The sequence below is a fragment of the Chanodichthys erythropterus genome, chromosome 16 (assembly GCF_024489055.1).
Source record: "Chanodichthys erythropterus isolate Z2021 chromosome 16, ASM2448905v1, whole genome shotgun sequence".
In the NCBI taxonomy this organism is placed as follows: domain Eukaryota; kingdom Metazoa; phylum Chordata; class Actinopteri; order Cypriniformes; family Xenocyprididae; genus Chanodichthys; species Chanodichthys erythropterus.
Genome location: NC_090236.1, coordinates 16748651 through 17037008, shown reverse-complemented (window position 1 = coordinate 17037008; position 288358 = coordinate 16748651). Strand labels below are relative to the sequence as shown.

Here is a 288358-nt window from a genome sequence, read left to right as displayed (position 1 = left end):
TAGATGGGGTGGGCGCCCTGGAGACCACAAGCTGGTGCAGGGGGAGGAGCAGACTGGAGTGGAGGTCTCCAGGGCAGGTTCAAAAGCCATGGCGGGTCAGGGGCCGTGGGCAGCCATGGCGGGTCAGGGGCCGTGGGCAGCCATGGCGGGTCAGGGGCCGTGGGCAGCCATGGCGGGTCAGGGGCCGAGGGCAGCCATGGAGGGTCAGGGGCCGAAGCCTCCACACCGTCAAGCCCAGTCGGCGCTGAAGGACCGGCGGGAGATGGCGGAAACCAAGGCTCCGCCGACCGAAGCGCAGCCGGTGCTCCAGAAGGCCGCAGTGGAAGACAGACGACATACAACAAAGTGAACACTGGGGAGAGTGAGGAGGCCAACTGGAGCTGAGGGACGGAGTGACGGAGCAAAGACAGAGGAGTGCAGTCCAGAAGTGAGGGCAGGCTGACGAAGGAACAAGGTGTGAACGGGGGCAGGATGGAGACTGGTGACACTAGTGGACTGCTGGACCACGGTGGAGCAGAGGGAGGTTGGAGCCGGGGTGAAGGTAATCGCCCAGAGGTCCGAGGTGGAGATCTGGGCGAGGGGGCTTGAGGTGGAGGTTCAGTGCTGAGACATATGGACGGAGGCGGGAGAGGGAGGCAGGGAGGGGAAACAGTCTTTGGGCTGGAGGGTTCAAGAACATAGTTCATAGGAGCAGTTGGCTCGGCGGCGGCTGGAGCTGAGGGCTCGGCGGCGGCTGGAGCGGCGGGCTCGGCGGCGGCGGCTGGAGCGGCGGGCTCGGCGGCGGCGGCTGGAGCGGCGGGCTCGGCGGCGGCGGCTGGAGCGGCGGGCTCGGCGGCGGCGGCTGGAGCGGAGGGCTCGTAGGCGGCGACTGGAGCTGAGGGCTCGTAGGCGGCGACTGGAGCTGAGGGCTCGTAGGCGGCGGCTGGAGCTGAGGGCTCGTAGGCGGCGGCTGGAGCTGAGGGCTCGTAGGCGGCGGCTGGAGCTGAGGGCTCGTAGGCAGCGGCTGGAGCGGATTGCTCAGCGGCGGAGACTGGAGAAGAGCTTGGCTCCGTGAAAAAGTCAATTAGCCAGGCCGCATCATCTGGCGGCTCGCACAGGGATGGAGCGGCAGGCCTGGAGAGGGTTGGAGCGGGCTCTGGAGATACTGGAGCGGGCTCTGGAGACACTGGAGCGGGCTCTGGAGACAGGAGCGGCTTGCTTCCTCCTCCGCTTACGGGACCCAGTGGAGAAGTGTGGGTTCCGTGTGGGGCAGGCAGAGCGTTTGCTGGAGGGGTATGCGGAGGAAGACGGAGGTTGACTGACTGGCCCGGCCAACCATGTTTCTGGATGGACTAGAGACAGACACCCATCCTGAACCCAATCAACTACGAATTTGGAATCATTTAACCATAAAATGGAATTTATAGTTTCGCTTAAGGAGAATCGGTAATCGGGTTCACCAAAACGGATGGTGTCATCATCTAGTCCATCCAAAAACAAGGAGATCAAACAAGCTTCAGGCCAGTCAGACAAAAAAGCGAGCTCAACGAACTCCTCCACATACCTCTCCAGCGAACGACCCACCTGTAGAAGCCCGATGAGTTTCTCGGCCGCTGTCATCATTTTGGGAGGCATGGGAGAAGCTGGAGCCCGGGGGATGAAGGAAGCTTCCATTATATCTTTTTTTTTTGTGGAAAATCCGGTCGTTTTTAGGTCCGTTCTTCTGTTACGTGTAGCTGGTAGAAGGATGAGGCAGATACGGATTTCCACAATTAGAAACGTACTTTAATAAACACAAGCAAGGAACACCAAACATACACTAAGCAAAACAGAGAACGGACAAGGAGTGCAGGGAGTGAGTGCATTATATAGGGAGTGCAGATGATAGAGTCCAGGTGCAGGTGATCCGTGATGATGAGGAGATGACGAGGGAAGTGAGTGCAGGTGTGGAGAACAGGAGGATCTTGGGAAATGGAGTCCAGGGGAACAAGGGATCCGTGACACATGCAAATTGGTATCTGTTATAAAAATCAATATCTGTCTATCTCTACTTGTTACCTTCTGTGTATATATACAGCATACCCCAGTGTTTGCTATGTCCATTGTTGGTTGTTCTCCTTACCTGGATGTTGTGTGCTGTTGAGTTCAGTTTCTTTTTTACCATGTTCCTCAGTTTCCTTAGTTTTCTTGTTTACCTTTCTTTTTTTATTCTTACATTTTGTTAGTGAACATACACTTGTGCATAGATCCTGCTCTCCCTGGTTTACGTTGAACTCAGATGGAAGATAATGAAATGTCTTTTCCTTACAGATGATGGAGAACATGGATGGCTGAAGCAGACGGATGGAAGAAGCACACACCTCGCTAGCAGGTAAGTATGGAGCATGCATAAGAAACTGTAGACAAGAAGAGAGACAAACGCTGGAGAAATATTGCAGGAGAATAACGTTGGAGATTGTTGTTCACACAGGAGTCTGGTAAGTCCACAATGTCTATAAATGAGACTGGACAATGAACGGGTGCAAGTTTCGTGCTTTTGTATTTTGTAATATATAATGTATTTTGTAATGTACAATTACAATGAAACAAGGATACCTTAAAACAAAGTGTAACCAGAGTCTTTATGTATTTACATAAAACAAATAATAATAGTTACATAGATTATATTATGTAGGGGGTGAATTCAGGTTGATTGAGACTCTTTTTCCAAGTCATCTCAATGGCAAAACTGCCCCAGTCACCCCGAATTCACCCCTAATTATAACTGTTAATTAAATATTGGTATTCATTTAATTTACAATTACAAGAAATAACACACAAAGGTATGTTTACAAGTACCTGTTTGTTTTCACACACCACGCTTATTTTCATATTACAAGATCTCCACTGACTGTTGCCTTCTTGGTAAATACAGTAAGTACAATTTTGAATTAATCAGAAAACCTTAGCAACCACTTAGAATACTATAATCAAAAACATAAACTGCACAATGAAAATTCTATATGTTCATTTGACTTTATTTATCAGGACACTGGTTAATGGTTAATCTTTAGGTTTGATAAATCTTGACTAACAAGCATGGGTGTGAATTAACATTCCCACTATAATGAACACAAGAGGAAGAGGCAGATACTGTATAAAAGTAAGCAAGATGCATTAACCTAAACATGTTTCTCTCACCATGCAGGAATGCAACTGACTACTGTTTGTCTTTCCCAGGGCTTTTCATGCAGCAAACCTCTGACTGCAGCTCATCTGCATTTGCGCTCTCATTTCCACTGCTGATGTGATAACTCACTCCGCTGTGTTGTGGAGGGAACACTGACAGCAGAGAAGTATGAAAAAGAACCGAAATCACCTCATCCGCCATCGTGATCTCCCAGCAAGACCTCTGCCTAATTTATGGAGAGCCCTGCTCTCTCAGTGTGGGCTCATGGCTTTGAAAGAGGGGGATGAGAAATTATGCTTTGCATCTCATTTTCAAATCTCAGTAGAATAAAACACCCACTGTGTCAATGACAGATGTTAACATCTTGAGTCTTCAGAGATAAATGTCAATGACTTGTTTTATTCTTTTGATCAAATATAAAGTCAAAACAGAAAACACACAGCTTCTAGGCAAAAGCTGCCCCATGTTAAATTTCCTGTGAGGCTGTTTTAGCTTCTTCAATAGTACTTTTGTTGATTTTTTTCATTGTTTGTCCTGAAAGGCATTTAGTGAACAAGCACAATCCAGTCCATGCTGATATCTACAAAAATAGTACAAGTAAATGTTTTGAAAAGAACTTAAAGGGATACCCTTTTTAAAAAGACGTGTCCTTAATTGAATTGAATGTACAGTTTTAAAAATGTCAAATTAAAGTGTTGCTTTAAATTGCAGATTAAATATTTGCAGCCTTTAGCCACTGCCTACAATGTGCTTGATCCTACACTGGAAACCGAATGTAACTCCTGCTAAACTTTGCTCTTTGAATTCTTGCACCCAGGAACAATACAAGTCGACACCATTATGACTAAAAGTTTGCTAAGAAGTATTTCCTACTTCAGCAAGGCAGTATTTGACTCTGGTAAGCATATCCATAGCAGACTGGTGGGACTGATGGGAGTGGCCTTGGGCGGCAACATGCCCAGTGCATTATGGGTGTTGAAGTTTTCCTACCTATTTGGCAAACAGGAAGACAGCAGCCTTTAATTACAGAAGAAAGAATGGCATTCAGTTTTAAAACAACATGAGGTTGAGTAAATGATGACATTATTTTTTATTTTTGGTTGAACTAACCCGTTAATGTGGTAATATTTGAACTAACTTGTAAAATTCAAGCCAAAAATCTTATTTAATATGACCAAATCAACCTGACTACATTATTACACCAACAAAATATATTTTTTTAAGCAATAACCCAAAGCATAAAATAAATGTCAGTCTGTTCCGCACACAAAGCTATTGTATGACTTCAGAAGACTTTCTGAAGACTGTCATGACTTAAAGGGATAGTTCACACAACAATGAAAATTATCCCAATCGGAGATATATTTAAAAATATCCTTAATCCTCCAGGGTTTATAATGGTGCGTTTTGAAGTAAAAACTGAAGACTAATGATGCTAAAAATTCAATGTTGATATCACAGGAATAAATTGCATTTAATTTACATAAAATTTATTCCAATAGAAAACAGTTATTTTAAATCATAAAATGTTACATTATTAAACATTATTATTAATATTTCATATTATTACAATGTCCCAGTATTACTGTTTGTGCTGTATTTTCGAAATAAATAAAGTTGATGAGCATAAGAGACTTTCAGAAACATTAAAAAAATCAGTTGCATTTATATAAAAATGTACAGCAAGCTAAATTATACATTAATTATATTGTAATTACAGTAACATATATATATATATATATATATATATATATATATATATATATATATAATTACTGTAATTTCTACAGGATTTGTTTGCCTCTCAAGCAGACACTTACAAAATAATCTTTATTTATGTTGAGATTACATAAATATTATTATACATAAATACATATACATAAAATATAAATATATTAAATATAAAATGTATTATTATGATTCCCCCATCCAAAAAATTAAAAAATAAATAAATAAATAAAATAATTTAATTTTACCTTTTTAAATTTGTTGGAAGATGCAGCAAAAGCTTTCATCTATCCCTATACGTTTGTGAAGTGCATGTAAAATTGTTATCTCACACACCGTTTCTCTCATCTCATGGAGGATTGTAACTCTCAGATTTGAAAAAGTTTCTGGGCAAATCCAGAGTTGTTCCACATTTTCCTGTTCAAGCATCTTGAACAAAAAGGCTGGAAGAAATATAGATAAAAAAAATAATAATAATATATATATATATAAATATGTCAAAGCGGGGTTATTTTTTATTTTATTTTTAATCCAATAAAATGTCAGAATTGTCCATAGTAATATTATGCAGTTGCCTAATTTATACATGCACCATTAATCCCAAACATGCCACTGATCATCAACACGGAGAATGAGACAGAAAATTGTAGAATGGCGCCATCTACTGGTAATGTATTTAAGAACAACTACATAGTTACTAATGTTTTATAGTAGTGGTCTCAAACTCAGTTTCTGGAGGCCCCATATACCTATATTCAGAACTGATTTCTTTTTCCACGTTTAAAGAAATATTTTGTATTTTGAGCTAATTGTCTTAACTTGAATGCATTATTTTACCTGCCTGAACAATAGGTCAAATGTCTGAACAGCACATATCAATGTGGATTCTGTTTTCAGATTACTTTAACACTCATATAATAAAACTAACATCAAACATTTACCATGTTTAGTCTGCTAGTAGATGATTTTCACTGATCTCCATTTTAAAAAGAATAACTACCACTTTCATGGGTTTTTATGGTCTGATCAGGTCACGCAAGACAATCAAAGAAAATAACAATCTGATAATAAAATGCGTTTGTGATTATCATTTAGTACATTTGAAATATGATGTGCGTGGTGAGCTGGGACATGGCCTTTATGACTGTGTCACAATGGGAATTTGGAAGTCTGATTGCCAAAAGGTAGAGTAGAAAACATTTTATTCCTCTTCTTTCCTTTATTTTCTTTAATGAATACAGTGACTACAGATCACAGTATATCTGTGTCCACTGTATTGATGTAGTTAAGTGTGGTTGTCATATGTGTTCTTCCTCTTTTTCGCTACAGATCACCATCAAAATTGTTCCTAAATATCCAAGAAATGACGATTACTAAGTTTCTTATATTATATCTCTATACAAATGGTTTTGAAGTAGCCTACTTTGAAGCAAGATTATACAAATATTCAGCTAACCTACTTTTGAACACTTTTCTCTAGCCTGGCTATTTGGTCCTTATGAATTTCAAAGTGACTCTCAAGATCCACATGAAAAAACCTCCTGCCCCCACATAATAGAATTATATGAATGGTGCAAGGAACCAGATCATTCTGATTTTGAAGTATCCAGAGCTATTGATTGCTTTCATTAGGCACATCAATGGTCATCTTGACCAATGGCTAGCAAGGAGGCTAAGGCCTGCACTGATCATGGTATTCATGATAGTGACATATATGATAGAAATATTCTGGTTAACATCAAGTTGATCGACTTTGGCTGTGGAAAATGACTCGGTTTTAAGTTTCCCCTTTTGAATATTTTCTCAATCTTGCATATTTTATCGAAAACACTCAGGAAAAAAGGGTAGAGAGGAAACAGGAGGGGAACATGGGTAACAGAATGAACTGGATTCCAGTGAGCATGTGCTTAATACACTATGTTCCAAATTATTATGCATGTGACATCAGTAGGATTTCAGTTCAATAAACATTCAGATATTCAAATAACTTATTGGTTTGTTTTATTTATCCATATCTTTTTAGATAACTGGTATCAAGACAGGTTTGCTAAATAGTTTGCCAGGTTTACTTGGAAACCTTACTTAAAGATGTTGTTCCACATTATGAGGCAAGTCACAGTTCTCCTTCAATAGTGCCTTCTGAATTAAAAGGATTTTCATTTAGGACAATGCACAATCCTAAAAACACCACAGCAATAAAACTGTTTGAAAATGTATTTCTAAACCCACTGTAAATGTTTCTTTTTGTGAGCTTTGGTTAAAGGTCACTGAAATGCAACTTTCACACAACTTCCAGCCTGCATGGAGAAATTTCTTGAGACTCCAGAGACACCAGCAGCTTCCTGTTTGCTGTACAACAGTGTCAGTGTTTTTCTTTTTTCTTTTTTTTTTTTACAGAAACTTTCCTTAATAAGCCTTTATCTGACCGAGTTCTCTTGTGCTGTAAATTACTTACAAATCTTATGATAGTCTGATATTCCTCATTCAGTTTTCACACAATATTAGTTGTTTTCATGCCTTTTGAATAACATTGCACCATTTCATGCTTTTTATCTTCAGAAAGATCTTTCCTCCTCCCCATATTGAGAACTGTGACTTGATTAATAATGTGGAACAACCTCTTTAAAGGTACTAAAGAGGATGTTTTGTTTTATACATTTTTGCAATATTACTTGAAACTGTCTTTACTAACTGATAAAAGACTATGTATTAGTTGCACTGAAAGATCATCGCGTAAACGATTGGCCCTCTGACTTGTCAATCACTGCTGTGACGTTCCTTGTGAGAGACGAGCACGGCTGTGCGCTCCAGTAACTTTCCACACTCCACAGGTGCCGCATGCAATGTTTTTGTCAGGAGACAGGAATAACAACTGCAGATTATGAGTTACCTGTGGTGAGTCCGACATAATGAATCCAAAAACACGACACAGTGAATGCCGGTGGTAAACACTCGTGTTCCAATACTCGTGCACGAGTTTTGGGAGGCATTCCTTTGAAATGAGCTGTGAAGGAGGGGGGTTGTTCTTACGCATGCGCTCATTTAAAAAACTCAGTAACAGTCTTTGGATTCTCAGTCGACGAAAAAATCCTCTCTATCACCTTTAAGTAGGGTTTCCATTTACCTAAATAGATCTGGAAAACTATTTAACAAACCTTTCTGAGATTGATACCAGTTATCTAAAAAAATATGGATACATAAAACAAACAAGTCTTTACAGTTGAGTGCTTGGGGAGACACCCTTTAGTGTCACATTTCCAATGTGGTACTGTATGGCTGGTACTCAATAGTCTGGATGTGGAGTTTACCCAGGCTCTCAAGTGCTTGTGACTTCAGCTTTTGTGCTCGTTATGATTCACAAAGTTTGGGTAGACATTTGTTCAGTATGGCGTAGTGGGTATGAATGTTCCCATAGCATCAACATTCTGATACAGAGCAGAGATCCCTCGAGAGGGAACATCTTGGTTACACTGGCAGTAAGGGGCCTAACCCAACCCCTGAAAAAGAGCTCGATTACACTTTTTTTTAACATAGAGACGTAGTTACATTGTACTTAAGCATTGAGTAAACATAATAATCTACATGTGCTTACTATAGAGTTACAGTTAGGGTTTTGTTTGGGGTTAGCTTTAATTATGCATACTTTACTGTTATTACTCTGTTTTACTGTTATTACTCGTTCATGGAAACCCATTCCATAAAACTCCTGCTGATATGAATCCTGCAAATATAAATGCCAGTGGAAGTTTGGAACTCTTCAGCTGTAGAATTAGCAGAGTATTGGTGACTTTTATGCACTTTATGCACCTCAGCACTCTGGTGACCTCACTCTGTGACTATACATGGTCTTCGGCTGTTGCTGCTGTTCTTAATGCTTAGATTCCAATGATACCACTTACAGTTGACCCAATACCTAGCAGGGATGAAATTTCAAATACGGACTTATTGCAAAAGTGGCATCCAATCACTGTACCACGCTTAAATTCACTGAGCTCTTCAGAACGACCCTTTTTTTAAATTTTTTTAAATGCATTTCAGGGTTACAGACCTAGATGAATGTAAGTGTGGAAGTCATGGAACTAAATGGAAGTAATGTGTGTGACCCTTTTAATATTGTGCTGATACAACACTGCCTTTTTTAAACAGGCAGTGTAGTATCTGCACAATATTGCAGTGCAACATAGTGAATAAAAATATCCTGCTCGAACGTTATATACAAATTTGTAAATAGTTAAAGTTTATAGTATATTAAAGTATACAAATATATAAAGTAATATATATATATATATATATATATATATATATATATATATATATATATATATATATATATATATATATATTACTGTTCAAAAGTCAGCACTTTTCTTTTTTTGAAAGAAATATTTTTATTCAGCAAGGATGCATTAAATAGATCAAAAGTGACAGTAATGACGTGTAATGCTACAAAAGATTTCTATTTAGAACAAATGCTGTTCTTTTAAAAAAAGTATCACAGTTTCCACAAGAATATTAAGCAGCACAACAACATTGATAATGATAAGAAATGTTTCTTCAGCAGCAAATCATCATATTATAATGATTTCTGAAGGATCATGTGACAATGAAGACTGGAGTAATGATGCTGAAAATGATTACATCAGAAATGAATTACATTTTAAAATATATGAGAATAGAAAACTTATTTTAAAATGTAATATTTCACAATATTACTGTTTTTACTGTATTTTTGATCAAATACATGCAGCCTTGGTGAACAGAAGAGGCTTCTTTCAAAAACTTACCAGCCCCAAGATCTTACTGAAGTTCCCTCTTACAATATAAAGTTGTGATATTAGAGAGACAATATTTCCATGAGTCAACAATATTATTTAATATATAATTGTTTAATTATATCATCCAAACAACCTTTCATGAATCTCAGTGATAAATTACATGTTAATGTCTTATGGTTGCCTGGTACATTTTGTTAACTTCTTCATTTGAGTTCACAAGAATGATTCACACGCCACATCTTAGATAATATCTTATTATTGATGTACTGCATAATTTGCCTTTCATATCCATAATAAAGACACTACATGAGATATATATACAGAATGTTCAGATACACATCCAATACTCAGTGACCTCAAGGGTAGAACGGGGCATATTCTTGAGATATTCTTCTGTTAATAATGAAAACAACAGTTCACACATGAAAATTCATGTGCACATCTTAGTATTGTGCAACTGGGAGGCTGAGGCTGATGGCATGGTGAGAAACACCATAGTCCATTATAGATCAGTTCATAAAATGAAAGATAAAACAAGACATATGACATTATACACCACTTCCAAGAAACACTCAAAAGAAATATCAAACGGCAACATTTGAAGTGTTCAGTCACAGATACACTCTGAGAATGATCATGCTAACAAATATTTTCACATGGTCAGCATGGTCAGCATTTTTTAAACAGAAATAAGCAGTAAAGCTTTTTCTCTGATTGCAGTAACTCAGTTCCCTTTAGCTGTGCAACAAATGCTATTTTACCTAAACCCATGCCTGAAAGGAGCATTTTATGACACTCAAGCGTGGACTTTATTAGGTAAACATTAGGGCCTGGTTTCACAGACATGGCTTAGATTAAGCCAGGATTAAGCCGTAGTTCAATTAGGACGTTTAAGTAGATTTTTTTTTTTTGTCATTTCCTTAGAAAAAAAAAAAAAAAAACATTACTGGTGTGCATTGAGACAAAACAATGGCACTGACATATTTTAAGATGTGTTAGTGCAAGGTGCTTTCAGTTAAAACAGCTCAAACGTGCATTTTAGTCTGGGACTAGGCTTAAGCCTTGTCTGTGAAACTGGGGATAGGTGTTTGCAAGGCAGCACTGTAATAAACTTTTCTTTTTATTCTTCTTTTCTGATTGGTAAATCACAGCAAAGTCAGCATTCACCGTTGTCTATGGCAACACTATCTATATCAGAGCGCTCATTCGCTCGACCAAAAACGACGCTACAATTTTATCACACTGTGGACGTGCTTTCTCACTTCATACAAACACAGCTGGTCGTCTTCCATCAGTTATCGAAAGTTGTTTGATTGTAGTGAGGATTTTAGTTTTATAGCTGCAATATTGTTGCAGTTTTTGTCTTGTTACTAAGTTCTGAATTGTAATGGACTACTGTAAAAAGTAATACACTCTTTTTACACTTTTGTTAATTAAATTCAACATATAAAAATTGAGTTAGAATGAATCAAATTAATTCCTTAAAAGTCAACCATTTAAAATGTGCAAAATTAGCAAACACCATTACAAAAACCACAAACTGACATAAAAAGCAAAGAGTCAAACTGCCCAACTAAACAGAACACTGATCACCATAGCGGCGATCAAACATTTTCAATAAAAACAATACCAACATCTAAACCTCTGTTAATTCTTGTGTTTCTCTTTCCTTCACAGATTCTGCTTGTTATCATCAGGTGTCATCAATGTTGGCAATAAAAAAATAAAGAGTTCTTCATTCATCTTTGACGTCTGTCTGTCTATTCAGATATTTTTGTTTAAATTTTACTCGTTTTAAATGGTTGACATTTAAGGAATTAATTTGATTAATTCTAACTTAATTCTAATTGTTGAATTTAATGAATAATATTGCTTGTAATCTGTTGCCAAAATTTTATTGAGTAGATATAGCGTATTACTTTTTACAGTGTAGAAGTTAAAAGTAACTAATATAAAGGTAAATTTATAAAATAATTTAAACTCAAATCAATATTGTTCTGTCTTTGTATTTATATATTTCATGTTACTTTTGTGAAAAAGTAACTGAAAAAAAATCAGAAGAGACAAAACAACAAAGCAACAAACTAGTAGAATCCACAAAAAACAACACTGCTGTTGACAACATGTGTGAGTGAATTAAAAGATACCCGCATCTATTGTTTAAAAGATACAAAGATATTTTTATCAGTCATAACATGCATGTGTTGAACCGCCTTGCTATCAAATGGAATATGGCTTTACGATGAGCTTTATAGGCACGTCTAAACTGAAGTGGACTTTACACTGCAAAGAAAACATTATGGGTTGTTTTTCAAACACGGCCAACAGAAGATACATAAGTGGCTCTGATGCAGCATTTCATTTACTGAACCAACGCCCAAAGCTAAACTTACCCAAAACCTTAGCACTACTCTCTTACTGCCTTGCAAGCACAAGTATTTCCTTCAGGAAATGCGAATATAGTCTACATACTTCATTGCAAACTTAAGTAATATTTTGTTGATAATCTATTGTTCCTTAAGAACATCAGGACGGTTCATTAGGAATTTCTGCTAAACTGTATCCTTCTGTTTAAAAATTCTCTACAATTTGATTGGAAGCACTTAACTAAAAGTCTCATTTTCTATGCTGCTGCTTGAAGTCTGGAAAATGCAGCAGTACAGAACATGGACAGCAGTCATTCACTCATTATCTTTTCAACAGTCAGTGGCACTTTAAATTGTACTGCAAGTTTCCATCAATCAGCAGTGCTTCAAAAGAACGGTGAGGAACATAGGAAGTAATGGAAAGGAGTCACATTCACATAGGCACATGTACACTAACATACAGAAAAATAAAATCAATATGTGATTAAGGCATTCGACGAAATATTGCATGTAGCCCCGATGTTATATGTCAAGGTCCATCTGATTTCCAAGCAAACAGATCCCATATATTCTGCAGATGAATGCAGCCAAATGGAACTCAAATAATAATCGATAAGCGAGTCATCTCAGGATATCTCATGTGAATGAAGCAATCCTCTTTGGAGACTAAGGGCATATTTGGTTTGGGTATCAGTTTTTCAACACAAGCAAGTATTTCGGAGTGACAGGTGAGTTCGCATGTTAGAGTATCGAGATCAGCAGTCTGAAGATAAATAATTCTTGAGTTAATTGAAAAGTTGATAATTATGGTTTGTAGAGTAACAGTTTACTCAAGTATAGGACTCTGGGAAGCAAAATGGCCACCCAAAGCCAGAGAGAGTTCCAAAACCATACAAAAACAATACACTGCCACCTTCAAAGGCTGACAATTGGAGAAGGAAGTTGGCATGCTGTTCATTTATGTCGTCCTTCACTTCTGCCAATTACTTTGACCTTTGAGGGGATTTTTAAGACAGAAATAGTACTAGCAGTGGAAGTGGGACCTTAATTTCTCAGACCCACTCCTGCATGGATCGCTTGCAGTACAGTATGTGGCGCTGCGTATCCTTCCTCTTGAAGCGGAACACGGTGTAAAGCAGCACCATCATGCACAGGGCCAAGACGCAGGGGATGGCAATGGCCACCGCTTTCTCTGCTCCACCGCTGCTCTCCAGCTTGAGCACGATATCAACGTCATCATGCTCATATTGTGGTGGTTCCTCTTCTTGTGGGGAGCTCCAGTCCCAGTCGGGGTCGGCGGGCAAACCATCACAGCCCATAAAATCCCGCAGGATAGACCTAGGGTAGCCTGGCTCCACTCTCAGTCGCTGGTTGTTGAACTTCCAATACTCCTTCCCCTTGTAGAAGTATGTAAATCCTTAGGGAAGAAAGAAGATAGCTCATATGTTATTTCACCCAACCCAATCATTGCTTGTCCAGTGATTTTGGGTAATAAAACAGTGTAATTAAAAGTCAATTATTTGTCATTATATTATATTAAATTGAAAATTTGATGATTTTTAGAATGTACCATGGTACTCCAAGAGTACCATTTTGTTATCAGAGTTGAAATGATTTTGACACTATTGGTTCAATTATGAGGAACTAGAAGTAGAAGTAGAAGTAGAAGCAGAAGTTATAAATCACCCAAATGATGCCTAGAACTGGTTGTTCCTCAAATACTCATAGAGATTGTTGAGAGAAGCCACAGTGAGGCCAATTATCACACTGAAGAAGCTCAGGGATCAGGTAAGGACTCACTATACTTGCACAGAGTGCAGACATCATACACTAGTTTAGAGAAACTTCTCTTCTGCCAGTTGACACCAACACAAACTCTGAAGCTCAGCACCTTAGAGTGAGCCAATTACATAAACCCTGAACCTCTGAAGGGATTCTAGTTTGGAAAGAGTTTTGGAGCATTTCTGAAATACAAGTCTAATTCACGTGGCTCAACAAAATACAAACCCAATTCCAAAAAAGTTGGGACACTGTACAAATTGTGAATAAAAAAAGAATGCAATAATTTACAAATCTCATAAACCTATATTTTATTCACAATAGAATATAGATAACATATCAAATGTTGAAAGTGAGACATTTTGAAATGTCATGCCAAATATTGGCTCATTTTGGATTTCATGAGAGCTACACATTCCAAAAAAGTTGGGACAGGTAGCAATAAGAGGCCGGAAAAGTTAAATGTACATATAAGGAACAGCTGGAGGACCAATTTGCAACTTATTAGGTCAATTGGCAACATGATTGGGTATAAAAAGAGCCTCTCAGAGTGGCAGTGTCTCTCAGAAGTCAAGATGGGCAGAGGATCACCAATTTCCCCAATGCTGCGATGAAAAATAGTGGAGCAATATCAGAAGAATTTGAAGTTATCATCATCTACAGTGCATAATATCATCCAAAGATTCAGAGAATCTGGAACAATCTCTGTGCATAAGGGTCAAGGCCGGAAAACCATACTGGATGCCCTTGATCTTCGGGCCCTTAAACGGCACTGCATCACATACAGGAATGCTACTGTAATGGAAATCACAACATGGGCTCAGGAATACTTCCAGAAAACATTGTCGGTGAACACAATCCACCATGCCATTCGCCGTTGCTGGCTAAAACTCTATAGGTCAAAAAAGAAGCCATATCTAAACATGATCCAGAAGCGCAGGTGTTTTCTCTAGGCCTAGGCTCATTTAAAATTGACTGTGGCAAAGTGGAAAACTGTTCTGAGGTCAGACGAATCAAAATTTGAAGTTCTTTTTGGAAAACTAGGACGCCATGTCATCCGGACTAAAGAGGACAAGGACAACCCAAGTTGTTATCAGCGCTCAGTTCAGAAGCCTGCATCTCTGATGGTATGGGGTTGCATGAGTGCATGTGGCATGGGCAGCTACAAATCTGGAAAGGCACCATCAATGCTGAAAGGTATATCCAAGTTCTAGAACAACATATGCTCCCATCCAGATGTCGTCTCTTTCAGGGAAGACCTTGCATTTTCCAACATGACAATGCCAGACCACATACTGCATCAATTATAACATCATGGCTGCGTAGAAGAAGGATCTGGGTACTGAAATGGCCAGCCTGCAGTCCAGATCTTTCACCCATAGAAAACATTTGGCGCATCATAAAGAGGAAGATCTGACAAAGATGACCTAAGACAGTTGAGGAACTAGAAGCCTGTATTAGACAAGAATGGGACAACATTCCTATTCCTAAATTTGAGCAACTTGTCTCCTCAGTCCCCAGATGTTTGCAGACTGTTATAAAAAGAGGGGATGCCACACAGTGGTAAACATGGCCTTGTCCCAACTTTTTTGAGATGTGTTGATGCTATGAAATTTAAAATCAACTTATTTTTCCCTTAAAAATGATAAATTTTCTCAGTTTAAACATTTGATATGTCATCTATGTTGTATTCTGAATAAAATATTGAAATTTGAAACTTCCACATCAATGCATTCTGTTTTTATTCACAATTTGTACAGTGTCCCAACTTTTTTTGGAATTGGGTTTGTATTTATATTTGGGGTAAGGTGACCAGACGTCCTTTTTCTGTCCCAGTTTTTGATTTCCTGTCTCTGACTGGAGCTGTCCCCAGAAATGTCCCCATTTTTCAGCATGTTTAAAAACCCTGCAAATACACTGCAAAAACACTTACCATCAAAGCCTGCCAAGTACTAGAACAATCATGTAGTGATTATTTTCACCAACAGAGGGGGCTGCAAGCTAAACTGATATCGTGGTCGCACGCTACTACTTTAGCCATGAAGAACTGAGCCCAGGCTGAGCAGAGAGCTATTATGTTGGCTGCGTACGAAATCTTAAAAATGCTGGCTTCGGAGTTTGACCCACAAACAACACAATAATCATTATAATATAAATTATTGAACTAGGAAATTCCCAGTTTCAGAAACCTTAATGTGTGGATTTATTTACACAATACAGAATATATCACTTTGTAATTAAAAATATATATTATATAAAAATAAAATAATATTTTTTGGCCTTTTTCCATTTTTACTTACAAGAGTAGGCTATAAAATGCAGGCATATACAAACTTTTATCACCCACATAAAAATTCACAGCTCAATGTGTCTGGGCATATGTACACCAATGAAAACACAATTATGGCACTTAAAAATAATTACTTTTGATTTCCAGTAACTCAATAACTATATTTTAAAGCTAGATTTGTAATATGAACAAATTGGCTTGGAGTCTTTTCGAAGGTACTGCACAGTTCATTTCAATGTCCTACCATTGGCTTTGTCCACAAAGGCTCCCTGTGGAGAGTCTGGGATGCCTTTCCACACAGTAATTGGTTTTGGATATCCAGGGTCCATGGTCCTCATGTCCTCATTGTACCTCCAATACCTGTAACAGTAGACATAGAAATAAAAATCAGTGAAGGCAGTATTTACTGGGTCCCATTGTGACTGGAAGCTATAAAACTGACCTATCCCCTTTGAAGAAGTAGGTTTTGGCCACATCTTCCCACCAAACAGCTGTTTCAATGCTCTGCGTGGGCATTCCATTGCCAAAAAGAGAAATGTCCTGAGGATATGTGGGCTGCAGAGTTGTATCCTTAAACACCCAGAACCGGTTGCCTTCAGAAATCCAGAGAAATGGAAAAGAAGTGTTTAAAAAGATGCATCTTCTGATGATGATAATAATATTAATAATTGGAATAACAATACAACTGATGACAACTATGGCTGCTTTATAAGAAAGTAAAAAAGGTAATTGTGAGCTTATATCTCACAATTCTGATGGGTTTTTTTTCTCAGAATTGTTTATTCCTCACAATTCAGACTTTATAAGTGTCAGTTTATATCTCACAATACTGAGAAAAACATTTGATATAAATTCGCAATTCTGACTTTTTTTTCTCAGAATTGGTATAAACTTGCAATTAGAAAGTCAGAATTGCAATATATAAACTCTGAATTCTGAGGGAAAAGTCAGAATTATGAGATAAAATGTCGAAATTACCTTGGTAGAAGCAAGCTTCCATAGTTTTAATAGACCCTAAAAGCTGAGGCCTTTTGTTTGAACATTCACATCTAAATTTAGGCTGTAAGATTTGAAAGTCAGAAGGTAAATCATCTTACCTTTGAAGAAGACAAACTTCCCCTCACTGTTTTCGTAGACAGCATCGATCTTGGGAGGCAGACCTCTCCAGAAGTAGCTAATTTGCATCGGGTATCCAGGCACCACAGAGTTATCTCGCACCCTCCAGAACCACTGATCCTAATAAGAGTGTACTGGTGTTAGGAAACGCACTATTTATACAGCACTAATTCTCACTGAAGCTGTTCATTATTCATACCTTGAAGACAAACAGCTCCTGTCGTAGGATTGCCAGAGTGTTGAAACCTCCATCACAGATGTTGGGTTTGGAATTGGGGTGGGCGGGTTTGGACTTCTGTGGAGGGCGATGAGGGCGACCCTGGCGGTCATGCTTTCTAGGGTCAGTAGGTGGGTGCAGGCGAGGAGGCGTAGCGGTCGTGAGCAATCGTGTTGGCTGAGGGTTTTTGTCTGGAGGACCTGCAGAAATAATGAATTCAGATCATAAATAAGAGTGTCAAGAAAAGGAAAAATCTCTTCAAGATCTAGTTGGAAACAAATGTGGCATATGTACACTTTGTTTTTAATGTGGTTGTTAAAAACTTTTATATCATTTTCAAGAATTTTTTTAGTGTGTTGGTATATGGTTGTTTGGGTATTATGGGTGTTTGCTGTGGTGTTGCTAGGTTGCTCTCAGTTGGAAGGTAGTTGCTATAATAACCTGGTAATAGCCTATAATAACCATTAATAACCTGGGCATCATGATATGGCTCTGCTTTATTGTTGGCCTTTTTATCATCTGCAAAGTCAAAATTCTAACATTGCTTGCTTAGAAAACTAACAGCAGACCCCTCCTCAATAAACCTCATGATTGAGGTCATTTTCATTTTGGGGTAGAGTTTTATTCAAATCCTTAACCCTAAGTATGATCAATAGTATAATTTTTGTTGTTGTTTACAATTGCTAGGACCCATTTCTTAATACTTAGGTCACTTTTGCAAAACTCTTCTCAAGGAAAACTGCCTTTAAAGAGTTTTGAAAAAGTGACTTAAGTATGGAGAAATGTGTCCTAGCGATTGAAAAAAAACAAAAAACAAAAACTTTAACAGTAATACTGTAAATAATTTTGTAGAAAACAGTGGATTATGGTAAAGGAGGTTTAAACGCACCATATATTTTCTGGATGCCCTGGAGATCATCATGAGGCAGTTTGAAGCTCTCAGTGTCCATATACTGATAGAATGGAGCCATTATAGCCGTAGGGTCATTAGAATGTTCCAGTCCCAAAGCATGACCAAGCTCATGGACTGCCACAAGGAACAGGTCATTACCTAAGGAGTATAAAACAACAGTGAAAATACAAACCCAGGATTTGCTTTGTTTTTTTTTTTTGTTGACACGCTTCTGTTCTTATTTATGAAAAGCATCTGTCGTCATGACTCACTACTCAAGTGCTCGACCTGAGATCCATCTTAATGTTGTAATGTACAAGTGTACGGTGTGTGGGCATGAAAGAAACAGTCGCATTGGAAACAGAATGCAAAACAGATCCCACATTTCTTTATATCATACAACAAAACTGGAAATATCTTTCATCCTGATGTAATGATGAATGAAGATGTTATGCAAGAAATCCTTCTCAGCAAAAGGATTGTTTTGAATGTTCACTTGTACTTTAACTGCTTAACAAATTGATACAATTTACCTACAGTATTATGTGCATACGTGTTGGTGCATTCTAATTACATTTACATTTAATTACCAATCTGTATTTACACTGTTAATTTGAAGTCTAACCATAACCCAAACCCTTACCCAAAACTCAACCCTTTATCCTAACCCTAACTCCAAAACGTAACATTCCTCAAACTCATAAGTAAATGTGAGAATTTTTCAGAACAACTAGTCTTGGTATTTATGTTAGTAGTTAAGGCCACCTAATGTAAAGTGTGACCAAAAGAGTAGTCTTATTTTTTGTTCCACTCACGAAACAAACTTATACTGGTGTAGAGCAACATGACGTGAGTAAATAAATAGAATTTTTGGGTAAACTATCTCTTTTTTGCACTTAATGTGAAGAGTCATCTTGTTATTTTCTCTGATCCCTCACAAAACATATCTAGTAAGAGTGAGTGAATGTTGTGGAGGCTTTCACCTCTAAATGACTCATCAAAAATAATCCCCTAATTGCTGTTTATTCTATATGCTGATGGCAATCAGCCTTGCCATAAAGAAATCCACACAGTGTTGTCCATATAAACTGTGGTGACTCTAATGAAGCCTTAAACCACGGCAAGCTATTATGCCAGGCACGTGCAACATCAGAGACAACAGCAAAACAAACAGCCGAAGAATGCAGGCGACGGTAAAAGTGCCTGTAGCGAATATAGTCGCAGCCATTCATTACTGTCTTGGCCGAGACATTTTGTGAAAGGAGATGAGCATCTTAAAAGCTCTCTGCATCCAGCCAGCCCAGGTAATTAAAGCTGAGTGCCTCTAAGTGCGGCTCGCAGTGAAGAGACAGATCTGATTACCTCTCATTTAATGGGCGCGACCATAACACAAATACTACATATCAAACAAAGCTGACACCTGAACATGAACACAAGCACACACACACTCAGTGTTGAATACCTTAAGAATCAACTGACCAATGATAGCATTGTTTATTTGCCTTGTTTTAGCCCCTGATTCCCTAAAGGAAATATGAAAATCATACAATGACTCAAAAATGTGCTGAGCACTATTTGCATGGCACAATTCCCCATCTTGCAAGCCAGTTTTAGGCAGCCGTTTATGGAGAATGCAGCAGATTACTGCGATCTGACAGACTTTATCAGGACTCTGCAACTTCAGTCCACCACTGTGATCTATTTTAAAAGTCAAAAGTGTGCTTGACTACATCACATGGATATATGTCTGGATATTTGACCACCATTTACTGCCGTGATCATAAAGTTTGAGAAATCTGTCTTTTCAGTCTATTCTAGTTTACTACATGATTTTAATTCTTCAACAGGGCAAAGTAATGGCAGTAAATGCAAAAATACATGAACAGAGATACCAATAAAAACAATGATCATTAGATTTGATTCATACCTGCTTGCAGAAAACATTTGTACAGATCTCAAATTAGCACAGAGCATACAAAATATAACGTTTATTTACACTGCCATTCAAAAAAGTTCTAATGTTAAAAAAATATTTCTGACTCCAAATAAAATGCTGTTTTTTTTTTTTTACTTTCTATTCATCAAAGAATCCTGAAAAAATGCATCATGGTTTAAACATAAATATTAACTGTTTTCAATCTTGAGCAGCAAATCAGCATTATAGAATGATTTCTGAAGGATTATGTGACTCTGAAGACTGAAGTAATGATAATGAAAATTCAACTTTGCAATCACAGGAATAAATTACATTTTTAAATATGTTAAAATAGAACACAGTTATTTTAAAGGGGACCTATTATGCCCTTGTGTAGTCTTGATTTTGTTTGTGGGGTCTACTAGGATAGGTTTTCATACTTGAATCTTAAAAAAAAAAAAAATTTACATTATTGCAGTACCTCTCTTCCCAGTCTGTCTGTAACACTCTGTTTAGTTCAGGTCTCTATTAAGTCCCTCCTCCCAGAAAGCATAATGTGCTCTGATTGGTTCGCTGGACCAGTGTGTTGTGATTGGTCAACCGTGTTTCGGAAATGCCCCGGCCCTTACCATAACCGCGAGTTTCAAGAAACTACTAACACAACTCAATCAGGCCTCACCCCCTTTTTTTGCATATGCCTTGACCGGGAATTATTTAAATGAGGAATTTTGTGATGTGTTCGCTCCTGGAAGAAAACTCAAGGCTACAATGGAGGAGTTTCAGGGAGTTCAGAAAGTGCTTATGTGAATGTTAAATTTGACTCTACATCTATGTTAACTTGAGGTCTGTAAAACAAAATTTGTACAGAATTCACTGCCATTACTCCGCCCTGCCAATGATAATCATAAATATGGCTGTAAAAGTATTGTTCATGATAACTATGCATCAACTAATGTTAACACTTAGAACTTTATTAGTGTTAACATATGACGTACTGTACTGATGGGTTCAGCACACTTAGTGGCTACATAAGCTGGTTGAGATTGCACTTAAATACCATGCACAGGTGGTGCAGCGGTTTAGTTAATTCTCCCCTTAGTATTTATGAAGCTACAAACAGCACAGTTTGTTCATTTCAGCATGTAAATTATAGCACTAATTACTTTAAGTGCGTCTTGTTTTGCAGAATTGCTGTTGGTTTTAGCTATTACACATCCTAAAGTCATTTATTTTGTAGTGGTGCTTGTGAAAGTCTCCAGATTTCATTAACGATTTAGCTGCTCTGTCACATTCGCATTCCTGCTGAAACTGCAACTTCATTTGTTTGTTAATTGTTGGAATTAAAAATGTGGCCTAACCTGCCGTTCTCTCACCATCATGGTTTGGGTTGCCCAGCGTCCAGGGTTCATCTGAGTCAAAGTGCGTGTCGCCCCCTATGCCCGGCCCTGGGAAATAAGCATGTGCCAGGAAGCCTCCTTCGCCATCAAAAGGAGAGCTGTCACCATGGAAACCAGAGGCAAATATGATGGTGATGTCGACGTCGCGTTTGCCGCTCTCCAGAGCGCTGTAGGGCACGGCCTCAAAGCGTAGTGGCGTGACGCCTTGCCATACATCAAACGCCCGCCGGATGGCCTCATGTGTTTCTCGTGCTCCGACTTTAGGTGTCACATTTTTAATGCTGAAAAACAAACAAACAGAAAAAAGCATTATTTAGCAATGGAGTTGATCTCTCTAGCACAAATTGAGACTAAGTCTGGAACAGCATGAAGGTGATAAAATTATTACAGAATTTTAATATTTGGCTGAACAATCCCCTTTAATTTCTTAAAAGATCTAAAAGATATGTTTGCAGTTTCTTTGAAATTACTTAAATTAACAATTAAATGATATATGAGTTAGACAAATTTAAGTTGTTTAGTGTAAAGTCTGCCAAAAAAAAAAAAACTAAATGCATCAGTATAATGTGCAATATTATGAAACCTAACTGCAACTTTTTATGTTATAATTATGATTGCTTGCAATTGCGAGTTTATATTTCACAATTTAGACTTTTTTTTTCTTGTGAGCTATTAAACCTATAATTGCAATAAATAAAGACAGCATTGCGAAATATATACTATCAACTTTTTTTTATACTCAACTTTCAATTCTGAGAAAAAAGCCCTAACTGTGAGATTACCTTTGTAGCTTATGTTATTTGATAATGAAAGCACAGACCAAATTTAAGCTGATGCAACTAGTTTTTCAATAAGTTGAGTAAATTTTAAGAAATCGTCTCAGGTTACGTATGTAACCATGGTTCCCTGAGAACAGGGAACGAGACTCTGCGCTGATTGCGCTTTGGGGAACGTCACGTGACCCAGGTGTCTGAAAGCAACTATCCAACAACTCCAATCCCTATTGGCCGGCGACAGCCTATGACGTCATACGGCGCGACCCGGAAGTATAAAGGGAGCGCCTGGAGAGACAGAAGACATCTATCGTCTTGAGGGACTGTTCTGCAGGCAGGCAACCCAAAACATTGCTGGAAAGCGCAGAGTCTCGTTCCCTGTTCTCAGGGAACCATGGTTACATACGTAACCTGAGACGTTCCCTTTCGAAAGGGAACTTCAACTCTGCGCTGATTGCGCTTTGGGGAATGATATACCCACGCCGCCATGCTTGAGGAGAGTGCATGCCAAATAATATGGCTGACAAACATCAAGCAGTTTCGAAGGAAACGCTTAGCAACTCACCCTCGGGTCACACCAGGCTGTCAGTGACAGCATTCCCTATGGCCAACAGCCCAAGCTGAGCCAACAGAGGCCTTCCAGAGATAGAAGGCCTACTAAGGCTGCTAGAGGCATCTGAAACCAACTTTTCCACAGACAAAGTGGTTTCTTTAAGGGAATGAGGCCAGGGAACCGAAGGGAACCCCGTCCAGTCACTAGAGGGGAACGAAGTACCCCTAATGCCACCAGGGAGGCCGACCTGGTCTGTCATAGGATAAACTTAGTTTTGGCCAACCCTGTCTGAGTACAGAATCTCCATAATGCATTCTTCATAGAAGAGAGCAGGTAAGAGTGACTGCAGAAAGGTAGAAGCAACTCAGACCCACGCGTAGAGATGGGCATCCTGGAGAGCAGAACTCAGCTGAGTGCTATGAACCCTCTTATTGAGGGGAGATAATCAACTCATCCTAGGATCTACTCAGTGCTTAATTAACGCACTGAGGAGGCTGTGCGCTAGAGAACCCTGATACAGGGGAGCACAAACCAGCCTGGGGCTGAATCTTAGGAGGAGGCCTGATGAGGCCTACCACCATGATCAGCTTAGGGAGCTAAGCACTATTACAACATAACCCCAAAGGGGAAGTGCAAAACTCACCTAACAGGTAGACCATGCAATGGGCACGTAGTCATGGAGGCCAAAGAGGAGCCTACAGCATGATAGTAACTATATGTGAAACAGAAGTATATTCAAAAAGTGGCCTGAAGGGGCCACCCTGAACACCTGTCTGGCTGCAGCAGACAGGCAACTTCAACGGCAGCAAGGGAGACTGCAAAGCGCCCGTATTATAATCTACCCAACACAATCCAACGAGCAGTGTACTCAGTAAAAGCACCTTTTTACTCTTTCAAGCAAGAGTAGTACAACATACGCCGACACATAGTCGAGGAAGGCCCGTGCGGGCCTATCACCTCAACAGACACGTGGGCATCAGCTCGTGGCAGTGTTCTTAGGCGCCGAAGAACGATAAATAACCGACACCAAGGAGGTTAAATATCATCTGGGCACCTGGCCAACCAGAAGTGTATATAAAGGTTCTCAGAGAGAAATACACATCAACATATACCACTATGTTGAAAAAGGGCGGCCCATAGGGCCTAGCAACCTTTAGACATATGGCATAAGTCCAGTGGCCATCTCTAGGAGCATGAATAGATCCACCTTAGACCTCTAGGTGGCTATTAGCTCAACTAGCGTAAGATCAGGCTCAGGGAGACGGATGCAGTTCAAACCAAACCTCAGTAAGGTTTAACCACAGCATACATCCTGAGGGGCTAGCCACTCAAGTACTCAGAAAAGCACCATAAATTCTCACAGCGAGAAGAGTACGCAGCTGAACTCCAAATGCTACACCAGAGGCCGAAAAGAGGCCTACCTTAGTAAACATATGGCATCAGCAAGCGGCTACCATAACCAGTCCACCCAAAAGCCATGTATTTAGCATTGAAACTTCCTCAGAAGAAATACATAGAACGCTGCCACCCAACGTGAACAGGCCTGATTAGGGCCTATCCGTCGAGGTGGGGCGTGGCCTTTTAAGGTGGTCAGGTTTTTCCAAAGCAGGTTTTTCCAAAACTAAAAAGGAGGCCTAATGGGGCCTACAATCTCAGCGACAAGTGGCGTTCAGCAACTGTTGAAATGAAACACAGACTGTGCCAGCCTGTGAACTAGAAAAGAGGCCTGTTGGGGCCTACCATTCTAATGACACATGGCTTCAGCCCGTGAAATGCTGTACACTATGTGAGCAAACTATGATCAGCTAACAGCACTTGTTATAAAAACAATTGCTAACTAGAAGGAGGCTAAATAACCATAAGAGCCTACGACCAAAGTTATGTGCAATATAGCTGTTAACAAGATCACAAAAAGGGAGCTAATACAAACCAGCTTTTCTCAAAAAGTGGTTCTATAATACCCTGAGTATGCAATCCAACAGGTGATGCACTCACTAACACCAATAAACCTACTAATGGGGAATATAGGTCACCAGTGTCTCCCATAGCGGCTACATAAAAAAGCCTGCTATTATGGGAACAGGTGCTAACCTGTAGCAGCATAAGTAAGCTCACATATGATGTAGGGCAAAAGTCTAGAACTTCAAAGCAAATGCAGCGCTTTGATGTATATGCTGTTTTCAAAGAGGAAAATAATTCTCTCCATACAGATTCTCAAATCTGTACTGAGCCATAGAGGACGAATGCTAAACCCTAGCAACGTCAACTCAAACTTGATTAGAGAAACAAGTGGCTCAGAGGAAAAAAAACATTTTCCCTAGCATAAAAGTTCTAGACAGTGGGGCCTTGCACACACAGCATGACTTATCTACGCAAAGATAAGGGCCTACCACCTGAGATAACAGCATCAGGGAGTCTAAAAAACAGTCTACAACCTAGCTGTTAAAACTCAACAATTGCACCTACATAGTAAGGGGATAATGGGCATACGGCCTGACAACTCCCTCGGGAGGAGACCAGATCTAGGAACTATACAACCTGACAAGGGATAGTATACATAGGGTTATACGCAAATAACACACCTAACCTAGCTCTAGCCTGGCCGCTAAGCTACAGGCCTTCTTACAGGGCCACAAGCCTAGTGAAGCCTGGGCTTCACCTTCAAATCTCATGGAAAGAGAAAGAAAACGAAGCTCACAAGCAAACGATGTCAGGCGGACAATTAAGGCAGACCTAAACATGCATAATAACTGAAGTGACGAGTGCTAACTCAAACTATCCTAGAACACAGCAGATGAGAAGCTACTTCTAAACAACAGGCGGCTAAGAGGCAGCCATTTTGCCGCATTCACACTAGCCAGCCTATCAACTTCAGATTGCCCAAAAAAACCCTACTTTTTCCTGACTGCATGCCCAGAAAACTATACAGGAAAGTAAGGTCTTATTTTAAACAAATAAAATATAGAACCCCCCTGCGGCTCAAAGACCAAAGACTCCTAATGCTCCTTTTTTACATAAAAAGGATGGAATCCAAGGCTCTTTTAAGCCTAAAAGATCCTCTTACTATCAAACAGAAACAGCGGGCTGACATGAATAATCACTATGGGCCCAGCCATCAGTCTGACCATAAGAAGCATCTGAGCATGAATATGTCTATATACATATACGCATGCATATGCAATAAAGAAGAAGAGGAGAGGGTAGATATAAATCGCCCTATGTAGCTGGGGGATCGATACAAACGCAACAGTGTTTACAATCGATCACCCACCTCACTCTTGCTTCTTCCTCCTTCCGTCTGTCTGGGTTCAGATACAAATCTGGACGGCTAGGGGTTTTTCCATGCCCTCCCGATCTCAAATGAGGAGATCAGAAGGGAATGGAAAGTCATGGAAGCCGCTGCATTAATGGACAGAAAGGAACCGCTCGTCGAGCCATCCGCGCGCCTTATTGCCTCAGCAAACGGGGCCAGAACCATAAGGCACAGATGCAGACACTTCTTCCCTCGGGAAGAGTGTCAAATGAGAACGGAGCGTCCCGAAAAGGGAGACACTCACAGTAAACAACAGACAAACACAGACAGCGCCCTCAAGCACTGTGTATGCTCGCTCCTCTCCAGACAGAAAAACACCCAGAAAATGTGAATATAAGTGTCAAACCCGGGGACACGAATAAACACATCCTCTTGAACGTTAGTAAGGCATATAATAAACCCTACCGGAGTTGGAATAGTCGTAATCATACAGAACAGGACCGAAAGACGAAAAGATGTCTTCTGTCTCTCCAGGCGCTCCCTTTATACTTCCGGGTCGCACCGTATGATGTCATAGGCTGTCGCCGGCCAATAGGGATTGGAATTGTTGGATAGTTGCTTTCAGACACCTGGGTCACGTGACGTTCCCCAAAGCGCAAACAGCGCAGAGTTGAAGTTCCCTTTCGAAAGGGAACTGAAAAAAGCTGGTAAAAGCTGTGCGAGTAAAACTCACTTCCCTGGCCTCAAGAGGCGCACTAGCGTCAGACTTTAGAGGTTGCAATCTTTAGCGTCCTTGTTAGCATGCCCCCCTCCCATGCCAGAGACACTGGTTCGAATCCCGCTCAGAGGGGTGCGAGTAGAAAGATAATCACATTGGTACTGTGACCTGGATGGGAGTGAGGTTTAGGGGGGGTGAGTGTAACGGAGGCCAGCTAGTAAGAGCTGTGCTTGTAAACCTCACTCCCCTGGCCTCAAGAGGCACACTAGCGACAGAAGCTAGAGGCTGCAGTCTGTAGCATCCTTGTTAGTGCAACCCACTTCCCATGCCAGAGATGCCGGTTTGCCAGTTTTTTTCACTTTACTTATTTAGTCATATTTTATCCATATAAAAATCTAGTCTTAATTTAAATTTTATTAAAGGGTAAAGGGTTATGTTTGCAGCTTCTTCTGGTACCAGGGAGTTGGTCTCTACTAGAGTGTCTCTATTATCTTTAGCATATCTTCGTTTCATGTGTGCTATTAATGGGCTGTTTTGGGATTGTGTCTGTGTGAGATTTTTTTTTTTTTTTTTTTTTTTTCAGTTTAATCAGATATTAACATCAAAACATTCCCCCTGATCGAAATCCACCACTATAAACTGTCATGGTAAAAGACCCTCACCATTATGATTTGTTAATATCACAGAAAAGACAGAGCATTTTCATTTCCAAAGTGAATTTCACTGACTGCCCTTAGACTGGCATCTTTGCTGAATTCCCCACATTGAAGTCTTTATCTTCCTCTAACAGACTGAAAGGCCCTGAAAATTCAGCTGACTTTTCTCTATAGAGGCCAGTCACTCACTGCCAAGCCTGTCTTCATTTACATTCCATTTGCATAGGTGGCCCATCAATTAAAAAAAGCAGGATTTGAATAAATCATTTCCGTTATCGCCTGCTGTAACAGGGAAAGTCTAAATTGAGGTGAGAGAACACTCTATTTCCTCTGAGCCCTTTAGAAGGTAATCTTCAGGGAATTCAAATATGTTTCTTGAAGGTTAAAGAGTGAATGCTGGAGGTTATTATATGCTTGGCTATGTCTTCATTGCAGTGCAGGATATTTAGGATTGCAGAGACGGGACAATTTAAGGGACATCAGCTGTTCCAACCTATTAGGTGTTGGTTGATCAAGCTAAGGTTTGGTACACTGTTCATCATCTATATTAAATATCAAATCTTAGTGGACATCTAGGCCAGTATTTACACAAAGCATCAGCCAACATCTAAACAGGAAGTGACATCAACCAAAGTGAAGAGCACTTGAGGAAAGTAGACTCAAACAATAGTAACCTAACCTTTTAGCCTTAACTTGACCTAAAGTTACAGTCCGCCTATTTTAAGTGATTCCTGAGGAAACTATTCTGGAAATATTGTTGCTTTCGGGCAGCAACCTTCTTTCTCCATATTTTGTAGTTTTTTTTTTCTTCATAAATCATTACTATTGGTCACACTTTACATCTGTTTGTGGGTTTTTCAAATATTTAAACAATGAAATGTATTAAAAAGAGCTTGTGACTAAAATTGTGACTATATCCAATTCCATTGGTTCCTCAAACTGTCAGTAAAACCTCATAACTTTGGTACGGCTTGGTATGGCTCACTTTTTGGCGCTTTTCCACTGCATGATACAGCTCGGTACAGCATGGTACGGCTTGCTTAAATAGGAACACCTCGGTGGAGGTTCCAAGCATGCCTTATCGATACTAAATGTGACGTGTAAACAATGCAGATCACTGATTGGTCAGAGACAATCGTCACTACCAGCATCATTGGATTTAAAACACGAGACACCAAACCCACTAAATAGTCAGTAACAGCAAGGGATGCACTGATACCAAGCTCATGTACATGTACTTGTACTTGTACTTGTACTCGTAAAAACACCCCAGATACCGAAGACCTCACGTGACGTAACTGACAGAATTTCCTGTGCACAGACACTGACGGCAGCAGCAGAAACAATGTCAGCCTCAGAGGTGTGGAAATACTTAAAAATGAATGATGACAACACACACATTGCGAACTGCATGCATTCAATCACAATTCGTTATCGATCAGTGAAGGCGGGAAAGGCAGAATCGCCTGAATGGTACAAACCAGGAGCGCTCCCTCACACGCGCGCACGCTCTCTCTTTCTTGCGCACGATCAGTTCTCCTTGTGCCTGAATGGTCAAATGCACACATAGTTGTCAAAATGACCATCGTGTGGAGTATCTCACGTAAATACAGTCGGTTATGGCTTAAGTGGACGTAAACATTTGGGTGAAAACAGGTTATGTATTAGCATCCATGGATTCAGTTCTGTCTTCAGGAAACCATTTGTTATGAAGCATGTAAGTATAGACAGGAGGAAGGATACACATGACCTATGCGTTTTTTGTCTTGGTGAGGAACATGCACATTCTGTTCTTGAAGGGGCAGAATACACACACTGTGAGAGCTTTTCCATGAAAAAGCTCAGATCATGCTTGTCCCTTTTCTCAAGGGTATTAGGAAAGGCATCTGTGCCCTGTGGATTGGGACCTGCTGCAGCTGAGGCCCAGTGGAGACTGAGATCCTGGGGCTCGCAGGTCGAGCTGTCAGAGGATTTCAAGCAAGATATGTGTGACAAACAGGGGGAGCCAAGAGCCATGGGAATGGTGTGCCACACCAGTCTCGAGTCTCATGGAGGAGCTCCGGAAGGATATAAGGAGGAGTGATGACAGTGAAGGACAAGAGAGGACCGGGCCTGGACTATTTATGTTGTTGTTTTATTATGTTTTTATTATGTTTATTATGCGCCAATCGTCCATGAGGGGCTGCCGCTTTACTTTCAATACATTTTGCCGGTTCCCATCTCCTTCTTCCCTAAGCCTTTAAAATCGTTACATCGGTGCCGAAACTTGGGCGGGGCAGAGTCTGTCGCCATGGACGCCCAAGGCGGTGGGCTGGAGTGACTTGACGGAGGGACGGATAAACTTGGGGAAACAGGGGAATCACTGCCAGCTGCCCAAAGCCATCCATCAGGCATCAAAGAGCTAATCCATCAGGCGTCAAAGAGCACATCTGTTGAGATGGTGGTTGATAAGTTCAAAGAGGTGACTGCACAGTTTGCAGCTTATAAGAGATTAATACCGTGCCGATCCAGGTCTGCGCCTCAAATCATGGGGGACCCTGGGCCGTCTGGTTCTGCAGACCACAGACAAGCCCAGAGGCAGAGTGTTGCCACTCGGGTTCATCCTCCCATGAGAAGCAGGACACAAAAGAGGCAGGACTTGAAGAAAGCCAAGAAGGTTTTGAGGGAGGTTATTGAAGCTAAGAGTGCGGGCAATAAAAATCCTCCCTGTGCTAAAGGGAAATAACATGTCCCTTCCTTCCCGCATCCTTCTGGGTCCTTCCCAGCTTCTGCTCCTCCTGTAAATGGTGACTTCCATGCTTTCACAATGGGCCCTGAACTGAACCTATGATGTTATAGTGGAATTTGTGTCTCTGACTCATCTTGCTATTCTGATGGGAAGAAGCCTGTTTGTGTAGGTTTGGAAGATGCACTCTCGCTCTAAGCAGACATTTTTGTCAAGGCTGCGCAGTAATATCAATCAGACAGGCTCTCTTCGCTCACAGCGACATCAAGTATGTCGGCCCTCAATGGGCCGCTGTGATAACTGTCTTTTAGGTTGAGTGTGTCTGTCATCTTCTATTTCTAGAGAATAGTTCTGTTGGGCCTCTGCTCACCTGAGCCATGGCTGGAAAGTGACATCAAGTGTGTCAGCCCTCCATGGGCCGCTGTGATGACCATTTTTTTAGCTTGAGTGTGCTGGTCTCCTCTCTTTCTAGAGAGTAGTTTTGTTAAGGCCTCCGCTCACCTGAGCATGCGATTAGACAGCAATATCAATAAGTGTGTCGCTCTCTCTTGGGCCACTGTGATAATCTGTCTTTGTATGGTTGGCCTCCTCTTATTGTAGAGTGTCCTTTGCATGAGGCCTCCGCTCATCATAACTCAAGCTAAGCATTGCTATCATGTGTATCGGCTATTTATGAGCCGCTGTGAGCTGTCTTTAAGATTTGAGCTTGGTTGGCCTCATCTCAGGCCTCCACTCTCTGGAGCCCATCTAGATGGTGACATCAAGTGTGTTGGCTCTTTTTTGGACCGCTGTGACAAGCTGTCTTTAAAGTAAGTGTATTTTGGCCTCCTCTCACCATGAGATTTGTATTATTTAGGCCTCCCCTGTTGTAAAAAACAGCACATGCTGGTTAGGTATGTTTTGAAGCATGGCAGCTGGTTTAAGCTGGCCCTCAGTTGGCCCTTGGCTGGTCATGAGCTGGTTTAAGCTGGTCAAGTGCTGGTTCTAAGCAACTAGATCCAGCTCAGGACCAGCTTAAACTATCTCATGACCAACTAAGGACCAGTATAAGCCACCTCAAACCAGATTCCATGCTTCAAAACATACTTAACCAGCATATGCTGTTTTTTTCAACAGGGTCCACTCTCCTCATCTCCAGATGGACAGTGATATCAAGTGTGTCAGCCCTATGTGGGCCACTGTGATAAGCTGTCCTTAAGGTTGAGCATAGTTTGGCCTCCTCTCATTCTGGAGGTCATTCTGTTTAGGCCTTCACTCTCCTGAGCTCTGTTCAGGTAGTGACATCATGGCTCTCCTAGCCGCCTGGATAAGCTGCCTTTAAGGCTGGGCGTACTTGGCCTCCTCTTGCTATAGAGAGTCATTCTGCTGTGGCCTCCACTCTCCTTGGGTCTATATAGACAGTGACATCAAGTATGTCAGCCCTTTGTAGGCCATATAAGCTGTCTTCCAAGTCTGAGCAAGCTTGGCCCCCTCTCATTCTAGAGAGTTGTTCTGCTGAGGCCTCTGCTCTTCTGAGCCCTGTTTAGGCAGTGATACCAAGAGGGATGGCTCTCTGTGGGCTGCCTTGGTAAACTGTCCTTTAGGGTGAGTATGGTTTGGAGTCCTCTTGTTTTAAAGTGTCATTCTGCTGAGGCCTCCACTCCCTTGAGCTCCGTCTTGACAATGACATTAAGTGTGCTGGCCTTCTATGATGTGATATTATCCAGAGGCATCTGCTTTGCATAGGACCCATCTCCGGCCCCTTAGTATATTTAGCCCAGAGATGCTGACTGTGAGTCAGGCAGGGTTGAGCTTTCAGCACAAGAACTTTAAGCCTTTGTTTTTACACCTCTATTTCCTTGAAGTTAATACCTGCTAGATGAAAAATCTGGCAGTACCAGACTGTTAAGCTCTGCCCCGGTAAGGAAGGATTAAAGACTTTCCTTGCATAGGGCGTGAAGCTTATGTTGTGGCCTTAGGGAATAGCATCACTGACAGTTCCGTGTTTAGACCTGACTGAGGTATTGGTCTCCAGCATATAAGTCTGCTGAGCCTTTCTTTGTGCTTGTCATAGGCATTTAGGCAGTTATTCCCTCAGCATGGCGGAGTAGGTAGCTTATTCCCCAAAGTGTCTTTGGACGTAGTGCAAGTTTTCATTCTAAAAGGGAATGTCTCAGGTTATGCATGTAACCATGGTTCCCAGAGAAGGGGAATAAGACACTGCGTCTTGCTGCCATACTTCAGGCATAACTGGTCATGTCTCCTTCAGACAAAAGTGCTTATAATGCATATTCTAGTTGCCCTTTTATACTCATGATGACATTAGCAGTGACATCATGGTCTGTTGCAGGCCAACATCACTGTCGTGTTTGTTACACTTACTTCAAAGATCTTCATGTCGGAGGCCAAATCACTAACCCCCAATTGCATCCCGGGTGCAACAGCAAAATGCCTGCCCACTGCTCCATGTTTGTGTGTCCAAAGTTTGCAGTGTGTGTGTGTTCACTACTCTTAATGTGTGTGGACAAACTTGGATGGGTAAAATGCAGAGGACAAATTCTGAGTAATTTCATTATGGAAAATAAATACAATAAAAATAATAATGTAAAAAGGGTATACTATACATTTAAGACAACGTATTTAGATTGATGTAATAAATTTAGAGCTTTTTTTTATTTCACAGCTCTGTCAGTTAATGTCTGTGCTTTATTTATAGATCAAATTGTTAGATCATTCACACTAACAAAGACGTCATGTCTCTCTCTAACCTGTATGTGATGTGTGTGCGTTGCCACTTCTGTCCAGTTAGTGCATAGCGCTTCTTCCTGCGGGATCCAGTTACACCCTCAAGCTGGTCTGGTACCCCACATCTGGGTTTCTTCATCCAGCTAGAGGAGAAGGGAATAGGGGTGAGGTAATTTCTGCCCTTCATCATGTTAAAAAAAAAAAAAAAACTAGGTATACATATATATACACATATTGAAGTCAATGCATTATAGTGCTGGAGATGCTTAAAAAATATTTAATGCACAGACAGACATGTCTGTCACATTGTGGCTGTAATGAGTGCACAAAGATCAACAAAAACTGTCTTTATTAAATCCAAAAAAGGTAACAAAGAACACAGGAATCAGACCACAGGAATAAGTTTACCATAACCACACAAACATAAAGAGACTGAACACTGAATAAAGTTGAACTATAAGGGCTTAAATACACAGGAAGACTAATCAAATGAACTGGGAACAGGTGAGTACTTAATTAGAAACTATGACAACAGATGAGTTATTAGGACTAAACCAAATGATGACAATGAAAAATAAGAGTATGTTTACATGACAATGGTGTAAAAAAAAAAAAAAAAAAGGATTTTTGTATAGATGACAACACTGTCAAAACGATGCCCGTTCACATGGCTAAACAAAAATGACTAAAAACGTTATGCATGCCAGATCAGTAATTGGCAGTGTCACTTTGTAAAGAAAGACTATGTGTCTGCACACATACGCATTCTTTTACAGAGCACTCGCGCCAAACGTTCATGCCTATAGACTAAACGTAATATGTATGCAGATGCTGTCACCGTTTTCACAGATCCACATTTTTGTTGTTTACAAAAGCTTGCACTTTGAAACCCGTTTCAAACCCGTTTTCAGGCCCCCAAAATACGTGTAAATGAGTTTTCCGTTTTTAGTTGAAAACTGTGTTGTGTAAACTGTCTCTAAGACTAGACAGAACATCACAAGACAAGAACATGACAATAAAAAATTATCACAGACATTAAATATCACAGACATTCAGCACCAAATTATAGTAATCAAAATCACAATATCTGTAGCATCATGAAAAATTGCTCTTGAAACCCACTGTTGTCTTTCACAATAATCCTATTTTTTACTGCAAGTTACATAAGAGATGAAATTTCACAATAACAACTAACATTAATTAGCATTTGCAAACCTACTTACAAAGGATGTTTAGATAAAAGATAATATATTTATTTATATCACAGAATGTGAAAAACAAGGCCTTATCTTAATTATCAATAAACCAAAACACAAAGAGAATAAAAAGAACTGTTGAAAGTGAGAATGAAATTGACTGCAAGGTCAAACAGAGAGTGTTTATGCTCTATAACACTGTGCCGTTCTCCTCAAATAACTTACACAAGCAGTAGAAAATGTACTCAAAATATTTTAGATTGGAAAATGGCTTGTGGTGTCCAAGCTAAACATCAGAGACCAGGGTTGAAACATTCAGTCCAAAGGGAAAGTGATACATTTTAATTAATGACTCATTTCCAGGAAACTGTGTCATTTGTGTCCCATTTGTGTCCACATGACTTACTACAGATATAATTACCAGGGAAAACAGATAATGGATTTAGACATATTGTTTGATAGAGTTAATGTTTAGAGTTTTATGGACTTTTTGGAAAATCAGCCAATTTGCATCTTCTTATTCATCACCATTACAGTTTAATGGGGTTAAACAGAATATTTATTATAAAACTTTTACTGCAATAAAATATCAAGGTTTCAGTATTTTTTTCTTTCTGGCACCATAATAGGGAGTGAAGTCAACGTTTTTTGGACGACAGTACTTGGTTCATTATGTGCATGTCATTATGTTTGTGGTGTCATGATATTTTATATTTAAGACCATTTCTAGCTATATTTGTGTTGACCTTCAACTCAGTAACATTCAACCCTAAAACCTTTGTAATGTAACTGGGTGAAATAGCTGTTGCACAAGAGATGTTTGGTAATAGAAATGGGTCTTTTTTTTTCTCTCTTTTTTCGAATTCCAGACTTATTGTAACAGAGTTAAAAAAAAAAAAACAGTGCTTTAGGGTTAGGCTAATAAATAATAATGAAAAATAAAAAAACATGCACAGACAAATCCAAATTAAACCCTGTGGATCGTGACGACACATTGATGTCCTAAGACACAAAACGATCGGTTTGTGCGAAAAACCGAACAGTATTTATATAATTTTTTACCTCTAATCCGGTGTGTGAGGTCTGAACGCGCTCTGACAATGGAAGTAATCTCACTCATTGAAGTATAAGAGCGAGAGATCACTTCCGTCATCAGATCGCGTTTTCAGACCTCACACACTGGATGCTCAAAGCAGTTGGACATAGTGCTTCGGTTTCTCGCACAAACTTATCGTTTCATGTCTTAGGACATCAATGTGTCATCACGAGCCGCAGAGTTTAATTTGGATTTGTCTGTGTATGTTTTTTTTTTTTACTCTTATAGACGAAGTTCCCAAGTTGCCATGCATTATATGACTGACAGACCGTCACAAATCATCATTTGTGTTCTACTGAAGAAACAAAGTCACCTACATCTTGGATGCCCTGGGGGTAAGCAGATAAAAATCAAATTTTCATTTTTGGGCGAACTATCCCTTTAAGTGCGACGTTACCAGGTGCTGTCCATGGCGGTGTTGCTGAACTGGTTGATATCGATGGCTCAAGAATGGATAATTGACTCTATGCCGAGGCTGCTTCACTGTGTTATTTGAGAAAGTGGTGGTCTTTATAAAATAATCACTTCAGAAGTAGAAATTGCATTTATCTTGACTCATGGGATCTTATAAAAATAATACAAATTACAAACTAAATCTATATTGTAATTTGTCTATATTCTGAGGGCTCTATATTCCCATGAGTTTAAGGCGACCCTTATTTTAGAACATTATTTTAGAATGTATTAATTCCTTGGAGATGCGTCATGCAGCTGACAGATATGTAGGTATCGCGTATGTATAGTTTTTTCTTTTTTATACAAAATATCCACAAACTTGTTAACTGTTTCATGAATTTTATGATATATTCTGATTGTAAAATACGTGGAAGTGAATGTGTTTTGTCACATGACGAGTTAGCACCGCAATTCAGAGCTGTCGGATTTACGAAATGTTCCCTGAAATACATAAAAGTATGTAACTGGTGAACTGGGAGAAGAATAGAGTAAACTTTATTGTTTCATACACAATGTGTATCTGATGAATAAAACACTTCGTCAAATTATATAATTGAAAGCGTTATTATTGCACATTATTTTTCGCAAATCCGACAGCTCTGAATTGCGGTGTCAACTCGTCGCGTGACAAAACACATTCACTTCCACATATTTTACAGTCAGAAATAATGTAATAAACATCAGTGTATAGAATTTGATTTTTAACAAACTATAAATGTCTTTTTTATTTAGCCGAGTACTTCATTCGAATGTGTATTTAAATGTCTGAAACCTAAAATAAACCTGATGTGGTTGAAAGCACTGAATAGTTGTGATATGACAAGCGCTGAGCGCGTCTGTCTCTTGACATCTGAATTTAGCAGTGAATCTTTGCATTTTATTCTTTGTCATTCTCCTAACTGAACACTGGGTGTATTACAACTTCAGAATTATATTCGTATAGACTGTCAACAGTGAAAAGGTATAGCTTAGAGTGGTCCAGACCAAACTTACAAACAAATGACTTACAGAAGGTATACTTAACTATGGGCTTTTCGGGAAACACGTATTAGCGTTAAGGTATAATACAGCTTAAGGTATAATTTAAGAATGACATAGAGTTAAGAAGGTTTCGGGAAATCCAGCCCTGGAAAATATTATTTCCTTATCGAATTAAATGAAAAAAAAAAAAAAAAAATCAATGCAGCAATCAATTCAAAACACTCTATACGATCCCAGATGAAGAATAAGGGTCTTGTCTAGTGAAACGATCAGTCATTTTCTAAAAAAAAAGCTCTGCGATGCACCACACATTACATAATCACGTTGGAAAGGTAAGGAGTGACGTAGGCGGAAGTACCGAGCAAGTGTTTAGAAAGCGAACCTGCAAAGACTAAGTCAAACGGCTTTTACAAAAAAAAGGTAAAACAACAATGTCGTACAATTTTGAGTTTTTCACCCTATCGCAGTACTTCCGGCTACATCACGCGTGACCTTTCCAACGTGATTTCGTAATGTATGGCACGTTGCAGAGCTAGTGCAAGACGAGCATTTGTGGTTAAAAAGTATATACTTTTTTTTTTTTTTTTTTTTTTAGAAAATGACTGCTAGATAAGACTCTTATTTCTCGTCTGGGATCCTGTAGAGCCCTTTGAAGCTGCACTGAAACTGCAATTTGGACCTTCAACCCTTGAAATCCTTCAGCCACTGAAGTCCACTATGGAGAAAAAATGTAGAATGTTTTCCTCAAAAACCATAACTTCTTACCAACTGAAGAAAGAAAGACATATTGGATGACATGGGGGTGAGTAAATTATCAGGAAATTTTAATTCTGAAGAGAACTAATCCTTTAAATAGTGTACTTTGTAATTGTCACAAAAGGTAGTTTAATACACATGATGAAGAATCAGGTTCAAAAGTCTTTAATGAATAATCCACACAAAGAAACTCAGAAGAAGGTAGGCGGCGCAACAACCATCATACATAGACAATACCGGACAACTTACTAAAGAAACAACAGAACTTATATACTGAAAGCAAACAAAAGGAACTAATTAGGAAACAAATGACTAAACAAATGAGTAACCATAGTAAATAACAAAACTCAGGCAGGAAGAAAACACAGCTATGAAATACATAATTACATAACATAACTACATAACATTAATAATGTTAAATTAAACGTTTTACTCTAAAATATATTTAAATACATGACATACAGTACAAGTTTAAAAAAAATACATTTAAAGTATATTTTAGTTAGTTTTACTAAGTTTATTTTAGTATTTGTCAGTACATTCAACAAAATATGATATTGTATATCCGTAATAAGTACCCTTTTTAAAAGTGTACTTCATTTTCACAAAGGGTGTTTTGTTATAGTGTGTTGCTTCAGAGTAACAGGGGACACTTTACTGTATGTATGTGTGCGTAGCAGTACTCACTCTATAGTGTCCTTGTCTAGAGTCCCTGTGATGTTTAGTCCATACTTGTGCTGCATGGCAGCAATAGCAGAATGCATGGTTTGGGCTGATCGCAGGACGGCCATGTTAGGTTGTGTATGGTGGAGGTAGCCATACCTCTGTAACCACGCCTGCAAGAGACAGAACAGACATAACCTGAAAACATGTCCTCAGCTAAACCCCAAGGATCAGCTGTAGCTTGAACAACAAAACAATGAATAAGAAGCCAAACATGCTCTCACAAGGCTTGGAGGGAAGCATACATGTGTAGGGCTTCATTTTACCCTGATTCTCAGATGGTTTTGCTCGAGGAGGACCAAGATTTTATATTGGACACTGAGTGGTATAGCCCATCAAAATAACAACATTGTTTATCATACAAAAGTAACAAAAATGCCCTTAAAAGCAAACATCGCAACTGATTAATATTTCAATGAATTGAATGAATTTGCGTAATGATAAATGAATAGGGATATTTACAATATTGTAAAAACAGCATCAGGAAGTGCAATTTACCGGGCAAACAGGGCAACTACTGAGCTAAATATTGTATTTGTATTACCCATAACCTGGGTGTGCTTAATTGTATTGAGTTTGCACTTGTAGTTTTCTTCAAAGCTTAAAAGTATATTTAAAAAAAAAAAAAAAAACAACAACTGTATTTTGCAGGTATGTAAAAGGCCACTTAAAGGGATAGTTCACCAAATAATGAAAATTCTGTCATCATTTACTCCCCATTAAGTTGTTCCAAACCTGTATGATTTTTTTGGGATCTGCTAATAATAAAAATACTGCCAAGTTTGGTTGGACATGTCACATTGCATTTGATGTCAACAATACAAGATTTATATAGCTTCTTGCATCTCTCTCTTTTTTTATGTCGCTAAACATTACATTATATTGTTAGCTGCATTTTATTATTAGCAGTTAGCATTGTTTCTTTTCTGCTCTCTATGACCCCTATCAGAACACAGTTGCAATCATTTTTGGGTTTCTCTGGTTGACAACCACTTTTTTAGATGTTAAATAATGGCCAAAAACTTGCATGGTTACAATTTCATCATCAGTTTTAACATGTAGCACCTTCCAGAGATGCTAACTGTGATAGTCTCTGGATTTAGATACTACTTTAACATTACCTTTATATAGCAGAAATAGTAAGAGTAGTATGTTAAAATGTAGTACTGATTTCAGCAAAAGGCACAACTAGAGAACACTAACGTTAACGTGTGAGCAAAAAGACATTATTAACTCTTTTTGCTGTAGAAATGAACTGTAATGGCCTGTTGCAATGCATCCTATGAGAGCAGTGATTCGAGCAGAGTGGTGTTCTGAAGGTACATGTTAAGATCATTTCATTCCAAACAACATTATGCTGGAAAGAGCTTTTAAGATAATGTACTTGAGGTCAAATATGCTTTGAAACAATCCATAAACAAAAGGCAAACTAAACGTTTTAGTGCTCTACATCCACTTAAATCAATAATTTAATATGAATGTCTGTACAAATACGTGTGTGTGTGTGTGTGTGTGTGTGTGTGTTAGAGAGAGATATACTGTATATATACCGTATATAGAAAAAATATTTAATACAATCTTAGTGTTGTACCTTGTAAAGGACATTAGGTTATATATTGTAGGCCTAGTTCTCGTTATGAGAGCAAAAATGGTTGAGAGCCAAATTGATTCTTCAGCACTAATCAAACCCTGCGTCTCTAACAAACACAAGGGCTGATTACTAATTTATATGAAGAAAACACAGATGTGCCATAGAGCCGTAGGGGTCTGGGATGGCAGGGTGTAACCATGGTGATAAAGAGTCATAGATAGCAGCAACTTTTGTCATCCTCCGGGTGTTGTAATCACTCTCTTGTGAAGCTATAAATACAGAGCACAGCCAAACTGATGCGCACTAAAGATGTCAATGAAAGAAAAAAAATCTGCCACGTTAATATACTCAATGTGTGTCAAATAAAACCAGGATTGCTCTGCGGGTAAACACACAGGCACTTTCACACTCATGTTTATTCATAAATAAAGCAATGTAATGAAAACATTAGGTGAAAAATGAAGCATCTAGCAAACATGTTCGTATAATTAACATATTCTTTGCGGTCCAACAGTGTTCAAACATCCCCAACCAAAGGAATTTCATCCAAACGAGCCAACTACTTTCTCCAAGACTTGTTTTTTTATATATTTTTCTCACAAGTTTAATTGTTTATTGAGCCAACCAAGCAAAGAAAGAACAAAGAAAGAGGAAAAATGCAAGTTTAAATTGTGTTCAATACAAGATACTCTACCATTCAAAAGTTTTAGAAACAAGTCTTTTTATGCTCATTTATTTAATCAAAAATACAGTAATAACAGTAATATCTTGAAATACTGTTACAGTTTAAAATAACTCTTTTCTATTTGAATATGTTTTACAATTTTTAGCATCATTACTCCAGTTTTCAGTGTTACAAGATCCTCCAGAAATCATTCTAATATGCTGATTTGCTGCTCAAGAAACGTTTATTATTATTATCAATGATGAAATCAGTTCTGCTGCTTAATATTTTTGTGGAAACAGTGATACTTTGGTGAATAGAAAGCTTAAAACAACAGCATTTATTTGAAATATAAACCTTAAACTTTAACATTATTAATGTCTTTTCGATCAATTTAACGTGTCCTTGCAATTCATTTCTTTCAAAAAAAATAAAAAATCTTTTGAACGATCATGCTGTCAGGTGTATGCTTTGGTTTTGTTTAGTTTCAGTGTGTTTAAGGGACCGTTTACATGAGCTTCAGCGTTTACGTCCGAACGCCGGCTCAGTATTGGCCAAAATTGTTGAATAAAGTCATTACTTTTGTATTGTTTTTGCGCACAAAAAGTATTTTTGTCACTTCATAAAATTAAGGTTGAACCACTGCAGTCACATGGACTATTTTAACGATGTCTTTCTGGATGTTAAAAGGTCTTACGGATCATATACCCTCGGATTTCATTAAAAATATCTTAATTTGTGTTACGAAGATGATTCCGAAGGTCTTATGGGTTTGGGACGACATGAAGGTGAATCATTAATGTCAAAAATTTAACTTTTGGGTGAACTAACCCTTTAAGAACTTAGTTTCCTCAGTTCTTAGTTCTATCTCATATCTAAATTACGTGGTTGTGTTGTATTTTCCTGTGTCTCCTGAGTTTTGTCTCTTTGTCGTGCGCTTACTACTACAGCCACACGTTGCAGGAGGCAGAACCTAATTTCACCAAGTGCAACATGTTCCTGGATCAACATCTTTGTTGATCCTGGAACAACATTCCAATCAACTAATCAGATGCCCTGTTCACACCTGGTATTAAGATCGGTCGATTGGTCGATCAGATCACAAGATGTTTACACCTGTTGGGTTTTTGAGGGACAAGTTTAGAGTTTATGTCAAGTTTCGGCTTACAACCAGGGTTAAATGTGTCATTCATCTATCATTTCCCTCTGATTTCAGGGAAAATTTAGGTTTAGGAGTAGGGATAGGGTTAGGACTAAATTTTCGGACAGGAATGTTGTTACTGGAACAAAATATGTTGACCCAGAAACGCGTCTAACTCGGCAAATAGATGCATTCTATAACTTTTTAAAAATGCTGACCTAATAGTTGATTCCATGTCTTACCATATTTCTCTGGTTGTTTAACATTATTCATTCTGGGTGAATGTATGATTTTTGCTTTACACTTTTTAATAATAATAAAAAAAATATTTTAGCTGCAGTCAAAATAATAAAGCTTCTTATACTTTCTAAATCATACTGGTAGGAATTTGTCAACCAAGCAAAACCAGCTGTCTTTAGATGACACCTCTATTTGTATTGTTAGGGAGAAAACCGTATTATTTATTTTGTGTAAATCACCCACTTTCCTAATTGGCTTGATTTACTTAGCACTGCAAGTTGATGGACCATTAATATTTTTATAACTGTAGACAGTGGTGCAGATTTGATCAAAATGAGCCAAATCTCGCAAGGATTTCTCTATAGTGATTACAATAATACAGGCTTTCTTAATTAAAAGATTAAACTTTGAAAGAACCTGAATAATCTCTGTTTGACAGAGATGAATATTACCCACCGAGAGACAAGATGCAAAAAAAAAAAAAAATGATGATGATGTGAATCATTGTAAAGGACAAAAGCTGAATTCTCATAATGCATGTGCAAGCAGAACTTTAAAACATGAGGTATGATTTGAAAAGCGAGCCAGCTCAAGACAGGTTTTCTTGATGTTCAAAGTGCTTAGTCATTCAGTGGCGGTGGCGTGCATCCTGTCGCACATCTCGCCCTACCATGACAACATGAAAATGATCATTACCCAGAAGCTGCTGCCACATTTATACCAGATGGCAGAGACAGACAGAAAAAGGGCATGACGAGATGATGATGAAAACATCCTTCTGGAGGGCGTCGGAAAAACAGTGTACCTTATGAAGACCATTGAGGTTTTCTTGAAACAGAGTGCGACAACTGACGAGAGGCTGCAGTTTCATAGACAGAGATGAGACTGTGTGCTTTTACATATTCTATAAGTACAGTCACATTCAAAGAGTCTGGTTTGAGTGTTTTGTCATTTATATCTGCAGTGCTGCACTGTAAAAAATTTTGTTACAGAAAACGTGCAGCTTTGAGTTGTCAGTTTTACAATCATTATGAGCTTTTTTGACTGTATTGTATATTTTATTGTTCCCAGTTTTATGTTCACTGTAAATTATAAGGTAATTTATATGCTTTCATATGTATTGTCTTTCAAAATATATATATTTTTTACTGTGGTAAGGTAACTTGCACTCTTGCTGGGTTAAATAACAATGTTTGCCCAACAAGCTGGGTAGTTTTATTTAACCCAACTATTGTTTAAAATTACTATATGGCTGGCATAAAATGAACCAAAAATAGGTTGGATATTAAAAATCAGACAAATAATTACTAGAGGCCACAATAATAATCAAAAGGTGAAAATTTGTTATTAAGCAATTTAAAAAATGTTTATTGTTTAATTATTATTCATTAAACTTATTAATAAACGTTAATTTCCAACAAAATTTGGGTTCATTTTAAGCAAGCAATACAGTAATTTTTTTAACAATAGTTGAGTTAAATAAAACTGCCAAGCAGGTTGGGCAAACATTTAACCCTAACGCTAGGTTTGTCCATTTTCAACCCAACTTGGGTTGTTTTTAACCCAGCATTACATAGTTAGACAACTGACAGGTTTTTCCACTGTATCATTTTTTACATTCATTTCTCTTCAAACATTTTATGCTTTGCATGTACATGAACTGCTCAGGTTCCGACTTGGGTCAGGGTCCAATCTGTTTCTGCTTAAAGGAGCATGTCTTTCTTCTCTTTCCACTGCAGAATTTTCTCACTTGTCTTTCTCTGTAGCTCATTCTCACTTTCTCTCTGCCTCTCACTTCTCTCATTTGCATCTTGCAGCAAAAGCCAATCAATGAAGTCAATTACAGGATTCAGTAGGTTGAAATGCAGTTGTATCCAAAAATGTGCTACTGTTTCCAGGCAAAGCATTCTTTGTGCAAATTAGATGCCATATTTTCCCAAGTGCAACACCATCAGTTTCTTAGAGGTCAGTGCCAGAACTGACAGAGAGGTAGAACCTAAAGTACTGCTATATAGTCTGCCCACTAACCAGCAGCCAGGAATATACTAATCTCCTCTACCACTCTCTTTCTTTTCTCTATCTCTTCCTCCTTCGCTTTTCTTTCAGCAACTTACTGCTTAGATAAACAACCCTCTTTATACGCTTTCTATGCCTTTAATCAGCTGTAAGCACATGACTGTGTATGGTGAACATTATGAGGATAGATTTCAGGCCCACACAATACTGTGAAAATTGGTTTGTGTGCACTCTCTTCTCACAACACTCAAACAGATTTTTGGTGCTTGTCCACGCAAAGCTCGCAGCCATGACGCTAGGTTGTTGTGGGTGGTTGCCAAGATGTTGCTATGTAGTTGCTAAGTAGTTTTTAAAGGGTTGTTGTTTTTCTCTGGGATGTATTTCCCATACAACGATGCAACTCACTGATTAACTACCACAGTATGATGTATCATTGGAGAAACTAACCAACTAGTCATGACTGTTTCCTGAAACCATAGAAACATGGTCGCACTTCTGTCGTTTGAACCACATTTGTTCAACAATATAGGACATCACGTGCAGAATAACTTCTGCTAATTTGATCTCCAAGATGCTGCTGTACCGAACATGGCACCCTACATGGTAAACCCTAATGCTCAAAATACTTAATTAGGACAAATTTAAATTGAACAAATTAGTTCAGTTAAATTAACTGAGTATTTAGCACTTTTTTTTTCTTTTGAGTTCACAGCACTGACATATTTCAAGTAAACTGAACTGTTTCATTGTTTTGAGTTGTATGAACTTTCTTTTAATTTAGACTAACTTAAGTTTAACTGAAACTAGGCTGGGATTTCTATTTCCCAGCATGCTTTGCCCATGGCACTCGAAAGGAAGAGTAAATGCTAAAATTAAGTGTTATATAATGGTAGATTAATGGTATGGACGATTTAGTAGTGATTAATGTTTTGTTATGCTAATTTAGAAGAGTTTCTGTTAATGTTGGTTTTTGGAGAGTTACCATCCTGGAGACAAGTAGCGCATGCGACTTGGTTTGAGAGCAGGTAAGTTACATGTTTTAAGTTGCTGTACTCATTCAGTAAGTGTTATACCATGCTATTGTTAACATGTTAGCAAATTAACAAGTTGCCATTTTCTGTTTACAGTGAAGTAAATAACTCATTTGATTTGCAAGAACTCAAAATTAACTAAAGTTAATTAACTAAATATTTTATGTTAATTGCTATCAAATTGTATGAGTGGGCTAACTCAGTACTTCAAGTTAGAAGCAATTAACATGCATGAGTACTACAAACTCAAAACTTGATAGTTCTGCTTACTTAAAATTGGAAACATCATAACTCAAAAAAAATGATGTAACTGATTACTTCAAATGTTTTGAGTTAGCCCAACTTATTCGGGTTTACAGTGTAGTGACTACTTGTTCTGCATGTTCTCTCATATGTGCTGGTTTCAAGAACACTCCAAATCGCTGAACTATGTTGGTAACGACAAAACTTGCGACCATAGTTGGCTAAGGATTCTTTCAGGAAAAGCACCCCTGTTTGCAGTCTCTATGAAGCCCCTCCTCCGAAAAGCACAATGTGCTCTGATTTGTCAGCTGGACCAGTTTATTGTGATTGGTAAACCACTTTGAGTGTTTGTTTTGGAAATGTCAGTCCAAAAACAGTGTACACTAATTGCACTTTCATTGCAAGTGCTTCCCTGAGAAAACAGAACTATTTAATGTTTTGGCAAATTGGTGGTGAATTTGTATGAATTTGTACAATTTCATATGCATTTTTACATTTAAACGCATTGTTTACGTGGGTATACTACCGAAACAGCGAGTATTTTAATGTTTTCAGATTCCCTGTTCACTTCCAAGTGCTTCCAATTGTAAGAGCTTCCAACCCAATTTCATCGGAAAACACAACTATTTAGTATTTTGGTGAATTGATGGTGAATTTGTACAAATTGATTTGCACAAAATATGATTTTTAGACAAAAAAGTAAGCATGAAGGTCCACCTCTAAACCACACTCTCAGTGGGGCGTAAGCAGATCGTATGAAAACGTACAAATGAAATTCACCACCAATTCATCAAAATGTACAATAGTAACAAATTTCCATGAGATATGGAATTTAATATTAATTTAAACACCTTGGCATTCCTGTAAAATTTGCCTAAAACTCCTAAAAAGGCATACCCAGAGTTAACTGTGCACACTTCTTGAACCATTTGTTGTATGTGCATGGTTTTGGTCTTTTTTGCGGGCGGTACAGTGGAACGCTAATAGTTTAATCAACATTATGCTACACGTGCTGTTGCTTGAGCTTGTAATGAACCCGGTATATCTAAGTCTATGGATTTTTTTCATCCTTTTTATCATGAAAATCACAAGTCTGATTACTTAGCAAAATAATAGCAAACCTCTCTTCAACAGGCCAAACAATTTATCTTTCATATCCATGCATGGCACAAATGGTTTTATGAAACCTTTATGACATCATGACAGATTCAAATACATTTAAAACTTCTTAAATTGATCAATGGTCTGTGTTTATGTCCACTTATCATCTACAAAACCCACACCCCTTATCTGAACCGGTATGACCGTTTACAGTGTCTCAGTGGTCAATAGCATGTAGCAACAACCCCTGACTCTCTATTAATCACATATAGAGCCAGAGCTACATGAAATGTCATTACCAACTTAGCACTAAGCTAAGCGCATTTGCAACTGCATGCGAAAGACGTGCGTAATTAAATCCCTAGGGGCCCAATCTTGATTTCACCGCTGAATCCTTGAACCTTGCGCTCTCTAGTCTATTCCTAGTTCGGGATCAGAAGTCCCCCCTCTGAGCAGTCATTACTCATCACACACACACACACACACATACACACAATCTCTCTCTTCCCCAAAGACCACTGACCTGTGCACTCAACTCACAACTGCTGCCAACCACTGCAGCCCTGCCAGCAAAAAAACCCACACAGGAGCTACAGTACATGGGTGGCAGAGAGTTGAGAAGAAGAAACAGGCTCTAGCTACTGAGAAAGTGAAGACCATTCATTTAGCATTCTGATGGCTCTGTCCCACTGGTATTGTAGTAAATTTGTGAAGGACAGTTTCATCAATACAGCCTGTTCTAAAACAGCATCAATATTATCATGACAATACCATGTCCACCGCGATCCACTGGCACAGCGCCCTCTACATCTCTCGCCTCCCAGCCAAACAGAACCAGGCGGGTGACAAATTCTCTCAGTGTCAACAAGCGCTGCCAGCAGCACTAAACATCACATTTGCGCCCATTCCAGCCCAAAGGAGTTTGGGAGAGAGTTGCTAAGCAACTTACATAATCTTTATGTACTTCACATTATCACAAGAGTCTGCAGTTGAGTAGCACTGAGTGAATCAAGGTCTTGTTTTCTCTGTCACCCCATTGATTATCACATGACCAGCTAGAGGCATTTGATTGTCATCTCTGAGGGAATGGATTTGGACCTGAGGAAGGAGCAATAGCTCTGATTGTTCCTGATGTATTCTCTCTTTTTCTCTCACTCATGCCTCAGGTCTGTGAGTGTGCACTGTGTGCACTTGTCCATTAAATTGCATAACAGTGTATGATCAAGTATGAATCATGTTTAAAGGTATACTTCAGATGTCCATCAGCACACAAAATTGAATAGAATAGAATGCTGTAGCTTTCCTGTCTACTCAGTGCACAATTCTTGTCTACTTATTACTAAGGATGGTATTATAGAACTGTATCATTGTTTTCTATTCTGGTTTGTTCAAATCTGCCTAATTCTATTCTGCAATTCAGAGTTGCATAGACAGTAATTGTATTCTATTCCATTTATTCTGTTCTTTTTGAATCGACTAGACTAGAATGGAATATAATAGCATTTCAGTTTACTTTGTATTACATAATAGAATAGAATAGAATTCTGTTCAGTACACCAAATCACACAATAGAATAGAATAGACTAGAATGGAATAGAATTTCAGTTTGCTTTATATTACAAGAATAGAAACATTCTATTCATGTTTAGTCTAATCTACTTTATTCTATTATGTAATTTGGTGTGAGAAGTCGACAGGAATTAAAGTCTATACTTTGCTATTCCATCATAGAAAGTAGATTGGGATGATATTTTATTCTGTTATATTCTAATACAGTGTAAACAGGAATTATATGTTATTCTATTCTGTAATACAAGTAATCAGAAATGCTATTCAATTCTACTCTAGTCTATTTTATTGTATTCTGTAATTTGGTGTTCTGAACAGAACAGAATATCATTCCTTTTTACTTTGTATACAGAATTAAGGTATACAACAGCATAGAATATAACATAATAGAAGTGCATTCTTATCTTCTCAGCACATAGAATAACTAAAAAGCGTAAACCAGACTAGACTAGAATAGATTAGAACAAAACAGCATTTATGATTACTATACTTAGGTATACCGAACAACAAAACAGAATTGTATGGCTGTTTACTGAGCACAGATTAGACTAGACTAGAATAGAACAGAACAGCTGTATATAGCCTACCATAGCACATATTCAGACGGCACATGGTGCAGATCCACCAAGAGATTCAATGTGATTCTGTGCTATCCTGATTTATTTATGACCTGCAATAAGCTATATAAGAGTTTTTGTAAGACGCGTATAATTCTCAACACAGGTTTTTGTGTTCATGTCTCTCAAGCAGAAGATGCTGATGCTGATGTTGGGCCAGTCTTACCTCAACGCTAAAATGATACTCTTCGGCCGCTGAACAGCACATCCACACAGCGTGATGGAGCCAAAACAGCACCGCATACACACAGTCCAGCCTTCGCTTTTTAAGCAACGTAACGTTCATGTTTGTAGATTTGCTTTATATCCCTTTATCAATGACTGTTTATGTCTCTATCCTCGTATGTCAGTTAAGCAAGTGGCATTTTGGACCGAAGATGAAACGAACGGAGCGCGGAGAAACATCGGCGTCCGCACATTTTGTCATTTGGCTGGCAATCCAAATTCCATCTTGCATATCTGATGCACTATTTCGAGACATTTCTTCTCCTTTAAATCGTTACTTTGGCGAACAGGCAGCTTGCTTTTCTATATTGAGCAGCATCCAGAGCGTAAGCACTGCGCATGCGCTCTGACTCACTGGGCAGTGATGCTTGTTGACTAGTAGGCACCCATTCATTCTGCCTTCATTCTTCTTTCTCACCTGCCAATCACAGATCAATGGAGGAGTAAAAATGGGTCTTAGGTAGGCGGGACACTGAAACGGCTGACTGATGGTAACCTCTGGCAAACGCCTGTTAAATTCGGTCACTCTCAGTATTCCCAAGTATCCTTTTGTTTAATAATATAATACTACTGCTAATAATAGGCTAATAATAATAACAACGGATTCCTTAAGTAGTGAGCAGAACAGGGAACTTAAAAAAAAAAAAAAAAAAAAAAAATATATATATATATATATATATATATATATATATATATATATATATATATATATATATATATATATATATATATATATTTTTTTTTTTTTTTTTTTTATATATATATATATATCAAAGAATTATTTTCAGTTCCATATTTATTATTCTCTATGTTTGGGTGCAACCTCCTGCTTCCATTTTATCATGTTTTTCCCCTTTGTTCAGTATGGTTTACAACCCTTGAATGACTAAATGTGATAGATATGTATTATAAATATCCACAAAAATAGAAAAGTTGCTATTTTAAAAATGTTTTGGACAATTAAATAACCTAATTATTATTTTTATTTTTATTATTTGTATCACATTTATCTACATCTACATTTGTTATTGTGCAAAAATAGATCTATGGGGAAAAAAGGGAGGTGGGGGGTGAGAAAAATGTAAGATTTGAAAGGTAGGCCTACATCTGTTGGACAGCCGACATTTCATGCCCACCACAAGATGGGGGTGGTTCACTATATTGAAACGAATTATATTATAACGAATAAGTGTGTGTGTGTGTGTGTGTGTGTGTGTGTGTGTGTGTGTGTGTGTGTGTGTGTGTGTGTGTGTGTGTGTGTGTGTGTGTGTGTGTGTGTGTGTGTGTGTGTGTGTGTGTGTGTGTGTGTGTGTGTGTGTGTGACATGTCAGGACACAAATGTGTATAATGACATGGGTATGACATAGGTAATTCAAGAAGAGGGTGACTTATGAGGACATTACCCCATGTCCCCAATTTTCAAAAGTCTTATAAATCACACAGAATGAGTTTTTTTGAAAAAGTAAAAATGTGCACAGTTTCCTGTGATGGGTAATTTTAGGTGTAGGGTTGGTGTAGGGGGATAGAAAATACTGTGTGTACAGTATAAAAACCACACAATTCACCAAAACAAACGTGTGTGTGTGTGTGTGTGTATGTGTGTGGTCCTGGTATGAGGATAAAAAGGCCCATTTTTTGATCCCCATGAGGAAAACAGCTTATAAATCATACTAAGTGATGTTTTTTTGAAAATGTAAAAATGGAGAAAGTTTTCTGGGATGGGTAGGTTTAGGGTTAGAGGATATATGGTTTGTACAGTATACAAATCTTTATGTCTATAGAAAGTCCCCATAAAAAATGAAAACCAAACATGTTCGTTGCTGTAATTTTAGTATTAAAATTTAAAGTTAAATGATTAGTTATTAAATAGTTTAAAATAAAAATTATCCCAAGATTTATTCCCCCTCAAGCCATCCTAAGTGTATATGACTTTCTTCTTTCTGATGAACACAATCAGAGTTAAATCAATAAATATCCTGATGCATCAAAGCTTTATAACAGTAGTGAACGGGACCAATGAGTATGAAGCTCAAGAAAGTGCATCCATTCATCATAAACGTCAGTTACGAGCTTAAGTGGTTTGAACTGCAAGTGGCGTTACACTTTCTTTGTAAGTTGAATATGAAAGGTGATCTAATGGAAGCTGCATATTTTACTTTTTTTACTCGTTAAATATGGATATTTTTCTTACACAAATGCATCGCTTCACTTCAGAAAACCTTTATTAACCCCCGGAGCCGTGTGGAGTATGTTTATGATGGATGGATGCACTTTCTTGAGCTTCATACTCATTGGTCCCGTTCACTGCCATTAAAAAGCTTTGATGCGTCAGTGTGTTCAGAAAGAAGAAAGTCATATACACCTAGGATGGCTTGAGGGCGAGTAAATCTTGGAGTAATTTTCATTTGAAAGTGAACTAATCCTTTAATACATAATGTGTCTGATGCCATATTCCAACATGTCCTCCAACCAATATGACCATATAGGTCATTTTAATTTCTCTAAAATACGACCCATAGGAGCGTTTACTAAAGTTGCGACCCTATCGACAACAGGACACTTTTATTTTAATGCATTGTTCCCTTTTATCTGCGTCATATAGTTTCGTGTAGCTCAATTGGCAGAGCATTGCAATAGTAATGTGCAATCATGTGATCGTGGGTTCGATCCCAGGGAACACGTGCTCATAAAGAGCACTATAAATCACTAAGGTTGGGGTCTTTAATAAAAAAAATTGCTAAATGGAAATAGGAGAAATGGTGTAAAAAGTCCACACATTCCATTTAAATGAACATGCATTTTGATTGGTAACGACAGTCATACGTCATTTCATGATGACAGACGTAACACGACACTGTCATTATTTTTACGCCATCTAGAGGGAGCATGACTTTAAAACATAAATATAGGTCGTAAAAGGTGCTGGAAAAATGACCTAATGGGTCGGGTTTTTTTGGAGGACAGTCTCTTGTGCATCCTTACTTCCTTTCCTCATATCTTAGCTCCACCTCCTTAGGATGCAAGGGAAGGATACACCTGTGTATCCTCACACATTACTCCTCTGAAAGCCTCCTTGCTCCTCGTTCCTCTCCTTGTCACAGTGCAATAAGAATTGAGATGCCCTTCAAGATGGCTGAATTAGATGGGTTTCCAGGTCACGGGCTGGAGGACAGAGGAGCGAAGAAATGAGGAAGCATAAATTTAAGTATTGAAAAGCACCCTTAGTGTTCTGAGACATGGACTTAGGGTTGTGCATGCTCATTGGCTGGTCTAGCCTGAAAAATAAACTTATGTAATGCTATTTTAGCATGAGAAACAACATTTATGAGACAGTCCAATTCAGATTTTGTTGCTGATTTGAAATATGACATTTAATTGTGTCACGATCACCGTCAGTTCCTGTCACTTCCTGGACTACATTCCCCATAATCCTCTCTGCCAATCACCTGCACTCACTCCACCAATCACTACACTAATCACCACACCCAGCTGCCATGCATTACCTGGACTATAAAAGACTCACACACTCATCACCTGATCGCGAAGTCTTGTTTTCACTTGTGTTACATTTCTGAGCGTTTCCTTGTATCCTGTTTGCCTGTCTGTGATTGATCTTGCCTGATTCCTGTTTTACGACCCATTGCTGCCTGCCTCGATCCTTGCCTGTACCCTGACTACGACTCTGCCTGTTCCTTATTGCTCCTGTTTGTTCCTGTTTGACCCTGCCTGAACGACCACGCTCACTTCTAATAAAACGCTGCAGTTGGATCTTACTCTGAGTCCTGCCTTCGTTACAAATCGCAAGTTTGGCAAACAGATTTTGAGATTTCAGGATTCCCCCATTCAAGTAGATAGGACTTGGTTTTGAATGCCCGAAATAGCTGCACTGAGACGTTGCAAATATGAGTTAATTTGATTAAAGATTAAAGGGCACATGAATTAAAAATAATAATAATAATAATGATTTATATGGATAAATCATTTGTAATAAATACTGCAATATTCCATTTGATTTTCATGGTGACTTTAAGGCATATTTGGAAATGTTTTGTATTTAATAGAGTATCACTGCAAGACAAATTACAACAGCAGAGCACAGACCAATCATGGCAGGTTGGTATTTGAAAGCTCAGTCATGGGAAAATGAATTCATCTTCTTCACACATTAAAGAGTGAAGATAAAGAGGTATCTGCAGTGGCCTCTGGTTTCTGGGTATTAATAGCGCTCAATTAAAAATAAGCTCAAGGTTTTAATTTTCACAGAGAGGTTGTGCTGGTGAGGAGCCAGTGATGCACACTGCAATTTAGTTTGATCAGCTGATCCAAAAAAAAACCAAAGCAATTATGTATGATACTGGACTCAGCCACTTGAAATATGCTGTGAACTGAATGACAATAATTCAGGATGAAGTCCTGACTCAAAACATATACAGTGTTTTTTGTGTGTGTACCATTCTTCATATTTCATCTGTGTCTTACCATTTCTGTTCCACTGAAAACAATAGATGGCAGTTAGGTATCTAAATTAGATACACAGTATTATTCCACCACAGATGTTGGACGCATTTATAAAGTTTGTATTCTTAACTGTGATTGTTTTTGGCTGTCCAAGCCATGTCTGTGTGGCAAAACCTTTTTCAGAGTTTTCTTCTTGTATAATGCAGTGTTTGTTTAACCATATGATATAATGGTATTCTGGATAATTAATAACAAAGTAAAGTGTAATCATTTACCTAGTGATGTACTTTAGATTCAAAGACATGAAATCAGTTAACGCAAATTATATTTAGTGGTAAAAAAGGGAAAAAGGTACTGAGAAATTTCATAGTATTTTTCAGTATTTGAGCTCCACTGAAAAGGCATCAAAGAAGAAGAAGAAGAAGAAAAAAAAAAACAATTTCTGTATGTACAGTACAGTCTAAAAGGATATTAAACTGAACAAATTATGCTTTGCAGGTTCATTATTAATGGAATAATATTGGTTAACCTAAAACTTGCATTAATTCTTCTGTTAAAACATGGACCTGTAACATTATTAATTTCATTTTATGTTCATTAAAGTTCTAAAGCATTACATAGTAGGCTAATGGCAAGTTGGATATAACTTTACACAGAAAAGTTTACAAATATATTTTATGACACATAAATCACGTTAACACACATATTGTTTAGGTCATGTGTTTATACTATTGAAACAAATCGTATTTTAACTTCTAACAGATTAGCCCCATTAACTTCCATTAGGTGCCACTGCTAACTGTAACCCAGATTTTTTTTAAAGGTGCCCTAGAACGTTCTTTCACAAGATGTAATATAAGTTCAAGGTGTCCCCTGAATGTGTCTGTAAAGTTTCAGCTCAAAATACCCCATAGATTTTTTTTTAAATTAATTTTTTTTAACTGCCTATTTTGGGGCATCATTAAGTATGCACCGATTCAGGCTGCAGCCACTTTAAATCTCGTGCTCCCTGAACATGGGCTGGCATATGCAAATATTGGGGGTGTACATATTAATGATCCCGACTGTTATGTAACAGTCTGTGTTGAGATTCGCCTGTTCTTTGGAGGTCTTTTAAACAAATGAGATTTACATAAGAAGGAGGAAACAATGGAGTTCGAAACTCAATGTATGTCTTTTCCATGTACTGAACTCTTGTTATTCAACTATGCCAAGGTAAATTCAATTTTTGATTCTAGGGCACCTTTAAAGCACTGTATGTAGAATTCAGAAACTCTTGTTATTGCTGACACCGGTGGCTGTTAAGTGAACTGCAGCAACAGTTCAGTGAATGCCAGCAACTTATTGCTAATGCTCGAACTATTGTGCATATGACATACAAGAGACTGAATGTGATTTAATGCCATGCTATACTCATGGCTAAGTTCTTTACTTAGAAGTAAAAAGAAGTAGGAAATACCTTTGCAAAGATATATTTTTAACAAACATCCCGACATCCCGATATGTAAATATGTGTTCAATAATAAAATAAACACACAACAAAGATGACAGCAGTAAAATAATAATAATAATAATAATAATAAAAACAGCAGTTAAGAAAGCCTCTGATTTAAGCAATGTGGATGTTTGCACAAGCTCTGCAATTCACCGGAATCAAGTTGACAGATGAGGTTATTAAAATCACTGTTATGTGATCTATGTTATGCTTCACATAAAAACCACCGGCTTTTATAGACAAAAATGAAGTTTGATGGTAATTAACATTATGCCACAAGTGCTGTCAAATGAGCTTAACTTGTACTGAACCTGCAATATTGCTTTAAACAGAATCTACAGACAGAGCATAAAGTAATCTTGTGAAGCACATCCACCTTGTATTTAAAAAGCTTTACTCAGTTACATGAGTTGAAGGTATTTATTGTTTAACCAGGAGAGGAGCCATGGTGACATGCAGGCTATGACAAGTGTGCCTTGGCAACGGTCTGATATGCCCTTGCACAATACACCATTCGCAACAGAGAGCAAACTGAAGAAAGAATGCCTGTGTTGAGTAAGAAAATGAGCGTTAAGTAAATTTACAATTTCCCCACGTGTGTAGCTGCAAGAGCGATATGTACATCCATCATCTACTGAAATTCTGGTGGATTCTTGAGAAAATGTTTCTGAGCTTTCACCATTATTCCCATTATTATCATATTATCTCTTTTAGAATTCTGTCGTTGCTCATTTGGTAACTCTTTATTTTAAGGTGTAGTGTGTATGTAGTTACACGTTAATACATGTGTAATAACACTAAATTATGCATAATTACAAGTACTAACCCTAAACCAAACCCTAGTTCTAACCGTAACTCTATATTAATATAATACGTAGTACTTGTACTTTGTATGTAACTACGTCACCATAAAATAAAGTGTAACCACTCATTTTACCTACAGTAGACCGTACCTATAATATTTATAACAAAGTGACTCTACTTCAACATCTTTAACATGAAAAAATGTAGGTATAATGTTTGATCCATCTGGGATTCATTTGATTTTGAAAGTGTCAAATGCAAGTTTGCTAAAACAGCTTTTTTGTTATTATTTTAACATTATTTTTTTTGTGAAAAAGAAGTGTGCTTAATGGTATTGAAGTGCACTTGTAGTTTACTGTATTTCAATTTTTAAAAGTATATTTAAAAAAAAAAAACTATTTGCAGATAAAATAATACTAATGAAATAAAATGCCACTTAAGTGTACTTAAAGAGAGTACACTTTCATGACTGTTTCTTAAGTACACCTAAGAACTTTGTAATAATGTCAAATTAAAAGTTTTACTTTAAAGTACATTTTAAATCATTGTTTTAAGTAATATTTTATTGGGCTTTAAAAAAGTACGCTTATTTTGATGTGGTGACTAACATACTAAAGCATATGTTAATTACTTGATTATAAATTTTAACTGTAGTGTATTTGATATTACATTGAAAGTTAATATATTCTAAAATTATATTTTAAATTCAACTGAACTGCAACTTCAACATTACAAATGTGTAAATACAAATATATTTAAATACACGTTTCAATAGAAATGACATTAAAGTATATTTTAGTTTATCATACAGTAAATGCTTGTTAGTACTTTTGATGGTAGACTTTAACCACATTTCAAAGACAATATAGAACCACTATAATATTAAATATGAAGATAAGTCCTAGTTATGTAGACCAAGAAAATCACTCATAAGTTCAACTAATTGCATTTCATATAAATTTAAACTATTCTAAACTGACAACAATGTACTAAAATGGAAAGTTTTTCCTTTGTTTTTTTTTTTTTTTTTTTTTTTTTTTTTTTATTCCTGTTCACACGGATCCATAAAAACGATTACAAATTCTGTATTATTATTTATGCCAGGCCAGTAGTTGGTGAGGTCACTTTGTAAAGAAACACTATGCACCTATAGATTGAACACGTAATACGCATGTGCATGAAGTCAGTTTTCACCATTTCACGTTTTTTTAGTTTACACGGAGATGATAATGGTATCATTAGACTTGCACTTTGCACTTTGAATGCTGTTGTCTTGTAAATAAATGGCCAAAATGCATAAAAAATGCAAGTTTTTAGTTGAAAACGGTGTCATGTAAACAGTCTCTATATTCAAAGTGTATTATTTCAGTAAATAACAACCAGGGTGTAATTCTTTTTCACAATAATGAACAAAGTTATTACATGTTGATTATAGATTATAACGACAAACAATTCCTTTCTTTGGAATAACATGAGCTGATAAATGTTCTCAGTGAGAGCAGGGTAATGCATTAAGAACTTAAATGGGTCATTGTTGCCTTCATGTTGACTTTAAATGTGATAATGTCACTATCCTCCTCTGTATGATTGGCAGGTGGGGTGTAGACAGCCTTAAGGAAAACAGCTGCTATGGAATGTTATAGACATACTCCCCTCCTTAATTAAGTCTAATTATTTCTCTTCTGTGTTCGTATTGCCTGGAGCAGTTTCAGCACTCAGTCAAACAAGCAGCACAAGATTTCAACAGAGTGTGGTGGGCGCAGCTCTCCAAAGCACAATGGCTACTTAATAATTAGAGCAGAACCGCTACACAGCGTTTGATTTGTTAGTGGGCTTAGATTGAAATAACGGTTGAATGTACTGTGGTTGAGTTAAAGTGGTTGTGACTGATGTGTTTATCATTTGTCATGGCAGGTGCTGCATGAATTCATTGTCAAATCTTTCCTAGGGCAAAAAAAAAAAAAGCGAAAATGCATAAACTTTAGTTCAGCACCACATAATACAGAAGAAACAGGACAAAAATGGACTAAAACTGCTGAGCATTTTTATTGTTGTTGCCCAAGAAAAATAAAAGATAGTTCATTTAATACACACAAACAATGTTTTACAAACCTGGAGCATGTCGTCACACTATATTTTGTAGCGCAAGTTGTCATAATTGTACTTATCATTAAACACATTATACATTATAAAGGCTTATTGAATAGTACAAGACAAAAAAGTCATGAAACTACAAAAAATTTTTAAAGTTACACATACAAACAAAGACAAACAACAACAGCAAAAAAGAACAGGATTCATTTGACTGGCAAAAACTGTGACAAAATTATGACATTTTAGCTAGAATTCACAAAAAAATAAAATAAAATAAAGTTACATTTAACCCTTAAATGCATGACTGTTTCGCCAATCATTCTTACATATTCGGGTCTTTGTCGACCCGGATCTATATCTAACACGGATGGATCTCTACCTGTAGCAATAATATAAAACTCCTCTGTTTTTAGAGTAGCAATTACATAAGAATAAAATAAATCATATTTTGTTACCTTTTGGAGCTTGAAAGGGCTCAGTTTGAGCAGATGTTTTATGCCATCATCAATGTCCTCATCAAAGCTAATTTCCCAGTAAATTTAGCAAATAATAGGCTAGTTTTATGTTTGAGGTTGCAAATATGAGCCCAAACATATTCTCAGAACTATATAATTTTCAACATCTTCAGAATCAATATTTCGATCGCTAACAGCTTCACCAGATCCATCCAGTGACAGTCATATTTGATTGCTGTCATATTTGATTTAGTACTTGCTCTGCAGTAAATCACTGACCCTTTTCATGTTTTTCTTATTATATCGTTTTCTGTCTAAATGAGTCATCACTTCAGCATTGTGTATCAGACATTGCCACTTTGTGGAATGAAGGTGAATTGCACTTATTCCGTCATCTAAGATTCGTTTATTGTTGTGCAGAAAAAAATATATGTACACTGATACACAACTCGGGTCGTTAGCGACCCAATACAATTTTTTTACAAAAAAAAAAAATCAAAAATAGGCATTCTTTTATAATTTTATGATTTTTTTTTTTTCTTGTTATTCTTTATAATGAATTAATTGAGGAATACCAAGAAGGTTGAAGTCTAACTTAAAAGAAAAGAAAAGAAAAGAAAAGAAAAGAAAAGAAAAGAAAGTCTTTAATTTTACTTTTGCCTCAAAACCTTGTTAAAGTGTACTGTCGAATATACTGTCATGATCGTGTCTTGTTTCCGTTCATTATCTGTTTCTTTAGTTTCACTGTCATTGTTTTCTTTGTCACTGTCTTTGCTTGAGGGCCTTTTACACAACACTGTTTTCAAATAAAAATGGAAAACTCTTTATGCGTTTTGGCCATTTAAACAGGTTTCAAATTGCATGTTTTTGAAAACCACAAAAATGTGAATTTGTGAAAACGTTAACATCATGCACATTCATATTATGTGTTCAGTATAGTCATGTGTTTCTCTGCAAAATGACATTGCCAACAACTGGCCTGGCAGCACAATACAGCATTTTTATTTGTTTTCGTGTATCTGTGTGAACTGGGATCATTTTGACAACGTTGTTGTCTGTATGCAAAAAAAACGCAAAGGATTTTTTTTCTGTTTTTAGTACATGGTGGACGTGTTAACGTACCCTGAGTTCTTGTTTGTTACTGTGGTTTCTGATTAGTGCACACCTGTTCCCTGTTTCTTTGATTATCATTCTCAGTGGATTTAAGCCCTCAGTTCTTAGTTCTGTGTTTGTTGTTAAAGGTTAGGGTTTATGTATTGTGTTTGCTCACTCTCTGTGTTTATTAAAGTTTCTTGTTTCATTGATCATTCTGCATCACACATCTCTTTTTGGATTCAACTACATACGTGTGACATTTATGGTCAACTAAACTATTACTTTTCAGTATTACATTTAAGTGCGCTGTAAACCCGAATAAGTTGGGCTAACTCAAAAAAATTTGAGGTAATCAGTTATATCAAATTATTTGAGTTAAGTTCTTCCCAATTTTAAGTAAGCAGAATTATCAAGTTTTGAGTTTGTAGTACTCATGCATGTTAATTACTCCTAACTTGAAGTACTGAGTTAGCCAACTCTTACATTTTGACAGCAATTAACATAAAACATTTTGTTAATTAACTTTCATTTTGAGACTTGCAAATTAAATGAGTTATTTACTTCACTGTAAACCCTAATACAACTCAAAATGTTGAAATAGTTCAGTTTACTTGAAATATGTCAGTGCTGTGAACTCGAAAGAAAAAGAAATGTCTAAATACTCATAACAGTTAATTAAACTGAACTAATTTATTCAATTTAAGTTTGTCCTACTCAAACCAATTAAGTATTTTGAGAGTTAGGGTTTACAGTGAGGGTTTAAAACCAACTTAAAAATAGCAATGCTTTATTTGAATTGCTCTCTTATAAATCATGTGCCGAAAAAAACAAAAAAATCAAAACAAAACAATGCTCTGCTTAATATGATCAGTTACTGAGTCACTTTTCTATTGAGTGTAATGAACTCATAATTGAAATAAACGTACTTTTAGTTTTATATATTTTATCGTGATGCTTTTGTAGTAGCCCATGTGTACCCTACAATAAATGCCATGATGAACACTGTTCTTAAAGAAAAAGAAAAGAGAAAAGAATCAGATCCTTAAACAACCTTTCAACTGACCACATTACAGTGTTGTCTTTTGTTCATCTGCCTGTCCAACACTCTAAAAAATGTTGGGTTAAAAACAACCCAAGTTGGGTTGAAAATGGACAAACCCAGCGATTGGGTTGTTTTAACCCAACTGTTGGGTTAAATGTTTGCCCAACCTGCTGGGTAGTTTTATTTAATCCAACTATTGTTTAAAAAATGACTATTGGCTGACTTAAAATGAATCTAAAATGAAATTAAAATGTTCATTTATTAAACATATTAATAAATGTTAATTTTCAAGATATTTTGGGTTCATTTTAAGTAGGCAATACTGTATTTTTTAAACAATAGTTGAGTTAAGTAAAACTACCCAGCAGGTTGGGCAAACATTTAACCCAACTGCTGGGTTAAAACAACCCAATCGCTGGGTTTGTCCATTTTCAACCCAACTTGGGTTGTTTTTAACCCAGCATTTTTTTAGAGTGAAGCCTTATTCCTTTGTGATTTGGAAGGCTCCTTCACCATCCAGCTGGATGTCCTCATCCAAGATCAAAGTGGGCAAAAAAAGCTTGTGAGGCCCTCCTGAACGGTGAAATCACACATTCGCTCTTCTGCATCTATAAACAACTTAATTGCTTTTTTGTCTGTTGAGAGACCCGGCAAGCAGGATTTAAAGTAAAGAACAAACCAGCTCAAAAACTCTTTACACCTAAATATGTGCTGTTTAGTCCTGCTTTGCCTTTTTGAAAATGATTAAAGATTAAAATAATATCAACAGAATGAGGCAGTTAATAATTTCTGTGCACCCAGATGGCATCCTTGAACTCTGTCATGACCCCTGCTGATTCTGTGTGTGTGTGTGTATGTGTGTACATGTGGATGGGCTAAATAAGTGCATTGTGCTGTGCAAATGTATGTAAATTACCTTATGTCCATCATTTCATGTATGTGCCAGTCCATCTTGTCCTCCATTCAAGTCAAGTCAAGTCAAGTCGAGTCAAATCAAGTTAAGTCAGTTTTATTGTCATACCGCACAGAAATACTGTTAACATATACACAGCCTATAAAAAAAGGGGTAATCTAACTAAAGATATAAACATATACATATATGAGACATTCAGGGCAAACCGTGCAAACAGAACGATTTGCAATAGGACATTAAGGGCATAGGGATATTATTATTTAGTATACATGACAATATGACAGAGACAGATAGGGGCTTTAGACAATGTAAACATATGTGTTTTCCAGGTCTGCCTGGATAGAAGTGAGGACGTTAAAGTGTTCTTTAGTCGTCTTTAACATCAAGTAGTCTTGTACACAGATCTGTGCACTCAAATAATATTTAGGCAGAAATTTGAGATTTGTTTTAAATTTCATATAAAATTTTGATACATTGGGATTACACAGTTTTAACATAAAGGAACTAAGCTTAATGTGATGCATATTCATACTCAAAAAAATCATAACATTTTATTATTAATTATTTGCATCTATTTGATTTGATTTAAATAATCATATTTTCAAAATGCATTTATTCAACTGCTTAGAATTGGTCATTGTGAAAAAGTGAGAACATGGTTGAAATTGGGCTAGCTGGAACAAGCAATATTCAGTTAGCTAAAATATATGCGATTGAAACAAATTGGATTTCTTGATGATAAAAATTGAGTGCTATTGTGTATTTAAAACACATTTGGTTTATTATTACAGTGTTATTATTATTACAGAAATCTTAACCATTTAATTTATGACTGACAAATATGCATCACATTCATTTATTAATTTGTTTATGTCAAAACTGTGTAACCCAAATGGATGGAAATTTTATATGCAATTCAAGTACATAAATCTTTAGGCATATATTTTTTTTTTTTATTTTTTTTTTTTTGGAGTGGATACAAGGGTCATGTGATGTATCATGTCTCTTGTGGAGTCAATCATTCTGTACATGAGGGATTAAAATAAGCTTTTACTATTTTAATCTTTTCAATTCGAGAGGAATGCACATATGTCTCGGATTAAATTTGCTTTTACAATATCTGTTTGACTCTCTAATGAAACACAGTCCTCTGTTTATGTGATTACGGAGGACTATAAATATTTGACTTTATTTCAGCATTAATTATTAGGCAAAAACAAATTCTCTAACAGTTCAGTCTGTTGTTCTTCCAGTTTTTTGCAGCAGCATTGCAGACATCATATCACACTGCTATTAGTGAAGATTGTTTGAAGTTAAGCTATTTTGGATGAGTATCAGGAGCGTCATGTGTCACTTATTTCTCTGTTTCATCATTGAAGTTGCACAACTGAAGGCAAAAGACGTTTAAACGGTGTTGCAGAAATCTCCAATTCAATCAAGTTGCCCCTTCTGCAGATCATTTGCTGTAATCTAAAAATCCTGTCATTACCTATGCACCCATATGTACTCAAAATGTTAAAGCTGCTCTTTTCCATACAACAATGTATGGTCATGGCTTAAATTTCAGTTTAGTTACTTCATTAAAAATGACATGATCTCATGAGTATTCATGTGTATTTTTACGTAAAGTGTGGTTCTACCACATGTACATTAACTTACATCGTAAACACTGAAATGTACAATATATTGACTGCTCTAAAATGTAAATTATTTATGTATGAACAACTTTTAGTCATACAATTTTGTACAAATCCTTATTTTTCACTATTAAAATCATGTTGGGCTGCAACGATTAATCGCGATTAATCGTTTGCAAAATAAAAGTCTTTGTTTACGTAATATATATGTGTGTGTTCTGTGTATAATAATTATGTATATATAAATACACACACATACAGGTATAGAGTTTAGAAATATATGCATATATTATAAATATATATATTTATATACATTTTATATTACATATAAACAAATATTTTATAAATATAAATATAAAATTTTTCTTAAATATATACATGAATGTGTGTGTATTTATATATACATAATTATTATACACAGAACACACACATATATATTACATAAACACAGACTTTTATTTTGCAAACGATTAATCGCGATTAATCGTTGCAGCCCTAAAATCATGGTATTAATATTTTGATTCTGTTGTATTCAGTTGTCATGTCGAATACATTGTTTTCAGTTGCATTTATTAAACATTTTCGTTTCGCTCTGTTCTGCATGACTTTTGCTGCAAACTTGTGCTGAAGGATTACATAATGTTAAACAAGACTTCACTTTAATCCTTTAAAATGAATAGCATTTCTATAATTGTTTAATCATTATTTATCATGTAATATTTATTTTGTTTGTTGTGGGTCGCAAAAGGCATTTTCTCAGTATGATCTTATGCTGTGACTGACAATAGAATCATAAAATATGGCAAATCTATTATTTACCTTTTCTGTTAAATTAAATTTTCTGTTCTTCATTTTCCAACTCCATTGCTTTACAGTGCCATGCCATAAATGTCAAAATGACCATAAGAATGCCAATTTAAGTTTTAACAGAGGAATGTGCATTTGTAGTATATTATGCATGCCACAAATGATGTCACTGGAGTTTAAAAGGATAGTTCACCCCAAAATGAAAATTCTGCCATCATTTACTCACCCTCAAGTTGTTCCACACCTGTGAATTTCGTTCTTCTGCTGAACACAAAAGATTATATTTTGAAGAAAGTTTGTAACCAAACAGTTGACGGGCCCCATTGACTTCCATAGTATTTTTTTCCCCTTGCCAAGGGAGCCAAGTGAACAAGGACTGTCACTGGTGCCCACTTTAAAAGAAATACAGTGCATGATCTTGCCAAGTAAGATGTGCTGATCCTGGAACAACATTCCTGTCTAAAAACACAGTCCTGACCCTGTCCCTACCCTTAAACCTAACCCTACCCATAACTTATCCCTAAAATCAGATTAAGATTAAGAATGGTGTAGAAGCTCCTAACCCTTGTTGTAATTATAAACTTGACATTAACTATAAACATATCCATCAAATCTGACTGGTTGATTGGAATACTCAGCTACCAACCTCTATCCCAGCAGTCAACTACTGGTTTCAGGAGAGCAAGAGGGTCTGGGACTCAGCTCAGGTCTATGTCCGAAAAGCAGTATGAAGACACAAGAGCCAGGCCGACACACAACAATCTGCCACCACAGCTTACCATCCTGGACAGAAGGTCTGGCTCTTAACCAGGGATATCCGTCTTCGTCTGCCCGGTCGGAAGCTGAGTCCCTGCTACATAGGTCTCTTCACCATCGAGAGGCAGATAAATGAAGTCACCACCCGGTTAAACTTACCATCACAATACCGTATCTCACCATCATTTCACTCCTCAAACCCCTTCAGTAACCCTCTGATTTCTCCTTCTACAGGTCTGGTGTTGATGATATGCCTCCTCTTCCTCCTGAGATCACAGTGGAAGAAAACAGAAAACTTCAGAGACAACATCATCCTGGACTCCTGCCGATGGGGTGGCCGACTCGAATATCTGGTCGTTTGGGAGGGATATGAACCGGAGAAATATCATGGGTGAGTCGTGATGACCTGATGTCATCACCATCGACACCACCAGACCTCTCAGCTCCACCTACTCGTTCATCATCACCGGAATTCTAACTCAACACACCTGTGCCACTCATGGTAAGCAGTCGCCAGTCACTTCACCCTCGTCTGGTCTTGTTGTTCACTATCACTGATCAACTTACTTGGCTACTTACCCGAGTTCCTTACCTTCTGAGAATTCCCGTCTGTCTTCATTAATGTTCATCTAGTTCTTCATCCAATCTTAATCTTTATCCAGTTCTGCTATTTCATTGAGACTCTCCTGATATAACCACTTCCTTTCTGCATCTATAAATAGACCTTCTGTGAGTTACCTGTGTTGTCTTCTTCTAGAACAATAAAATTAATGTGGATAGAACAGTTCAGATAATTTGGTCTTGGAAGTATTTGACAAGGGATGTTTGAGTTTGTATTAAATCCCTGACTTTTGATTACAGTAACATTTTTGGACAAGCAGCACGGATTTTTCATATCACTCGACATTTTCATTGTTTGTGCTGAAATGGTTTTGATTATCCTTTTCTAGTCAAATCTACCCATCATTCATAAATACAACAGTCTTTATAACTTTATAAACTCTGTTTATTAGATTTTAGGATGAGACTTTGTAGCACTCCTGCAACTTTCCATACAGGACAGGCTGTTCTTATGCTGTCTTGATTCTTAATCCTATCTTCTCATGATGTTTACAGTTTTTCCATTGGCTGTGTTTGCTGATAGAAACACATGGAACTTTCCAGCAACAGGTTACACTCTTGCTAACTCAGAATCTTGATCCATCCCCAGCCCACCTGATGTTAATAATGGGCTCTTCTTTATTTTGATGACCTGTCGTTGTCATCCATAATCAGTCAAAACTCAACCACACCCCCCTCACATCCTGCGTGAAAACCACTTAACGAGGCATTAGCTTACTATAATGCAATATTAGCTCATAAAAATGACCGGAGACATATGAGGTCTTTCACATATGTCCCCATTCAGTCTAGCTAAGGACATTATTAGGATTTGTGGCCTTCTCGGTTTGCTGAAATTACCACTTTGAAACTCTTATGAATTAATGTCAGCCATGGTTTTTTCCCAGGTAGTGTTGTTTACATAAAATATGTGACATGACCTGAACAAACCAAATTCAGTATTAAAACAACTCATTAAAGGGATAGTTCACCCAAAAATGAAAATTTGATGTTTATCTGCTTACCCCCAGCGCATCCAAGATGTAGGTGACTTTGTTTCTTCAGTAGAACACAAATGATGATTTTTAACTTCCAACCGTTGCTGTCTGTCAGTCAAATAATGCTAGTGGATGGGAACTTCTACTATAAGAGTAAATAAAACTTGCATAGACAAGTCCAAATTAAACCCTGCAGATCGTGGCGACACATTGATGTCCTAAGACACGAAACGATTGGTTTGTGCGAGAAACCGAACAGTATTTATATCATTTTTTGACTCTAATACACCACTATGTCCAACCGCGTTCAGCATTCGCTTAGTAAGGTCTGATCGCGCTCTGACAGCAGCAGTGATGTCTCGCGCATATACTTCAATGAGAGCGAGACATCACTGCTGCTGTCAGAGTGCGATCAGACTTTACTAACGAGTGCTGCACGTGGTTGAACATAGTGGTGTATTAGAGTTAAAAAATGATATAAATACTGTTCGGTTTCTCGCACAAACCGATCGTTTCGGGTCTTAGGACATCAACGTGTCATCACGAGCTGCAGGGTTTAATTTGGATTAGTCTATTCCAGTTTTTATTTACTCTTATAGTAGAAGTTCCCATCCACTAGCATTATTTGACTGACAGACAGCAACGGTTGGAGTTAAAAATCATCATTTGTGTTCTACAGAAGAAACAAAGTCATCTACATCTTGGATGCGCTGGGGGTAAGCAGATAAACATCAAATTTTCATTTTTGGGTGAACTATCCCTTTAAATCCATTTAATACGATTTCTACATATGCATTCAAGTTATAAAGATGAAATTTAAGATTCTCACTTTAACTTCTATAAAACTCCAATTCCGTTTTTGAGCAAATACACAAAGCAAACAATACATTTATAACTTTATTCCAATGTGTACATCAGTATTTAATTTAATTTAATTTAATTTAATTTAATTTAATTTAATTTAATTTAATTTAATTTAATTTAATTTAATTTAATTTAATTTAATTTAATTTAATTTAATTTAATTTAATTTAATTTAATTTAATTTTAAACAAATGAGAAGAAACTAAGCTAGTGAAAATTTGAAATGACTTTAGAAATCAAATTAGATAAATAGATGTAAAAGGTCAGTTTACTCAAGACAGACTGCAGTTTGAGTGGGAAACAGAGGATTCTTTGTGGTCAGTTGATCTTTGGTGACCTTTGGGAACACAAACTTCCTGGATGCTTTCCATCTCCAAACCACTGTCTGGCTACTGTGGCAACCCAAATGAATGCAGCCATGTCTATGGTCATTTCTCAAAGGACTCAATAGACGATTCACAACAGAAAAGGGAGGTTTCCGGACAGATAAAGAGGCCTCAAGAATTACGTCAAATGACAATTTGAAGATTACACCGTCTCGCCTACAACCTGTACGTTTATCATGACTTTCCAATTCATATTTTCTGTCATCCTTTTGTGCAAATAGTCTTGAATGAATATTCGGTTGAAAAGTGTGCTCATTTACAAAGAAACATAGCTTATATGATGCTTTTTTCACAGATCAGGAAAATTCCCAGTTATTTATTTATTTTAATTTATGAATCTACTATAATGTTTTTTCTAATATTCCTTTGGAACAATATACATAGAAATGCATTAGACAATGTTAAAATATGGTAAGACCAATAAAATTAATGTGGATAGAACAGTTCAGATAGTTTGATCTTGGAAGTATTTGACAAGACATGTTTGAGTTCTTATTAAATCCCTGACTTTTGATTACAGACTTGGCAAATCAGACTTGATTATAGTATCTTGGCAAATCTGTGAAATCTGTTCTGAAACTGAGACACAGCATACTGGGGTCTTTTTCTCTGGAGAAACATCAGAGAAGCATTTTTACTGTATCATTGAGAAACAATTGAGATGGGGAAACTGAGAATGTTGCAAAACAGGATGATTAACCAAATCACCTAAAGGGGTGAAATTCATATATAATCACTATCATCCTGGGGTAGCTGTAGAAGTTGCAAAAGTTGTAATCAAACAAACAAACCTTTGCTGTTGTTTAAAATTTGATTTGTGATCATATTAATGGATGTTACATGACAGATCTGGTATAATTTGAGCAGGTTCCTTGATTGAATTGTATAACATTTATGTTTATAACATTTACTAATGGCCATACTTCCCTGAGCATGCCCAATTTTGTCTGATCTTGAAAGTTAAACAGGGTCGGCCCTAGTTGGATGGGAGACTGCATGGGAATACCAGGTGTAAGCTTACTCCAGCTGATCCAAAATGCAGCAGCTGTTTTTACTAGAACCAGGAAGTATGACCATATTAGCCCGGTTCTGTCAACACTGCATTGGCTCCCTATTAAACACTGCATACATTTAAAAATCTTGCTGATTACTTATAAAGCCAGATGGTTTAGCTCCTCGGTAATTGAATGAGCTCTTATCGCATTATAGTTCTTCACGTTTATTGTGGTCTCAAAATTCTGGACTTTTGATAATAGCTAGAATAACAAAATCGACTGTGCGCAGTAAATCCTTTTCCTATTTAGTGCCCAATCTCTGGAAAAGTCTTCCTAGCGTTGTTTGGGAGGCAGACACACTCTGTCAGTTTATATCTAGAATAAAGACGCAACTCTTTAACCTAGCATACACAACATGCATCATATTTTAATAATTCAAATCCCTTAAATGATTGTTAGGCTGCATTAATTAGGTCAACCATAACCTAGTCTCAAATAGCCAGACCTTCAGATTAATGGCAGAAGGTCTGGACTCCATCGCAGCTTTAATTGGCTAAGGACCCCCAGAGGCAGTCTGACTGATATGTAAAGCAAACAATTACAGTTCCGCATTATGTTTAGGGGCTTGAAAATGTAAAATCGATGTCCCTACAATAACAGACTGAATACATTATCCATTTAAGAACATTGAGTTTACTGCAACAATGGCGCCACAGACTCCAAATCTAGTGTTTATAGTTGATCCTGATAAGTGCACAGTGTCACAGTGTCACAACCATGAGGAGGTTTGGCATTGGGCATTTGGATTTTGTTTCCAGGCAGACCATTAAAGAATGCGACAGACATGTCTTCTGGAAATCCTGAACCAATCAGATGATGATTTTGAAACTCCTGAAGTGATACCAATTTTGTCTGCCTTATGCATACGTTCAGACGTTCAGCCAACGGTCCGTGGGCGTGATGGACTGAGACTAACCGTAACCGGGAACACTTCCCATTACAGGAATGGCATCTGCATTTATATTCATCTGTTTGTCTCATCCTTATCCCAAGGTTACTGTAGTTAGCCAGATCCAATCCATATCCAGGCCAGATGGCCGATCTGCACCCAGGAACGACCGTAACAGCCCTTCACAGTCAGTGAAGACCTTGACAGGACAGATCCTCAGCGAAGACCTCAGTGACTAGATGAGCCCTCGGCACAGATCCCTATGGCCAGCTATGAATGCAACATGCAGGACCAGCTGGGACCTATTCAGAGTATTAACAAGAAGGACTTTCATTGTGCTTAGGGCCACTGATAAGCCAGTCTTACTGATAAGTACTAATGGCCAAATGGCAACAGTCACGTTTCAACCTGCTGGACAGACAACTCTTCCTTCCCACTTAATGCCCATGTGATGTATCCTGATCAATATCACACCATGCTTGTTCATCAAGGCCAGAGAAGAATGGGTCCCCCCACTGAGACTTTTTTTTTTTGTCACCAATGGAGTTTGGGTTCCTTGCCATTGTCGCCGTTGGGTTGCTTAGTTAGGGACATTTTATATACCAGCAATATTACTGATTTAACTGCACTGACACTATCGGATGAGACCAAAACTTGAACTGAATTGAGCTAAATGACTACACAATTGTCTTCAGTATAGAGCTGCTTAGATGAACTGAACATTATACAGTTAATGTCTTAACTGAATCATCACTGAACTGAACTGAGCTGAATTATGCTAAGGTTTACAGCAGAATGAACTTATTTGATGAAGTTTAATTTTGTTATCATTTATCATCATTAATTTTGTTATGCTCCAGTTTATTATTATGAAATTGCTTTGAAACAATTTCTATTGTATAAAGCACTATAAAAAACAAAGGTGACTTGACTTTCTACAACACTCTAAAAAATGCTGGGTTAAAACCTAACTCCAACCTAAGTTGAATATGGGTTAAATATGGACAAACCCAGCAGGTTGGGTTAAAGGGCACCTATTATGCCCTCTTTCACAAGATGTAATATAAGTCTCTACTCTGGTCAAGTTTCAGCTAACAAATTTGCCCCTATTTGGGGGTGAGCAAAAAACATGCCTTTTACTATATTACTATATTGCTGGCTAAAAAAATAAATCCAAAATTGGTTGAAAAAAAAAATGGTTGGGTGAAAACAACCTGGGTTTGTCCATATTTAACCCAGCATTTTTTTATAGTGAAGCTTCACCGATTACAAGTTTCAAAAAAAGAAACTAGAAATATCATCATCATTGAGATGGTTGTACCACTTTCTGGTTAAAGGGATAGTTCACCCAAAAATGAAAATTATCCCATGATTTACTCACCCTCAAGCCATCCTAGGTGTATATGACTATCTTCTTTCAGACAAACACAATCAGAAATATATTTAAAATATCCTTAGTCCTCCAAGGTTTATAATGGTGGTGAATGGGGGGCTGCATTTTGAAGCCAAAAATAATGCATCCATCCATAAAAAAGTCATCCATACGACTACAGGGGGTTAATAGGCCTTCAGGCCTTCTGAAGTGAAGTGATGCATTTTCGTAAAAAAAATATCCATATTTAAAACGTAATAAATTTAAATAACTAGCTTCCAGCGGACATCCGTACGCAGAATGCACAAGTCAATTTGCGGCGGACCTGATGCACAACGTAATGACTAACACGTAGGTGCACAGGATAGAGCAAATCAAATTATCGGTCACGGATTATAAATCTAAAACGATTATTTTTAAATCTCTTAGGATTTCGATATAAGAGAAGAGAAGCTTAAATTTGTTGCACAGCCCTATTTGTCTGAACTGCAAGAGGCGTCTTAGTTAACAATATTCCTACATCCTGCATCATACATCGTGTCGGAAGATTACTCATTTGGCGCAAGTCGACTTGTGTAAAGTTGTCTGCCGGAAGCTAGTTATTTGAATTTGTAAAGTTTTAAATATGGATATTTTTCTTATAAAAACACATCCCTTTGCTTCAAAAGGCCTTTATTAACCCACTTGAGTCGTATGGATTACTTTTTTTATGGATGGATGCATTATTTTTGGCTTCAAAGCGCAGTCCCCCTATTCACAACTATGAACCTTGGAGGACTAAGGATATTTTTAAATATATCTCTGATTGTGTTTGTCTGAAAGAAGATAATCATATACACCCAGGATGGCTTGAGGATGAGTAAATCATGGGATAATTTTCATTTTTGGGTGAACTATCCCTTTAACTCATACTAGGCCCATGAAGATTGACATGAATTGTATATCTACATTTGACATAATTGTGAATACATATACACTACTGTATACAATACCGTTAACAGGTTTGGGGTCAGTACGATTTTTTTTTATTTTATATAATACTTTTACTCAGTAAGAATGCATTAAATTGATCAAAAGTGACAGTAAAGATTTTTACATCGTTACAGAAAAGTTCAAATAAATGCTGTTCTTTCGAGCTTTTTATTCATTAAAGGATCCTGGAGAAAAAAAAAATTAAGTAGATCACTTGTTTTGAATATAATAATTACAAATGTTTCTTGAGCATATTAGAATGATTTCTGTAGGATCATGTGACACTGAAGAATGGAGTAATGATGCTGAAAATTCAACTTTTTTGACATAACAGGGAAAAACATTTTAATATATTTTAAAATAGAAAACAGTTATTCTAAATTGTATTCATTATTTCAAAACATTATTGTTCTGTATTTTGCATAAAATAAATGTAAAAAATTGGTAATGCATTATGACTTTCAAAAACAGTTAAGTGTGTGTGTACTAAACTTCATTTGTGACATCCTGGTTAAATAACAGCAGGTTAAAGATTTCATTCGCAGATGAATGATGTCACAGATTCCTAAATCAAAAAGTAGCCTACCTGAAGTATACTTTCCCACCTTTCTGAAAGCCGTGCTGCACGCGCACGATCCTCCCTGCTGCTGACGTCACGAGCGCAGCTTTTTGTCCAGCAGTGTGAGGACTCTATCACTGCTGAGGTTCGCGAGCGCGGAGGAGGAGCTGTCAAAGTTTACAGCCAAGTCCAGCGAGTTTTCTCAAGAAGACGAGAAGGCGAGATCTCTATACGTTTAGAAACCCCTGAAAGAAGAGCTCTTCAAACTATGGAGTGAAGTCTGAGAGGTTTTAAACACAAGAAATGGCAGGACCAACTGAGATCGGATTGATTTTTACCTTACTGCTCTCATGGAGCTTCTGTGCGACGCCGGAAAAGAAAGGTAGGAGTATTGTGAAACTGCTTGTTGTGTAGGCTAAGGTTAAACCTTCATCTTTGAGAAGGTTGATTGGAGAATGATCTCCAGTAAAGCTTGATGGGAACGTCGCACATACCTCCAGAGATGTACAGCGTGGGAACAGAGTGGAAGTTTGTGCGCAGTCCCACAGAGAACTTCCACTTGGACTCTAATTAGTGTTTGAAATGACGCTTTTATCGAACGTGACATTTAAACAGGCAGTATTCTTTCTGGAGCAACCTGAGGTTGAGTGTCTATAGTGCAGGCAGGGACCAGTCCTTCTTGTGTTTGAACCTTCAACTTTTCACTTCCCAGCACAGATTTGAGGCTGTGTGACCCCACCCCATACTTTTAATAAGGTTGTGATTTCTTTGCGTTCATTAGTGCAGTGCTACAAGGTGGCACTGACGTGATTTTATATTGCATGGTAGAGGCGAAGATAAAAGGGGATTGCCTGAAACTGTTTATGCACTGTAGCCTAAAACATTTTTTATAAAATGTGCTTCATGTGGTAAATTGAGTGGTTTTATTCAAGTCAAAATATTTCTTAAAAATTAAAAAACAAACAAAAAAAAAAAAACGATCTAACTACAAAAGGTCACAATTATGACATTTGGTAATGCTTTAAAATAAGGTTTTGTTTGTTAACATTAGTTACCTACATTAGTTGACATGGACTAACAATGTACTTATACAGCATTTATTAATCTTAATGTTAACCTCAGCATTTCCTAATACATTATTAAGATCAAAAGTTGCATTTGTTAACATTAGTTAATGCACTATGAACTAACATGGATATTTTTATTAACTAACATTAACAAAGGTTAACAAATGCTGTAAAAATATATTGTTCATTGTTAGTTTATGTTAGTTAATGCATTAAATAATGTTAACAAATGATACCGTATTGTAAATTGTAATTGTTACTGAAATTATTATCAGATAGAAATAGCTTAATACAACTATATATCCCTATTTGTAAAACATAATTTATTAGGCCTACAGTTTTAAGACATTTTCTTTTGTCAATTAATTAATTGATTGACTGATTGATTGTCAAATTTGACTGCTGTGTGGTGTCAGGCAACCTAAAAATGACTTTTTTTTTTTTTTTTTTTATTATAACAACATCTCTGCTTTTCACAATTATTTGTCTTTTAAGTTTAAACTCTATTTTCTTAATTAAATTCAAAGTAGTTGAAAAAGTCCAGTGAGCAGCAGATTATGAATTTTGAATCACTTTAATTTAAAATGTAGCTTTTAATTTTAGTATTGTGAAAGCTTGTTGATACCTGAAGGATGTACCCCTGATCTGACCCTGAAAATGTATTCAGCTTAATTCATATTATAAATTATATTTGACTTCATATAGATTTAATCACATGAAGCACATTTTTCTTTAGGGTAATTAAAATATATATTAATATGTAGGTGTCCACCGCATTTTCTTTGATATGAATGCAATTAACTAAAACCATTTATTTAATCTGTGATGTTAGTGTTAGAGATTGTCACATTTATTAGATTTGTTAAAGTGTGTTTATATGTCACTCTGCGTATTATTTAGATGGTCTCAGGGGTGTCCTGTGTGTAAACACATGACTGTGCCAATACTGACAGATGGGACACACACAAATCACTTTATTACAGTCTGCTTCCTCATTTGGACTCATTCAGGTTTACAGTCACAGTGCCAAGAGAGGAATCACCTTCCTTTAATAATAAGTTCTGTTTTGACAATCATCAGTGACATTATCTTTTAATACAGATTTTTGTTTGTTAGACTTGCTTTATATTACATATGGAATTTATAGTGGAAGTATATAATAAAATGAGAAGAATATTAAACAAGTAAGTTTACATGGTCACTCATTATCATTGTGAAATGCACTGACAGCCAGTTTTCCAGCCCCCATAGTGGTTTAGAGGACGGGTATTATAGTATCAATGAGGACAGTTGTGACGTCCTATAATGTCTTCGGGCTCCCTGTTGTGCCTTGCTCAAGGTCAGAGAAATGCTGCAGCTATCTGTTATATTTAAGACCGAACCAGCTGTTTAGTCTTCATAGACTATCCATGTGAATACCAGATAAATGCGTTTACTGGCCCAGATTCCAAGTGGCTGGTGCACCGTGTTGAGCTATATTTGAATTTTCAGTAAAATGTCCCACATTTGGTCATCACTCCAGCCACATGCAACATAGACTTTCAAGTGTCTCTTTCCCTTCATTATTTTGTCATTGACCTCTGGATACAGTCCAGCCTCATTGTGACCTAGAACAATGTCTCTCAGGTGGTCACCTAAATCATTAGTGCAGTAAGAACCATATGTGGCTACGGATGCTGCAAATTATTTAAATGTTAAAAGCTTTTTTTTTTTTTTTTTCAAAGTTGCTTCAAAGCGCGTATCACCAATAGTACAGACAAAACTCCTCATTTCTTCTGATAAAGGCTGTAAAGCAAAGCTTGTCATATCAAAGTGGATAAGCTTGTATTCTTTAAACTCAAGTTTCTTGTGTTTTATTCCAATTTTATTGGACCGGATTTATTCCAAAATGAGAAAGTCCCTAAGAACTTGCTTGTTTCAATTAGTTTTGTCTATAGGCACTGAGATTTAATCTAGTCCATCTGAGTGAGTTGTACTCACAGGTCTTCTACAGACACTTCTAACTCCCATCCGGACGGCTCAGAGATGACTCAGAGTTAAAGCATACAAATACATGTGAGATGAGCTTTAGTTGTGTTTGCCGGGTCTGAGTGTTTGACTGGTTTGAAGTAGTAAAGGTGTTGGAATGGGGTTTGTCAGCATGTTTGTGTACAGTATGTCTAGAAAAGTCAAAGTCTTTTTACGCTTTTAAGTAAAAAGCTGCTCCTCTCACAAAGATAAGGTCCCGATATACTCACGGCAAAGTTCTTTTTCGTTCTTCGTTTATGGGTAAATGAAGTCCGAAATACATGAGCAGCGCTATGCTGTTATCGAACTCATAATTGATGAACTTTGTAACACTTTCCAACACTGCGTCCGAACTCCAAATATGCCTACTTCCATACTATATAATAGGCAAACAGTTGGGGAAAAGTTCCGGAATGACCTACTACTTCCGGCAAGATTCTGACAGAGACTTTACTATCTCATGAGGCCATGTGAAACGTGGTGAAATTTCATTCATACTACACACATTGGTACTATATACAACATACTTTTTTTACAGTCACAAAATAAGTTTCAAACCAAATGTACCAACTATACAGTATGTGATTTTTAGAGACTTTCAAAGGAGACTTTAAAAGGATATTCACTCCAAAATGTAAACTATCATTTATTCACCCTTATGTCGTTCTAAACCTGTATGATTTAATTTCTTCTGTGGAACACAGAAAAAGTGTTTTTGTCCATACAATGGGGTCCAAAACAACATTAGACCCCAATGATTTTCATTGTTTGGACAAAAAACAAACAAAAAACAGTTGAAACATCCTCAAAATGTCTTAGAATTTTTCAACAACACGTTATTGAACCGAATTGAATCAATGTTGAACTGACTTAAACTGAATAATGACACTATTATAGCTGAATTGAACTCATAATTGATTAACTTTGCAACACTGACTTTCCTGTTTATTAAAAAGAAGCTGAAGAAATACTAAAATATGAAGCTGCTTTGGATAAATACACTATATAAATGTGACTTCATTTTCATTTCTTTTTTGTGTGAACTGTCCTTTATTCAGTTCCTTGTAGAAACATTCAGGATTTAAAAAAGTTCGTAGGATAAATGAGGATATAATCACAAAAACATGTAATACAACTTTTGATTCATCTTGGGAATTCTAGACACATTTAGTGTGTCAGATTTCATGTAGTAGATGGTACGATTGAGTCTTCATCGAGCCTTGTTGAGTCAGGCCTCATCTAATCATTTGCAACTTGCTTGTTTGTGAGCCAAAAGACAGATCTCGCAAATATTTCAAAACAGCTAAACAAAACAGTCCTCACGTGCTGTACCACTCCTTATCGAGTCGCTGGCATGTTGTGTAAGGCGTGCTTAGGAACTTTCGAGAATATCAGTGAGCAAGAGAGTGATCTTCAAGATTTTCCTTTAAAGGGATAGTTCACTCAAATATTAAATGTCTGTCATCATTTACTCATTTCTATCTTATTACTCATGTCATTCCAAAACTATTTGACTTGCTTTCTTTTGTAGAACTTAACAGGATGCTGTTCTTTCCATTCACTCATAATGAATGAGAAGGTTTGCACCATAAAAAATATCCAAAAATAAGTCCATATGACTAGTGTGCTATATTTCAAGTCTTCCTAAGTCAAACTTTAGTCTGTTCCTTCCAAAACTATCGTATAAGTCATTACTCACTAATAAACTTATCCTCCAACCACTGGAGCCAGATCATTGAGTCAGTGAGTTGAACTCTTGAGTCGTATTTTAACTACAGAAAACTTGGAATACAAAAATATGTGTAATTTTGATACCCAATATTGGTATTTTATATAGCCAATATTGTCAATACATAAAAATTACAATTCAAAGCCAAAAACCATTTCGCCAAGGAGTATGTGGGATTACATGTACAGTTCAGCCACAAATGAAAATTCTGTCATCATTTACTCACCATCATGTTGTACCAAATCTTTATGACTTTACAGATATTCTGAGAAATTTTTGCTGCAATTAAGATTGCAGCAAACGATCGCTGCCATTATAATTACTGAAGCTATCAATTGCAACGTGAGGTACACAAAGCTGCACTCTTACGAAAAGCTGTGCAACGAATCTCTTATTGGCTTTTGTTTGTTATAATGAAAGGATTTGTTAGCATGCAGAACTCACGCTGAACCGAAACTCTACCGTTTTGAGCGCTGTTGAGCGGATTCTGACTAACTTAAACACATCTGATAGGCAATTGCGTTCATGCGCTCAACAGATATGTCTGTGATTGGCTACAAAAGCTCAACACTGCAAAAACATGTTGTAAATAGAAACCTTTGACGCATTTACACAAACATTCATGGGAACATTTAAAAGCAGCCAGCTATCAATGGGTAGCGGTACTGCAGAACAGCAGGTATCATCACATTAAATGATCAAATAAATCTTTAACAGGACGAAGATCCATTTTGAAGGCTGCCAATATTTTCAATGTAGTAAAAACTGTTCTCTGAAGAAAGTTTGTTTTAAATGACAAGAGGGAAAGTAAATTTTTATTTTTATTTCATTAATTCCTTTACATTTATCCAGGTTTAACTCTCCATTTGGGATTCCTGTTAATCTCAGGTCTCTCTCATTTACTGAAAAATCTGATTGGCTTTTTTCCTATTAACAATGAAGGTCAAAGATGGATTTGTTTGCTCTTGTGGGTGTTTTGCCTTAGCCCCAGGCATCATACCATACAGATTTCTCTGGAAAACACCCAGATATCCTTGCCAACAGTGAGCCCTGTAAAATTGAACAAAGACCGACCATTTGCCTAATTATAGACTCACCTAATTTTTTTTAAAAACACAGATTGCACATCACTCTATGTTCCTTAGTCTGCCAATTCAGCTTGTTCTTATGATAAATAGCCTTTTTGAATTGTCATGTAGCAGATTGTCCTCTATTGTAGTCACATATCCTTCTTCGAAAAGCCATCATTGTCAGTTCTTCCACTAATGGTTGGCGACCATCAGTGTTCTCCATTGGGATTATGAATTGTTTAGCCAGTGATCTTGGGAAATACATCAACCCTGTATTTTCCCCTAATTGTGAGATGAATTTGAGATGTGATACTGCTCTTCTTTCCCATTACTGTACTTTCCTCCCCCACCTCAGAACGTTCCAAGATGGAGGACAGTTGCGTTAAACTGTCAGGCATCATTTAATTGCGTTGTCATGGCAGATAAAAATAAATGTAAATAACATGTGCTGTTAACAGTGATGACAACTCTTTCTCTAACTCTAACTCTCTAAGGGAGTTTCTAACTCTCTCTGACACTAACAATTTCTCAAAAAATAAAAATCATTGCAAAGGAATGCTGTGCGCCTACAGCTTTCCTGTAGTTCAACAGGTACAGCATAATGACACCAACGGTTGAGGTAACTGGAAATTTTCTTTTTGGCTAATTCAAAATGCTTTCCATAATTTTGAGAAAGGAACAAGAGAAACTTTTAATCTTTAAAACTCCATTTTATATTTGCATTTTACACCAGAATATGTATTTAAACAAGCACATGGGGCCCTAGTACTTGTGTTGTAATAAAATTCAACAAAATCAAAAAAAATTTCATTTTAATGTTGTACATCTTTATTTTTAGTGTTATGTAAGATTATCTTAAATGATTAGTTCACTTTCAAATTAAAATTTTCTGAAAATTTACTCACCCCCATGTCATCCAAGATGTCCATGTTCTTCTTTCTTCAGTTGAAAAGAAATTAAGGTTGTTGATGACAACATTCCAGGATTTTTGGACTTCAATGGACCCCAATTGTCATATACAATATGCTAGTGCAAGTATATAACAATTAGTTCAAACTTTGACCTGTGGAGGGCAGTAATACACTTAGTAGTGTCTACACTGCCGGAATTCTAATAGAGAAGAAGAGAGCTAGTTCAAGATGAGCATTTATGATTATTTTTTTTATTTTTTTAGAAAATGAGTGATGGTTTCTCTAGATAAGACCCTTATTCATCATCTGGGATCATGTAGAACACTTTGAAGCTGCAATGAAACTGTAATTTTGACCTTCAACACTATATGGAGAATAATCCTGGAATGTTTTCATCAAAAACCTTAATTTCTTTTTGACTAAAGAAAGAAGGACATGGACATCTTGGATGACATGGGGGTGAGTAAATTATCAGGAAATTTTCATTTGAAAGTAAGCTAATCCTTTAATAAGGTTAATAAGGTTTTAGTGTTTTTTAAGATTATGTTTTAAGGCAGCCTACTCCATGGCAAAACTGTCTTTAGATTTAAATTAGGTTTATTAAATTAGGTTTAAATTTTATTAATGATCATATTGGCTATATCAAGATGATATTGTGTATGTCCTTATTATAATATTAATCAGGGAAATTAAAACAAACATGACAGATAAAAATAGACAATGATGATTATTTGTAGCATGTCCTCTGAGCAATGCCAAAGTCATGGGTTCGATTCTCAAGAAAGAATACATGTACTGTCAAATTTTGAAAAATTAAAATCCTGTAGTCATTTACTCACCCTCATGTCATTCCAAACCCATAAATCTTCCAAACCCCAGAAAACAAATGAAGATATTTTTAAAGGTCCCATTTTTCGTGTTTTTTTGAAGCTTTGATGGTGTTTATAGTGTGCAATATAACATGTTTCGCATGTAAAAAAACACAGTATTTTTCACATAATTTACTTATCTGTATAACGCTGTTTCCACTGTCATAAAAACGGGCTGATGACTTCCTTGTTCTATGAAGTCCCTCCTTCAGAAATACGTAACGAGTTCTGATTGTGCCAGCGGTTCCTGTGTTGTGATTCGACAGCAGCTTAGCTCTCCTTGCCCGGAAAGGTCACGCCTCTTACCATAACGTGTGCTGCACATAGTTTTACATGTGGATTATTGTGGTGTCATGCCGAATGAACACAAAAGACAATAATTCCTGAGAGACTGAACTCTTTAATCTCCACAAGCAGCGACAGAAAATGTACAACGTTAGCACTCACTCAGAAGTGTACCTCATACGGAAAACAGCCATATACATAAACATAGTCCCCTCTTGTGGCCATTATGTGCACTGCAGTCCAACATTAACTTTTGCAGTAAGGATACCACAATTATAATTTTCGGGAACCGAGTTAATCATAAATTGTAACCATTGATCTCTAAGTACAGCATCCCTGGGAAGGCCAAACAAAGGTGATTGGACTGCGGGATGAAAATAACACCGTTTCGACGACATGGCGACAAACACACTCTACAAACGCAACTCTTGCTCTTCTCCGTGGGAGCGCAACAAGACCACGCCCCCTTTTTTGTGTATTCCTGTGGGAGGAGGTTTTAGTGACGTCATTAAAGAAGGAAGTCGAGGGATGTAGTCCAAACTGGCCGTTCGATGTAGGCGACTTCTGTTAAATAAAATATCTCGCTTGGCTTTGAACTTTGAGCTTTAAAATTTTACAGATTTTATTTATACTCTAACAACAACATTACACACTAACTAAAGTTTGAAACATGGGATCACGAAGAACGGGACCTTTAATTAAATCTGAGAGATTTCTGTCCCTCCATTGGAGGGACATCAGCGAACCCAAACAAAAGCTCAACTTGCTTGACGTGTGAGAACAAACATCATTGGTTCTTGTGGAAGCTCAAATGTGCTGCGTGACACATGAGAATGAACCTCATTGGTTCTCACATGACAAGCAAGCATATTTGAGCTTCTGTTTACCATAACTGATGTGTGCGTTGATGAATGTTTATATGTGAATTAAAGCCTAAATTCAATCTGTTCAGCATATAAAACGATCGTATCTCTTCAGAAAATTTGGACTAAACTGCTCAATTCATATGGATTAGTTTTACGATCTCATTATGAACTTCAAGTTGGGTAGATGGTCAATAGATGGACGGTCTCAGATTAGTATCTTCATTTGTGTTCTGAAGATGAACGAAAGACTTATGGATTTGGAACGACATGATGAGAATTTTCATTTTTGAGTGAAATAACCCTTTAGATACTTGATCACATTTGATCAAAAAAATAAATAAAACAGATTCTATGGGACTTTTACTTTGTAAATTATTATAAATCTCTTGACATAGTGTCAAATGGAAATTATGAGTCTCTTCTCAGCGACAATTTGATTTCTTGATTCATTTGCAAAAGCTTTGCTTGCTGCCTACAAATGCTTATTTTTGCAAATGCATTGACACAAGTCTCCGCCCACTTATTAAACATAGATCACTCACTCCACGTGCCTGACACCATGAATTTTTGTCTCAATAATGTTTATTCTATTTTCACATCGTTTACAAAAGTGAGATGCAAAAAGCCTTGCAATATCAGTCTCTTCACCATCCTGATTTGCTGTCTCATTGTCCTCATCTGTCATCGAGCTCCCACACTGTTTGCACACGCTTTGCATGACCCCGTGATTGGTTTTGCAGACGGCCGGCTGTGATTTCTCTCAGCAAAACCTAATGCCCGGCATCAATTTCCTGTCTTTAATACCTGCATACTTCCTCCTCCACCTCTGCTAAGTTTTCATCATCCGTCCTGAACGCTCTTTCAAGATGAGTTACCAGAACCCACTCATGGCTCCTTATTGAGTTCCCAGGAGGGAGATTGTAAAAAATTGTCCGTTGCTAAGGGGCCTTTAGCATGTGAAGGCTGGTTGTTTCTGGGTTTTGATGCCTCTCCCTGGTGATTGGCTTTCCCAGAATCACATCTGCTGAAGCGGTTGGAGTTTCAAGAGCTGCGGAGAAAGTCAAATGAGTTTGTCGGGGAAAAAACGGACCTCCTGCTTTGATAAACTGTTGAGCAGTTTCCTAAAACTGGCGTAGAAGTCAGTGCCTCATTTGCTGGAGTGACTCTCTTTCTTTGGCAGAGAACAATGAGGGTTTTCTTCAGTGGACTGCAGTTTTTGAATGTTTCTCCATACTGCTGCAATAAAGGAAAGAGCTGTGTGACAGAAGTGTCATGTTTTTGAGTTCCTTTGTCGTTCACAGTCGTGTGGCGGCTCTGACAGTTTGATTGCAAGCTGATTGCAGTGACAGCGACTGAGCTTGAAATGGCCAGAATCTATTTAGAGCAAAATGCTGTGATAACCTTTGACAGATTTTCTTTCTTTCTTTCTTTCTTTCTTTCTTTCTTTCTTTCTTTCTTTCTTTCTTTCTTTCTTTCTTTCTTTCTTTCTTTCTTTCTTTCTTTCTTTCTTTCTTTCTTTCTTTCTTTCTTTCTTTCTTTCTTTCTTTCTTTCTTTCTTTCTTTCTTTCTTTCTTTCTTTCTTTCTTTCTTTCTTTCTTTCTTTCTATGGACTCATCATCTCTGCATGTTATCACATATGCTAATTCTCAAGATAACTCTGTGACGTTTGCCAGCTCATTGGAGGACTATGTTTGGAAACTCATGAATGTCCCCGGAAATGGTGCATTGAACCTGCACGTCATGGAGTTTATAGTATTTCCATTATTAAGTGAGCCACTATGGTGGAAAGAGATCTTTGAATTCAGGCTGGAAAAAAAATAAACTTTCCTTTTTCGTTCTTGACATCTCATTAAGGTGTGGCTTCACGTGAGAAGCTGCAGTTTCTGCAAATCCCACAGGATTCCTCATCACATTTAATTGACCAATAGAAAAGAACACTACATGATTCTTTTTTATTTCATCCAAGGTAGGGAAAGGGAAAATCTTTTAAAAACAAATGTGGCAAGTTCTTAGAAATTAATTCCCTGTATGTGTGTATATACCAGGAATCATTTATTCCAAAAAAAAACAATTTATTCCAAGTCGATGGGGAAAAACAAAACAAAAAAAGAGTAAGAAATAACAAAAATACTACTTAATAAGGTTTAAATTAAATAGAGTTTTTTTAATCATTTTGGATATAAAGACATTTGGATTTATACCCCCAAAATGGTCAAAATGAAATATGTAAATTTGATTTCAAAATTAAAAACATGCTTATCATAGAAGAGGTGTATTCAAGCCACCGTATATATAAACTTAAATCTAAACATATGTTTGAATAAATGAATAGAGCAGGTTAAAAATACAGCATCATGACATTGACTGTGTTGTGCGTCACACTGGCCTTCATTGGCGGTTATATTTCATTCACTATTGGAAATCACTGAGGTGTAATATTGCAGGGAACACACTGTACAGGATTCTGACAGAAGCAATAACACAGCAAACAGAGTCTGTCCTGAATAAAGCGTCAAACAGTTACTCAAATATTTGACTTTACTATTTAATCAAACAGTGGCAGTTGTCCTATCGCAATATAACACCGCTTAAGATGAACCCTACGTATCTGATATCTAGTTATTCATGTATGTGTATCAGCCAGATAATCTGGGAGGATGTGGAATTGTTTTTTTTTTTTTGTTTTTTTTTTTAGAATTGTTCTTAGATGTTCAGGTGTTTGTTCTCAGACCCTTTGAACTGAAAAGTGCTGTTTCCATTTATTATTCCATGAGGTGTATATTTAGCAAACCTTAACGGAAAAAAAGGAGAGAAAACAGTAAAGGAAAACATTGAGAAACAGGATGACAGTTCTAGGCCAGCAGCTCCTGATGCACATACGCTGAAATGCACACTAATGCAAGAATGTGCCAAAAAAAGGCAGTTTATTGAGCCTGTAACACATTTGTGGTTTACAGTGGACCATTTTTAAGTCTGGAACAGTCTTTTATCCTAAAATATCAAGATTATGTTTCTCAAAATATCCAATTGAAATCTCAGCATGTCAGCGTATTGATGTAGTCAGTGTATTGCTGACTAAACTAGTAAGACGTCAAGAAAGACGTTTTTGCTTTTTAAGCAAAGGTAACCATTTTGATTCACCTCTTCCCAAACCTGACCACATCTGACTGACCTTTCAAACCATAATTTATAACTTATGTTCATAAAACGTTCCATTTAAGGCAGAGCTTGTAAGAAAATTTCCCTCAGCCAAAGTGAAACACAACTCTCAATAACCTCCTGTGTCTTCTTGGGTGATCATGTTTCAAAATAACACTTGATCCGAACAGGCCGCAGATGTCCTGGGATAGGTGATACAGCTATCAGTGACACTCCCTCTACACAGTATAGGACCTGCTGTGAAAATATAGACGTGTACGAAGTGAATTGTAATGGATCTCTTTGTTAACGTGCTTTGTTTAGTGTATACTTGCTTTCAGATGAATGGCTACGGAGGGATTATTTTATTTATTGGCATTTTGCCTTTATTATATAGGACAGTGGAAAACTAACAGGAAAGTGGTGGGAGAGAGAGAGAGAGGCAATGGGATCAGGATATAACTCAGGCCAAATTGGAACTCAGGACCTTACTGTGATACAAATTCTTTTTAAGAGTTTACATCGGTTTTTATGATGTGTTCACACTTGCTTGGTTTGATTAAAGGTGCCGTAGAACGTGTTTTCAAAAGATGTAATATAAGTCTAAGGTGTCCCCTGAATATGTCTGTGAAGTTTCAGCTCAAAATACACCATAGATTTTTTTTTTTTTTTTTATTAATTTTTTTTAACTGCCTATTTTGGGGCATCAATAAATATGAGCTGATTTAGGCTGTGGCTCCTTTAAATGCTCATGCTCCCCACCCACGGAGCTCGCGCTTGCCTTTAACAGCATAAAAAAAGTTCACACAGCTAATATAACCCTCAAAATTGTTCTTTACAAAATGTTCGTCATGCAGCATGTCTAATCGCGTAAGTATGGTATTTATTTGGATGTTTACATTTGATTCTGAATGAGTTTGATAGTGCTCCGTGGCTAAAGCTAACATTACACACTGTTGGAGAGATTTATAAAGAATGAAGTTGTGTTTATGAATTATATATACAGACTGCAAGTGTTTAAAAAATGAAAATAATGAGTCTTGTCTCCGTGAATACAGTAAGAAACGATGGTAACTTTAACCACATTTAACAGTACATTAGCAACATGCTAACGAAACATTTAGAAAGACAATTTACAAATATCACTAAAAATATCATGTAATCATGGATCATGTCAGTTATTATTGCCCCATCTGCCATTTTTCGCTATTGTTCTTGCTTGCTTACCTAGTCTGATGATGATTCAGCTGTGCACATCCAGACGTCCTGCCCTTGTCTAATGCCTTGAACATGAGCTGGCATATGCAAATATTGGGGGCGTACACCCCGACTGTTACGTAACAGTCAGTGTAATGTTGAGATTCGCCTGTTCGTCTGAGGTCTTTTAATCAAATGAGATTTATATAAGAAGGAGGAAACAATGGTGTTTGAGACTCACTGTATGTCATTTCCATGTACTGAACACTTGTTATTCAACTATGCCAAGATAAATTCAATTTTTAATTTTAGGGCAACTTTAAAACAAACCCTGGTGTGTTTTCTCTGTTAGTACGGTTAAATTGAATAAGTGTGAGGCTGTGAGCGCTGCTATCCGAATCACACAAACAGAGTGAGACCCCTGAAAAGGAACCAAACACAAAGGCATCTAAAAGAACCAAAAACAGGATGTGATGTCACAAGATGCTTCTCTAAATAGGACAGAATGCTTGAGCAAACCTGATTTTTCTCGTCATAGTTGCAACATTGCCCTTTACAGTTCAGTACAGGTGTCAGAACAACGTCTCCTCACAGCAGATCTTCATTTGTGTGTGTGATGGAGCAATTTCTGCCGCTGTTTTGACTCCATTACACATTTCATAAGCTCTTTGTGAGTTCTCCACTGGTAAAAATACCCTCATATGCACATAAAACGTTTAGCACATTTAGCCCAACACATATACGTCATAAAAGTTTTTTTCTTGTGTATGTGTGTATGTGTGTATGTGTGTGTGTGTGTGTGTGTGTGTGTGTGTGTTTGTGTCTTTAGATTCACACAAACACACCTTTATTACTCCTGAGGAAATAAAGTTATTTTTATTGATAGCACCTTTTGCAGCATAAAATTGAAAGCAATTTTCCAAGTTTTCATTTGTTTGTTTTTTCCATTTTCCCTTTTTTTTCCCTTCTTGAATATTTTTGTTTCTTTAAAAATATGGATAGTAAAGCTGTCAAAATGGAAAATATGTTTCACCCTTTGTTTACTCACACTTTATTTTAATGTGTTCTCATTGCAGTGTAATATTATGGCTCTTTTCCACTGCATGGTACGGCTCACTTAAATAGTACCACTTTGAGGTTCCAGGCAAGCCGTACCGATACTAAAATGTGATGTGTAAACACAGCAGATCATTGATTGGTCAGAGAGAATCATCACTACCAGCATCATTGTATTTGCGTTATGAGACGTGCCGTGCCGTGCCGAGCCGAGTCATACCATGCAGTGGAAAAGTGCTATTATATTTCAACACAATGCTTTACTATAGGTTTAGGGTTTGGTTTAGTGTTAAAGGGTTAGTTCACCCAAAAATGAAAATTCTGTTATTAATTATTCACCCTCATTTCGTTCCACACCCGTAAGACATTCGTTCATCTTCGGAACACAAATTAAGATATTTTTGATAAAATCCAATGGCTCAATGAGGCCTCCATTGCCAGCAAGATAAATAATACTTTCAAATGCCCAGAAAGCTACTAAAGGCGTGTTTAAAACAGTTCATGTGACTACAGTGGTTCAACCTTAATCTTATGAAGTGATGAAAATACTTTTTGTGCGGCAAAAAAATAAAATAATGACTTTATTCAACAATATCTAATGATGGACACTGCTTCATGAAGCTTCATAGCTTTACGAATCTTTTGTTTCGAATCAGTGGTTTGGAGCGCCCCCCAGTGATGAACAATAGAAATTTCAAAACGTTTATGACAGGCCTCTTTTACTGAAATCACATGACTTTGGCAGTTCGATAGAAGCTCTGAACCACTGCTTCGAAACAAAAGATTCATAAAGCTTCGAAGCTTCATGAACCAATGTTTTGAAATCGCCCATCACTAGATATTGTTGAATAAAGTCGTTATTTAGTTTTTTTTGTGCACAAAAAGTATTCTCGTCACTTCATAACATTAAGGTTGAACCACTGTAGTCACATGAACTGTTTTAAATATGTCTTTAGTAGTTTTCTGGGCATCTAAAAGTGTAAATTATCTTGCTGGCCATGGATTTTGAAGATATCAAAAATATCTTAATTTGTGTTCTGAAGATGAACGAAGGTCTTACAGGTGTGGAACGACATGAGGGTGAGTCATTAATGACAGAATTTTCCTTTTTGGGTGAACTAACCCTTTAAGCTACTTGAAATTATGCATAATTTACTAAATTTTTCAAAAAAAAAAAAAAAAGTGTTACGAAACATTTTATGCTTTACTCATTTAGAGACATTTTAATTACTATAGAAAATTATTTAGATTGACTTTGTGAACACAAACAAAAACCAAATTGCAGTGCTATCTATGAGGCAAAATGTTTGTTAAAATTGTCAAAATTATTTTCTGTGATTGCATTTCACAGATGCGCTTGTATTTATAACGCTGACTTGTATTTAACCTGGAAAATTCCTTTTAAATTGAAGTATTTCCAACGAACAATGGATAAAACTCTATGCTAATAAATTAATAGATTTAGTTTGCATCCAAGTCATAATTGAATGCTATTTATCTTGGCAAGCATCAATAATCAGAAAATAATCTTGAATCAAATTCATCCTATTTCAGTTAACTTGCTGAATTGCATGTCTCATAGGAACTGCAGTGATATGCATCTAGGATGTAGGCCCTGCTGGATGTGGTTTTCCCAGCCCTAGGCTCTCTGCAGCTGAGACTTGTGAGAACAGCTGAACTTTTTCCTCTCTTTCATTCCTTCCCATTTACTCTTTTAATTCACTGAAGTCTTCTACTATTCAGTACAACGGAACTAATTCATCATCACTGTACAGCACATCTCCATGTTGACATATCCATATCTGCGATCGCTGTGTTATTTACTCACTTTGCTGAAGGCTTTTTGCCTAAGCCTCCTCAAATGTGCGTTAGGGATATTAGAAGCTCTTACAAAACTGACACGGAAACCTCCACAGGCATGTTTTCACATGAATGCTCTCGAAACTGCAGAAATTCAGGTATTATTGCAACAAAAACAAGCATATGGCTCATTTAGAGTTTACCGGGATCTGTTGTCATGCTTCATATCCTTTTGACGTATGTTATGATATGCTGATGATTAGTCTTAGTTTCTGGAAATATCCGTATCTCTTGATTTCTTTCATATCAGGCAGACTAGTGTTTTTAGTCAGACTGTGTTTGTTTGGTCTAGAGGTACGTAACGGTATTGCCAAAGCGAGACTGCATGTCTCACTTACAAGGTCTCGCAGCATGTGTTGATTTGAAGTGGATCTAATCCCAGATGCCCCACTCTCCTTTAGGTAATTCATTGGTTAATTTGGCCAATATCCTCCAAGCAGAACAGCAAACTCTTCGTAATGACTTCTGAGGCAATGCTTGCCATAGTGTTTGGGGAAACATTAGTGCCTGCAAATGTAATTATAGAACCATTACATGAGATGAGATTCTTGTGAAGTACCACTTCAGGGCTAAAAAATTTGAATCGTTTGTGTTAGAAGTCTTTTTAGTGGCAAAATAACACTTTTTTTTCTTATTTCGTTAATGAAAGCTATGATGGAAAATGTTGGATTTCCTTTTTTTTTTTCTATGAATAAAACGAAACAACAACATAGACTAGACTAACTATATCAACACGCAATATTGTTGCTGAAAAAAGAACAACTTTACCAAAATCTCTCTATAGTTTCTTAAAAAGCCTCCTCCAGTTTTCATGTTTGGGGTTGCCAGATACCAAGAGGTTAAATCCCAAAATCAAAGCTGTGGTCCTTCATAAGCCACTTGCTTCATGATTCTGGATATATTGAGAATCACATTTTTTGTTTGTTTGTTCGTTCTTAACAGACAACTAAACAAAATAACATTTAATTTACTAGAGGTTCTGACAAAATGTCAGTTGCTGCAGTCTATTTAAAATGTTTATTTAATCTGAATGAATTATTTTTTAAAAATCGATGACTCTTGTTTCATTACTGGATGAAGCATCATTTTTGAACGAATCTCTTGAATGAATGATTCAATGACAAATCATTTTCTAACAGTCACTTGTCGCCACCTACTGGTGTGATGATTTAATCAATACAATCATTATTTGAAGCACCATGTTACTTAAGTTACTTTCAAAAGGTGATTTACTCTATTTTTATTGCTACTGTAGATAATATATTTGTAACACAGAAATAATGATACTGTGTGGTTAAAAAGACATTTGTGAAGTGGTTTCATAACTACATGACAACTGTTCTTTCTGGGTCAGCAGCAGCACCAATGCAGATATGAATGTTCACAGTGATCGTACTTGGCAAAGGTCTAATAGACATATAGCTGAATCGCTGTCATTTTGGAATAAGACTACATGGGTGTTTTGAATTGAGATTTGCTTTTTTTTTTATATTTATTATTTCTTTTTTTTTATGATTATTTGTACCGCTCTACTTCTCAGTGATAAACTGTAATAAATACAAACATAGATCTCAACCATATTGTTTGTGATTGCGGAATAAATGCTCCTTTGCAAATTCTTTTATATCTTTTAATATGAAAACATTAACATAATTTAGAATTATTATAATCACTATTACAAATTTCAGTGATTTTTAGCTTTGGAGAGAAATTTGAGTTTTATCAGGATTCATAATGTGTTTGAGAGAACATTCTCTTGATTTGTGTTTAAATAATTCTGATGAAATGAAAAAAAAAAAAAAAAAATATATATATATATATATATATATATATATATATATATATATATATATATATATATATATATATATATATATATATATATATATACATATATATATATATATACATAATATATAAATATATATGTAGAAATTTCTGAAATGCCAACAATTATGCTCAAGAATCAAAATTTTGAGCTAAATTAATTTTGTTTATCAGTCTAACCGTTATGCACTATGAATAATAAAGACTAACTCGACTAAAAAGACATTTGACGGTACCAAGACAAAGACAAAATAAAAAACAAATGGCTGAAAAAATTAATACTAGTACAAAGACTTGCCCTGTAACCTCAAGACATAATTATGGTGTCTGAAATTTCAGAATATGAGATGAATAGTAAGTGACAGGTAGTGGAAACAGAAAGAGAAACATTTGCCCTCACCACGGAGGCCAGAAACAAGTCTGAGTACAATGACGTTTCCATGGGGACATGTGCATGTAACACAAAAGAACCTTTATTTGATGATTTAGCATCGACTTTGAAACAGGATTTACCGCCATTGTTGGCAGCATAATGCTTTGTATACACATGACTTCGCTTACAACATTACTCGCTTTTACAGTAAATTCTGCGGTAAAGGAAGAGTATTATCCTATCTTACTAAACCCCTTTGAAACATAATAATCCACTAAATTAACAGACCTTAGAGTTAAGCAATAAGAGTCATGCTCAGTCAGAATAAGTCACCTAATGCCGCGTTGATGAGATCTCCTCCAGAAGGAAGTTGAATCATTCTGTGGATTTTTTTTTTATTTTTACACATACAGTGATTATGATAGAAAAGTTCCTGCTCAGAAGCTCTTGTAATGAAAAGATTTGAGTTTGTGCAATTCTTCATCATTAGTTGAATTAACTGAGATAATTCCATTTCACACTGGCAGTACTATGTTTATAACCATCACATCTGTGGTCATACAGCGATCTTCTTATGATCAATTTATTTATTCATTTATTTATTTTTAATAGAACGCAGCAGTGATGACATATGTTTTTTTGGATTATTACAGAAAATAAGCTCTGCGACCAACAAAGGTTAATCTTCACAAATGAACACAACTTTTATTAATTTTTAATTGGCAGGAGTAAAAAGTTAAACGTAGGCAATAAACAAACTACACCATGGTCGCTTGACTTTAACGTCACTATCACTAAGCTTCCAACAACTCTTTCAGTCTTTATTAAATAATAATAATAATAATAATAATAATAATTTCCCCCCAAAAAATGATTTCAAATAGTTTGCAAGAGCACGATTATAAACACAATGAGGTTGTGAAAGGGAGTACTAGTAAGTAGAAGAGTTTAGCTGTTCGGCTGATGATGTTTAATGTCCCCAATAACCTCTTTCGTCCCATTTTGCCACTTTTTAGAAAGTGCCTTTTACAAGACAAGTAAAAGGGGGTAACACTGATGTATTTTATGTGGTAGAATAAAACATTAACGCATTAACATGTGTGATTCATTCAAAATCCTTACCCCTGGTTTCACCGACAAGGCTTAAGCTAGTCCTGGACTAAAATGCATGTTTGAGCTGTTTCAACTGAAATCAACTTGACTGACATATCTTAAAATACTCCAGTGTTATTGTTTTGCCTCAAGATGCACACCAGTAATGTTTTTTTCTAGTGAACATTTATAAAAGCTACTTAAATATCCTAATTGAACTAAGGCCTAATCCTGGCTTAGTCTAAGCCCCGTCTGTGAAACTGGGCCAAAATGTGTTAAACTGATTTAATGCAAATAAATTACTGAAGCACATGAAATTGCATCAACATAATTTACGTCATGCAGTTAAATTATCTAAGACGTCAGGAGTTTATCACACTGAGCATCCAAAATGACGCAAGCACCAGTAACCCTGGTAGGTGGAAATTTCTATTCTAACCCTTTAACCCAAGCTCTGTCACATCGAGCTGTGTGAAATACAAACTGAACAGTCATACCGCTGCATGGCCAGATGATACGCAAATTATATTTCTCGGCTGGATAAAGCAAACCAGCGTCTCGCTAGTAAAGTTTTGATAGATGAGGATTGCAAGCAAGGTAGACACGATTGCGGTGACGTACAGGAGTCGTGCAGTAAGTGCACGTTCCTTTTTGGAAAGACACTTACATTTATATTGAAAAAAGCTTGCAGAAATCAGTTTTGTGAGAATCACCTGGTTTACTTTGCTGGATATAGAAAATTATGACAAAATTATCTTGTTAAACAAGATAAATGGTGTATGCTTAGTTTCACGAAAGTGTGCGATTAAGCACAATTAATCCCACAAAAATGGTCCTAAATAAAATGTGAAAATATCTTGAGCTTGTGTTGACCACAGACCTTATTCAAGACATTTAACTAAAACCCATAAAAAACCCGTTGACTTTGGGAAGGTGAAACCAGAAGTGTTAAAATGCTAACTCATTTCTGGGTTCTGGCCTACAAAAATACATCATCTCTGCAGCACTCTATGCATTTTGAAAAACAAAGAAACAAAACTACATTTGAAGGAAATTTGGTCATGCTTGCCATTTTGATACTGTAGTGTTCTGATATGCAGTTGCTAATCAGTTCTGAGTGTTTTTAACATTGCTATGTGTCTTGTTTTGTCACTTAATATAACATGGTGTTATTAGTGATTCTGCCCCATTTTTGAAGGTTCTTTTGCTGTGGGAGTGTTTTTGGCTCACAGTGAAGCAAAGACTTGAGTGTTCAGAGTAATGCAGGTTAACAATTGAATAGTGGCAAGCTTCCAAGAAAAAGATCCTGTTCTCATTTCAGAAGTAAAATGGGCCCTGTATTTTCAATTATATATGAATGACCAGGCCTCCTTGTTTAGTTCCTTTCTAACAATAAACTAGCCTTTATAGTATTTAGATTGCAGGTGTGCTAGCCAAACAAGACAGAACCTGTTAACAGACCTGACAAAAAATATTAAGCCTTTTTCTTGATGGTTGACATTCATCCTAAAGCAATTTCACAAAAAGAAAGAGGTATTTCTTGCTAAGTGTGTATATTAGAACACTAGTATATAATACTGAAGGTTGACACACAGACTGTTTCTCAAAACCGTCAGGCCTGAGGTGACATGCTGTTGGTGGGGAATTTTACTACATTTCCTCCTAAGTCATGTTGTACGTGATGAATGGAGTTCAAGTATGTTGTGAAAGAATGCAGGAAGCCCAACGGTAAATAAGAACAATGTCACTAAAACTTAAGCTCTGTTTCCAGCTGTCTGTTCCCAACAAAGGCTGTATATTAACCATAACTGGCTGATTTAGAGGAATCTTAAAAGGTAGCAATGGCACACAATCTCTCCTCATGTGAAGCGTACAGAAGATATGACTCAAAATTGATTGCAGTAATTTTTATTGTTAGCATTTTGCTAAGCTAACAACGATATACCAAAGACTGTGGCTTTGTCTGAAATTGTCCTATGTCAGTGTTGGGAGTAATTCATTACTAAGTATTTAATTACTTTTCCATTGAAAAAGTAAAGTAATTGATTACTAAATTACTGAAACTTACTAAATTTTTCTGTCATTTAGTTAGTTACTTCTGAAGTAATTGCATTAAATACTGTATAGAACAATTCTATAAAACAATTGTGGATTGAACATCCATATTTAACATCTACAGCATATGGCATACTGCTTTCAAAAGAGTTTCTAATTAATTGAATGTATCCAGTCTTGCTGTTCAGGATTATTTCCAGTGCCAAGACAGCTGTAGACATTAAAACAGCTCAGAGGGATGTTTCATGCTTCAGAGCAAAGCAATTCATCTGTATCCTTTCCAGTGATAGGTGTAGAGGCTCCTCGGGACACTGATAAAATCTCCCTAGAGATATGCTTGGAATAGGTCCAAGCTCAGATTAACTCCTTGACTGGTTCAGGGACAGTGTTTTATGTATTTAATTTCTCTCATCAGATTGATTCTGAAAAGGAATCGCTAAATCTTTCATTTAAAAGAACTTGTTTTAGGTTTACAACAGTTTTTATCCATTGCCTAATCTAATCATATGCTCATAACTCTTCCGATTTAGAGGATTCATGATGGTTAAAGGGTCAAGGGGTCATGTATGCGAGAGAGTCTGTTTTCGTAGTGGCTAGCCAAAGCTATGAGAGGAATTTGAGGCAGCCGATGAACGTATTCCAGAGACTCTTACAATGCCAGCCGAACACTGAGCTGCATTAGGATTTTAAAGCCAGCTTACCAAAATTCAGTGAGGTTCAGAAATCTGACGGCACTGATAATAATGCTTCTGTTTGCATTTTCTAATGTAATATTTGTTATTACCCATTTTTCTGTTCTATTCTGTTCTATTCTATTCTATTCTATTCTGAATAGAAAAATAGAATAGAAGCTGCATGAATCCACACATTTGTGATCCTGCATGATTTGAGAATGACACACAAGCTCAATGTCACAAATTGACTTATAGTTCTGCATTTTTAATATTTCATCTTGATTTTATGTCATAACATTGTCTTTTAAGAGAATATATTTTATATAAACTACACAGTCACAACTTTCATTAAAGATCCTTTGTTCAGAAGAAAGGCTTCTTTCAAGGTGCAAATTATGTTTAGTCATAAGTGCAATTTCTTGTTACATGAGAATTTGCCATGTGTCCACCATCTGTATATGAAAAACACTAACCGTAAAACAAATGGTAATGTTCTTTGATGTAAACCCGCAAGGTGGTTTATCATGTGGTTTTTCACCTGACGATTTGCTAACATCAGGCACATCTGAAAACAAATCATCCAGCCAAGTTTCATGGTCCATGCGGGTGCAACATGCAGCATTCTTCACAGGAAGTATCACTGCATCTGTGGCCGGTCGAACATCTGTTCTGAACTCTTCAGTGATGTAATCCAGTTACGATACGTGAGCACTCTGCTTATGCCGCTGAAAACTATCAAATAAACAAGGAAAATTATTCAATTGATTTTATGTTGTGAGTACGGACTTCAATTAGAGATGAATTGTATTTAGAGAAATAATAAACACATTTTGTAACTAATAATAAACTCTTTGTTTTCTCTTTCAAGTGTAAATTATATTTTGGAGGCTTTTTAAAGTAATTGGGAAAGGAATGCTCTGGATTCAATGAACTGCATCTGTGGCATGCTATTGATTATTGCAGATAATAATGTGAACTCATCCCTCAGTTTGTAAAAACAAACAAGAAAATCCTTTGAGCATTACAATGAAAGTTTATGGGGCAAGTCATTCTGTAGGGTTTGAAAATAGATAATTAGTTTAGCCTATATATAGTATATTAGCCTATATATATACCCTTATTTGTTTATTTATTAATTTTTTTACCTTATCTTTTTGGTGAAATTCCATTTGGATGGACTCTAAATATCATCACCCAACACACTTTGCATACAATGTTTAACAATTAACAAAAATAAACCAAAATGTTGATTTTGGTTGATTCTGCTGACTTTCGATGAACCATACTAACCATACTAATAAACAAAATTGACTTTTTATAAACATTATATTTGTGTTTCTTCCACCCAAACCTTTCTCTATTTTTCTGCAATCCAGAATGGCAGAATAGCTGTAAGGTTTGAGCTGCGCCCTCTACTGTACAGGCATGAATTTGCATTTCCTTATTCATTTCACTGATGAGTTGACCTTTACATTTGCCAAAAATATATATATATATTTTTTTGTTATTTAAAAAATAAAGAAGCAAGCCCAGCCCAGGTGAGAAAAAGTAATGCAAAAGTAACGTATAGCGCATTACTTTCCATAAAAATTAAGTAATGCAATTAGTTACTTGTTAGGGAGTTATGCAGTATTGTAATCATTATTTTCAACTAGGGATGCACCCGAAATTGGTTGAAAATCGATTGAAATATGTAACGATTCAAGTCGGTTGAGATGCTAAATGAATTACGATACATTTTGGCAGTGGGCGTTTATATTAATGTATATCTGAGAGGAACTGACTGTGTTCAGAAAAGTTTAGATGGTATTTTCTTTTCATCTTACCTCCGTACAATACATTTTTAAGTAGTGTTTATACGTTTTTTTGCCGTTGTTCCATAAACGCCACCTGCAAACCAGTCAGTATCTGGTGTGACCACCACCATTTGCCTCACACAGTGCAACACATCTCCTTTGCATAGAGTTGATCGGGTTGTTGATTGTGGCCCGTAGAATGTTGGTCCACTCCTCTTCAGTGGCTGTGCAAAGTTGATGGATATTGGCAGGTACTAGAACACACTGTCGTATATGCCGATCCAGAGCATCCCAAACATGCTCATTGGGTGACATGTCCAGTGAGTATGCTGGCCATGCAAGAACTGGGATGTTTTCAGCTTCCAGGAATTGTGTACAGATCCTTGCAACATGGGGCCGTGCATTATCATGCTGCAAGATGAGATGATGGTCATGGATGAATTGCACAACATTGGGCCTTTAGGATCTCGTAACGGTATCGTTGTACATTCAAAATACCATCAATAAATTGCACCTGTGTTCGTTGTCCATAACATATGCCTGCCCATACCATAATCCCACCGCCACCATGGGCCATAAGTCGCTCAAGTCAGTACTACGATGAACTGCAGTCAGGTCGAGACCCCGATGATGATGACAAGCATACAGATGAGCTTCTCTGAGACGGTTTCTGACAGTTTGTGCAGAAATTCTTTGGTTATGCAAACCGATTGTTGCAGCAGCTGTCCAGGTGGCTGGTCTCAGATGATCTTGGAGGTGAAGATGCTGGATGTGGAGGTCCTGGGCTGGTGTGATTGCACATGGTCTGCGGTTGTGAGGCCGTTTGGATGTACTGCCAAATTCTCTGAAATGCCTTTGGAGATGGCTTATGGTAGAGAAATGAACATTCAATTCACGTGCAACAACTCTGGTGGACATTCCTGCAGTCAGCATGCCAACTGCACGCTCCCTCAAAACGTACGACATCTGTTGCAATGTGCTGTGTGGTAGAACTGCACATTTTAGAGTGGCCTTTTATTGTGGCCAGCCTAAGGCACACCTGTGCAATAATCATGCTGTCTAATCAGCATCTTGATATGACACACCTGTGAGGTGGATGGATTATCTCGGCAAAGGAGAAGTGCTCACTAACACAGATTTAGTCAGATTTGTGAACAATATTTGAGAGAATTAGGCCTTTTGTGTACATAGAAAAAGTCTTGGATCTTTGAGTTAAGCTCATGAAAAATGGGGCCAAAAACAAAAGTGTTGCGTTTATACTTTTAGTCAGTGTATTATTCAGTTATTTATTTGATTTAGGATTTGTTTTTAAAATTAAAATTTAGATATTTCAATTTCACAAAGAAATGTGCAGTAATAATAATAATAATAATAATAATAATAATAATAATAATAATAATAATAATGAAGACACTTTCTCATTTATAATTTGTCTTAAATGTCTTCTTTTATATATATATATATATATATATATATATATATATATTAAAAAAAATAATAATAATATGAGAAAATCATATCATGAAACCAGTATTGTGAATCATATCGAATCGTGAGTTGAGTGAATCATTACATCCCTACTTTTAACAAGAAATAATAATACAAATCAGTTCTTATTGGTTATTAAATATAATACAGGTCATAAAAAAATATATATTTTGATCTAGTTTAAAACCATAAATGTGCAATTCCTGAAATGTGAAAGTGCTTATTTATTTTTCATAAACAAAAATACATTTAAAATAGTATTTAAATGGTTTAATTATATTATTTGCAAATATTTTTTACATTCAACACATGCTGAATATCTTTTTTTGAACCCAGAACATTCCTTTAACAACTACCTCACAAATTAACATCTATTAAACCTTTCGGGAGTAATCAACATCATATTCGTCATCAGATATTGGCACGTGATCTTAGTTTAGATCACAGAGCAGAATGTTTGTCAAACCACAAAGCTTTTGGCAATGTGACTGCTCTTCAGTCTCAGGCTTTCAGTATTGTCTGCATTTCCCAACACACCATCTCATGTTTCATTGCACCAGTGGAAGCCCAGCCATTTCAAAGTAGAATTTATCTTAGAAAAAGTTAATTCCGAGCCAACTTCTATGCCCAGTTGAGTGATACAGGGCAGGCCGCTCGACCCTTTATAGTTTAGAGTGAGGGGGTGGGCTTAAAACAACTGGCTTGAGGATGTGATTGTACTTTTAAACAAATAGTGCCATTGTTTTGAGAGCTCTGCCTTGGCCAGTGTCTTGTTTTCAATGGAAAAGATGACTGTTGCAAAGACATTGGTGAACTCCAGATGAGATTCAGTACTAAAAGAACAACTCATCTGCAATATGTAAAATATATGGTATTTCACCTTTGAGTCTTACTCATTTTCACAGAATATTTCCTGAGATTTACTCCAGTCGATCACAGTTTTTGGCAAATAATCAGCATTTTAAACATGACTCCTTAATGTGTCATCCAAACCTCTTAGGATTTCCGAGCGAAAAACTGATTGGTCACAGTTCTAGCAGAGGCTTGCCAAAAATACACTAAGACCCTTTTTGCTATTGCGAAACATAGTGTGTTCCTCTGGAATCTTTACGGTTAGCGAGAGTAGTCCATCTTGTGCGTCAGTCTCTGGAAGGGAGTCATTCTTAATCTGCGTGAACAAAACCATGTGTGCCATAATGTGAAATGCAGAATGCTACAATGAGTAAATGATGAGTAACGGTTGGGAGCAGCACACAGGAAGCTCATCCCTGTGCTCCGATGCACTCTCACTCTTTAAATCAGAGCTCCGTCCCTCTCGGTCACTCACATACTCATAATCAAAAACATCACCGCTTGTTCTGGATGCTTAAACAGCTGTTATAATGATACAAAATCTAGGTTGTTAGGGCGGCAGAATAAACATATTCATACAAATACATACTGATGTTCATAAATATGCTTGATAAGAGTGTTTGTGTCCTAAAGAAACGTCTGAAGTTGGTGGTTAGCTGTCACCTTTGAGATTCATTGTGTGCTGCTCTGTAGTTTGTGGAAAAGGTTCAGGGCAACAGGGGATTCCCGAAATGCAGCTGCCTCTTTCCGGTTGGAATGATGTGTGAAATGTGTGGGTTATCTAATGATGTAGTAGACTCTTTTATTGCAGAGTAGGGCTAGTGGAAAATGCAAAAGTGACCACAATTTTGCCCATGTTGCTCACTCATTTTCTCTCAGCTCTCGTAACCTTTTTTTTTCCTGCAGTAACGATACAATATATTGTAATGTAAAAGGTATGTTTGTGTAAGTTACTGAAGGCTTAGACATCCCGCCTCTCACGGAAGCTCCAGGAGTCTACCACACATTGATAGTGGCTCCCTCATAGAGTTGTCAGAAGTACCGACTTTGGTACCAAGTCGGACCAGTCCGCTGATAAACGCCTGCTTTCAAACGCTCAGGCTTTCAAAACGCTTTCAAATTCAAACATTTCCATGTGCTTTCATATGCTCCCATGCGTTGATCATTGTAGCCAATCAGACATATCCGATGAGCGCGTCGACACAACGGCCAATCAGAGGTGTTTACGAATACGCTCAACAGGGCTCACGTTTTTCAGAAATTTCAGTACCGATTGGTACCGAAGTCGATACTTTTGACAACTCTACTCCCTGATGCCCCCAAATTATATACTATATCCCGAAAATCGAGCAAGAAGTCTTGTTTCCACCTGGTATTAAAATGCATTTTTGATGATCCGGTCACAAGTGACTTGCCAAGATGCTGTACCATTTACAGCTGGTATTACCATGTATTTATGTTTTATGTGGCTTATTCGTAAATATAAATGTAATATAATATAATATAGAATCATATTATGCAATGTCATGTATTATTTTTTGTGTGTGAAAGGGTGGAATGGGTAGGGGGCATTAACATAGCAAACATAAAAAAAAAAAAAGAACGTTCTTTTTTGGTCAGTTTTTTTTTTTTTCTTTTTTTTCCAGATCAACTATTATAGAGCCAGAGCAAAAGTTTGAAAAGAATCTTGCTGAGGAAGTTAGTTAAAGTTAGTTAAACTGTTGATCTATTCATAGTTAGCTACTTGAATAATAGCACATTTAGCACATTTCCATTAATGGCACATAAAATTGAAGGTACAAAAATGACATGGTGCTGCACATCAAGTGGTCACCAGGACTGTGCTCTTCTTTTCACAGTGTATGTTTCTGGTCTAGAGTTGGAATAATAAGTAAACGTGTAAGCTTAAGTTTTAGCACGTTCATTAGCCAGCCATTACCTCATGCTCAAAATAAGTACAAAAGCTAGCCAGGGATTTGACTCAACCTCATAAAACAGTTTTCTTCAGTTTTCTTCACTTACTTGACATGACACATTTTCTGGAAGTTCGCTTTGAAGTTTTCAAACCCTACTGACCTCACTGGCTCGCTGGTTGCTGTATTAAAATATAATGTCCTTCTGAACTTTGCCTAGTCATCTGATGTTATAGGGTTATGAATAGACTTGATGGCATAATTACGGCCCTGCAAACACTAATGTTGGGTTTCATACACCATTTGGAATGAACTGTCTGGATAAGGATAGAACATTGTTTCAACTCATATCCAGCCATATACAGCAACAAAAGAGGTTGTACATAATGTTGTTAGTCAGTGATTTTAGCTTGACGTTAATGTGAACAGTGCGTCTTTGTTACAATAAAAACACAGACTCAGTGTTTACTTCTTAAGAATATATGATGGAAAGAGACACAAATCAAATCTGTGGACAGAAAGAAGACAACCATTGCAATGAATCAGCTCTTGGCTCCCTCTGGTTCTTCAAAAATGATGAATAAAGCCCACGACTGTGTAAGCACTAGTGATCCCATTAGCAGCTCAATGGGTAATGGATCTGAGTATCATGAATGGGCACGTTTTGTTCACACGGTCAGCATAAGATGAATGTTCACCAGTTTTGTAGCTTTTCCTATAGATTTATTTGGGTCATTCTGACAGTTTGGTGCCTTTGAGGTTCCTAATGCAAGTTATAATGTTTGACTGATTAAACCCAAAAGCCTCCAAGTTTGGAATGACCTAGTTGCATGAAATCCTGCAGACGTGATCTCACCGCAACTTGATCACAAGTCCACAAGGAAAATGTGAAATGCTAGCATGCTAATGTTTTGCTAATGTTACAGCTAGGTGCTCAAAAGTCCTTTTCTCCAACATTCCAGCCCTGGGCCTCAGGATAAACAAAGTCAAAGATTTGCAAAGTGTAACTGGAGATGTACACCGAGTTGTTAGGGAGCACTTTCCAAGAGAGATAAACATTTGCCTCAGTTTAGGTCCTTATTTGTCTCTCTCAGGAGTTTTCGTAGAAAAAAAGTGTGATGCTTTGCGGGATGAATGACCTTCTCTCATCTGATTAAACTGATTACCCTACAATTATAAAAAAAAAAAAAAAAAAAAAAAAAAAAAAAAACAATATCTAAGAACACAGTGTCCATCAGGTTATTTTCCAGTGGAGAAATTTGCAGTTTTGCTACTTTAAACATGGTGAAACTTAAATGTTGAGAAAGCTACTTTGAAATTATAACTATTTATAATTACTAACTACAATCAAGCTACTGAAAAAAAAGTAGTTAGCTTCACTAAAAGCTACTAATACAAAATAGGTGACTACATTGAACTTAAATAAGGACTAATATTTCAATTTATAATTGAATCAGAGACACGTATCTGGCATGAAACACTAATATTGTTCTTAATTCCAAAGCCTAGTCACTTAAACAGAGAATTTTACATTAAACACTAACCAAAAAATATATGAGATGAAAACGGTAATGAATAGCATTTAACTAAATATTACTGCACAAGGACTCAAATTTACAGTATGAATCATTTGTTTTAAAGCTGTTTATATTGACCTACATGAAAAGTGTGAACAAAATAATTTATGGTAAATCGGGCAACACAGTCTCATTGTCCCGAGTGGTGGTTGTGGTGGTATTAAAACTCACAACAAAGGCGATCTATGCAGGAGACTTTTAAAAGAATTATGAAATCAAACAGCAGAAACAAAACTGAAAAACATAGGCTAACACAAAACCTGTTAAAAGACGTTAAACAATACAGGATAAAGACTGGACTGAAACTGAGGGCTGATATACAAGGCAAACAGAGTTAACAAGGCTAATTAATAAGACACACCTGAACTGAAACTTAAATTAATCTGTAACTATGACAACTAAAGAGTGGCGGGAAAAACTGAACAAAGGTAGACATCTAACTAATGAAAACAAACTTTGTTTTTCAAATTCGTATGAATTTGTACAATCTCGCTCGTATGTTTTCATACAGAGGGAAAGGTTAATCGAACATTTTCAAATCGTGCAATAAAATACATTCGGACCACCAAAACCATTTCAGCGGAAACCAAATGTTTTTTTTTTTTGTTTTTTTTTTTACCAAAAAATTTCATTTGCCAAAATGTATGCTTTACTAATTTTGCTTTACTAATCTTTTCAAATGCCGTGACAGAAAGTCTTTAAATATTTTCTCTCACTATGGCATTACTTGTTGGAAAAAGTAGCTTGTTAAGAGAAAAATCTATGCTGATTTATATAAAAAAGAAGCAAGTAATAGCATTGTTATGTTTGTTACTCCTCAACACTGAAGCTACATACTCATGTGCACCAGAGGAGGAAGCTTTACAGTGGGTGTAATAAAGTCAACACAGTATCAGTTTTCTGGTAGTAAAGCCAATAATGCATTTAAAGTACATTCTGTGAAATAAAATACATTGCTCTTCCGTGGGTGTTTTGCATCTGGCTCGGTTCAAACACGTGTCTTTCTTCCCAGTTCTCTCAAATCCGCCCTTTCCATCCCTTTTTCTTGCTCCCTCGGCCCTCCCCGGAGGCCACTATAGCATCTGGGTTTGGAGTAATGCAATGACCGACCCCATACAAGGAACTTCCTGAAATGTCAGAAGGGTCTTTTTTTCTCTCTGCTTTATTGCCATCTACTTTTTTTCAAATGGTAGTGGTGGTGGTTGTGTGTGTATGTGTGTCTCTGTTTGTTCCATCTTCTTCCTGTGTGTTCCTCAAGTCCCTGATCTGGAACACCCCCACATCTCCACAGTTTTGAGTCTATATCCCACTCATTGGATCCACTCCCAAATGGAATCCAGAATTGAGCTTCAAAGACACAGAATATATTATTTTCATCTACACCCTGAGAATCCTTCATTGTGTTGTGATTCTATCTTTGTTTACGTTGCGCCATATGTAGCGGAATACACCTCCTCTCGTCAGCCTCAAACAATTCTGTCCTAGCAGGAGATGGAAGTGTGGGCTTAATGCACAGGAAGACCTGAGGAAAAGCTTTATTTCCCTCATTAAAACTGATAGTGGTCCTGAGAGATTTAAACTGCTAAGCCTTGAGCTCTAGATCCAAGAAAGATGATTTAGAGATTTTACAAAATTACTTTACAAAAACATCTGCCTTTATTCTTGCAAGAAAAAAAAAAAAATCCCTTTCGTGAAATCCATCTTCCAGAGGAGCAAATTAAACTTTCAACCAAAGTGGGGATAAACTTAGGGTCACATTGGGGAAATAATCACTTAAATTATTATGATATCTTAAAATGTTATATTATACATGGAGTTCACAGTTTAACCTGTTAATTTGGTGTGTTTTTTTTTTTTTTTATAATAAAAAAAATAAAAAAATATTTTAAAAATCATTACATTTTATTATAAAAAATTATCATATTTTTAATTATGTTTTTTCACCATTGTATGATTTTAATTACAAATAGTTTTATTCAATTTACATTAATAACATGCAATTAATTAGTATTATTAATAACACTAACTAATTAAAGAAAAAAAATCTATTGACAACTCCTAATACCTTTGTCAGTACAGTTGAACACCACACTGAAAAGGTCAGTGTGTTCTCTGAATAAAAGACATTTAATATTACAGGTGCCTCCAAAGAATAAATAATGGGTAATGTAATTACATTGAAAATCATTTAGCATTGTTATTTCCTGATAACCATGGATTTATTTTCCTGTAACTCAATTACATGACTTGAACAGCTAATGCCATTCCAGGTAATGACACTGTATTTTATAAACGGAAAATGATCTGTTCCATTTTGTCTATTTTGTTGTCTTGGAAATGATTTTAGTAGAATTGATTATTGTCTGTTTTGTCTTAAAGGTGGATTCAGTAGTTTGGTGCAAATTTAAACCACCATAAAGTAAAAATTTACAATATTTGTTTTTTTTTATGGATATATGTATATCATGTACCCTTGTAATCTTTCATAAAAATAACTCCCCCTCCCTCTTGCAGCAACATCACTTCTCTGATGTATTTGATGTGTTTACTGGCGTGAGGGCGGGGCAGTCTGTCACTCACATAAGATCAACTAATAGCAAACCACCAATTCCCCATTGATAAAATCACATTTCACTCAGATATACGTCACAATAGGGAAGAAATGACTATCGCAGCATCCATTTCATGCCACCTTTTCTATTAAAAAATAGACTGTATTCATAATAGTTTTCAGTTACACTTTATTTTAGTTACACTAGTAGAGTAGTGTTGTTTGATAAGAGTGAAAATTACTCAATGAAATACACTTATTGCCATGCTTTTCAGAGATAACGGAGATTTTCGGAGATAACTGGAGAATCAGTGCCTGTACAGCTCAAAAACAAAGAAAAAACAAAGACAATCAAGTAATATGATAAACAGTGCTTAAACAGTGTTAACGCTAGCTAAAAAATATGTGATATCATGAAAATATGTTTATAACCTTTAAGTTACTTATCATATTAGTTAAACTATAAAGTTAAAATTGCCAAATTAACAGTTCTCTTTCTTTGTTTTCAGTTAGCCTTAGCAAGCTAACAGCTTAACCTACTAATTTAGCATAGCACCAACTGGTTAACTGTTTGATTTGCTAAATCAGAATATCACAATAACACACTTGCTGTGTCTGAATATGCCTACTTCCATCCTATATAGTAGGTGGAAAACAGTATGTGAGCACAGTATGTCTGAATTCATAGTATTCATAAAACAGTAGGCGAAAAGTACCCAGATGACCTACTACTTCCGACGATATTCTGAAGTGTGAATCTAATTGACAATTTACTATCCCATGAGGCCACGGGAGAGGATTTGTGAATGGCAGTGAAGTGACGCAACTGACAGTCTAGCCTAGGTCACATGACCGTAACAACAGAGTAGATGTAGTGTGTTTGAATTTCACTTAGACTAACCAAATGTAGTACCTACTATACAGTATGCGATTTCTCTATTTTTAATCAGCCAATGAGGAAAAGGGATATAATCTCTTAATTTTTAAACAGGAATGGCGTCATACTAACCAACCAAACATTTCTACAAGCCTTTTCTAAAGAATATTGTAGAAACATGCCAAAGAAACAAAACACGCTCACACCCTCTTCAAAAAAGATCATTTACAATGTGTGAACAGACAGGAAGAAACCGGAAGAAACCGTATATATTGCAACAAATTTGACATGACTAAGGTTCTTGGTGTTAACCCTGTGGTGTGGTTGCATGGGAACACTTAACACACATAATGAAGAATGTTCAGCAGCACACCTACAGCCAGCGGCAAAAAGTAACACTCAAGCATTTACGTCATCTGCAGAGAGGAATAGTATACTTACTGAAGCTGAGCCAGCCTAGGTGAAGCCACACCTTATCATGGCATCGGGCCAAAATGATTGCTAGAAGGAAGTGAGCAAACTCACCTTTAACGACTAAACAAGTGACGTTACCTCTGGTCATAATTTCTTCATCACATGCTAGTTCGTCCATGTTAATGGAAAATATTCTACTGTCTCAAAAAGTCATGTGTTTTGCAACATCCAGTGAAATCAACCGAAGTCATCTGTTCCAGAAGGCCTTCAATCTGCCTGGGACTGACGCAGGAAATGAGTAACTCAATATCGGCCGTCCTAGATAACACTGTTAAGACACTGTTTATGAATTTATCTTGTCCTGTGTGTAGGCGATGGGTTGATGGCTTTACTCTGCGCCATGAGATGCACTGTCTTTGCAATGAGAGTATAGCAGAACACAGGGAGCCTGTTTTCTCATCCTCAGTTTTTCCTACTGAGATGTTTTTTATAACAGAAGCCTTCTTCTGTTCTTCAGAACTACTTGCCTTTCGCCCTTTTGCAACATAATAAAAGTCTTTACTGTCATGTTTGATCAGTTGGAACATCCCTATAAATAATGCTAAAGTACCTGATAAAAAGAAGGCTTCAAATCTGTTATAATAATCAGTATCAGCAGATACTGCTTCCTGTGATCAGTGATCAGCCCAAAAAATCCTGATCGGAGCACATTTAGATTTTTTCTTTTTCTTTTTTTCTAAGTCATAGGGTTCCAATGTTGTTTTGGACCCCACTGACTTTCATTGTATGGACAAACACAATTGAAACATACTTCAAAATGTCCATTTTTGTGTTCTGCAGAAGAAAGAATGACATATGGTTGAGTAAATGCTGACAGAATTTTCATGCTTGGGTGAACTATCACTTTATACCTTTTTTAAGCAAGATGTTCTCTCGCTCAGTTGTTTACAAGCTTCAGCTTTCACTTCAAGAACAGACACGTTAAAGAATGCAACCCAACGACAACGTGCATCTTCCATGATAAATCTCACCTTCCGAATGTCAACCGCTCATCTCACGATACAATACTATGAGTTTTGCTTAGAAGACTTGGAGGAGGGGTTTAAGTGTGTTGTGCAGTTCATCCATTCAGTGTTTATAGAGAAAGACTTTTTGCAGTTGTGTGACTATAAAGATCCATTCTTCAGGTCCTGGTCTCCTTTTCTTAAGCTGGCTCCTCTAAACTGTATCAACATACATTTATCTTGAAAATGGAGTCTAGCTTATCCTAAAACTAGAAACAACTTTGACCTCAGAGTGGCTGAGTTGTTTGGCCTCTCTGTTATCTAAGCCTATTAAAGAACTGAATTGCCACCCACACAACAACCCTTTCTATCACTTACATTGCAACATATATGACTAAGTAGTGCAGTGGTTCTCAACTGGTTTTGGTTCAGGACCCAGAGTTGAACATCATGTGGTGACTAACACCAAAAGGTCTTTAAAATCCACACTGAAATGTTATAAAATCATCATGACCTTCACAGGCCTAAAAGTAAACTTAATTTATTGTGTTTACCTTCTAAATGTCTGCTAAATTCTGTTGGCACACAATAATTCACCATACAAAAGTAAACAAACCATATTTATTCTGCAAGTGAAAACATATAGCAGCCTTAATGTAGTCTGAGCTATGTAGACTGCATGATAAATCGAGATATGTCTTAGTGCGATTATCAAATCACAAAGGCTGCTATTGAGTTTTATAAATATTCACAAGTTCGCCTGCCCATTCAGTCTGAATGGTTAATGGTAAAACACCACTTGGCTTGCTGTCCTCGAAGGAGGCTCGAACCCGAGGCTCGGCTCGAGCTCTGAGTTAAACCCCCCTATAACAGTACTGCATAGAGGGAGAAAAAGAGAAATAGAGGAGGATATGGGGAGGAGGACGGATGCTGGAAGAATTGTTGCTGGGATGACACAATGACTGCTGCTTGTATATGCTCGTAATGATGATTGACAGGAATGAATGTTTAGGCTCTTCCCGAACCTACATTTGGTACTACATTATGTGCTGCATTTCAGAGTGAAGCAATTAAAAACTGGCAGTCAATAACAAAACAAGCTTTATGGCAGGGTTATTATAGTCTATTAAAACTTAATACCATAAAAAAAATTACTTGAAATAATATAAATATTTTCATTTAGTTTAACTTGATACAAAATTACTAATACTAAAGCTGAAATAAAATTAATAAAATCTGCTGTATATTACGGAAGAGGATTAGGGCCAGGCAATAATAAAAAAATAAAACCATCTTGAGATTAAAGTTGTTAAATTTCGAGGAAAAACTCGTAATTTAATGACTTTATTCTCATAATTTAATGTGTTTATTCTCCACATTTCATCTCGACTTTTTTTCTCGAAATTAACAAAATTTTTCTCATAATTTAACGAATTTGTTCTCATAATTTAACGACTTTTTTCTCGTAATTTAATGACTTTATTCTCAACATTTTATCTCGACTTTTTTCTCGAAATTTAACAAGTTTTTTTGGTAATTTAACGAGTTTATTCTCAACATTTTATCTCGACTTTTTTCTTGAAATTTAACGAGTTTCTTCTCGTAATTTAATGACTTTATTCTCAACATTTTATCTCGACTTTTTTCTCGAAATTTAACAAGTTTTTTTCGTAATTTAATGAGTTTATTCTCAACATTTTATTTCAAGTTTTTTCTCGAAATTTAACAACTTTAATATTGAGATGGTTTTATTTTTTTTATTATTTCTTGGCCCTAATCCTCTTCCATAGTATATAGACATATTAAAAAAAATAATAATACTAAAGATTTATTAAAACTTGAACTAAATTTAAAGTCCCCCTGAAATCAAAATTTAAATTTTTCAGCTTTTAGTATGAATATGTTAACCTTAAAGTTAGGAATAATCAGGTGTGTTCCAAAACAATGACAAAATTCACATTTTGATAAGCATTCAAAACTTACAGTCTCTCACTTCCGCTAAAATGGATCACAGATTTTCATGACATCACTGCGCACTTTAGCTTCTCATCAAATCTTCTATCCAATCAAATGCTCTCTAGAATCTGTAGTCCCGCCCCTCCTACACTATCAACAGACACTGAAGCTGCGGCTGAAATCTGTCATTAGTTCACACATTTACTAGTTTCTACATAGGGAATGGCACGTAGTGCACTATATAGAGAATAGGGAACGATTCAGTGTAAATATGCTTTCCATTGACGCGAATGGAGTCTGTTTCCGCGTTAGTATCAGATGAACCGCCGCAGCGTTAGCACAGTCTGCTCTGGCAGAGCACAGAACCGATCGCATCCGCTAGTCGGCTCAGACCACGAAAGGTATCGGACCCATTTAAATTCTGCACTGAATGCTAAAGTGATATAGAGGAGAATAGGAGGTTAGATATTAAAGGGTAACAGAGGTTTCATTGAGTTTAACGGCTCTGGCTGAGCTGTGATATAAACGAAACACTTTTGGCTATTTTAAAAATGGGGCAGGGCTGTTCGATAAATCACCCTGTCTTCCTGTTTCAGTTGAAATTACGTCAACACATTGAATAATGCTGCACATTCCAAGACACTCCAGTGGGCCTTTAAACAAAGGAATTTAACAAAATATCTCAATGAGTATCATCTTTGGAACACAAATTAAGATATTTTTGATAAAATCTTATGGCTCAGTGAGGCCTACGTTGCCAGCAAGATCATTTCCTTTTTTCAGTGCCCAGAAAGCTACTAAAGACATATTTAAAACAGTTCATGTGATTGTGACTACAGTGGTTCAACCTTAATATTATAAAGCGACGAGAATACTTTTTGTGTGCCAAAAAACAAAAAAACAAAATAGTGACTTCATTCAACAATATCTAGTGATGGGCGATTTCAAAACACTGCTTCATCAAAATCTTTTGTTTTGAATAAGTGGTTCACAGTGCCAAAATCACGTGATTTCAATAAACGAGGTTTGGTTATTTCATAAGTGTTTCGAAATTTAAGTAGTTCATGTGACTTTTGGCAGTTTGATACACGCTCCGAACCACTGATTTGAAACAAAAGATTTGTAAAGCTTTGAAGCTTCATGAAGCAGTGTTTTGAAATCGCCCATCATTAGATATTGTTGAATAAAGTCGCTATTTAGTTTTTTTGGCGCACAAAAAGTATTCTTGTTGCTTTATACTATTAAGTTTGAACCACTGTGGTCACATGAACTATTTAAAATATTTAGTCTTTAGTAGCTTTCTGAGCATTGAAAAAGGAAATGATCTTGCTGGCAATGCAGGCCTCACTGAGCCATCAGATTTTATCAAAAATATCTTAATTTGTGTTCCGAAGATGAACCGAGGTCTCACAGGTGTGGAACGACATAAAGGTGAGTAATTAATGACAGAATTTTCATTTTTGGGGAGAACTAAGCCTTTAAGGGTGAAAACATTCTATGTTGGCATTCTGCCAAATTTCTTTAGCTTCTACCAAATAACATGAATTTGCACCAAAATACCATTAAGTTTGTCTTTTATTTAGCTTTGTGTGATTGTTGAACATTATTTTACACTGCAGTTTGCTACCTTGAAGGAATAATTCACCCATAAATTAAAATTCTAAAAATCATTTACTCAACCTTAAAAGATCTTCGAATAATGAAAGGAGGAAGGAAGAGGACGGAATGTAGTAGAACAGACCATGAACAGACCATGAACCATGATCATTGTTGATTCATTATTTTGTGTTTGTATTGAGGTTCCTTTGTACTTTGTCTCATCTAATGTTTTGAAATGCTAATTTCCTTGAAATGAGTGGGAATTCCCATCACCCTTTGGAGCTAATCAAGTGATGTCTTAGGAAGTCACTTTTGAAATGAGTGGATCTGTCTTCTGTTACGCAATAACTCAATTATTACTTATGCAGTAATGCATTTATTCACAATTTTACAGTCTGATGCATCTATTAGTGGAAACTGCCAAGATGTTGGTCTCAGTGGGGATATCTTGTGGTGCAAAATAGGGATTGTTGATGACTAATTTTGTCATTAATCATTGACACCTCACAGTTTTAGCTGTTTTAATTCTGTTTTGATTGCCGGCTTATTCAGAATCAGAGCTCATAATGCTGTCTCTGCAGCAATATAAACCAGCCTGAGTAAATGTAGTAGTAATTTTTTCCCAGATGAGTGTGTGAGAAAGAGTAAGTTCTCCTAGTATTCAGAGGATCTCTATGTCACGAGCACTATTTATCTTGGCCCACCGCAGAGTCTTTCCATTGCCGCTCAGAGCACTTAAAACAAACGCCCACCTACACTGAATTCTGATTGGTTCATTAGCTGCAAAAGACACCTACATGCCCCAGACTGGCTCTGGCTCTAGCATTCACAGTTGGTTTCTTACAATCATTTTAGTCTTTTTTTGTATTTAATAAAGATTTTTTTTTATTAAAGCTTGGCCAGAACCTAGACCTGAATTCAAGTGAAAACCTGTGGTTTGACCTGCAAATTGCAGTCTACAGAAACACTCCATCTAATTTGTGTAATTGGAACAAATTAGCATTGCAAAATGGGCTAAAGTTCCACAAATGTGAAATAAACAAGAAGGCTCATGACTGGAATTGTTGTGAAAGGACTGTGTATAAAGTTTGAAAAAAATATTTTATGCTCACCAGGGCTGCATTTATTTGAGCAAAAATACAGTAAATATGATTACAAAAAAATAACAGTTTTCAAATTTTATGTAAAATACAATTTATTTCTTTGATGGCAAAGCTGAATTTATGAATTACTTAAGTGTCACATGATCCTTCAGAAATCATTCTAATATGCTGATTTGGTTTATACATATATATATATATATGTATGTGAGTTATATTTTTTTTATATATATATATATATATGTATGTATGTATGTATGTATGTATATGTATGTATGTATATATATATGTATGTATATATGTGTGTGTGTGTGATATATTTTTTTTAGAATTCTTTGATGAATATAAAGTAAAAAAAAAACTGCATTCATTTGAAATAGAAATATTTTGTAACATAATAAAAGTCTTTACTGTCACTTTTGATCAATTTAATGCGTCTTTACTGAATAAAATGATTCATTTCTTTAAAAAAAATCTTACTGACCCCTTGTCTTACTGTATTATTGAATGAATAAAACTGATTTTAATGTGTTCAAAAGTATATTCAAAAGTATGTTGGTAGGAGATTTAATGGATAAACAAACTGCAAAAAGAATGACTACTAAAATAACCACCAAAAAACATGTTTGCTTCTAATAGAATTTGCCTTTTATTGTATTTCTTTTCCACGAAGGCCTCTGGTGGATTTAATTCTTTCTTTCTCTCTCTGTGTTAAAGTGTGCCAGGGAGCGAACAACAAACTGGCCCTTCTGGGAACAGTGGATGACCATTATCAGATTCTGGTAAAAATGTACAGCAACTGCACCGTGGTTTTGGAAAACCTGGAAATCACATATATGACAGAAAAACATGACTTGTCTTTTCTCAGGGTATGATATATACATTTACAAACACTACATTCAGTGTTATTTTACTGTTACCTTACTGTTTGGTTGTATTGTATGGAAGCTTGTTTCCACCACTGGAAAAAAAATAATAAAATAAATTACATGATAATTGCGACTTTTTATCTCATAATTCTGACTTTTTTCAAGTTTACATCTCGCAATTCTAACTCTTTTTTTTTTTTTAAATTGTGAGTTATAAAGTCAAAGTAGCATGATATAAAGTTGCAATTGCGTGTTATACAGTCAGAATTGTGAGATATAAACTTGCAACTCTGAGAAATAAAGTCAGTCTTTTTTTCCTCAGAATTGGACTTTATAATTCATAATTGCAAGTTTATATCTCACAATTCTGAGAAACAAAGTCAGAATGGTCAAAAACTTGTGAGATAAAAAGTCGTAATTATCTTTTAACAGGCTTCCATACTATTGTAAGTCATCTGTGCACCAATGTTTTTAGCATGTTGCTAATTATAGTTTGTATTTATTGACACATGCCTCAACAATATTTAAAATATGCAGTATAACAACACTTCTAAACAACTTTTTATGTAGTTTAGTATTGTATGCTTACTAAGTTTTATGTGTAATGTTTCTGATTTTTAGAGCATTCAAGAAGTTGGTGGTTATGTTCTTATTGGGATCAACTCTGCTCCCAGCATCCCCCTTGAGAATCTGCGTATCATTCGTGGCCACTCCCTTTATGATGACAAATTTGCCTTAGCTGTCCTCTCAAACTCTAACAGCAGCATCGGACAAGGCATGAACCAGTTACCACTGACTAGCTTAACTGGTATGTGGTTATATAAAAGTGTTCTTTGTTTTGTTTTTTTGGGGGTTTTTTTTCCAAATGGGAATAGCACATGCTTCTAACTGACCTGTATTTATATCTTTCACACAATTGTTTTGTAGAGGGAATAACATTCATTAATTTCCATGGCCAGTGCTGAAAGTTTTATTTGGAAAATAATAATAGACCTATATTTCTACTGTCACTTGTCATACAGTACATGAATGCATTGTTTAAACACTGTCATTTTCCCTCCTAGAAATACTGAAGGGTGGAATAAAATTTACTGGTAACAATCATTTATGTAACATGGAGACCATCCAGTGGACTGACATTCTGAACATGAAGAGCCAGCCTAAAAATGAAATACAAAACTTCACATCACAGAGACAGTGTATGTCCCTCAATATATAGACATTATTAAATGGTACTAATTAATTTTATATTTTGATTAAGAATGTTGTACTTTACCTCCCACAGGTAAGAAGTGTGACCCGAGCTGTCACAATGGTTCCTGTTGGGGCCCTGGCCCTCAAAACTGCCAAACAAGTAAGTGGTCCTAAACTATTAAAGTGAAAGAATCTGCCTGTTTTTTTCTACTTTCAGCCTTTTTAGAGATTACTAAAATAGTGAAAGCACACTACATAGAAGTGTTTCAAAAAACAAAAACAAAACTACATAACCTTTGGGAAGCTAGCGACATGAAACACATATTCATTAGAATACTATTCAAAAAATGTGGTTCTGAAAACTGTGGTAAGATGGCCCAGTCTGTTGTGATTGGTCTAATGCGAAACGTCCATTTAGCCAGCAGCCAAATAACCCTGTAGCTCAAGGCTTGTTGCCCACTGAAGCTAAGCAGGGCTGAGCCTGGTTAGTACCTGGATGGGAGACCTCCTGGGAAAACTAGGTTGCTGCTGGAAGAGGTGTTAGTGAGGCCAGCAGGGGGTGCCCATCCTGTGGTCTGTGTGGGTCCTAATGCCCCAGTGTAGTGATGGGGAGACTGTACTGTCAAAAAGCACTGTCCTTTGGATGAGACGTTTAAACCGAGGTCCTGACTCTTTATGGTCGTTAAAAATCCTAGGATGTCCTTAGAAAACAGTAGGGGTGTAACCCCGACATCCTGGCCAAATTTGCCTATTGGCATCTGTCCATCATGGCCTCCTAATCATCCCCATATACTGATTGGCTTCATCACTCTGTCTACTCTCCACCAATAAGCTGGTGTGTGGTGGGCGTTCTGGCGCAATATGTATCATCCAGGTGGATGCTGCTCATTGGTGGTGGCTGAGGAGATTCCCCCTTCCATATTTAAAGTGCTTTGAGTACCCAGAAAAACACTATAAAAATGTAACAAATTATTATTATTATTATATTATCATATCTGAATTTCAGCTCTTCCTCAGCACTTGATACAAAGTGATATGAACAGGAACAATGGCATCCTTTTTTCCGTATCAATTCGAGCCCAAGTACTCATCACTTTTAGGATTTGCTTTCACAGCACAGAAAACAGCATCTTCTCGTTGTGTTGATAGTATGAACTAAACGTTTACAGGCCTCAGCTACAACTACATGTTTAAGGGTAGGGAAACGTAGACATTTTTCACGGGCAGCCAATGAGGACCATGCCAATTTTTTTACGGTGTTGCATAGATATGTAACACAAAGTGAGACCGGAATTACTGATGACTCGTTTCAGTAGTTCAGAATCGATTCTTGTTTTTTGGAGACAATAACTTTATTTGTCTTGCACTTTGAGCTTTAAAACTTTGCAGACCTTTTACATTCATTAACAGCTATATTACACACTGCATGAAAGATAATATCTGAAAAAGACTTCGGAACCAAGTCGGTACTGAAATTTAAAAAATGTGATGTTTTTTGAGCACTGTTGAGCAGATTCATAAACACCTCTGATTGGCCATTGTGTTCACTTGCTCTTCAGATATGTCTTTGTTTGGCTACAGTGATCAAAGCTTCAAAAACACGTTGTAAATAGACATCAACACCGAGTGTTTACACAGATACACACAGGAGCGGTCCATGTGTTGATCATTGTGGCCAATCACAGACATATCTCATGAGCGCATGCACACAATGGCCAATCAGAGGTCTTTATGAATCCGCTCAACAGCGCTCAAAGCGTCACATTTTTAAAATTTCAGTACTGACTTTGTATCAAAGTCAGTACTTTTGACAACACTAGTGTATTTAGCAACTATAAACACTTTGTGGCTCTTACACATTAATTTGTTAATCCAGTACAATTACTTAAACTTGGGTTACCTTGTTTTATGTTTTATACTGTACTGGTTAGTAATACATAATACCACTGCAAAATGCACTGGATTGACAGTTTATGAATTTCTGCTTTTTGAGTAGTTTTTTTTAAATGTTCCTCTTTAGTTTGTTTAGTTGATCCTTGACTTATATTTCACAACTGCTGAAGAACACTACTTGACCCCCGGAGGAATGTTTTGAAAACTCTTGAGAAGAATATTGAATTGTTGTTGCTGTGCTCAGCTGTAGCGCCCTGTTTAGAGCTGTTAGGATCTCTGAAGTTCCTTCTCTCTCTGAATCTAGTGACTAAGGTGATCTGTGCGGAGCAGTGCTCAGGCAGGTGTAAGGGACCCAAACCCATTGACTGCTGCAATGAACATTGTGCTGCAGGCTGCACTGGACCCAAACCAACCGACTGCCTGGTGAGAAGCACAGTGTGCAGATTGATTCATTTCTCAACCATTCACTTCTTTGCTCATTCATCATTTAGTACACTGAATGCTACTGTATATGCGAGTATAAATACAGTTAGTGAATTAGATGTAGACATTATGTTTAAGCAGTATGACTCAACATGTGAGAAATTCACAGCCGCTTGAATGTGTTAATAAAAACTAAAATAACCGTTTTCTATTTGAATATATTTTAAAACGTAATTTATTCCTGTGTTGTCAAAGCTGAATTTTCAGCATCATTACTCCAGTCTTCACTGATCCTTCAGAAACATACTAATATGATGATTTGCTGATCAAAATGCATTTCTTATTATTATTATTATTGACACTGAAAACAGTTCAATGCTCTACGGAAGAGGATTAGGGCCAAGCAATAATAAAACAATAAAACCGTCTCAAGATTAAAGTTGTTAAATTTCGAGAAAAAAGTCGAAATAAAATGTTGAGAATAAACTCATTAAATTATGAGAAAAAACTTGTTAAATTTCGAGAAAAAAGTCGAGATAAAATGTTGAGAATAAACTCCTTAAATTACGAGAAAAAAATCGTTAAATTTCAAGAAAAAAGTCGATCAAATGTTGAGAATAAACTAATTAAATTATGAGAAAGAAGTCGTTAGATTATGAGAACAAATTCGTTAAATTATGAGAAAAAAAGTCATTAAATTACGAGAAAAAGTTGTTAAATTACAAGAAAAAAGTCGTTAAATTATGAGAACAAATTCGTAATTTAACGAATTTGTTCTCGTAATTTAACGACTTTTTTCTTGTAATTTAACAAGTTTTTTCTCGTAATTTAATGACTTTATTCTCAACATTTTATCTTGAATTTTTTCTCGTAATTTAACGACTTTTTGATTTAATGAGTTTATTCTCAACATTTTATCTCGACTTTTTCCTTGAAATTTAACGATTTTTTTCTTGTAATTTAACAAGTTTATTCTGAACATTTTATTTAGACTTTTTTTCTCAAAATTTAACAACTTTAATCTCAAGATGGTTTTATTATTTTATTATTGCTTGGCCCTAATCCTCTTCCGTAATGCTCAGTATTTTTGAGGGAACTGTGATGCATTTTTTCTCCCCAAGATTCTTTGATAAATAGAAAGTACAAATGAACAGCATTTATTTGAAACGTTATAAATCTTGTTACTGTCAGTTTTGATCAATTTGCTGAATAAAAGTATTCATTTCTTTTATTAAAAAAAAAAACAAAAAAACTGTAGTGTACTATATAAGCCTTTGAACAAATACAAGCAGTTATTTAGAGACTGGAAACACTTTATGGCTTAAATGTGTTAATAAAAACTGCAACACTTCAGAACTTATTTTGATGAAATAACACAGAGCATGTCTGCAATATTACAATGAAACATTCATTACCAATGAAGTACACAGCTGCAGTAAATGTAACCTCAAGAGCAATGAAGATACTTTCGGGACTAGTGCACTCATGGGAAATGCTGTTTGTGTGCTTGTGTTCTGCAGGCCTGTAAGGACTTCCAGGATGAAGGGACATGTAAGGACGCATGTCCACGGCTCATGCTCTACGACCCCAACACCCACCAGCTCGCTCCCAACCCCGACGGGAAGTACAGCTTTGGGGCAACGTGCATCAAGATATGCCCACGTAAGTCCCATCATCGTGGCTGAAGTCAGAATGAGACACGATTCTTCACTGTTTTTTCCTACTTGACCACAAGGCCAGATCCTAATTATAACTTTCATGAAAATTCAAGCTGTTAGGTCTTGAATTCTGGCGTTCTGGAGATTAATGTTTTAGGTGCTCATGGTTAAAATATAAACAACACAATCTAGTGGATCGTGAGCCTGCAACTCAAACTCTGGTTTCTGAATAACATCCCAGAAAGCAGGATAACCATGACAGAATGATTTGACGCATTAGGGTTGTGTTGCTGGTTGCTTGTGGTTAATGACTCTGGAGTGACTGATGGTTTGATGTTTTCCTCAGACAACTATGTCGTGACAGATCATGGGGCATGTGTAAGAACATGCAGCCCTGGCACCTATGAGGTGGATGAGGGTGGAGTTCGGAAATGTAAGAAGTGTGATGGCCTGTGTCCAAAAGGTACAGTTGAGACTGCTGCGGTCAGGTTTTCTAACAAGCTGTTTTTTTAGGAGGAAAGATTAGTTGTCTGTTTTGTTTTTCTTTTCTTTTTCCCCAATTTTTTTTTCTAGTTTGAAAAACACATTAGTCTTGTTTTAGTTGCATTTACAACTGTATTTTAATATAATTTAAAAAAACATAATTAAACCCATGTAAAAAGCATAAAAATATATCCATTCGTGTCTGTTAGTGATCTGTCCTTCCATAATATTGCACGTCAACTATTTTAACTAAGCTTTTTCAACAATACAACCAACATATAGCCATGATATGTTGTATAAAAAAAAAAAAAAAAGAAATCATTCTAATATGCTGATTTTCTGCTCAGTAAACATTTGTTTATCTTGAAAAAGTTAATGAGACCAGTGTTTATTTAAAATGGAAATATTGTGTAATATTATAAATGTCTTTAGTGTCACTTTTAATAAATTAAATGCACCCTTGCTGAATAAAAGTTACATACTGTCCACAAGACAAAAAAAAAAAAAAAAGCTGAATTTATAAATATGACCCAATTCAAAAGTTAATGAACCCTTGATTCTTAATACTGTGTGTTGTTACCTGGATGAGCCACGACTGTTTTTTTTTGTGATGGTTGTTCATGAGTTGCTTGCGTGCCCTGAGCAGTTAAACTGCCTAATATTCTTCAAAAAAATCCTCCAGGTCCCAAAAATTAGCGGAAAGGGTTCAAATATGCAAAAGATGCTGGAAAACCGAACAATTGTTCAGACCTGGAGGATTTTTATGAAGAATATTGGGCAGTTTGACTGTTCAGGACAAAGGGACCCATGAACAACCATCACAAAACAAAAAAACAGTCATGGATCATGCAGGTAACCACACACAGTATTAAGAATCAAGGGTTCACAAACTTTTGAGCGGGTTGTTTTTATAAATTCAGCTTTTTTTGTGTGTGTGTGTCTTGTGGACCATGTGTAAACATTTTTTATGTAAAATATCTTACTCAGGACAGTACTAAATAAAAAATAATTGTATGATCCCTCTTATTTTGTTAAAATTATTTACATTTTCACAGATTCTGCAAGGGGTTCACAAACTTTTAAGCAGCACTGTACATCCAATGGTTTTTAAGATAATTCAAAGCATAAATTCAGTCAAGTTCTTACTGGTAGCATAATTACTGCATTTATTATTGCCTTCATGCCTAATTCTTCACCTAAGAAAGGAGTTGCAGTTAATATTTCATGTGTGTGCAATCATCCCTCTAGTTTGCAATGGGCTTGGAATGGGGCCTTTGACCAATGTCCTGTCAATCAATGCCAGCAACATCGACTCCTTTGAGAACTGCACAAAAATCAGTGGAGGTGTTACAATCCTTCCCACAACATTCAGAGGGTGAGAATGATGTTTTACATTCTCTGATAACAAAGAATTGATTGCACAATGCTTAGTGCCATTCTATGTTGCTTAAAGACGATTATCCTTTGGATATTTTTGGTTACACTTTATTTCGATAGTCCACTTTAGACATACTACTAACTATTAGTAACTTTGCAACTACATTTCAACTAACTTAGCAACTAAGCAGTTGTCGATACCCAACCGTACTTATAATCAGTTGAATGTCTGTTGAATGTCATATTTATTTGCTGTTTGCTTTGCATTTAGATTGTGTGATTGAGCCAAATTTTCCACAAACTGTTTAATATCATTCTGCTTATGGTGGCATATTAGGATCTGTCAATTATTTTGTTTTTATTACCATAAAGAACCATTTCCAAATTTTGAACTTTTTTTTTTTTTCAGTGACCAGCATACTAAAACTCCAGTACTGGACCCAGTCAAGCTCAATGTGTTCAGAACTGTAAAAGAAATCACTGGTGAGAATGCAGTGGTTTAATATTGGACATTTATGTTAGTTAAAATGGTGTATCATTTAGGGGACCTTTAGCCACTCAGTGTTCAGAAACTTCCTCTTCTCCCACCTCAAAGGCTACCTGGTGATTCAGCAGTGGCCGGAAAGCATGTCATCCCTCAGCGCCTTTGAAAACCTTGAGGTCATCCGTGGACGGACAAAACAACAGTAAGTCAATAAAAAAATATCACGGTCCCAAATATGTCGACAGTTTCAGAGATTTTTCACAGATTAAGACAAAAATCACAAATTAGGCAGCAGATGCTCCTGAATCAGTCTCTTTGTTGAGTCTGTTTTGCATTTAAAGAACCTCCGTCTCTCTTTCTCCTGCTCCCACAGAGGTGCGTTCAGCTTTGCTGTCACCCAAACTAAAATCACACATTTGGGCCTGCGGTCTCTGAGGGAGATCAGTGATGGTGATGTGGTCATCGGTCACAATCAGCATCTCTGCTACACCAGCCATGACCACTGGAAACGCCTCTTCAAATCTGAACATCAGAGTGTCAGAGTGACAGCAAATGCTAATGCTACCACCTGCGGTAAATGAATTTTCACAATAACACCTGTCAAAGAATTTAAGTTTAGTTCATCCCAAAAATGACAATTCTGTTGAATGTTATACACCCTTATGTCACTTCAAACCTGGCTGTCTTTTTCTGTGAATCACAAAAAGAGAATTTTCAAAGAATCTTCACACAGTCCTTTTCCAAATGCAGTTCATACTGATTGCATGTGTCAAGCTCAAAAAAGCTAAACATAAAAGCTGTCCAAATGACTTCTGTCTTCCCTTGTAAAGAACAAGTACACTTAATTGTATTGAATGTACAAAATTAACAAAAATGTGCTTAAAATCAAATAATTCATTACATAATTGATTAATATCACCATGAATTTCAAAGTCACATGGAAATAGCTGAATAGGAAATGTTTTATTCGTATTAGCCAAATCCTTGTGAAAAAGAAGTGTGCTTAATTGTATTGAACTTGTAGTGTGCACTTCAAATATTAAAAAAAAAAAGAAAAAATGAAAAAAAGATACAATAGTAATTAAATAAATGTTCACTTAATTGAGTACACTTTCATGACTGATTTTTAACACACTTAAAGGGTTCGTTCACCCAAAAATTTAAATTCTTTCATTTATTACTCACCCTCATGCCGTTTCACACCCTTAAGACCTTTGTTAATCTTCGGACCGCAAATTAAGATATTTTAGTTGAAATCCGATGGCTCTGTGAGGCCTCCATAGGAAGCAATGTCACTTCCTCTCTCAAGATCCATAAAGGTACTAAAAACATATTTAAATCTGTACGTGATTACAGTGGTTCAATATTAATATTATAAAGCGAAGAGAATATTTTTGGAGCGCCAAAAATAACAAAATAATGACTTATTTAGTGATGGCCGATTTCAAAACAATGCTTCAGGAAGCATCAGAGCACAGTGAATCAGTCTGTCGAATCTGCTGTTCGGAGCGCCAAAGTCACGTGATTTCAGCCGTTGGCAGTTTGAAGCACGAACCGAATCTGTCATGATCACCAGTGAGAGTGCCCTATCAGCCACTAGAGGGCACTCCATCCCGGACTCTCATTTCCACCTGTTCATGGACTACAATTCCCACACACACTCACCGGACTCATTATCCAATGTCATTACACCCAGCTGTATTGTATCATGTCATTAGTGTCTGTCTATTTATACTGAGCTGTTTCTGTCCTTGGTTGTGGTTCGTTGTTTAATGTCATGCGTATTCTGATTTCCCCGGTTGTCTGTTTTGGTTTTTTCTTTGTGTTATTTTGTACCTGTTGTTTGGACTGATTTCATGGACTTTTGACCCTTGCCTGCTCTGTGGATTACGCTTTTGGATTACCCCTTTAATAAATCTCTGCTGCGCTTGGATCTATCTTTTGTCTTCATGTGTACCGTGACAGAATCATGATCATCAGTGTTTTGAAATCGGCCATCACTAAATAAGTCGTTATTTTGTTATTTTTGGCGCTCCAAAAATATTCTCGTCACTTTATAATATTAATATTGAACCACTGTGCTCACATGAACTGATTTAAATATGTTTTTAGTACCTTTATGGATCTTGAGAGAGGAAATGACAATGCTTCCTATGGAGGCCTCACGGAGCCATCGGATTTTAACTAAAATATCTTAATTTGTGTTCTGAAGATGAACGAAGGTCTTACGGGTGTGGAACGGAATTTTGTGGAATTTTTGGGTGAACTAACCCTTTAAGTACAGTTTTAAAAAAAAGTGCACTTTGTGCTTTAAAGTACACTTATCAGTGTGTTTACTAACATACTAAAGCACATGTGTAGCACTTGATTATAATTTTAATCAAGTTCGTCATTACAAATGTGTAATTACAAATAAATTAAAATACATGACATACAAGTTTAAGTAAAATGAAATTAAACATTATTTCAAAGACAATATTCAAGTAATTATGGCATTACATATCTAGATGTACTGCACTTAAGTCCAACTTAGAATAATTGAGTCAAAAAGCTTTCTTTATTGAATTTAGTTTACATTTAAATTATAATCCATTTTTATTGTATTCTAACTAACATGTAACTAACATGTATTTAAGTGTTCGAAAACCTTACATTCAGTTCACGCTTCTTTTTCACAAGGGTTTTGGAGTCATACAATGCAAAGTTGTTCATTGAAAATTGCGATCACAATTTCTTCCCTATAGTGAGATACATCATATCCGAGCAAAACAGCTTATAGAAAAAAAGAAAAAATATGTAGAGCAGGGTATTTATTTATTTATTTATTTGAAATTGGGTTCTCAACTGGTTTGTCCATTATAAATTTACAAATTTATTTCACAAAAAAGGTTGACACACATAAGTACCGTCACACTTTACTTAACATACACATACATTTAAGAATATAACTAATACTGATGAATAAACAGTATAAGGTAAGGCTATTAAATTGCAGTCCCAAACTATTTTTTGATAATACAGTAATGTTAGTAAGTTTAGAGTCATTTAAAAAATTTAAAAAAAAAAGTGAGAAAAGTGGCATTTTGGGCTTACGGAAACAACAGTTGCAATGGTAAATACAGAATACTAACATGAAATGTTTCTGAAACATATGGAAACTTCTCCTGATGAAGAGAATGAACATCATACCTGCATGCAAATCCTTCCCATCTAACACACAAAGTACAAGTTACTGTATATAATTTATTAGCACTTTTTGGTAATTTCTTGACTTACTACTCTCAACTAGGTATATCTTTGTGTTGATATCTTATCTGAATGTGTGTGTTTACAGCGAATCGGAACAGCACGTGTGATGAGATGTGCACGGCTGATGGCTGCTGGGGTCCTGGTCCCACTATGTGCTTCGTTTGTAAGCATTACAGCCGTAAAAAACACTGTGTGGCTTCCTGCAACTTACTAGCTGGGTGAGTGTCTTCTCAATTTAACCATGTTTAAACTCTAAATAACAGCTGTACAAATGGGGCCAAGTCTCTTAAAGGCACAGTATGTAAGTTTCGCTGCCAGAGGTCACTTATTCAAAACAATAACAAAAACGTAGCTTGAAGATGCCGTGAATGAGCGTGAAATCATGGGAGTTGTCATCTTCACTTCCACAGCCAATGGAAAACAACCCGATGTGGCAGAAATCATGTTCATGGATGAGCTAATGTATTAAAGTTTTATTATCGTTACTGTGGTATGAAGCAGGGCAAGACGAGAGCCTGGGAGCAGAACGAAGTCACCGGCCTTGAGTCCTCCAGGATATAAGAAGGAATGATGGCTGTGAAGGGCGAGAGAGGACCAGGCCTGGGACATTTTATGTTGCTGTTTTTATTAAGCTTATATATGTCATAGTTGGCCGCTGCCGCTTCTTTCGTTATGTTATAAATGTCTATTATAATTAAAGCTACGTTTAACGTTGGCCGGTTCATGCCTCCTCCTTCCCTGAGCTTGAACGTTGTTACAGTTACATTTGTTCACTTAAATTCACATTATTTTATTTTATTCTAATGAAACAGCCACAAGTGGTGAATTACTACTCATACAGGTCACTTTATTGAAAGAATTAAAATTGTAGGGTAACGCAGCGCTGTTTTACTTGGTCAGAATAATCATACTAAAAATACACTTGAGCGTGATGAAATTTATGTTAACATTCACTATGTGGCTGGTGTGAGACACTTGTTGCTCTCTGCATTAAGCTAGATTAATATTACAATATCATATTAATAAAAGTGTTAAAATATATTCGAGGGTAACATGGCGTCATTGACAGGCGACACAGACATGGGCCGTTACATGAGATAAAATTGTGAATTTCATTGTTGGAAACATTTGGGATAATGTAAGTACACAATAGAACAAAATATATAACACTGTGTCAGTGGTTTTTGGATATTTTAATGCAACAATCTTACATATTGTGCCTTTAATGAAAACACCTAAAATGAAAATTTTCTCATCATCTCCTGTCATTCCAGGTCATTACTTTCGTTCTACTGCAGAACACACAAAGATTTTTAAGAAAAATATTTCAGCTCTGTAGGTCCATTCAATGCAAGTGAATAGTGACAGAAAATTTGAAGAAATAACGTAAAATAACATAAAGGCAGCATAAAAGCATTGTGAATTGTGTGGACTGACAGATAATGTTTCAATTTTATTTTAATTAGTTTATTATAGGTCAAATTAGGATTGATTGATTGATTGATTGATTGATTGATTGATTGATTGATTATGGCCAGCTAAATATACATATACATTATTCCTTTCTTTTATGGCCTATTTTTATTGAGAGGACTATAGGAATAGGGTAGAAAATGTTGGGAAGTATCTGAAAAAGTGGCACAACTTTTGGTGTTTAGTGATTATTTGGTTATTTCAATAATGATTTCAACTGTAGTGACTGCAATGCATTTTTGTCTATATAGTGAACCACGTGAATATGAGGTCAACAAAACGTGTGCTGAATGTGACCCTGAATGTCTGCTCATGAATGATACTCAGACCTGCACCGGCCCTGTAAGTATCAAACCAAATCTACAGTACCACATGTTCTGCTAGCTGCCAGTAAAGAGTGTTTTTTTTTCTTCTTTTTCTTATTGTTGAAATAGATGATGGCAGCACACCAGTCTCTCAAATGTTTTCTGTCCCACTAGTGTCCTGCAAGACACATCATTAAATTCACATCACTAGAGGACTGTAGAAAAGTAGCTTGTTGCCATCTAATTGCCAACTTTTGTCCAGGGACCCGACAAATGTGCAGCTTGTGCTAGCTACAAAGATGGGCCGCACTGTGTACCACGCTGCCCGCAAGGTGTACCTGGAGAGAAAGACATACTCATTTGGAAATATGCTGACGTGATGCGCGTGTGCCAGCCCTGTCATGAGAACTGCACACAGGGGTGAGAGAGGCTTTATATACGATGCATTCCTTTGAATGTGATGACTTGAAACTGTCATTAGTGTAATTCAACCAGGTTCATCGGGGACTGCAGCGTGTACTAGTTGTGATTGTTGGATTTTATGTTTTGCTTTGCAGATGTACTGGGCCTGATTTAAAAGACTGCAAAGATTTCAAAAGGTAAGAAGTGAATCCGTCTTATGATGCTTTGAGATTCTCGGGATATTCTAGAAATGTGATGTAAACAATAGAGTTTTTGTCCGGTAACGCTTTATTTCCATGGTCCACTTTAGACATTCTACTAACTATAAGTAGCTTTGCAACTATATGTCAACTTATTCCATTTATCCGAACCCTAACACCAAACCCTAACCTAACAGTCTACTATAGTCTACTAATACTCATAGTTATGTATTTATGTATGCATTATATATATATATATATATATATATATATATATATATATATATATATATATATATATATATATATATATATATATATATATATTTTATATATATATATTTTATTTATATATATTTTATATATATTTTATATATATATATATATATATATATATATATATATATATATATATATATATATATATATATATATATATATATATCCTCACTTACATAAATTATTGTTTCACATTAATAACACACACACACATATAGATATATATATATATATATATATATATATATATATATATATATATATATATATATATATATATATATATATATATATATATATATATATATATATATATATATATATATATATATATATATATATATATATATATATATATATATATATATATATATATATATATATATATATATATATATATATATATATATATATATATATATATATATATATATATATATATATATATGTGTGTGTGTGTGTGTGTGTGTGTGTGTGTGTTATTAATGTGAAACAATAATTTATGTAAGTGAGGATAGCAAAATAAAAGTAAACTGCGACATATTATACCCCAAAATTCTTCATACAGTGGACTACCGGTAAAATTGATAAAAATTTGGAATCAAAGATTATTCAGACACTTTGACCTGACCATGTTTTGCTTAAGTGTTATCTGACATCATTAAGATTTTTTTTTCTCTGAGATCTTATCATATTTTTTTGCAATTTTTTTAAACTGTAGTGAATAAACTGTATTAAATGTTCAAGGTGTCTGAATACACTTTGGTTTGACTGTATATATATGCCTATATTTTATTTGAAGTGATATTAAATGAATGTTTTTGAATGACTATGAATTTAGAATGAATTATTATTCTCGATTGGCCTTATAAGTTATGATAAATAATGGAGATGTTTGAAATGTACAATAATAATTATTAAATTAAGCAATAAAAACAACAACATGCCGATGAAAGCCATCATATGCCAAGGGTCTAACTTATTATTTATTATATTAACTGTTATTGCCCTACAAATCTAAATTCATTTCTATTAATTAATTTACACTTAAAATGGGCATCAAAACTTTTAATATTCAACATAAAGTTAATCATTATTATCAAATGACCAAAAAACAAAACAAAAAAGAAGATATTTTAAACTCAAAACTGTTGTTCTGATAACAATTCATCATTAATAAGAGCAAAACCACTCAATAAATGTGTTGAAATTTAGTGATATCTTTGAGAGAAAGTATAGGTGTGGGGATCATATTTCAACTACATGCAAAACTCAATAATGTTCCTTTCATCCGTAGTTCGGGTTTGCCCATGATTGCCGCTGGCGTGGTTGGAGGTCTGCTGGCATTGGTAATCCTGGCTCTAGGAGTGGCTGTTCTATTCCGCAGACGCCACATCAGAAGGAAGAGAACCCTACGACGACTCCTGCAAGAAAGAGAGGTCAGACCACAAGTCAACCAGGATATAAATATTCGGAATATCTGAATACCAAACACTCATAGAAAGAGGAGAGTTGGCTGAGTTTGATGTCTGTGGGAAAGAGCTGAATGTTTTAAAGCTTCAGAATAAAGTCAGATATAGTAACTTCAGACAAGCTGAAAACATGTGAGATCAACACAATAGAGCCGGGTTACAGCTGTAATGTCAACAGTCTAGTACGAAAGCTGATGGAATTCAGTCATTGAGGCAATAGTGTTTGTGAATACAGACATATCCGTGTCATCCCATGCTCATTGGAGGACAGGATGTGTGTTTGATTGTGGAAGGGAGGTTTCCTGACTCTATTTGTCTCTACAGCTAGTGGAGCCTCTGACCCCCAGTGGCGAAGCCCCCAACCAGGCCTTGCTGCGAATCCTCAAAGAGACGGAGTTCAGGAAGATCAAAGTGCTCGGGTCTGGAGCTTTTGGCACTGTGTATAAGGTGACTGACCTCTCTTTTAGGTTGCATATGCATATGTAAATACTTTGTGCTATGAGCATTTCTTGTTTCCTCTTTTGATGCCTTCTCAATTTTCTGTACAAAATAAGCTCAATAGACCTTAAAGGGATTGGAACAACTTGTTCCAATCCCTTTAAGGTCTATTGAGCTTATTTGTATGAGTTTTCTTTCTTCTGTTGAACACACAATTTTGAAGGATACAGTTGACAGTACCCACTGACTGCCTTATTTTTTCTATACTGTGGAGGTCAATGGCTACCATCAACCATTTAGTTACCAGCATTCTTATCTCTTTATCTCAGGATGATTTCAGCTTTTAAAACTTGGTTACAAAACATTGGGTGTTACTCATGAAATATTAAGACAAATATGCATCTGTTGCTGCAGGGCTTGTGGGTTCCAGAGGGAGAGAATGTGAAGATCCCCGTCGCCATTAAGGTCTTACGAGAAGCCACGTCTCCCAAAGCAAACAAGGAGATCTTGGACGTGAGTATTAGAGTGTGAATCGGGGTGTTAATGACACATCTGACCTAATTCAAGATTTATTCACTGTGACTCATTGTCTTGTCTTCAGTTTACTGCTGTCAGTACTGCATAGATAATTAAAGAGGCTACAACAAGTGATTTACCAAAAGGTGTTTGAACTCTTAAAGTCAGCATGAAACGGAAGTTGTGAAGTTGTCATTTCTTTCCTATTTTGACCAGTGTTGCCAACTGCTTTCAATTGAAAGTAGCTAAAACTGGTAGCTAAATGTCACTAGATGACATCATAATGGCAAATTCATTGATCTATGTAAATATGAATAGAGATCAGTGGGCAAAATAAGAATCTAGATAAGGTTTGTCCAAGAAGTTGCTAGATTTGTCCCTAAACTTTTGAAAAAAGTCTCAAAAGGGACAGGGAAGACACTAAATCTAGTGACAAAATCCCTAAATTGGGAACACTGATTGTGACGTGTATTCGAGTGAAACTTGGCATCTCGAACAAGAAAACATTTAGGGCGAGACTTGATTTTGTTCATGGGGAATTGATTGGATGTGGATCTCATCTTAGTGACAGGTTGTCCCACCCTCATGCCAGTAAACACATCATCAGAGAAGAGAAGAGATGAGCTGCAAGAGAGAGGGGAAGTTATTTTGATTAAAGATTACAAGAACACATAAATAAATTAAAAAAAAAAAAAGATAAATAAAAAAGTGCACAGATAAATAACTTAAACTTAAAAACAACAATTGTCCATTTTGAATTCTTGGTGACTTTAAGGCTGGCTAATATTGGCCAACAAATGACAACATTTAAAACTTTCAGCAACAGATGGCAGGTGATGATTTGAGCTGGAAAATTGGGAAGTGAGATGGAAGGTCCCTTTAGGGTTTCTGAGGGTGTCGAAATGACTTCTGCAAGATACAGTTGAAAGAACAAGTATGTGAACCACTTGCAGAATCTGTGAAAATGTGAAAAATTTTAACATAATAAGAGAGATCATACAAAATGCACACTGAGGACAAGTGAGGGACTCAAACACAACTATTAAAAAAGGTTCAAACATTCACTGATGCTTCAGAAGGAAACGCGATGCATTAAGAGTCGGGGGTGAAAACTTTTGAATTCAAATATCAAGGTAAATTGTACTTATTTTTTCTTCCGGGAAACATGCAAGTATCTTCTGTTGGTTCCGGAGGGCAGTATTAAATGAAAAGCAATGATATTTCAATTAAATAAGAAAAATTTGGACATCTTCATCCTGTTCAAAAGTTTTCACACCCTGACTAATGTATCGTGTTTCCTTCTGAAGCATCAGTGAATGTTTGAACCTTTTTTAATAGTTGTGTTTGAGTCCCTCAGTTGTCCTCATTGTGATAAAATGGATCTGAAAATCATACAGTCACTGCTGGAAAAGGTTCAAATATGCAAAAAATGCTTAAAAACTGAAGAATCTGCAGGAGCTGGAGGATTTTTCTGAAGAACAGAGTTCAGTTTAACTGCTCAGAACAAACAAGAGACTCGTGAACAACCATCACAAAACAAAATAACAGTCATAGATCATCCAGGTAACCACACACCGTACTAAGAATCAAGTGTTCACATAATTTTGAATGGGGTTATTTTAATAAATTCAACTTTTTTTTTTCTTGTGGACTATATGTAAACATCTTTTATGTAAAATATCTTACTCAGGACAGTACTAAACAAAAAACAACATGCATTTTGTATGATCTCTCTTATTTTGTTAAAATATTTCACATTTTCAAAGATTCTGCAAGTGGTACACATACTTTTTCTTACAACTGTATATGGAGTTTATAACTCAGCTTTGGTATAAAAAGAAGGACAATGCCTTCTGAAATACAATGCACTATCCCATGCTGCAAAAAACACCACAGCAATAAAAAATGTATTTCTACACCCACTGTAAATGTTTCTCTTTGTGAGGTTTGGTTAGGAGTGGCTGAAATGCAATTTTACACATAACTGCCAGCCTGCATGGAGAGGTTTTTGAGACTCCAAAGACACCAGGAGCTTCAAATACCTGCTGCTCAACACTGGCTTTTTTTTTAACAGCTGTCCTTTTAATACAATTAACTTGTTTGACAGAAACTTTAAGCCTTTATCTGACTGAGTTCTGCTGTGCTCTAAATCACTCACAAATCTTATGATAGTTCCATAATCTCCATTGACTTTTCACACAATATTAGTTATTTTCATTTCTTTTGAATAACATTGCACCATTTCTTGCTTTGTATGACTTGCTTAATAATGTGGAACAACCTCTTTAAGTAGTTTTCCAGGTCTACTTAGGTAAATGGAAACCCTATTTAACAAACCTGTCTGAGATTGATACCAGTTATCTAAAAAGACATGGAGAAATAAAACAAACAAGCACTTTCTTTGAAAAACTAAAATCTGAATGTTTATTGTACTGAAATCCCACTGATATGACAGTTGCATAATAATTTGGAACACAGAATATATATATATATATATATATATATATATATATATTTTATTTTTTATTTTTTTTTATTTTATTTTTTTGTGTGTGTGTGCATTGTTGTATGTACTAATTACTAGAGTCTGCTTTAACTGGTGAATTAAAACATTCTGTACATTTTTAAACTTAACATTTGAAAGCTGGCTATGTATTTCACTAAAATGAAATCCAAACCCTTTTCTCCAAACCCTTTTCTCTAAACACTCTGCTTATAATGTAATCATTTATGCATCCAATTCTGCACTGTATCTGTGTGATCCAGTTATCCAGTTAATTAGTTCAGTAAACACAGACAGTTGCATTTGTTTCATCATTCTAGTTAAGATCATGATTGTGCAGAAAAGGCCTTAGTCTCCAGTGACGAGCACAGCTGAAATTTATATTACATAACCTTAAGGGCAATCTGACCAAGTCCCGCTGGATGTTGTGTTTAGTTGATACAAAACAGAAAACTCCAACCAGGGGGAGTGTAGGAATGGAAAAATTCCTGCTTTTTGCATGCACCCAAACTCAGAAAGGTCTTGTTTGCTATTGCTAAAAGAAAGAATGCAATTTCCTCCGGTATTCTCTTTGATTGTGAGGATGTGGCTGCACAGGCCACTTCTCAAGGTTGTTTTGAAGATAACTCATCTATGTAAACACAAACTATAACTTTTTCAACATCTACAAAAACTGTCGTTTTAATGTTAGAAAGAAAAAAAACAAAAAAATGAAATAGATATCAGTCACTCCCTCATTATTTGATAGGAAGAGGTCTAAATCGCCTAGGAAAAGTACTGTGTATTGCTCAAGGTTTAATTATTATGTTCCTGCTAGGTTTAGATTTTCCTGAAGCAGTTTTCTTCTGAACTCCAGGCCTCAGTCTCAGCAAATATTTTCTAATGCACACAAGGCACCTCATTTGTTAGTTTTACGACTTTAGGGACTATAAACAGCCACAGGATTTGTCAGTGTTGACGTATACTATAGTATATACAGTATGTAGCATTGGTGCTGACCTCATTTGTTTGTATCTATAGGAGGCCTATGTGATGGCCAGCGTTGACCATCCTCACGTGTGCCGTCTGCTTGGGATCTGCCTGACCTCCACAGTCCAGCTTATCACCCAGTTGATGCCTTACGGCTGTTTGCTGGACTACGTCAGAGAAAACAAGGACAACATCGGCTCACAACACCTGCTCAACTGGTGTGTGCAGATTGCTAAGGTAAATGGATTGTACTTTTCTTTGTTTATCTCATCCCTTCTGCTAACCAATGAGTCATTTCATTTGATGATGAACAGATGGTGTTCAGTAAAATTATTTTTAAAAATAATTATTTCAATCTATTATTCTTTTTTTAATTGTAATAATGTATTTTATTATTTAAAATATTTTAAATTATTATTTAAATTAAAACTATTAATTACAATTATTTGCAATTCATTTTATTTGTTTAATTTTATTTGTGATTAACTATTATTGTCCCAGTCCTTTCTCCCCTCTCTTACTTTCCTGTCATTTTCTCCTATATAGTAAAAGGAAAAAGGGAGAAAAAAATGCAATTTGTTTAAAACATCGTGTTTAAAGCAAAACTAGAAAGTATAAGGAGACATTTTTAGATTTGGAATGAATTGATATGCCTATCCAGGTTTCTCGCTGGTGATATGAAACCACTCACAGATCTGTACCACTCGCAAATATTCAAAATTTGAAGTCATGTCTGATTTCTGAAGTGCAAATCAGTAACTGTGAAGATTCTTTTAGCAGACAGATCTTTTTTTAGTTCTCGCTGCTGAGGGAATAACTTTTTTTTTTTTTTTTTTTGAGAGTGAGAAAGTTTGATCAGAATATGACTAGAAAATGTAGCAATATCTTTGATATGATGATATAACATTCTGAGAAAAGTGTGAACAAATATACTTTCATCTTCTTGAATCTTGACTTTCTTTTTGTTTGAATATCATCAATTTGTCATTCTTTCCATAACAGTTGTTTCATCATTCCCTAATGATCTAAACAACATTTTCCTTTATCTGTGCATTTCTTAGAACTCATTTACACTAATTCACTTCACGTGTCATGATCAGTCTGATTGGTATTCGGCATGTGTGTTCCATTTACAGTCCATTTGCAAATTGCCTAAATATCTACTAATATATGCAAATAAGAGGAAATAATTTACTTCTGTAATGAATGTTAAAAAATGCTGCATACTGCAGTTTGTGTTTGAGTTCCACTATTGTTCTATCTGTGCGTCTCATCCATGACTCTGTATGCTGACATAGTTCCATTTGGGTGTGATAAAGTTTCCTTAGGTGGCTTGTAAATACTTTACATTAACCCCCGGTTTCACAGACCAGGCTTAAGATAGTCCTAGGCTAAAATCCATGTTTTAGTCTTTTCATGATTGCATTACTATTCAATCAGTAAACTTTTATGAAGTGTAAATACTCCTCTATCATTAAATTTTAAGAAGCTTTGTGGGTGATATGCAGACATGAAGCCCATATTTATGAGGTTCCATTTGTGACAAAAATAAGTGGACTGCTTTGTACTATACATTTGTCCTTGTAGTCTTTCTCTGATGTCCTTACTGTAGTCCTGTTCTGACATCCTTAGTCTTCTTCTGCCATCTGTCATTCTTACTGTCGTCTTGTTCTGTCATCTTTTTCTGTTGTTTTTACTTGCGTCTTTCTCTGTTGTCTTTCTCTATCATCTTGACTGTACTCTTATTCTGTAATCCTTACTGTAGTCTTCTTCTGTCATCTTTCTCTGTCGTCCAGACTGTCTTCTTGTTCTGTTGTTTTTACTGTCATCTTTCTCTGTTTTCTTGTTCTCATATGAAAAGAACAGTGAAAGACCCATGTATCTCTGAAAACAACTGTCTTCAGAACAGTTTTGATGGCATAATACCTCAGTTTAATGCCTCATAATAATAGTGTTTTTAAGCACATAGCTGCTTTGTTCACAGTGGTATCCTGGGTAACCACTATATTTTTGCTGTTTCATAAGTCTCTGAATAATGTCAAAGAGTGAATTTGCATTTTCATTCTTCGGATAATTAGGTATATAATAGTGGCGAGCTGTGACTTTTTTAACCAGAAATGCTGGGTGGCGCGTTATGTCAAACATGCACCTGGTGGAGATACATTTGATGGACAGACAGAGTGTTATAGCTGCTCTGTTGCTTACTCTCATGACACATAGCAACACAGCTGACATTTTATTGAAAGTAGCCTACATTTACCTGTTGATGCCTTCACGAGCACCCGTAAAAGCTGTCGAGATGCTCGAAAGGCCCGTTTGCAAAATATGCTGTATTTTTGTAATTCCAATAGGTGGCACTAATGTCGCATCGGCTGAAGACACACGTCTAAATCAGAGATGGCAAATAAATACCATGGCAGGTGTTAATTTAAATATACACCAGAAGTGTTGTTTTTTTTTATTTTTTTATTTTTTTTATTTATTTAAGAATTAAACAATAAATATATAGGTCTGTAATATAATAAATATTCATAGCCTATTATAAATAAAATATAAGCAAAATATAATTAGAATAAATATAAATATGTATTCTTTAAAAAAATAAGTTGAAATAATGCAAATTGATGACTTTAACAAACGCATAGCCATAGACTATCGATTAACAGCCTGGGATAGTAACAGTACTTTTCGCTAAAAATACATTTCCCTGTGAAGAAAATGAAATGCTATGAAAATACTTTTTTTCACTTGATTTGGTCTAGTAAGTTGTATCCACTGGTTTAAAGAATATATAAAAATGTATTATAGCATATATAATAGAATATATTAAAACAGCCTTCCATAAATGACAGAACAAGACTACCGTGAAGACAACAGAGAAAGGCGACAGAAGAAGACTATAGTAAGGATGACAAAGAAAGACAGCACAAACAGAGAACATACACATCAACATATACTAATTTATCTGAACAAGTAGGAAATGACTGTAGACAAGGACAAATGTATAGTACAAAGCAGTCAACTTATTTTTGGCACAAATGGAACCTCATACATATTAATGAATTGTATTCTTTTGACACAGAATTTTCATTCCAGCTTGAATGAGCATCATTATATTAACTCAAGTAGACTAAAATATTTTGAATTTCTCTCTGGCTTTATTAGGGAATGAATTACCTGGAAGACCGCCATCTTGTGCACAGAGATTTGGCTGCTCGTAACGTGCTAGTGAAAACCCCTCAACATGTGAAGATCACTGATTTTGGCCTGGCCAAGCTATTAAATGCGGATGAGAAGGAGTATCATGCAGATGGTGGAAAGGTCTGTTATTTCTCTTTTATGAGAAAGTGGATGTTGATGACAAAGTTTTAGCAGTTTTTGATTTTACTAGATGAATAACTAAACTAAACTGAACTGAACTTTACTAAAAACTTTACTAAGACTTTACTTCTTTACTAAGAAGTTATGAATGTGGCATTATTAGCAATATTGGAGGTAATACATTGCAAGTAATATGAGTTACGTAATAAGATTACTTTAAGTAACTAGTACTTTAAGTAACTACTAAAGTAATTAATTACTTTTAAATTTACAGCAAAATATTTCAGTTACTTTTTTAAATTAGTAATGCAAATTACTTTGTTTTCCCATTTATTGACTGACAGCCCTCCTGCCCCTATGTTGAGAGAAATCAGGAGTAAGTGCAGAGGTGTTGTGTGCGCTGTGTAAACATGAAGGTTATTGTAGTTCTAGACTAATGTGAGCATTTACTCATCTCACTTGCACAAATTCAATATTCCTAAAAATGAATAAAAACAGTGAAATGCAAATATTACACAAGCCTGCAATAATTAAGTACAAACCCGATTCCAAAAAAGTTGGGACACTGTACAAATTGTGAATAAAAAAGGAATGCAATAATTTACAAATCTCATAAAAATATATTTTATTCACAATGGAATATAGATAACATATCAAATGTTGAAAGTGAGACATTTTGAAATGTCATGCCAAATATTGGCTCATTTTAGATTTCTTGAGAGCTACAAATTCCAAAAAAGTTGGGACAGGTAGCAATAAGAGGCCGGAAAAGTTAAATGTACATATAAGGAACAGCTGGAGGACCAATTTGCAACTTACTAGGTCAATTGGCAACATGATTGGGTATAAAAAGAGCCTCTCAGAGTGGCAGTGTCTCTCAGAAGTCAAGATGTCAAGATAGGCAGAGGATCACCAATTCCCCCAATGCTGCAGCGACAAATAGTGGAGCAATATCAGAAAGGAGTTTCTCAGACAAAAATTGCAAAGAGTTTGAAGTCATCATCATCTACAGTGCATAATATCATCCAAAGATTCAGAGAATCTGGAACCATCTCTGTGCATAAGGGTCAAGGCCGGAAAACCATACTGGATGCCCTTGATCTTCGGGCCCTTAGACGGCACTGCATCACATACAGGAATGCTACTGTAATGGAAATCACAACATGGGCTCAGGAATACTCCCAGAAAACATTGTCGGTGAACACAATCCACCATGCCATTCGCCGTTGCCGGCTAAAACTCTATAGTTCAAAAAAGTTTTCTCTGGGCCAAGGCTAATTTAAAATGGACTGTGGCAAAGTGGAAAACTGTTCTGTGGTCAGACGAATCAAAATTTGAAGTTCTTTTTGGAAAACTGGGATGCCATGTCATCTGGACTAAAGAGGACAAGGACAACCCAAGTTGTTATCAGCACTCAGTTCAGAAGCCTGCATCTCTGATGGTATGGGGTTGCATGAGTGCATGTGGCATGGGCAGCTACAAATCTGGAAAGGCAGCATCAATACTGAAAGGTATATCCAAGTTCTACAACATATGCTCCCATCCAGACGTCGTCTCTTTCAAGGAAGACCTTGCATTTTGCAACATGACAATGCCAGACCACACTGCATCAATTACAACATAATGGCTGCGTAGAAGAAGGATCCGGGTACTGAAACGGCCAGCCTGCAGTCCAGATCTTTCACCAGATCTTTCAAGACAGTTGAGGAACTAGAAGCCTGTATTAGACAAGAATGGGACAACATTCCTATTCCTAAACTTGAGCAACTTGTCTCCTCAGTCCCCAGACATTTGCATAAAAGAGGCTGCGCGAGGCGGTGGTGCTGGAGCCTAGTGAAAAGTGGGACGGAGACCCGGATGCCGCACTCCTGGGAAGAGGTGGGGTGGCTGCCGTCCTGGAGGGAGCGGAGGAGTCGCCGACGTGGGCCGGAGCCTGCTACCGTCCGCCATGAAGGGGAGGAGCAGGGGACGGGGGACTTGCTGCCGGCTGCCCTCAGTGGGGGGTAGTGCCCTAGGGGGGTAGAGCGCAGTCTCGGGAGTACCCCTCGGCCTGCGAGGGGCGATGGGGGTATGTGATGAGCAGGGCGGGCGAGAGCCTTGAGGGAACAAATCTCTCACGGAGGAGCTCCGGAGGCATAAAAGGAGGAGCGACGACCGTGAAGGACGAGAGAGGACCAGGCCTGGACTTTATTTTATATTTTATTATGTTTGTGTGGCCGGCAGACGTCCGCGAGGGTACTTTTGTTATGTTCTTTGTTTATTTTATTAAAGATTATTGTTTTAACTTTCGCCGGTTCCCGCCTCCTTCTTCCCGTACATACGAACTGTGTTACAGTGTTGATGCCATGAAATTTAATATCAACTTATTTTTCCCTTAAAATGATACATTTTCTCAGTTTAAACATTGATATGTCATCTATGTTGTATTCTGAATAAAATATTGAAATTTGAAACTTCCAAATTTGTACAGTGTCCCAACTTTTTTGGAATCGAGTTTGTATGTTAAACAATACAAATATACTTTATTTCACACTGTATTACACAATGTCTTTGCTGCTGACCTTCAAAGATCCAATTCAAGCATACTAATAAGCAAAAATGACCTAAGGAAAATAAACATCACTTTTGTGTTTCATTTTTATTTCTTTTGCAAACCAGAATGACAGCACAGCTGAAAGGTTTGTTTGAGCTGCGCCCTCTACTGTACAGGCGTAAATTAGCAATTTTTTCCAATCTGAGCCATATTCATTCCATGTAAAGAGCTTTTACATTTGACAAAAATATAACTTTTTTTACTATTATTATTATTAAAAAACAAACAAGCAAGCCCAATCAAGATGAGTAAAGATAACGCAAAAGTGATGTAACACATTCTATAAAAGTTAAGTGATGCAATTAGTAACTTTTTAGGGAGTAATGCAATATTGTAACACTTTACTTCTAAAAGTCCCCAGTAATGTAATGTACTCTGTAAAAGTTACTAAGTAACACAATTAGTTACTTTTTAGGGAGTAATGCAATATTGAAACACATTACTTTTAAAAGTCCCCAACAGTTTATTAGTGTCCTAACTATAAAGGCTAAGATTACTAGCAATCAGAAGTTTATCTTTTGAATGCTTCAAATGTGTCTTCTCTATTTTGAAATAGAGATTTTATGTTGCCTTGTCCATCTATATCCTTCAACAGGTGCCAATAAAATGGATGGCACTCGAATCCATCCTGCATAGGACATACACCCACCAGAGTGACGTCTGGAGTTATGGTTAGTAACAGTTTACCAATGTCAGAAGTAAACTTTATTGCTTATTCCAGGAATTAAAATTTTAAAGTCCATTTTACTTCCATGGACTTCAGAGTGAAAAAGAAAATTCAGCAAGAGAAAATAAATGACAGGAATTGATTGGATTGTGAAAAGTTTTCTTTGAAAAAAACATTTAGAATTTAGAAAGTGAATAGGGTTAATGTTAACTTTATAATATCTCTTTTAAAATTGAGGATATTTCAGTATTGCATGAAATTAACTGTTCACTGTATGGTACACTACTCTAGGTGTGACAGTCTGGGAGCTAATGACATTTGGAACAAAGCCATATGATGGGATTCCCGCTAGTGAAATCGCAGAAGTTCTAGAAAAAGGAGAACGACTTCCTCAGCCTCCTATCTGCACCATTGATGTGTACATGATAATGGTCAAATGTAAGTTTGATTCATTGCTGTTTTATGAAGTGGACATGTCTAAGACTTCCTACCTTTTTCATTAATGATTGATGAAACCCATAAATGCCATAAAATTGTTGAATTTACCTTTCCAGTAAAGGTATCCCATCTGTTATTCACAAAAGCATTGGCTTTGTGTGTTTTATACATATTGTTTCCATCAGAAGCATCATAAACCTATTATTTTGAGGGGGAACCAGTGACAGACCTAGTTCTCTCTGCAAGATAAAATATGACCAAAATGTGAAAAACATTTTTAACCACTTTGCCGTATAATGTAGCTATAGTAGCTTTGACTCTTTATTTTATTTAGGGATGCACTGATAATTCAATACCAGTAACCTTTTCAAGTTATGGTTGACTATCTTCAAATGGCCAATTATTAAAATAGTATATATATATATATATAATATATACAGCTATGGAAAAAATTAAGAGACCACTTAACATTGATTTCTGAACTTGGAGTGGTCTCTTAATTTTTTCCATAGCTGTATATATATATATACAGTTTAAAAACACTATATATATATATATATATATATATATATATATATATATATATATATATATATATATATATATAGTGTTTTTAAAGATTAACTTTAAGCATGTACAATTACATATCCAATATCGGCCAATATCAAACAATACCTATGAATTAAAACATCTCTAATATCGACTAATAACCGAAATGATATCGATATATTGTGCATCCTTAATTTCCGTCCGAAAAAAAAGGGAGTTTGAAGGTAAGGCGATGATAGATTTAGAGTTCTTAAACTTAAAGTCTTCGCCATCATTGCCTTTATCCTCACATCACTATGTTTTCATTCAGGTTGGATGATCGATGCAGAGAGCAGACCTCGCTTCAGGGAGCTCATCGCTGAGTTCACCAAAATGGCACGTGACCCGCCCCGATATCTTGTCATTCAGGTGAGAGAAGCCCCTCTGATTTGTGAAATCTCACTAGAGTGTTGCTCACATCTGCTCACTGTCACTGTTTTCCTGTTTACAGGGTGATGATCGGATGCATTTACCCAGTCCTTCTGACTCCAAGTTCTACCGCAGTCTGATGAGTGGAGAGCTGGATGAAGCTGTGGATGCAGACGAGTATTTAGTGCCCAATCACAGCTTCTTCAGCAGCCCCAGCACCTCCCGCACGCAGCTGCTGCACTCTGTGGTAATACACACAAACACATATTACTGGTTCTACTGGCTCCATATCCTAACATTTTGGTGGTCATTTCAAACACCAACTCATTTCTAATATGCAGCTTCAATCTCACTATAAAAAGACATCATAAAACAGACCATACAAGATTGTTCTTTTTTTGTTTGTTTGTTTTTATTAAAAAGAACTAAGTGAACATGACAAACACAAATGTTTGGGGTCAGTAAGATTGTTATTTTTTATATTATTTTATATATAATATGTTTATTCAGCAAGGATGCATGAAAATAATCAATATAGTGATAGTAAAGTCAAGTCAAGTCAAATTTATTTATATAGCGCTTTTACAATTGGTAATTGTTTCAAAGCAGCTTTACATATTAGAAGCACAGAGAAAAGGGAAGTGGTTAAAAATAAGCTGTACAAACAAGCGTGGTAATATGTAACATATACAAGATGGTGCTACATTAAGCCAATGTCGGCTGACTCCCAGGGGTGGAAAAAAACCCCTAGGAGAAAAACCCAGTGTGCTAGCACTGGGGAAAAAAGTCCTAGGAGGGAAAAAAAACCCTTGGAAGATATATATAATATATGTAAATGGATATGGAGATCAAAATCTGAATTATACATTTTATTATAGAGATTAAAAATAGATTATATATAAATATATGTAAGCGGATACGGGGATTAAAAATCTGAATTATAGATGCAGCCAGAACTGGATCTGTAGGCCCATTGTCTCCTGGGCTATGTTGTAGTCAGGTCCAGACACAGGTTCTCCATCTGATCTGGATACGGCCTGGATCCAGCACCCAGCAAACCTCAGGATAAGCAGAGAGACAGATATTAGCATAGATTCTTATTCTGATGTACAGGTATATCTAGTGTTATAGGAAATGTTCTCGGTTCCGGCTGACCTAATTATTGCAGCGTAACAATCCTTTAACGGATTTGAAAAATGTTAATGTATTGATAATGTGTTGTGTATGCAAGAGCAAAGAGATGTGTTTTTAGTCTAGATTTAAACTGACAGAGTGTGTCTGCTTCCCGAACAATGCTAGGAAGATTGTTCCAGAGTTTAGGTGCTAAATAGGAAAAGGATCTGCCGCCTTCAGTTGATTTTGATATTCTGGGTATTATCAACTGGCCTGAATTCTGAGATCGCAATAAACGTGAAGGACTATAATGCATTAAGAGCTCACTTAGGTACTGGGGAGCTAAACCATTTAGAGCTTTATAAGTAAGTAGCAAGATTTTAAAATCTATACGATGTTTAATAGGGAGCCAATGTAATGTTGACAGAACTGGGCTAATATGGTCATACTTTCTGGTTCTAGTAAGAACTCATTTTGGACCAACTGTAGTCTGTTTAAAAGCCGAGCAGAACAACCACCCAGTAGAGCGTTACAATAATCTAGTCTTGAGGTCATGAATGCATGAACCAACTGTTCCGCATTTGTCATTGAGAGCATATAGATATATTTTTTAGATGGAAGAAGGCGGTTTTACAGATACTAGAAACATGACTTTCAAATGAAAGATTGGTATCAAAGAGCACATCCAGGTTCCTAACTGAGGACGAAGAATTAATGGAGCACCCGTCAAGTGTTAGAGAGTATTCAAGGTTTTTTCGTGAGGAAGTGTAGTAAAGACTGTATGTGTGATTTTTATTTTATGGAAAAAATTATGAGACCACTCCAAGTTCAGAAATCAATGTTAAGTGGTCTCTTAATTTTTTCCATAGCTGTATATATATTCTGATTGGTCAGTCGATTGGTTATTGATGATAAAACACGGCTATGACCGCTTCACTCAACGGTTCTGTGTATCACTACACAACACCCTTAGCAACTACTCTTAGCAACGTAAACTGTATGTTCTCAATTGATATCGTTCATTGAAGCTTACTTTATTATGTAGAAGAGTATTGTGAGAAAGAGAAAGAAACAAGTTTATTATCTGAATTCAGATTTAGCATTTTCCTTCAGGTCAGTCCTATGTTTATAATAAAAAATCTGTTTAAATGTCTGATGTATTATCTTGTCCTTTTAACAGTTAAGGGGTTTTCCCATGACTGACAGTCAAAGCATTTGTCAGTTGCGTCTTGTTCCGTGTTCACAACAATTCAGTCTTTTCAATATAAAAGTCTTCGTTATTGACTGACACACTCATAAAAACATCTGTCTCAGTTGAACACTTCCTGTGATATCAGTAAAGCAGTGACTGCATGCGATATCAAATCCGATGACAGTGTTGTGTGCTTTCACTCAAAAGGACAGAAAGTTCACTTTGCAGAGGCGTATGTACCTGGCCTGATTTTCGTCTTCTTCTGGCCTCCTTCACCCACTTCCCGTTCCGCTGTCCTTCTGCCTCGTCGCCCTCTCCCCCGCTTCCTCCCAGCTGCCTCCTGATTAATGACCGTTCTTCAGCAGAAAAGCAAGCATGTCTGTCCAAGAGGACTCACCAGGCCTCAGCGTTCTGAGCATTTCCTGGCCTCGCGCCTGCCGCTAAGTGTGTGCAAAGCTCCTTCTGCCTTTCAAGTCTGATTGCTTTCGCGGGCAACACTTGTTAAAATTTTTTTGGCAGAACGAAGGCCTTGAGCTCAGACGGAGTCTTATATAACACAGGCACTGAGGCATAGCCATTTAAGGCTGTAGTTTCTCTGACAGATGGTAGCTTATTTAGCTTATGTTTCTTTTTGTCGTTCCTTGTGTTTTATGAACGTGTTTTGTAAAAGAAAACCTGCGACATGCTTGTGTGAACTGCTGACTAGGTTTTGTTATGGTCCAGGAGCCTCAATAAAGCTGGCTTCTGTTCTCCTTGTAACATATACAGGCCTGTTTTTTGCATGTGGTGGTAAATACAAAGGTTTATGCTTAACTCATTTGAATGGATTAACTATTGTACAACATCGACTAGAAATAATACAAAAAAGTACAAAAATTACATTTCTTAACATATTAGTACCACATCACTCTTATAGGGGTCTTGTGGGACAATATTGCATTCTTCATCTAATTTTTTGAAAGAAAATAAAAACCTAATGGCCCCTCCCACATTAAAATTGTTGAGTGAAATAAATTAAAATGCCCCTATTATATTAAATGTTCCTAACCTACAAAAGGTTTACAAACATTCAAGTTCAAAAACATTTTAATTTTCTTATAATATACACTGCAGCATCACCTCTTTTCTCACAGTGTCTAAAACTGTCCTATAAAGGATTCAGTCTCTTTAAACCCCTCCTTTCCGTGAGCCTGCTCTGCTCTGATTGGTCAGATGGCCCAGTCAGTTGTGATTGGTCTTCTCTGCTCTGATTGGTCAGGTGATTGGTCTACTCAGCTCTGATTGGCCAGATGGCCCAGTCTGTTGTGATTGGTCTACTCTGCTCTGATTGGCCAGATGGCCCATCAGTTGTGATTGGTCTTCTCTGCTCTGATTGGTCAGGTGATTGTTCTATTCAGCTCTGATTGGCCAGATGGCCCAGTCTGTTGTGATTGGCCTACTCTGCTCTGATTGGTCAGGCGATTGGTCTATTCTGCTCTGATTGCCCAGTCTGTTGTGATTGGCCTACAGTAGTACAGCGTGTGTCGGAAGCGAGACGCCCATAGCTGAATTTCAGCTCCGAAGGCTTCGTTAGGGCTTGATACACAGTGATATGAACATAAACAATGGCGTTGGTTTTACCGCAAGTCCTTCTGAAGTGCATGCATAGTGCATTTGCATTTGCAGCATTGAAAACAGCATCTTCTTGACATGTCAACAACACAAACCAAACTCTTCCAGGCTACAACTGCAGTTTTTGAGGGCAGGTCAAAGTATGCGTTGTCTGCAGGTAGCCAATGAAGACCATAGGCTGCCATTATGCAAATTTGTTACAAAACTATGAGGTTTGCGCAAGAAGTAAGACTGAAATTACTGATGACTCTTTTCAAGCAGTTCAGAACTAAGTTTTAATTTTAGGAGATAATAGCCCTTATTTATGGATTTGTAGGTTAGATTGTTATGAGGGCATTTTGACTGGAACAATGAAGCCCAAGCCACATTTTCATCATTTAAAATGTGTTGTCAATGGTAAAATATTCTATTGACAGTGTGTCATATATCCTATCCATTACATTAATGAAGTATGTTCTTATATTAAATACTTATATAATAATTTAAATAGTTTCAATAACCAGGTTAACAGGTGTTTTTGGTGTCAGATCAATTTCTCTTTCTTGGTTGGGATACGTTTCTCCATGACATAAAGTCTAAGAGTAAGGTTTATAAAAACTGAATTTATTGGGGCATGATATTTAAATGATGATTTATCAATGCCAGATCATTAGTATGATGGGATTGACAGCATACAACTGTTTCATGAATCACACATAAACCCTGTCATAAAATGTTTTTTTGCACTAGGATCTGCGCTCGTTTCTATGTTAGATTGATAAATGAGGTCCAATAACTCCACTTATCCTGCACTTTGATCTTTAAAACTTTGCAGACCCTTTTAAAACTTTGCAGACTACATGGAAGGTAATATCTGAAAAAAGCATAACAGGGGCACTTGGAAATATAATGTAAATGTAAAGTATAATTATTTGAATGGCCTTGCGTGTATATGCATGTTATTATAGGTCATGTTCATAAAGATACTGGACTCAGTTGGGGTTGCATAATTAGAATCAACAATCAAGCTTCCAATACTCAGTTGCACTTTTTATTGAAAAACTAGAAGAAAAAAAAAAGTTTGTTTGATAAAGATATTTGGTTTACTACAAATATATAGTTGATTTTTTAGAGATTGATACTAAACACATGACTGTTTTTATTTTGTTTCAGAGTCTCAACAGCAGCATTGGGAACTGTCACAGCAGAAACGGGGTAAGTTACTCATGTCAGATATCAAGACACTGTATCGCATTGCTAGCTAGTAACTTGCAGAAAAAAAAACTAAATAGAGAACGTATAGATATTTCAAGATTGCAGTAGCATTTCACAGTGATTATAATGTGCATTTCAGTTTTAATAAACTACACTGTTAACTATGGACACTTTTGCCCATCTGGAGTTTTGGAACAAAAATTTCAACTAAAGAATGTTCACAATGTATCATTTAAGATGTCCTGGAAGTTGCATTTGTTTAGAGACATTTTCAAATAATAAAAACGTTCAGATTTCATCTGAAGCATGCTCTTTCTTGGCAGTGTTGTCTTCTTGTTAACCAAATACACTAACTTCTGAAGAAAAAAAAAGGTTTTTACAATATTCGTGATGGTGTAAATGATGCCACCACTGAGGGTCATAATTTGCATGAAAATTTCTGTAAATAAATATTGACCTGGTATGTTTACAGTAAATGATCATGTTTTTATGATTTATTTTCATATTTGTGATTGAAAAATAATGGCCTTTTTTAAGAAAACCCATGGAACATAAAAGTTTGCAAGAAACACCTACCATATAAAAATAAAATGCAAGACAAAATGTCTTTTTATTACACAACTGTCCCCAGCTGTGCTTTTACACCTATTGTTAGTTACAAGAAATTAAACCGGGTTAACCATGATAACCCTAGCTATGTCAAATAATACACTTTTACTTTCTCTCAGAATGGTTTCCCGGGAAGGGAGAACAGCATGGTTCTGCGTTACATCCCAGACCCGACAGAGCGGTTCAACGAGGGAGACTTCCAGCCCGCTCCAGGCTGGAATGGTACGACAGTCTCTTGAAATTAAAAAAAAATGCTGAATGAGGACCAAAAAGATATAAAAGAGACACTTTTATGGTGAAATGAGCACCTCTGTTGGTTGGTCTTGGTCTTACATTCTTGTGGTAGACACTGATTTGTACTCTTAAAGGGACAGTTCACTCTCATGTAGTTCTTAGGCTGTATGCTATTTTTCTTTTCTTTTTTCTTTTTAAATGGAACACAAAAAGATAAATTTTGTAGAATATTAACACTGTTTTTTCCCATCAAATGGAATTCCTATTGTAGTTCACACTACTTGTGGGCTGTATTCCAAGTCTGTGCTTTAGAAACAGCCCAAAATTTAAGTCTCTTTTCACTAAAACAAATTCCAGTATAGCTTTCAAGTTTGAGCATATTCAAATTTGTCCATTGTGAACAGTTACATATTTCAAAATATCTCCTTTTTTTCCATGGAAGAAAGGAAGTCATACAGGTTTATACAGAGCCCCTAAAGCAGGGATGGACAACTCCGGTCCTGGAGGGCCAGTATCCAGCAGAGTTTAGCTCCAACCCTAATCAAACACACCTGAACCAGCTAATCAAGGTCTTTAGGATTAGTAGAAAGTTATAGGCAAGTGAGTTTTTATCAGGGATGGAGATAAACTCTGCAGGACACTGGCCCTCCAGGACCGGAGTTGTCCATCCCTGCCCTAAAGGGACATGGTGATGGAAAAATAAATATGAGATGGGATTTTAATGTCATTATGTCCACTAGAAAACTTTTCATTTGTTCACAAAAGTTTTGCTTTGAGTGCGTTTGCAAACATCTTATATTCCCTTGAGAAACTTTGAGTTTGTTTGCAAAAGTTTCCGTTCCCCTGAGGCACCTTGTATTCGTTCTCAAAGGTTTTGCATTCCCCAGGAAACATTGCATTCATTCGCTAAAGTTTCTGAGGGGAACTTAAACATTTTGCAATAGTTTATCAAAAGCATTGATAAACTAGAGATTGGTACTAAACTCTTGACTGTTTTTATTTTGTTTCAGAGTCTCAAAAGCAGCATTGGGAACTGTCACAGCAGAAACGGGGTAAGTTACTCATGTCAGATATCAAGACACTGTATCGCATTGCTAGCTAGTAACTTGCACAATCAAATGAAAAAAAGCCCCTCCTGGCTGGAATGGTACGACAGTCTCTTGAAATTAAAAAATGCTGAATGAGGACCAAAAAGATAAAAAGAGACACTTTTTAGTTTATGGTGAAATGAGCACCTCTGTTGGTCGGTCTTGGTCTTACATTCTTGTGGTAGACTCTGATTTGTACTCTTAAAGGGACGATTCACTCTCATGTAGTTCTAAGGCTGTATGCTCTTTTTTTTCTTTTTTCTTAAATGGAACACAGAAAGATACATTTTGAAGAATATTAACACTGTTTTTTTCCCATTAAATGAAATTCCTATAGTGGTTCACACTACATGTGGGCTGTAATCCAAGTCTGTGCTTTAGAAACAGCCCAAAATTTAAGTTCACTAAAAAGAATTCAAGTATAGCTTTCAATATTCAAATTTGTCCATTGTGAACAGCACTGCTGTTGAGGCTATGAAACAAAATCTCTAAAAATCAAGTATGTATTTGTAGTTAGTTACATGTTTCAAAATATCTCCTTTTTTTCATGTAAGAAAGGAAGTCATACAGATTTATACGGAGCCCCTAAAGGTACATGGTGATGGAAAAAATATGAGATGGGATTTTAATGTCTTTACGTCCGCTAGAAAACTTTGCATTTGTTCACAAATGTTTTGCGTTCATTTGCACACATCTTGCATTCCCCAGGAAACATTGCATTCATTCGCAAAAGTTTCTGAGGGGAACATAAACATTTTGCAAGACAAAACGCAAAAGCATTGGTAAAATATTTTGCCTCCCATCACTTATTCTTTTCTATCACTATGTCCCTTAAGGGGTTCCATAGTTTTGAAACGTCATTAGGGTAATCATCACTGTAATAGATTATCATACCCTTAAAGGGTTAGTTCACCCAAAAATTAAATTTCTATCATTAATTACACACCCTCATGTCGTTCCACACCCATAAGACCTTCGCTCATCTTCGGAATACAAATATTTTTGATGAAATCCGAGAGTTTTTTTTTATCCTCCATTGAAGGCAATGAAATTACCACATTCAAGTCTAGAAAAGTTTGACTTTTTCTACTGAGTCGGCGTTCGGAAATAAACACTGAAGCTCTGCAATGTTAATAGTGTATGAGAATGACAGGGGAGAGATGAATTTGTTGAATAAAGTCGTCATTTTTGTTTTGTTTTTGCGCACAAAAAGTATTCTCGTCACTTCATAATATTAAGGTTGAACCACTGCAGTCACATTGACTATTTTAACGATGCTTTTACTACTTTTCTGGACCTTGAATGTGGTAATTGTATTGCTTTCAATTGAGGATAAAAAAAAAAAAAAAAACTCTGATTTCATCAAAAATATCTTAATTTGGTCTTAAGGTGTGGAACAACATGAAGATGAGTAATTAATGACAGAAATTTCATTTTTGAGGTATTTTTGTGTGTAGATTCACATTTACATCTTAATGAACTGCTGATTAAAATAATTGACAGAATAAATTATTCAGCCAATGTTGTCCTCTTTCCCAGAATATATAAACCAGAACGACACACTGATGTCCAACATGACCAACCCAATTTATCAACACCCAGGGCCCTCCCGCACGATACCGCACTCTTCATCAGCGCTGGATGAAACTGAGGAAGAGTACCTCAACTGCTTCAAAAGCCCTCCTGCTGTCGCCCCACCCGAGTATCTGAACACGTCCCACACGCAGCTCCTCTCTAGCCAGCCGTTCTTCAGCATGCAGGGCTTCAACCCCCAGAACAGCATGGACAACCCTGACTACCAGCAGGACTTCTGCCCCCTGGAGCTCAAAACACACACCAACGGCCACTTGCCAGCTGCGGAAAATGCAGAATACATGGGGCTGGAAGTGCACTAGCATATTCTGGAGAAGAGTAACTGTTAAAATGAGCCACTTTACAGTAGGTAAAAGATGAAAGGACATCTATTTATAGTGGAAACACAGGCAAACATATCGCTGAGTTGTAAGCCTGCCTTCAAGGACAGAACAAGCTTTTCATAACCTGGGCTACCTTTCAAATATGCTTGTTTCGTTCTGAACTAGACTTGGTTGGATTGAACAACTGTGGCTCTCTCCAAATCTCACAAGAGACTATGAACGCCAACAGGATATGAATCCCACGTCGATGCCAGTAGAAACACGCTGGTGTGCTGAAATGGCATATCATGGAACAAGCTTGTCGACACGCATGTTGAGACTGCTACTTAAAGCTGCAGGCCGTAACTTTTGGCGCTCTAGTGGTCAATAAACAAAACTGCATGCATCTTGCGGAAGAACATTGTAGCCGGAGCTACTTCTCTCTGTTTATGTCTATGATGAGTCATGCAGGTACTGGGCTACTCGGCAGTGGTGCCGACCCGACCGGACTAATTTAGTCCGAATATAAACACTTATTATAGGTGTACCGTGTATTCAGGATAAGACAAAAATACGGTTTTGAAAATAGATTCATGATGTACTCGCTCATTATATAAATTTTGTACATTTTGAACACAAAAAAGTTACGGACTGCAGCTTTAAGTACTCTGGTTTCAGTCAAGTCACTAATGTTTTTAATGAGCAAACAAATTACTGAGCTGTCTGGAATCATAAAACTTGGCAGTGGCCCCAGAAAGTATTTGGAAATTTAAGTCACATTTAAAAAATGTCTGAATTTCATTGCAAACAAGAACTGAATATGAACATGTTCCACAATGTTTGTGAAAGTTCCACCAGAAAGTGTGTAATATTTTTTTGTCTTTATTTTGAATAATATACACTATTGTTCAAAAGTTTGGGGTCAGTAAGATTTTTTTTAAACAAATTAATGTTTCTATTCAGCAAGGATGCATTAAATTGATCAGACTTTTAAAATGTTACAAAACTTAATGAATTTGTTTCAAATGTGTTCTTTTGAACTTTCTATTCATCAAAGGACCGCTGAAAACAATCTGATCTCACAGCAATTTGTACGTATTTACGAGTTGCCAAATTTGTATGAATTCATACGAATGCCCTAACCCTGCCCCTAAACTACCTATCACTGGGGTTTAGACAAATCATATGAATTTGTACGAGTGAGGTCATATGAATTAGCCACCTCGTAAAATGCATACTAATTGGTCGTGAGCTATCGTTGCCAGAAAATGCATCACAGTTCCCACAAAAATACACAGCAGCACACTGTTTTCAACATTGATAATAATAAAAAATGTTTCTTGAGCAGGAACTCAACATATTAGAATGATTTCTGAAGGATCATGTGACACTGAATACTGGATGCTGAAAATTCAGCTTTGCATCACAGGAATAAATTACATTCTAAAATATATTTAAAGGTGCCCTAGAACCCGTTTTTACAAGATGTAATATAAGTCTAAGGTGTCCCCTGAATGTGTCCGTGAAGTTTCAGCTCAAAATACCCCATAGATTTTTTTTAATTAATTTTTTTAACTGCCTATTTTGGGGCATAATTAACTATGTACCGATTCAGGCTGCGGCCCCTTTAAATCGCGCGCTCCTCGCCCCCCGAGCTCTCGACTATAATACAGTGCATTTACAAAGCTAACATTACACACTGTTGGAGATATTTATAAAGAATGAAGTTGTGTTTATGAATTATAGTGTTTAAAAATTAAAATAGCGATGGCTCTTGTGTCCGTGAATACAGTAATAAACGATGGTAACTTTAACCACATTTAACAGTACATTAGCAACATGTTAACGAAGCATTTAGAAAGACAATTTACAAATATCACTAAAAATATCATGTAATCATGGATCATGTCAGTTATTATCGCTCAATCTGCCATTTTTCGCTATTGTCCTTGCTTGCTTACCTAGTCTGATGATTCAGCTGTACACAGATCCAGACGTTAATACTGGCTGCCCTTGTCTAATGCCTTGAACATGGGCTGGCATATGCAAATATTGGAGGCGTACATATTAATGATTCCGACTGTTACGTAACAGTCGGTGTTATGCTGAGATTCGCCTGTTCTTCAGAGGTCTTTTAAACAAATGAGATTTACACAAGGAGGAAACAATGGTGTTTGAGACTCACTGTATGTCATTTCCATGTACTGAACTCTTGTTATTCAACTATGCCAAGGTAAATTCAATTTTTGATTCTAGGGCACCTTTAAATAGAAAACGGTTGTTTGTCATATTTACTGTATTTTGATCAAATAAATACAGCCTTGGTGAGCAGAAGAGACTTATTTCGAAAACATTAAAAACTCTTACCGACCCCAAACATACCTAATTGAAATGTATATTTGCCATATATTTCTTTAAATGTCCCTTGTTTTGATATTATGCTGTATAGGCCGAGGAAAAGATGTTTATAAATGTTTTAATAGTGACTCAAGTGTCCAGATACTTTCTGTTGGACACTGTATGTAAGCTGAACTCAGAGGCTGTTTAATGCCTCTCTGCTGTGAATGAAAGTCAAAATTGAGTTAAATTCAAGATTTAACTTATGATTTTGCTGGAAATGTTGGCTGTGTGGACAGGGCTACGACGATGATCTGTGTATGGATAGAATCAGTCTCATCCGAAGGCCAACATACAACTGGTACATGTACAGAACTGTAATATATGGCTGACATTTGCATTATTGTATCTAATAGAGTATTTTATCCATTGTCATACAAACCACATATGGGGTCACTCATATATTCCATTTCTGTTTGTTCGTACATGTGTTTTCACCCTCCTGTACCTTGCTTGACTTAAATAATAACTAATTGAATCACACATATCTCACAGACAGAACATATCATGATCTCTATGATTTTGCACAAATCAAAGTAAAGTGGTTGGATATCTTAAAATCAGTGTCCTCCTTCTAGCTTTGATCATTCTTTTGAAAACATCAACATTTGCTCTCAAAATATGGTGACACAGTTCTTTCTTCTTTTTCCTCTTGACTTTTGTTATATAAGAAGTAAATTCAATAAAGACTTCTTTTTATAAGAGGTGATCTGTACTTGTTAAATGCTTGTTGTGATACAATCAATTGTGTTTTACTTGCCATTTCATCAGGGCTAATTTCATCAAAGCTGTTTTAATCATCAATTCTTATCAAAAGGTGAGGATTGAACTCAAACTATATGTAAATCACCTGCTTTTATGATCACAAATGTGTGACCAAGTTAAGGGACCAAATATTTTTGTGGCTTACAGGAGTTGTATTGAAAAAAAAAAGCAAGTTTGACCATGTACTGCCATTGTGAAAAAGAGAAAGAAAGAAGCTGAAATGAAAGTAGGCTAAACTTAGAAAACAATTCATTATGATACCTAAAAAAACAAAAAATATGTTAAGTCGGCTAACAATTTACATTAACACGTTATTAAAGTTGTAATTTTAAGGGTGGACTAGCCTACACTCGACATTTATTTGTATAAAGTTTCAAAACTTCAAAACCGGCTTGGCTCATGAATATTAATATAGTCAAGCTCACGCGTTCAGTCGTAACATCTGCCTTTCAGCAAATCAACATGACCAGCGTCACGTTACTTATTGATATTCATGAACCACAACAGCGTGATCTGTGCTACACACTCTAAGCCGGTAGGTGGCAGCAACACTAAATCCCTCGCACTCTCATGCAGAAGAAGGCTGGACGGCGTTTGAAAACAGGAAATAAGAAAGCTTCAGCCCAACAGATGAGAGTTACTCTAGTGAAGAGCTCTGGAGTCAGAGGAGCAATGCCTCTACTCGGGGGAAAACACGTTTTCTGTATTTTATGGGCCATAATTTTATTATCACAGTGGGTAAGTGTGGCGGTGCGTTAATTGTTTATTTGTTATTGTGACTGTAACTTGTGTAGCGTTACGTAGTTGTAGCTTAGCACAAACTTCATCCAGCTTGACAGTTTTCAAGAGTTATCTGGTCAAAGGAATGTTGTGTATTTTTAAAGTCAGAAGCCTTGGTTTTAATAGTAGGAAATGTATTTTTGCCGTTGTAAGAATGAAACGGGCTCTTTTTTCCTTGTTAAACTCCAAGCAGGGGACAGAGGAAATATGATTTGGCTACATCATCTGTCAGACATTGACATTTTACGCAAGAGCACATGATCTAACCTGCAGGATCAGCGTTTAGGAGAGTGGAAACGATGTTACGGTGTTTTGAAAGGACGGGAAGAGAGCTGTTAAGCTGATTGATGAGTCAAATGTGTCTTTGCGTTACGACACACTAGATTCCTAAACCCTATGAGCCGCCTGCATAGGCAGCTTTGTTTTGGGTTGCACAGGTACTTTCCGAGCCTTCGGATTTACTATATAGATCCCGTGATGCCCGAAAATGCTGTCTAGGTGGGTCGCTATGGTGAACGTGATTTCACCAAGTACAACATGTTCCTGGAGCAACATTCCACTCAACCAATCAGCTTTGAGGGACATGTTTACCATTTATGACAAGTTTAGGCTTACAACCTAGGTTAGGTGCTTCTACAACAGTGTTATTCAACTATCATTTCCCTCTGATTTTAGGGATAAGTTATGGGTAGGGTTAGGTTTAGGGAAAAGGTTAGGACTAAATTTTCGGATATGAATGTTATTCCAGGATCAACAAAATGTTGATCCAGGAACATGTCTTACTTGGCAAAATCACAGTGACCGGGTAGCTATCTATCTATCTATTATAAGTTTTGAGAAACCACCATTTTTTCATGTTGATAAGTAATAGATGCAGAAAGAAAGGGAATTACCTGTCCAAGTTCAAGTACTCTTGCTTTCATTTAGCTTTTCTGTGAATGAATGAAATTTGATCATTTTCATTTTGAGCTCATGAGCTGTTTTCATTAGGATGTAACGTTAGTCCAAAACTTGTTTCAAAGGTCACACAAGCTACAGTTTGGCCCAATTCATCATGTTTCACACCAAATATGAAACCTTTAAACTAAATGAATCAACTTTTTCAGGATGTCTTTGTCTTATGTTGGATCTTTTGATTCATGCTGGTGACAGTGAGTCAGAATATAATTTCGTCCTTCTACTATAGTAACCTAAGGCAAACATCACGAGTGTTTAGTAACCAAGTGATCCTAGTTGAGGTCATTTGTTTGGCTGTCCTATTGACTACTAAATAATAACATCAACTTTCTAGTTGTTCCTCAGTTTTTAAAGCTTTACAGTTTGTGTAACTGCTTCCTAATGACATTTTCACTTCTTATCTAAAAATACCTTTGGTCTGTCAAAATAAGTAATGAAAAACCTGTGCTAAAATAAGCACTGGACCAGGGGAAGAAAAAAACAAACAAACACTCAAACCTTGGACAGTTATCAAGGAATTATTTTTTATTAACCTGTTCAACATGTACTACAGTTTTCTTACTAAATGTCAAATACAATAATGTGTCATTTATTATGTAGTTAATCTAATTAATGAAAGATTGCAGACTAGTACAGCATATTTTCAGTGTTGTAGTTGAGACCAGAAGAGGGTCTTCTGGTCTTCGTTATGCAGCGAAGTTGCATATTTAAAGCTAGTGACATGAGAAAGCAAATTGATGTTCATGCAGCCAAGAGAACCACACACAAATCAGAAACCCGTGCACGAGTATTGGAACACGAGTTTTTGTTTACCACTGGCATTCGCTGTGTCGTGTTGGTGGATTCATTATGTCGGACTCACCGCAGCTAACTCATAATCTGCAGTTGTTACTCCTGACAAAAACATTGCCTGCGGCGCCTGTGGAGTGTGGAAAGTTACTGGAGCACGCACGTCTCTCACAAGGAACGTAATGGCAGTGATTGACAAGCCAAAGGGCCAATCGTTTATGTGATGATCACACAAACGATTGGCTGATGTTTTTAAGGCCCTACCTCCTGCACAGATGATGTATATTAATTTTTAATAGTATTCCTTTCAGTGCATCTAATAAATAGTCTGGTATCAGTTAGTAAAGACAGTTTCAAGTAATATTGCAAAAATGTATAAAACAAAACATCCTGTATAGCACCTTTAAGACTGTGACTTAAGATCTAGTTTGACCAACTAGCAGTTAGTTAGGGCTATTCAGTCTTACTTTTCTGATTCAAATGACACTGATCAACCTTTTTATGTAACTGACTTTACAAAGTTGGTACCAGTCTTGAAGAAAAAAAAAATAGATTACTTTAGTTTTAAGACTAGTCTAAGCAGTTTATGCAACTGGCCACTGTGTTGTTCTAAAATAGAATCAAATAAAGTGTGAGTATACATACTAGCCTATATAATTACAATGCTATGGCATTTGTGTTTAAAGATGGCCATCTTTACTATTTGGATTTATATGAAATTTTAACACTGTAAAATGAGTCAATTTGTAACATTAACTAAGGTGAATAAAGTATTGTTCATTGTTGATTTCAGCATTAACTAATACATTTTTACATTTTAAAGTTAATAGTTCATGCACTATGAACTAACATGATTGATCAGGGTATAATTAATATATTATTATTTATTTTTAAAAAGTACAGTACATTTTCATGGTTCAGTACTGTTTTTCAATTATTGAGAGAGAAAAAAAGAAAAGAAAAAGTGTTTAGCACTATTTTATGTGTTCTGTTTGTTTTCATTCAGTATCAATTTCAAAAATGATCAGTTATCGTTATCGGTGAAATCCACTTTCGGCCAACCTTTACTTCAGTGCTCTCCAAAGGCATCATTTTAGGTAGTTTGAATAATAAAACTTTTATTGTAAATTTTTATTATACTCTTTAACTAGAGCTGAAAATAATGACAAATAACCATACTTTGCATAATGCATGTCTTAAATGCAGTAGACATTTCTAAAAATCCCAAACAATTTTTATTTAAAATTATGTATGTATTTTTTGGATGGAATTGAAATATGCTGACACATCATATTTTTAATCGATTGCAATCAAATTAAATTTTAAAAATATAATGCAATTGAATAGAAAAAGTGTTTGTCACATTATATCAACACTATTCACTAAAATATTCGAAAATAGAACATGTTACCTGCTGAAAAAAGCACTTCAATGGCAAAAACCTTTTCTTTAATACCACTACCACTAATTTCAAAATGGCTACACTGTAAACCCGTATAAGTTGGGCTAACTCAAAAAAAATTGAAGTAATCAGTTACATCAATGTTTTTGAGTTATGATGTTCCAAATTTTAAGTAAGCAGAACTATCAAGTTTTGAGTTTTTAGTACTCATGCATGTTAATTGCTCCTACCTTGAAGAACATATTATTTTGAGTTCTTGCAAATCAAATGAGTTATATACTTCACTGTTAAACCTAATAAGAAAATTCAGAAAATGCCAACTTTCTAACTTGTTAACATGTTAACAATAGCATGGTGTAGCACTTGCTAAATGAGTACAGCATTGTAAAACATGTAACTTGCTTTCAAACCAAGCAGCATGCACCACTTGTCACTATGATGGTAACTCTCCAAAAACCCACATTAACGGAAACTATTCTAAATTAGCATAACACAACATTAATCACTACAAAATCTCCCTTACCATAAATCTTGCACAAAAAAATCATTATAGAACACTTAATTTTAGCATTTACTCTCCCTTTCAAGTGCCATGGGCAAAGCATGCTGGGAAATAGAAATCCCAGCCCAGTTTCAGTTAAACTCAAGTTAGTCTAAATTAAAAGAAATGAGTTCATACAACTCAAAACAATAAAACATTTCAGTTTTCTTGAAATATGTCAGTGCTTTGAAAAGAAAAAGAAAGGTCTAAATACTCATAACAGTTAATTTAACTGAACTAATTTGTTAAATTTAAGTTTGTCCTACTCAAACCAATTAAGTATTTTGAGCATTAGGGTTTACAGTGTAGTTATCATCTGACTAATCAGCCTGACAGACATATTGGTACATTACCACTTGTTTGACAAGTAAGGTTTTATGAAATATGCACTCTACTAAATAAAGATAATTAGTGACCTGGACTCTGTCCGGAGCTATTGGGATTTGGGAACAAATGGCTGTTATGAAGCTTTTTATCTTGGTCGTATGACTAACAGTGAGGGAAGATTCAATTCATTCTGTTATGTTTCCTATAGTCACTCATAGCTGTTGTCATAGTATGATCAGCCAGTCACGTAAACTTAGCCACTATGTTAAGACTGTTTTAAGAACTAGTTTGACCAACCAGCTGTTGGACAAGAGGTAATCAGTCTGACTTTTCCACTGCTCTACCTTTTTATGTAACTGGATTTAAAAAAGTTCGCCCTGTTTTGAAGAAGGAAAAAAAAGAAAAGAATAGATGACTAGCTTTTAAGACTAGTCTAAGCAGTTTATGGCCAATGACATGGTGCATATTTTTGTGTCCAAGTGTATTATTTTCTTTTCAAAATATTTTGATAAATTCATGACACATATCCATTTATTTTATAGAACCTATTTAGTTTGAATTTATTTTTAGTACATTTAAATAATTCATATTATTTTATGTTTTATCTTATGTTTTAAACCCCCAAAATGTCAGGTGGTGCAACTGCCCGAACAAATGAACAGACTAAGAAAACTATTTAAAATGGTGTCTTAATAATAAATATCATGGCATAATGTTAGGTTTAAAACCTTTTATATAAACAAATTTTATAAATATCAGTAGTTAAGAGAATTGAAAAACTTTTGTGCAGCAATTTGTATATTCTCAAATGTCAGGGTGGCACAACTGCAAACATTGCTCTTTTATTATGAATTGACAAGGTAATAATAACAGTAAACATGATAATGCATCATCTGGGGACCCCAGCTGATCCTTGTGGCAGAGTGTACAACAGTATATATGGGCAATTCCACGCAAAGGTCATCTTTACTATGAAAAAAAAAAGTTTTAACCAAAAGAACAAAACCCTTTTTAAATTGTCCATTTAGGTCTGTAATATACTGTATTAATGTGCTCTAACAGAAATTTTAAGAAAATTGCCTTGTTTATCCACAATATATGTGGTAAGTAACAATGCTTAAATTAAATTTTCAACCAACCATATTTCATGCTTTCAAAAAAGGGATCAAAGTCCCCATTTTTTAAACTTTAATTTTAGCAGTAAGCATTGTGTAGAAAGATGGATACATGCCTGAGAAATAAATACACTCATTTAGTCATAACAGCACTGCCTGATGAATTTATAAGGGCTAGAATAAAGAGGTCAGGACGCTTCAGTGCTCTGTCACGTCCGTAACGTTTTAATGATTAAGTTTATGTCATATAACAATTATAAATGCAAATAACTTGAAACTTTATATGCAAAGCTAAATTATGTTTATGCTTATTAGGATCAACAATTCATTTCACTACGTTGCTGTGAACAACCATAATAAGCGTTACGGACGTGACCGTTACGGACGCTTCATATTAAATCCTATGAGTTTGCTTCTTTATATTGCTATCATCTGTTTCAGGCTTACCATATCAGAACATACCCAATAATCGCAATACTCTTTGTGCTTTGTTAGTTTTAATATGAAAAAGGTTTAACTTTCAAATTCAGTCGATTTTATTTTTTTTTTTTTTTCAAAAATTAAACAATAGATGTCGCTCTTTAATAGCCTACGGCGTGTGACAGATTAGCTTCTGCAGCGCCTGTAAGCGGCGGATCAGGCGCACATGAATCGATCTTCTCTTCCTCTTGCCAGAGAACGAAATATGAACATCAAAAGGTAGGCCTATATGATACAGTACAACTTATAGAAGAGCATTGTGTCTCATAGGACACTTCCCTCGGGAATTGGGATGTCGCGTTACCTGTTGGTTAAAAATGAATAGCCTAGCCTATAATGATCACAATCCGCGCGATCAAACAAAATGAAAATAATACGATTGCAATAATTTTGACTTGAAATAAAGTTTGATCATTTTGACTCAAGACTCCGCTTTAAACTCTGAAAACTAGACGAAAAAAACCGTGTGGTCATTCATACACAAAACATAAAACTGACATGATTGCGATTGGCAATAGTGTCAATCGGTTCACCTGACTGTGGGGAAAACATGCGATTTTAAACTGCTTTATGATAAACATTAATATTTGTCAATGTATTTTAGCATGCAGTTCTGTAAGAAGGAAAATCATGGTCTCTAAATTGATTCTTGAACAACGCACATGCTTGTCAACATGAGAAATAGGTCTAATCTATAACCTTTTGCAATACAGAGTATAACGTTACATTTGTATAAAGTTTAGTAAAAAGTTGATCAATTGTGGAGTCTTACCATACTGGTATCCCAGATTTCAATATTTGGTGGTGTACATGCTTGCTTGAGGTCTCTGTGAAAGTTTTAAAGCAGTTTTAAAGCAGTCTTCTGTGCCGCTTTCAGACCGGTCACATCCGTAACGGAAAACTGTCACATCCGTAACGTTGTTTTTTCCTCATTAATGCGAACACGAAAAATGAAATAAAATTATTATTTTATGCTCTGTGGAGAGCCAACCCTTCTTTATTCGGTGGGCAGTATTACTTTTGGTTTGCGCAATGTAATTCACAGAATTCTTAAAAAATATGTTGTCACCCAAAACTTAGTGACTTTTTTTGTCACGTCCGTAACGCTGTATATTTCCCTCATCTAAAAAATAAAACAGTTGAGTAGACTGACATTTTTCTAATGTCTGGACTCCTTTGGTAAGGGATTATGAATATATAAATAGACGGTTCAATATGTTGCTATTAAATGCATTCTTTGAGCATTTATATTTCAAGTTTTGACTCCAAATGTCACGTCCATAACGCTGGAATTGCCCATATACATACAACTATTTAGTTGTACTGCCTGTCATAAAAAGTCAAATAATGAATTTAAACACTTTGAAATGTTATTTAACAACTGAAACTTGTTTAAACACATTGTTCATGACTCATCAATGTGCATTACATCAGTTTTTTTTTTTTTTTAAACACCCTTTTTGAAGTGTTACTAGAGGGAAAATCAAATCATTTGTTTTGGAGTTGTATATGGTGGTACAGGTTATTTAGAGATCTTTGTTTTGTAGGGAATTTCACATGGAAATTATCAGGGTGTTAGTTTCTGAATTTCTTAGGCGCAGCATACTCATAGTTTCAGTGAGTCATAACGTGGTCCTTGTATCATTCAACACCAGAGAACAAACAGGCTAAAGGAATGGTAAAAATGATGACTCGGCTGGCCTAAAGTTTCCTGTTTTCCTGCGTAAGGGATGGTCCTTTCACTCAGTCACATGCACAGTCAAGTCACGCTCTTTTGTTTCCAGATGAGCAAAGACTGTTCAGCACAACAAAAGCTTGACAGTTTCTCAGTCGACCCTTGACCTTTGTAACACTTTGTACCATTTGCCATTTAAAAAAATTGTTTTTGATACATCATAATACAGTACGTCATTTTGAAGTGGAGACACGGTTCTACTGAATGCAACACATGTGCCTGTGAATTCTAGTTACATGACTGCAAAACTGATGAAATAGCTGAGGAATGCGCTCTGGTTTCATGATGACAGTCTTAGTGAGTTTATTGGCGAGGGTTTTTTTTTTTTTTTTTTTTTTTTTTCTGCACCAAATAAAGTGAAATGTCTTGTGGAGGACAACGAGAGCTTTTGTCTTGAAAGTAACCCCATAAATAAAACTGAAAAGGGGAAGGAACCTGATTTTGAGGAACATTTAATTTTAAACATCAGTTTTGCATCATGCCGAACATGTTCAGAGCAGAGAGGAGATGATGATCTAAAATGTTTATGACGGAGTTTAGAAATTATTCCTAAATTATTGTTCCCAATGTTTTCTCACGTGTGTCCGCCCAGGTGCACAGCCAGCACTGTATATGGTATGGTGAATGTGGAAACTCCACCAAAATTCAAGAGAAGAAGTTAAACTGCAATTACACAGGCCCCCCTATACCTTTACCTGATGAAGGACAGGAACTGCTACAGGTAAGAGAACATTTACCTTTACAACTGTTCTTTATGACATTTGGTAGTGTATAGAAGGGATAATTCACCTAAAAATGAAAAATGTCATTTACTCATCTTGATTAGAAACATGATATCAACATGTTAAAACATGAGCGAACTATTAAAACATATTAGCAACATGCAAAAACATCATGCCTGCAACATGCTAGCAGTTAGTTAAATCATGCTAGGATGTGCAAAACATGTTAGCAGTGTTAAAACATTAGAAATATGTTAGAAACATGTTAAGCATGTTAAAACATTGTAACAACTACGTGCTAAAACATGCTAGCAACTTGCACATGTTATCAACTAATATAATCATGTTAGCAGTGTGCTAAAACAACATTATATTGACTTCTCTGAGTAAAACCTTCAAACTTGAAGCTTTTCAAAGTTATTTCAAACTTTCACACCAATTATTGTCGGGCTTTATGAATCTAACATTAAAGTTTGTCATCATTTTATTCATCTAACATTCACTTTCTGCCAAACATTCTTGGTCCTTAGACTTTCACACAAGTTAATGGCATGTAGTCACAGAACACTCGCTTATTTTATTTCTATGGAGACAGAAAGAATATAAAAGAACCCCCACCTTTGCCTGACTTCATAATATACACATTCATACTGCCTGGTTTGCTGGGCTTCAATGTAAATGTAAAGTGGACAAAAAGAGAGAACCTTTAAATGTTATTTTCACAGCATTAAAGGAAATCATATGTGTTTCAATGTAAAAAATATATAAAAAATAATGTATTAGGCTGACGCTGTAAGTGACGAGAAAAACAGACAAATAATTCATTGCAATTATTTGTTCGACAATTATTCATCAGATCATAATTCATAGTCGTGACAGGCCTAACTGAAACTTCTTCTTCTTCTTTTTTTTTTTTCAAAAATCCTTTGAACGTAACTTCAATTTGACATTTTGACAAAGGGATTCTTCCTATTATCTCACATGTCAAACCACACAGTGATAAATGCTGTCGGCAGTAAGTGAATGAAGACCAAGATTTCAATCAATGTTCGAAGAATATAATTTAAGCAGCTGCTGTTTAGTCATGGGTGATCATCACGCTTATCATTTCCTGTACTTTAAAGCATAGGAACCCATAAAGCCCTACAGACTACTGTAACCCTTCAGTGGACTTAAGGATCTTCCTTTTACATGCGCACACAAACAATGAGAAGTTTCATCATCATCAGCGTTAAACAGAATTGCAGAAAAGAGTGGCTATGTTTTTAGACAATTGTAAACACTTCTGTGTTTTCCATTTTCCAGACAGTTAAAAAATAATGAAAGAGAAAATTAAATCAAATTTTCATCAAAAGCAACGATTTATGGTGAATATTACAAAAAATATTTTTTGGGGGTCACGTTTTGCCCCAAAATCTAAAGTAAAAAAAAAAAAGAATCCCTAATTAAATAAATAAATATTTATTTATTTATTTATTTATTTATTTATTTATTTATTTATTTTTTTTTTCTTAATTTCTAATTTTAAAAAAATATATTTTATATTTTAGAAAATTGCATTAGATAAAAAAAGGTCTTTAAAGCATACAAGTTGTTTAAAGTCCTGCATTTACCTAATTTGTGTGAATTATTATATCATTTTTTATTTTATTTTATTTATTTTTTATTATTTTTTTTTTTACAGGAGCTGTGCCCAGGGCTGGCTTATGGAGACAACAAAGTTTGCTGTGACACCCAACAGCTTAAGACTCTGAAAAGCAATATCCAGATCCCCCTTCAGTACCTGTCCAGGTATGGCTGAAATACATCTATGAAGATATGCATACAGTAGGAAGTTATGAGAATTGGAATAAGAACTTTGACCCATTAATGAGTCACGAGCAGGTTATTGATTAATCCAAGTCATGTACTTGCTTGACACAGTTTACATTTGGAGAACTGCCCAGTTTACGGTAGTAATATAATGTGCACTTCATAACAGCTTTAACTTGTCCCTGTTTTTGTGTGTCAGGTGTCCAGCATGTTTCTTCAACTTCATGACCCTGTTCTGTGAGCTAACCTGCAGTCCCAGACAGAGCCAGTTCGTCAAGGCCACAGATTTCTCTCCAGACCCTGAGCAAAACAATACGAATGTACTTGAGGTGTCCTATTACATCAGCCAGACCTTTGCCAATGGTGAGGAACAGCGATTAGAGGAGAAGATCCCAAATTTACTGATGCTTGATTCAAAACATCAGAACTTGACTTAATTCAGTAAAGCCCTTGATTTAGAAACGGTCAACAGTCCTTATCAATGAGAACACTTGGGGGCCGTTCACACAGAACGCGTTTTTCTATTCCAGTGCACTACTTTTCCATTGTTTTTCTGTGTAAACACGTACTAGATGGATGTGTATGACCGTTGCGTCTTTTGCAGAATCTTGCACGACACGCGTTCTGAAAACACGCCGCTCAAGTTAAAATCAGTTTAACCTTTAAAAAATCTATCTATCTATCTATCTATCTATCTATCTATCTATCTATCTATCTATCTATCTATCTATCTATCTATCTATCTATCTATCTATCTATCTATCTATCTATCTATCTATCTATCTATCTATCTATCTATCTATCTATCTATCTATCTATCTATCTATCTATCTATCTATCTATCTTGTTACTGTTTTGTATACTTATTTTATACTATTGTATAAAATGTTGTAAGTAAGAATTATGATATAGATATTTCTTTTATGTCTCTCTGCAGCCATGTACAATGCCTGCAGCGATGTCCAGGCCCCCTCCACCAATGTCAAAGCCCTCAGTCTGCTGTGCGGGAAAGACGCCAGTGAGTGCACTCCCAACAACTGGATCCAGTACATGTTCGACATCAACAATGGCCAAGTCCCCTTTGCGATTAACCCAGTTTTCTCAGGTATACACATAAACAAAGCAATTTCTGAATCAAAATTAACTCATAAAACCTCTTTATAAGCTTCAGCATTGTTGCTTGAAGTAATCCATTCGTTTTATTGCTTTCAAACTCATATATTGTTACTAGAGATGCACTGAAATTTTGGCGGACGAAAATGGCATTTTCAGTTTTTGGCCGAAATTTTATGCTGTTCAGCTCTCAGGTTTTACGCTCGCACAGCATTTTTTGTAACTTTGTGAGCGGCTCCCCTTCCGAAGAACTTCGAAGCGACTCTGGTAAGTCTCTGGTAACTCTCAGCAGGTGAAGTCTGTACCGGCACGCAGTTTGCTCTGCTCAATATTCCTCTCTGTGTCTGCGCTCTCTGCTCATTCTCTCATGGCCCTAGTGAACGCTCCACTCATGTACCGCTCATGCTCACCGGAAAAGCAAAGTCTGCTCAAGTAATGTGCCAACATGAAATTTCTCTGTTGTAGACTTGTTTTTGTTTGCAATAGGCCCACTGTGCTGTAACATGGTGTTGATACCGTACAGCCGTGCTGGGCAACGCTGTTAAAATGACGCTACCCTCTCGACAGAATACAGTTCAGTTTTTCTGAATACAATTCAGTTTTTGGCAAAATGCATCCAGAATTTTGGGTTTCGGCCCAGAATTTTTATTTCGGTGCATCCCTAATTGTTACTCCAGATCTGTTTTGCATCCATGAAAGCATATGAAGCTTTATGTTCCTGACATTGATTTCAGTGTTGAAATGTTTGTTGTCCCCAGATGTTCCCGTCATGCACATGACTCCCATGAGCAACAGAACGTTTAACTGTACGCAGTATCTGGATGATGGCTCAGGGCCCTGCTCCTGTCAGGACTGCAGTAAAGCATGTGGCCCTGCACCTGTGCCCCCTCCAATCCTTCCGCCCTGGACCATCCTCGGCATGGACGCCATGACCGTCATCATGTGGTGTTCTTATATAGGCTTCCTCCTCATCTTCTTTGGAGTTGTACTGGGAGCATGGTGTTACAGGTAAGTTACAGATTTGTGTGGGAAATTCTCAAAAACTTCTGTGACATTAAAATGCTGCTATTGTGCTATTTTAAAGGTTCCTAATTTCAATCTGGAGGTCTCTTACAATAGGTTAACATGCATCAAAGGTCAAAAATGACTTCCATTTTCTCATAATATACAGTCAAACCAAAAATTGATAATTTTTTTTTGTATTTTTATATTTTTTATATATTTTTACTAGTGGGTGCAGGACACTATAGTTCATTTATGTAAGTGAGGATAGCAAAATAATGCAAACTGTGACATTTTATACCCAAAAATTATTCATACAGTTGACTACCAGTAAAATTGATAAATTGGAACCAAAGATTATTCGGACACTTTGACCTGACCATGTTTTGCTTAAGTGTTATCTGACATAATTAAGATTATTTTTTTCTGACACAGTTAAACTCTGAGTTCTCATCCATTGTATTAAACTATAGTGAATAAACTGTAATAATGAATGAAAAATGTTCAAAGTGTCTGCATAAATTTTGGTTTGACTGTACATTACACATCACCTCATTTCTTAAAGTATCTGAAAACGTTAATTCGAAGATTCAGTCTCTCTAAACTCCTCCTTTCCTCGAGCTGACTCTGCTCTGATTGGTCAGATGGCCCAGTCTGTTGTAAATGGTCTACCACTTACAGAGCATGCCAGAAACGAAATGCCTATGACCAAATGTGAATTTCAGCTCCAGAGGCTTGCTCAGCATTTGATACACAGTGATATGAACAGGAACAACGGCTTTGGTTTTTTCTGTATCAATTCTTTATCAAGTCTTCATCCTTTTGAAATGCATGAAAAGTTGACATGTCTTCTGTCGACAAAACTAAACAAATTCTTCCAGGCCTTAGCTACAGCTACAGTATTTGAGGATAAGTGGATGTCAAAGAAGGGCAGCCTGTGAAGGTCATAGGCTGGCATTATACAAATATGTTACATCGATATGTAGGTCTGTAAAAGGAAGTAAGACTGGAATTGCTGATGGCGATTCTTTCTTTTAGGAGACAATAACTTTATTTATCCTGCACTTTTGATCTTTAAAATTTTGTAGACCTTTTACATTCACAAACAGCTATATTACACACTACATGAAAGGTAATATTCAAAAAGCATAATTAGGGGCACTTTAAAATTAGCTTAATGCACGCCCAGTAATTTCGTTTTAATTCAAACTCAGAAGAGCTAAGAGTATAATTGCTTAAAGCTCCGAAGTCCAATGAAGTCAATAAGTAAAAAAATTTGTCGAGCAGTTTTTGAGATTTCAGGATTCTCCCATTCAAATAGATTCGACCTTGGATCCCTGAAATACTGTAGCTGCCCGGAGGCGATGCAAATATGGCCACAGAGTGAACAGACTTTCCTTGAAAGGGACTTTATTACTTATCAACATGCAGGTTGAATCAAATGTATATGATGGGTCCTAGCATGCAGGGCTTGACATTAACATTTTATGTAGTGTACATATATAACATAATACACATTTTTCAATTGTAGTCTGTTAAAAAGCCATCTGAAGTTATAAACTAAGTGCAATGTAGTATTGTCAAAAATATTGATTTTTTTTTTTTGTTGTTTTTTTTTTTTTTTTTTATACATATCGATACCGCAGATTTTGTGCTCGCACTCAAAATGCGCACACATAAAGCTGACTCTTAGTGCTAAATTGAGTTCTTTTTTGCTGCTTATGGTGTTTAAACAGTCAAATACACAAAAAATAATGTCAAAATGCCGGTCTTGGCGAGTGTTCATGTAAACGCAGTCAGTTATGTAAACTGTTGAGAACGAAAACGTATGATTAACAATATAATGGATCTGTGCGTGAGGTCTTAAAATGACAGCAGCCTATACCTGCTGCCAAATTATGAGATAATATTAAAAATATGATAAAATGGCAGTTTTTCCATGGCATTGATAACAAAATTGTGGCCATTGAAAAAGCTGAATGGCTAGTAATTTTGGAAGACCACTAGCCACAGTGACTGGTGAGCAAAAAAGTTAATGTCAAGTCCTGCTTGCATGTAGATGAAAAAAATGTCCAAATAGATAGTAATGGTTTATGATTGTATCAGTCCAGATTTATTTGTTGGTTTATTCATTTATTTATTGGTTTGTTTATTTATTACTTTTGTTGTATATCTCATTGCAGACAGAGGATGGTCACATCTGAATATGGCCCAATTCTTGACAGCAACCAGCCCTACTCCTTGAACTCTGATGGCACAGATTTTGTAGGCATGTAAACAATTTAAAAAAATTAATATTTAAATACTCTATTTTATTATTACAAAGTTATTTTCCTTACATTCTAATCTTTATTATTATTATTATTATTATTATTATTATTATTATTGCAGTTGAGTTTTTTTTGATGCACATTATTTTATACATCTCAAAATCACCTTTAACATCCAACAAAATAACAAAATTAAAAACACCAAAATGATCACTTCTCCACAAAATACACACTTCCTGCAGTCCTCACTGAATATCATCCTTATTCTTAGATGAAGCAACTTGCTGCGAGACGATGGGCGAGCGGTTTGAGAATGCGCTCCGTGTTCTCTTCAGCAGCTGGGGCTCATTGTGTGTGCGGCAGCCCTTAACTGTGATCCTGGTCAGCGTGGTGCTGGTGACGATCTGCTCAGCCGGACTGTCCTACATGAAGATCACCACCAACCCAGTGGAGCTCTGGTCGTCTCCCAGCAGCAGGGCCAGGCAGGAGAAAAACTATTTTGACCAGCACTTTGGACCATTCTTCCGCACCGAGCAGCTCATCATCACCACCCCGTGGAATAAGTCGGGCTCCTTTTCACCCACCACTGGGCCAGACATCAATTTCTCCCCCATTCTGAATATATCACTCCTCCATCAGGCAAGTCAACATGTAGTGCAAGTAGAACTGTGTAAGGCAGGGATCGGCAACCTATGGCACCGTTCTGCGATTGACCAATCAAAATCAAGTATATTTGTTGCATTGTTGTAAATATTTTTTAATCATTCAGTCAATCCTCAGTGCACCATACTCAACTTTTTCTTGTTCTATATTCTTGTACCATCTCTGTTTCCATGTAGGTGTTGGATCTCCAAACAGAAATAGCAAATCTTACAGCTGAATATAAAGGAGAGACGGTGACTCTTCAAGACATCTGTGTTTCTCCACTGGCTCCTTACAATGACAACTGTACCATTCTGAGTGTGTTAAACTACTACCAGAACAGCCATGAAGTCCTGGATCATGTGGTTAAAGATGAATTCTTTGTATACTTTGACTACCACACTCACTTTCTGTATTGTGTCAGGTGAGCTCTACTGTTTTCTCTTTTGGATTAATAGAGTACTGCATTTGATGACATGTTTTTGTAGGCTAACTCTGAAGTTGGCATCACCCTTGTTCCCTCAACAAAAACAGAAATAGATTTTTGGATTATTGCAGAAAATAGGCTCTCTGACCAAAAAAAGTTAATGATTCTTATACGGTTTGTTCGTCATGATATTTTTTACTGCAAGGATGCAATTGTTCTTTTAGAAAATCTTCCCGACTCTAAATTTTTGGAAAAAAATAAAAAATATATATATATATAAATATAAGAAGTAATTAAATAAAACTTTGACTTTGAGACAATGGAACCAGAGGTGCTGAAATGCTTACTGATTTTGGTCTACAAAAATATGCCATCCCTGCACACAGCACTCTATTGTGATTTTTATATTGCTTTTGTTTCCACTAATCTTTGAAAATTAAAAAAGGAATAAACTCACAACGTGCCTTGTTGTTGTTCTGACAATTTTATAGATTGACTCTTAATTTTTCTTATCTTTTGCTTTTGGTCCTAGTTCTCCCACGGCCCTGGATGACACAAGTCCAAAACATGACCCCTGCATGGGTACATATGGAGGCCCAGTTTTCCCCTGGCTTGTTCTTGGGGGATATGAGGGTGAGTTTCACAGAAATAAGCATAAAAAAACAAAAGAACCAAGATGTCTTTGTAATCTCATTCTAAGATTTAAAAAAAAAAATGTTTTGATATTTTCTGCTCACAAAGGCTGCATTTATTTGATCAAAAATACAATAAGAATAGTAATATTGTGAGAATTTTTTTTTCTTTTCAATTTAAAATATTTTTTATGTATCTCTGATGCAAAGCTGAATTTTCAGCATCATTACTCCAGTTTTTAGTGTCATCACATTATCCTTCAGAAATTAATCTAATATGCTGATCTGATTGCGAAACATTTCTTCTTATTGTTATTATTATTAATGTTAAAAATGGTTTGCTGCTTAATATTTTTGTGGAAAGCATAGTAAATGTATATTTTCTGAATTCTTTGAGTAAAGAACAGCATTTGTTTGAAATGACTTTAATGCAACCTTGCTGAATAAAAGTATTCATTTCTTTTAGAAAATCTTGCTGACCCCAGATTTTTGATCTGTAGTGTATATATATATATATATATATATATATATATATATATATATATATATATATATATATATATATATATATATATATATATATATATATATATATATATATATATATATATATATATATATATATATATATATATATATATAAATTGAGAGAGGAAAAAAAAACATAAATGCACAAGTTAATCTGCTCTTAGCTCCCCATTTTATTATCAATGAATGCAGTTTTTTTTTTTTTTTTTGGTTTTGTTCCCTGTAGGCTGTATATATTTAATAGGCTAAACAGAATTATGATACTTGCTCTTTTAGCTTTTTAGCTTTTTTGTTTGTTTGTTTTTAGTGTAACCTTTTTATAGGGCTTATTTTTCAGTTTTGTCCTCTTTCATATATAGGCAATGACTACAACAACGCCACAGCTCTAGTGATCACCTTTCCTGTCAACAACTACCTGAATGACACAGACAAATTAGGCAAAGCTTTGGCATGGGAGAAAGTGTAAGTGTGATGAAGTAAACTGGGCATAGTTTCCCAAAAGCATCGTAAGCTTAAGTTGATCGTAGCTCTGTTTGCCACCAATGGAGCTATGATCAACTTAGGCTTACGATGCTTTTGGGAAACTCTACCCTGGTTAGTAAATCTTACTGTATGAATGAATGAATGGGTGAATATTTATTAAAAATAAAAACGAATTATCTGATCTAGAATGACAACTACTGATTACAAAATATATAATAAGCATTTAGGAGTAACATTATTCATACCTCCACAGGTTTATCAACTTTGTAAAGAACTATAAAAACCCCAACCTCACCATCTCCTTCAGCTCGGAGCGCAGCATCGAGGATGAGATTGACCGTGAGAGCAACAGTGATGTCACCACTATCCTGGTCAGCTACATCATCATGTTTGTCTACATCTCGCTGGCTCTGGGCCACATTAATAGCTGCCGGACCCTGCTGGTAAGACCCTCAGGACTCTCCATTCTGCATGAGGCCTGAAGTCTGAAGGCCCCGAATATACTCGTGGCGAAGTTCTTTTTTGTTTTTCACTTAGAGATATAAAGAAATTTGAAATACCTGAGCAGCAGTACACTGTTAGATAAACATCCCGACGCCACCAATAGTGCTGAGAACGGCGTTTAGATGAACATAAATATTTGCTGTGCTCATAGCAATGTCAAGTCACCTTTATTTATACATCACCTTATACAGTACAAATTGTTTCAAAGCAGCTTTACATCACAAGGCAGATTGTGGATTGGTATAATTCAGATTACTGATGTGGAAATGTTTGAACCAGCTCCGCGATTCAGTACTGCAGCCAAGTCTAGTCAAGTTTATTTATTTAGACCTTTTATACAACAGATTGTTTTAAATCAAGCAGCTTTACAGTATTAAATAGAGGTGCACCGATACTAAATTTCTCATCTGAGACCGATGTCAGATTTTTCTAAATATCTGCCAATACTTTGATTTTCTTAAGGAAAAAATAAGCCTCAAACTGAGTTGCTTCAGAGATCTGTCATGTCATATATAAAATTATCAAAATGCTGACACGTTTTTCCACCCTGTTTTGATTGACAAGGTATAATTAGCTCTGATCATCGGCTGTTTTTAAACAATCGGCCAATGGACAAAAGTAAAAATAATTGCTTTTGCAGATTATTGGGCAATATATTGGTGCATCCCTAATATTACACATGAAAAAACAATGTTGGTGTCTCTTTCAATTAGAATTACACCTTCAATTTCTACTATAAAGCGGCTCTCCGGTGTGATTGCTTTTACACGTGTCTGACTTCGACGGACTGAATGGAAGAAATCAACCAGATATGATTTACATGTGTCAGAACAGAAGGTGGAGCCTTCAAACCTACCTATAATGTAATCAACACGGACCAATGATAGTTCCATGCTGCTTCCAAAAGCAAAATTTTCCAGAAAGTTCACTTGGGCAAGCTGTTTTAAGTTGCCAAAAGGAACAGATTTTGTTCAAAATGACAGCACATAAGTTTGTTCTTTGTTAAGTATATTGGGGCTTTAACACTGGATTACAATTTGTTTTTTGTTTTTTTAATGACGTGCAAAGTCTGATATTTCTTACTTCAGTTGAATATACTGAATATTTTAAACACAAAATTGTATTAATCCTCAGACATTGACATTTAATACAAAAACTTTTGTAGCTTTTCTGACTGCACTTAACCCTGGGTTGTTTTTTTTTTTTGTTTTTTTTTACCCCTTAATTTAAATTTAAATCATGTTGGATTACAATACCCAGGATTAATTGTTAACCCTAGGTAAGTTATAAGTGATGTGAAGCAATTTTACCCAGGGTTTAGAATGACCCAAGGTTAACTATTTCAAGTGTGAAAAGCTCTATTGTGGTTCAAATCTATTTTCTGCCATGTTTACTTTTTCTTTCTTTGTCTTATGTTCTTTTGACTTATGTTTGTATATCTGCTGTTCTTTCACACCTATGAGTGCCAGACCTTGCATATTCTCATCATTTTATTTAAATACTGCATTTGTATGTGTGGTACAGGTGGACTCCAAAATCTCTCTTGGTATTGCCGGTATCCTGATCGTGTTAAGTTCAGTGGCATGTTCGCTGGGTATCTTCAGCTACATCGGCATCCCCCTCACGCTTATCGTCATTGAGGTCATTCCCTTCCTTGTGCTGGCAGTGGGAGTGGACAACATCTTCATCATTGTTCAAACCTACCAGGTGCGTGGTGATGTCTGTACACAGATTTATCTCAAATGTGAAGCATTTTGAGATGTGCTGTGGTTGTTTGTTGATGCCTGTTGACTTACTGCACTACTGTAACTCAGACAAGCATTTTTAGTTCCTAAAAAGTTTGGTTCCGCTTCATCGTTTTTAAGATTGTTGATGGTTGATATTATTTAAGCTCATAAACTGCCAAGTAATACAAATTTGTTTTCTTCAGAGAGACGAGCGAATGCCAGAGGAAGAGCTTCATCAGCAGATTGGTCGTATCCTCGGAGAGGTGGCTCCCAGCATGTTCCTCTCTTCGTTCTCTGAGACTGTTGCTTTCTTTTTAGGTATGTCGACTTTAGACATGTAATTGACCCCTTTACTGGCAGATGGATAAGAAACAGAGTTATGAAATAAATCCTAGTGTTCTTTTTTTTGTTTGTTTGTTTTTTTTCTTGGTATCACCTGAATGTATTGTAGTATTTTTGTTTTAATCTTAAATGTATTGTTTGAGAAATGAGAATCGTTTGATTCTCATTTCCCTTTCCAGATGACAATAGTTTCTATTTACATGTCTACAGGTGCTCTGTCCAGCATGCCTGCAGTGAGGACGTTCTCTCTGTTCGCTGGTCTGGCTGTCTTCATTGACTTCCTCCTGCAGATCAGCTGCTTTGTGTCTCTGCTTGGCCTGGACATCCAGAGACAAGAGGTGAGAGGTCAAAGGTCACACCAGTTCTAGCAGTGGAAGGGATAGAGAATTGAAAAAAATAAAAATAGTCTACACAAAAATGAGAATTTCCAGATTTACTCACCCCAAGGTCATTTATTTGATCAAAAATACAGAAAAAAACAGTAATATTGTGAAATATTATTAAAATTTAAAATAATGGTTTTCTATTTTAATATACTTTAAAATACATATTTTTTTTCTGTAATGCAAAGCTTAATTTTCATCAGCCATTACTCCAGTCTTTTGTGTCATATAATCGGTAGTGTATGTTGTTACAACAGATTTAATTTAAATAAATGCTGCTCTTTTTAACTTTTTTTTTTTTTTCAGGATTCTCTGATGAATAAAAAGTATTTCTTTATAAAAAAAATTAAGCAGCACATTTGTAATAAATCAGCATATTACAATGATTTCTGAAGGATCATGTGACACTGAAGACTGGATTTAATGATACTGAAAATTCAGCTTTGCATCACAGACATAAATTATATTTATATACATAAGTATATTATAATAGAAAACCATTTTAAATTGTAATAATATTTTACAATATTACTGTTTTTTTTTTTGTTTTTGTTTTTATCAAGTAAATGCAGGCTTGATGAATAGAAGAGACTTATTTTGAAAACATTAAAAACAGTAATGTTTCCAAACTTTTGAATGGTGTATGTATGTTTGTATGTATGTTTGTATGTTTGTATGTATGTTTGTATGTATGTTTGTTTGTTTGTATGTTTGTTTGTTTGTATGTTTGTATGTTTGTATGTATGTATGTATGTTTGTATGTATGTATGTATTATTGTATGTATGTATTCAGCTGAAGAGAATAGGGTTTAGAGAAACATTGCAGGATTTTCCTCCATCTAATGCAAGATACAAGTGAATTGTGCTTAATGTAGATTTTTGACCATCCAAAGTCCATATTTAGGCAGCTTCAAAGGGCTCCACAAAAGCCCAGCCGACGAATGGGTATATTAAAAATGTATTTTAGGATGAATTTCAGGGTTAATTCCGATTGGCTGTCAATGTTTTTCTTTCATCAGCTGGAAAAAATAGTTCCAAAAGTAATTCTAATGATATCGTTCCTCAATGCTGTAATCGTTATACTTGTGTTGTGTACTCTACTGTTCTTATATATTTATATTTAAAACTTTTATCGTCCTTGGTGATGAGAAACTGAGAAAAAGTGTAATAGTGAAGTGAATTTTTGAAAATGTATTGCTAATTCACAGCAGCCCATTTTATTTTTTAAATAACTTTTAAATAATAATTTTTTTGAAAGTAGCATGATTAGATTTTTAATATAGTTAGCTGGGAGTAATCAGTCAATGTATTAAAGCAGCAATTTTTTTATGTCAATATGTGAACATGGATGGTCTGAAAATGATTTGAGATGCATACCTTATGTTTTTGTTTATTTTTTGTTTTGTTTTCTCCAGGCAAATCGGCCAGATATATTGTGCTGTGTAAAGTTGTCTGATCAACCACAAGAAAAATCAGAAGGTTGTCTGTTCCGTTTCTTTAAGAAGATATACGCTCCTTTCATCTTAAAGGATTGGGTGCGCCCCCTGGTGGTAGGTGTAAAAGATCAAAACAAAACAGTACAACAGAAATAGTGTTAATCTCGATTTATTTAAATTACACTTGAATGAATTTGTCACAGAGAAGAGGTGACATTGTATTTTATCTGTATGCGTGTTTAATGAGAACTGAACCCTTGACATTGGTCTACCAGTTTACTTAAACATGGCAATGACGAGTTCATCCTCCAGTTCAGTTTTTTTTTTTTTTTTTTGATTCTCATCTACAGGTTGCTGTGTTTGTGGGAATGCTGTCATTTAGTATAGCCGTTGTTAATAAAGTGGAGATTGGACTTGAGCAGACGTTGTCCATGCCTGATGTACGTATATACCATTCTTCACATTGTAGACCCTTGTGTTTCAGACCTTTTTAGTACACATTTGCATATTGAAATTTTGAAGAGGGGGTCATTGTGAACATAAATCATCCCTGTCTCCCTGTCTCAGGACTCCTATATGCTGGATTACTTTGGGAATCTCAGTAAGTACCTGCACACCGGGCCGCCCGTTTACTTTGTGGTAGAGGATGGACATGACTACAAAACATCTGAGGGGCAGAACGCGGTGTGTGGTGGAGTGGGCTGCAACAGCAACTCTCTAGTCCAGCAAATTTATACCGCTTCTCTCTTGAATAACTAGTGAGTGATGCTTTTTGACTCCTTTTCAGTGAGGGGAAGAAAAAAAAAATCATCAATAAACCAGTGTTATTTTAGTATCGTTGACAGTATAATTTTATTAATATTTGGAATTGGGTTTTATTTTTGTGTATTCAAATTTAATTAAAGTTTTAGTTATATAATATAATATAATATAGTTTATTAATTTGATTTTGTTTTAGTTTCAGTTATTTTAGTACATTTAAGTTAAACTAAATGCTTTGGCAAGTTTTACTTGTTAACATCTATGGATATACGAGTATATAAAATAAAAGTATTATTTCAGTTAACATTTATTTTATTTCAAGTAACAAAATTGTTTTTGTGATTTTTGTTTTAGTCAACTATATTAACCTTGCCATAAACGCATAGTTTTTTGCTTTATTTTATTAATCCTTTAAGTGTAGGCAATTGCCAGAAATGTTGCAGACTTTACTGACTGCTTTTAGTTTTTGACTAACATCTGTCAGATCAAGTAATATTTTGTCGCAATTTCAGTACTAAGATCAGTAACGTTCCGTCATCATGGCTGGATGACTACTTTGACTGGGTGAAGCCGCAGTCGTCCTGCTGCAGATATTATAACACCACAGGAGCTTTCTGCAATGCTTCAGGTAAACCATTATCCACCGAATCAACAGAACCTTGACCTCCACTGCTCCAGAGGACCTTTATGCAGGGTGCTGCTTGTTAGTTATTGCATTTTGAAATCCATTTCTACTGTACAGATCACACTGTTCTTGGGTCTTTGAACTGACTCTTTGCAAATAGATTTGGATGGAAATCATTTGTGAAGATATATGTGTTTATATCATCACAATCAATAAATTTTTCAGTATCAAACTGATTTTTAACTGGATAGTTCACCAAAAAATAATAAAGTGTTTTACGGTGTGTTCACACTTGTAGTTCAGTTCTCTTCGTTCTTTTGGTCCGGACCAAAAAATATGTTATATATATTCCTGGTTTGGTTAGTTCACACTGTCATTTTTAACACTGAACCTAAAGATATAAAGTAAAATGGCTTTTTATGACATATATTTTGTGAAGAAGCTTACCGAACATCCAAATCATTGTTGTGCTGGGCTTGGCTAAACACACTCATCATATGTGCGTATACTACCAGCTGAGAACTCATGAAGAGCTTATAAAATGATATCAGGAATTCCTCTAACACACACAAATGAAGATCTGCTGCAAGAAGACACAGTTCTGATGCCTGTACTGAGCTGTAAAGGGAAACATTGTGTCCATGATGAGAAAAATCTGGTTTACTTGAGCATTCTGTCCTTTTTAGGGTCGCATCTTGTGACATCACATCCTGTGTTTGGTTTATTTAGATGTCTTTGGTCTGTGTTGTTCATATTTCAGTCAAACTGCACCAGAGTTTGTTTGGAAGCAGATCAAGACCCACTTTTTTAGAGGTCTCGGTCCCGTTGTTTTGTCCGCACCAGGGTTCAGATGGCAGCGTTCACACTTATTCAAATGATCCGTGCTAACAGAGCAATTGAACCAAACCTGCCAAGTGTGAACACACCCTTACTCTCCTTCAAACCTGTTTGACTTCTGTTGAACAAACGGTAGTGACAGGATTTTTATTTTTGGATGAACTAATGTTTTTAAGTGTTTTTAACTAATGCTTTTATCACTGTAACTTAATTATGATGTTTTTTTGTTTTTTTTTCCCCAATCAGTGGTGAGTGATCTCTGTGTTCACTGCAGACCTATGAGCGCTACTGGGAAACAGAGGCCGAATGGTACTGAATTTATGCACTTCCTTCCCATGTTTCTCTCAGACAACCCAAATATCAACTGTGGAAAAGGGTAAGTTTAATTTTTTCTGTTGATCATGATTGCCATCCAATACATGCCATCTGTTTAGTGACAATCTGATGGATATTGTACACAAAAATCGTACATTTTTGCTGAAATCGCAAGCCCTGATTGGCTGAATAATGCATTTTTCAGGGTTTAGGGTGCAATTGGGTTTTTTACAGGCAAGCCTAGAAACAAAGAAACAAAGTTGTGAACAGTTAGCAAATAGGCCATGATTCCACCAAAGCATTTTTTCCAGCGGCTAACGTGGTTTTCAATGGGAACGCCACGTCTTTTTTAAACGGCAGGAGCGTAATGAGGTGCTCAGCGTCAGCGTTTTTTACCTGTTGCCTCGAGTTGAAGAATGTTCAACTTTGAGTAATCTTTTTCGTCCAATCAGAGTGGAGGAGAGGTGGGACAAATACAACGCCAACTGTCACAACGTTCTTGCTGTACAATGACGACAACAAGCGGAGAACGGAACAAAATGGATGGGGAAATTAATATTGCTGGTCTCCATACATACATACATAGCAAGTACTCTACATTGTGTCGACATTTTTAGTTTGAAACTAATTATCTGCGAAATCAGTTACAAGTAACAGTGCCACGGATATTCCGTATCATGGCAACAAAGCGTCTCAACTGAAAAAAACGTGCTGTCGAAGCACTCACAGCTAGGTGTTTTCAGCAGAGCGTCCAGGGTTTTCAGCTGGCTAAAAATGCTTTGGTAGACACGTAACCTAAGTGTGTGGTAGCGGTAAACTGGATTTTCACATACACAACTCTATTCCACTTCACATTTCTGTCAAATATCTAGTACTTATTATTTTTAAACACTTGTTGGCAGAAATTCTGATCGCAAAATCTACACGCATCTCTGCTAATTTTTCTGTATTTGTTCAGGAGTTTGTCAATTGACACTTCTGCCCCTGCATTATTTGAATTTATTATAAGACTAACATTACTTTAGATTATTCACTTGAAGTGCTCTGTGATATTTAGTTGTTATGGGTTCAGCTCAGGAAAAAAAAAAAAAAAGTTTTGGAAACCCTGTTGTGAGTAATAACTTATTTTCTTTCCTGTGCAGTGGTCATGCTGCCTACGGCACTGCTGTGGATCTCAAAGAGAACAACACTGATGTAGGCGCCACATACTTCATGACCTATCACACCATCTTAAAAAAGTCAGCTGACTACATTGACGCCATGAAGATGGCACGAGAGCTTGCAGACAACATCACGCAGGCCATCAAACCGCATGACAAGAGTTACCGTGTCTTCCCTTACAGGTAAACTTACCTTGATCAAGTCTACCCAAGATACATTGTATTTTCAAGGTGCCACCAGGCTAAACCATCCTTACTGTTGAGCCCTTCACATGAACTTGAAAAATGATCCATGAATTAAAGATCCCTACACTTTCTTTGACTCTGCTGCTATTTTATCACAGTTAAAGTCACATGGAAAGTTTGGGAAAGCAAAGATAATCTTAGTAACCTACTTCCATAAAGGGTGTTGTAATTGTGCAAATGTATCCTAAACATAAAACTCTCTGAATGCACACAAGTGTGTCCTCCTCATGAGAGTCGGTTATGTAGGGCTTTCCTCTTTTTGTTAGGGCTCACAGCTCACATTTTCTTCAGAAAATGTACATATTTAGTTATTGTTATGTAATAAATACTTAATGTATTAAACTGACAATCTTATTTAAGTCAGCATGGCCCATGACCCATTTGTACATTCCTTTTTTTCCCCCCCATGGACAGTATATTCTACGTCTTCTATGAACAGTACCTCACTATCATCTATGACACTGCCTTTAACCTCGGTGTGTCATTGATGGCCATCTTTGTGGTGTCTACGGTGCTTTTGGGCTTCGAGCTGTGGTCTGCAGTGCTGGTGTCCTTCACCATTGCCATGATCCTGGTCAACATGTTCGGAGTCATGTGGCTGTGGAATATCAGCCTCAATGCCGTCTCATTGGTCAACCTTGTCATGGTGAGTTAACAATAAATAGTGTTTTGTGGGATCGCGAATACACGTCTGTTAACGTTTTGTGACTGGAACCTACTGTAATGTACAATATTAGAAGTGCTTGTTTTCAACAACTACCAGCAAAAATCTGCATACGTAAATCTTTATGGACAAATGTTTTGTCTAATGTGTTGTTTATTTATTTATTTTGTAGAGTTGTGGCATATCAGTGGAGTTCTGCAGCCATATAGTGAGGGCTTTCTCTGTCAGTACCAGGAGCTCGAGGGTGGAGCGGGCGGAGGAGGCGCTGGCACACATGGGCAGCTCTGTGAGTCGTGTTTCCTACTGCTGGAGAAATGTGACCTACACAAACATACACAAACTACATAATGAGTAGGGCTGAGAAGATACACCTTTCTTCCATTTCAATACTATCATGATACTTGGGTGCTGATATGTTATGTATTGCTATTTTTAAGAATCACAATTCTACAATTATCGCGATTCGATATTGCCATATAATATGATTTTTAACTTAAGACCATGGGGAAAAGTTGAATGATACACTTATACATGATGGTGACGGTTGTATATCCGTAGATGTCTCTCCGTCCGCCATTTTTCACTTTCTCATGTCCACTAGGAAGAGATATGACGTCATGTCTTACTCACCAATGCAACATATACCACACTCTCAGGACTTAATGCTAAGGATTTTTTTTTCTGTGGCCTGGTCATTTTGTAAAGTAAACTGTCGGTAATAAAATAAGAACAAATAATAATTTAATGAGCAATAGCACAAATACAATAGAACAACTGCTTTTATTTTATTATTATTAAGTCTAACAGTAATTTTCATGGATAGAAAATGAATAATCAAATGTAAAATAGCACTGCATAGTCTTCACTGTATATATTAAATATAGATTGAATAACTTTTGTAACTTTAATAAGGGATTAATCAAGAGCAGTGAGTGATTTCTTTTTTTTTTTTTTTTTGTCCTCTGTTGTTTAACATTAAAACAAAGTCAGCATTAGGTTTATTTGGCTGCTGTCACTTTTAAGAGCTGCACAGATACAATATACTGTTACACATGTGTTTTTTTTTTTTTTTTTTTAAACACTTTCTAACACACTGATCTGGCTCCGCAGGTGTTTAGCGGCATCACCCTCACTAAATTTGGTGGGATCCTGATTCTCGCCCTGTCCAAATCCCAGATCTTTCAGGTTTTCTACTTCCGCATGTATCTTGCAATTGTCCTGCTAGGAGCCTCTCACGGCCTCATCTTCCTGCCTGTATTACTCAGTTATGCAGGTAAATCACTACATTTTAATATTCACAATTTGTCTTAAAGGAATCGTTCACCCAAACAGAAACTTGAACACAACCCGTCAAAATAAAAGTTCAGTTTAACTTGAAGAAATTGTGACAGAGTTACTATTGTACAGTAGAATGTAGTTCTCAAAGTAGTAGAAGTAGTAATAATATATATATATATATATATATATATATATATATATATATATATATATATATATATATATATATATATATATATATATATATATATATATATATATATATATATATATATATATATATATATATATATAACTTTAAGGAATAACTTCCATTTTTTTAATTTTATCAATAAACCTCTATTGTGCAGCACTTTGTTTGCCTAAAAAAATAAAAGGGATTGTTAAATTTTCATTTGATTTAACAATTTGATTCATCTTTTAAAATGTAATGTTTTGAGCATTCATTTGATTACCACCGTTTTTGAGAATACATTGGTATTAAATCATAAATGCAGAACAATTAAAACAGACAACACAGAATTTCTGAAAAAAGAAAACCTTTCATAGGGCTGTATTATTGTTAAAAAAAAAAAAAAAAAAAAAAAAATTGTTCGTTTTATGAATTTAGTTCATGCTTTTTAAGAATTAAAATTTAAATGAAACCATTTAAACCAGTAAATTACATTTTAGGTCCTATGAAACTAAAACAGACTTTTAATAATTTGTTAAATTGTATTAGTTCCATGATTTCAATGAATTAATTTTGAGTACTTTAATTTTTTTACTAATTTTTTGTGTGTTCTGGATTCTGCTTTGTTCCATTTAAATTTTCTCCATTCAGTTTTAATGGTTAAATTAAATTTAATTTCATAAGGCCCTAGATTTATGAAGCCATATGAAGCTTTCTAAACCAATATATAAGCTTTTGTGATTTTAAAGGAATAGAAATTATGAAAATGTCTTTAATTTGATGAAAGAAGTTCTAAAAGGTTTTTTTTTTTTTTCCCACAGGCCCATCTGTAAATAAAGCAAAAGTCATGGCTGCTCACAACAGGTTTGTGGGTACAGAGAGAGAGCGACTCATCTACTAACGGCTCTGTGACGCTGAATGGCAGTGGACTACGCCAGCTTTACATTTTCATGTTACACGTATAGGAACAAACTTAACTCAGGACTCTCCTCTGGGTGTACAGAAGGCCTCTTTTACACAGCTTTTCCTTTCAACATCCACCAAATAAACCTAAACTCTGAAGGACAGACTTGGAAGATCCTTTCAGTATTGAAATGATTCAGTAAGGAGAGTGTATGTGGAAGAGACAACAGTCATTTCCTTGAATGTGTGTAAGCATCCAAGCAAGCTCTAACCTCATGTAACGCTGCAATCATTGCGGTAAACCAACCAAGACAACAAAGGAGACAAAAGTAACAAGAGGGCAACATGTTTGTTTGTTTGTTTGTATGAATGCGTGTAAGAAATGTGACTAATCATTTTTATTTATTTGTGTGTATTCCTTTTCATTTTTCTGTTAGCATATTTAATTTAAGTAGCTAAATTCACAAATAATGAAAGAACGGCCAACAATGAGCCATGATGGACAATCACTTGATGTATTGTGATGCTATGACAAGAATCACGTCTTACACAGACGACTAGCAGTTTACTGCTAGAGCTACCAGAACTGTGTGGATTTCAGGCAGTAAAACAACTTTAGTCTTAGTTAATTAACAAAGTTGGGAAAATGAGTTGCAGTGGGAAATAATAAACGTTACTTTCTTTCTTTTTTTTTTTTTCTTTTTTTTTTTAAATGTTTACTTACAAAGTTGTGCTGTTCTGCATTAATTAGCATTGACATGCTAAGAAAGGGAGTGCTAGCATTAATGTAGTGACTTTAGCCACTAGGCTAACCTGAGGTTTAATTAACCAAAACACAAGTGTACACTTTGGCGTTGCTGTTTGGTTTAAACACACGTTCCTTGGGATTTGCCTGCTTAATTCAGTTACTAACACAATGTAGCTTCAGAAAGGCTGCTAAACATGTTTGGTACCTCATAAATGTGGTTGGGGAACACTCAAAGTATGCCTGGGGCAAAAATGCGTTGGCGTACTAATAAATGGTTATTTTTTATGAAGATGGGTTGGGATTGATGTGGACTGTGGGCATGATGTGATTATTTAAAAATATTTCACTGTTAGGGGTTGGCAACATTATGACGACCGTATCCATGTTTTTTGTTTTGTTTTTTCCCCTTTTTTTTTTTTTTAAAGCTAGATTATGTACATCTCATTAATGTAACGTCAGTCTAATGTTTGTGCTTTATGGGTAACAGTCCTTGAATTTTTGAAATAAAGATACTAATTTGTAATAAATGGAAATAGTTTCATTTGTTTGTGCTTGTGTCCACCCTTGTGAAAAAGTACACTTAAGCATACTTTTAAAAAGACATAATATTAGTCACCATGAAATAAAAACTGACTTTTTTATTTTATATATAGAATGTTGCAGTGTTTATTTATTTATTTTTAATTAATGTGCACTTATCAATTTTATTGTTTTTGGCATTTCATTAATACTGGGGCGTTACCCGCAGTACAGAGTTCACATGCGTGATAGAGAGTGTACCATGAGAAGACGTTAATTAATGCTGTTTTTATTTTTTACATAATTTTTAAACTGATCGTTAATCTGTATAATCATGACATTGAGAAAGCAAGTGAGAAAGAATAAATAAATGCATGCATTTGTGTGTTGTAAAAAGAAATGTGTGTATGTGTGGGGGATGGGGGAGAAGAAATCTGATTGGTTAGTTTAGTTTTGTTTAATTGCCTTTTTTTTTTTTTTCACACATGAAAAATGATATTACAGATAATTAATATTTACCACGTTCACACTGTCAGTTTTTGGGATTGACAACCGCATTTACTTACAGGTGTGAGTCTTGAAATTTCCCATTCACACAGAAACTGAACTCAGTCAAGCGCGCATTCTCTTACTAGTAACCATAACGATATGGCATTATTTTACTGCCAAATGTCAAGAGCGCATAAATGTAATGCGCGAGCGCGAAACTCTGCTGGCGCACGGATTTCCTTTGCTCTCACACAAAACTGGACGCGCACTCTCAAATATACAGTGCTCTCTTTTGAACTGCCTATCCTCTTGCTCAGATATTGCATGTGCGCTCAAACTGTGTCCTGCGCACTCACGAATCTCTCCGTGCTCTTGCACTGGAAATTAATCTCAAAAGTTATCAACCAATCAGAATAGACGACTGATCGATGAAAATGCTACGTGGAATCTTATTGGCTGAGAGTGAACTGTGCCTGGAATTCTTTCAACAAAGATGGATATTTAATTTCTTTACAATTTAATAATATTTAATAATATTAATGAAATGTAGGCCTATCTTAGAAATGGCTTGGAATGAGGCGCTTGGATGATTTCTATATTAATAAGCTTGTTTGTCTAACTGCATCACATTACAGGTTAAACCTCACTGAATGATTTATGAAAAACCATCATATTAGCCAAAATCATGGACCAAAACATTAAATTAAACATTAATTTAAAACAAAATATTAAACAACTAATTTAATGTTATAAATCAGTATATTTAGAAATGTGTAAAATGTTATAAATTAGCCTATTAAAAATATTTATTAATTTAAATGAATTCATTACAATATCGTTTGAAATGAATGAAGACTTGTTTCGTCCAGTGTTTTTTGAATTTAAACAAGGTGATTCCTAAAAGGTGGTCCACCTAAAACAAGGTGGATATCGTAAAAATCAGCTCACAAAAAAGGATTAGGATGTTTCTTTATAGCAAATACACTCTTTCAACCTATTGCTAAGAGCGGACCACGAACCAGCGATCGATGCAGAACAAGCAGGCTATCAACTGCTACCACATGATATGACACTATCTCGCTTCTGTTATACTAGGGACGATTTCTCATTTTGGAAATATTACTTAAAGCTTGTGTTCAGTTATTTACTAATGTGAAAGGTATAAATAAGTTGAATATTCATAGAATGGGTAGGTATTGCTGAACATGAAATCTTAGCAATTACATTAAGATAAAGAGGTGCAATATTTAATTAATATGTTGTTGGATGAAAATATCCACAAAGTTATAGGCTATCTATTGTACATATAGGCAATCCTTTGGCTAAAATGATCCGTGCTGAATTGGTCTGGTCTGACTCGGTTTACCATTGATTGGGTGAAAACCATTCATACCTACTGTCTGTGGAAATCATGGGCGTGACTCATTATACTATAGAGTACCTCAGGGATGACGCATTTTTGTAGGCAAAACCCGGAAGCGAGTTAGCATTTTAGGGCTTCCGGTTCCAACGCCGTAAAGTCTATTTTTTACATTTTGAGGAAGCTTGGTGGTGACGACATTGATCCGCGACCATGGTGTGCTGTAGTCCGTTTATAGCCTACTGTTAGCTTTTTATATCTGACAACTTTATTTAGGCTTCAAAATGTATAAATGTTGTTTTAACTTGTAAATATTATCTTGATAGACAAAACGTGTAAGTGTCATAACCCTTTGTTAAACATAGAGCTTATTCTCTGTGATTTTTCAAAAGTCTATGGGAAAAATGCATAGGCTTTCAACCGAGGGAACCCGTGCACCGCTAACTTCTGGGTTGGCCTACAAAAACACGTCACCCCTGAGGTACTCTATAGAGACAGAGCGCATTTAGTGTAATCTGAAAACCACGCCCACCGGGGGGAAAACAATCCAACCATCTCCATTGACTTTGTATTGTGTGAGGCTGCCTCCTTGTCTTTTCTGACTTATGACAAAAAAAAGAATGCCTAAAAGCTGCTGTGTGACAAGGTGTACAGCTAACAAGCTAAAAAAACCAGAAATAAGTTTTCATAAGCTGTCGACCCCAAAAACGAATGTTTAAGGACACAAAAGTGGATACAGGCAGTGAGACAGAGCACAACGGTCATATTACTATAGGAAACATTTGTTTTTTGGGGTCCAGCGCTTATAAAAACCTATTTCTGTTTTTGTTTTTGTTTTTTAGCTTGTTAGCTGTACACCTTGTCACACAGCAGCATTTAGGCATTGTTCTGTTTTTGTAATATGTCAGAAAAGACAAGGAGGCAGCCTCACGCAATACAAAGTCAATGGAGACGGTTGGATTGTTCCAAAAATCTGCGCTTTTCATACACACTAAAACGCCATTAAATAGGGCGTCATTGTCGGATTTTCGCGCGTTTTTTTTTTTTTTTTTTTTTTTTTACAGCGTTTGTAATCACAACGGCTTATTTTGTGGCGCAAATACTGTTTAAAACGCCGCATTTGACGCCGTTTGACTGTAAACGCGATTAATCTATAGCGTAATTCTGAACCTTTTGGCTTGCCATAACTGTGTATTTGAGAGCGCGCGTCCAGTTTTGTGCGGGAACAAAGGAAATCCGCACGCGAGCAGAAAGTAAATTTGGCAGTAAAATAACGCCATACTGTGTGAACGTAACAAATAAGTTACAAGACTGACAACCGTATTCTGCTGCTGTGTGAACGTGGCCAATGTTTAAAACAGACTCAAAATAAGTAAACGAACTTTAAAACAGCTAAACTTGAAAAAAGTTCTGTGTGTAGCCTACCCTGAGATAAAATCCTGCAGTCGCCCCTGACGCTGACAAAGACGTTTGCAAGCTTTGTTTCCTAGCTACACTGAATTTAAGGTAAATATCAACCTCATCCAGCGCTGTACTTGTTTTCTTTAAGTATGCCGTTCCTATTTCGGTGTGAGAAAAGTTGTAAACGATTCAGTGCGTGAGTGAACGGTCCGAATCAAACCGAATCATGAACAGTTTGACTAAGAATGAAGATTCTCGACTGGTAGTTTTGATTCTGAACATTGATAGAAAAAAAAAAAAAAAAAAAAACATGCTTGCCAAAATCTGCACTGTCAGACAAAGAATTGATCAACTATTTTATACTTTGTCACACCAGGATAGCGAGGCCCTAGGTAGTTGCAGTTTATTCCAATGAAGTACTCGGCAAATGTGTTGTTTTCATTTTAACCGTGCGATGGCGCCAGATATTCTTTAATTGGTAATGACAAACGGAGACATAGGCCTAATGAATCAGTGCCCAACGCTATATCCATGCTGACCTACTTCTCACATCTGTGGATACATTACAAATGCATTTATTAACATTTATGTTTTTGCATAGCTTTTATGATGTGTCAGCACAATCTTGTGTCAACACTAAATTATGTTTGCTGTGCACACAGTCCAGGAGAGCATTAAATGGCTTTGGAAAAACAGAATTATGTTAAAGCACATTCTAATAATACTGACAAAAGAACAGTATTTGAGTAGAAAAGCTATGACAGTATCTGACCTGAGATGACTGCCACTTAAGAGTTGTTGTTATACTAGCTGCCAATTAATCTTTTATTAACATGTTTCTTTCTTGCATCATGTGGTGGAGAGACAATAAAATATTGATTTCCTCTGGTTTAGGCTGGCAGTAAATTTAGGGTTCTCATTTTTTATGTAAGCATTTTGGATCGTCCCTTCTGAGACCCGCACTAGCCAACAGTAGTAGACAGAAAGTGAGGTGTTTAGCTTATGTTTCTGTATTGAAAAAAATTAAATGAAATCAGTTCACATTACAAAAGTGCTGAGTTTTGTTCAAAAGGGTGTAGGAGTCTTATATCTACCTCCCACTATATGACCTTGGCAATTTTTTGACCTTACAGTTTCAAGCCAGCATTCTTTTTCTTGTCTTTTTTCCTTTATGCATTCTTGCACTCTTTCCAAAAATGCCTGGAATTATGCTATTAATAAGATTGTAACAAAACCAACATTATTTTGTTCTTCTGCAGTGTATTTGGGCAATGAAATGCACTGTCACTGTGAAAGATTCTACTGGTGTTAAAGAAGAACACGCAGCTTACGCAATACAGCACCATATTTTGCAAACTTACAATTTCAAGTTTCAGTTCTGTCACAAAGGCCCTATAGTTTGAAACAAAGTCAAAATTTAAAACAAACTGAGTCATTCTTTAAAAAAATAAATAAATAAATAAAGTGTGAAAGCTACAAATATTAAAATAAAAATCACCCTCTGCTCCTAACCTTCCCAAAATAGTATATAAAAGGCCAGTTTTACCTATAGGTTTAATCTAGACACTTAAAAAACAGCATTATTTGTACTTGTGCTTTTATCTCTATTTTTAACCAGTGATTCAAAATGTGTTTTCCTTTTCCAGTTCTTAAATTGAATTGAACAGAATTAGGCACTTGTAATGCGGGGCCAGTCGATTTCACAGCGCCATCAATAAATAAGCATCTGGAATTCAGTGTCTTCTTTTTGCGTCATTGGCTCACAGTTACTGGGGTCATTTGACAGGAGAACAGGCCACGAGTGGAGAGAAAGGAACTGGATAGCCATTAACATAGCCATCTCAAGTGCAGGAGCCCAGGATCAGATTCGTCGGCCCAACCGCAGTGCTTTTTCGTGAAGCGAGTCTGTGTCGTTTCATTCAGAGCCACCTCTGGCCAAACTTCACAAGGCCACATTCAATTAGGCCCATTGAAAAAGCTTTCAAGCACTTCCTTGTTTACAAACTGCCTTATAAAGACACATGGAGCGGAACCAAGAGGGTAAAACTTAGTCACCGCAGCCAGAGGAAGAAGATAAATTGCCACCTCAGCCAAAATTCCAACCATTTGAAAAGGAAGTGAAAGGACGCATACCTTGACTATTTACACATATTTCTCCACAATGAGAGTGACCAATGTGTGTCCAGGAAAGATTCTGGAATTTCAAATCAGGAAAGGGCTTTTATTGCAGGCTGAAGGGGGAATTAGTTGGTGAATGGGGTGGGCTAAGCTACGCACATCGTGTCCGCGGTCAGGCCCATGTCTTTGTTTTTATTGCTGCATGAGACTGGTGTGACCGGGCCTTGTTTACCTTGGAACTGTGTCAGAATTCACTCTCCGCTTGAAACCCTTCCTCTCGATTGCATCAGAGCTATGGGAACAACATTTTCAGAGCCCGTCTGATGTTTTGGCTGCTGCTCTGAAATTCTTATTACAAACTATCAGGGACTCGTGTACTGTTGTTTATGTATTTTTCCAAGAGCTGTATTTCAGTTCATATTCTGACAGATACACCACAAATAGCTTTTAGCATTTAATTAGAATAATGTGTAAGTGTGTGTGTGGATTAATTCAAATGAAATGTCTGGTCTTTCTAGCATATTTAAATCCTTTAAATCAAAACACCTTTGACTAATGTACATGGTTTACTTTTTGTTGTAGTCATTTAATGGGCAAAAGGAAAGCTATCAGCAGACTTTTAGTGCTGATGAAATCGGCCCATAACATTGAACAATGGAGTGTTTGCTCACCTGTCAAATAACAGACATAATCTCTGCAATATGTGTCAACATCAGCTGGCCACTCGTGATAAATAGACATTATATTTTCCTTTCTAGAAAAGAGATATTTAGTGATAACAGTTTGTTTCTTAAGAAAGCAAGTGGAGATTTGTATTAAAGTTTGTGAGTGAATGAGTGCAGATAAAATAGTGAGGTTGTTGAGGAAGTTCAACTGATATCACACCAGTCTAAGTTGAACTAACAGATTCAAATGTAGGGCCCTATCCCAAATGGCCCAGTTCATGTGCACTTGATGTTTTGCGAGATTACAATAGCCACCATCTGTGCATGTCACAAGCATCGCCTTGGCCTGTCGATGTGAACTTATGCTGAGCCTAAACTAAGGTGAGCTTTGCAGCAGACTTCTACCCAACAGATAAAGGCCCTGTACCAAATGGCACCCTAAACACTTGTGGTATTCCTACAAGTCCACACTTTGGTGACATAATGCCACTTTGGCTGTCGAGAAGAAATCTGCTGCAGTTCTCGCACCAAGTGCGCATTGAGGATGCATATTGACTGCAAATGGGGTGCTCGTGAACATTGAAAACTAAAATTACAAATGGGACACCCTACGTTCTCGTGCACTTCACGATCACATGCACATGGTGGCCATTGTAAGTTCACAAGACTGTATATGAAGTGTGCCATTTGGAACAAGGCCAAAGTGGCATTGAATCATGTGGACTTTGAGAAAGACTGCAACGGCTTTGGTCCTGTCCCAAATGACACTCTAATCTCTCATTGTCTTCCTCCAAATCCACATACGTAACGCTGCTTTGACTGCTTTTCAGATTCAAGACACACAACGGCCGCAAATTGCACACTACTGAGCACCCTTTTGAAACCCAAAATGACAAATAGGACACGCTAATAGCAAGGGTTTCCAACCCTACTCTTGGACACCTATTGTCTTGCCGAGTCCTGCAGTTCAAACCCCATTCAAAGACCCCTGAACAAGCTAATCACAGTCTTCAGAGTTACTTGAAAATCACAAGCAGGTGTGTTGAAGCACGGTTGGGATTGAAGTCTGCCGAAGGGTAGCTCTCCAGGAGCACGGCTGCCCTAACATCTTCATGGACACATGCATGCAACAGCCATTGTAAGTCTGCAAGACTACAAGTGCACATGAAATGTGCCATTTGGTACAGGGTCTAGCTCGGCTTCATCCAGCATGTATACAGGTTAAATCTGTCAACAATGGTCCTTGGCACTGGCTGGCATTGTGTGGCCTACAAATGACACACAACGTGTATTTAATCCTTCTATTATTTAATTGCGTAGACCAGAGGTGTCAAATCCTACTGAAGGGCCACTATCCTACAGAGTTTAGCTTTAATCCTAATTAAACACCAGAACCAGCTGATCAAGGTCTTCAGGATTACTAGAAAGTTCCAGGCAAGTGTTTTGGGGCAGGTTGCTGCTACTCTGCAGTACATTGAGCCTCCAGGAGCATGACTGGACTCCCCTGACTTTGCGAAAACCTGCTATTGCTCGATTAGAATGTGTAAATGTGTGTCCTAAGTCCAAAGCATACTTTGTCTGTGTTCCACTCTGTCTTGCGTACAGTGTCTGATGTTATTTTCAGCATCAGCTCAGTCTGTTGATGTCCACGCAGATCTTTTTTTTTAGCAGAGTGTCCTAAAGAGAGTCCTAAAATAGAAGATGCCACAATAGTGTGCATGCATTTTCTACTAATATACTTTGTTAGGTCAACTACAGTCATAGCAACAGATTCAAGAGAATAGTGCTGAGCAAGTTAAATTTGGTTAAACGTTTGACAGGTGTTTCGCTATGCCTGAATAACAACACTCTACAGCACAGACTTTTGAAGGTGATCTCTTACTTCAACATTTACATATGTAATGGGACCACACACTTGCAATGCATTGGCCTAGTATTCATGTTTGCAGTCATGTTTTATTTTAGCATGAGTGTGAAATGTGTTACTGTCGAGTCGCCTGTGTTCATCTAGGAGTTCATAGATGAACTGGACCATCATGTGCATGGATAAATGGGAAAGAGTAGCTAATCGACCCAGAATAACCAGTACATTTACCTGGCTCAGGTTTATGGTTTGATGAAGGATTGAAAGTAGCATTAGGTAATGCCATTGGCATTTTCGTGAACTTGATTCTTGCAGTTACTGATTGCCATGGCACTAGAGATGAGGTGTAACATTTGTAGTGGTGAAACGCAAGTAGTGCAGCATTGTTGTAGATACTCACAGGGAATGTGACGGATACACGTGAAGAGGGAATAGAGCTCGTACAGAGGGTCAGTTGAGGAATAGACTGTATCTCCTTACATTGTGGAGTGTGAATTAGCATATCTGAAAACTTTGGAGTCAGAATGCACTAAGTCTCATTGGAGTTAAGCTATCTGATATTTTAGCATCAATTAAGTGAAAACATGTAAAGTAGTAGAACATTCTTCTGAAGTTAGAAGCATTGACAAAAATTAACATTCGACAAGGATCAAATGAGTAAAAATTAGCTTTAGTATGTAAATTTGGTTTATATTAAAGAAAACATCAGTTGTGACTAAAGACATTTACCTGAAAAATTGCTTGTGATGTTCCTCATTTATAAGTTGCTTTGGATAAACACAACTGCTAAATTACAATTGTAAATGTCATTAAAATAATGCAAAATACAATTTTATGGCTGGTAAATTTTAATCAGCAGTCAAAGTGCTAATCATGGTCCCTGTTAGGAGGGAGGAAGAGGAGCTGGTGGGTAAGACATTGTGGTATTACATAAGATAAACAGTAAGATAATGAGACTATAGTGTGTTGTAAACAGACGCTTGAGTGTTGCAGAGAGAAAGGACTGAAGGATGTGAGATGATGTAAACTCAGAGTGTCAGTATGAATGTTGAAATTGCCAGGTTATTAAGGTTAGGTTGATGAAACGTTTCTGAAGTTCTGCTTTTTTCCCCCCAATACTTTTTCAAAAAGTACAGAATGGAGTTACACAGCAAAAAGTTACTGTTTAACGAAAATGGACCCTGCACCACTTTTTTTTTTAATCTATATCTATATTTTATAATATCATACATTAACTTTTCTCCTGTTAATTTAGGGGGCATTTCCGTTTACACGTTTTGGCTGTTCATTACGCGACGAGTTTTGGGGGCCTAAAAAAGCAAACTTTTGCCAGTGATACCGTGTTTCTTTACAAAGTGTCATCGCCAACTACTGGCCTGGCATGGATAATACAGCGTTTTTAGTCGTTTTCACGGATCCGTGTCACCGGGGATCATTTTGACAACGTTGTCATTTGTATGTGAAAAACGCAAATGGAAAAACTTTTCCATTTTTAGTACATAGTTGTCGTGTATACACATGCTAGCTTCTAATAATAAATAGGGTAATTTCTTTTAATTGCTTTGTTATTATAACCAAGGTATTAAATTAGGCAAATGGATCATATAAACATATAATAATAATAATAATAATAAAGCAGAAACCAAAAAAGTATCTTCACAATACTACAAAACAAAAATAATACAAATAATTTTAAAAAATGGGTCAAAAACTTTTTAAATTAAATGTCACAACTAAAAGAAAAAAGAAAAAAAGTGACAGTTGTAAAAAGTGTCTTGTAGTGACAGTTAAAGGGTCAAAGGCTACATACATGTAATGTGACATTTTTGTGTTTCTTTTTAAGCAGGTTAAGCATGTTTAAAATGACAGAATGGTCTAACTGAGCACCTAAGAAGGTTACAGCAATATATTGTTATATTGAATCATTCTTCAGAACTTGCATAAAATAAAACATCTGAAAGCAACAAACATTTCTCAAAATTTAGCTTTTTATTGAACAAGCAAAGCAGCATATTTACACAAATGTATCTGCATTGTACAAATGTTTCATCGGTTGTAGGCATCCATCCCAGTCACTTGCTAACAATCCTAAAGTGCATTTCACAAGGCCAAATTTTGTTCTTTCTTTTATAACTCTTCACATTCTAGGCATTATTCATTTTAGAATCAAGTGGTTAAATGCAAGTTACTGTTCTAAAAGTGTTTAATTCCTTCTGCTATTAGATACTCAACTCAAATTATTTTATTTTGCATCAATCTCGTTGTTTATAACTGATTTATGGAACTGCGTAGTGCATAGTGAACATAATAAACATACAGGATTATGAATGTAGTAACACAAACTGTGCGCTGAGAGATAAAATTCAGCTTACACACAATTCTGTACCACCAATGGTGATAACCAATATCTGGTTCAGAGGAAATGGATTCAAAATAATCATCAAATCAATCATTTTTAAAAAGTAGCGTTTACAAGTCAAACGCAAGTTAACACTGCTTTGGTGTACATGCATTAGTCAACACCGTAGCATATTAGTCATACAGATTTCATTCCTGCCACTGCTAGGCCTAGTTAGGCCAAACAGTTAGCATTGATTATCAGCGGTATGACCTGATGTTGCTTCATACAGTGTAGCACTACAAATGTGCTCAGAATACACTCTAACATAGAGCACAGACACAGTAACCATAAGTGCAGCAAGCCACACCACTAAACTGTCAAAGTCAATGCACAAGGGTAGAAAAGTCGACAGGGGTACGTAAATGTACCCCTTAAGAACTGTAGAAAAGTCCCACTGGAGATACCACTGCAACATATTTTTGCTTGGCGGTAACACGAATCGAGGGAATGCTGGCTGAAATGAATTTAAATGAGAAATGAGATGACCCCTCTACCTAGAGCTTCTGCAGACGCCAAAAAGGTCTGCCATACACAAAACCTGAAAAGTGCACTTGTAGTACATAAGGAAACATCAGCGAAGAACAGTCACATACTTGCGCGAGTTCAGGATCATTCGACTTTTTTTTTCCTTTTTTTTTTTTTTTTTTAAGGCTTTCAAACAAGAACGATTGAGTGCAGTGAAACTAGTTAGATTTGGCAGAGTGTCAAACTTTGGGATTAAGGAAGATGTGAAGAATGGAAAAATACAGGAATACTGTAATCTGTGGAAAGAATGCAAAAATCAAACAGTCCAAACTGGTTCTGCATTAAAAAGAATTACAGTTCTTGTGAATAGTTCATCCAAAAATGAAAGTTCTGTCATCATTTACTCAACCTCAACTTGTTTTACTCAATGTCATTCCAGCCAGTATGCAGTTCTTATTTACATGAAACACAACAAAGTTTTTCAGTAGAGATTTTCAGCAAATTACAAATAAAGGGACAGTTAACCCAAAAATGCTCACACTCATGTAATTCCAAACCTGTATGACTTTCCTTCCTCTTTGGAACGCAAAAGTTGATCGTTTGAAAAATGTCTTCTGTCATAAGTCATACAGGTTTAGAATAGTTTTCATTTTTGGGTGAACCATCGCTTTGAAATTTCAGTATTCTCACAAGAAATTATTGTATGGCTTCAGAAGACTTGGAATATAGGGCACAAGATGAATGGACCAATGTGTTTTTTTGTTTGTTTTTTTGGAGCTTGTCATTATGAACTCATTGCATGGAAAATAACAACATAAAGCTCCTTAAAAAGTTCTGCTTTTGTGTTTCATGGAAAAAAAACAACAGCATACTAGTTTAGAATAACATGGGGGTGAGCAAATGATGACCATTTTCACTATTCCTTTTAACACTTGAGCTTTAACACCTGTAAGTTGGAAAATAAATGAACACTTAAAATGTCTTAAATGAATGGGGAAATCAACAGTCTAGGAAAAGCTATTCCCTTTAGAAAGTAGCTTCTTAGAGTGAAAAAAGTTTGATATGGAGTTGTCACTTTGGCTGAAAAGAGAACAGTGGAACAGTGTCTTCTTTCCAACATCTGGAGATGATAGTGGACGTTGGCGATGTGCATAGGGGTGAGAAGATCAGGAGAGAAAGAGGGCTCCCCTGATGGGGGCTGTCGCTAGGAGTTTTGCAGGAGGCGTCTATAATGGGGCATGACCTCGTGCTCTGGGAGATGCAGGTTGAACTCTAGGGCCACCAGAACAGGGAACTCAAAGGCGATCAGCTCTCGACGGTTCACCCTAAACCTCTCCTCCAGTTTCTAGGAGGAAAGAGATCCGGGGTTCTCATTATGTAACAGCAATTGGAGGCAATTGTTACACAACATGGAAACATCCAAAAATACACAGTAACAAGAATGCTAATTTTTGTCCATTTTTAATCCCAAAGGCCTGTTATTCACTAAGACAAACAATCAAAGTCAAGGAATGTTGAGTTGTTAACATCTGTTGAGTAGCTATGGCTGCAAGCCCTCAATTCTTCAAGTAATGAGCTAAAAGCCAAAAATAAACTCACGTCAATCAGGTGTTTGACTTCGTGTTTCTTTAGGTCTCCTCCGATCTTTGCTGCGAGCAGGACACAGGCACCGGCGCAGAGTTTTCGGTTCTGTTTGTTGAGTTTACCCTGGAGCACCAGCTTCTCAAAGTAAACGAAGGCCATGGCCACCGTGGATTCCTCATAGCCGCACTCATCCTGAGCTAGTTTACGGATCTCTCGCTTCAGGCTAAAACACGAAACAAAAGGCCACACACTCATCAGTACTCAAGTTACTCAGATGTTATATGATAATGCAAATACTTTTACAATACTTTAAATACTGTGATACTTTGAAAGGCTTGTCTGTAGTTCCTGTACAAAAGAACAGTGAATGAATAAGAAACTATTTGCTGTAACCCTTGATATCTCCCAATTCAAAGGACCCTAACCTTAACCCTGCAGAGTTTAGCTTCAACCCTAATCAAACATACCTGAAGCAGCTAATCAAGCTCATCAAGATCACTTCAAAACACACAGGAAGGTGAGCTAAAGCAGGTTGAAAATAAACTTTGCAGGACAGTGGGTCCCCAGAAGCAGGGTTAAAGACCTCTGTCCCAAATCATTCTACACTTTCTGCTTAGCAGCCCATCAGAAACAAAGAGATGTTTTATAAAACAACAATCTGCTTTGATAAAGTTTTTTTCTGGCAATTTTTGGACTTTGTGCATTCACACTTGCAGCACGTGTATAATAATTTAGCCATTTTTTTGGTTTGCTTCCAACCTTTCCTGAACTCTGAAAAGAATTAAGACTTGTGTTAAGGATTAAATCGTGATTGAATAACTGAATTATTTCATTTCTTCACTGCTTTCCAAGGATTAGCAATATGATGTCAGAAACAAGATTTGGTAAAGTTCCAGATACTCTAGAATAATAAATGATGTGATGTTTGTGATCTGCTCCATCATTTTGAATAATTCTGATCCAGAAATACATTGTGTTTTATTCTACACCAAAGCACTTCTGAGATATATAAATACTGGCTGTCATAACTTGTTTTTGAGAAAATGGATTTGAACGACTCAATCATTATTTGACAAGTTTATTTAAACATGAAATACTTATAAATATATTATTGATGACTAAAAATGAATTATTGACTTCCCTTCCACCACATTAAATGCAACAAAACAACATTTATTGTTTGGATTTCTAGATATAATAATAATTTGAAAGCTGATATTTGAAAAATGTTGGCTGAAAAAAACATGTTTCTTCATAAATGGCTATTTGTGACAAACACTCAAAATGACAGTGCATGTTAAATTATTAACTAGAAAAAATATATAAATGTTATTTGCCTGTATGATGAGAAGTCCAGTGCAAATTGCTGATTATTGCCTTTCATTCACTTAAGTTAATGGTGTTTGTGGTCACAGTTTCATTTGCCGATCCTTTATGTTGGATACAACTGACCAATATTGAGTAGCCTACATCTTGATATACGTTTCCTAAAAGTTTCGTACCTACAGCACAAATTACAGATATTGATGCAGAAGTGCGGATGTGCTACTTTGGCTGTGCATCTTGCATCATCAACCCAGAACTAAAGTTTGATTAGTTCGATTAGTGAACAGTGATCAGTACGAATAGTGAACCGGCTTGACTGGTTACTTCCTGAGAACTGGCTCAAAATAACAATTCGTTCAAGAACCAGACATCACTATTTGGCTGTGAAAAACTTGGTTGCTAGGATGTTGTGTACGGTCGCTAGGACATTGCTTGGTGGACGCTACTTTCTAGGGTGTTCTTAGAGGTTACTCGGCCCAACTATGTATTTGGTCTCTAGATATGACTTGTGCTTTTCTTTCAGTGTCTACGGAATTTGTTATGTTTGTATAATTGTCCAACAGATGAAAGCAACAGCTCAGTTCTTCTTTACAAATCCCATGTTTTGATCCAACATTTGTACTGTATTTGCCATCACATTGGCAAATACAGTAGGCTGTTTTAACAACAATACAAGCTTTACATACAATTATCAGAAGAATGATAAGACTGGATACCAACTTCCTTACCTTCTGATCTTGCTCAGTGTTAGACGAATGTGAGGGAATTTCTCCTTAAAAGTCTCATTCATGTCCTTCTTCAGGTCAGAGGGTTTGACATACTCAATGACTGTGGTCTGTAAAGAAGTGTGGATATTCATTGAGACTGGCTGTCAAAGACACATACACCTATCAGGCATAACATTATGACCACCTTCCTAATATTGTGTTGGTCCCCGTTTTGCTGCCAAAACAATACTAACACATCGGGGCATGGACTTCATTAGACCCCTGAAGATGTGCTGTGGTATCTGGCACCAAGCAGCAGATCCTCTAAATCCTGTAAGTTGCGAGGTAGGGCCTCCATGGATCTGACTTGTTTGTTCAGCACATCCCAGGGATGCTCGACTGGATTGAGATCTGGGGAATCTGGAGGCCAAGTCAACACCTCAAACTCGTTGTTGTGCTTCTCAAACCATTCCTGAACCATTTTTGCTTTGCGGCAGGGCGCATTATACTGCTGAAAGAGGCCACAGCCACCAGGGAATACTGTTTCCATGAAAGGGTGTACATGGTCTGCAATAATGCTTAGGTAGGTGGTACATGTCAAAGTAACATCCACATGGATGGCAGGACCCAAGGTTTCCCAGCAGAACATTGCCCAAAGCATCACAATGCCTCTGCCAGCTTGCCTTCTTCCCATAGTGCATCCTGGTGCCATGTGTTCCCCAGGAAAGCGGCGCACACACACCTTGCCATCCATGTGAGGTAAAAGAAAATGTGATTCATCAGACCAGGCCACCTTCTTCCATTGCTCCGTGGTCCAGTTCTGATGCTTACATGCCCACTGTTGCCACTTTTGGCAGTGGACAGGGGTCAGCATGGGCACCCTGACTGGTCTGCGGCTATGCAGCCCCCAACAAACTACAATGCACTGTGTATTCTGACACCTTTCTATCAGAACCAGCATTAACCTCTTGAGCAATTTGAGCCACAGTAGCTCGTCTGTTGGATCGGACCACACGGGCCAGCCTTCACTCCCCACGTGCATCAATGAGCCTTGGTTTCCGGTTCGCCACTGTTCCTTCCTTGGACCACTGATAGATACTGACCACTGCAGAACATGAACACCCCACAAGTGGCAGTTTTGGATATACTCTGACGACCCAGTCTTCTAGCCATCACAATTTGGCCCTTGTCAAACTCGCTCAAATCCTTACGCTTGCCCATTTTTTCTGCATCAACTTTGAGGACGAAATGTTCACTTGCTGCCTAATATATCCCACCCACTAAGAGGTGCCGTGATGAAGAGATAATCAGTGTTATTCACTTCACCTGTTAATGGTCATGATGTTATGCCTGATCGGTTTATGAGTACACACATATCACATGGGTGAAAGAGCCACAGTCTCCACTAGGTCACTGAAACATGGTTTTGTCTGGTTTTGTTCTATAAACGGCTTGCAGATTCAAGATGGGGGATTTTCTTGCATGCTCAATCCTGCTCACAAAGTTACAGTTTAATGCTTATAATATCTATACTTTAATGCATGTTTATTGTTGTATGCACTTATGAGATGATAATAACGTAAATGTCCGGGGTTGGGGTTCTTTTATCCTTAAATAATGTGCATGGGAACTGCAAGGCAATTCCTTTATACATTCTTGCTAGAAACGTTCCTTCATAGAACACAATAGCAATTGTTACGAGAATTAAATAACCAATAGAAGGAAGAGGAAGGCCGTCTCCTGGACTGTTTTTGAGTTCAAGTATGTGTCTACTATACAATACAATAACACAAACAGAGCTGAATAGGAAATGAACAGAGAGTCTTCTGTTACGTAAACATGATAAAATCACTTTCAGCCAGTAGCTGCTATTTGAAAAAATAATTACAGTTTCCAACAACATAAAAGAGCATACAAAAAGAAAAAAGAAAAAATTAATAAAGACGAGCCTGCAGTGAGGCTGGTGCCCATATTAATATCGAGTGTTTAGAAGAAAGAAATGTGTAAATCTATATATGTGCCTGTAATGGTAAACAAATTCATATTATATATTATATATATATATATATAAAATATAAAGAAAGAAAGGAAAATGGAAAAATATAGCTTTGTATTATATTATAATATATCTTTTATTTTAGAAAAGGGAATACTAATATAATATATAGGGGCATCAAACATTTTGGTTACAAAACAGCAATTTTCCACTAAATACAAACAGACTTGGAACAAATCACATATGTATCGGTCAAGTGCGATGTGATAACTCACCATGTACGAGGGAAAGATAAGCACTCTTTTGTGCTTTCCACACGGCCATTGCGGGTCATCCAGAAGATTTGGGTCGTACTCCCTTAAATCTCCCAGTTCATTTCCTATGAGAAAAGAGAGGGAATATAAACAGACTATACATCTCCTGAGATTTCTAAATAGTCTAAACAAGTACACTAGTTAGTTATGTAGCCAATACATTTAGAATAGCAAAGTTTCTGATACGCACCGAGACAAGCGTATGAACCGAGGATGACTATTATTTCAACAATATGGTAAGTATTTTGTTTTAATCAAGAAGTTCATGACCTTGCTCAAGCCAGCAAAATATATAATACATTATTAAACTGAGGTTTTACCAAAATGCTCATTAAACTGAACAAGCAGCCCCTTGTCAGAACATATTAGGAAGATTGAGGGAAAATGAAAGAGCCATGACAAGCTGTTGGCACACACACCTGTATCAAGGCTACTCTGGTTACTGTTGGCACGTGCCAGGCTGAGGCTGCGGTGGCTGGCATTGCGAGACTGAGAGAAAGAGGACGTGGAGTCAATGGTGTTTCGACGACCCAGGACATTGGTTGGATACAGGAACTGTGTGTATGACACTGTCTGCAAAGAGATTTACAGAATCTTTGGTCATATACTCATTAAGATTAATAATTAATGATAAAGAATTTATACTTGCCCCAAGTGCTTATAAAATTATTATACAAGGAGAAGGAAAGATGAAAAAAGATTGTCCAAATAAAAAAAAATAAAATAAAAAAAAAGTAATGTATAGTTTAAAAGGTACACTGTGTAACATTTGGCCATCTAGCGGTTAAATAACAAAACTGCATGCATTTTGTGGAAGAACATCGTTTTGATTGTGCTTCGCCTCTGCATGACTTGACTGTGTGTATGAATATGGTTATCCTACTGCTCATAAAACATTCACTACTAGGACAAGGAGATACAACCAGTTTAGATGGAAAGGATCTCAGCGGAAGACATTACGGTATACCCATTAATAGACATGGTACTTCCTTGAAAATAAATTCCAGCACAGTGCAACAAGAACCATAATGAAATGATCCTTCACAAAAGATAATGCTTTACAATTAACTCTGTTAGAGAGCTACATATGACAATTTATATGTTCAATAAAATACCCTACTCACCTGTTGAGTAATAAAAATGCCATCTCCATTTTATAACATTTCTAATCCTTCAGTTCTCGCCATCTCCGAAAAACCAAGGCAATGTTGATTCTTGTTTTATTACGAGCTCTGTCGCATTCTCTTTTTGCCAACAGACACTCCTGTTTTGTTTGGTGATTTCCCAGAGGTTCGAGATTTAGCTTTCTCGCTCATTGTGACAACTAACATATGCCACTCCCACACCATAAATGCGTCAAAGTAGTTGGACCAACTTCTCTGTATTTATGGATATAATGAGACACGCACAGGTAAGTGAATGTACGCAATTTCCAGTGAAAACTATCCTAAGCGGGCTAAAATATAAACACTTATTATAGGCTTACCATAGTGAATCAGGGTAAGACAAAAACAAGTTTTGGAAGAAGGACTGATGATGTATGGACTCATTATTTAAATGTTGTTAATTTTTAACAACAACAACAACAACAACAACAACAAAAGTTACATAGTGTACCTTTTAAAGGGATAGTTTACCCAAAAATGAAAATTATCCCATGGTTTACTCCTTTCAGATGAACACAATCAGAGATTTTGAATCCCAAAAAAATGCATCCAGCCATCATAAATATAATCTATATGGCTCCTTAATAAAGGCCTTCTGAAGCAAAGCGATGGGTAATTGTAAGAAAAATATCCATATTTAAAACTTCCGCCAGACAGCCATACACAAACTGAGCAAGTCGACATGTGCCAAATGAGTAAGCCCTAATGCGATGTAAGATGAAGGTTGTAGGAGTATCGCAAGCTTAGATGCCTCTCGTGGTTTAAACAAATTTGGCTGGGCAACAAACTCAAGCTCCTTCTCTTTTTTTATATCGAAATCCTCTGACATTTCTTAAAACTTCTCATTTTAGACTTCTAATTTGTGACCGGTGTTTTGTTTTGCTCTATCCTCTGCGCTTCCACGTTCGTCATTACGTCATGCGTCGAGTCAGGGGTTATTCTTACACCGCAAATCGATACGTATGGCCATCTGCTGGAAGCTAGTTGTTTTACTTTTTAAAGTTTTAAATATGGATATTTTTCTTACAAAAACCCATCATTTCATTTTAGAAGTCCTTTTTTAACCCCCTGCAGCCGTTTGCATTATATTTATGATGGGTGGATGCACTTTTTGGAGGCTTCAAAACACACCCCTCATTCACTACCATTATAGAGCTTGGAAGAGCCAGGATGTTTTTAGATATATCTCTGATTGTGTTCTTCTGAAAGAAGATAGTCATATACACCTAGGATGGCTTGAGGGTAAGTAAATTATGGGATAATTTTCATTTTTGGGTGAACTAACCCTTTAATAACACTAAGCAACAACAAAAAAATAATCATTTGTACACTCACCTTGCCATCTGCACCCAATTCAACACCCTCCAGGCCGATTACCATCTCCTTGGCACTCATGCCACCCGAGGGGTGTCGCTGGCGACCGCTTTCTGCCTTCACATCCCTGCTGGGGCAAGAGAACAGCTCAGAGCCCCTCCACACACAGCAGTCTGTACTGGCAAACCTGCTTAACCTGCTGCTACAACATTTGCCACAATAACCTGCTGCACTCGCTACAAGGCTATATTACTTTTTTTCAGGTTAAAAAGGTATTTGAAATTACATGTAAAATTTTAAATGAAAGAAAACAAAAGTATAGGTGTTGTTTTTAAACGAAATTCTGTACACTTATGCCAAACAGTGTTTATTCAATTATTGTTTTATACATTAAACAATAATTTTGATAAATGTTATTATAAAACATTATTAAATAAATGTATAAATAATGCATCAGTGGAACAACAAAAAACAAATCAAGTAAAAAAATCAATTGCAATATTGTTGTTTCATTCCCCAAGGATAAAGGAGAATGGATAAATGGATAATATATATTTATAAATATATAAATATTTTGTTTTCAGGGTCCAGGACTAATTAAAAAAAAAAAAAAAAAAAAAAAAAAAAAGGGGACAAGTTGTAGAATTTTCCCTTTTTTTGCAAAACCAACAGGAGTGTAAGTGGTTGTTTTTAATATTGCATCACAGCTGTGTAAATGATGTTAAAATAAACATTAACTGAAATAAAATATACAAAAAAAAAATTTTTTTTTTCAGCTAGTTTCCAAGGCAACACTTCACTTTTTTTAAAATAATAAAAAATAACTAAAATAGCTGCAGGAAGGTTAAAACTCTTTAGCACTCAGTTACCTTTACATACCAAGTGTCTACAAAACTGTTAGTAGCACCCAGAAGCCACAGTTATGGACTAACTGTAACTTGTCATTCAACAAGCTTTTCCTGTTGATGAAGCATAATTATCCAAATAAATTCTACTAACATCATGACTTTGTTTGCAAAACAAATGTGGATTTGAGTATGATCTGTGATGATATGAAGCAGAAACATTACATTATCTAGCGCATCTGTAAATAAAGTTGACATTTTGTCAACGCATAAAGGATTAGAGAGGAGAAACAAAACTCAAGAGACAGACCAACTAACCAGGTGTAATGACCACTTTAATATGGCAAACTAAAAAAAATGTAAAGCCCAAAACTACTGCAGAATAACTATTTTATTCATGTGCAGACTTAGAAGTCGAGTCTTATTAGTAGATAATAGACAGAACGCAGCATTAGTACAATATTTGTGAGATGTTTAGTGATCCCCTGAGGATACAGACAGCAGTTAGGTAATAGGAGCCCTTCAAACAGCTCAGTCAATAAAAAAGCATTAGGCAAGAACTAATATGAACAGGTGCCCTTGAGAGTTTTGGAATAAATATTTAAAGACAAAACCAGATTTTCAGGAGGAGTCCAAGGCAACATCTAAATCCACAGTGTCCACTAACTAATTATCAGTTTACCTAACTCGTTCATTCAGTTTGCTGACATAAACTTTGTGTGTGTTTTAGTTTGTTTACACTCAATCTGGAATATAGGAGGATCTGACACCCCACAGCCACTGGTGGCACTGATGCAAGCATAACATGTCCATTAACTGGCACTACATTCAGGAAAACCCCACTTAGACTGTTCTGTCAGTACTGTGCACTTTACTGCCAATCAGCCAAGCAAAAACATCAATGGACTAAATCATGCCGAATTCATCATACTGACAGCATAACTGGGCAGTCTCAGTTATAGAACACTATATACATGGGGGTCCAAATGAGACTTTTGTGGAAACAAAGAAGCATTCTGCATTTCTAGGTCAAATACACAGCAAAATCCAGAGTTAAATAAACTCTCTCTCTATAGTGTTAAAGTAACACTGAAGCAGAGTTAAAGTTAATGAGATAATTAAGTGATTATTGAGCATTAGTGATTAACACCTGCTGTTAACAAGAATCACTGAAGAGAAACACAAAAACTACTGACTTCCAGCCACAGGCTAAGATGAACTCAACTGAAGATAAGAGACATTAAATCTCTCAAGATCTGATTAAACAACTCCACAAACAGCATATTATATCATTAACTTTAACTTCAGTGTAATTTTAACTCTATGTGGAAAGGGACCATGTGTTCTCTGAGCAGAATTGATTTAACTGTGTAACCTCAATTAATCAAATCTGCTTAAATTCTAATCAAAATCTCCAAATCAATGTGTGACACTGACCATGTTATCCCTTTGTAGAAATTGTCAAGATTTATTTTCTTCCATTAGAATACTGTCAAATCATGCTGGACAACACAGATCATCGAGTGTTTGAGTTCATGTCAGCTCTTACCGCCATTAAAACAAAAGGGACTAACCAAATGTCATTTTGACATTCATGTTCATTTTTTAATTTAACAGTTCAATGATACTGTTATGCCAATAATATTTTGTAAGGGCAAAAAACACATCACAATAAATTAGAATAATGCAAACTAATGCATTTTTACTAGTGGTCTGAGATTTTTGCAAGATACTACATTTTTATCCATACTATACTATATATTATAATACACAGAGGCTTTTATCTCTACAATGTTTTTATCAATTGTCGATTGTACAATAAAAGCAAGTGTAGCCATAAAAAATAAGGTTTATATGGATTTAACGCTGCCCTTTGTCCAGTAACTATACGGTGTTTCACAAAGTATTCTTTTTTTGTCTCATTGTATCTCGTAAAATCATTAATATTAACAGGTTTCTTTTGTAAGGAATAGAATCATGAATAGTGCAACATCTAGCAGTTTAGAAGTTATTCTGTATTAAAATAAAAGAGTGTGTAAAGAGTGAATAAAATGCATATACAGCAGGACTCAACGTCATATCTACACCATCCCGCACAGAGCCTAATCTCAGATAGTAATAAATCTAATGACTGTGATGCTCTCAAGTTACTATATACAACCCATGAGTCTCCACTCTTATGTTCAATGAATTTTGTGAAAGTGTGTAATTACCAGCATCAACAAAAATGTAAGTGCAAAAATAACTGTTTTCAAACAAGTTTTCTGAACACTCCCCAACCTTCTATTGATCGGTCAAACAGAAAGTCCCACCTCAAATTTACACCATTGGCTGAGCTGAGCTGTGCTTGGTTGGTCAGGATACTCAAACAAACAGATCAATGTTTGATAGCACCACCACAAAAGCTCTTTTTAGAGAGAGAAATAAACCTAAAAATGGCTTACTTATAGATGTCTCTGCATTTTAAACTGTGACAGAAGAAATTGTTTTAACATTACAGAAATAAATTAAACACTTTAGCTTTAAACAATGGGAAAGCAGGCAATGCCAAGATGTAGGTAAGAAAAACATCCCATTAGAAGTTAAATATCAAGGCAGATGGCAAGATGTGTTAAATCTTAAATAAATAAGCTGTAAAGCAGCAGATTCTGGATAAAAAAATAAATAAATAAAAAAAAAACATGTTCTTGAAAAAAAAATGAAAAAAGCGGTGAAGTCAAGGGTGAGGTCTACGTAAAGCATGCCCAAGCTTGTTGGTCAATCTCTCTGAATTGAAATTACACACCTACTACCAAAAATCTGGACAGCTATGAAATACTGAGACAAACGATCCATGCATAGAGTACAATTTCGGTGTACATACTTTACGTGAAGTATAATCTTTTTAAATGATCATTTAAAAGGATACGAAACGTTTATTTTTGGACCCATTCTTAATGGCCAGGAAAAAAAAAAAAAAAAAAATGAGAGGATGGGAAAAGTGAAGGGATAAAAAAAAAAAAGGTTGATGGTGAATAGAAGATTTGCATGCTGAAGAATACATACCCTGTTTGGCTACAATCTCGATAGGGCAGGACAGAAAAAACACTATAGAAGGATCTTCTGCCACTGATAAGGACTATCCTATAAAGACAAAATGATACATAAACTAATTTAAGTGAACTCTGTAAATATAGAGGTCAGGACCACAGGCAAAGATGGAGAGATACAATTAAATATAATTTATTTACTGTGTAAGTCATATATAATGTAGGAATGTATATGAAAGAATACGCAAAAAAGATAAGAAAAAGAAAACAAAAAGAAAGGCAAACACTCTTTGAAGTAAATTAAAACCTGCCTGAGACCACCGAGAAACTGAACATGTATACAAACAAACAAATGATTTAAGAATGGAATATTCTGCCATGGCTTTCAAGTTCTTATATTTCCTTCAGAAGTTCAGGAACTGCTAATAACTGCACAAAATAAACAAAATGTTGGATCAAAGCACAGACGGAAAAAAAAATGTTTTTTTTTTCTGCTCTCTGACACATCAAACACTGCAGTTAGCTTTACAAAACAAAAGTCAGTGACTTCATTGAAGATTGTAAATGTGTGTATTTTATGGATTTTCTCAAAAGTCTTAAGGAAAAACAATGCTGGTCACAACCTCTTGTTTTCCAACACACCCATTCACATTCCTATTCAGATAAAAGAAAGCATCAGGCGCACACTCTATGAAGTAATACTAATAAAAAATACCCACTAATAACATGCCTTAAATGTTTGGGTTTCAGTGAACGTCTGCCCTACTGCCATCTTAAAAGACCAGAGGGTTGGTTAGGGATAAAAGAATATCACACATACACACACACAAATGGCATGGTGAACGTGGTGTTCATCCTGGAACAACATTTCAATCATCCTATCAGATATGAGGAACAGGTTTACAGTTTATGTCAAGTTACAACCAGGGTTAGGTGCTTCTACACCATTCTTATATTAATCGTTTCCCTCTGATTTTAGGGATAAGTTATGGGTTAGGGGAAGGGATAGGGTTAGGACTACATTTTCAGACAGGAAATTGTTCCTGGATCAACTAAATATGTTGACCCAGGAACACGTCTTACTTGGCAAAATCATGGTGAAATATGATGTTTGCATACTTAATGTCAATGATTATGCTGGGAAAATTCCATCAAAAAGGGAAATCATTCTGTAATAAAATCTGTAAAATCTATGAATAAATTCAGAGGGAGTCTTTCGCTCAAACACATGATGCGTGTGGGTGATGTTCTCAGCGAGATGTCTGTGTGTAGGTTGTTGGGTAAATGTAAGAATACCTTCCATTGCGCATATCATGTTGTCTTATGTTTTTGATGAAGTGGACCTTCTTGAAACTCTTTGGCCGAGGTGAACCAGATAAAGTTCGGCATCTAGGTGGAAAAAAAACAAAAAAAAACAAACAGCATTAACACTGTTCATGAAAGAAACAATCACTGATCATTTCATGGCTATACAGTATATATCAAATTGTGGCAGCATTATTGTTTATATAGTTGCAACTTTATCCGCATATAGTACACTCACGTAAAGCGATATGTTCTATACAGCATACTGCCTGACTTTTTATTTTTAAAAAGTCCAGCTCTTATATAAAGTATAAAGTTGAATATATAAGAATGTCCAACTTTATCTCCAGAGTTTAGCTCCAATAAAACACACCTGAACAAGCTAATCAATGTCTTCAGGATTACTAAAGCTACATGCATGTGAGTTTTTTTTCAGGGTTGAAATAAACTCTGCAGGACAGCGGCTCTCCAGGACCGATGTTGCCTACCTCTGTTCTAGTGTAACTACCTCCAAGCACTTCTAGTAAACCAGAATATGTCTGAAGAGACTAGTCTCATTAAAGATTAAATAAAACAATTGTGTTAAATATAAACTGTGTTTCAAAATCATATTGGACAGCACTAAAATCACTTTTAAAAGTAAAAAGGTCTAATGTTAACCAAAGGAATAATTAGATGGGTAACCCTAGCAATAATTAACCACAATTTGGTAGAATCAAACAATTACCATGCAATGTCTCTAGATGTTGAGAAGTTTCTGCACAAAACATTAACAGTCCAACTGGTAAATACCTGCGTAGAGGGGCGTTCTCTTCAATATCCTCAAGAGTTTCTAGTGAAGAACGCTGGGATATTAGTCTCCGCCTGCAAATTAACAACAACAGTGAGATTTTGTTCTGGTCCATTCATTAAAATCATAGTCATGAACTTGTAGTAATAAGTGCACATTTTCATATATTCCTTGAATGACATAAAGGTGAACACATTTTGCTTCTTTTGACGGAATGGGAACAGGGAATGTTGTAGGCAAGACTCGAACCTGTGCTAACCAATCGTCTCGATGTTGGTGTTTTAATGTCGATCTTACATGTGCCATGATTAGACCTACACACTCAACAATTAATCAGTTCACTACAGCTGTTGCCATGCAATAGGCACCTACTGAGTCAAACCGACTTACAAATTAGCACATTGCCAAACAAAGCTTGATTAGAGCATTACTTCAAGGTTAAATTTTCCCCATCTACACCAAACCTGTTGTGTTCGACTTTTTTTCTGATGTAATATGAGATCACATACAGAACGTTCCAGAAACAAGCCCCTGTAAGAGGATAAGCCACAGCTCCAGCACAGATTTCAGTTACACTTTCACATAACACATTCTTTCTCACAGGCTGAGGTAATGAGGAACATCTATTAGTCTGCTGATAAAGTACAACACACCAGGGAGATTGAGAAAAAGCCTTATAAGCAACACTTGTTTCTATTTCAAGACATTATCATAAGCTGTTTTTCTCAAGTTCTTCATTTTTGCTTTTCAAGGGCAGATAGCAGATCTGAAAAGCAGGTCAAGCACGGCCTTGTTGCAAAGACCTGTATCTGTAGAAACGTGGGCTGAAGAATGCTTGTGTTCCTGCCAAATGAGTTCTGAAATCAGACCAATAACAGACGCCTGATAAGAGTGTGACCACTGCGAAAGTACACTGTATGTAGTGTTCATTCAACTCAATCTTCTTTCTATTAGCTTCCACATTTTGTCAATTTAATGCATCCTTGCTTAATAAAAGTATTAATTTCTTCTTCAAAAAAAGAATCGTACTGGAAGGTTAGGGGAAATATTGCTCCATACATTGTGCAACCAAGAGTTGAGAACATTTCAATTTTTGCACTCCAACATAGGCATCTGTTGACCTGACAATTTGATGTATAACCACATAATTTCAGACTGGCTCTTTCCACATCCTCAAAATTCTTCTTACTCTTTTCTATTCATCAAACACTCCATCAGATCTTACTCTAGAAGTCGGTAAGTGGCCTGAGACTTCGTGCACTTGTTATGATGCATTCCATTTGTCCTCGGAAGTGGGAAATTCCTAGTTCCCAGAAGGAACTTTTAACTAGAATGTCCCCTGAAGTTGGAGTTAAGACCAGGAAACTCTGCAATAACCCTGACTTCAGAATCCAATATGGCTGCTACAGTAGTACTTTGTTTATTAGTACTTCTGTCTGTCACAATAAACTCAGTGGTGCACAGAGTTATCCAACCTCTATTTGTGGACATGATACTTCGACATTATCTGTGCAAAATATCACTTTTTTATGTGTTGTATTCTGAAAGAGCAAGCACAACAAAGGTTTTCCTGGATGCGTTTACATTACTTCCAAGGTACCTTACTATCAGCAATGGTGTCATCCTGGGAAATGACGGTTACATGAACACTTAGCAAGAGAGGAGTAATCATTACAGGATAAGGCAAAAGGTGCATTAACTTATCTGTAAAGTGAGCCTTGACCCTCAGGATGTTTATGTCTCTTATGGTGTGTTGGTAGGAAGCAACCAAACAAGGCCAATTTAACAGTACAAACCTCCACACTTGCCTTGTACAATGACACCAAAGAGCACCAAATCAAAGGCTGCCCACAACACCTTAAACCAGGGGTGTCCAGTCCTGCTCCTGGAGGGCCACTGTCAACCCTAATTAAACATACCTTAACAAACTAATCAAGGTCTTGCTATAGGCTAGAAACTTCCAAGAAGGTGTGTTGAGGCAAGCTACATCTAAACTCTGCAGCACAGTGGCACTCCAGGACCGAGTTTGGACACCCCTGCCTGAAACATACTCCACATAACAATCTATACTGACTTCCCTCCAGTGTAATTCAACCACTGTCACTGGTCAAATTTTTCAGGAAACACAACATACTCTAGTCCAGAATGCATTGATTCAAGCTATGCAAGCTCAATTTCACATGTTGTTGTGTTCTTAAAAGTGTACACTACACTTTTAAGAACACAACAACATGTGAAATTGAGCTTGCATAGCTTGAATCATTGCATACAGTAAGTGCATTCCATTTCACATCTGAACTATTCTACACTGCTTTGTAGTATATGTAGTGTGAATAGTGTGTTCACACTGAAACACATAGTAAGGCATCTTCAGTTTGAAGACAATTGTTGAGCAAGTTAGTAAACTGTTGGCATGCTAAGATAGTTAACTCAATAAAAACACATTTGGTTGATCACACAGACAAGAGTTCATGACCCCTTTAAAATTACTTTAAGAACATATCAATTTCAAAAGCTGAGACTTTGATCTTGTAGGAATGAATGAAAAACAGGGCTGAGTGTTCTGGGTGATTATGCCTAACAGCAATGGAATGGTAAAAAACAATGGTCAGACCAAACTAAATTATTTCAGTCAAAACATCAATACACTACACGTCTAATGTTTATGAAAGGCTTGTAAATCTACAAGGCTATAGCAAAGACTTTTACTCTCACAGTTTATCTATACCAGGAATTACAAGCGTCATCCACTAATAGTCATAAGTTCAAGTCAAGTCGGAAAGATCATATTTACGAGATGATTTAGATGATTTAGATTTAATCAGGCAGCTCTGCAACATGATGGCATTCATGTGCATACATGAATCATGTTGCAGAGCTGCCTGATTAATCATTAAAAAAGTAAAAATTGTGATCTCATTCCTAAATGACGATTCACCTGTGTTAAACTTTTGACAAAATCACGCCGGAACATTCAAATCTGCGTTTGCTAAGCCACTGATCCAGTGAAAGCAGTTAGGCTACCGAGGTAAGAAACAGCTTCACAAACAGTCTTTTCAGCCACACAGTATCAATTTCCATGTTACAAATATTCAGATTAAAATGGAAGTACTGGAATAAAAGTTTATAGTTCTGATAAAAAGACGGATGTATACGGAAAATAAAGGAAATCTCCTTTTGAAAGTAACTTGGCTCTTTAAATAATGATGGTATCACTTACATAATTATACCACCACTGTTAAAAATGTATGTGTCATTGAATCATTCATTCAAGAGATTTGTTCAGAAACGCTGATTAATCCAGTAATGAAACAAGAAGTATTTATGAGTCATTATGAGTTATTTATTTGAGTCATTGAATCATTCACTCAAACCGATTTTTTAAAAATAATTCTTTCAGATCAATTAAACATATTAAATAGACTGCAGCAATTAACATTTTGTGAGAACCTCTAGTAAAGTTCATGTTATTTTGTTTAGTTGCCATGGGAGAATCATGATCTCTATTTGAAAAAAAAAATGATTCTCAATTTATCCAGAAATCGTGCAGCTCTTCAATGTCGTAAATACGAGTGGCAAGCTCAGGATTTTCTTTAAGCCACGATCTTTACGAGTTGGGGGTATGTCAGTGAAAAACATGGTGGAATACCACAATACTTTTCTATATAATATTTAGCAACGACATTGAAAAAGAAACAAAAACTAATTGCCAGCAATGTAATGATAAAGTAATGATAAAGTTTAGTTAATAAATTCATAATTACATAAAAAAGCAAAACATACAATTACATTTTAATTCTTTGTTCTTCATTTTTTAGAAGTAGTTTGAAAACCATGTTGTATTTGTGTGTGAATTGAGAGAAGGCACACCGCCATATTGCTCCGACAAAAGTGACTTGAAAACCCATCCTTTATTTCTGCCACATCTGCTTGCCATTATTACACAACATCATTTCCTTTACCTCAATCTTTAAAATTGCACCATTCATTGTTTAAAGTGACCTGTGGGATCTAATGCTGAACAAGTCTTTTGTTCCTGAAAATTCTCAAGCAATTCTAAAGCAAATCAACAAGCCATGAGAGCCCATGTGTGTTTTTTTTTAAATCATGTCTTGGCAAACTTTGCCTGGTTGCAATTTCCACCACATCCGATAATGGTTTTAAGGTTTGGTTTAAAACCTTATTCTGACTCCTTTTTTTTCCACTGGAAAAATAAAAAAAGGCAGCAATGCCAGCTAACCGCACAATACAAAGGAAAAGGACAAGGTCCATCCAAAACATCACTTGTTTCAGTGGTTATGAAACACATCCAATAATGAGTCTGGATCAGATGGCAATATTTTGTTAAAGGGATAGTTCTCCCAAAAATGAAAATTCTGTCATCATTTACTCACCCTTAAACTGTTCCAATCCTATATGAATTTCTTTGTTCTGCTGAACTCAAAGGAAGATATTTTGAAGAATGTTTGTAACCAAACAGTTGATGGCCCCATAGACTTCTATAGTGACTTTTTTTCTCCATACTATGGAAGTCAATAGTGTCCCACAACTGTTTGGTTACCCATATTCTTCAAAATATCTTCTTTTGTGTTCAATAGAACAAAGAAATTCATACAGGTTTGGAACAATTTGAGGGTGAGTAAATGACAGAATTTAAATTTTTGGGTGAACTATCCCTTTAAGAATAAGTTAGGTGCAATGCTTAATCTGGATCTTCCTAGGACAAAGTTGATCTGATCATAAATAATGTTTACAATTGTTTTTGTTTCTCTCTCTCTCTCTCTCTCTCTCTCTCTCTCTCTCTCTCTCTCTCTCTCTCTCTCTCTCTCTTTCTTTCTGAGTCTGAGAGGGTTGGGTGTCCGAGGGTTCCCACGTGGAGAGGGCGACTTTTTGGTTTTTTCTATTACTATTCTTTCGTTTTTCTACTAAAACTAAATTATTATTTTGTAAAGGAGATTATAGTTTATTTTTGAGGGTATTTGTGTTTTGTTTGGGATCGGGATGGCGTCCCTCTCCATGAGGGTGACGCCACCTGTGTCCCTCCGTCATGGCGTCAGGTGTGTTCCTGCGTCAGGTGTGGCGGTGGAGGATGTGTTGGTCGCGGTAGGAGAGGAGATTGGATATGAGAATATTACATCTGCGTCTCGTATGAATAAAGCGGTGGTGGTGTTTGTGAAGGAGGAGGTGCACGTAGGCCGGTTGATTACAAACGGGATTGTGGTAAGTGGAGAATTTATTATTGTTTCACCGCTTGTTGCTCCAACCACAAAAGTAACCGTGTCAAACGTGCCTCCATTCATTCCCAACGAGGAGATTGAGCGTGGACTTTCGCGCTACGGGAAATTCGCTAGTGCAATGAAAGCGCTTCCACTCGGCTGTAAGAATGAGTCGTTAAAACATGTAATGTCTTTCAGAAGACAAGTGTTCATGTTCCTAAACGAGCCGAGTATTGACGTGTCGTTTAGGGTGATGCATGAGGGGAAGGCTTACATGATTTATGCCAACACAGGGAGTATGAAGTGTTTTGTATGTGGGGATGTTAGCCATAAGCGATTAATGTGCCCACATAAGGTTGGTGTTAGCGGGGAGAACGCGTCCGAGAACGCCGGGCCGAGTGCCGCGGGCGTTGGGGAGAACGCGTCAGAGAACGCCGGGCCGAGTGCCGCGGGCGTTGGGGAGAACGCGTCAGAGAACGCCGGGCCGAGTGCCGCGGGCGTTGGGGAGAACGCGTCAGAGAACGCCGGGCCGAGTGCCGCGGGCGTTGGGGAGAACGCGTCAGAGAACGCCGGGCCGAGTGCCGCGGGCGGCGGGGAGAACGCGATAGAGAGCGCGCTGCCTTCAGCTGTGGAGGAGCGGGAGGATCACAGTGGAAAACAGGCAGAAAGCGTAATTAATGACAGTCATACTGAGGAAGCTGGTGCTGAACCAGAAGCAGGTGAAAACAGTGTAACGAAAAACGATGTGAGTGAACGTGGAGATACTAAAATGGAAAGTGTTGATCTATCAAAGAGTCAAGAAAACTGTGAGACAGAAATGAAAGATGATGATACTTTTTCTGAGGTTTCTGATGTGGGCTCGCAGATAGAAAGGGACGTGTACACTCTAAAAGAAATAAATGATTTTCTAGACATGACTTTTGGCAAGGCTTTCGATGTCACTGATTTTTTCCCAGACCCTGAGAAGTTCATAGCGTCGGTACTGTTATTTCAGAGAACGGTTAGTTATGAGGCTTTAGACAAGAAAAAGAGGTTTAGACTGAAGAAAATGGTAACAAAATTGAGAAAAGATAAAGTTGTTTCCCAAAGACACCAAAATGTTTAAACATCACGTGGTGAACTTTACTTTTTACTGTCTCTTTCTGTCTCTGTCCCTCTCTCTCTCTCTCTCTCTCTCTCTCTCTCTCTCTCTCTCTCTCTCTCTCTCTCTCTCTCTCTCTCTCTCTCTCTCTCTCTCTCTCTCTCTCTCTCTCTCTCTCTCCTTTTCATGTGCTTTAAAATAAATATATATTATCCCTGGATACTATACTGTAATACTAACTTTTATTGTATAACAAAAACTGACTTCATAGTGAACAGGAAATTATGCAACACAATAGTTACCTGTGCTTGTGCTAAAATAATTTTTAAATTGTGCATAGTTTTACTATTTGCTGCTATTTTGCTGTTGTATCTTGCTTGTTTCGTAATCTTCAGTTTATTTATTTTTTTATCTAAAATGTCTGTTGATTAAGATCAACCACTAAGTTTTCTCCAAGTCCTGAAACAAATAGTGTTGTGTAACACTAGCTTAAAAGTAAATTAGGCCTACATTCCCAAAGGCTATAGAATACTAATCCCCATAATATAAAGACAACCATTATACACTTATTTTTCACAACACTGTGTGATTTTTTTTTTTTTTCTTTCAGTAATTAAAAAAAAAAAAAACTGCTGTGAGATTAATTCAGCCCCAGAAAGATACAGGCTATTTACACAGATGTATAGCCACTCATTAGAGCTCAAGAATTACGTAACACCACACAGTGAGACCTGACAGGGTTGCAATAATGCTTTTGTCTGGGCCGCCTCTTGTCTGGTAGCTTAGCAGAGGCCCTGAAGAACGGGAATGTATAGGGTGTGTGTATGAGTTCATGTTTTTGGTGGCATGTGCACATGAGAGACACGACTACTCTGCACAGTCTCTTTTCACAGGCTGCTCTTGGCAGCGCATCTAAAGGTTTTGGTCTTCCTGGAGGAAAGTGGCAGCCCATGCAGGAGGGGGTCTGGGAGAGGAAGTGGAGGTCAGAGGCAGGGAGTGGAGGAAGGAGGGGGAATGGAGTCAGGGCAGAGACTGGGCATCCTGCCTGGACCCTGTGTTTGTTTCCAGCAGCTGCCCATTTAGAACAAGTCCTACACTGTTTAAAGCTCAAGTATGTAATTGTTAAAATACTTTCTCCTATCTGAGCTTAATATGCAGAGACGACTATACACTGAAAAAAAAAGAAAAAAAACACAGCTGTAGTTGCCAGAACTTTAATGTTGAAATACGGTAGCAACACTTTAGGTTTTGCAGATTTATCTAAAATTTAAAGTATTATTATATATATAGATATATAAAACATAACATAACTTGTAACATCAAACCCTGGTAAGAAAAAAAAAAAACCTGGAAAATCAAATATGAAGTATCACAGGTAATTCTGGGAATTAGAGCTGCACGATTTATCGCACGATATGAAAAATAGCATTGAACTTGACGCGATTCTTAGTGCGATTATGAAATCGCAAAGGCTGCGATTATTTTTTTTATGTGCAGCTCGTCATGAAGTATGGCTCCAAATACTAATCCATCTGAAAGCACTGCGAATTTGTATTGCTTATAATGTACATTTGAAAAAGCAAGAAAACACGCATCAAACATCTTTCCAGACATGAGAAGCATTTATTAACATTTTGTCCAGTAAAAGACAACATTTAATACGTTTTTACTCATATTTTGAGTTTCTGTGCAAGAGCGCCCTCTGGCTTTCAGATGGAGAAGCATTTACTACGGATCTCAGAGCCGTACAGCTCTGACAAGTTGCGCATTATATAATCACAGCCTTTGCCAAATCGCGTGCAATTTTATCACGATAAATAGTGCAGCCCTAATGGGAATGTCAATTTGCATTTTTGGTACTGTAAATTTGTTCCGTTTTACTCCAAAAAAAAACTGTACATACACAGTAAAGGTAAATTGATATGAAATGTCCCATTAGATTTATTAGTTTTTCATTGTACAGATTAAGGGGAAAGTTTACCGTTTAGCATTTTTACCATCTTTAACCGTTAAAATTAGATTTTTTTGTTTTTGTTTTTTACAGTGAATGTTTGTATTTGTTGGTTGATTCCTCTGAAAAGTGTAAACATGCTCAGATAAAGAAATGAGTTTGGGGTGGGACCAACCCTTTTAGTTGAACCAATTTTTTAAGCGAAAGAATTGTTCGAGAAACCTGTTGAAAAACAATCATCATTTTTACTATTCTTTTTGGTAGCTCAAATATTACATACTTCAACTTTAAAAAAAAAAAAAAAGTACAAACATGTGTGATTTATAGAAATCAGCAGGTGAGTGTGACAATAAAACTGTCCTCAAAACAAATACAGCTTACTTAAATATGGGAACTTCATCTTGAAGCCAAATAAGAAAAGTCTATTTTCAGAATATGAAGTTGTGCTGCCATTTAAGTATTATTAAAAGTTGTAAAGTTATAACAGCAATTCAATCACCACAAAGCTAGTATTATAAAGCCCAAGGTTAGAGGTTTTAAACAAATAGCAGCTTATAGTTTCTGTCTGTTCATCAAAGAAAGCTATCTTACGGCCTCAAGAAAAAAAAAAAAAAAAAAAAAAAAAAAAAAAGAATATAGCAGTGTTTCTCAACTGGTGGTTTGACCGTTTTAAGTGGGTTGCGGAGTGCAGTCAAAGGAACAACAACAGCAGCAAAAAAAAAAAAAAAAGTGATACTTTTATTTTGAAAGACGTGGGTGAAAGCTTTTGACTCTTCTGCCAGACGCAGTTAAGTCAAGAGTGCCAGTGTCATTATTCTAACATTACTTTCGCAACTTGTTAAGAAATAAAAACTCTCTCACCTCAGATAATCAAACTTTCCTGTCCTGTCAGATGTCATACTGTGCTCACGGTAAACACTCTTCAATCGCATGAGCAAACGAGGAAGCGCATGCTATGTAGCACTTTATCACATAAAAAGCAAATTAAATTATGAGCATGCGACGTCATAGTTACGTTGTCAATTAGCAAGTCATTAAATTACCTAAAAGAACCAATAAATTACATAAATGGTATGTTAGCTGAGAATGATGTTTAGGATCACTATCTATATGTTTTATTAACCGTTCATGTATTGTGTATTCACCTTGGGAACTGTAGTTTCCGTAACCTTAACCCAGAATACCACTTTACTTGACTTTGTGCTATTTTCTATATATGACTGTGGTGGCTCAAACCAACTTCATAATTTTATTGACGTTATTATGAAAAACTGTAGCATGAATGGGGGTAGGATATAAACTGTTTAACGTGTTAGTGAAATTCTTAAAATGTATGCGTTAAGTAGGCCTACTTATGCGCCAACCATTTAAGGAATAAATTTACTTGGTTCAAATTCATAAAAGATTTGGGTCACAGCTTCATGGCCAACACAGTTGAGAACCACTGGAATATAATACACAAATATGGACTACTTTAACGATACTTTTGCTTTTGTTGTTTTTACAGTATGAATCACCTCTAAATTCTGCTAATTAACTTTTTGTGTTCTAAAAATAATTTTTAAATTATTTTCTTTTTGGGGTGAGCCATACCTTTAAAAAGGTACATTATGTAACTTTTTTGGTTCAAAATTTGTTTGTTTTTTGTCTTATCCTGTATCACTATGGTACACCTATAATAAATGTTTATATTCGGACTGTTTTACACCAGGTGGAACACAAATCACTGCGGAGTAGTCCAGCGTACCTGCGTGACTCCGGCTAACTGTTCTTCAGAAAGACACATGCAGTTTTGATTATTAACTGCCAGAGCGCCAAAAGGTACATAGTGTAGCTTTTTCAATCTGACCTGACATTTAAACATTTTACTGACATACCCCAATATATGCAGAATAATTCAGATATGTTAAATTTGTTTGGAGAAAAACCAGTTCATGTAGATGTTAGGACAAGAAGTGCATTTTGACCCACCTTGCACAACTAAACCAACAGGAGACACATAATCATTAAATGAAGCAAGAATTAGGTTTCAGGTCAGTTCAGTGCCAACGGTTACAGTCCTGAGAGAATAGTTGTGCAATTTTTGTAATATGTTATAGGTCCACTTTGAGTCACTCTTTCCTATACAAAGAAAATAGCATAAAATATTGCATATTAACTATATTCACAAAGACATTCCCTGCCGTCTCTCTGGCTCAGTAACAAAACAACTGAACAAAGGACGTCCAACTTGCAAGCATGGCCTCTAGAGTCTCATATTACAGCATGTTGATATGTTCACATTAAAGCACACAAAGCAGGTGCATAAGATATGTGTGTGTGATGCATGCTAGAAAGAGAAAGTAAGCGATCCTGTAACCCGAACGTTTATGAGTGTAGATCTGGTAGTGCTTTGCATGACTGTTAGAGCAAAAGACCCTAGCGCTGTGGCTGTTTGGCTGAGATTGAAATGTTGTGGTTATGCTGGTTGGAACTGAAAGTAGTGTGTCTGGCAGACACTTCAGTGTCACCACCTGCTCATCTCCGATTAGACACACTTGTCACTATGACCATGCTAAATATATGATCCCAGGACTTTAGAGATACTAGCTGCTGTGTGTTTTTCTTCAGAGGGGACATTTTGAAGAGGAATGCACGTTGAAGAGTTTTAAGGGCCACATTAGGGGATCTTCACATCTTAATAGGCCTTAAAACATCTTAATAAAATAAGGATACCACAGCTGATTAACTAAAAGTGATTAAATCTATATTGAAATAAGTCTTTTAAATTCTTGTTTAAGTGTGAGCAGCATGTACAAACATTAAGCTGAACTGAGGCCCTGTTTACACCTGGTATTAAGACGTGTTTTGTTTAATCGGATCATAAGCGGATGATGGTAAATACAGGTGTAAATGGGGTCTAAAATGTTTTAAGCTTGTCTACTTTTGACCACTTCCAGAGGTAGTCAAAAACACATTCGACTGGATTGCTACACTACGTAGACGCTCATGTGGTTGAATGTGTTTGAACAGCCACAAAAGACTTCCTACTGTCTGCCTACTGACGTAGAACCAGGAAGCACTGCACTGTGTTTACTGTGTGAACAGCTTAGGAGACTGACACAGAAGAGAAGAAAATGGTGAATAAAGTCATTATTTTTGTTTGTTTTTTGCGCACAAAAAGTATTTTCATTGCTTCATTAAGGTTGAACCACTGTAGTCACATGGACTATTTTAACAATGTCTTTATTACCTCTCTGGACCTTGAAAGTGGTAATAACGTTGCAGTCTATCGGAGGTCAGAAAGCTTTGGATTTCATCAAAAATATCTTAATTTGTGTTCTGAAGATGAATGAAGGTCTTACAGGTTTGGAATGACATGATTAATGACAGAATTTTCATTTTTAGGTGAACTAACCCTTTAATGTGTAAACATTATGAGAAGTGCGCTAGCCAGATGGGATTTAAACTTTGTCAGCTGAAGACCCTCCCTTGTCCACTTGTGATCCGATCGACCCAAACGCATCTTAATACCAGGTGTAAACAGGGCCTGTGTCATCAGCAGTAACCACAGAAAGAATGCAGGTCACTTAGAATATTAAAGGGTTAGTTCACCCGAAAATGAAAATTCTGTCATTTATTACTTACCCTCATGCCGTTCCACACCCGTAAGACCTTCGTAACACTTCGTAACACTTCCTCTCTTAAGATCCATAAAGGTAGTAAAAACATATTTAAATCGGTTCATGTGAGTACAGTGGTTCAATATTAATATTATAAAGCGACGAGAATATTTTTGGTGCGCCAAAAAAAAACTTTTTTAGTGATGGCCGATTTCAAAACACTGCTTCATGAAGCATTGGATCATAAATGAATCGGCTGTTCGGAGCGCCAAAGTCACGTGATTTCAGCCGTTGGCAATTTGACACGCGATCTGAATCATGATTCGATACACTGATTCATTTTTGCTCCAATGCTTCATGAAGCAGTGTTTTGAAATCGGCAATCACTAAATAAGTCGTTATTTTGTTTTGTTTTTTGCTGCACCAAAAATATTCTCGTCGCTTTATAATATTAATATTGAACCACTGTACTCACATGAACTGATTTAAATATGTTTTTACTACCTTTATGGATCTCGAGAGAGGAAATGTCATTGCTCCCTATGCAGGCCTCACTGAGCCATCAGATTTCAACTAAAATATCTTAATTTATGTTATGAAGATAAATGTAGGTCTTACGGGTGTGGAACGGCATGAGGTAAGTAATAAATGACAGAATTTTCATTTTTTGGGTGAACTAACCCTTTAATGAATGATATACGGTAGAAAAGCATGAATGGAGTTTATTGATTAATTGATTTTTTTTTTTTTCTCAGGGATTGTGTTTAATGTGTTTAATGGGGGCATTAGTTCATTGGCAACTAATCTCCCATTTCAATAAAGTCTAGGTAATCCCTCACTTCACAGCTTTTATAATGTGTATTCCTCTAAGAACATACCTGTATCCTAACTCAATAGCAACATTGTGAAACACTCGCAATGCAAAACAACAGGTACATTGTATCAAACAATTTTTTTTTTTTGACATAAGTACATAGTAGTTAAAGACACATAATATATAGTGGGACCAACTACACAAGGGTACATTTGATGAACTGTATTTCTATGTACTGTCTGTGTCTGGATTTATAAAGTTTGAAAATTATAGACATTTTTTTTTTACATTACAGTATGATGTTACAATGTGAGCAGGTCTTTTTCTATTTTATATTATTATTACAGAATTTTGTTTAAATACAAGCAGATGCCCCCAAAAACTACACTTACAACCCACACAAATAAACGAATGCTATTCAATATATTATATCAAACCTAATTACATTTATTTTAAAGAAGGATACTAGAAGGTACACTCTCATTTTTCACACCAAGTGAAATGCAAAAGAAAAAAGTTAAAACAATAGGATACTATTGTTAAATCTACTGATTAAAAAAAGGACACCTGTGTGAACTTGAGGACATAAATTAGTTAAAAGTATCTGAAAAAATGACTCAGAAAAGTGACTGCCACTAGGTTTCATGTGTGTTACAGAATATGCACATCAATATCAATCATTCCTACAAGTGAGCTCAGTTTAAAGGATTAGATTTGTTGGTATATTTGCACGTGTAAGTAATGACGAATGACACAAATGAACAACTTGCATGTTAATAACTTGTGGAGAACCTTTGTTACTGTTGTAATTAATGACGTGTATCCGCATCTCAGTGCATAAGGTTACCTGGATCTCTGCAGCTCCAAGGCAGAGTTGGCTATCTGCCCTCCCTCTAGACAGCAGTAGTTCTGGCTGGACTGCCTGGTGTAGGACACAGGCAGGATTCCCTGAGTGTACGTCTGGAGTCTCCCTCTCGTAGCCGGTGGAACTGCTGAAAAGGGGGAGCTGAATACGGACTGGAGCACCTGAGCGCCGTACACATCCCCCTCCGCATCCGCACCGCACGCTGGAGGAGGAGGAGCAGCTGAGGCCGCGCTGGGACCCGTGATCCCAGCCATGAAACCAGCAGCTCGGGCACTGCTGAGAGCCTGGTTCGCTGCCGCGGCCAATGCCTGCTGGCCCACTGCAGAAACCAGGCTCTGTCTAGTCCTCGAGCTGTCCTCATCCTCGGTCTGATTCTCCCCGTCATCCTGCACGGGTCGTCCGTCCAGAGAGATGTTGCTGAGGAATGAGAGTGCAGCTTGTCTCCGTCGTGGATCTATTACGCGCTTCCGTGTGTGCTCCAAACTGGAGTGCTTCATCTGCAGCGCGCTCGCCATTACGCGTGAGATAATGCGTGTTTGTCAACGGAGATGGTTCATGGTAATTTTTTTGATGTGGGGTGAAATTGGTGGTCAAAACGCCATGGCGTTGGCTTTTAAGTGCCTGCTGTGTTTTACTGTGTGGCTGTATGTGTATGTGTGTGTGTGTACAGAAGAGCTGGGTCACGTGTGTGCAGTATTGTGGCAGCAGGAGCTTTGGTCTGACCAATGGGGATTCATGAGAACTAGGCGGTGCTTCAAAACGTCGTGAGTCGCCTACCTAGACAACATTCTTAGCGCTTTCTGAATGCGGTTCAAAATTCTAACAGCAGTCGCTTAGTTAATTTAGCTGAACGTAAGCTGAGCACGCCCTCTATGCTAAAACATGTCGAAGTTAGGCGGTTCACTACATTTTGAAACACAGCCTCTATGTTTTCCTCCCTGCCTTAATTTTTGTTCCGCCCTTTTGGGCTACTTGGACAGGACATTAAAAATTACATAGAAGTAAACATTTTAGGTATGAACAGTACGAAGTAACACGAGATATTTGATGCCTTTTAGAAATCGTTATTCAAATAACGTTTCAATTCACCCTTCAAATGTGGTGCACTAGTTCATAGTTTATTTGAGGATTCTAGACTACTAGACAACCAATACAACTGCCAAAAGACTTGCTCCCTTCTTAAAACTTTTAAACATTTAATATATTGAATTTTATCTTGGCTATTATTTACATAATTCTTTACATTAAAACCTGCTGGAAAATTTCAGTTTAAGCTTGTAGCTGTTTTAGAAGTTGGTAGCTTGCTGATTATTAGCTGGCCACTTCAACTGCACCTCTTGGAAACTTTAGCATCCTTTTAACTTATTACAAAATTATATACTTTAACAGAATATACTGTGCAAACTGGATATAATGTTTTCCAACATGTAACTGCATAAGTACAATGAATGCAGATGTATAATAATTTAAATTTATATGAAAAGTAATTAGTTAGTGTCCCACTTAAGTGTACTAGATATGTATTTGCCTACAAGACAAGCATTCATTGTAAACTGAAATATACTTTGTCATTACACATTTGTGTTGAAGTTGAAATTTAGTACATTTAAAATATATTGACTTGAAATGTAATATAAAACAACACACTACAGTTAAAATTATAATCAAGTATGTTACGGCCTGATTTCACAGGGTTTAGATCAGGGGTGTCCAAACTCAGTCCTGGAGGGCCACTGTCCTGCAGAGTTTAGTTCCAGCTTGCCACAAAACAATTGCCTGGAACTTTCCTGTATGCCTAAAAACCTTGATTAGCTGGTTCAGGGGTGTTTAATTGGGGTTGGTGCAGGACACTGGCCCTCCAGGACCAGGATTGGACACCCCTGGTTTAGATTAAGCCAGGATTAGGCCTTAGTTCATTTAAGACATTTAAGTAGCTTTCATAAATATGCCTTAAAACAATTCTGGTGTGCATCTTGAGACAAAACAATGGCATTGACAAATTTTAAGATATGTCAGTGCAAGTTACTTTCAGTCAAAACAACTCAAACATGCATTTTAGTCTGGGACTATGCTTAAGCCTTGTCTGTGAAACCAGGGGTACATGTGCTTTAGTATGATAGGCAAGACAACTTAAGTGTACTTTAAAGCATGATTATTAAAACACAATAGTTTAAAATATACTTTAAAGTATTTAATTTGACATTATTACAAAATGCACTTTTAAAAAAAATGTACTTAAATTTGTTAAGAAACAGTCATGAAAGTCTAGAGTACTCTTAAGTGGCCTTTATTTTATTACTTTTAGATTTGAAGTAGGCTTCACTTATAAATGCACATTCAATATAATTAAGTGCAATTTTTTTTCACAAGTGTAAGCTTGTAGACTCTACAGGGGTGCCCAATCCTGTTCCCGAAGATCTACCTACCTGCAGAGTTCAGATCCAGGCCTGATCCAACACATCTCTCTGTAATCATCAAGTGCTCCTTAAGATCTTAATTAGCTGGTTCAGTTGTGTTTGATCAGGGCTGGACTAAGCTGAACTTTTCAGGAATTTCCAGGAACAGGATTGGGCACCCCTGATGGTTGGGCAACACTGGGCCAAAGCACATGTATCATTTTAGGCTGGATTTTTATCGAACTGTCATTGAAACATTTCAACTGCCATCAAAAAATGTAATAAATGTTTAATAGCATATTTTGGATTCCTCTTCAACCCATCTTAACTATCTAAACTGAAATGATGATGAAACTTCATATGATGGCAAAATTTATTACAAGAACAAACTTTTATTGACTGTAACTTCCTAGTTGCACTTAAAGACTGTTTGATAGCAGTTATTTTCGACGTTACAGCGGCGCCATCTAGTGGTTAATCAAGTTAAATACTGGCTAAACACTCACTGGCCACTTTATTAGGCACACCTGTTCAACTGCTCATTAACGCAAATGTCTAATCATCCAATCACATGGCACCCACTCAATGAATTTAGGCATGTAGACATGAGCTGTGTCTTTCGGAGGTCGCATTTGATGGCTGCATACCTCTCGTTTAAGAAAAGTAACTTGGATTGCAAAGTAAAAAAAAAAAAAAAAATTTTACACCTCATGAGGAACAACAGTCAATTTTATTACAGTTACTTTTCTTAAGACATCCTTGATGATGTATACAGCCTTCAAATGCAGCCTCCGAGATGAGACGTGCATGGTCAAGACGATCTGCTGAAGTTCAAACTGAGCATCAGAAAGGGGAAGAAAGGTGATTGACTTTGAATGTAGCATGGTTGTTGGTGCCAGATGGGCTGGTCTGAGTATTTTAGAAACTGCTGATGGGATTTTCACGCACAACCATATCTAGGATTTATAGAGAATGGTCCCAAAAAAAGAGAAAATATCCAGTGTGTGGCAGTTTTGTGGGTGAAAATTACTTGTTGATCCCAGAGGTTAGAAGAGAATGGCCAGACTAAAAAAAAAATGGTGCTCTATAGTACTAAAAGTGGTTCTTTTGGCTCCTAATCATAGGGGAACCACTTAAAGTGCTGTATAGCACCAAATCTTGGTGCTTCATTGGTTCTTCAACGGTTCTTTGGGATGACTGAGGTGCTATATAGCACCGCTACTGTATACAGAACCTGTTAAGCCCCTGTATGGTTCTTCAGTGGTTCTTCAGTGTTTCTTTGGGGTGGTTAAGGTGCTATATAGCACCCCTGCCCTACAAAGAACCGGTTAAGCCCCTTTAACGGTTCTTTACGAGCCAAAGAATAACTGTTTGTGCTATTAGCACCATTTTTGTTGAAGAAATAAAATGCGATATGGCACCTCTTATGGGTTCTACATAGCACCATTTGACAAAGGTGCTGTAGTTCACCTTTAAACATATGGTGCTACATAGCACCAAAAGTGGTTCCCCTATGATTACGAGCCAAGAACCACTTTTAGTGCTACATAGCACTTCTTTTTTTTTTTTAGAGTGTGGTTTGAGCTGGTAGAAAGCCAACATTTACTCAAATAACCACAGGTTACAACCGAGGTCTGCAGAAGAGCATCTCTGAACGCACGACACACTGAACCTTGAAGCAGATGGGCTACAGCAGCAGAAGACCACACCGGGTGACACTCCTGTCTGATATGAACAGGAAACTGAGGCTACAATTCGCACAGGCTCACCAATTTGGACAATAGAAGACTGGAAAAACTTTGCCTGGTTTGATGAGTCTCAATTTCTGCTGCAACATTTAGATGGTAGGGTCAGAGTTTGACATAAACAACAGGAAAGCATGGATCCATCCTGCCTTGTATCAGCAGTTCAGGCTGCTGGTGGTGTAATGGTGTGTGAGATATTTTCTTGGCACACTTTTGGCCCCTTGGTACCAATTGAGCATCGTTTAAACGCCACAGCCTTCCTGAGTATTGTTGCTGACCATGTACATCCCTTTATGACCACATTGACTAAACTTCCAGCAGGATAACGAACAATGTCACAAAGCTCAAATCATATCAATCTGGTTTCTTAAACATGACAATGAGTTCTGAGTACTAGTGAGGTGTAGGCTACATATAAACTGGCCTGTGAGTCTATATTGCATGACAAAAATTGCATATATATTTAGTTAATGGAAAATCAAAAAGAACAAACAAAATGCAACTTTAGGATAATGTATTAGGTCACACCGGAAGTTTTTGGTTGTTCAGTTATAGCTATTTGATTGCCCTGTTCTGATCATTTCTTCAAGGTGTTCACTAGGTGGCGCAAGAGTGTAGCCTAAGCGACCAAAGAATTACTGTCCCCCTAAAAATGGTGTGAGTCAGATTCCAATGATGAAATAAATGAGGGAGGTGATATAAACCAGTGATGAAATATTTGAAATTCAAGTTCATTTGCCGTTTGTAAAAGATACTGTGGAATTCTTACTCAATCGGTTCCCTAACTCACAGGAGGACATTATTGAGGAAATGAGGTGAAAAGAGTGTGGTGCAATTTGGGAATATTGTGTGCAGCATGTGTGTAGTTGACAGCTATACTCCCATCTAAAACAACAACATTTTAAACATGGTTTTTAACTATTGTATATTTATTAGTTTTATGAGCTTGTATGTTGTAGTAATTTGTAATACTGCACATATGCATGCATTTTAACCTACATTCTTGGTGTCAGAGCACAAAAGTTCATGTCCATGTTATTCCTACTCATATTGTTATGTGTGTTATACATAGGCTATAATATTGTAAAAAAATATATCTGTCAAAAAATATAACAAAGAACAATATTGACATTTAAATTGCTAAATAATTTGTTGATATAATTTTCCACTCTGCTAATTTGGCCAAATAAATGGAGATAATGGAATGAGTTGTAAATGTGAACTACAACATCCATGCTCCAGTATTGTTGGGTGGTCCCTTTGCTCTGTCATCTGGTCAGAATTCTTCCCCGCTGATAACCTTTCTCGGTCAGAAGCACTCAGGTCAATGACATTATTCTAACATGCTGAGTTAACCATGTTATGGTAATGACAGATACTCAAGCAATGAAATACATAAGCAACTCCTGCACTACAGAAGCTGCCTAATATTGTTTTTCCTTTTTGGTCAGAATCAGCCCAGGGACAAGAAAAGTTGGAAAGACTGTTGTGTTGGACAGACAAAGTCAAACATCAACATTAAATGTCAATAAAACAAGTCGTACTTTCACTCTCCACTCTTAATTTGACAGATCCTCAATTGGTTGCACATTCTGTGCTGTTTTATTACTTCCTCAGTCTCATAACGCACCAAAATAACACAACGTTTCACAGCGGGTTTTTTTAGGCTGCGCTGTCACGAGCAACAATAAAGTAACTCTCAGCCAGGTTAATCTTATCCCTAAATCAGTGGAGCAGAGCACAGACCTCAGACTCTCTGTCCCTGTGTGTGAAATGCAGCACTTCCTGTGTTTGTGTGGGGCTTCCTCCCCCTCAAGTGATTTTGGCACCTCATTGTGAGTCATGATGCACATGGTGTGGCAACTGCTTCACGCTGATTGGATGAGAAAGACGTTAAGGGAACAAAAATGCTTTGTTGATGGTTTTCTGACAGCAGATGGTGGGGAATATGAAGCTGGAATAACTAGAATCTATTGGAACTGAAAGTGAAAGTGATTTATCAAAACTTTCAGTATGTGTGTTCTTATCAGAGACATTCAGGGTATCAGTAAAATGTGACTCATGTGACGTGACTAAAGTTTATTTTTCAAACTTGGAAAAAGTTTGAAATGTGGGTAACTCTTCACAATAAGGTTCCTTTTGTTAACTGGTTACCATGCTGGGTAGATAGTACTTACATACTATAATCTAGTGTTGTAGTACTCGAGACCATCTTTCGAAGGTCTTGGTCTCGGCCGCATTTGGTCTTGGTCTTGTCTTGGTCTCAGACTAAAAGGACTCAGGATTTTATTTCAAGACCGGTCAAGACCACAACTGCGGGGATATCGCTAAATTGCATTGTCTGATTTCTTTGTTAAAGGGTTAGTTCACCCATAAATGAAAATTCTGTCATTTATTACTCACCCTCATGCCGTTCCACACCGGTAAGACCTTTGTTAATTTTCAGAACACAAATTAAGATATTTTAGTTGAAATCCGATGGCTCCGTGATGCCTCGGAAGCAATGTCATTTCCTCTCTCAAGATCCATAAAGGTACTAAAAACATATTTAAATCAGTTCATGTGAGTACAGTGGTTCAATATTAATATTATAAAGTGACGAGAATATTTTTGGAGCGCCAAAAAAAAAACAAAAAAACAACTTATTTAGTGATTGCTGATTTCAAAACACTGCTTCAGGAAGCATCGGAGCACAGGTGAATCAGTGTATCGAATCATGATTCAGATCACATGTCAAACTGCCAACGGCTGAAATCACGTGACTCGACGGCAGATTCGATACACTGATTAATTTTTGCTCCGATGCTTCCTGAAGCAGTGTTTTGAAATCGGCATTGAAATCGTTATTTAGGTTTTTTTGGCGGTCCAAAAATATTCTCGTCACTTTATAATATTAATATTGAACCACTGTACTCACATGAACTGATTTAAATATGTTTTTAGTACCTTTATGGATCTTGAGAGAGGAAGTGTCATTGCTCCCTATGGAGGCCTCACGGAGCCATCGGATTTCGACTAAAATATCTAAATTTGTGTTCCGAAGATTAATGAAGGTCTTACGGGTGTGGAATGGCATGAGGGTGAGTAATAAATGACAGAATTTTCATTTTTGGGTGAACTAATCCTTTAACATCATTAATTTGATTGGATGTAAAACTTCCTGCTACAAATGCAATCAATAACTTATTTCTAATTTCATTTATTTTGTTACTGTTGTGCTGGATCAGAAATCAACAAGGGATTGTGTCAAAAATGTCACCAAAATTAAAACAAATTAAATCAACACAAAATTGATTGCAAAAAAAGTACTTGTATAAGATCTTGATATTTATGTTATGACATATGATATAATTAAACAATACCACAAGAAAGAGGGCTGTTTTCACAAATATGAGCACAATTGCAAAGGCGATATTGATTTTTTATTTATTTATTTATTTTTTACAAATGTTCAAAAAACTATTTTATTTTTAAAACATTAATCTCAACATTATTTATGCATTTGTGATTGTACCAATTCATATGCAACTTCTGTTCCACCTCTGCAGTGTAAAGATGAATTTCGTTGTTAGTGATTTCAGTTGATTGGTAACAGTTCTATATGGTGTCTTATTATTCCATTTCTCAGGCAGTAAATGTGGATCTTTTAGATGAATTTGAGGAGTGCTAGTCTGGTCTTGGTCTTGACTCGAACTCGACTTGCCTTGGTCTTGTTTTGGTCTCAACCACCCAAAGTCTCTAGGGGTGTGTCTCAATCAGCTCCCTAGTTTAGCAGTGAGGGCACTGACCAGGGAGTTGGCCATTTTAAAGGCTGTCTCAATCGCAGAAGCCTTCCAGGGCACTGAAACGTTCGCTCCCTAAAAAGTCCCACAATGCACCGTGAAAACCAGGGAGCATCGATGCTCACTATGCTCCCTTAACGGAAGTTCTGAAGCGCGAAACATGAATCATGTGAGCCAACTCGCTACACAAAATGACGCATAATAGATGTTTTTAAAAATACAGACCATTATTTTATTATATTTCAGCATAAACATACATCGCTAGAAAGGTAATGAACATAATCTAGCTAACATTTATAATTTATTTACTGCTGAAATGTTGCACGTGTACCAAGCAAATAATTTATCATAATGTACTTTAAATAACATTACAAGTAATGTCAGAAAATATCAGCTCTGCTATTGTTCGTAAATACCAGTAGTGATGTTGTACAATGAGGGCGTTGTCACGTCGCCGGAAATAGAGTCATAAGTGTCCCAATGTGTAGTGAACCAGCATCTTTTACTGTCCATACCAGTGCCCGAATTCGTGTACACGATACACTGATTCACGAGCTTGGGAGCTATAGGGAACTGATTGAGACACACCCTTGGTCTTGTCTTGGTCTCGACACACATTGGTCTTGGTCTCGGTTTAGCTGGTCTTCACTACAACACTATAATCCATTACCGAATAAATTACATGATTAGTTAGTAATAGTTAGTAATGTAATCGATTAATGTAATGTAATATGATTACTCTTTGACCTTACTCACTTATCACATTGATTTGAATAGAGTAATCTTGCCGCATATTGATATAAAAATGCAAAGAAAGAAAAATTTAGGTTGCACTTTATTTTAAGGTGAAGTAGTTACATTGTACTTATGCAAATAAGTACTTTAATATTAATTGACTACAAGTTATTACTATAGAGTTAGGGTTTGGGTTTGTTTTAGGTTAGTTATTTGTAATTATGCATAATTTACTGTTATTACATAGTAAGTACATGTAATAACGTGTAACTAACTCCACTCTTTGTTATCAACAACGTGCATTAAACATACGTCAGGCTTTCTCAAACTGGGTTTTGTGTAGGAACCACAGTGGGTTGGTAATTTGATGAAAAGCTAATAATTAATTGCATTTTTAAAATGTTAAAATAAAATAAAAATGTTTTAAAATAAAAACAATCAAAATGATATGCTTACTAAAATATTTGTTTATGCTGTGTGGACTCTTAATTTTCCATGTAATTATAGCTGCCTAACTAGTGGATGTTCTTGTGTGTACACAAGACTGGAAGACTTTCTGAACATATTTAAGAAATAGGCTTTTTAGAAAGGAAAATTTAAAAGATAAAATTAGGAGAATTACATAGAATAATTTATTTATTAATAATTTACTGGCATTTTGTGAATATTTGATTTTGTTTTGATTTGTGTCAGATTAAATGTTTTTAAAAATGTAATATAATCTAATTAATAGTAATCTAATTACATAATACATAATAAATATAATCAGTTTCTAGCCATCACTGTTAGTAAACTACATTAACATGAACTAACAATAATAATAAAAGAAAATAGCTCCAAGGCATTTATTATAATAGTTAATGTTAATTTCAGCATTTACTAATGCATTACTAAAATCAAAGTTGTATTAATATTACATTATTTGCATAATTTGTAGTTACTACAGTGACTACATGTAACGTGTGACAAGGACACTATAAAATAAATTGGGTAACACTATTTTACAGTGTCATTGTTACATACTGTATGTTACATGCAGTTATCATAGTAATAACTATACATTATGCATATTTACATGCAACTAACCCTAAACCAGACCAAACCCTAATCCTAACCCTATGGTACGTTCATGTAGTTACTTAACCCTTAAATGCATACCTTGGGTCTTTAGTGACCCGGGACGTCATTCACTACCCTCCTCCTAGTTAATTTTTTTAAAGTTAGACATCAACCTTCTTGGTAGTCCTCAATCAATTCATTATAAAGGATATATATAATAAGAAAAAAATCATAAAATTATAAAAGAATGCCTATTTTTGTATTCATTTTTTGTAAAAATTGTATAGGGTCGCAAATGACCCGAGGTGTGTATGAGTGTATGTATATTTTTTCTTCACAACAATAATTGAATCTTAGATGACGGAATAAGTGCAATTCACCTTTATTCCACAAGGTGGCAATGGCTGATACACAATGCTGAAGTGACGACTCGAAAACGAAATAATAAAGAAAATCATGAAATGGCTCAGTGATTTACTGCAGAATAAGTACTGAATGCAATCAAATATGACTGTAACTGTTATTGGATGGATCTGGTGAAGCTCTTAGCGATCGAAATATTGATTTTGAAGATGTTGAAAATTATATAGTTTTGAGAATATGTTTGAGATCACAAATGGGCTCATATTCGTGACCTCAAACATAAAAATAGCCTATTTGCTGAATTCACTGAGAAATGAGCTCTGACGAGGACAGTGATGATGGCATAAAACATCTGCTCAAACTGAGCCCTTTCAAGCTCCAAAAGGTACCAAAATATGCTTTATTTTATTCTTCTGTAATTGTTACTCTAATATCAGAGGAGTTTTATATTATCGCGACAGGTAGAGATCCTTCCGTGTTAGATATAGATCCGGGTCGATAAAGACCCGAATATGTAAGAACGATTGGTGAAACAGTCATGCATTTAAGGGTTAATATTACTCAGTACTTAAATGTTTAATTACAGTGTAACAAAGACACCTCAAAATAAAGTAACCATATTTTATTAACAAACATTAACAAAGATTTAATAAATACTGTAACAAATGTACTGCTTATTGTTAGTTAAAGATGTAATACATTAACTAACATTAACTAATGGGACCTGATTTTTAAAGTGTTACCAAAAGTTGTTTTGGGTGTGACTAAGATATTTAGGAGTCAGTTTTATTGGAAATGTATGGACGTTACCAATTTAGGTGGAGATTTATATACTTTCAGGAGCCAAACTGGAGTGACGGATAGCTGCTTCTGCCCCAACGTCACACAGTCTGACGCTGAGGGTTCTTGTTGTTGCTTCTCTGTGGTCAAGAGGGCAGAGGTGGCCAAGCAAAGGGGGAGATCCACGGTCAGACTGCAGGATTGATGAACGAGTTTCAAGGGGGAACTGTGAGGAAGTCCATCTCCAGCCCACCCGTGGGCCACAGCAGCCCCACATCAAACGCAGCAGCTCCACTGTGATGTATGGCGGCTGCGCTGCACTTTCAACCAGAGTCGAGAAGGTCCAGCAAGGGATTTATCTCAAGGGAGGATGAAAGGAGAAGCAGAGGCGTCTGCCAAACAAAGGCTCATAGGGGCCAACCGTACAGGTCAGGCCTGGCCCTCAAACTGGAGAGATTTATTTTAGCCCACTTCAGCTGAAGACACATTTTGGGTTGATGGATACCAAATATTGGAAAAAAAAAAAAAATATTGATAAAAGTAAGAATGTGAGTACAAATACTTTTTCCAGACTATGCTGCTGATCAAATAAAAGGAATGTATATTATATAATAATAAATGGGTCATTGATGTTTAGATACAATGACTTTTTAACAATAAAACAGGAAATGATATCAGAAAGACCCACTTGACTGCTTGTTAAGGTCAGAAATTGTCTTGAAATGTGATTTAATTTGATCTTATTTTAATATTTTATCTTAAAAAAAAAAGTTTAACTTTTAAAAGAAAAACACGTGCACACACACACAAACACACACACACACACACACACACACACACACAAACACACAGTCTGATATGTTCCTGGCATGAGTCTGAATTCCTCAGAAATTAGATTATCAGACCATTTTTAAAAATCTAACCGACAAGTTTCTCTTAAAGGTTCATATTTTACTTTAAAATATACTTTAATTAAGTTTTGGAAGTACTATTATTTATAAAGCCCCTTACAGAAAATGTTAACAATCAGAGTTTGTGTAACAGCAAGCAAAACTTAATAGCTTGAGGAATTTGTGCAACAAAAGCTTCTGGAATTTAATAATTCCATAATAATTTATTTATTATATAAAATATACACAATTTATCAGAACAAAATTAAACAATAATACATTTCCCCATGATGTAAGTTATTAGTCTAATGATAATGTGTTACATGTGAGGCTGTGACCCCTTGAAATGATGCTAACTGAGGCACTTCATTAAGCTGTCAGATGAGAGCTGACCGTATTAATCACACCATCACTCTTGAGCACAACTAGAACATTAAAACAATTTAGTGATAATGGGATAGCATTTCTGAAAATGTTTTGAATCTGTATTTGTTTTCTCTTCTCTTGTATGTAAGAGTGCAGGCCTGTGATAACATACTTTACTGTTCAGCTCAAAGTGAAAACATTCATTTGTACTCATTTCAAGAGAATGAGCAAGACAAAGTTGTAACAGCGCTTAGGGTGGGGTGGGGTGGGGGGTGGGTGTTGGTCTTAGTGAAGTGCCTTGTTCCTGTCTACATAGGCAACTGTCTTCTAAGGCAACATCCTGACCATCATGCGACCTCAAAGTGAGTGGGTTTTCAAACTGGGGGCTGCAAGGGAGTGTCTGGAAAGTTTAGAGAAAAACTGTGTAATATTTTAAAAACGCTCAAAATAATTCATTGGTTTGAGTAGGACAAACTTAAACAAATTGGTTCAGTCAAATTAAAGCTGCTGTCCGTAACTTTTTTTTTTGGTTAAAAATCATCCAAAATAAATTTTTGAGCAAGTACATATCCAGCCAGTTTTCAAAACTATCTCCTTATCTTAGCTCAATTCACAATGGCAAGCTTGTAATAATGTTTTATAATAAGAACGACCTGGTGGATTTCCGCAGAAAATTTGAGCATGCAGCAGTTCGTCTTTGCATCATTACGTCACGTCTGTAAACAGAAAAAAGGAGTCCAGGCTAGTCGGTTTTATCATGTGAGGATGATGCTTGTAGCGGATCATTTATGATGTTGTTAACATTAACAATTTGAGAACAAAGTATAACAGTAATAATAATTTGTAGCGCAATAATAATAATCCAGGCTAAGCAATCGTTAGATTTAATCATCATTAACAGCACTATTTATGGCTGTATGTCCTATGCCTTCCCTATTCTACTTATGGATGGAACTGGAATGGGACTGCGCTGTATTTGTTCCTTAATAGGGAAGGCGTAGGATATACATATATATATATATATATATATATATATATATATATATATATATATATATATATATATATATACATTTTTTTTGAAAATGATCGATCTTTTGCTAGATAGGATCCTTATTCCTTGTCTGGTATTGTTTAAAGTCCTTTGAGGCTGCACTGAAACTGTAATTTTGACCTTCAACCGTCTGGAGAACATTGAAGTCCACTATAAGGCGAATAATCCTGGAATGATTTCATCAAAAAACCTTAATTTCTTTTCGACTGAAGAAAGAAAGACATGAACATCTTGGATGTCATGGGGGTGAGTAAATTATCAGGAAATATTATTTGAAAGTGAACTAATCCTTTAATGTTATGAAGTGACAAGAATACATTTTGTGCGCAAAAACAAAACAAAAATAATGACTTTATTTAACAATTGGAACCTTTGTTCGCAGTTGATGTAGTGAACGCATTTCAGGCTTCTGTGTTTTTATGCTGGCTCAGTATTGGCCAGCTCCTGTGACAGAATCTCACACTTGTGTCATGGTGCTCTTGAGTACAGCTTCAGCCAATACTGAGCCAACGTTCAGATGTAAACACAGAGGCCTGCACCAAGTTCACTACGTAAACTGCGTATGACAACGGGTTAAGTTGTTAAATAAAGTCGTTATTTTTGTTTTGTTTTTGCTCACAAAATATATTCTCGTCACTTCATAACAGTGAACCACTGTAGAACCACTGTAGTTGGTTGAATGTGGTTCAATGGTTGAACCACTGTAGTCACATGGACTATTTTAACGGTTTTACTATCTTTCTGGACCTCAAAAGGTGCAATAACGTTGCTGCCTATGTGTGGTTCAGATACACTTGAATTTCATCAAAAATTCCTTAATTTGTGTTCTGACAGAAATTGAATTTTTGGGTAAACTAACCCTTTAAGTATGAGTTAAGGCTGGAGGTCACATTTGTAATCCACATTATGTCATCAAGGATGTCCTATTTCAGAAAAGTAACCATTAATAAATTGACCATTATTCCTTGTGAAGCATACATTGTTGTAATTTCCGTATGACTTTGGAATGTAAGTGTTACTTTACTGAAATGAGTCAGCCTCTATGACATTATAACAGATTACTCTAAATTATAATGTTGACATGCATTTTCTGTAAAGCTGTTTTGAAATGATATGTATTGTGAAAACTGCTGTACAAATAAATGTGACTTGAATTGAAATGTGAATGCGGCCACCAACAGATGAGATTTCCAGAGGGTGCAGGTTTTGAAATGAGACATAAATTTATTTTTCACTGAGCTGTGCATTTGAGATTATCTTCTCTGTGAAGGATACAATACAGCCTTAGAATCTGGTTGAAATTAGGTTAAAATCTCTTAGTAGAAAATTATGTTTCGAGGCTACTGGAATTGCCTTAGACTGTGAGTGAGCCAGTGATGGCTTAAAATGCTGTCTCTTAAAACATATAACTTACCTGATCTCATACCAAGCCACTTGTTACCAGGATGGTAACTCTCCAAAAACCAACATTAACAGAAACTTGACTAAATTAGCATAACAAAACATTAATCACTACTAAATCTTCCTTACCATTAATCTTGCACAAAAAACATTCTATAACACTTAATTTTAGCATTTAATTTCCCTTTTGAGTGCCATGGGCAAAGCATGCTGGGAAATAGAAATCCCAGTCCAGTTACAGTTAAACTTAAGTTAGTCTAAATTAAAAGAAATGAGTTCATACAACTCAAAACAATTAAACAGTTCAGTTTACTTAAAATATGTCAATGCTGTGAACTCAAAAGAAAAAGAAAGTTCTAAATACTCATAGCAGTTAATTTAACTAATTTGTTCAATTTAAGTTTGTCCTACTCAAACCAATTAAGTATTTTGAGCATTAGGGTTTACAGTGTAGCTGTGCAAAAAGTTACAACACAGACTTGATCGTGAAAGTTTTTTATTCAAGTCATCACCATTAGAAAAGGTGTTCTTGTGTCTGCCTTCAAGAAAATGACATATAGAAGCCATTAACTGGACATGTATAGTAATGCATAGTAACATTTGTAGGATAAAATCACCTCACATTGACCCCCTTCTGAGGAAAAAAGCACAGCCTAGCTTTAGTGGAATAACTACTTGGAGAATATTTTGATTTTAGGTAAAATGAAGCATGACAGGATAGGGACACTGGATGAAACAATAAAGGGCCATGAATGGGGCCACATTTGGGTGGCTGAGAGGAAACATGGTGGAAGATTTATGGGGGAAATCTGAGGTGAAAACAGTAGCAGCTGGTTCATTGGGAAGGTCAGTGTATAGACTCCAAGTTTACTGTAGCAGCAGCTATACTGTGAGGAAAAGCCCACGCAAGTGAGTGGGCAAGAACAGCAGTCCTTCAGTGCAAGAGGAAGAAACATATTATGAGTCAGCAAGACCTGTGCATTCCACAACCATGGGGATGACTGTACTTTGTGTGTTCAAAGAACTGTGTCAAACATATTGGTTTAGTGCCTTAAAATATGTGCCCTGTAGAAATTCAAGTAATATATTCCATTGACTTTTATGCCATAATGACTTTCCCTCAAATACAATCTGTGAATGATCAGTGATTCATTCATTCCAGTCTCTGTTGTTTGATCTTAAACGACCTGTCCTTTACCTGTTACCTGTCTTTTGATACTAATTTGAGGTGATTTCTAAGGTAAGCATCATTATTAATACATTATTTTTAATGCTCAAACTCTTTAACTTGTCCTGCTTATGCTATGGACATCAATTATATTTTGGTAACACTTTATTTTAGTGTCACGTTATGTTAAGTGTATGGTACATGTACTTGCTATAGTAATAACAGTAAATTATGCATAATTACAAACAAATAACCATAAACCAAACCCTAATCCTAACCCTAACCCTATAGTAAGTACATGCAATTAATAATTGTTACTCAGTACTTAATAGTATAATTACACTGTCAAGTCAAGTCAAGTCACCTTTATTTATATAGCGCTTTTTACAATGTAGATTGTGTAAAGCAGCTTTACATTGATAACTGGTACATTATTTTGGCTGCACAGCAGCTCTTAAAGAATAGTGTCAATGCAGGCAGTTCAAAGCAATGTTGAATATCAAATGTCAAGTCAAATGTCAAGTGCCCCCAAATAAGCAATCCAAAGGCGACAGCGGCATGGAACCCAAACTCCAACAGGTGACATCAGGTGGCAAACAAGTGGCAAATAGGTGTTAAAATGGAGAAAAAAAAAACCTTTTGAGAAACCAGGCTTAGTCGGGGGGCCAGTTCTCCTCTGGCGAACAGTGCTTTGTTACGACTCAGGGTGCTATCATAAGTCTGATAGGATCGCAACATTCAAAGTATTTATTTCAGTTCCATCCAGTTGAGGATCGTATTTATCATGCCGGTATGGATGGTTTGTTGAGGATCTGTGCCACTGGTTGTCGTGTTGATGAGGACTTCACAGTTGATGATTTTGTTAACTCAATCTCTGCTGATACTTCAGGGCTGAAGCGCGATGAGGTGGTGTGTGTATGAGTCCTTTATAGTCCAGGTAATGTGTGGCAGCTGGGTGTGGAGTGATTGTGAAGTGAGTGCAGGTGATGAGCAATGGAGGATCATGGGAAATGTAGTCCGGAGTGAACAGGAACGGGCAATGATCGTGACATAACGCCCCCCTCCCGGAAGGCGCGTCCTCGCGCCGTAAAAGGAACAGCTAGGGAGGGGGGGTGGGCGCATTGGAGATCTAACGGCAGACGGGGACGGAATCTCCAATGCAGCCCCAGGGACTCAGGCAGCCACGGTGGGTCAGGTGGTTTGGGCAACCGCGGCAGGTCAGGTGGCTCAGGCGGCCACGGCAGCCACGGCCACGGCAGGTCAGGTGGCCTGGGTAACCACGGCATCTTGTCCATCGCGTCCAGGGCGCTTGAGTGCGTTGCAACAGGCGAGCTTGAGAGCGTTGCATCCGGCAGGCTTGAGAGCGTTGCATCCGGCAGGCTTGAGAGCGAAGCGTCCGGCTGGCTTGAGAGCGAAGCGTCCGGCTGGCTTGAGAGCGAAGCGTCCGGCTGGCTTGAGAGCGAAGCGTCCGGCTGGCTTGAGAGCGAAGCGTCCGGCAGGCTTGAGAGCGAAGCGTCCGGCTGGCTTGAGAGCGAAGCGTCCGGCTGGCTTGAGAGCGAAGCGTCCGGCTGGCTTGAGAGGGAAGCGTCCGGCTGGCTTGAGAGGGAAGCGTCCGGCAGGCTTGAGAGCGAAGCGTCCGGCAGGCTTGAGAGCGAAGCGTCCGGCAGGCTTGAGAGCGAGGCGTCCGGCTGGCTTGAGAGGGAAGCGTCCGGCTGGCTTGAGAACGAAGCAGCCATGGGTTTCGGAATGCCAGCTGCTCGTGCTGTAGTCAGTGGAGGATCATTCATGCTGGAACGCAATCCTCTCCGTGACGTGACTGGGCGATCAGCGGAGACGTGACGTGACTCTGGAAGCTTGGGTGACTGGGCGATCAGCGGAGACGTGACGTGACTCTGGGCGATCAGCGGAGGCGTGACGTGACTCTGGGCGATCAGCGGAGACGTGACGTGACTCTGGGCGATCAGCAGAGGCGTGACGTGACTCTGGGCGATCAGAAGAGACGTGACGTGACTCTGGGCGATCAGCGGAGACGTGACGTGACTCTGGCCGATCAGCGGAGATGTGACGTGACTCTGGGCGATCAGAGGAGACGTGACGTGACTCTGGAAGCTTGGGTGACTCTGGGCGATCAGCGGAAACGTGACGTGACTCTGGGCGATCAGCGGATACGTGACGTGACTCTGCAAGCTTGGGTGACTCTGGGCGATCAGCGGAGACGTGACGTGACTCTGGGCGATCAGCGGAGGCAGGAATCAGGCAGGAACAGTAACAAACGGGTAAACAGGGATATAACGCTCGGAAATGTCACACTGGGTAAACAAGACTTCGTGATGAGGTGGTGTGTGTATGAGTCCTTTATAGTCCAGGTAATGTGTGGCAGCTGGGTGTGGTGATTAGTGTGGAGTGATTGTGAAGTGAGTGCAGGTGATGAGCAATGGAGGATCATGGGAAATGTAGTCCGGAGTGAACAGGAACGGGCAATGATCGTGACACAGAGTGTGTCTGCTTCCCGAACAATGCTAGGAAGATTATTCCAGAGTTTAGGTGCCAAATAGGAGAAGGATCTACCGCCTGCGGCTGATTTTGATATTCTTGGTATTATCAGCTGGCCTGAATTCTGAGATTGCAATAGATGTGAAGGACTATAATGCTTTAAGAGCTCGCTCAGGTACTGGGGAGCTAAACCATTTAGTGCTCTGTAAGTAATTAACAAGATTTTAAACTGCATTCCAAATTATTATGCAAGTGACATATCAGTAAGATTTCAGTAGAATAAACATTCAGATTTTAGTTTTTCTAAGAAAATGTTTGTTTGTTTATTTATCCATGTCTTTTTATATAACTAAATATCAATCTCAGACAAAATAATTTGCCAGGTCTATGGAAACCCTACTTAGAGGTTGTTCCACATTATTAAGCAAGTCACAGTTCTCATGCAATATGGAGAGGAAGAAAGATCTTTTTGAAGATGAAAAGCATGAAATGGTGCAATGATGTGCAAAAGACATGAAAACAACTAATATTGTGTGAAACTGAATGGAGATTATCAAATTATCATAAGATTTGTGAGTGATTTAGAGCACAGCAGAACTCGGTCAGATAAAGACTTATTAATGAAAGTTCCTGTCAAAAAAATGTATTGTATTAAAAGGGCAGCTATAAAAAAAGCCAGTGTTGAGCAGCAAACAGGTATTTGAAGCTGCTGGTGTCTCTGGAGTCTCAAGAAGCTCTCCATACAGGCTGGCAGTTGTGCATAAAGATGCATTTCAGCCACTCCAAACCAAACCTCACAAAGAGAAACATTTACAGTGGGTTTAGAAATACATGAAGACTCATTTTTAAATAGTTTTATTCACTGACTAATGCCGTACTACAATGGATGGTCTAAATGGATGGATTTCTGGATGGTTGGTGAATGGCCACCACGTTCCAACAAGACTGCGATGTCAGCAAGGAGTTAGAGAGTGATGATTTGGGCTGGAATATTGGGAAGTGAGATGGAAGGTCCCTTTAGGGTCTCTGAGGGTATTAAAATGACTTTTGCAAGATATGTGAAGTTCATAACTGGCCATTTTCAGCTATGATATAAAAAGGAGGATAGTGCCTTCTGAAATACAATGCACTATGCACTATCCCATGCTGCAAGAAAACACCACAGCAATAAAACTGCTTGAAAATGTATTTCTACACCCACTGTAAATGTTTCTCTTTGTGAGGTTTGGTTAGTTGAGTCTAAAATGCATCTTTAAGCACAACTGGCAGCCTGCATGGAGAGGTTCTCAAGACTCCAGAGACACCAGAAGCTTCAAATACCTGTTTGCTGCTCAACACAGGCTTTTTTATAGCTGCCCTTTTAATACAATAATTTTTTTTTGACAGGAACTTTCATTAATAAGTCTTTATCTGACCGAGTTCTGCTGTGCTCTAAATCACTCACAAATCTTATGATAATTCGATAATCTCCATTCAGTTTCACAAAATATTAGTTATTCTCATGCCTTTTGCACAACATTGGACCATTTCATGCTTTTCATCTTCAGAAAGATCCTTCTTCCTCTCCATATTGCATGAGAACTGTGACTTACTTAATAATGTGGAACAGCCTCTAAGTAAGGTTTCCATAGACTTAAGTAGACCTGACAAATTATTTATCTGAGATTGATACCAGTTATCTAAAAATACATGGATAAATAAACAAACATACATTTTCTTAGAAAAACTAAAATCTAAATGTTTATTCTACTGAAATCTTACTGATATGTCACTTGCATAATAATTTGGAACGCAGTTTAAAATCTATACAATGTTTAACAGGAAGCCAATGCAGTGTTGACAGATCTGGGCTAATATGGTCATACTTCCTAGTTCTAGTAAGAACTCTAGCTGCTGCATTTTGTACGAGCTGTAGTTTATTTATCAGGCGAGCAGAACAACCACCCAGTAGAGCGTTACAGTAATCGAACCTTGAGGTCATGAACGCATGAACTAACTGTTCTGCATTTTTCATTGAGAGCATATGTCGTAGTTTAGATATATTTTTAAGATGGAAGAATGCAGTTTTACAGGTGCTAGAAACATGGCCTTCAAATGAAATATTGGTATCGAAGAGCACACTCAGGTTCCTAACTGACGACGAAGACTTAACAGAGCAGCCATCAAGTGTTCTGTGACAGTATTCTAGGTTATTAGGTGAAGAAGTTTTGGGTCCAAAAATTAGAATCTCCAAAAATTATCTTAATCTTTTGTGAATTGGTAAGTTTCGCCAGGGCGCGAAGAAATATAGAGCTGAGTATCTTCAGCATAACAGTGAAAAAACACCTAATGATATCTCCTAAGGGTTGCATGTACAGAGTGAATTTATATTTATATAGCACTTTTTACAATGTAGATTGTGTCAAAGCAGCTTTACATTGATAACTGGTACATTATTTTGGCTGCACAGCAAAATCCTGACTGGAAATCCTCACAGATACGATTTCTTTCTAAAAAATAAACATAGTTGTGATGATACTGCCTTTTTAAAAAATGTTGACAGAAAAGTGAGATTTGAGATCGGCCTGTAATTGACTAATTCTCTAGGATCTAGTTGTGGTTTTTTAATAAGAGGTTTAATAATAGCCAGCTTAAAAGTTTTTGGTACGCATCCTAGCGATAAAGATGAATTGACAATATTAAGAAGAGGATCTATGACCTCTGGAAGCATCTCTTTCAATAGCTTAGTCGGTAGGGTCTAACATACATGTTGTTGATTTTGATGATTTAACAAGTTTAGACAATTCTTCCTCTCTAAAAGCAGTAAATGAATTGAATTTTTTCCTCAGGGACACTACAATGCAATGTCTGACGCGATACTGTAGTAGACGGTTGCATGGTTATAATTTTTTTCTCTAATATTATCAATATTGCAAGTAAAGAAGTTCATAAAGTCATTACTGCTGTGCTCTTTGGAAACATCAGAAGTTGAAGCTGTTAATTTAGCCACTGTATCAAATAAACCCTTAGGGTTGTGTTTATTTTCTTCTAAAAGTTTTGACAAGTTACGACAATGAGTGGGACCTGACACGTGTTGTCTAACACCAATAGAGTTTAGAATGTCTGCAAATGCCAATCCCAATGCATCTTTTTATTATCTACATGGATAATAAAATCACCAACAACAAGGACTTTATCTGCAGCTAGTACTAACTCCGATATAAAATCAGCAAATTCTTTGAAGTCTGTATGGTGGCCTGGTGGCCTGTATACAGTAGCCAGCACAAATGTTAGCTTACATAATGTTACGTAAAGTACCATCACTTCGAAGGAATTATATTTGAAAGACTTTTGATTAATACTGTAAATATTACTATAAATTATAGCAGCACCACCCCCTTTGCCATTCTGACGGGGATTGTGTAATATAACTTTGAGGGCTAGACACATTTAAAGTAATCTAATCATCTGGTTTTAGCCAAGTTTCCGTCAAACACAGCACATCTAGATTATTGTCTGTGATAATATCATTTACAATAAGTGATTTTGAAAAAAGGGATCTAATATTTAACAACCCAAGTTTTATCATTTGTTTATTATTATTATCTCTATTTTTTATTTGTTGAGCATCAATTAAATTTTTACCATTAATTGGGTTTGGAAATTTTTTGTTTTTACTAATTCGGGGTACAGACACAGTCTCTATGTGATAATATCTAGGTGTAATGCTGTGTTCTCACCAAACGCGAATAGAGCGTCAAATTCGCGTCTACCGCGTCTTGTTTGCCGCTTGAACATTTTGAATGCATTTGCGCGTCTAGAGCGAAATAGTAAAAAACAAGCGTTTGAAGCGAAATCCGCTTCTTGTGGGAGGGACGAGTGCTAGGCGGTTGTTTGTTTGCAAGATGGCTGATGTTGATCGTGCGTTCATCGAGAGAGCGAGTATTATCATTTATCATTTATCATCGATAAACGTGTACGTGACTCAAAAGTGAAATGTGTATTTTCAACTTACCAGGTTGCCTAATCTCCTCACCGACACTCTTCCAAGCGAGGTCCTTTTTATTCCTGTCTCTATAGAAGTATGAACTTGTGTCATAAATTTCTGGGTGACTACTCACTGATAATATTAATATTCCTCGTTCCTCCATTTTGAATGAGTGACTCCGGGCGGGCCTGCCGCCACAGCAGCAAGCAGGCTCCTGATTGGTTAACGCGGCGCGAATTTACGCCAAAGTTCAAATTTTTCAACTCGGGCATCAGACGCGAATTCGCGTCAAACGCGTAAATGCACAAAAAGCACCATTCGCGCATAACGCGCGTATCGCGCGAAACGCTCAATTCGCGTCATTCACGCGAACTAGACGCGCGAATGAGGCGAATTTGCGTCTTCCGCGCCACGCTAAACGCCTCATTCGCACCGCGAGACCTTTATACGCGCGTAAACGCGTCTTTACATTGACTTAACATTGAAATCATTCGCGCCAGACGCTCTATTCGCGTTTGGTGTGAACACAGCATAAGAGTTTCTATGTGTTGGGAATTATCTGACTTCTGTAATGTGAGGCAGCTAGCAGACGGTCAGTTTAGCCAGACTGTCTGCTTCCTGACTTGGGCCCCAGTTTGTCATGTTTCAGTTCCAAGACTATGTGCCATATTACTAGAGAGAAGAGCATCTATTTTCAACAGGTCAGGTCTGCCCCAAAAACTTTTACAGTTTTCTATGAAACCTATATTATTTTGCAGACACCACTTAGACAGCAAGCCATTGAGTGATGATAATCTGCTAACTATCTCATCACTCCGACGAACAGGAAGGGGACCAGAGCAAATTACTTCTCCTGACATTGTACTTGCAAGTTCACACACCTCTTTAATGTTAATTTTAGTGATCTCTGACTGGCAAAGTCGACCATCATTAGTGCCGACGTGAATAATAATTTTAGAGTATTTATGATTAGCATAAGCCAGCACTTTTAACGTTGAAAAAGGAGCGCGTGAGAGACTGATGATGTTAGCTATTAACAAGCTAGCGAGATGCAAACGCGTTGTAAAAGTGTTTTAGATTAAAAGATTACAAGCTAGCGACGTCAGATTAATGTGGTAGGCCTGTAACAAGACACTATAACAAGGACACCTTAAAATAAAGTGTTGCATAGAAATGTAATATCAAAAATATCGGTTGCATTTTATTTTAAGGTGTCCTTGTTACACATTACATGTACGTACTATATTAATAACAGTACATTAGCATAATTACAAGTAACTAACCCGAAACCCCTAACCCTAACCTTTACCCTTTAGTAAGTACATGTACTTAATTAATATAATTTAGTATTTATTTGTGTAATTACAGTGTAACAACATCACCTTAAATAAACTGTAACCCCTTTCTAAACAACACTCCTCTATTATTTAATCCCCCCATGTTTAAATATAATGCCTATTAAAATGTCATGTCATGTAACATGTATGTTCAGTTTTGGTTTCATTTCACTGTGTTCTGTTCCTGTTTCGCCTGCCCTAGTTCCTAGTTATTTTCCTTGATTGTTAATTAATCCCTGACACTTGTTTCTGTTCAGTTTGATTATCCTGTTCATGTATTTAAGCCCTGTGTTTCCTTAGTTCCCTTGTACGGTGTCATCTATGTTAAACGTAGTTGTATGTTTTCTCCTACAATCTCCTACAACTACACCTGTGCCAACCATCACCCCGCTGCATAGATAATGATGCCAGAGCCCTCCGCAGACAGAGAGCCTGAGTCTGCTACAATTCTTGAGTCAGCATCAGGGAAAAGGACAGAGCCAACCATCGTGCCAGAGCACTAGCCCCATAGAAGTCTGAGCTGGTGCATGGGCCAGCTAAATCAATTGCTGCCATGGGAGTACTAGTGGAGATTAAGAGAATGGAGGAAGACCCCGTTCACACTCCTACCACTGAGGTGAGTTGCTGCTGACCTCTGCAGGTCCTTTGCGACATCTCGCGCATGAAATGGCATTTGAATTTGGAAAAGAAATGCGGTGGAGAATAGTGACTGGATCTAACACCTTAAGATGATGCACAGCTCATATCTCTGTCGCTGTAAGATACCGAAAGCGAAACCACACACAAAACACTGGCTCTCTCACTCTGTATGACGTGACAGACATCTAGTTGTTCAGTACGGTTCCGTTCACACAGCGCAAATATTCAGAGAATGCAGTTGTGAGTCCTGAAAATTTATGGGTGTGAGTTTGGTTATAGAATGCGGTTGTCACTCCCGTAAATAACCGTACTGTGTGTGAACGTAACCGTATTAAGGACTCAAATACAGGACTGACAACCGTATTCTGCTGCTGTGTGAACGTGGCCTTAGTTTCTTTGGTTATTGGTAATTAGTTTCTCACACCTGTTTCTGTTCAATTTGAATGCTTTTAAATTTACAGCAAAATATCTGAGTTACTTTTTCAAATAAGTAACAAGTAAGTTACTTTGTTTTCCCATGTATTGTCTGGCACCACTTCTGTCTCCATGTTGAGAGAAATCAGAAGTGCAGAGGTGTTGTGTGCACTGTGTAAACATGATGGTTATTGTAGTTCTAGACTAATGTGAGCATGCATTTACTCATCTGACTTGAACAAAAAGTCACAGTTCTGTCTCTTTTGTTTTGTTTTTTTTACTTTTATGTTGAAGTGCCTTCTCTGTTATCATTGTTTCCATGTTCTCTTCCTGTTTGGTTTCTGTCTCCCCTTGCTGTCATATTAGTTGCTATAGTTACCATCATTGAACATACCTGCAGTTAATTAGCTACTCATTGTTCTGTGTATTTAAGATCTTGGTTTTCAGTTATGTGTTAGTTGATGTATGCTGTTGGTGGAGCATGTTTGTATTTTGGGTCTGATGTTCCTGTTTATTCATGTGGAGTTTTGTCATTAAATGTGCGTGCAAGTGGATTCTCGCTCTGCCTTGTCTCTCGGTATTGTTACAGAACAACTAAACCAACTATGAATTGATCCGCACAGATCATGTGCCTTCATCAGGGGAAACGGACGATTGAGGAATATACCATAGATTTTATTGAACTGGCACACAACTTCAATGGACACGGTATGTCTTATGATTTTTTTTTTTTTCTTTTTTCGTGGGGGTCTTTCTGAGCCACTCAACTCGGTTATGCCATTACATGACCCTAATTGGACTCTGGAACATTATATCAATTTGGCATTACAACTAAGTGGCTCTGAATTTACTGTGGTGTTGTGGAGGAGTAATGTGACATCCACTCTGTACCCACTACATCAAAGTCACCAATTGTCACAGCAACCACCTCAAAGTCTCGTCCTAAGATGGCCACCATTCCAGAGCCTCGTCACGTGTCCGCAGATCTTCCAGAGCACTCAGCCGAGATGGCCGCCACGCCTGAGCCCTCAGATCGCAACGCTGGCCATTATAACAATAGCCATTCGGAGTGTTTGGGCTATGCACTATGCTACAGTTGGAGTTCACCCCAATGCCCGCTCCAGTCCATGAATCTGCTCCAGAGCCCACTCCAGTCCATGAATCTGCTCCAGAGCCCACTCCAGTCCTTGAATCTGCTCCAGAGCCCACTCCAGTCCATGAATCTGCTCCAGAGCCCGGTCTAGTCCATGAATCCACTCTTGAGACTTCTCCAGTCCATGAATCTGCTCCAGAGCCCGCTTCAGCCCATGAGTTCACTCTTGGGCCCACACCTCTCCTAGAGTTTCTTGTCTGTCCTGACGCAACCACAGAGGCCAGTTCTAACCTCTCCGTGCCTTTTGTTACAGTTTTGCCAGATCTGCTGTGGTGGTCATCTGCTCCGCCGTGGAGATCTTCAGCCCCGATTGCACTGCTGTGGTGGTCTTCTGCTCCACCGCGGAGGTCTTCAGCCCCAACTGCACTACTGTGGTGGTCATCTGCTCCACTGTGGGGGTCTTTTGCAAGGCCCACTGCCCAGCCTGCTGGTCAACTGCTCTGCCCTAGTCTCCAGGCCCTCTTCTGCTCCACGGGCCTGGCCCTCTATCCCCCGAGTCCTCCTCCTGGACTTCTGTTTTTTAGGAGGTTCTGGAAGTCACTCCTTTGAGTGGGGGCTATGTCACGATCCCAGTTCTGTCTTTTGTTTTGTATGGACTTATGTTGAAGTGCCTTCTGGTATCATTGTTTCCATGTTCTCTTCCTGTTTGGTTTCTGTCTCCCCTTGCTGTCATATTAGTTGCTATAGTTACCATCATTGAACACACCTGCAGTTAACTGGCTACTCATTGTTATGTGTATTTAAGATCTTGGTTTTCAGTTGTGTTAGTCGTTGTATGCTGTTGGAGCATGTTTGTATTTTGGGTCTAATGTTCCGGTTTATTCATGTGGTCATTAAATGTGCGTGCAAGTGGATTCTCTCTATGGCTCGTCTCTCAGTATTGTTACAGTATTCCTCAATGGATAAAACCAGTGGAAATACAAATTCAGAATATTACACAATCCTGCAATATGATAAATAACATAAAATATAATTCATTATTTTTATCTCACTCGACTTTATTAACCAAGAGATGTATTCAAGTTTTTATGTAATATACATTTTTCATGTAGCTTTTTTTTTTTTTTTTTTAATCGGTTACCAGATAGGATAAAAACATGAGCACCATGTCAGTAACCCATAATTGATATCAATAGAGCTTTAGCTTAGCATGATGCTAAGCTAACAATGCGACAATCTAAGCATAAAAATATGGCACAAACACATATCAGGCAAAATTTTATAAAATGCTTTTTAATTGCACGTAGGACTATTTATGCTTCTCAGTTTTGAGTAAAATGTTTGTTACTGCCTTTTAGTATCAACCAGCTTTGCAGCCATAAAGCAACATATTAAAAACAACTCAGAAGATCTTCATAACCGCTGGTTACGAAGTTTAAATGAAAACAATGAAATACATTATTCCTTCTACAGTAGTATTAGACCAGAGTATCTAATGTCAAGTCTAGTTAAATAAGTGAATCCCTGGGGGCTGCTAATGAACTGACCAATACTTTCTACTATCCTTTTTCTATGGAGAGCCACTGCGGTTTAGTAGATAAACTTACAACAAGTCACTGTGTTAATCTCACTGTGTTTGTGCACATGTATGCATTTACCACAAATACTGATAAATAGGAATGTGAGGCTCCAGCCCATTACAGCTTATGAGGAGGTAGCTGGAGGAGGAGAGTATCCATCACGGCTGGCTGAGGGCGTCTTGGGTCAGCGCTGCAGGACTGAAACCTCTCACCGTGCCTGGCACCTGCTTGAACGGACAGGGGTGGAAACCGTGCAGCACACGCCCCAACTAGCCTTGAGAGAAGCAGCCAGGACAGAATGTACGCAGAGCCTGAGCACCCTCTATTTCATCTGAGCCTCTCCCCCAGCTCACAATGCTTGGAAGCAGAGCAATGAACAGTGTTTTGGGAATGCATTCTTGAAACAGCCCTGGGTTACATTTTATTTTAATAGTCCACATTAAACCACATTTAGACATATTAGCTATAAGTAACTATGCAACTTAATGGGTTGGTTAGAATAAGTTGGCATGTAGTTGTAAAGTTACTTATAGTCAGTAGAATGTCTGTTGGGGATCATCAAAATAAAAATGTTTTTAGCAGATATTCAGCAGACAGTCTACTAATACTCTCATAAGAGTTAGTTGACATGTAGTTGCAAAGTTACTTATAGTTATAGTTAACTGTGCTTTGTTTTTTTTAGGTCTTTTTGAAATGTTAGCAAGTTTACAAGAGTCTTAGCCTACAAGTTCAAGGTGTGAGTAGAGTTATAGATCTTCACAATGACTCATAAATTGTGAAGTGGCTTGACGTTTTTATTAAAGCTTCCCCATATTAGATCAAGCCGTGTTTAACAGCCACAATAATTCATGCGGATAGCGAACAATATAAGATCGGTTAAACTGACTTTTTGTTGATGTTACTGTAAAAACACTTTTTTTATTATGGCTTTGTTTCCATGGAATCATCATAAAATTTAGCAGATACAGTACATGGAGGAAAAGTATTTGGTAGCACTTTATTTCAATGGTCCACTTTAGACATTCTACTAACTATAGGTAACTTTGCAACTACATGTCAACTAGCAGTCATAAGAGTATTAGTAGACTGTCTGCTTATATCTGGTGACACTTTATTTTTATGGTCCCTCAACTGACATTCTGCTAACTATAACTTTGCAGCTACATGTCAACTTATTCTACTAACCCAAACCCTGACCCAAACAGTCTACTAACAGTCTACTGATAAACTAATGAGAGTTAGTTGACAGTTACAAAATTACTTATAGTTTGCGTTACTTAATTTTTCAGTCTTTGCAAATACACTCAAAAAAATGAACTGTTGGATTTACTTAAAAAATAAGTGTCAAGTGGTTCCACGCAACAATATTGAGTAATTTGTACAAAAAACTATTTAGTTGAATTAACAAAAGAATTCAAGTAAAGCTGACAAAATTTCTTTGAGTAAATACAAATCATTTGAACGTCACTGTTACATAATATTTAAATGTGCAGTTTACTTAATAATATGTTGATTTTTTTTTAATAATCATTTAAATAAAAAGGATACAACATATCAGAATGCAACCCCAAAATGCATTCAAAAAATAACTAATTGAACAGACTCAATCAAATGAGTGCAGGAATTTAATCCTATATACATATAAGCGCTCACAGCCTAAACACAGGCGGCACTCTTCTGCATGATGGTAACCACAAAATTCAAAAACATTACAGAAACTACTCTAAATGTCCAACATAACTGAACATTAAACACTAACATAAACTAACAACATCTTTCCCTTTACTGAAAAACACATAAAATAACACTTTAATCCCTAAATTTACTCTCCTAATGCAGTCCCTTGCAAAGCATGCTGGGAACTACGGATCCACTGCAAAGTTAGTTATGTCAACAATAATCTGTACATTTCACACAGCAATGTTAAGTTGACTGAACAAACACTTACTAAGTAAAGCTGACAATACTCAATTTTAGTAGAAACGACGCAGTTAAATTACGTTCATGTAGTTACATGAGTTTTTTAAGTAATGTGAACAAGAGTGGTTTGAGTGAAACTAACAACAGTGAAAGTTCATTTTTTTGAGTGTAGGTTTGATATGTTTGTTTTTGGTGCAATGTTTTTTTATATAATTTTTTATTTGCAATACAAGTAGTAAAAGGCAACTAAGAAGCTAATACCTTAAGAAGCTATTTCTACCTGACCTAACCCTTAAAAATGACTTTCATTGGTGTAACCTGGTGTGATAAAATGATTATAAAATTAGTGATATTAAATCACATTTTTGGATTGATTACAACAATTTAACTTAGATTTTATTACATTAAATAAGGTTACCTGACCTTATCTGTAATCATTTGTGTGGTTGAAAATGTATTCTCTTCATTAATCTTTTGGAATTTTTTGTTGCATTTTCATTTTTTACTTTTATTCCTTGTTAACGTTCACTTTCTTTCCTTGAAGTCTACACATAACATTTGGACATGATTGTCCAATTTTACAAAACAACACATTTTATAATATCTCTGTTATGATATATGACACTGATTAAACATTTGGAGGGTGATTAACTTGGATTTCAGACTATGAGGCTCAGGAATGCCACAAACAGGGTAGAAAAGGTCATTTGTTTCATGTTTCACGATGTGAAATACAAGTTGGATAAGGCAGAGGATCAACCTGTGTCAAAAAAGACCACTAACCACAGACTGCCTTGCATTTCCTAAAGCCCCTCTGACAAGACACTGTAAAACCTGTAGCACATCATTCACTGCTCATCCACTGTACCCTATTAACTCTTCTTATTACTGAACACCACAAAAAAAAAAAAAACATCTGCTCTGCTTTGTTTTTACTTCAGTAGGTCTCACTAGAATAGGTACCTATAAACTTTAACCATTGTGCTCTACTTTTAAACTGCTAAAAACCTTTATGATGCACCATATGATCAGACATCAGGTGATAAGGACAGTTCACTGCATGTGATGCTGAAAATGCCTAAATACTTGGTTACACTATTTCAATGGTCCACTCAAGACATTCTACTAACTATAGATTAGTACAAGTAGCATTGGTGATACTGTTAAGATCTATACAACACCTCATAGAATCATGCAGCAAAAGACCAAGTGACAGTTTTGAAACAACAGGTTAACCGTTTTACATTTTAATGATAGGTCCCCCTGTTAAAATTTAATTACAGTGTTTCCTGGTTGTACCAACGTAATACTTTCTCGGAAAACTCTAAATTCTTATGTAACAAATCATTACTTACTGTTGACATTCACAAGAATTTCCCCCATTCAGTCAGCACATAAAGTATTGAGGGTCTGAGAAATACTTGTAACTCAGTGTATTTCATTTTACTCAGCAGGTATCATTAGCAATTAATAAATCAGCAAATCTAATCACCAAATAAATGATTACATTATGCATACATTCTCTAAGCATGAGGCAAATAACAGCCCATTCTTTCCCCCTTTCTGCCAACCTTAAGAGGGTCAACTTACAATGTAAAATCAGGTGCCTTCATCCAATGATGCAAAGATGTTTACAATTTTTTTAAAAAAAAGGTGGTGAGTGTTTGTGTATGTGTGTGTGGGGGGGGGCTTTTAAAAATATAGTTTATCACACATGTGCCACTATGTCACTGGCTTATGCATCTCGAAAGCTCACCGAAAAAAACAGAAGTTTGAACCAAAACCGTTTCCTAAAAAAGAAGAGACCCAAACCATGCCTTTCACAGCGCTCCTCCCATCAGATAGCACGCTCTCGGTCATACATCATCTCCTAATTCTCTCGTCTGGGTTAAGGTTAGGCAGACAAGGTTTTGGCAGGTAGAACTCCTCTGAGTTAGCCTCACTGCACTCCATCAACACCGCTTACAATCATTTGTTTTCCCACTTTCTGCTCTATCCAAGCCCTTCTAATGAAGTTGTCATTTTCTCCTGGGCAGACACAGCCAGCGTTCCCTTGCTCTGCTGAGGAAAGGGTGGGAGTTGAATAAAAAAAGAAAGAAAGAAAGAAAGAAAGAGAAAGAAGAAAACATTAACTTCAGTTCCAAGGCATTCTACAATGCATTAGGTCATGAGAATTTAATCATACGCCGCTCAAATGATGAAATAAGTCAACGAAAGGGCCAAGGTTGAGCTTCACCATTGGTCACTCAAAGGTCATCTCCATCTTTGGAGAGAGGGATGATAAATAACTGGGGCAAAACAGTATTATTAAGTTTCTTCCTCACTTGTAACAGTAGAGCAAATTAGCAGTCCTCAAAGACAGTCCAGGTTCCAGAATGAGTTTGCTCAGCTTCTGGGAATTCTGGCTGACAGATAGAAAAAGTGCACGGCGCTTGAGGAATGGCTGTATCCAGTCGCCGAAGTTATTTTTGTTTGTCGAAATTCAGAAGTGGGCCTGTTACCCTGGAGGCAGCTCGTGTTTTCCATGTAGCTCAGCGACTTGGCAGGGTCTAGATCCTTGGTTTCCCACTCTATCCCCCCTTCCCGCTGGCCCTCTCCCTCTCTCTGTCACTCTCCTCAAGCAAAGTATCCCCCAACCTCCCCCTGCAGGAAAGAGAGCGTAGCCTGCCGTGGAGACAGACTGACTGCGCAGGCGGCTCGGCAGATGTACGGAAGATAAGTTTGTGTTCGTAAGCTGGGCCGTGACCCTCAGCAGCAGGACACTGACCAGATCCTGTCAGCGAGAGGGCAGAAGGGAGCCCGGCACAGCCGCCACCCTCCCCCATAGCTGCGGCCTCATCCTCCGACCGGCCCTCCTGCCACCCAGCCTATCGTGGCCCCGCGGGGAGGAGGGAAGCCCCGTGGAGCCGGCGCTTTCCTCTACGGCAGCACCGCAAGGCTCCCTAACACCTCCTCCGACCCCGCAATCTCTCTCAGTCTCTGCCGACACACAATGATGGGCTGCATCATTTCCCCTCTCCCTGCCGAACTAATGGATGGAGACGTGTGACAGCGACGCCGGAGTACTTTCGAAAACAACCTATCAGCAGTTTCTCATGGCTATTTTGCTTCTCAAGCTTTTGCTTGCAGTTGAAGAGCATTAAAAACTCACCGAGAATTAAAAAGTGTCTGGTTTCAAATGTTTCAAATGTGAATTTTCTTAAAAGTTGCAAACATACTACATTACACAGAGAAAGCTCTTTTTTGATACCCAAAACCATACCTTGTGACTGTATCCAAGTTATGTATTTCAGAATTGTACATATACTAATCATGCAGTTAGCTAACAATGTATTAGTTTAAACAATGGGTAAGACTAAACAATGGGTAAACTAGTTGCTTATTAGCATTCATATTTCTAGGATATTGGCTGTTTATTCGTACTTATAAAGCATATGTTAATGTCTTATTCTGCATGACCATATTCTACATCCCTAAATCCTACCCAATACCTAAACTTAACAACGACCTCACTAACTATTAATAAGCAGTAACTAGGAGTTTATTAAGGCAAACGTCTTAGTTAATAGTTCATTACTAGTGAGAATTGGACCTTAAACTAAAGTGTGACCAAACAATGTATTAATTTAAAGCAGAAACAATGAGCTCAGTTAAGTAAAACATGTTGTTAGTGGCTAATTTGTATGAATTTGTAAATCTCATTCATGCTTTTCTTTGTTTATGCCCTACTGATGATTAGGTTAAGAGAAGAAAGGAGTGGATCTTCATGCTTACTTTAGAAAATCATATTAAATCACCACCTCATTCAATAGTTACTTTTTCTCATGAGACCGGGTTGGACTTTTGGGGTCTTATCTGAGATTTGGGGGTCTTTGGATCCTCTTCCCAGGCTACTGAGATACTAAACACAGTCACGCCGTCACTGGAACATTAATGTGGCAGGCGTTCCCGATGACTTCCTGACTCTGTCTATGAGCAGAGATCAGTTGGGACACAGGACAAGATGAAAGCACTGGCACAACTTGAAATGCCAACGGGAAGTATTGAAAACACTGCTTTGAAGTGAACCTAATTGGGCTTTCAACAGTTACATCTGCTTGATAGAGTTTATTTAAAGCACTGTGGCCTGATTAATCACAATGCAGTGGAGCTCATACTGACTGGACTGTATCTTACCTTGCCTTTCGAAAGGGATTTAGCTCAAAAGGGAGTTCATCTTGAAGCCAAAAAATGTGCATTCCAAGAAAACAGTGGGACTAAAATAGTAGCTTTATCAGAGGTGGCTATTTTTCATGTGCTCTTTTGACCACATGGAATAAAGTCCTATTCAACAAGTGAGAGCAAGAAGGAAGAGTCTTGTAATAGTTTATTCCTTAATGTTATATGTGAGTTGAACTGTGTTCTGGGGGAGATTATTGATTTGTCCCTAATGATTGCAGAGTGTTTTGAAGAACGTGGGAAATTAACAAGCTGAAATTAAACAAGAAAAATCAGGAAATAGGTCCAACATCAGAACAAAATACCGTTTGACAATGTGACAGCTTTGGCAGTTTTTTTGAAATGTTGTACTTTGCACTCTCAGTACCGTGGTGTGGATATTATTTTTAAAGATTTCCCACAAGACAAGTCCAGCAGCATTTCTAAAGCAACACGAAAGACAAAATATACATTTTGCAGGGACACAGAAAATTATAGAAACTTTTAGTCAACTATTTTTATGGCTCTTTTGTAATATTACTCATGACAAAAGCTTTTTATATAGCAAAAGTGTATATAACCTGGTATTTTAAAATACTTTAGTCTAGCTAGTACCTAGTTATTACCCAGTTTTTTATAATTACTATAGTATGTACCTGGGGAACAGGACTGTAAAATAAAGTGCTACCATCACATTTTTACTTAATGCAATTACTTGAGCAAGCCTCCCTCCCATAAATGTTGTTTAGACTTGTTCATAGAAAACAACTGAAATACTGATGGCCAATTTACAGCCCTAAGGCCCTGTTTACACCTGGTATTAAGAAGCATTTTCGTCAATCCAATCACAAGTCAACAACACTAAATACTAAGGGAGTAACGGAACACAAAAGTCATGGTTCGGAATCGGTACATACCTCGGTTTTGCTATAAATAATGCTATAAATTATGTAGGGAGCCCTTTCTTGAATATTATACTACTATAATATTAAAAGGTTAACAATTGAGCCCAAACTATTAGCTTAAATTCAATCGCCATTTACTGTATTTTTAGATATAATAATCAACACTCAAATAACAAATTGTATGCCAACATGTGAGCTGCACATAAGGCAGTTTTTGCATTAACTTCTAAATCTAATTATAAAATTATATTTTACTCCAATATGTTGTTGAAATATAATCATTCATACGCAGTGGTTGTCATTTTTTACGAGATTTATTAAAACATACATTAAATTATCAAGACTAAGTCAAATGTAATAAATATATAGGCTAATACAGTGCATATATTAAAGGGGTGGTTACATGCGATTTCACTTTTTTAACTTTAGTTAGTGTGTAATGTTGCTGCTTGAGCATAAACAGTATCTGCAAAGTTACAGCGCTGAAAGTTCAATGCACACGGAGATATTGTCTTTTAAACTTATGGCAGTTTATTGCCTACAAAAACGGGTGGTTTGGACTACAACAAGCTTCTTCCCGGGTTGGTGACATCATAAACCCTTGCTATTAACATAAACACTGTCCCCGGGAACACGCAACAAAGTGGGCGAGGCCATGTGGCGCAGCATAATGAAAGCGGAAGAGTTGTTTACACCGAACGCGAGCTGTGCGACGCGACGCGTCAAAAGATATAGAACCCGTTATAATCTGTGATATTTTCTACACTGGATGCGGCGCTGAAGACAGATTCCTGAATCTACACGAGTTTAATGCTGGATTTACACAAAGACTTTTACTGAAAGATGAAGCAGTTCCCACTTTAAAAGCAGAAGCTGCTGTTTATCAGCCCCAAACTGTAAGTACGTTTTATTGTTTGTCTTTTAAACGTAATGTTATAGTTCTGTTGCTATTTTTAATGCCTCTAGGACATATACAAAGAGCAACTCGTTTTTGCTAGCCAGTTAGCTAAATTCTAGTGCAACAAACACCAACAAACTTCTATGTTCATAGACAAACAGTTGTTCATGCTATAAATTAAACGCTACCTTTACAAAAATGCGACTACTCAGTCATGTATTCGGCAAACAGGAAAGCTTTAATCAGGATAAAACTGTATATTGAAAGCTAACAAACAGCAGTGACAGCTTATCTAAACACTTTGACACAAATACTAAATGAAATACCATTCATAAACATCCTTCAAAAGCCGCGATTGCAGAGGTTCTACTTTTTCCTCTTCATCTGGGTCTGATTTGGCTCAATTTGATACAGCAATGTAGGCGCTATTATTTACTTTCCACCTAAGCGCGTAACTACGAATGGTAAGGGGCGTGGTGTTTCCGGACGCTTCAGCGAATCACGACAGACTGGGCCAGTAACCAACCTGCTGACCAATCTGAGCACATTGCGTATGTCGGAGGGAGTGGCTTCATAGAAGCAGGAAGTCAAACGAGCCGTTCATATGACAGTGGAAACAGAGGTGTAGAATTAAGATAAAATATATGAAAAATACAACATTTTAAAAAAACGAAGCATTAAGACATGTTAAACTGTGCCCCCAAAACACAATCAAGCCTAGAAAAAAAACATGTAACCACCCCTTTAAGCGAAAGTGTTCATTTCTCTGGCAAACTAACAAGCTGTGAACACTTCTCTGAGGTACATGCTACGTGACACATAAGCTGTTTTACTGATGTTTTTCCGCTGATTAAGCACTGATTGAGTGATTACACGAGATATGACCGTTTCAGTAAGTTGTACTGTATCTTTCAGCATACCTTCAGATGTTCATTCATGTTTATTCTGTAACTAGTATTAAAGAGGAAGAAATGATTGCCTTCACTGGCGTTCTGTGCTGCCGGTTGAACTGAGGCACCTATACAGTCACGTCACATCAAAGAGTGACAGAACGGCATTTTCAATTTAAATTTTGTGATTTCATGGGCAGAATTTGAAGGATGACACTTTGTTTCTTATAGAAAGTAACAAAATGCAGAGCTTATTGTGATTATTGGTGGTTAGGCTACATCGCTGTATTCGTCGTGTACTGCTTTCGTCTTATCCACCTGTCTTTGTCCATTGTCGTAATACACTCGGAAACCAAAGTGTTCCCAAACAGGAGACCTTAATGTTGTAATGTAATGCATTCGGTACACACGTGCACCTTACCGAAAGCTCTGTACCGAAATGGTTCGGTACGAAAACATTTACCGTTACACCCCTACTAAATACAGGTGTAAATGGGGTCTAAAACATTTTGAGCTTGTCCACTTTCAAGCACTTCTAGAGGTAGTCGAAATTGCATTTGACTGGACTGCTTTCGTAGTGTAGATGCTCATGTGGTCAAATGCATTTAAAAAGTCACAAAAGACCATCTACTCTCTGCCTACTACTTACCTGATGCTTAAACATTATGGGAAGCATGCTAGACAGATGGGATTAAACTTTGTCAGCTGAAGACCCAAGTTTGGTTTGAAGGCGAAATATGTACCAAGCACAATGTTTTCTCACGATTCCTGATTTCTAACATGCACTCACAGCATTCGGTGTGGTCTCGTGGCTTTCAGAGCAGAAACGAAAACTGCTGCTCTATGTATGTTTTCTGTCATCTCGTTTCGCGTTTAAGTTGCATGAGTTTATGTCATCCAGTAGATTGAAAGATATAAAAAAGCACAAATAGTATATTTACCCATCCATAGACCCTTCCCCTCAAAGAATTCAGGACAAAAGTGGTCGAAAGTGGACAATATAGATTAAATCACAAGATGTAAATGGGAATGTCTCCCTCGTCTACTTGTGATCTGATCAACCAAAATGCATCTTATTACCAGGTGTATAGGGCCTCATTTGTCACTGCACAGTATAAAACCATTACCTCACTATAATTACTTGTCCATTCCTTCAACTTTTCACATTGTTGTCATTTGATAAAATCATTTGATATAATTTGATAAAAGTTTGGCTTGGTTAGTCTTTAACTCAATTTGTCAAAGAAAGTTCCTAGGACAGGATGAATTTAACAAACATAGGATTTTATGAAACGTATGTGATAGCCTACTAAGGATTGTGGAGCCATTGAAGAAACATGTTCAGATAATTCTGGCCAATAGCAACACAACAGATGCATGACAGCTGCTTACCTCACTACAAACATTTCTTTCAGCATCCAAAATCCACACTTATTGTTGCCCCGGGAGAATGGAGGGTCTCAGAGCCAAGCTGGGTCTGGACTCTCTCCTCCATCACAGGCTGTACACCACATTTTTTACTTCCTTCTACTCTCTGTGCTAATTATTTAACTATGAGGACTAGTGAATGTGATATGTTTAGATATGGATAATAGATCTGGGTAATATATTGCTCCCTCCTTGTGGTAATGGTAAAGCAGTGTTGCTTCAGCAACATTTTCCAAACATCTGACAAATGACACACAACCTGAAAGTGTTTAGCGTTCACAAGAGTAAACCTACCATTGTTTAACACCATCAACACAGTCATTTATCCTGTGTTACCTTCCTAAAACAGGCAAATGAAATGTAATCTGTATTCTGTAATCTTAAAATGTATCTGTAATGAGCAAGAACTCATGTAATCTGCCCCTAGAGAAGAGAGCAAATCTGTAAAATGCAAACATGGGAGGTTAAACAAGCATTATTAGAAAGTTACAGAAGTAACTGTTCTTTTAGTGAGATTCTAATACAATTAAAAGATGTTTTATAATTGTATGTATATTTATAATAGCTGTCAGTCGTTCAAAATATGTGAAAAAAAAATTAAACATAAAAAAAATAAATAAAAATAAATGTTCACAATCTTAATCCTACTATTAATATATCAATTTTTGCTGATAAAAGGATTACATTTTATTTTACGGTGACGTAGTTACATTGTACTTACTCTAATAAGTACCGAGTAACATCAGTAAACTACATGTAGAGTTACAGTTAGTATTAGGCTTTGGTTTAGGGTAATTATGCATTTCTACTTGTAATTACGCATAATTTACTGTTATTACATAGTAAGTACATGTAGTATTATGTAACTACGTCACCTTAAAATAAAGTGTTACAGAGAAAACAAAAACATAGCTTCAGTGGCCTGTGATCACAATTAATATTTATAATATGTGATGTTATTGTCATTTGCTGTAAGCACATTCCAAAATTCAAAAGCACCTCAATTTCTGCTGAAAAAAAAAAAAAAAAAACATATAACTATAAACTGTGACTTTCTTCTCAATAAACTCCTAATTTACTGCTTATTAATAGTTAGTAAGGTAGTTGTTAAGAATGTAGAATAGGGTTATGCAGAATAAGGCATTAGTTTGTGCTTAATAAGTACTAATAAATAGCCAATATTCTATTAATATGCATGCTAATAAGCAACTAGTTAAAAGACACTAAAATTAAGTGTTACCTAAATGCTATACCTTTCATTTTTGGGCTAGTGCCACTTTTCATTTTATGGAGAGAGTGAAAATATCACAGTAAAAACAAAACAAAAAAACAGACAATGGGACTCAGTGCCTATAGTTGCATCTGAGTTTTATGGAACTTAGATGCAACCAGGACCATGAATAAACTTTTATAGAGCTCATTTAGTAGACTTGATGCTTAAGCAGAAAGTGACAGTAAAGGCTCTGTGAAGGTACATATATTTTGTATTTGTTCTTTTTACTTTAATGTGACACAACTGCTTTAACTTTGTAATTGTCATTGTGAAAAATGGATGCTCTTAAAGTAGCATTTTCGGCAACTAAACCAATTCATGTTTCATTTCCAATTCTGATAATGAATTACAAGGCTCCTGTGAGGGTGTTCTGTTGAAGTTTACACTACATTAGCAGCACACCAGAAACTCAATTCCCAAATGTTATGGGAATTTTTCAACTGCTCTCTCTTGAATCTATCAACATGAACATTCTGAAACAAAATCCTTTGGAATAAAACTGACTTTACTAGAGGCTATTATGAATATAAAAATTAAAATCAAGCTAGGTGCCTCTTTTCCCAAGCCTGTTCAAAGTAGTTAGAACACAATATTCCTGGTTATTTTTCCCATAGGTACACACCATGGATACTCAACATGCCAAAAAATATTATGCACAAACATTGTGCACCAAAGGTTTAAAACCCCAAATAAAAGCCAAAACAAAAGGTTGTGGGAGTCGCAAGTCAGAAAAAAAAGATAAATAATGAAAAAAAAAAAAAAAAGATACATCTTTGGGTTGATGTGGTTTTCTAATGAAATCAGATAGAGTGGAATTACGTTTTATGGCAGGACACTGTAACTTCTTACATTATACTAAACGTTTTTAATATTATATGAGCATTTTAAAATGATGAGTAGTTTCTGATGGAATCATTGTTGGACAATATTGACGAAACATACAGTATAATTACATTACCTGATATTTAGCTGACTGTGCTATAGTTGTGCAAGATAAATCACAACTGATATGCCTATAGAAAATACTGGTTACCCTTTATTTTGATGCTCCCCTTTAGATATTCTGTTGACTATACATGATTTTTCACCTACATGTCAGATAACTCTCATTAGAGTATTAGGTGAATTTTAGTAGACTTTTAGGGGTAGGGGTAGGGTTAGTAGAATAAGGGGTTAAGGTTAGTAGAGTAAGCTACAAGATATTTACTTGCAAAGTTACTCATAGTCAGTAGAATGTCTGTTGGGGGAGCATCAAAATAAAGTGTTAGCAGATTTTAAGCAGACAGTTTACACTCTACTAAAACTATTATGAGAGTTAGTTGATATGCAGTTGCAAAGTTACAGTCAACAGAATGTCTAAATGGGATCATTAAAATAAAGTATTACCAAAACCCTTTTAAAAAGTTGTCCCTTTGCTATATGATGACACCATCAAAACCCAACTCACTCAAAAAAGAATGACCAATATTCTGATTTATAACTTTCCACCTACTACCGTGCCCTGCTCCTGACATTACTGACACCATTATAGTGAGTCTGTCTGGCCTCCCACTGCACTCATTTCTTAGAAAAGAGCAAACATTCTATGGCAGGCTTTAAAAGGCTGGTATTGACACTAATATGAAGTGTTCAAATATAGCCTGAATGTATTTACCTCACACTTGCTGCACTTTAATGTTTAATCCCTGATTAAGCGTCAGACAACACAGGTAAATAGACTATTGTATTCAAGACTACGTCACACTGAAAGGTGTGAGGGTGTGAGCGTCTGTGAATGTGACCTCTACTGTACACACACGTCTTGTTAGATGAAAGAGAGTAAGAGGGCATCTACAGGTAAGAGGTCAGCAACAGGTGAAATGTGAGATGTCCATTTAGCTGCCATAGGAATGAAAGCAATGGAAATAACCCTTATTTTTGAGTCATCCATGTCCATACTTTTTGATTAATGACCTTAGCAAGATTAGACACCATATTGACTTTAATGGAGTTGAAAATGAGACTGTGAGGGATAGACTTACAATCTTTACAATAGCAGACTGTATAAAGTTCACCGATCACATAATTTTCACAATTTTTAAAATGGTTTTATATAGTTTTTATCTACTGAAGGGTTTTTTCACCAATACATTTGATCAACTGAGCAATTAGCAGCCTAAGAGATGTGGTAATGTCAGCGTGGTATATAGTTTGAAGATGAAAATACTCAAATTTTTCTCTCAATTAAATAAAAGGGAGCCTCTTTGACTCATGATATACTGCTAAATAAACAAGAAAGCTGTTTAAATGGCAACACAATCTAAGTGATACATTAAGGAGTTGCCCAGACAAGATTCTCTTCATGGATTTGTAGACATAGGCTTCAAACTGGTGCCATTAGGTATGAAATTCATCATCAGTTGGCTTTTGGTGTGTATTGATACACTAAAACTACCCAATGACGCAGATAAACTCTGTCATGCTCTTTTATGAGAATGTAGAGAAATAATAATTGAGCCATTGATTTTCTTTTTCTTTTCTATGTATTGCTTGTGTAAATTACTAAAAGTAGCATTTCTGAGTTGCAAGATCATCAGTCTTTTGCATTTTAGTAGCAAATCTAATTAGGCAGAGTTGTGATAATAAGACATTACATTTTTCTGGACAATATTTCATATACTCTATATAATGTATGTACTGGCTGTTTAGAATCAGAACAAGCAATGTTCGATTTGGTAATGACTGACCTCTTTGAACAGATTTTTTTCAAGCATCAGTCACACCGATATGAATTATCAAGGTCATAAGGTGCATCCCAATTTGCGTACTTGTGCACTATTCTATGATTTTTTTGTAGTATAAATTGTGTGAGTAGTATGTTCTCAGTGAGACTAGCTGAATCTCATCTGAAGATTTTAGATCCAGTCATTGTCGTCTTCCACCGTAGCAGCTCTAGTCATTTTTGTGGTCTGCTCATGACTCAGATGGTCTGCTATTTACTCAGGTATAAAAGCTGCTGTCGATTAAGAATTTATGGGTCAACTCATGCCTTGACTGCACTCTTGTTGTGTCAAATATGATAAGACTTTCTAGTTTTACTTTAGTCATGTTGCTATGGTTGCAGGTGATATTTACGAATAGAATAGGGGCTTGACTTCCATTTCATGTTCATACAGACAGTAGTTGAGACACTATTGTAAACTACTGTTTAAACATGGCATTCCGACACTCACACCTATGAGTAAATGTTTTCAATCCCATACATGTATAATGTAGTGAAAATAGTCAAATGGAGCACTGCAGTGATTATTTTTGTAGGCCAACCTGGAAGTAAGCATCACCCTGGTTCCCATTGGCTTTTGGATTATTGCTGAAAATAAGCTCTTTGTTATTAAGTTATTAATCTTACATGTTTTGTTCATCATGATAATCTTCACAAATTAACAAAATAAAATCTGCCAGTAAAAAGCTAAAAACAAACTACACAACGGTTTCATGACTTCACCATCACTAACCTTCCTACAACTCTTTCAGTCTTTTAAGCATTTTCCTTGAAATTTTAAGTTAGAATAGTTTGCAAGAGTGAGATTATAAACACAATGAGGCTGTAAAAGTGGACTAGTGAGTTTACCTGTTTGGCGTGATAACGTTTAGCATCCCTGTCAACTTTGGAGTCTGATTTAGCCTTTTCCAAGGCAAGTGAAAATAAAAAAATAAATAAAATAAAAAACACAAGGGGTATTACTGATGTACTTTATGTCACAAAATAAAACGTGAAAATAGCTTAAGCTTGTGTTAACCAGAGACAAAAACTCATAAAAAAAAAAAAAAATAATTAAAAAAAATACATTGACTTCAGGACATGGACACTTGTTGCACACTGCAGTAAGCTAGATCTATATTAGAATATCATAGTAAACGTGCCCTAGAACTTTTTTTAAAAGATGTAATATTTTAATAAGTCTAAGGTGTCCCCTGAATGTGTCTGTGAAGTTTCAGCTCAAAATACCCCATAGATTTTTTTTAATTCATTTTTTTAACTGCCTATTTTGGGGCATAATTAGAAATGAGTCGATTCAGGGTGTGTGGCCCTTTAAATCTCGTGCTCCACGCCCCAAGAGCTCGCGCTTGCCTTAAACAACATAAAAAAGTTCAAACAGCTAATATAACCTTCAAAATGGATCTTTACAAAGTGTTCGTCATGCAGCATGTCTAATCACGTAAGTACAGTGTTTATTTTGATGTTTACATTGACTCTGAATGAGTTTGAGGCTATGCTCCGTGGCTAACGGCTAATGCTACACTGTTGGAGAGATTTATAAAGAATGAAGTTGTGTTTATGCATTATACAGACTGCAAGTGTTTAAAAATGAAAATAGCGACGGCTCTTGTGTCCGTGAATACAGTAAGAAACGATGGTGACTTTAACCACATTTAACAGTACATTAGCAACATGCTAACGAAACACCATCTGCCGTTTTTTGCTATTGTTCTTGCTTGCTTACCTAGTCTGTTGATTCAGCTGTGCACATCCAGACGTTCTGCCCTTGTGTAATGCCTCCATCATGGGCTGGCATATGCAAATATTGGGGGCGTACACCCCGACTGTTACGTAACAGCCAGTGTTATGTTGAGATTTGCCTGTTCTTCAGAGGTCTTTTAAACAAATGAGATTTATATAAGAAGGAGGAAACAATGGTGTTTGAGACTCACTGTATGTCTTTTCCATGTACTGAACTCTTGTTATTTAACTATGCCGAGGTAAATTAAATTTTTGAATCTAGGGCACCTTTAATAAAAGCTGGATAGCTTGTGTTGATAAATGGCATGCAATTAATTTTAAAACATATTGTATGATGGAGAAAATGCTGTATTACTGTTACTAAAAATAAAGCTGCATCTGATTATACTATGTTAGCTACCTGACAAAGTAGTGTTTTTCTCTGAGGCATGGTGAAAACATGCAATTGCGGAAAATGGCAGCTGATTCGCAAATTCTAATCCCACCCATATCAGCTGATCTGATTTCTATGGAATCCATTGGCAACTCTAAAATAAGGTGCATTACTTAAACGCAGCTTCCGTCTCCCTGCCTGCTTGGCTGCTTCCACTGCACGCTGCTTGCAACCCACCTCCTCCCCAGCTCCTCCTTAAACTTGTGTATAACTTAATCAGTGTCATTCTGTTGTCATTGATGCATGCTCTGTTCTCATTAGGGGGATTTTCTGCTGCTCTCCCAGTTAAAAAATGGGAGGTTGTCCACAGAAGCTGCTGCTGTTCCTGGTCTTGGCTTTCATGGAGCTCATGAAAAGGACTGGGAATTTAGAACAGAGCCATACCGCCAAATGTAACTTCAGTAAAATATGCCAATAAAAAAATTACTAAATTTTGTCTAATTTTTGACCTAAGTGGTCCTGACTGAATTAGTTTTCTGTCTATAAATGTAACCAAACAGTTGTTCCGTTGTCTAATAAAACAGGTAATATATTAAAGCGTCTTTGGTGTCCATGGTTTCTACAAAATAAAACTGGAAATCGAGGGTAACGCAGGTATGACATCACTGATAGGTGACGCACAGACACAGTCCGTGTCCTGGTTAAAATTGCTTATTTCTCTGGATTTAAACATTCTTGGAAAAATCTGGGATAATGTAAGTACACAAGTCAACAAAACATATAATACTGTTCTAGTGGAAAAATCCGACATGTTGTGCCTTTATCAAGAAGTAACTTCGATGTTGCAAGCTGTATTTCTAATGTAGCTTTTAGTGCAGCTAGTTATTTTCTAGGGTACCTTTCAGCTTATCTTAGCTAATTTTCTATAGAGCAGTTTGTAACTTAGCTAGTTACATTTTTTGAATGTCTCCATTGCCTTCACTATGCAATATGACACAATTACAAAGTGAGCACTGAGTTGAGCTATGTAAATATCATATGATGTATTTAATAGCATGTACCATCTCAGGTGACGTCCTCCAAACATCATCCTGTTAAACGTCCCAAATACTCAATGATTAATTGTCCAGAGGTGGGCTCATTTACAAAGCTGACGGGTTGTGTGTAATGTTCCCATGGATATTGTCCTTGCTGGTAAACAATCAGAGGAGGGTGCAAAGATGTACTTTACCCCATCAGCCATGTAAACTTCAGGGACCACACAAAGTGTATTTATACCTCACACATCTTGATATAAACAGCTATGTTTATTAATTGAGCATCCAGCGAGCATAAACGTTCCTGACTGCCAGGCTTGGGCACCATGTTTCCTCTCAGGCCCTCTTCTTCTGCAAACTCTAACTGAGTGACTGAATGCAGGGCCCAGTTAAGCAGCCCCCAAAGACCATCTCTACTAGGTTATTATCGTTATCGCCCTGTCAGCTACGACTCCGGGCGGCTTGCAAGGAATGTGACCGACTGCGCCACAGCTCAAGATCCTCTCACTTGGGTTCTGCACGACCACCTTCAACCCATCCGTCAACCGACCCCCCTGCCCTTTTTGAAAAACAAGTACTCTCTAAGTAGCGAAGAGGTGCCAGGGCTAATTATAAACAAATCATTGATGTTTTAGGGACCTGGGCAGCCTGCAGTAAAAGCCTGGAACTGAGCCATGAAGGATGGGAGGGCAGGGGGCTCTGCTGAAGTGTTCTGCTCGAGAGACTGTTCAATAGACTGTGGAAGGGGACCTCACACAGGGACCGCAGTGCTACAGCAGAGTGACAGGTGTTTAGGAGCAGAGCCAAACAAAGACAAGAGGATGCATAGTGGAAGGCATGAGAGGTGAGTGTCTTAGCAAGACACAGACATTCAGAAGACTGGTGGGGCTTGATTTCTGATGGAGAGTTTAGTTCTACAATAAAAGAATCAAAAAATAGAAATGGTTGAAAATGGAAGGATCAGTTGTGGATCTTGCAAGATTATTTGGGAATGTGTCAAAGAGCAATTCTGAAATCATTTAATGTATCTTCACTCTTGAAGACCCTAAGAAATCAGGGGCTATCCATATTTTTTATGGAAACTGTCAGTTTGGGCGTATTTTTAGAGAGCATTTGATTGGATAAGGATTTGTTTAGTGCATGGTAGGCCATCGATATTGGTGGTCCATTTTTCCATAAGAGAAGTTGGACTAATGGTCTAACTTCTCCAGTCATTTAGTCTGCTGATACCTTGCCTTTTTCTTACAATCAACTGCAAGCTCGCATTCATATCTCCCTCCATCCAATCAACAACAAGTTTCCACCCAACATTTCACTAGGATGTAGGTCATGTTTTGATTGTGTACATCTGCTAAAAAAAAAAAATGTGAAGACTTTCTTCTTCATATTTAATAGATGATCATTGACCATTATTGAGCTGTCCAAAAATACAAGAGGGTCCAAGCACTATCTTGTAAATTTAAGGTTAACTGGGAATGCTGTTTTGCATTTGCCATAGACTTTCTCTGTAATGGAGTGTTCACGAGTTCACACTTACAAATGATTAGATAGAATAAAAAGTATGCGTATTTTGGCGTACTGTCTGGGGGAGGGCTCCAAGCTCGGAATATTGCCCGAACCCAGAGTACTCCACCGTATCTTTGGTTAGGATAGTAATCAGGCAAGTTTGAGGAGACGGGGTGGTACAGGGATGCAGAAAAACTGTTAAGGAACATAGGTGAGTCGGCTACGTATTATGCTCTTATGCTGATTGGGTAGATCATTTGAATTTGCTCCTCCCGAACTTTATTAATAAAACATCATTTAGAATGGTGGATTCTGAAACAACTGTACAATTTAAAAAAAAAAAAAAAAAAAAAATGCTATTCTAAGGAACCCATTGCTTGAATATGTGAGTTCTCTTCCTGGATTTAGGACTGCAAACTACAGTTCTACAGAATGCTTGAGACATTCCCCAGACATAGATGATGGTCTTCATTTCCATATAAAACGATTCACATCCATATAAAAACGATTCTGTTCACTTAAAACACCCACTATTTATTTTGGTATCAGCCTTGTTTTTTTTTTTTTTGTTTGTTTTTTTTTTTTTGCTTGTGAGTGATGAATCAGAGAAAGAAATGTCCCAGCATGGGATATGTGGGAGTGGGGAGTTTTGCTGTTAATTCCAAAACAGGCTGACATAAATGCACATGAGAATCCTTAACTATGGTGAAATCATCCTCCTGTTTCATGTACTCTATGAGTCCCAATGGAGAATGAAGAACTAAATGTGAAATGGCTGTTTAGGACAGGGCAGCAAAGCAATGTGTTCATGTGTTCAAACAGATTTAGAATAATGTTTATGTTATGTTAGGCTACTGCACATTTTGAGTGCAAGTGTACGTGTTTGGATTTTTCTCACCCAAACGTAAACCTGCTAGAGTGAGCTTCATTGTTGAGCGGCTTTATTGAATGGGACAGTTTTAGGAGGACTGTAGCGTAATGGTCGTGAAATATGTAATGTCTCTCAGAAGAGAAGCCAGCTCCTACGGCACCCTCCTCTTTAGCTCTCCACAGGAGAAAAAGGTTAAATAAATGTTAGTGGTGTGATAACCCGCCTGTTTTCTGTAGGGGGCAGGCAGGCTTTACATAGTTGTGATGCACAGAGGCTGTGTTACAATGTCCCACATTTTCACCACAAGAGTGGATACACACTGCCATCACCATTTATATTCTTCCAGCCATGTTTGTTTTGCATTTCTGAGAACAGAATTTAGATTCATACGGATGGTGTCATATTGAGTTAGATCAACACTTCTACATCAAACATAGAGTTAGATGAAACAGTTTAGATATGCTGGGTTCAGAATTACTGTAATTTTCAGTTACTTAAATGGCTCATGAACTGCATTTTTATAATAATAAAATTAAAATTTTATAATATATTAAACGATTTTACACCAATAATTGTCATAATTTAGAAATAAAATTATTTTCTAACATAATTTTCTACCCTGATTTTAGCCCTCTGATTTGAACTCTCTGTTGAAAGGGGTGTGTCTGCTGTGAGACTTCAATGTAAACACCCACTGATTGGCTAACATCTTTGCATATGAAATAAGTATTACATGTGGAGCTCTCTTGAAAACTTTACTATGTTTATGCTGTCGAGATTAACTAATCGTGAAAAGTGTTGATTATTATCTTTAGATTTACTCCCATCGCATGAAAGTTATGAGCGATGAGCATTATCTGATTACAGACATGTCTGTTGAGTGCATGAATGCAGTGATTTCATCATTGCAACTCGATTTCTGCACTCTCGCGGATGCTTAAATCATAACTAACAGTGCAAACACATTGTGAATAAGAGATGCATTGTGCAGTGTAGACATCGTCATTGATTATAGTTTGGTGAGAATTCAGAGCTCAGTAACTGACAAACTGTGTGATTGACAGCTCCAGTGATTATAAAGCGAGGGTTCTTTAATTCACTTTCTGTATATAATTTAACCACAATTTAAAAGATTATTTTCATGCTACTAAGAGAAAAAATGTGAAGTTGACTGTTTAGTCACTGGCTTGATTTACTGACACATAAACAGCAATAAACTATTTTAAGACAAAGAACGTCAGATTGTACATGAATCATTACATACCAGAAATCACTGATCACATGTTGTGGCATTGCTGTTGGTCCATATCTTACAGTAAAAGTATGTTTGCAAAGCCTGCACTGTAATTGAGACGGATTTACCAAAGAATCCAAAGAGAAATGAACTAATAAATGAGACATTCACATAGTTGAAAATAAATAACCACTTTACTAGCTTTAGGATCCTTTGGAAGATAATGCAACACCATGTCGCCAGACAAGACAGATGTTGTGTCACGCCACAACAGCTTGCGGATTTTTACACTAGGCGCAACAATGTGACCATTGCAAATCCATTTTTTTTTGTTTGTTTGTTTGTTTTTTGTCAGAAGTAGCACAAGCACTTGAAATATGTTACAAATTGAATGAGGCATCAGTTTATTGTCCAGAATTTGCCACATTCCAGTGTAGACAGCATTACGAATTATAATGAGTTCTATTTGTTTTTGTCACGTCACGCCGCTCTCTTCCGGTGTAGACACTTGTGTTATTTTTAGTCTAGTGATCATGTATCTCTTATCTCTCCTTCTTATCTCACACTAATGGGCGGGGTCAAAGACGCGATGATGTAGAAGTGGGGCGTGTATCTTCTTCTACAAATGCGGTCATTCATCACACTATTACAGCATATTGTGACAAAATCAGAAATGAGTCATTTTCAGAGCTAGCAGATTTCAATAAAAGCTGTTTTTGGACTAACAAGGAAATTTTGAGTTCTTAATTTTACAGGATGTTAATCAGGATGAATCAATTTGGCGTTATGTGCAACAGCGTTTTATTGCCACATTAAAAAAAAAAAAAAAATCGGGCAGGTGCTTTTGGAAGGAATCAGTAGGAATGTTCTTGCTACCTTCAATGGTGGAGAAGAAAGTCCCTCTTTTTCATAAGAAAGTCCCTCTTAAATCGTCACCCGTCTCATTTGCTGAACTTTTAATGGTGTGAAGCATTGTGAAGAAGGGAGGAAAAGTAACAGGGAGCATAAGTCAACAATTCTTCTCTGCTCTCAGTGAGTAAGTGCAAGTAATGATAATAAACATAACGGTCAGAGATTGATGGTGGATGGCCCTGACCTTGAGCACGTACAGCTTGGGCACTGGCCATGCCCACGGCAGGCACTGTTCCCTCTGAAAAATTCCCACATTACCCTTCATGGCAAAGGAAGAAATGACAGACATCATTTCCCCCAACGATCAAGCACTGTTGCGTCTGCGTTGACACGATTTGATGCAATCTGCTACTCGGCACAAAATAATTGAATGTGCTGAAAATTGGGAACTATTTCTAGGTATTTCCTCTCTTTAAAGTTCAGGGCAGATTAGCTTAATTAAGGAGGGGAAAACAGGAAATTTTAAAGTCCTGTGGGTAATTAATAGGCAGCCTTGGCCAAGAGGTCTGCATGGTCACTCTCTGTAAGGATCCAGGAAAAGGCTGTATTTTTGTCCGACATTGTAAGTGTTGTTGATAAAACCAACATCTGCACATCTTCAAAACAGAAACTACTGAAATACAAAACACTTAAGCAGTTTTGAGAGAGAAAAATAAAAGATTTGCTCTAAATATGGGGCGTTGTAAAAGTGAGCATACTCTATAGCACACAGGTTGTCTGTTGTCTGTATTTTACTATAGTTTCTGAAGTGTCTCTCAGAGCTGTATCCTGCCTTACGTCATCCCTGATTTACTCTGGTTTCTTGTCTTGTTATCAGTTTATTATTGGCTCATGGGGGACTGCTGATAGTTTAGAAGGGCAGTCCCAGAACAACTATCGCAAGAGCCACAAATAACCAAAGCTGCTCTCTTTGTGTAATTTGCAGTGTGATAAATGTGCCTCTCATAAACCCATTAGGAGTAGGGTTGGGTATCGTTTGAATTTTAGTGATTCCGATTCTACTTACAAATTCCGATTCTTATTGATTCCCAGTTTCGATTCCAATAAGGTAAAAAAGTCAAACATTTATATATCAAAAATATTTATTCTGTGTCTTTTTGCAAGACATGTCTTTTCCATGAACAAAAATCAACAGCAACCTAAAAAACACTCACATGAGGAACTTTTGCCTGGTTTTAACAAAAATACTACAGCAAAAATAACTAGATTGGTCCCACTTTATATTAAGTGGCCTTAACTATGTACTTACCTCAAAAAATAATAACTAAACATCATTGGACCCCACAAAGGAGAAAAAAATATCTTCTTTTCTGTTCCATGGATGTTCATGATGAATGATGATTTGTTTTTGGGTGAACTAGCCCCAAAAGGCAGAGCAAAATTAAAATATATCTAGCTCAGTCCTGAAATTCTATAGCATCGGTTGATAGGTCCTTTACATGCAATCTCCTAGCAATCACATAATTTATGACATGGCACAAGCTTATTGGGCACTGAGACTGTTTGCTAAAAATTCAAATAGTCTGGTTCAGTGTTTGCTGTAACGTGGTTGTGCAGGAGCTACCAGAGTTCCTCTGAACCCTCCACCTCCCCAGCTCCACCTGCCTAGATCTGCTACGGGATTTATGTATGTCTATTTATGCAGCAGCAGAAGATCTTACATGCTCTCAGTAGTGTGTCTGTTTAACTTTTGGCAGTAGCAAGTCCATACTTGATCTGCAGCAGCAGCCTATAAGATCTAGTCCGCCAGAGACCAAATACATTTACATTGCCTTATCTGTCAACATGCTAAAACTATTCCAAGAGTTGTCATGATTTAACTAAAAATCCTAAAAGATATAAAGGTTATACACCATCGATCACTAAAACAAACCTTCAGGTGCTGCTTTGTTTAGTGGTTTTAATTAGTAACTCTTTAATTTGCAAAAACAGACAAGATTATATTGCAAAAAAGAAAGCTCACTCACACTGAACATCATGATTGAATGCTATCATTAGTACAGTAGCCAGCATTTAATGATCACACAAATAAAAAGATGAAATAAATGCAAATTTCAGTTGATTAATTTATCTCATTTTCTGCTTCTCTTGCATGGCTTGCATATGACAACAATCCCTTTCCCCTGTTAAGAATGATTAGAATTTGCTTTGTTGACACATAGGTAATTGATTCAAATGGGGCTCCAATGAGTTCAGTGATTGTGTTGTTTTTAAAAGGCTTGAGCTTTGACAGAAATACGCCGGGAAGTATTGCAATTGGCGGCGAGCACAGTTTCCCATAGACCAATGTGTTGAACTCAGCTCCAAACCTCTTGGATGTGAGATGACTGTTGAGCTAGTGGGAGAGGAGAGATAGCAGTGACCTCGCTGTGAACTCCTGCAAAAACTTGGATTATGTCTGGAGTATTCGGAGAAAATACTTAAATGAGCTTCATGATTTAGTGGGGTGGCTCACAGACACGGTTCTGAAATAGGAGAAAAAAAGGTGAAAAGGAAACTGGGAAAATAACAGTAGAGGGCCGCTATAAGAATGCTAACATAGCCGCTAGAATCTGACTGTCAAACTGCTTTACTTTTGTCTGTGAGTGCTTTTCCAATCTTAAAGAAGTCAAAGACTTCAAAACAAGTCAAAAATGACTGTAATCTATGATTCACGTTTTTTTACGCATTTCATCTCGGAAATGGATTGAATAGTTTGGCACAATGCTGAGGAAATAAAAAAACGTAGGCTACCCCTGTTTTCACTGTAACAGGCAATCTTCAAAGAAAACAAATCAAATCACACAATGAAGTTCCTCACAACATGGTTTCTTTCTGATGCTACTTGAAGATTATTTTGATACCATTTTCAAGCAGAATATATTTCCAAATAATAAAACCTAATAATATATTGCTCATATAGATTTTAAAAATGTATTTTGGTAACAGTTTACAATAAGGTCGTACGTCTACATTCTACTTGTCCCACATCTACATTCACCATTATTGCTGCCTGTTGCTTTCATTCTGCCAATTTCACCTTATTGTTTAAAAGAGTTTTATTGTTTATACTCTCCGATTTCTCTAGTCGTGACTCCTGAAATTGCAGTTTCGTTTACAAAAGACTAACTCAAAACCCTATAAGATTGCTGGCTATTATCTTAATAAACTCTCCAAAATCTAACCATATAGATAAAGAATATGAATGAATCAACAACCAGAGATTGACATAACCGTGTTACCCTCCAATACTCTCAACAGTTAAGATGAAAGATGAGTAGAGTAACAACTTATTTTGCCTAGAATAAAAATGAAACACTGCTGCAGTTTAGGTTTGTCAACATCAGTGTTTTTAACCACACCCTGGTGAGAAAAATGTAAAGATCTTATATTTTTATTAAAGGTGTGGCTTTCTAATATTAACAACTTTTCAGGAAGGTTAGACTGTCCCTCATGGGACAAATTCAATATGCAATAGCCCTTGCAAACAGAGCTTGTGGAAGTGTGAGTGTCATATCCTCCAGATCATTATTGGAGGCCATGCAGGAGTCAGTTGTCAGTTATGACTAATGCATGCGTTTCCGCTCTTCAAGACTAAAGACCTGTACTTTTGCCCTTCCCTCATGTTTCACAGTACACCTAGCTCTTTCTACTCTAATCTGAATTCCCCTTCCCCTTGACTTCCTCATATTTGTTATTTAGGGAGAAGCACCAAAAACAAAAACAGAACTTTTGCCTTCGCTTCCTGCGCCTTCTTCAAGCGCTTACTCTCCTTCCATAGTCAAGTTTCATCGAGCTTTTTGTTTCCAAGAAAATCAGATTTGGTAGGTATAACCAAGGCCGTCTGAAATACGTGGAGAAAGCTATCCATTAGCAACTCTGTTCATTTTAATAGCAGTTGCTTGGCTGGCTCAGGAATCCCCCAGAAGTATGTGACCTGGAGGCCTCCATTTTTACTTCATGGGCACACAGTTCTGAAAGCATGCCATGTGAATGATATTATATAAAGCAAAATATGAGAAATATTTTAGAATGATAAAATACAAAGAAATACTTGTGATTTATATGTTGCTTGCAACTTTACTTCAACATCACATTTAAAGTTTTGAAAAACATCTTGCAATTATCTGCCTCAAACTAAATATCTTTAAAAGACACAATGTTACAAAACTTTGGCAGGCTCTTTAATAATCTCTAATAATCATAGTTTTGTTTTGTGTTGTTTTTTCGACTAATCATAATTAAACTTGAATTTTGACTATTTCATTCTTTATATTTGAATATTTCATTCTTTATATAGCCTAATTATTTTCCTTTTAAAATGTACTCCACATATTATTCATGTGCAGTGATCTATGATAAGAAATATCTTAGTTAAAGGATTAGTTCACTTTCGAATGAAAATTACCCCAAGCTTTAGGCTACTCACCCTCAAGCCATTCTAGGTGTATATCCATATTTAACAAGTTATGAAGTAAAATATCTAGCTTCCACCAGACCGCCTTCCATATTCAAGTTACGAAAAAAAAAAAAAAACGGAACTGGCGTCATGTCATTTAAGCTTTTTCTGTAAGTTGAAAAGAGAAGGTGTAGGAAGTAGCGTAAGCTTTTTGAACTGTGAGAGGCCTTGCACTTTCTTCCTAAGTTGAATACGGAAGGTGGGCTGGCAGAAGCTATATATTTTACTTCATAACTTGTTAAATATGGATATATGTTTTTACACAAACACATTGATTTGCTTCAGAAGGCCTTTATTAACCCCCTGGAGCCGTGTGGAGTACACGTTTCTGATGGATGGATGTGGATGGAAGCACTTTCTTCAGCTTCATACTCGTTGGTATCGCTCACTGCCATTATAAAGTTTGGATGCATCAGGATATTAAAGGTGCCCTAGAATTAAATATTGAATTTACCTTGGCATAGTTGAATAACAAGAGTTCAGTACATGGAAAAGACATACAGTGAGTCTCAAACACCATTGTTTCCTCCTTCTTATATAAATCTCATTTGTTTAAAAGACCTGTGAAGAACAGGCGAATCTCAGTCGGGGTGTATGCCCCCAATATTTGCATATGCCAGCTCATGTTCAAGCCATTAGACAAGGGCAAAACGTCTGGATGTGCACAGCAGAATCATCAGACTAGGTAAGCAAGCAAGAACAATTGCGAAAAATGGCAGATGGAGCAATAATAACTGACATGATCCATGATATCATGATATTTTTAGTGATATTTGTAAATTGTCTTTCTAAATGTTTTGTTAGCATGTTGCTAATGTTGCTAAAAGTTACCATCAATTCTTACTGTATTCACGGAGACAAGAGCCGTCGTTATTTTCATTTTTAAACACTTGCAGTCTGTATAATTCATAAACACAACTTCATTCTTTATAAATCTCTCCAACAGTGTGTAATGTTAGCTTTAGCCACGGAGTACTATCAAACTCATTCAGAATCAAATGTAAACATCCAAATAAATACAATAATCCCGCCATTAGACATGCTGCATGACGAACACTTTGTAAAGATCCAAATTGAGGGTTATATTAGCTGTGTGAACTGTGTTTATGCTGTTCAAGGTAAGCGCGAGCTCCGGGGGTGGGGGAGCACGAGATTTAAAGGGGCCTATCGGTGCATAGTTCATGATGCCCCAAAATAGGCAGTTAGCCAGTTAGCAGTTAAAAAAATGAATTTAAAAACAATCTGTGGGGTATTTTGAGCTGAATATTCACAGACACATTCAGGGGACACCTAAGACTTATATTACATCTTTTAAAAAGACGTGCTAGGGCCCCTTTAATATATCTCTGATTGTGTTCATCAAAAAGAATAAAGTCATATACACCTGGCTTTTGGGTGAGTAAAGTTTAGAGTAATTTTCATTTGAAGGTGAACTAATACTTTAATGTCACACAACAAAAGAACATGTTGACTTTCTTTTGCAGAGCACATATTTTGAAGAGTGTTTCCACTGTTTTTGCTTATAGAAAGTCAATGGGGTCAACAACAATATTAGACCCTACTGAAAAATATTGAGGCAAAATATCTTCCATTGTGGAAGAAGAACGAGTGAGTAAATTAACTATCCAATTCAAGTCTTTATTTATACAGCGCTTTATACGATACAGCTTGTTTCAAAGCAGTTTCACAGCGTTAAACAGGAAAATATTGATCAATGATGCAAACAGAATTCAATTCTGCTGTAAGTCAGCTCTAGAAAGACAATAGTGTCATCTTTCAATTTAAATCAGTTCAGTGTTGATTCAGTTCAGTAACTCTGTAAAGTTCATCAATTATGGAATGAGTTCAATTCATCTAAAAGCAGCTCTGGAGAAAACAAGTCATGTCATCAGCTCAATTCAGTTCTCATCCGATAGTGTCAGTGCAGTCAAATCAATATATTGCCTAATATTAAGTGTCTTAAACAAGGTTCTGTAATGAAATTTCGTTCAATGCCTTCATATGTTATCATACTGAAAATGTGCAAATTAGAGTCTGCCAACAGGTTCCACTATATTATCATTCCTCTGTCATTTCAGAGAAATTTGTTACACATATTCCTGAGGAAATATCCTCAGGATTTCCTTTTTCAGAAAGCCAGGCCTTTTTGTTTAGGTAAAGATCAGTTAGAAATTGGGCTGAATTTTACTAGAAATCCTCAAGGGCTGCGTCAGTGATCCCATCTCTTCCGGAGGCTGTAGACGCAGACAGTGCCTCACTGAGATCCGTTTGGTACCTCCCCCTAGGGTAAAACAATTCTTTACCCATTTTCAAACAGCCTAAGGCTCTCAGCGCTTAGTCCTGAGACCTCCTCCATGTTTACTCTGGCATAGGCTGGACTTTCAACTCCACCCCAGAGAGGAGAGGGTGACACTGACCCTTTTACTCACTGTCCAAATACAGAGTTCAGTACTGGACATCAGGCTGTGGAACTAAAGCGAAATTCATTGTTGATTTAGCCTATCACATGTGTGTTTTAGAAATATATTTTGCATATCTGCAGCATAGAACATAATAAAGTGTAATAAATTATGTCATTTTCAATTTTAAATGAAATTCAAATTAGATAACAGCCGAAGGACTCTACAGAAAAAAAGACCTATCAAAAAAAACAAAATGGACAAACCCATATTCGTGTATGCCGCTTAAAGCACCAATTAAGGTGACACACATTTCATTGTTTTACTGTTGACCATATTATTTTTTATCCCTCTGAAAAAGAAATACAATGTCTTGCCCCAAACGTCACAGACAAAGTTCACAGACAAAGAAATATTCAGAGCATCTTTGGTATTGTGAAGATCATGTCCTCAGCTGTGGGTTGGAATACAAGTTTTCTTTGGTTTTGGCATATTGAAAGCATATTGAATGAACATTTTAGAGCACTATATTTAAAAAAAATAATACAGTGTGAAATTTAGGGTTGTGTTTTATTTCGATAGTGCACTTTAGACATTTTATTAACTATGAGTAACTTTGCAACTAGATGTAAACTAACTTTCATTAATTTGCTACTACATGTCAACTAACTCAGAGGATTACTAGACTGTTAGGTTAGGGTTAGGTGTTATGGTTAGTACAATAAGTTGACATGTACTTGTAAAGTTACTTACAGTCAGTAGAATGTCTGTTGGGGGAGCATCAAAATAAAGTGTTCAAAATAAAATATTATGCAGACCGCATGATGATACTCTAATGACTGCTTTTTTTAACCATTATAATATATTGATAACCACCTTAAAAACACAGGTGGTGAAGAGAAATACCAAAGCTGAAGTAAATACTAGTATATGGAAGGTGCACAATGTCTTACACACAAACACAACACACCATCAAAAAAACACATGCACAACACTAAAATAATGTAATGTACATTCATTTAACAACATAAGATGTCAATTTACATTTTTTCACTGTAAATTACAACATGACCGGTCCTTTTTCCTTCCAAAACATGTACATTTAACAGTATTTTACAGTAAAATTACATAAAAATTTGAGATTATTTATCTAATAATTAAAAATATAGATTGATTATATAGCAATATTACTAAATTGCATTTTTTTTAATGTTTTTTTTTTTAACTTAGCCTTCTGCCTTTACCAAATCAACAAATTGTAACCAAATAACTCAAGCCAACAAAAGCTGTTAAATATAATATAAACAGTTACATTTTATTTCAATGGTGCACTTTAGACATTCTCCTAACTATAAGTAACTTTGCAACTACATGTCAACTAACTCTCAGTAGAGTTTTAGTATTGTCTGCTTAATATCGGCAAACACTTTATTCGGATGATCTGCCAACAGACAATCTTCTGACAATAGCTTTGCCGACTACATGTCCTACTAACCTGAACCCTAACACCTAACACCAGGGCCACTGTCCTGCAGAGTTTAGCTCCAACCCCAATTAAAAACCAGCTAATCAAGGTCTAATTAGGCATACTAGAGACTTCCAGGCAGGTGTGTTGAGGCAAGTTGGAGTTAAACTCTGCAGGACAGTGGCCCTCCATAACTGAGTTCGGAGACCCCTGGACTAACCTAAAAGTCTACTAACAGTCAACTACAGTCTACTAATACTCTAATGAGAGTTAGTGGACATGCAATTGCAAAGTTACTTATGTCTAAAGTAGACTGTCAAAATAAAGTTTAAACATTACAATGGAGCTCTTGACTTCTTTTGCAGTAAAAATATCTAGAAATTATTAAAACAAGTTTATTGTAATATAAATTTATAGGTTTTCACAGACTACACCTCAAATATATGCTTATTTTGTTTATCTGCTCAGGCAGCCTTTTCACTTTAACATATTTATCCTTACAACAAGTGGAAAAATCTTCCAGTGCAGAAAGACGAAATATACTTGCAAGAGAAATAAGCAGTGCTGCTTCTTCAGTAAATTTATCTTTTTAGGTATTTAAACTGGAAACTTGAGACAAAAAAATTGGGGAAAAGATTTGATAAGAATAGTTTTGTGTTCATGGCACTATGGATCTCACCTCTGCTGTGTAGTCCACACAAAGCACACAAAACAGAAAATATATATGCAAACCACCTTGTACCGATAGAACTGCGCTTGCGTGAAGCGACTTGGCAAAGATTGCCACTCCCCGCCCTCAATCACAAAGAGAAGAATTTGCTGAAATCCTTCACAGATCCCAGCCCCCAATAAACCTCATAGCAGTATGTCATACACCCTGGGCAGATAACCAGAATGCATCAGGATAAATCTTAATCAACACTGGAGCGGTAGGTGACAGGAGAGGAGAGCTGGAATGTAATGTGACGTTAGTGCAGTCTAAGTGAATTCTGTTGGGCTGTGCCAAAGCTGTTATTAATGGTGTGTGTTTCTGAGTTATTGAGCTTTATGTTGTGGCTGGTACTTCTCTCTGAAGCAAAGAGGGCAAATGTAGTTCAAAAGGGCAGTGGGGAGTAACTTTTTCTCTGTGGAAATGCTAGTCTGGGCTGGTGTTATGGTGTTGCAATTGACAAACAGATGAAGGAAGAACATACGGGAAAAGGAACTCATTCTAAAAAACAGTTACAGTTCTAAAAGAGATTTTATGGTTTTAGACCAAACCAAAATGTGAACGGAATTTGAAACAATGCAATGAACAAAGGGATGAACATTAATATTGGATGTACTACAAAAAATGACAAAGAAACAACACAACTACTGTTCTGGGTCTCTGTGCTTTCCACAGAAATCCCTTTCAATGCTTTCAAGCAAAAGAAGTGTTGTGAAGATTTGAAGATCTGTTTGTTTCACCAGCATCACAAAGGGCACAAGAAATTACATCAGAGACCTCCGATCTTTTGGAGCTGAGACGTCATCAATCGGTCGTAAATCAAAGTCCAACCTTGAGGCAAAGATCAGCACATTCAAATGTCAGAGTTCACATAAACCAATAATTCATTTGGGCTGGGCTCTGGTTTAAGCAGTCTTCAAAATGTTAAATGCACAACTTTATCTGTGATTGTTCATGCACTAACATGTCACACAATATTTCATTTTGACGTTGATAATGTTCATATTGACCCAAATCCATTTTAAGTCAATATTTTGCTTATCATTAATGAATGAAATTAAGTGAATAAATTAACTGAAAAATGAATGAATAAATAAATAAACATATACGTGAAAAGTTACTATTGTTGAAATACAGACTTCAAGTTTTTAATTTGCTTCAGTGTACCAACAAACAAAAAGATCTGTGACCCATGAGCAAACATCTGGCCTAAGAGTACAACTGGTATAACATGACTAGAAAATCAATGCAAAATAAGCTTTGTTGTGTTGACAATATTGATTAATACTTAATTAAATTAAAAGAATTAAAAGAAAAATAAGGGAAGGGAAAAACATCCACTTTAGTCATGACTCTTATTTATTGTTCCAGTGTTAATGAACTAATCTTAGAAATTAACAATGACATCCTTCTCAATACTCTGTACACTGGAAAACAGTATGGAGTCAATGGTTTAAGAACATTTTTACTATAAAATTTGCTTTATGACTGGTGATGACAATAAAAAAGGAAAATCATTTTGATTAAATTTACCATAATTACAAATAATGTGGTTCCAGTGGTTCATGTGAAGATCCTTCCATAACTAATGGACGGTTTGAACCTCAAAATCTAGAGAAAACACAATTTTGTCACAATGCTTTGACCATTTTCAAGACAAAACCAAAACAATACATCTGTTTAACCCAGATGAGATTAATCAGAATGGTTTGAAATTGAAATGATGGAAAAAAAAATAAAAAATACAACCATAAAATACAAATATGTTAATTAAAATAAAATAAACAAACACCTCTAACAAACACACTACATTGCAGAAATAAATAATTCTAGAGGTTATAAAGGTGGCGAATCACAATAATAGCAAAATGTTTCTTGTGTTGTTCACACAGCATCTCTATGACACAAAAAGCTTGTCCAAAAAAATTTTACTGTCATGGAATCACTCTGCTGCTGTGAAGAAAAAAATTGTGTGAAGAAAAGCTCTTCTGGTGCCCCTTCAATCCCCAATTTCAAAGCAATAAGATGTTTACATGGGAAACTTAAAGTTGGGTAACTGTTTAACAGATCAGAGGGCGTAAATCATGTACACCAAACCACTTGAGACTGAACTCTTTCATGAGTGAAATAAACACGTCAATTACTGCCATTGCACACTATGCTTGTGCTTTAAACAGCAACTCACAAGAAACGTTCACTACTGGTTGATTCTGGGACACATTACTCTCTCTAAAACATTCAATAAGTTGTGAAAGCAAGATCCAGATTGAATTGTCCCTCCTTCAGCTAGGGATCACCGAGGTGTATCACACTGAAAGTAAAAAAAACAAAACAAAAAAAACAGAAATGGACATTGATATTTTCACATCAATGTCATTAGGTAGTCTTACATCCAAAATCATTGCAGCAAAACTTTTTTGCAGTTTTGTGTTGTAACAAAAAATGCATCAGAAAAAAATTCCTGAGTGCCGTTTGTTCTAACAGAGATATTTAATGGTCAGTTTATGTATTGTTTATGCTTTGCTGATGATCTACGTTCAGATTTCTCCATGTAGGTTCACACTTCCAAATGAGTTTACACAAAAACAAATTTCTTCACTATGAATTTGTTTGATTAGACCATTTTAATTTGATAATCGAACAAAACAAGTGTCATGAGAGATCCTGCGATCTTTGATACCCTGTGTTAAACCATCACAAATCAGTTCAATCTTATAAGAGCTTTTTTTTCTCATTTTCTTTTAAAATTCACATAGAAGGTGTGCAGATTAGTGAGCAACATCCACTGCAACGGCATCATGCTTGAAACAAAAGATTTAAAAGGAAGGGCAAGGCTTCAGTCCTACTCTATTTGACATTATCTTTATTGACAAATATATGCATTATTTGAACAACTGTAGCTTCATAAATATGTTTGCATTTGTCAATAAGAACACCTTGACACTTTATCTTCAATTCCAGAATTCCAGTTTCAGAAAGATCAACCTTTTTTCTCTCTCTCTTCAGATCACCACAATCCAATTAACAACCTCGTCTTTCCAGATGGGCGAAGTATCCGTTAGCATTAATATGTACATATCTACTTTTAAAAAATCATTTTTGATCCACTTACTCCTCCAAGCAACATTCGTGGTGCAGGGTGTGCTCTGAAAGTACCAAAGGCATGTTAAAGCAGACTCTCTCAAGTGTTGTCCTCTAGTGCAGAGTAGCATAGATAATCTCCATCATGGATGTCCGGTATTCCACGGGTGAATCAAAAACTGGAGTATTTGGAACAGATAAGGCCTCTGCTCAAGATCACTAACACAGACCAAAAACAGATGACAACCCCCACACCCTGCCAGATTTTAAGTACAACGCCAAAGCGATGTTCTAGTGAGCTGAAGGACAGCAAATGGCTCCCATCCCATAATGCCAGGGTTTAGGCCAAGGCCATGGGGCACCAAGTGTCCCCTCTCACGGAGTTTGCCACGTCAGCTGTGGACGTCAGGCCTACATTCGTGTACAGACTCTCCTGGCCGGGGTACTTCACCATGGAGCCTGTCGTGCCCGGAACATCAACTTGGCCCACCAGCGTTGAAGAGTTGACCTGGATCAAACAAGAGAATGTCAGTATGAGAAATAAAAGGCAAACCATGTTGTTGCAATCAAATGGTCAATTTGAATAATGCCTTGAAAGCACAAAATGTTGCAAGTTTTATGAGTAATGCGGAGGAATCATTTATCAAACTTTGCTTACGATGTATTTCGATAGTCCACTTTAGACATTCTTCTTCATTAGATTATTAAACTGTTAGATTATGGTTATTAGAATTAGTTGACATGTAGTTGCAAAGTTACATATAGTCAGTAGAAAGTCTGTTGGGGGGCATCAACATAGATATTAAGCAGGCAGTCTACTAATACTCTAATGAGAGTTAGTTGACATATAGTTGCAAAGTTACTTTTTAGTTAGTAGAATGTCTAAAGAGGACTATCGAAAGTAAAGTGTTACTGCAAGTTTTTATTTGTAAGGTTTGGTACATTTTATTGCTTAAATTTTACTACACAAATGCAGCCTTTCAAAATAATAAATGTGACCCTGGACCACAAAACCAGTCATATGTCGAACGGGTATATTTGTAGCAATAGCCAACAATACACTGTATGGGTCAAAATTATCGTTTTTTACTTTTATGCCAAAAATCATTAGGATATTAAGTAAAGATCAAGTTCCATGAAGATATTTTGTAATTTTCCTACCGTAAATATATCAAAGATGTATTTTTTGTGAGTGGACATGCATTGTTAAGGACAACTTTAAAGGTGATTTTTCTCAATATTTTGATTTTTTTGCACCCTCAGAGTCCAGATTTTCAAGTAGTTGTATCTCAGCCAAATATTGTCATCCTAACAATACATCAATGGAAAGTTTATTTATTAAGCTTTCAGATGATGTATACATCTCAATTAAAAAAAAAAAAAAAAAAAAACGATCCTTGTGACTGGTTTTATGGTCTTGGGTAACAAATATGAGTTCATTAACTTACTGATGTTACAGGCACCTGCGTTGATGAAGGACTGTTCTTTGTGCACTCCTCCGAATTAGAAGATGATGAAGAAGTTGGAGTCATGGGAACAGAACTACTTCCTGTGAATTATTTTAACAAGTTAGTTGACCTGCACTTGACCATGGTGGAATCATACCTAAATGAAAGCTTTTTAATTTTTATTAACATACCAGATGATCCCTTTGTTTTGTTCAAGGATTTTGGTTTTCTTTTCCTTGTCTGAATACCTTCTTTCTTCATGGCAAGGGGCCTTGGCACCTAAAAAACATGAAACCAGATTGTAAAAAACTGTATTGAGAGGCGTTTGCTTTTTTCTGTCTTTTTTTTTTAATTCGCGTTTATTTTAATTGTATCAAATCGTTTTATTTCAATTGTATCCAATGTTTTTTGACGGAATATGTATTAGCCTACCCCATGTAACTTTGTGTAAAGTCCACACGCGTTGCACACGGGCTCGCCGTCTGCGTTTCTGCGCCACAGTGTCGTAGTGCTAGTCTGGCAGTTTGCGCATGACAGGCCGATCCGCCTTGAAGACGACTGGAGACAAAAGTAATTAACAATGTCATTAATTGATAATAATAAAGATCAAATCTTTCACATTTATTAATCCAAAGTGGTAGAATGAAATCGTTTGTTGCTAATTTCTTAATGTTTCTAGACATTCAACCTATACGGAATATTTCAACTTTTTTTTTACTTGTATATAATGTGAACAATTCATTGCATAAACAATTAAAATGAAAAGGGGCTTCGATTACACAAATATTAAAATAAATAACTTTTAATTTTTAAAAAATATTTGCACACTGTCTTTTTGTAGCCTAAACAATTAATGCCTGCAAACTTGTCAAGCCAATAAAAATAGCGTTTATTATAGGAGTAGACCTGTGAAGATGTTCCCAGATAACCTCTGGCTATTGTTTGAAATAAATAGGCAGGAAATTGAGTGGTTAAGTAGCTCATCAAGTCGATGCTCACCATACGCTTCTGAGGTTTAATTAATGGTCGGCTGAGTCCATTCATTTTGCTGTACAGACCGCAGGCGTTACAGAGAAAGTGACCCGTGCCGTCGCGTCTCCACAGCGGGGTGGAAATGGAGCCGCAGTTGACGCACTCACGGCTGTCCACCATGTCCTCCAGCAAATCTGAGACACAGACAGTTCACCGTCAGTCAACATCACATTCACCATCAACTTCAATGTGTGCCAAATGAATTGCTCAGACTTGACAGACTAATAGCATTAATGAAAGAATTGGTGAATATTGGCTTTCTCTGTAAACTCTTTTCTCGTTTTAACTGATGTACAAATTTACACATCCACGAAATCTGGAATAGCCTACTATTTTTCGGAGAAGCTTGTAATTACATACACATTTTCTAATTGCAAATAATTATATTAACGTGCACACTTACGCAGAACAATAAATATTACCATGGGCTGCAAATTGAGAACTAGGTATTTTGTTAAAATTATTTAAAAACCTGTAAATTTCAATGACGCTTACATTAAAAGTTTCATTAGACTATAGGCTACACAATTATCTATCACTGTTCTTGTGTTAATTTGTTCTTTTAAACGTAAGAATTAGTAAATTAGTCCATTCCATTTTATTTTAAGAAATAATTTTATGAGTTAGATATCACATAGGCCTATATATTTTTGATATGACTACCCCTACTTAAGGCTTGAACTCCCAAATAGGAAGTCAGAACAAAAGATTAGAAGGTCTTAATAAATGTTATTATTTTTTTACACACAAGTAACCAAAAAAAAAAAAAAAAAAAAAAAGGTCCCAACTGGTATTTCAAACATTTCTGTAATGATACAAGTTATATTACAAAAAAATGAGCCCGATATCTTGTATTTTCACCTGTCGCCAAACAGGCTAGTTGCTAACGAACACAAGTGCGTTACCCGAGGGAAGCAGCCATAACTGTCTTTTTTATTTTCTTTTTTTCATCATTTTCTGTCGGTAAGATGTCCTACTGCTACTGGCATTTATATAGACATTTTATAGATTTAAGTATCACAAATACATCACAAAACGTCAATGTTTTATATATATATATATATATATATTTATATATATATATATATATATATATAAAATAAAATACGTTGATCTACCTGTGAGACTGGCGCCATATTACAATTAAAATTACCTGTGCCTCAACATTTAAAATAATTACATAGCTAAAATAAATAAATAACAATTGGATTTTTCACAACCTGCCCAAATGTGAGGGAAAGAGGGTTTTGAATTTCACAGTCAGTCAAGACTTTTGATATGATGAATAGCTATATCTTACCTCCATTTGGTCCCCTGATGGACAGTGGTGCGCTTCTTGACTGCAGGGAATGCAGCATGGAGTTCTCGAAGGGCCCCGCTGGCCACGCCGCCGGTAACTGTGATAGCTGCGGTGCAACATAAGGAGGATACGGGCTTGTGTAAGATCCACTTATTGGTCGTGAAAGGTACTGGTCTCGGCCGTTTACATTCAGAGTATTAGTGTAGTTGGTATCCCTCGATGTGCCGTTATTCATAGGCGGACTAGGGGAGTAGTGGAAACGGTTGGAGGTATGTGGGCTTCCAGTGCTGTAGGACGGGCTCTCTGGTGCGGACTGTGACCAGACCGAATGACTGCTCACTGCATGGCTCGGCTGGGATGACACGTTGGGTTGTAGGTAGGACAAACTGGGTATCATCGTTCCAACACGAGACGTCGGCACATAAACGGGAGAATTGGGGTTGGAGTGCATGTAGCTGGCCGATGGCGAGTCGTTATAACCGGCCTGACTCTGGGCCGCAGCGATGGCCAAGGTCTGATACATGTCGGTAGGGTCCACAATTAGGCCTCCCTTATGCGTCTCCCTGGTGTGTCCACCTGAGATGATGAGTTTGTTGCCCTGGTCTAAATCCGTGAAGAGTGTAACGTCGTCAGAATTGGGCAGGGCGTTGTTGGGATGCCCAAAGTGAACGTAGGAGTGTAGGGGCCTGCCCTCGGCGCGACGAGTTCCCACCGCGTCCAGGTGCGTCGGCGTCGGTGATCTCAGCCTGTCCCTCCGGTCAGTGTTCAGGTAGGTCTGCTCAGCCGGAGACCCTGGGCTGCTGCTGGACACTTCGCGTTTGACCATGGACCAGCTGTTATCACCCAGGTCCATCCAGGATCCCTTTTATATCTCACAGTGCGTGGAAAATGGAGAGGCAAAGTGCACTAAAATGGGAACATAAATGTTTTGTAAGAAATGTTGGAATATAGAGCATAATAAATGGGGGGAAATAAAGGTCTTCAAAGAAAAAAAAAAAAGAAAAAGCTGAGAGAACGCGAGAGCATACTTTATACTTTATCATCAAAATGTCAAAGAGAATTTAGAGGAGCACAAAGCATAAAGATAATAAACTTATCCAACTGTTAACGTTTCGCTTAATGTTTTATTACGATTTAGCTTTAAAACATTAAATATGAAACAGGCTATGTTCACTTTTTCTTTTGCCGCGGTGACACAGTTTCACTTAAGAAAGCGCGTAATGGTCAGCTACAAACTTACTCAAATCATTCATGATTATTGTGCCATCTTGTAGTATTGTAAAATTAAAAGTTGAGCTCCATATCTGAACACAACTTCATTAAATTCCAAGAAAACACATGCGCGCGCACATACACACCCCATACAGGGCTTTACACTGAAGATCTGAATCCATCCGTGTCCAGAGACCGTCCTCCCTCTTGATGTAGTCTCATCATAATTACCAAAAAAAAAAAAAAAAAACACACACACAACGTAACAGATAGGAAACAAAACGTAATATGTCTTTGCAGAAAAGAGATAACCACTTGATAAGACCCACAACAGATAAGAGAGAGAGGCAGGGGAGAAAAAAAAAAAACAATTCCCAAAATGATTTAGACTCTTCTCAGCTGGCACCGAACTCAGCACCAAGACAAGAGCTGGGAAGGAAATTTATAATCAAGACACGAATAGTATAAGAGAAGAAAAAGTCACCACTGACCTATTGGTGGTTTGCCATAAGTTGGTGTTCGCAGGATCCAGCGGTTATGTGGTTGCAGGACTTGGAGAACTATTACGAATGAAAGTTCTCTGTTCACTCGTGACGATGTTTAAGAGAGGAGGCGCCTCGTGTGCTCCGAGGCTCTGATTGGATTCCAGCTTGAGCAAACACATCTGCTCGATAGGGGTGCTGCTCTTCACTTTCCACCTTAACTTAGTTTTGATGTCCTTGATGTCGAATGGAAAATGCAAGTCTTATAAATCGGACTACATTTTCACAAAGGGAAGGAACATGTTTAATTGCTTCAGCGGATTTTTTTAGGACAAGCTATATATATATATATATATATATATATATATATATATATATATATATATATATATATATATATATATATATATATATATATATACATTTTCCCTTAAAGAGAAGGTGTGATTTTGATTGACAACAAACAGTTAATAAATTTGCCGATATGAAATATCGGTGTAATTTATAGCAGTTCTTTAAAAAAAAAAAAAAAAAGAGCGATTACTGCCAAACATAAACGCTATAGATAAATTAGATACTATCTTAAGGCAACTGGCAGTTAGACAAGAGGTAATCAATCTTACTTTTCCTATTAAAATTAAACCGAACTACCTTTTTATGTAACTGACTAGTTAGGGTAAGTCTTGAAGAAAGAAATTAGGTGATTACTAAGCAGGTAATACAACCGGCCACATGTAAAGCGCTCATGAATAATATTTTTTGTCTTTATTTTAATTGAGTTTTGTGAAAAAATAGTATACTGTGAGAGTAATCACGAAAACGGAATGATGAAATCACTTCTTGTTTTGATGTTAAACCTTGTCTGTGCTATGCAAATTGGGGTCGTTGCTAATTAGTTCATCTAAGACGATGGGGCATCATTTAGGATTGTAAAAGATCCTACACAAACACCCAGCGGGCAATAGGCATTACTGAGTGCTTCACTTTGAACAGATGATAATTCATTCAGGCAGAATATACATTGTATTGTGACCTGATCAGGTAATGGAGGATGCCAATTGGATTAATCATTCTGAAGTCGTGAGGGTCTCTGACTCTTTTGTTGCCCAGTTTATTCGATAACCAACACTGAATTATTTTATTATTTGCAACA

General features: G+C 36.8%; 5 protein-coding genes across 11 annotated transcripts; 2 read left to right on the top strand and 3 right to left on the bottom strand.

Moving 5' to 3' along the window:
* Positions 1 to 13069: 13069 nt before the first annotated feature.
* mmp16b (matrix metallopeptidase 16b (membrane-inserted)) lies at positions 13070 to 38316 on the bottom strand. The gene is made up of 9 exons (XM_067362534.1): positions 38198 to 38316; positions 33049 to 33168; positions 21600 to 21904; positions 18309 to 18470; positions 17402 to 17619; positions 17184 to 17322; positions 16529 to 16679; positions 16331 to 16446; positions 13070 to 13434 (listed from the first exon to the last, which is right to left on the bottom strand). Exons 1-9 carry the CDS (start codon positions 38299 to 38301, stop codon positions 13070 to 13072), a joined length of 1680 nt encoding a protein of 559 aa, XP_067218635.1. The 5' UTR covers positions 38302 to 38316.
* Positions 38317 to 72073: 33757 nt separating this feature from the next.
* Positions 72074 to 151345, top strand: egfra (epidermal growth factor receptor a (erythroblastic leukemia viral (v-erb-b) oncogene homolog, avian)). 4 transcript variants are annotated; one of them, XM_067363850.1, is made up of 29 exons: positions 72074 to 72304; positions 111843 to 111994; positions 112616 to 112802; positions 113059 to 113193; positions 113280 to 113348; positions 115386 to 115504; positions 117025 to 117166; positions 117509 to 117625; positions 118894 to 119020; positions 119432 to 119505; positions 119618 to 119708; positions 119880 to 120079; positions 122841 to 122973; positions 124480 to 124570; positions 124796 to 124953; positions 125091 to 125132; positions 126712 to 126853; positions 127211 to 127333; positions 127739 to 127837; positions 131364 to 131549; positions 134478 to 134633; positions 137822 to 137897; positions 138185 to 138331; positions 139191 to 139288; positions 139371 to 139535; positions 144357 to 144398; positions 145127 to 145229; positions 146252 to 146293; positions 147869 to 151345. In XM_067363850.1, exons 1-29 carry the CDS (start codon positions 72226 to 72228, stop codon positions 148222 to 148224), a joined length of 3651 nt encoding a protein of 1216 aa, XP_067219951.1. In that variant the 5' UTR covers positions 72074 to 72225; the 3' UTR covers positions 148225 to 151345. The 4 variants fall into 4 exon arrangements, with proteins under 4 accessions (XP_067219951.1, XP_067219952.1, XP_067219953.1 ...); XM_067363851.1 differs by lacking the exons at positions 134478 to 134633; positions 137822 to 137897; positions 138185 to 138331; ... (4 more) ...; positions 146252 to 146293; positions 147869 to 151345 and adding an exon at positions 134165 to 134221; XM_067363852.1 differs by lacking the exons at positions 124796 to 124953; positions 125091 to 125132; positions 126712 to 126853; ... (10 more) ...; positions 146252 to 146293; positions 147869 to 151345 and adding an exon at positions 124663 to 124792.
* Positions 151346 to 152003: 658 nt separating this feature from the next.
* On the top strand, positions 152004 to 182032 carry npc1 (Niemann-Pick disease, type C1). The gene is made up of 25 exons (XM_067362951.1): positions 152004 to 152124; positions 160105 to 160233; positions 161919 to 162025; positions 162246 to 162409; positions 162984 to 163151; positions 163918 to 164167; positions 166345 to 166430; positions 166703 to 167070; positions 167271 to 167497; positions 168033 to 168133; positions 169020 to 169122; positions 169397 to 169586; positions 171172 to 171354; positions 171578 to 171692; positions 171927 to 172054; positions 173515 to 173649; positions 173886 to 173975; positions 174103 to 174293; positions 174810 to 174925; positions 176006 to 176135; positions 177217 to 177417; positions 177895 to 178126; positions 178317 to 178430; positions 179255 to 179417; positions 180416 to 182032. Exons 1-25 carry the CDS (start codon positions 152017 to 152019, stop codon positions 180493 to 180495), a joined length of 3879 nt encoding a protein of 1292 aa, XP_067219052.1. The 5' UTR covers positions 152004 to 152016; the 3' UTR covers positions 180496 to 182032.
* A 9621-nt stretch (positions 182033 to 191653) lies between these two features.
* cables1 (Cdk5 and Abl enzyme substrate 1) lies at positions 191654 to 221295 on the bottom strand. 2 transcript variants are annotated; one of them, XM_067363384.1, is made up of 10 exons: positions 220415 to 221295; positions 206906 to 206977; positions 206105 to 206197; positions 204825 to 204902; positions 200956 to 201061; positions 198874 to 199027; positions 198416 to 198519; positions 196166 to 196272; positions 194127 to 194334; positions 191654 to 193872 (listed from the first exon to the last, which is right to left on the bottom strand). In XM_067363384.1, exons 1-10 carry the CDS (start codon positions 220945 to 220947, stop codon positions 193732 to 193734), a joined length of 1596 nt encoding a protein of 531 aa, XP_067219485.1. In that variant the 5' UTR covers positions 220948 to 221295; the 3' UTR covers positions 191654 to 193731. The 2 variants fall into 2 exon arrangements, with proteins under 2 accessions (XP_067219485.1, XP_067219486.1); XM_067363385.1 differs by lacking the exon at positions 204825 to 204902.
* Positions 221296 to 278541: 57246 nt separating this feature from the next.
* gata6 (GATA binding protein 6) lies at positions 278542 to 287331 on the bottom strand. 3 transcript variants are annotated; one of them, XM_067363458.1, is made up of 7 exons: positions 287215 to 287331; positions 285512 to 286417; positions 284179 to 284345; positions 283612 to 283737; positions 283371 to 283458; positions 283180 to 283280; positions 278542 to 282239 (listed from the first exon to the last, which is right to left on the bottom strand). In XM_067363458.1, exons 2-7 carry the CDS (start codon positions 286362 to 286364, stop codon positions 282072 to 282074), a joined length of 1503 nt encoding a protein of 500 aa, XP_067219559.1. In that variant the 5' UTR covers positions 286365 to 286417; positions 287215 to 287331; the 3' UTR covers positions 278542 to 282071. The 3 variants fall into 3 exon arrangements, with proteins under 3 accessions (XP_067219559.1, XP_067219561.1, XP_067219560.1); XM_067363460.1 differs by lacking the exon at positions 287215 to 287331 and adding an exon at positions 286870 to 287071; XM_067363459.1 differs by lacking the exon at positions 287215 to 287331 and adding an exon at positions 286752 to 286886.
* Positions 287332 to 288358: the final 1027 nt, after the last annotated feature.

What these genes read in the sequence shown, in the direction of transcription:
- gata6 (XM_067363458.1), bottom strand. Translation starts at nt 286,364, where the DNA reads ATGGACCTGGGTGATAACAGCTGGTCCATGGTCAAACGCGAAGTGTCC. An exon ending in TTTACACAAAGTTACATGGG is followed by an intron (nt 283,459 to 283,611) that starts GTAGGCTAATAC and finishes CATGTTTTTTAG; the next exon opens with GTGCCAAGGCCCCTTGCCAT. An exon ending in CAAAACAAAGGGATCATCTG is followed by an intron (nt 283,281 to 283,370) that starts GTATGTTAATAA and finishes AATAATTCACAG; the next exon opens with GAAGTAGTTCTGTTCCCATG.
- npc1 (XM_067362951.1), top strand. Translation starts at nt 152,017, where the DNA reads ATGAGAGTTACTCTAGTGAAGAGCTCTGGAGTCAGAGGAGCAATGCCT. An exon ending in GATTAACCCAGTTTTCTCAG is followed by an intron (nt 163,152 to 163,917) that starts GTATACACATAA and finishes TGTTGTCCCCAG; the next exon opens with ATGTTCCCGTCATGCACATG. An exon ending in TACCGTGTCTTCCCTTACAG is followed by an intron (nt 177,418 to 177,894) that starts GTAAACTTACCT and finishes CCCCATGGACAG; the next exon opens with TATATTCTACGTCTTCTATG.
- mmp16b (XM_067362534.1), bottom strand. Translation starts at nt 38,301, where the DNA reads ATGGCCGTCCTGCGATCAGCCCAAACCATGCATTCTGCTATTGCTGCC. An exon ending in GAAGTTTGTCTTCTTCAAAG is followed by an intron (nt 16,680 to 17,183) that starts GTAAGATGATTT and finishes GGATTTCTGAAG; the next exon opens with GCAACCGGTTCTGGGTGTTT. An exon ending in TACTTCTTCAAAGGGGATAG is followed by an intron (nt 16,447 to 16,528) that starts GTCAGTTTTATA and finishes CTACTGTTACAG; the next exon opens with GTATTGGAGGTACAATGAGG.
- egfra (XM_067363850.1), top strand. Translation starts at nt 72,226, where the DNA reads ATGGCAGGACCAACTGAGATCGGATTGATTTTTACCTTACTGCTCTCA. An exon ending in AACTGTAAAAGAAATCACTG is followed by an intron (nt 119,506 to 119,617) that starts GTGAGAATGCAG and finishes CCCACCTCAAAG; the next exon opens with GCTACCTGGTGATTCAGCAG. An exon ending in CTTTTGGCACTGTGTATAAG is followed by an intron (nt 127,334 to 127,738) that starts GTGACTGACCTC and finishes CTGTTGCTGCAG; the next exon opens with GGCTTGTGGGTTCCAGAGGG.
- cables1 (XM_067363384.1), bottom strand. Translation starts at nt 220,947, where the DNA reads ATGGCGAGCGCGCTGCAGATGAAGCACTCCAGTTTGGAGCACACACGG. An exon ending in GAGAACGCCCCTCTACGCAG is followed by an intron (nt 206,198 to 206,905) that starts GTATTTACCAGT and finishes TTTTCCACCTAG; the next exon opens with ATGCCGAACTTTATCTGGTT. An exon ending in CGAGATTGTAGCCAAACAGG is followed by an intron (nt 201,062 to 204,824) that starts GTATGTATTCTT and finishes TTGCCCCAGCAG; the next exon opens with GGATGTGAAGGCAGAAAGCG.